Below are 278871 nucleotides of genomic sequence, written 5' to 3'. Positions count from 1 at the left end.
CTAACTACCTTCCCTCTTTTAAATGTCTTCCACACAATTTTCTCTATCTCTTCACCATTAACTCTCTCCTCCCCTTGTTTTCTGAAGTCTAGTCTGCGTTTCGTTTCCGGTGTGCCGTTTGGCGCCGTTGTCGTTCAAATCCTTTTCTGAGACCATCACGACTTATCATTAGCTAGACCAACTTTCGTTTCTCTTCTGTTGTTCACAAAAAAAAATCTCAATCTGATCTTCTCATCATAGTTCTCAATTTCAGCTTGTCGTATGTTTCAGTGAACCCCCACGACTGCAAATTTGGGAATACTATTCGAATCTCTAGAAAATGATTGCCACGTCCATCTTCGTTTTGATGATGATGCACATTGGTACGGCTTCCGGTAAGTCTCTCTAAACTGCTATTTTTCAGTAATTTTCAATTACTTTGTTTTATGAGGATCAGTTGTTACCATGAGTATTTACAGTTATCAACATTTAGCAATTTTTTTGTGAAAAAAGAAAGAAAATCAGTTCCGAGAGACCTTCAAATTTCTATTGCAGTCCAATCGTGCCTCTTCCTTCCAAACGTCGTCTTGCACGGTGGTACCGTCGACGAGTTTCAGACTGTTGATATCACCCAGTGCTGCGTGCAATGCTCGAACAGCGCTTGTTGTATCGCCTACACCTATGACACCACCAAGAAGAGGTTTGAGAGTTATTAAGTTTCACTTCAAATAATTTATTTTTTACAGGTGCTACCTCAAGAACGCCATCGGACACTCCACTGAAGACTTCACCATGACCAGTGGTCTCAAGCCAAATTCCCGTTACGGTAAAATCATATAGTTTTTGAACAACGAGATATTAATTGTACCAGGTGAAGGTGTCACATTGAAGAATGTCAAAATTCTCGGAGACCAAACCAACCGCCTCACCTTGAGATCCGAGGAAGAGTGCCGACAATACTGCTCCGGTAAGTCGACTTAAAAACACTTGAAAGTTTCAAAATGGCTATAAATTATATTTTGAGTTTGATATGTTGTTCTTTCAAGATTCAAGATTGAAAACAGAAGACATCGTAAATGAAACTACAGTGACCCTTCTACAACCGTTGTTTTTTTATCACTGAACAGGAACTTTCATGTTCCCTAAGTAGTTGTGTTCAGAAGACCATCTCAAACAGTTTAGATTTCAGAATTCAATTTTGGTTTAGTAGTTTCTTTTTTATTTCATTGTGACACCCATTTGAAAAAAAGATGAGAGAGAGGTTTGTAATTGCTGGACGGTCGCGTAAACGACGTCTAAAAAGCGATTCGCACACGCGAAAGTAAACTTCCGACGATCGGCGTTTCAGAAAACCTGTCTCGCCATTCTTTTCGTTTCTAAAACGAAGGAAGACTTCTATTCTAATTGGCGCCTTTTGGTTGGTTCCCTCTTTTTCTTTTACCTCTTCACAAGTCCTGTGTTTGAATTAATCAAATTAACACAGTGATTGTTGGTGGCAAGGAAAGGAGTGGAAGTTAAAAAAAGAGACTGACAAAACAAAACAAATGATGAATTGTTGAAACTCGACAAGAATTGATAGTTCGATTAGTTGAAAACTTTCTCCTGATATGATAGATCAATGATACAATCGTGTAGGGCTTAGCGGAAGCTGCGCAAATGTGTGTATTTGAGAAGAAAGACCATACGATATAAAAGCAGATGACCGTGCAGTCAAAATGTCGGTATGAAAACGTTTGAACTAATTTATTTCAGCCTACCAAGTCTTCTCCTATGGACCAGTGACCGGTGACCATCTCTCCAAGACCGGCGAATGCATTTGTACAATGAGGATCAAGAGCTTGGGATACGAGTATGGATGCACGTCGGAGATTAATCCATCTCAAGGCTAAACAAATCGGACTCCATATGATTGACCCCTACACCACGTTGACATAAACTCACAACCCAAGTTCATATATGCTTTAATATTATGTTGTAGATCACAAGTACATAAGACACGAGCTGTAATTTGTCAGCTCTCTCTAATTCATTGCTTCAAGTTTCAGCAAAAAATCTGTACCCAGTTCAAACTTTGTCATCTAATTACCGTATGCTTGCTACACACCGATTTTCTTATATTTTATACTTTTTGGCTCGTCAAAACAATTTTTGGAAAACTACCCATTTTATTCTATTGCCGCTTTTTTGTAACTCTCCGCTTACTGTAAGAATGAAATTAATTTCTTTTCACGATCTCTGTTGCTTTTTTCTATTGTGTCTTGCATCTTCCTATGAACACTGATAAGATTTGTTTACAATAAATAACGCAGGCGATGGGAGATAATTGTTAAATCGTTTGTTTTGATTTCTTTTGTATGGTTGTTAGAATTAAGTAGAGGATTCTGTAGCTAGACGTTTCTCCATGAAAAAGTACAGTAGTTTTTTTGTTTTCGTTCTTTTCCAGTGCCTCTTATTTCAAGTGTTGATCTTCTGTCATTGAGTATTTTGATATCAGGAGTGATATCAAACGAGCCGCTAAGATTCGAGTGTTTTTATACAGGAAGACGAGTGTTTTTTTAGTTGCCCGTCTATTACGGTATCTGAAAAAATGATATAAAGTCTTGGAATCAAACCCAGATTTTCATTATTTCGCAATATTTCAATCTTCACTTCCGCTGATCATCTTCAGTGTTCCCTGTCGTGGACATTTACGGTCAAAACAGATATTTCATTGACAAAAGACTGTAATGATATGTGAGTCATTATAAAATGAGAGTGATTCGATTGATAACGAATGATATGAGAAACTGACGTGAGTACTGAATCTCGGTATCTCCACTTGACATAGTATTTAGTGAGGAGTGATAACCATCGTTAGTATAAAAAGGATCTGCAGAAGTCAGAGAAATCAGATCAGCATGCGCTATCCAAAGCCGAGGAAAGGAAACACCTGAAACAGAAGTTCCAAAGCAGAGGCCAAACATGTCTCCGTTTCATTCTTTCGTTGTTTCTAGATCGTTACATCACTTTAACTCAAAAACGATCTGAAATTAGCGGAAGAAACAAATAACATCAATTAACCGATGAACTAATCTTTCAACCTTCTCAATTAATTACGTCACTGTCCAGTTTCAGGATTCTCTTTTATTTTAGATATTTGGTCTTAACGCGCCCCGTATTGATGTCAGAAACGGGCAAGTTTTGGCACAAAGAAATGAAATCATTAAAGATATAGATGAGAAGCAATAAATCCTTGTCGTTTCGGTGACGCAGTTGGGCCGAAGATTTTTGGAACAATGGCTTTTGATGTTAAGACCATCATACATTCGCCATAGTGTTTTAGTACCTTTTCTAGTCTCATTTCAGTATTCACGTGATATTCACATTTTGGAACCAATCAAAAAGTGTATATGCATTATTGGCAAAGATACAATAGAGATAAATTAAGTATGTTAGTTGAAATCACACGTGAGTTTCAAATCTGTCTAAGAAAGTATATTTACGCCAGCATCATTCTGTCATTGATCAATAAATGAAATCTTTTTTTTAAATTCTGTACGCTTTCTGAAAAGATAACCCATAATAGTTTCTCAGTAAAAATACATTGAGCCTCAATTTATTGAAAATTGAAACAGATTGTTTCAGAAAGTAGTGTATTTTACAATTGTAATTTTGTTACAAAGACCAATAACGCTTCCAAGAGTCATTTTCAATATTTGAACAGTATTATGATTTTTACGTTATAACCTGATGGATTAACCATCTGTGATTTCATCCGTAAGTACATATTGTTACTTGCATATTGCAACCAGTTCTTTTATTTACTCTGTTAAAATAAAAAGCTACCTTCAACTTTTGACTTCACATCAGCAATCTGTTATTTTTTCTGGATAAATCTTTCATAACAATCATACTGTAGATGTTTTGACTCTTGACTTTGTGAGTCAATAGAAGCCACAAATCACATTTTTGTTTGATGTGGATCATGACCTTTTCAAGACATTGTACTCGATAGAAAAAAGAACGAAGAAATGTGTGGGCTTTGCAGAAATATTTGCATAGAAACGCATTGAATTGAATTCAAGTTCGCGGAGTAGACCTGAGTCACCTTAACTCATCTTTGCCTACGCGACCCGTCATAAATCCTGATCAATACAGCGTGTCCCACGTCACCACATAACAAAACTCAGGGTTTCCTCCATTTTTTTGACTCTTGCTTTGATTTATCAAACTTAGGTCACATCTTCCATTCGGAACGTAAATCTTGTCAGGCTATTTCTGCTATTGCCCACTGTTTTATTTATGACTTTTGGTAAGACAGTAGTCTTGTGGTTGCAAAGAGAGAGAGACGTTTGATTATAATTCCTCATTTCCGTTTTCGACGTTTCTCTTTCTTTTGTGTTTCATTTTCTAAGGTCCCAAAAAAGACAAAAATAATAACATTGAGATGAAGAATAGAAAACAAAAACCGAACGCGTGGGTGGTCTGATCGGGGCTCCATCACCTACTTTGAGTGAGATCTTTTTTCGCACCTCTTTCGCACTGCCGAGATTCCAAATTTGAAAAGCTGTCAAACTTTCGCCACTCGATCTACGTAAATCCAACTGTTTGCTCGTTTTTTTTTCCTGCACAATAGGGAGGTGTCCGCCCTCGTGAAAGCACACACGGAGACCATGAAATACATTGAATGATATCATATCAATTCACACTGATCTTGTTCCGAATTTTTCAGTGCCAGTTTGCCGTCTAAAGTTCAACGAACCGCCTGTGTGCTCATTTTCCAGTATTTTACAAACAAGTGATAAAATATATAGCATTTCTCTCGCCAAACTCTGAAATGTGTCGGCTGTGCTTTCAGACTTTAAAAAAGTTGATAAGGTGGGAACTGTGTTTCCTTCCTATTCGTGTGTTCAATGTGTCATCTGAATTTTCTTATATAACACTGGAAAGCCCTTTGAATATAACTCATTCTTCCGTTCTTCTTTATTCTGTGTAATTGAACTTCGTTTATAAATCAAGTGATAGTGATAAATTGCATCAATGTGACAGTTTCTTTTCTGTGGTTTATGGTTTATCTTAACACCCTGCAATGAGAATCTAAAAAATATGAAACGAGATTCCCAGCAGTACTAATTGTTTAATAGGCTTTTTATATATTCACAGAGATCAAAAAGCTACAGTAGTGATGTTTTGAAATGCTTAGTTTTTGGTTTATATATGTCTTTGGTTTTAGAATTGTGACAATGTTCTGGGTGGGAGTGCCGACTGATGTCACTTTTAGAAGTTTTGAAAAAATGATATCAGAAATCATTTATCCTTCGGTACACTGTCGGTTTGATCTCCCAGAGACACTGGATCTCATTTTGATTTCTCATTGGTTGCTGACATTGAGCATGTTCTCCGCTTAACCTCAATTTTGTTAATGTTTGCACAACTTACAATGATATCATACATTTCATACCGCGATTTTCAAGTGGTACCTACTATCAAAACGGCGCGTCGCTGAAAAACAATATGATAAAACACGTAGGAGGTTTCTTTCGTGTTTGCGCTGGACTTTCATATAAAATGAACACTAAAGAGTTCTATATTATTTTTTTGGAGGGCGGACAGCTATATCTAGACGAAGCAGCCAAAATATTTGAAAAATGCTCTTCCCTGATTATTCATTGTTTGTCTAGGCCGAGAGTATTGCCTTTCCCTTCCTTTTTTAGAATTGGGGGTATTCCAGTCATCGATTAAAAGAGCACAATGCCACTCCATTTCTTATCACTTTTAGTTCTTTTTTGTCGGTCGGTTTCAGGTTTGTAAAATTGATTTTTGAGCAAAACGGCTTGAAATCGTAATTTTTGGAATATTTCGAAACTCCAGGAGTGACGATTCCAATTGAAATACATTTACACGACTCGTAAACCCCAATGGCGCCTACGCAATGACCACATTACCATAAACCTAACGTTTGTCCACCTTTTTTTTCAGTCCGTCTGGTTCTTCTCCTCCCTCTTTCCTGGTTTTATTGTGAATATTACGTTGTCAGTCTGTCATTCCATGTAACCAGTTAACATTCATTCTTTTTGCTTCTTCTTCTTCATCTTATTCTTATTTTTCGTCATCCTTCCCAATCACTCTTTCCTGTTCATCCATATTGATATCATCCTGTTACAGACTGATCCAAGACATGCCTGGACTGTTTAACATGAATTGCCATATTCTGATAATTGTCTTCGTTTACCTCAGTGTTCTCTTTCAAATCACGATAGCTGGAGAGCACATTTTAAGATTAGAAGGTGAGTCTGACTCATTTCTATTTTCAGCTGTCTACTTGTTAAAATGAACACATGAAACCGAGAATGTGTATCATAACAAAAACACAAAAATATGACTCAATATTATCGATAACTAGAGAAAAACGGAATGTTGAAATGAAATTGCTCAAATTTTCAGAAAACATTCATTCCGGTACAACTTTAATTGGTGTTGAGCAGGGATCGAGTGTTTTGATTCGCTGTGAACATCCAAAAGACAAAACAGGATCATTACGATGGCTGCGTGGAGGAACAGCCATCGATCCTGCTTACGTGAAAACCAAGAAGTGAGTGTGATCAGTGACAAGTTGTTGAAAAACCAGTTGTTTCTCTTTCAGAGATGCTTCTTATGTCGAGATCACCGACTATCAACCTGATAAAGATGATGGAGTCTACGAGTGCTCAGCGGTTGGTTTTCTGGTTTTTGATTTTTTATGAGTTGATGCTATTTCGATATCTTGAGTGGGGTCAACTTGATAGCTGACTATACAGTAGATTCCGTGATAAATTGAAATACTTTTTTTTAAACACACATTTCGATCAATTGTATCATTTCTTTTCATTTCACACTGATTTTCAGCCCGGTATGTCTGCTTCGTATAGATTGAAAGGAGAAAAGAAGCACATTCTTCCTGACGGATTCCGATTGTGTTATGGGGAGGAAATGGCCAGCTGCAAACATGCCGATCAATGTCATGTTGAGACCTCCTCAGGACATTTCAGCTGTGTGTAAGTTTTTCTTCTCGCCTCAAAGCTTTATACCCATATTTCATTTCACCATGACAGCCACCCATTTTATTCTCAGAAACAACATTTTATTATATTTTTCTTCCTGTTTCTTATTGATTCTCAACATTCTCATATTTCAGCTGCGAAATCGGATGGATGGGAGCTGCGTGCGATATGATATCTGATCCGGTCAGGGTTCATCCTGTTATTACTCCACCAGTCTGCGCTTACTGTATGTCTTCTTAACACCTTAGTTTCTAACTAGCAAGGTTTCGGATAACTGAGACTTCTGTGACCTATTGTCCTGTCTTTCTTTCTGTCAATAATTTCATCAAAACGTATTTCAACGCAAAACGTAATCAAAACCTAACTAGTTGTGAATTTTATTTTAGCTTTTTGTTAATTTTTCACTTTTCATTTCACAAATCTTCTTTTACTACAGGGCCCCCTGTTGTGACTCTTCTGGTATTCATTATCATCATTGTGTTGCTTGCATACTGCCTCTACAAATTCAAAGTGCGTAATCCACACCACTACTCCAAGTACACAACGACTACTATTAACAACAACAGTGTCGCCAAACCACCAATGTATGTTTTCTTCTATTCCTATCTTGCAGTTACATTAATAACAAAGCCTTGAAAAAAGATTTAAGTTTGAAAATAAGTTTTCACAGGTTTTTATTTACAGGGTTTCTGGAGAGTACACAGCAGTTCACCAGCCGCCTTCTGGGCAGAAAAACGGTGACGTAGCGAATATGGTCTGAATGATGTAGTTTCGGCCATAGCACCCACCTTCACATTTCATTCATATTTTAATCATTTCCATTGTTTTCTTATAGAAAAAACAAACAAAACAAAAAAAGCGTCATTTTAAACCCACTGCAATGACAATATCTACAGCTTTCAATGTTTCCTTCTCCTCATTAGTTTCGATCTCATTCATAATCATAATATATTTCACACGTACTTCTCACACATGTTTCAATTAATATTTGTAACACAGTTTTATTGTGTATTTTTGAACTATTTTAATAAAAAAGTTGATTGTTGATAAATTCTCAAAACAAACAGGAAGGCCAAAAGTAGAGTTCCATGAACTATGCTTTTGTAGACAGGGTTTCATCTGCACTAGAACATTTCTAGCAATACTGAAAAGCTTTCCGTCTCAAACAATTTGGTTTAGTATGTACCATTTTCTGATTTATTGTTGCAGCGCAGGTTTGAGTGTTTTACTTGAAAATCCCTAAATGTATACATGCAACGGCATCTAACAATATGAACATGTTTATAAGGAATAATTGTTTCACTTTCTTCTCGGAAAGCAGCACATACCAAACGAAGAACGTTGAGAATTTCTAATCGTTGTCGGTTTTGGAAGGAGAGAAAGAAAGATACAAATGATAGATATATCCCGAAAATGTTTGGGTGATAATAAGATAACTCGATCTTATAGTGACCATGAACGGACTTGGGCGCGATTTATACATCCGCCGCAGCCGGCGGCCCGCAATGTTGTTCAACTGCAACACTCGACGGGCAAGAAACCGTCATCGTTGTCCATCGTCAGCATCTTCCAACTTATTTGATTGAACGGTTCAACCTAGTTTCCATCATTTTAACAATTTTCGCAGTTCAAGGATATTCATTGTTTTCATGTGTTGCAATACGAGTGAGGAGATAACGTATTGGTTGGTACGAATTGGATAATATGATCAACTTGAGTGGGCGATCCTACTGTTTTTCATTTACTGGTAGCGGTAATGCGAAAAACAATAGAATCAGTCTATTGGACCACTTTTTCCATCGAAAAAACTTAATCATATTGTTTCATTCTACAATCCCTTTATGGTATGCTGCCCGTTTAGCGCCTGTTAATCACATTGGGTGATTTGCAAAACACTTTTCTTGTCCCTTATCAATCTTATCGAACATCTCGCTATTGGATTAATTCTTGTTTTTTCCTACCCACAACCCACAAGTTTTTCATTCTTTCTATTGATTCTCTCTTCAAAAATTGTTGCATTCTCGAATATGATCATCTTTATTTCAGGGCAAATACTGAAAAATAATCCAGTCAGAAGAGTGCAACTAACGGAATAGTTTCCGAATATGGAAAATCTTATTGAGATTTCGTAAGTTCCTGCACTAAGTATACTGAAATGGAAAAATTTGTTTTAGAGATCAGTCTGAAGCTGGAATTGCTCAAAACCTTCACGAGCGGTTCAAAAATGGTCAAACTTACGTAAGAAAAACAATTGTGATTGTTGAAGTCAGTACGGCTATTTTTCAGACTAAGGCGAGTAATGTTTTAGTTTTTGTGAACGATTTCAATAAGTCACCCGAAAATAGTTCAAACGATTTGGAACAACAAAGCTCTAAAAAATGTTATATTTCTGGTGTTGCCAGAAGTGCACTGGACAGAATCAGCAGTATGAGTTCTAATGCAGAATCAATCGTTCTCGGGTAACGTTTCTTTCAAACTTATAGCTAACAATGTTTTTATTTCAGAGGAGAGTCTGGTTCTGGAAAGTCGTACAACGCATTCCAAGCTTTCAAATATCTCACTGCTCAACCAAAATCCAAAATTACCAACAAGCATTCCAATGCGATTCAGTCAGTATTCAAGAGTTTCGGTTGCGCAAAAACATTAAAGAACGATGAAGCAACGAGATACGGATGCTCAATTGATTTGTTGTACAAAAGGTATATTTCAGAAGTCAACGATAGCAATTATATTTGATTCTTGCAGAAATATTCTCACCGGTCTGAATTTGAAGTATACTGTTCCATTGGAAGCACCGAGAGTAATCTCTCAAAAACCTGGAGAGAGAAACTTCAATGTTTTCTATGAAGTGTATCACGGATTGAATGATGAAATGAAAGCAAAATTTGGCATCAAAGGCCTCCAAAAGTTTTTCTATATCAACCAGGGGAACTCAACTGAGAACATTCAAGTTGACGTGAATCATTTCAAAAGCCTAGAAGGCGCTCTTCACGTTCTCGGTTTTTCTGATGATCATTGTATCAGTATTTACAAAATAATCTGCACCATTCTTCACATTGGAAATATCTACTTCCGTACAAAACGTAATCCCAACGTTGAGAATGATGTTGTCGAAATTGGAAACATGTCTGAAGTCAAATGGGTTGCTTTCCTTCTGGAAGTTGACTTCGATCAGCTCTTGAACTTTTTGTTGCCAAAATTAGAAGATGGTACTACAATAGATCTGAATGCTGCGCTAGACAACAGGTCAGTTGGCTCCAAATATTTCCAATTAGTTTTCTATTTCAGAGATTCATTCGCAATGATGATCTATGAAGAGTTGTTCAAATGGGTTCTCAACCGAATCGGTCTTCATTTGAAGTGTCCGTTGCACACCGGAGTCATTTCCATCCTGGACCATTATGGATTTGAAAAATATAACAACAATGGTGTAGAGGAGTTTCTTATCAACAGCGTGAATGAAAGAATTGAGAATCTTTTTGTAAAACATAGTTTCCATGATCAACTTTTGGATTATGCGAAGGATGGCATCAGTGTGGATTACAAGGCTTGTCGTCAATGGCAACTTTAATGACTATTTTATCCATTTTCAGGTGCCAAGCAGTATTGAAAACGGAAAAACAGTAGAGCTTCTTTTCAAAAAACCATATGGATTGCTTCCGTTGTTAAATGACGAATGCAAGTTTCCGAAAGGAAGTCACGAAAGCTATTTGGAACATTGTAATCTAAACCATACTGACCGTAGTTCTTATGGAAAGGTAACACTCAGAAAATATCTTGTAACACGGAAAACATTCTATTCAGGCAAGAACCAAGGAGAGAATGGAGTTTGGAGTCAGACATTGTATTGGAACTACATGGTACAATGTTAACGATTTCTTCACTAGAAACAAGAGGATTGTCTCATTTTCTGCTGTCCAACTTCTACGTTCTAGTAAAAACCCAGTGAGTATAACCAATTTGTTTCATCCGGTTTTACAAAACATATTTAGATTATTGGACTACTCGTTGAGAGCTACAGTTCAAACACTTCTGATATGATTGTCTCTCAAGCGCAGTTCATTTTACGTGGAGCACAAGACATAGCAGATAAAATTAATGGGTAATTTGCATGAATTATGACTTAAACGTGTTAAATTTTTAGATCTCATGTCAACTTTGTTCGTTGTATCAAGAGCAATAACGAACGACAGCCCAAAAAATTCGATATTCCACTTGTGAATCGTCAGATCAAAAACTTACTGCTGGCAGAGCTTCTCAGTTTTCGTATTAAAGGATATCCAGTCAAAATTTCAAAGACTACGTTTGCAAGACAGTAAGTATTTGTATTGTGTAGTATTGTATATGTCTCCATATATCAGATACCGTTGTCTTCTTCCCGGAGACATTGCAATGTGTCAAAACGAAAAAGAAATTATTCAAGATATTTTACAAGGACAAGGTGTGAAATATGAGAATGATTTCAAAATTGGAACTGAATATGTTTTCTTGCGTGAACGTCTGGCAGATCGTTATGAGACCCAACAAAACCGCATATGCTCAGACGCAGCTGTTGTGATTCAAAAAAACATGAAATCATTTGTAGCTCAAAACATCTATAAACGTAAGAGAGCTGCGATCATCAAGTTGCAAGCTGGGCTGAGAGGGTGGAAAGCCAGGTTGGTAAAACGTTTCAGGATATAGAAATAATTGTTTTATTGTGACAGGAGAGATTATGTTTCCAAACGTGAAGAAATGTTCAAAGCCATCGGTAGATCAATAAAAAGAAACAAAAGACTTGATGCTTACCATCAGGCGCTGGGAAACGAGAACTCAGGTCAACTGCAACATACACTCGTAGGATACATTGATATTAATGAAGATGCTAAAAAATGTCTGGAACGTCCAACTTCTGACTCTGAAGCCGTGGAAAGTTTGACTCACTACCTAACTATTCCAGTCAAGAATTTTATTTCTAACATGAAAAGTATGTCATTGGAACAGTACGCTGAAGAAAATTTCAAAGGACATCTTCTGGAACCTCGTCGCGAACCAATCATGACTCCATTCTTACACAAAGAGAGTGAATATGACTTCCGTTTGTCGGTAGAGATATTCAAACTGATTCTAAAGTATATGAATGATAGAAAACTGTCAAAGAAACAACGAGAAGATTTAGGAAGATATATTGTTCAGCAGGTATCCATACCAATGCAATACTTCTACTTTAAATTCATATTCAGGGTATTTCAAATCCATGTCAACGAGATGAAATCTTGGTGCAGATTATAAATCAAATAAACAAGAATCAGGACAAGACAGCTGTTGACAATGGATGGAAATTGGTTCATATGGCGATTTCTGTGTTCCCACCAACGGAGAATATTATTCCTATGTTGATCGGTTTTTTCAACCAAGAACCTGCACCAATGAGAGAACAACTCTTCGCAACACTACAGAGAAGATTGAAGATTTATGATAGTGAAGTGAGCAAATACCTCGAAAATCAATTGAGATTTATCATATTTTCAGATTGCAAGGGAGTTACCACCATCAAATTTGGAACTGCAAGCTACTCCAAACATCCCAAATACAGTCGCTGAAATCAATTGTTATGATGGTTTATGCTATGATGTGCATCTCAATCCATGGACTACCACCACTGAAATAGCTGAACGTATTTTGAAACAAAGGTTTTTAACTTTATCTGATTTGTGGAAAACACTTCTAAATTCCAGAGGAGTTGGAATTGCGTTGGGTTGGACAGTAGAGGTAGAGACTCCGAACAGAGTTTTCGTACCGACTGGTAACCATTTCCTTCAAGATGTTTTCTCTCAAATTGAAGGAGCAAACATAGATTCCGAAGACCAGAAGTATGTTCATGTTCCAAATTAAGACAATTCAAAAATAATTATTTTAAGAACGCTTTTCTTCAACTTCCCACCTGAGAAACTTGTCAAGAAAGTTGCGGAAGAACCGAAAAAAGAAGTTGAGCAGCAGAATTTAGTTGCATTGGAGAATTCCACCACTCCTAAACTACCAAGAAAATATCCAACTCCGGAAGAATGGGTCAACCAGCCACCCCTACGAACTGAGAGCAGAAACACGTACTCACGCAATACATTTTTCTTAGTTTCCGAATTAAACATTCGTTTCAGGGATCATCGAAAGTTGGATGAAGAGTCGGATGAATCTCTGCTCAGAGAATACAACGAGGATGCCGGTTATGCGTACACTCTTCCCAGGAAAATCAAACCAAACACACAAAAAGTTGAGGAGAGCGGTATGAATTCATTCCTTAAATTAAAAATACCCTAAATGTTGCAGAAACATCAGACAGTGAAGAAGAAGAAGAAGGAGAAGAAGATAATCGTGTTGGATATGAATCGGTTCACCCAAAAGAAAACATGAAAATGACGGAGACCATTCAAGATCATTCTCATATTTTGAAATCGCCAATTTTGCCGAGAAAAACTTATTCAAGGTTAGGAGAATCGTTATATTATGTTACATTTTGTCCCATCTTGTTACCTCTTTTTCTATTTGTTTCTTCTTAGAAATGAACACCATGAGGAATACACGCCGATGAACTTTGCGCCACCCCCAACTTTCACGTATCCCCAACAAATGCCCATGATGCAGTACGTACCTATCATGATGACTCCATCAATGATACCCGGCCAACAAATTGCAATGATTCCGCAACAAATGATGATACAACCGCAGTTTTCCTATGTTCCACAGTATCCACAAAGTAAGTCATTTGTCTGTAAATTTCTGTTTTCAATTAACTTTTGATTAATTTCAACTATTCGAAATTTCATTAACATTTTTTAGATATGAGTGTTTCAGTCCCTCAGTATCGTCCACCCGAGCCCATTCTCTCTCCTCAAAGTGTGCGATCTGATGTTCCACCAATGATGGCACCAGTCATGTATGACGGTCACGAGTCCACGAGATCTCGTGATTTCCGGAGAATGAAACGTGGAGAGGTTCCAAGTCAATATTCAACTATTCGGAATATGCCTGTTCCTGAGCATGGAAAAGATGTGGATCAGTTTTTAGATGCTGTTTTTGATCAAGTTCTCTCTAAAGATGAACGAAGAGCTGCAGAATTCACACCCCACCAATTAGCAAGCACTATCAAAGGAGGAAAAGTAAGACCAGAAGGATATTACGAGCCACCACCACTACAACAAAACTATTCTCCAATACCACCTCGTTATCCAACTCTTCGTCGTGTCGATGATTCTCCAGCAAGAAGTCGTGCAAAAAGTCTTCCACGTATCATTTCACCAAGACATGACCACTATATCAGACGCCCTCATTCAAGGGTAAATAGTGCATACAACCTTTCCACATGATTGACTCTAATTTGACGTTTTTTAGAATTCGTACAGTAATGAATCAACATCTTCTGATGATCAAATGAACTGTCGTACCAGAAGCAGGGAGCGTTCACTTCCACGTTTTCACTCAAACAACGGATATAATTATGATCCTTCTCAACCAGTGTATATGATGCCAGTTCAGATGAATGGTCATGGAGAAATGATATTGTTGTCACCAGTGGGATCTGAGCAGGTGACTAATATTAGATTAGGCTTAAAATGAATCGATACGTAACATTATGGCAGATAATGTTATTCCTATCATTTGAATCAGACGATGTTTTATTATTCAAGCAAAAATGACACCTTAACCATTTCCAAAACTTTGAACAGTTTTTTCTTTCAGAAGGGCCAAACAAGACATGGTACTCATGATAGATCGAGACGTCATGCTACTAGTGGTGTAGAACGCTACATGGCAAAACGATCACCATCAGTTGATATTCTGAAACCACACTTGTCAAGGTTGGTCTCAACGTTTTTGATCAGCTTATCTTTAATGAGTATGTTGAAATTCCAGAAGAACGCCCGATGTAATGCTGGAACAAACACACATAAGACCTCATTTGGTGAGCTCATTGTTTACTTGCCAACAATTTTTTGCCTTCTTGCACTGGCAATCAAGAAATAAAATAGCGTTTTTTTATCAGCCAACAATTTTATGTCAGCTCGACTTTTTCGCTGCAGCATTTCCTTTTCTCTCGTGCCGTATCACCGTTTTTTACTACGCGTTTTGTGTGTTGTATTTCGAATACCTATGTTTACTTTTTATGAGAGCATTGGAGGGAGTTTCACCGGAATATTATGGTCATTGATGATGAGGAAATTCCTAATTTTATGAGACTTTTTCTTTCTGCCCTGAAATAGATTCTAGACAGTTTTCCGGAACTTTCAATAGGCGTTAGTTAGAAATCGGTGAATATTAGTCAAGAAGTGAAGGTATTTAATGTTTAACGCCCTTTTTCTCATCGCTAAGCGCCACAATTTTGAACCTTAGCTCTTACTGTCCATGTTTCTGATACTGATAAGAACAATAGAAAAGAAAGACGAGCGTAAAACTCATTTTTCTCACACACACACGCACATCATCATACGTATTTTTTATCAAGCGTTTTATACAACCGAAAATGTATAATTTAATGGCCGTCTCAAAAAGTCTCTTGCATGGCGCCTAATGGTGCCTGCGGTGATAATTATCTTTTGTTTCAGGCGCAATCACCGGTTGGTCGGCACACGGGCCGCTTTGAAGAATTTTCACCGCTGCCAAGAGGCGACTCGCGTGCACGTGAAAGGTGGGTTTTTAAACGAATTTTTTGTTCATTTGGTTGTCTTGATACGTGGATTCTTGTCATAATATTGTGTGATTTGTTTCAAATACCGGCGTTGTATTTTTTGGCTCAGTGCTGACTGATTTCTTAAAACTTCAGTTTTTTCGAAAAATCTCGTTTTCTTGTAGAATGGAAAACCCGTTGTTGGCACGTCAATACCAAAGAACATTCCCATATGCAAATGGAACAGTGGTCCCACCACCACCTTCCAGCTACCGTTCTCCTTCTCCTGCTCCGGTTCCTGGTGACAGAAAAGTAATTATTAATGTGTATACATGTCGAATCGAACTGATTTTAGGGATTGAATCGTCTTCCACCAGAGACCTATGTGGAGCCAGCTGTGAAAAATACTAAGAACAACTCTGAGTACTTGAGCCCTCATCGATTCAACTTGGATGAACAGAAAGCAGTAATTCGACAAGAAAAAGAAACCGCAAAAAATGCACTGAACATGTTAAGCAATGCATTAAAAGTGAGTTCGATTTAGAATTGTTAATTTAAAAAATTCCCGTTTTTCTAATAATCAGGTTTAACATACATACTAACAGAAACTTCCACCGCCAGTGGACAATGTACGTCTTATCCGTCCAGTAACACCAGCTCAACGTACCATAACACCATCACCTGTGCCGTCTGAGCCGATAGTCCTGCGCACACCAGTAACTAACATTAGATTTAATTGACGTAGCTAAAACTTGATATTAAGAGTCCACCACCGCAACCAATGCCTCCACCACCACAACCCGTCCGTCAAGAATGGGTTGTTCGAGACGCGGTGGAGAGAAATCCAGAGACTCAAGAACGAATCAGAGGCTCTTTCAGAAGTAATATTTTATATTGTCATGACCAATTGAATCCGATTCCTTTTTCAGAGGAGCCACTTGTCTCTCAACCACCACGTGCACCAGTAATTGCTGAGAAACCAGCTGTCAAATTTGTCAAAGCACCATGGAAGTTAACTATCCGCAAGGAAATGTTCTACCCTGGAGAAGTTCTAAATGATATTCAAATCATCGATCAAGTGTTTGCTCAAGTTGTTGAAGACTGCAAAAAGTCGTACCCATACAGAATTCGCCTTGAAGACCGCAAGCAGGTTGAGGACGTTCTCAGTAAGCAACTGTTTTCAATATTTAGTTTTTATGTTTTTTTTCCAGGGGCTCACCAAATTCCTCCATCAGATTTGAATAATCAATCGAACATTCATCCCGATGTAAAAGTAGCAATAATCGAAAGAGCACGTTTGTGGCCATTGTATTTTAATCAAATTTATGAGGTTAGTGGAAAGTTATTAAGTTAGTTCCCTGATTATTACATTAACACAACTGAAAGTATAAAGATAGTCATGAATGGCAACATCAGCTGTTTGTCAAACAGAGAAAGCTAAAAATATATTTGTCCTTGGTACAAAAAACTTCTTTATTTATCATCCACTCTTTGATCTACAGGTCACCGAGAAACGCCCTGATGAATCAGTCAGTATCATTTTTGCCATCTCGGAACATGGAATCCGTTTGATTGTTCATACACCACATGACTTGGAACATCCGTTGAAGATTCAAGATTTCTTCCCGTCAGTTTTCATCATTCTTTAAGTTTTCCACGTAATTGTTTCCTTTTTGTACAGGTTCGAAACTATTGCCGATGTTTCTCTTGAAGCAAATGATATCCTCTCAGTTCATGTACGTCATGAGAACGAGGAGATTGCGTATTCAGCGGTCCGCATCAAGACCAATCAGGCTCCTCAAATTAAGAAGACGTTGGAGAAGTGTCTTTCGGGTGGAGTCGTTCCAAAACGTAAATTTGTGCGTGCGCTCGAAGACTATGTGACCAGCGAGGTCAACCACTTGTCGTTCAAACAAGGAGACGTAATCGAACTGGTATATTGAATTAGCAGAGGTTACAAACCATAATTGTGAATTCTTTAGTTGCCAACCCCGGAAGCAGAAACCCCACCTGTCGGAAATTGGTTGTACGGACGAATTGAGAATAGATTTGGATATTTGCTTGCGCAATATGTGGATTCTTCCGATGGAGATAACATTCCACCAATTAGATACGAGAATAGCGCAGAGAGGGTAACAAAATAAACCGGCCACTTTTCAAAGAACAGACAAAATTACAGGATGAAAGAGTCAAGTTCTTCGATGATGAAGTTCCATTCTCCAGTGAGCGTTACACAATGCTCGATTTCGCCAGCAAATACTTTCGTAAACCGAGAGATAAGAAAAAACGTCAGTCATAAACTTGTATTTTCAGAATATTATGTAATTGTTTATTTTAGAAGAAGAGTGGGCTTGGGAAGATTTGTCCCAGATAGTAAGATACAGTGACAGACCAATTTCCCACTCACTTTTGGCCGATTTGGGATCAGAAGAAAGCAAATATGCAGTTGAAACATTCCATGCCATTTTAAAGTTTATGGGGGATGAACCTTTGAAAAAATCTGAATCAATGACAGATGTCGTATTCAAGGTTTTGATTATTTGCCATCGCCAACCAACACTGAGGGATGAGGTCTACTGTCAACTCATCAAGCAAACCACATCCAATAATTCTGCCAAGTAACAGTACCTTTGATGAAAAGACAATCAAAATTTAATTCAGACCAAACAGCTGCCTGCGTGCATGGAGACTTCTTACAATCATCACAGCTTACTTCCCGTCCAGCATGACATTGAAACCATACATTCTCCAATACCTCGGAGACAATGCCGACGAGTGGCAAAGACCGTACCACGGTAGATAAAGATCATAAGTTATTGAAATGCTAAAAATGTAAATATTGTTGTAGGGACGGCACGAATTTGCCAAACAAACATGATACAAACTTTCAAGTACGGAGGTCGCAAGGTTTTGCTGAATGCTCTGGAAGTTCAACAGATTACGGTATGGTTCTTGTGATCGTTTTCGAAGTAAACAGTTTGATGAACTGCGTGTTTTTACAGGATGGAACCCAACTAAGACGTCAAGCTTTCTTCATTTCTCGAGAACATAGTGTTAGCCAAACTCTTCGTCCAATTACAGTTGCAGAGGAGATGATTCAAGAACTCTGTAATCTTTTGAATGTCAGATCCCTTCATGAGCAACAAGAATTTTCTTTGTGCTACACTGTTGGAAAAGGTGACTACATAACTTTTCAATATTTATTCAATCACCAATCCCCCATTGCAGACAAACGTCTCAACTACTGCAAGAACGATAACTATTTGATGGACATTATCACAGAAAACGAACACAAAAAACTTCCGTTCCAATTCTATCTTAAGCGAACTGTTTGGGTACACCCATTACGATATGATAACGCCGCGTACATTGACTCGATGTTTGACCAAGTCAGTCCTAGATCATAACGCCTTTGTGTTTTAAACAAGTCAGTTTTAGGTGATCGACGATTATCTGCGCGGATCTCTCATTTCGACCAACTCGCTAGGTCAATTGACAGCTGCCACAACAGAGGAGATTATCAAATTAGCTGCTTACTTGTTCCTCCTACTTCCCGATAACCCGAAGGGACTCACTGTGTGAGTTATTTGGGGAAGACATGCGGAAACATGGAGTGCGAGAAGTCACTCAGCAAAGAATCAGGTTCAATGACAATATTGGAACTGATCTTTTACGTGAATGAAATTCCGATGGGGGCCACGCGAGCTTTCAGATCAGTGTCATTTATTCGACCTGTAGAGTGAATTCCTATATTTTTCAGAAAGATACTTCCTCAAATTGTTCCAAAAAGTGTCATTGAACCAAAGCATCGGCATCAGGAAGAGATGGTGACGAGAATCAACCGACAACTGAAAATGTTCGGTGGTCGAATGAGACCAGCAGAGGCCAAGTCTCACTTCTTGGGTATTCCCCAAACATGAAAGCGACTTAAAAATAACAATATATTTCTCAGAACTTCTGTCAACATGGCCTTTGTTTGGTGTCCTGCACTACCGATTGAAATCAGTCGTCGAGAATGGAAACCAACTTCCAGAAGTGATTTTGACAATAAATAAATCGGGAATCCAGTTGTTACAACCAAAATCAAAAGAAGTGTTCAAAGAGAGAAACTATGATCAGGTATATACACACTCTAGTTGACCTTCTGATCTACATGTGGTGTATTCAGATTGAATCGGTTGAAAGCATTCGGAAGACAGCGTACAAATATGTCCGATTGGTGATTAACACCCCGGAGGGTGAAGAAACCTTGGACATCAAAACGGACGAGGTGAGAATCAGGAACAAGATGAACATATCAAATTAGTTGGGTCATTCTACACGATCGCCTCGTTGTAGTTGCAAATATCTTCTGATTGATTTAATTCGAATAACAGAATAACCCTGAGCAGACATCACGGACAATAGTTTCGTTAATTTTTGGTTTTCTTTGTGTCGTTTCGAGAGTAGGAAGCAAACCAAAGAAATTGAGAGTTCATAGTGTAAAACGATGACCGCCAAACCAAACTGCCAATGAAAGACCAACAAACAGTTCTGCAGAAGCTTATGTTTTGATTGTTTCAGGCCGACGAAATTTCTCACTTGATTGGTCAATACATGTTTGTCACAGTTGGAATCGAAGATCGAGGCTCGACGGAGTTGTGATTCTGAATTTGATCTTTTATCTAATTCTCATTATTGTTTTGCTCAATAATGCCACCCAATATCTTCAATGTGCAAGTTGAAGGCTTTCAATTACTACATCCTTCATCTCAATCCCCACAATAACTTGATAACCACACAATTTCTCAAAATCTTCCATTATACTTTCAGTCAATATCTTCCACTTCCAAAAATGTTATTTACCGTTTTTTATTATGATATTTTTCCAAGTTCACATGATTTATTTCTTTATTTTCAGACAGTTTACATATTCATAAGCTAAGTTCAATGAATAAAACGATAATACGACACAAGTTTAGCGAATTTCTCTTGTTCTCTTTTTCATTGAAAAATTTGAATAGCACAAGACCTCTGAGGTGAATAATCTGTTCCGCGAATTTCACCTCAGAGAAAATTTGAATAGAGATCAATCTGAAATGACGGATGGAAAACCGATTGAAATCATAAAATCGAACGATACATATTCTTAATACACGCGCATTTTGGTTCGTCCCGCCGCCAACCAAGAAGTTCGGCGAATTCGACGTGCGGGGGCACATGGCGCCCTACGTCTTGTTTTCTCTCTCACACTCTTCTATACAAGTATGACTTTCGTTAAATCTCGGCGGACTAGTCACGCCCACAATTTTAAGACCTTTTATAGGCAACAAATGGGGTGGAGAGTACAAACTTTTATAACATCTGTGACGAAAAAGTTGAGTACAAAACGGCCTTAAAAGATCGGGACGCGACACACTACTCGACACACTTCTTGACCACTATTTGATTCACTTTCATTCACCACCATGAACCTGGTTCTTTATATTCTCGTTCTCATTATTGCCTTCACTGCTGGAGTTGATTGCAGGTTTGTTATTTATTCTTTATTTTTCTTTTGATTGTATGACTTTGCAAAAACTATTTCTTACACAAAGTCTCTCGATTCAAAATGAAAATTTGTTTCCTAGTTGTATTCATACATATAACAATTTTCTCCCGTAAAAAATACTGATAACAATTAAGATACTCGTTTCCGGAAATTGTTACTCCTGTTAATTTTGGAAATGATAAATAGTCTAAAAATAAAAAGAGTGAACTTTCCAACCTAAATATCGTAAAAACCGTAAACCAAAAATGTGGAAATTGTTACTCCTGTTAATTTTGGAAATGATAAATAGTCTAAAAATAAAAAGAGTGAACTTTCCAACCTAAATATCGTAAAAACCGTAAACCAAAAATGTGAAACTTTTATCATTTCAGACGACGACGCATGGTCATTGATGAGGTGATTCGACATAAACGAGCAATGCTTTTTCGGGAAGATATGATAGCACACAACAACTTCAATCCATTCTGATTCGTCTTATTCCGTACCTAGTTCTCTTTTTTGTTGGTTATCATTCGAGTCTAAACCATGCTTTAATTTGATCCAATCATTTTCCGAAAACGAAAGCTAATAAAAGTGTATATGAATTTTTGTGCTCAAATTTAATTATTTATTTTTATTACAGTTACACAAACGCATAAAACTTGAAAGAAAAAATGTCTAACAGAAACGGTTTTCCGTAGAAGCAATACGTCTATGACAAGGTACACAATTAAAGTTTTTGCACAGAACAAAATGATAAGAACGTTTTCACATTGACTTTTTCATGTCAGCGCCACATAACACGGCATTTCAGTTTAATGCGCTTACTAATAATATAATTATCTTCTTCTGAGAGCCCCGCTCTCTTAAACACACGCCGTTCTACCAATCCGATATTATGTTTATTTAAACTTTGATTCCATTTTTTTCTACATGACATTGAGCTATTGATTCTTTTTTCAGCCCATTAAAAATGAGTATACACATCCAATCGGCATCGAATTCTAGAGGATATGTAACGTCGAAAGAAATGTTGATGACTTATATTCATAATATGGCTAAAGCAGATATCAGGAAACTGCTGAGACCTGTGAAGGATGGACTTTTGACTGAAAATACAATGTTTCATATGAATACGCAGTGAGTTTTGATGATTGTTTTATCTATCTCTGGGTTCTTGTTGACAGAAATTTTTCCGTTGACCACGTGGTTGTTCCAATTTCGATTACCGATTTTCTCAAAGAGCTCGATCCAGAATGGATGAGATGGATTCATAAAGGTATAGTTCAAGAACATTTTTTGATTTTATCAGTGTGTGCTCCCGATCGTCCAATCAGTCATTTATCACACCGAAAAGTGACGAATCTGATAATGATTCATTTCGTATTTCAGCTCCCGGTGAAGGTGACCTTGAGGAAAGACGTTATGCTCCTCACGCAACCTATGATTATCATGGAGATGTATGCAAATTGTTTGACTTATTCAACTAGAAAGTATATTACAGCACGTGGACAGTGATGTGATTTTAGATTATGTTACTGGAATGGATAAACATCAGAAACGAGCATTATTGAACCTGATTCGAGAAGGTGTTCTAACAGATGAATGTTTCATTAATATATCTACACACGTTGGTCCAGAACGAGTACAGGTTCAACTTGTTGTGCTTTACCAAAAGTTTGAATATGTAATTTAGGTACCGATGCCAAGAGTTGTTGAAGCTATGCGCATAATTCAAGAAGGCGAGAAAGATCTCCAGAGAGAGAAGCCTACGTTACTGAAAATAGTTACAATGAAACATTATTCATCTGCATCTTTTGACAACCATTATCGCGCAGGTAATGTTTTCCTTAAACAAATCTAATTTTTCAATTTCAATTGTAGATCTTCAAGTGAGAAGTCTGACAGCGGCAAGGTTTACTATGCCCATTTGGTACACCATACTTTTTTCATTGATGACATTGGCCACATTTGCTTCACACATTTGGTCCCAAGTTACAAATTTCTCTGGGTTGCAAGAAAACTTGTCGATGACACTTCCCACAATCATTTTGGTGGTTTCAAGGTGGGTAAAATAATTAATTATTGAAAAACAAGTTTGAAGACATAAATTCTGAAAATATATTTGTTTAAAAAATAGAATCCAATTTACCTTTTATAGCCTTCTCATTGGTATGTTATTATACTTCAATATATACATGGTTGGATTTTTATGTTGTTGTGAAAACAACTTTTCCAATCGTTTGGTCATTAAAGATCTCGACTACAAAACTCTCTATGTGCATTTTTGGTGAGTCACTTCGTAGGAAAACTCTCAAAGACGATTTTTGATTTTAGTGAGCTGAACAAGGTTGAAATCCGGATATACTTTGTTAAAGGTTTACAATTTATCCTTTTGTGGTACACGGTGCTCTTGACAGTGTATGTACATGAGAATGATTTGAACATCTATCCAGCACTAGTTTGTGTTTTAACCAACGGATTCGGATTGATGTTATTTGCAAGGCTAGTTTCAATGTTTGACTGAATAAAAACATGTTATTTCAGAATGGCTGAGTTTTTTCGGAGGTGTCGGAGAACAAGAGATGGGACTGCCATCGCTGCAAGATAGTTGCAGAGCAATTGTTTGGTGCTATTATGTAAATTATATGCAAGAAATAACAAAAGTATTTCTACTAAGTTGATATTGCTTGAATGAATTTTTCAAACTGATGTTTGTTTTGGTTCTGTATAAACAGTTGAACAGGCAACTGCAAAGGTATTGTAACAACGTAGGTTACGTCATTCTTATTCTATACATATACCATAAACAAAGCACATATCCTTTTTGATCTGGACCAGTTTTGATTGTCTATGCAAGATATTCAGGTGAAGAGTGACCTAGGAGTAACACCGCGATAGACTGAACACTTATCCTGTTTTTTTATATTATGGATAAAAATTTATTTTGATGAACAAAGTCAATAACTTCAATTTTTTATACTTCATGTGTTTTTCGAATTCACAAAAATTGTATCTATCTCGTTTTTGATTTTACCTCCATTCTCTTGGTTAGAGTCCTTAGATCTGTTTTCAAAAGACAAAAGCAACCGTGCTCCACCGGACAACATTCAGCTACACTCGTGTTCCCGCAGATGTTTTCTTGTTTTAATAAAAGCTATGCAAATGCGCTCTAGATATGTTCGCTTCGAGACCTAGCACATGCACCAACGTAGTTGTAGAAAATCCTAAAAACATTTTCAACAACGTTTTTGATCCTTTTCTTTACTATTTTCGGATATAAAAAGACAACTTCATCAGAAATAATTTATTTAACCATTAAATGAAAAAATTGATATAGTTGCCTTGCTTTATTTTCTCATTATTTTATCAAATATCACCTAAAACATCTCTTTTCAGAACTCTGTTCAGTGATGACACTTGAAGAAGATAATACCCCTCCCTGGCACAATCTTCTTCGAGCGATATTTTTGGAAAACAACACAATTTCATCAGCTCACAGAATCATATTATCAATCTTCCCGACTGTAACACTGGAAGAGGTGCAATCATTCCATGCGAATAAACATCAATCTGTGTAAGTTTTCATTTGAACTTTTTTTCGTAAGTTTTGTTGGGAGCAGTCACCAAGCATAATTCAAAAATAATACTCTGAAAATAGGAAAAAACTCAAAAAATGAAATTCAAAAAAAATGGGAAACGTCAAACTCGTAAATAGACGGTCAAAACCGCAAACAACTGGGCAACTTTCAGAATACAGCAGAATGCTTCAGACCTTCTACACAACACGTCACAACAACCAAAAACGGATTCAGGAATCGATACTACGAAACAGTATGTTCTTAAAAACAGCAAATTTCTGTACATTGTCCAAAACCTTTTGTAGTTATTCACTTCCTGTAGATTACGGTAGTGTATTAGTTTCAATTTTTCAGGGAAATGAAAAATAATCCAAGTTCTCTTCTTGACGTCCCCGAACTTCCTATGAAAAAAATTCTCTCAGGCATTAATTATACAGATCAGTGAGTGCATTGTGAGCAGATTTAAATTTAATACTGACTTCGAGTTTTTAGAAAACATCTTCGTCGCACATGTAAAGTAGTTCAACCGTTTCTCGATGAACAAGTAAACGTTCATGAAACGATTGGGCTACACTTGATTCTCGATGATGTTAAGAGATGTTTTAAAAAAGCGGAAGCCAACGGAGAAAGGGAACCAAAGAAAAGAAAATTGGAGTCAGATGAACACTACCCTTGGATTGACGAAGCAGTGGAACTTTTTCAGAAATTGATCAACAAGCCGGATTTAAAAGTTAAAATGGTTTACATCACACACGAGGTGTCAGGAAAAGAGCCAACAGAGGATCAAAGGAAATACTTCTATCAAAGAATTCAAGATGTTTTCCAAGGAATGAAGACAAAACTTAATGCGGAACGTGTCGAGCTGTATGTGGAAAGTCCAGATTTTCTCCTCTCTATTCTGACAAAGTTCCAAGAAGGAACTTTGACAGATTTAGTTTTTAGTCAATACCCAAAGTTAATGCCAGTCTTTGATATGAAAGACATTGTGGTTCTTCCTCAATGGTCTGGGTTGCGATATTTACATACGGGTGCTAAACTTCGTGCTCGTGTAGCTGACTTCAAACATATCCCTTCTGTAATCGCTGGCCTCGAAGATATCACTATAAATGAAATCAAAGATGTGAGAAGCGTGAGTGAATGTGAACTCCAAAAGGACAAAAAACCTTCAATTTTCATCATTCCAGCACATATTCAACGGCCAAAATGTTAGGATGCTTTCACTTACTGTTGATATCAACAAAGAAGAAGTGGAAGAAGCGATGCAGCCATTTACGTTGGTACAAAGCGGCGGGAACATAGGCGGACGATTTTTGCAAGCTGACAACGAAACTATTTATTTTTCATTATCTAATAGTAGAATTGGAATATATTCTTAAATACGCCAAGTGTGAAACGTTTACCTTTCTTTGCACAACTTGTGTATAACTCACATTTTCTTTCAATTTTTGTAGGTGCGCTCTGATTGTCCCTCTATTTTAACTGCAATCTGTCGACTTTTTTTTTTCAAAATTACTCTGTATTCTTTCTTGAACTTCTCATTTTTGAAAACAAGTTCAGTATTTGTTCTTTTTGAAGTTTTCAGCATAAAGGTGACCAAACTACTATCTAAGCAGTTTGTCAAGAATTTTTTCACAGAACGAAGTTTGTATCTGTCGGAAAAATTGATATTGACGAACATAATCGGATGATTCCAAGTTTTTAAAATTTGTTGATTTTTTTTTCGAACTCAAAAAACTGATTCAAGCTCGTCCTGATTACACCACCATTCTCTTGGTTAGAGTCCGCATCATTATTTACGAAATAAACAAGCAACCGTGCTCCACCGGACAACATTCAGCTACATTTGTGTGCCCGCAGATGTTTTCTTACGCCCACGTAGTTGTAGAAAATCCTAAAAACATTGTCAACAGAACAACACGATTTCATCGGCTCACAGAATCATATTGTCAATCTTCCCGACTGTAACACTGGAAGAGGTGCAAGCATTCCATGCGAATGAACATCAATCTGTGTAAGTTTTTATTTGAACTTTTTTTCGTAATTTTTGTTGGGAGCAGTCAGCAAGCATAATTCAAAAATAATACTCTGAAAATAGGAAAAAACTTAAAAAATGAAATTCACAACTGCACTAGTCAAGTTTTCTTCAAATTTCGATTACATTTCTGCCTTTTCTCGCACTTTTATGATTGTAGTGTCAGAAAAATCCAAAATCAAACCGTTCAAACGTTTCAGAGTACAGCAAAATGTCTCGAGCCTTCCACACAACACGTCACAACAACCGACGTTGAAAATTGCTTCAGGAATCGACACTACGAAACATTATGTTATTAAAAAGCCATAATTGCTATGCTATTTCTAACTGCTTCTGCAGTTATTTACTTCCTGAAGATCACGGTAACGTATTGATTTGTATCTTTCAGGGAGACAAAAACAAATCCGAATTCTCTTCTTGACGTCCCCGAATTTCCCATGAAACAGATTCTCTCAGGCATTAATTACAGAGATCAGTGAGTCAATTAAGAACAGTTTTGAATTTAATAGTGACTTCGAGTTTTCAGAAAACATCTTCGTCGCACATGTAAAGTAGTTCAACCGTTTCTTGATGAAAAAGTAAACGTTAATGAAACGATTGGGCTGCATTTAATACTCGATGATGTTAATAGATGTTTTAAAAAAGCAAGAGCCAACGGAAAAATAGAAACACCTAGAGCGAAGAAAAGAAAATTGGAGTCGGATGAACACTACCCTTGGATTGACGAAGCAGTGGAACTTTTTCAAAAATCAATCAACAAGCCCGATTTTAAAGTTAAAATGGTCTACATCACACACGAGGTGTCAAAAGAAAAGCCAACAGACGAGAAAAAGAAATACTTCTATCAAAGAATTCAAGAGGTTTTCCAAGGAATGAAGACAAAACTTAATGCGGAACGTGTCGAGCTGTATGTGGAAAGTTCAGATATTCTCCTCTCTATTCTGACAAAGCTCCAAGAAGGAACTTTGACAGAATTAGTTTTTAGTCAATACCCAGAGTTAATGCCAGTCTTTGATATGAAAGACATTGTGATTCTTTCTCAGTGGTCTGGATTGGGATATTTACATACGCATGCTAAACTTCGTGCTCGTGTAGCTGATTTCCAACATATCACTTCTGTGACCGCTGGTCTTGAAGATATAACTTTGAATGAGATCAAAGATTTGAGAAATGTAAGTTAACGTGAACTTCAAAAAAAAACAAAAACAATAATTGTCATTATTCCAACACATATTCAAAGCACAGAAATATAAATCGTACTTACTTTCTGTTGATTTCGATATGGAAGAAGTGGAAGATGCGATGCAGCCGTTTATGTTGGTACGAAGCGGAGGAATAATAGATGGAAGATTTTTGCGAGCTAACAATGAAACTGCAGTTTTTTTATTGATGAATGGTTGTATTAAAATAAATTCATAAATGCACCAAAGGTATAAAGTTTACCTCTCTTTGCACGAGATATTCGCAATTCACATTTTCTCTAAACTTTTTTATGTACTTTCTGATTGTCCTTCTGTTTGAACTGTATTCTTTCGACTTTTTTTCTCGAAATTTTTTTTCCAGTTTTATCATTCTTTGAAAACAAGTCCAATATTTGCTGTTTTTGAAAATTTTCCAGCATAAAGGTGACCAAACTATTCTCTAAGCAGGTTGTCAAGAATAATTTTACAGGACGAAATGATGATACTCAAAAAAGTTACATGGACATAAAGAGAAATTACATTTTCAGCATGACAAGTATTTGCCACATTCTGTGAAAATCTTCTACCATTTGTTGTCATTCGGTTTCAAATGTTTTTTTCTGTTGTACTCCTCAGATTTCGTTCCAAATTTTAGCTGTTTTGCCGACGTCAACATCATTTGAATTGTGTAAATTTAATCAGAAAGTAAAGTGAATTTTAGAAAAAAAAATTTGTGGATTTTTAATTAGTTTCAAAATGGTGCTTACTGCGAAAAAAATCTCACACAAATCAAACAGTAATCAAACCAAAACGTTAACTAAACTCACGTTCCGTTAAAAAACATTAGTTCTGTAAAGATATGAAATCACCTGTTTCTAGAAAATCTTCGAAAAATTGGAGATGTTGGCTTTTATAGCCTGGATGTGTGTATATAAAGATCTGCCACTTTTGTGAATTCTTCGATATTCAGAAGGTGTGATGATGCAAACACCGTGAGTAGCTATCAATTTCAAATAGTGTTTTTTCCACATGACTACAAAGATCGCATTGCATCATGATGTTATATTAGTTTTCCCTTCCAACGTGGCCACCTACTGCGCGCACTCCACTACCTCACGGGGGTCACCCTCTTATTTCAATTAGTGTACCTTTGCGCGTCAATTATGATGCAAATGCACCATCCGCCAACTGTTGTACGCCAATCTCTTAGTCTCTCTTGTTTCACAACGCTGCTCTTTTCTCTTATTTGCTCGTTTATCTTTACAATCGTGAAATTTTTTGTTTCATGAAATCAGTTCGGTCACATGTTTTCTTTCCTTGGTTTCGTCATTGCTTTCTTTGTGAATGGCATCTCCCCATGTAGTTCTCATCTGATTAGTTGTTCATGTTTCAAATAAGTTTTGCTTGTAAAAAGAACAAACTCTTGCATGTCTCCAAATCCGTGCGCTAGAAAACGTCGCCTAAGAACGAGAATGTTCGGGAAAACGTCCAACGTTATAGGACAAGAGAGTGCGAGAGAAAACGACAGTTCGCAGTGTGTCATTGCATACGAGGCAAAGATAGCCGAGACGTTTCTACCAAAACACGTGCTAGGACTGTCGTTTTGCCATTTTTTCACAACTTTATCACGTTTCCTTGCCAATTACAATCGAAAAATCTGAATTTTAGAGAAATTATGTGAAACTTCAGGTGGGAGATGCCATTCTAATCCAGTTGTTGTCAGAGTAACCGGAATGAGTGTGTACTATCTAGTTTTAGCGGTTTTCTTGCTCTTCATGGCCTTGGTACCATACAATTCTGGCCATCAGTACATCGACGATGATAGTGATATAGAAGTTGTCCGTTCTTGTAAGGTGAGTAGAATTTTCAAAAGATTGTTCTTAGCCTCTTGCCCTGTATCTTGATAATTTTCTAACCTGAATAAATAAATAAATAAAGATTGAAATTTTTCTACTGATTTTATAATTTATAGAGCGGATATGTACACGATTCGGGTTGTGAGCAGAATGTACCAGTCAATATCATCATCGCTGCCACTTTGAATGGAGCCGTTACAGCATTAGATGGAGAAACGGGTGAAATGATTTGGAGACATGAAGATGCGCCACTTCTACAAGGAACTTTGACCTCTTCTGAAGTGAGTATTACTAAATTTTATTTCTGACCGTTATTATGTCGGATCATTCATCCATTGTCACGTTTTCAGCCTATCGACATTGGTGGAACTAGTTTGCAGCTGATGCCAACATTGGATGGAAGACTGTTCTCGTACACACACAACACAAATCTCATCGAACCACTGCCAATAACAACTGATTCACTTCTGGAATCCACAATTCGTCTTGGGCAAGATGCGGTCGCCGGTGGGAAGAGTGTCACGACAAAAGGAATTGATGTGTTGACGGGGGACCTCAAGTACGAGTGTTCAGTGGAATCTTGTGGGAATCAAGACGCAGAGCTTCCTCAAAACCCAATTCTTCTCGTGAAACGTATCACAAACTCGATCCGTGCAATGGATACTCGACGTGGAATCGAAAGATGGAACTTGTCGACTGCTGAGGTAGACGTCAGCTTGGCTGGAGGAGTTTCGGTGTCTTCAATCCCACCAACCAACTCCAAAGTTTTGCTCCAACCACCAGACGGAATTCTTGTAGCAGTTAGCAAGCATAATCGTGAAGAATGGAAAACTGATGTGGGTGGACATATTGTTAATGTTTGGCATATCTATGGAAACAACATTGGAGAGGTTTGTTAACTTTAAGCCGATCGAAATTGTATTTCAAATGTTTCAGATATCTCTTTTCGATCCAAGCAACATTTTCACCACACAGTTCGAAGTGATGCATCGAGAACAACACAACATGCAGTCACAATCTTCTCTGCTATATATGGGTACTTCTGGCGGCTTTCCTTTTATTATCCAAAGTCCAAAAGCCAAAAAGAACTTGAACAAGAGAATGAATGCTTTGCCGGAGTTGTCTACAATGACAGAGTTCCCTAGTCCACGTTTCTGTTCAGCAAACGAGGATACGAGAAGTCTGGCATATGACATCAAAGACGAAACATTACGTGAGTTGTTCATATTGCCCAACTAAACCAATGATTACATTTCAGGCACTGTTCTTCAACATGCATTTAGAAACTCGCAAAGCAAGGCCATCGAAGACAAGACTTCTTCTGTCAATCGACCTAAAAACCTTCAAATTCTTGCTCATGACAGTGACAAGTCGGCTCAGAAAATTGGAACGGAGAACCTTCGCTCAACTTCTCTGTCAAAATCTGGAGATCATGGATATCTTGTTTTGGATGTGACGCCGGCCAAACCAAAGTTCAAATTGCCGTCTCCAGTAAACATCGTGCAGTCAGTCTTTCGCTACATGTTTCATCCGTCCACTCTGGTCAGCTTCATTGCTAGCTTTGTTGGTGTCGCGATGACCACTGTCTACTGGATCAGAAAACCTTCCCAGATGATGATCGAGCAGCGACCCAGCACTGATAGCACCGAGAGTGAGAACAGTTCTCAACGAACCCGAAACGTAAGTTTCAGTCAAAGAAAAAATGACTGTTATTGATGTAGATTTACTTTCAGACGTCCTTTGCTCCAGCAGACGATGAAATAGAACGGTTCATGGAGGAAGGATCGGATGTGAGCACCCCCAGCACTCCAGTGAGAAGAGCACTGTTGGTAAGTAAATATCTCACATATTGCTAACAGATTGATAACATAAAATCTTTTCAGCCGATTGAGAAATCCAATATCGAGCTCCGTACTACTCCAGCTGTTAAAACACCAAAGCGTCAAACTAAAACCGACGTCGACACTGATGAGAGCTCATTTTCCAACGATGAAAAGAAAAAATTGCTGCGAGACCGAACTATTTCTCGATCAAGTCTGGAAGGTTTCACCAGTCGTTTTGCAAATGAATTTGAAGTCAAGAAAGTGATCGGACACGGAGGATTCGGAGTAGTTTTTCGTGCTCAAAGTATCACAGATATGAATGAATATGCTGTTAAACGTATTGCTGTCGCTGACAAGTGAGCTATTTTTCAAACTTCCGATGAATTCATGTAACATTTTTCAGCGAGAAGGCTAGAAATCGTGTTCTTCGTGAGGCAAGAGCACTTGCAATGTTCGACCATCCTGGTATCATCCGATACTTCTATGCTTGGGAAGAAAGACCACCAAGGGGATATCAGGAGAAGGAAGACGAGAATCTTCTTGGAAAAATGAAAGCTGAGAAACTAGCCAAACTTCACGAGATAAAGCAGAAAAAGCCAACGAGTGAGGTTCACAATGTGAAGTCGGCTGACACCGCCTCATTCGCTGAAACTTTCGAAATGCCTCCGGTAATTGGACATACTGCAGACACCGGAGACAACTGGAGTAACTCATCAAAGCCAAAAGAAGTTGGTGCAAAACGTACGACTTCTGAAAGTAAACGGGGTTTACGTAAGTTTCACAACTATTGAAACTGAATAATTGGTTTGTTTTCAGATGGCGAGTCTGACACCACAGCAGAATTGCAGAAGAAAGAAAGTGTCAACTTCTCAGAGAGCGATGACGAGTCTGACACTACCGAGGATACCAGTTCTAGTTCTTCTTCTTCTGGATCATCCATCAGTCACAGCGCCATAAAACAAACAGTGTATTCTTCATCTGGAGGAATTGTTTTTGGAGATGGTTCAGATGTTGGGGATAATGAAGAAGTAAAAAAGGCAAAGATGGAGATTGCAGTCATTGACGAGCAATTGTCTATTCATAACAGAGTGAGTTCCTTCAGACCAGTATTTTTGAGGTTCTCTCACTGAACATAAATTATTTCAGGCAATGATTGTCGAAACCGAGAATCAAGAGCTAGAAGTTCGTGAACGAAACGATACTGGAGACTGTGCATATCTTTATATCGTGATGCAATTGTGCGCTGAGAGAACATTGGAAGATTGGATTCGCAGAAGTAAGACTGTTGAAAGTCGTTCCTTGGCTGTCATGAAAGATTGGATCAAACAGTTGGCCAGTGGTCTTGACTACCTTCACCACAAAGGCTTCATTCATCGTGATTTGAAGCCTGGAAATGTTTTCTTCTCACTGGAATCCAAACCAGATCATCAGATTTTGAAAATTGGAGATCTCGGGTTGGCAACCAAAACTGACGGAGCACCAAAAATCACAGTTCGCCAAGATTCGGATAGTAGTGCCAAACACACAAGGAATGTTGGAACTCGCTCGTACATGTCTCCGGAGCAAATTGGTCACCAATTGTATACGGAGAAAGTTGACATATTTGCGTTGGGACTTGTTGCCACCGAGTTGATCATCCCATTCTCAACTGCAAGCGAGAGAATTCATACATTTGGAAGTTTCCAGAAAGGAGAGATTCCATCGATCTTGGATTCTTGTCCCGAATCGGTGAGTTTTCACTATTGTTCTTTTTTATTTTCACCGTTATAACTTTCAGAGAGAATTCCTCTTGCAATTGACAAGCCTCAATCCGTCGGACCGTCCAACTGCCAGTCAAGTCGCTTCTCACTCTTTCCTCTTACAGTAACCCGTTTTGTTGTATATAGGGGCTTTTGATTTTATTATTTATTCATTTTTCCTATTCGTAATCGAATAGAATTGTATATCATCTCATAATTGAAACATGACTTTTGTAATTTTTCATGATATCCAGATTCTTTTATGTTGTAGATCTTCCGTAGTTTTTTCTTTTTTTGTTTTCCACATCCCTATGCAATATGTGTACAGTTTCTTATTTGTTTCGACCCTCGAGTCATATCAACTTTAATTTCGGTTTTCCGTTGGCCTTATTCTGCTGACTTTTCTTTCCCCATACTCGGGTTCCACTCTCTCATATGTGATCAAGCTGGATAAAGTTGTTATCCTACAATCAAATGTTTAGGCTGTTTTAAACAAACTGACTTCAGGATTACAGTATGTTCCTCACAATATTAAGAAACTACGTATTAAAAAAGTCATCAAGTGTTTTAACATATTTCATAAACAACATATGAAATATGTTAAAACCCCTTCTGCAAAGTCAAGGGACTGTAGACATAGAACCATAAGAACATGTTGCGCTTGCTCCAAATAGTTGAACCAATCTGTGAGATAGAAAACTGCAAAAATTGCAAAACAAAAAAACCAATTCAACAAGATAGTCTGAAAAATTTTCCCAATTTCGGAAAACTTTCTTATTCAGAAAGAAAGTTATTTATTCAGCTGTTGTTATTTCGGATGAATTCCCTCTTCAAGATCAAAATGAGTTTAAATGCATTTTTGACAGATGAGTAAACACTGGCAAACTTTAAGTTATTATCATCTGATAGTAACATGAATCATTATTGAGTAAATATGACTCATGCGCGAACAAGATCATTCCGCGATCATCGAATTGACACCTCTCGATCTTTCCTTGATTTTCATCTACTGTTATCACTTTCTTAATAAGAGTGACTCATTTTCTTCTCGCGTGATACTCAAGCTGGCCAACTGTTTTACACTAAAAGCTGTCATTGACAATTGAGTACTCCATTATCTTCTTCTAACATGTTTTAGTGGTCCTGATCTTTTGGAACGTGGCTATTGAGAAAATCAAAAAAAGCTCAAGGAACAAAAATCATATCATTCTAGAATGTTTATTCAAACACAGTAGTACGGCCCATTGTTTATTTAATGATGTGGAATACGAGATGAATTTTGATGGACCGGAAAATGATATCATGGAAACAGAAATCAATGAGCTGGGACTGGTTATAGGTTTTTAGTCACAGATTTTTGAGATTTGTTCTTCTAAAACCGGCAGGAAAAGTCAACATGCTGACTTATAATGGTCATTGATCGGTACAACAGAGCAAAACGATTTCAAGCATTCGTTATTTCGGTTGAAGCATCCAGAAAAGGAAAATACTGGAAAACAATCTCTGATGTTGATCTCGATTCGTTATCAGGTTGCGAGATTTTTTTAGACGCACCACTAAATCTTTCGTCAAGGACACATATAGTTGTCCTAGATTTTTCTATTGAGTCCACAAGCGAGTGATCTTACTGGCTATTCTGCAAACTTATCAAAACTACAATGCCATGGATCACAAAGATCATCGAAACTCGACTTTTCTTTCGGTTTGTGTGTTTGTGTGATAAAAATGTCTATTTTCTCCTCGATTCACCTCAACTTTCTCTTCTTCCACATATGCTATCAGTTTCATCAGCTCATTTTACTTCACAAACAATTTTCTGTTTGCTCTTCGCGAAAAAGCGAGCCATCAAAACATTTTTCACATTTCTCCTTTTTCTCTCGGTCCTCTCGTCTCTGTTTCATTCTCGTGATCAGTTCCCGCCCATTTTGAACGTATAAAATGCAAAGAGCGGAGTGAATCGAACATTGTCAACTTGACTTTCAATGGTTTTCCCTTCTCTTTTTACTCGGTTGTCTTTCCCTCGGTTGTTTCTTTTATTGCTGCGGTGATTGTTGTGTAACTAACTAACCCACACTGTTTAACTAGCTTTTTGCACTATCTGATTGGAATTTTGGGAGTGAATATTTTATTTTAGAGTGTTTTGAAACGGGTGATGGTGTCTTATTATCATTTCAATATGTTTTCGATATACGAATTGAATACGTTTTTCAATTTTGCAACACCTGAAAATCTTGATAATACATCCATACAGTGTAAAACGGTCAGTTCAGTTTCCAACAATTTCAGCAGCGCCAATCAGTTGTCTAAAATGAACTCGTTTGTCATTTTTGCACTTGTTTTAGCAGCCGTTTACGCCATGCCAGTTGAACAAGGAGGACTTACCGGAGGACGTGGTGTTCCACATCCAAGTAAGATCTCGTTCTCGAGTTTAGCAATTAACAATCTAATGTTACAGACTCTGCTGCCGGACAAGCTCTTTCCAATGCCGGAGGAATGACCGGAGGATCATCTGTCCCACATCCAAGTAAGTTTTGCTCTTTTCTTGTTCATAGCACTAACCAATCACTCCATTTCTATTCCAATGCATTTGTTTCAGACTCTGCTGCCGGACAAGAACTCACCAACAAGAATCTCGAAGAGAAGAGCGTTTTGGAAGGAGGAACCCAGGTCAAGCCATGGCTCAAGAACCAACCAGACCTTGCCGCCATCCGTCAACAGAACCAGAACCAATAAATTTAACACCTGAAATTCTTCGGAATCTGTATATTTCTTGAATATATGTATACATATATTTATCAATCATTGAAAATTTATTTGGAAAATAAAATTACAAACAAGGGGGCCATGTGTTTTGAATATCTCTATTTCAGGAATCATGAATAATAGTAGATTAGATTAAGATGTGATCTATGACAAGAGAAAGAATACTCATTTTTGACATGAGTTTTCTAAAATGAATTCAGAAAACAAGTATTAGGCACATATCAAAAAGCCAGTGCCAAAAAAAAGAAGTTTTGTTATCCAAAATAAACCACTGCCTTTTTCTCAGACGGCCAAGTTTTGAACAGATATTTTTCTGTTGAACTCAAAAGAAAACGAGTTTTTTCTTTAGGAAAACAAAACAAACTAATTCACTTCATTTGCCCTTAGAATCCATTTTTGAAGTCACGAAAACATATCTGGTTTCACAGTCATAATGTAGAGCTATTATACATAGTAGAAGTACAATTGTAACATCATTAAAATTCTTCGACTTTTTCTAAAAATTCTACACATTTTCTTTCTCCTTTTCTTTGTCAGATGGATATGTGCACTCAAACATAAATAGCCTCATTGGTAAGGCTTCGAAGTCTATTTGGTGCGAGAAAAGAAAAGAAACTTTGATGTGGCTCAGCTGACACCAAGCAAGTCAAAAAAAGAAAGCGGTGTCGTTTTTCTCAATTTGTCATTTTCCGTTCTTTTCGTTTTCGTTTTCTTTTTTTATCTTTTGGTACTCCAGGCATTTCGAAAAGCAACACAACCAAAGTCAGCGATACATACATGTTATCAAGTTTCACTGGGCGACAAATTCAATTTACCCCCTATTCCCCCACTCCTTCTATCCCTCCTTGCTGTGAGTTCATTTCCATTGAATTCTTTCTGTTTTGTGCAGAGCGCTTGCATTCCTTTTATTTTGCAAAATGCAGATTAAGATATAAATTCATCTTACCTTTTCCTTTGCAGAAAATGTTGAAGACTTCAAGCACCTAGCTCAAGATTTTCAAGGAAGACGATGGAAGGCGAAAAGGTACTTGTTTCTTTTTTTTATGCGTTCTTTTCTTGAAAAATCTTCATCTCCTCAAGTATATACGAATCGGGTATGCATGACAACTGTGCCCTTCTTCCTACATTCTTATAAAAATATTCTGTTTCTTACTCGCTTTTTGTGTGCTGAAAATGGTTTACTCGCTTCGCGATGTAAGTTACAGAACTGTAAAGCGGGTTGAAATAGTCGTAGTTTGAGTGGTTAGTCATATGTGACATATAATTTTTTCAAACTTTCCACTTCAATGTTCAATATTTGATTACAGGTTTTACCAAGATGGCAAGAGGAGCGGAGGAGGCTGTTAGAATCAAGCAAGTTTATTTTTCATTAGTTAAAATAATTCATATCTTTCGAGATTAGTGTGTAAATCAGGATTTTGTTAGTATTCATCCACAAAAACTGATTGTGAAAACGTAAAAATAACAACAAGAGCTTTCCCAGCTATTCCGTGTTACAAAAAGAGCATTTTATTATTTTTTGGAAGACTCTTGCTTACCAGGTGGACAAAGCATTCACCTTTGAATTTTGAGAAAAAAATTCGCTGATGACGGTGTCGGTCAGATTTAGAAAACACTAAATCTTCTGGGAGCCTTCTTGAGACTCTTCTGAATTCATATATATTTTGCATTCCAACAACTGATAAGTCCATCTTTGGGCAAATAGAAATATAAATCGTTCGTATTCCGCCCCTCCTTTCTTTTTTTCCATTCATGACCGACTATTTATATTGAACTGACTGAATATTCTTTCGCGTTTGTCGTTCCTCTACGTTTCACATCATTTTTGTTGGTGCAAATGCCGTATGTTCCATTTCTGTGTAAGTTAAAAAAATATAATTATTGTTTGGTGCAACCAGACTATTTGGGGTTTATTGTTTGGTGTCAATTAGGGTTGTCTAAATAATGTGAGTTTATAGGGAACGTATGAAAAAATGGTATTCCGTTGCGGGGAATCGAACCCCGGCCTTATGGGTGAGAGCCATAAATCCTAACCACTAGACCACAACGGAGATAAGAAAAAAGCTACACTGATTGAAATACATAAACAGAGAAATGAATTTTCATTGGTACATTTGATTGTCAGCTGAAAATCTTGTTTCTTATCAGTGGGTCTTCACATTAAATATAATTGGTTCCTAATGTAACTGATTTCATCTCCGTTGTGGTCTAGTGGTTAGGATTTATGGCTCTCACCCATAAGGCCGGGGTTCGATTCCCCGCAACGGAATACTTTTTTTTTCAAAAATATTCTCATAATTTGATTTATTTTGTATTCCTTGACCTCAGAAATGTTTTCGATGTTTCTGATTGTTATTTGAAACTGGCCGCTAAAAAGAGAATGCAATTTGCAAAAATAATTAGCTAGCCAGTATAAACGCCCAGGCAATTTTCTTGTCTCGCAAAGCCAAGTTAGAAAGAGAGAAAACAAATGACCACCGGAAAAGCAATAGAGTCGGACACAAAACTATTCCTTGAGTTCCCAACCGACCCTTCCATTCTCTGCTCTCACGGAACTTTCCGAACATGTCTGATAAAGTTCAGTACTCTGAACTCCGTCGTATTCCTTCGGTTTCAAATCTCAGCGAACAAGATGTGGACGGTAAGAGAGAAAAATAGTTATTTCTCAATATTGAATGAGTGTTTGCATTTTATTACATCATATTCCATTTTATGCCCTCCGGCATTATAAGTCTAGCTGTAAACGTGAATTTTGAAACATAGGAGAGGTTGGATGAAAAGCAGCGACAACGTAGCAAATGATGAAATTTCTCTAATTGAGTGTGCTCTTTTCCATTTACGAAGCACAGCGAAATACTCTCATCTCGGTAAATGAAACAAATTGACTTTGCCATTTCAGTCGCTTTTAAATTCTAAGCTACTGATTTTTGGTGTTCTCTATGGATGAGATTTATGAAGAGTATTTTGATAACGATGGTAGGTAGGAAAGCCATATTATTACTATTGTTGGTTCCCAGGCAGCGAAAAAATTTGATTTGGGTTCCAGGAAGCAAACTAATAAGAAAAATCGTGTTTTTGTCATAGTTGGAGTTATATGGCTTTTTCCTCTAATCTCCATCCAAACTACCGTAGATTTTGTGAGTTATGTTTGGTGTCGCATTTGTCCAATCTTGGCTAAAAGTAGAGAAACAGCTTACCAACTGTTGAGTTCCATTCTCATTGATTTCTGGAATTTGTGTTTGAAACTGAGAATAATTGTTTTAATGTCACCGTTGTCCATTTAGTTTTAATTTGCATTTTGTAAGAGGTAGGATAACACATAATCCTGAAGTAATAATGTTTTCCCTCGCAAAGTGACAAATAATGATCACAACATTGAGATTCAGCATCCACATTAACTTTATCTTCATTCTTATTTATTACTTATTTTAGACATTGCTCGGACGGATTCGGAAGCAGAAGGGACGGTGTACAAGAACTCGTATGCATCTTTGATGAATGAACTGCAACCAACAACTTCATTTGATGATTTCAAGCAATCAATCACCCATCTCACGGATATTTTTCGTGCAGATCCGTAAGTTTTTTTTTTCAAAATAATGTTATCGTTATTGTGGTTTGATGTTAGTTTGGAAAATATATATTGGGAATACATGTGAGACCGAATCACACTGAACGGATTAGACGTGAGCTCGAATTAGAGCGAAAGAAAAGGAAAAAGAAGAAGGAGAAGACTCGGATACATTTCTTGCATATGCTTTGAGTATGAACTAGCATCATCTTCTATTCAGTTACATATTCATGATGACAGATGAGAAGGGAAAAGTTGATTAAAATTTGTTTGATGAATACTGAATTCTCCATTCATGCTCTTTTCTTGTTTTAGTTTCTATCTGTTTCACCCACTGAAGAAGCTAAACAACTGGATGGAAGATACACGACAAATGCTTGTTCTCTGGTTTTTGTTATTAGTTCATAAACAATCTTTGAGCCAAATGCAATAAAATTCTCTGCTTTAAATATGTGAGAGAAAAAAGTTAAATGAAAGATGCCTTTGATTCTTTTTTCTTTCGGGAAGGCCTGCACACATCTTTTTTCTTCATCTTTGTTGTTAGTGTTGCTTGTCCCCCTTGGGAAGTTTCTATAAATCCGGCCTTGCTCCCATTCTTTGTTCATCTGAATATCTAGCGTGCTCCATTATCTCTTTTGCGTCCTAGCATTGCATTGGACATCTCAGAATCCATTCATGTTGTCTATTCCATGCCACAATTATTATTCATTCAGAATGACCAAACCGACTTTTTTCGTTAGGTTTTTCTATAATCTCTCAGTTAAATATTGAGCTTCAATTGATTTGACAGAATTTTTCACTCTTTTTTGACCACCCACAAGTTCATCCCCGGAGGCCGCTTCCCTAAACAAATCAAACGAAGCCTTAATAATTAGCTCAATTTTATGCTCCACTAACTATTCCTCGGATTTCTTTTCCAAGACACTTGAGACTCTCTAATCCACGAAGAGTCTCTCTTTATTCTCTCTATGGAGAATTCCAAAAAATAATTAGCGCTGTAGTATTCTGAAAAAGTATAGCTATTCTGTTTCTGTTTCTGCCTTCTTCTGCTTAAACTGATAATTCACTAGCTGTCCTCACAAAAAAAATCACCGGAACCTACGTTCAGTTCATAATTCGGCAGCTCTCAATCTTTCCATCCGTTGAGTTGTAAAGTGAAACTTTTTATTTTTCAACCTCCGGCAGCAAGTATCTATATCCCATTCGTTTTTTGCCCTTTCAAAAAGTCAGTTGTTTCCCTTCCTACTCTTTCAAGCTTTTACTGAGTCTTTTGGGTATGCAATCATGCCTTGGATGTGCCCTCCAACACCCCAGAGGCCAATGAGGAAAAACTAGTGAGTCAACAAATAGTCAAAGAAGTCGTGATAAATACTTCCTAACTTGTTGCGGTTTTTTCTCTCCATATTTTCCATACTACTTTATAACAGTCTATGTATTGTTCTTCCCTTTCCGATTCCGTTGGTTCCTATTATAACTTATTCAATATCATTAACTCAAGATGCACGATGAGGACAATCAACTCGGCGAGCTCCTCCGAAAAGCATCACCCAATGGGATATCACCGGCCCCGAGCACGCAGCAGATTCTTGATGAAGTGTAATACTTTTTGCTCTTTTTTACAACCTGTTCAACATCAAGATCTTGGAAAAAATTGTAGAAAACATCATGGAAAGAGATAATTGAGAAAAAGAGAAAAATTGGGGTTGTCAGAATTGCGAAACTCAAATTATCGAGAACAGAAAAAGGACCAGAGGGAGTAGGAAATAAGTGTGAGCGAATAATACGAATAATTGAGCGCCGATTGACCAGACTTTTCAATAAGAAGGAATGGGTGTACTAGGCGCAGGTGGAACGAGAAAGGAGTATGATAAGCAAGTTAAACGGGGGTATATGTCCATAACTATATCACTTTTTGTTTGCCTTTTCTTGCCTCTTTTACCTGTGGATTTTTAACCGCATTGCATTGTGCATTGTGCAAATAAATGGCAATGAAAGACGTTTGTAGGGCTGTTTGCCCAAGTTTTGATTCTTATTGAATGAATGAAAATTGGCTAAATTTCTGAGTATTCTAAACAAAAACTGCTGAATTCTGTTCCCACGAGCTGCCTCACTCCACTGATGTTTTTCACGCTCCGATGCCCTCTTTCTCTTTACGAGTGACTCATTAACGTGTCCGATTGAATCGATACCACTGATTACGCTTTCAACTATGTCGGCGGAAACAAATAACAATACCAATCGGTCGTCTATGAAACAACGACACAGACGGGTTGAGAGTTGCAATTCTTTGCCTGCTGATTATAGAATTCCTAATAAACATGTGTAAGTTGTATCCCTAGATATAAAAGTCTCAAAAGTACTAATTCAAACTTGAATATTTTGAACTAGAGCTTCTCTATATCATTACCCCACAAGACATATTTCTTTGAAATGACTTTCACAATATGAGTATCCACAGAAAATTGGACTCCCTCCCATTATTTCTGCCTCCGGGTTTTGTGTTAAAAAGCAGCGAATGAGCCCGTCCTGCCTATTTTTGTCTTTCGTCTCACATTCGTACTCTTTTCTTTAGAATTGGCGGAGCGAACCTTCTTCCGGATGTTATTTCACACTGTTGTAATTTAGTATTGCTCAGAGTCAATTTTTGTTCAAAATGAGCAAACTGAGAGCAACGATTCGAAAAACCTTGTGAGTCTATTTGAAAACTGAATGTGACATTGGTTCAATTTCCTTCGAAACTTCGACTCTTGGTTCTTGTGTACAATTCCTCAAAAAAAAGTGGGCTATGCATTTCGAAAGTGAACTAAAATTGCTCTTCTAGAGAAGCATCCTATAAAAAATTGACGAAGAGAGCGAATTTTGCTCTTTTTTGCTCTTCCGTTTTCACTACTACATTCCACTCTTCTAAGCCGTTTCTGCTTTTCCCCACATGCTAGAGCTCTTCAATTTCTCTCTTTCCTGAGAAAAAATAAAAGAAAAACATCTTCGAAAAAGGCGAAAAAAGAAATGGGGTAGGTTTATCTGATTACTACTAGAAATGAAGTGGTGGTGTGCCAGTGGTAACATTATTTTCTTCTTTTTTTTTATTTTCTTTTGAATTCTGATTTCAGTGCACGAATGCAGTATGGTGAAAAGAAAAACATCAAACATAAACTTCAGCAATGGTTCATAGAAAATCCAAGAATCAGTAAGTTTCCTTCTTATCGGGAACAAAAGTGAACTTTTGAATTTAGGTGCTCGAATACGATCATGCAACGTTCTCATCAAACTTCTTACGTGTATATTATACTGTTTCCGTGTAGTAAACGACGAAAGATCTTATCCTGATGAATTTCCATTCTCGGAGGCGGAAGCTGCTAAGGAAGATGTAACACTTTAGTAAGTTTTTATTTTTTAGTAACTGGTTCATATGGAAATGTTTCAGCAAGTACTTAATATGGGTAGATTTCGATTTCAAAATTTGGTTTGCACAAACAATGTTCGCTCTTATTAGTATGGTCTACACTATTTTGGTGTTCTATCTCAGCTATTCGGTAAACTATATTATCTTTCAAACATGTGTTCTGCAACAGTGTTCATTTACAGGGAAGTGTTGTCAAACTACTCATTAATATCCATTTCCTCCTCGAATTGATCACCAGTTTTCCATTTATTCTTTCGGTAAGTGTTTTTTCCAGATTCATATCATCAATTGTTTATTCAGATCTTCATCCCAAGTTTGACCTACCTCTATGTACCAGTATTCCTCAATTGCTGGCTTGCCAAAGGTGCTCTGCAAGCTATGATGGTAAAAACATAACTGAAATTTTCAATTACTTCAATAATTTAAATTTCAGAATGATCTCAATAGAAAGTCATTTATCAGTTCATCCGCTCTCTTCCGTCAGCTCCTTCTCTTGTTCTCGGTACTCGCCTGTCTCATCTTTACCGGAATGTGCAGTATTGAACATTTGCAACGCGCTCGTGGAAAAAGAATTGATCTATTCACATCTTTCTATTTCGTCATGGTCACATTCTCTACTGTCGGATATGGAGACTGGTATCCAGATTACTGGGCATCTCAACTCTGTGTCGTGATTCTGATTTGTGTTGCTTTGGGATTAATTCCAAAGCAACTCGATGAACTCGGACAAACATGGTCGGAACGCCAGAAATCTGGAACTGACTTCAGCAGTTGGAATGGTGTTGAATCCCATGTAGTTGTCACAATTACAACACTCGAAGTTGAATTTGTCCGGGATTTTTTGGAAGAATTTTATGCGCACCCAGAGAACCAGGTACTTAGAACTTTCTGTTTTCTGTAACTTAGTGGAAAACTTTTTCAGAGAATTCAAGTTGTTTTGCTGTCACCCGCCGAGCTAGACAACCAAACTCGTATGTTGTTGAAAATACCGCTTTGGAACAACCGAGTTCATTACGTTCGTGGAAGCTCTTTAAGAGATGAAGACTTGGAAAGGTTTGTTTTTTTTAAACTCAATTATTTCTGTTTTGGTAGTTTTCAAATGTGTCTACTTTGTACTATGTTAATGAAATAGTCACAAAATTTGAAATTCTAGAGCAAATGTGGCCACATCGAAAGCATGTTTCATTCTATCTGCCCGGCATGTCAATCGAAAAGTCGCCACGGATGAGCACACAATTCTTCGGTCATGGGCTATCAAAGATTTCGCTCCAAGTGTCAGACAATATGTGCAGATATTCCGAGCAGAGACCAAAATGCACATTGAGCACGCTGGTTTGTGATCTATCAAAAAGGTACAAGAGAAAAAATATTTCATTTCAGAAGTTTTGATTTGCGAGGATGAGTTCAAATACGCACTTTTGGCCAATAACTGCATCTGCCCTGGAATTTCTACTTTCATTACACTGCTTATGCACACATCTCGTGGAGAGTAAGTGTTCTGAATATGAGGTGAATGGTAATACCACAACAAAACATTTCAGAGAAGGACAGAAATCCACTGAACCATGGCACAAAGTCTACGGATTCCACTCTGGAAATGAAATGTACCAAATCAAAGTTCAGGATAGTAGATTCTTTGGAGAGTATGTTGGAAAATCGTTCAGCAGTACCAGCTTCCATGCTCACAAAGAGTAAGTTTCACAGTCCAAACAGAAATAACATGAAAATTTGTTAGATTTGGAATTGGTCTGATCGCGGTAGCACCTGAAGGAGATACCTCAAGAATGAAGCTCAACCCGGGATCTTCCCACATCATCCAGTCATCAGATACTGTTTACTACATGGGTTTGACCAATGAAGAATCACTCACAGACTTCCGAAAAGGAATTCAAAGTCAACAAAAACGGGCTAATGTGGCATCCACTATTGCTAATATAGGAACGGTTGCTGTAGATGTTCCAAGAACTGAAAAAACAGAACTGGCTAATAGGAAAAAGAAGAAAAGGAAGGAAAAAGCAGCCGATGAGATTCATCTTATCGAAGTAGGAGAACACATTCAATCAAGTCGGCGTCCTTCCATTGCAATGGTCACCGAGGGTAAAATTGATAGCTCTTCGGACTCCGACCAAGAGGAAATCTGTGACAAATGCAGAGGTCCTTGTATCCAACACAAACTGCAACGAACTTATCCACAAGTAAGAACATATATTGGAACATCCAACACCGTGTGTCACATGATGAAAGAACGTCGATCTTTATGCTGCTTGAAGTTGGACGAGAAGTGTGCTCACAAATCTGCAACATCTGCTCATGAGTACCAGTGGAGGAACCGTCCCATCATCCTAGCAGCTGATAGAACTAGCAGTGGAATGTACAATTTGGTGATTCCACTCCGAGCTTACTACCGACCTGTGCATGACTTGCATCCCATCATTATTTTGCTGGAATTAGAAGAGCAAGACTCTCTGAATGATGCATTCTTGGATGCCATCTCCTATTTCCCAGATGTCTATTGGATGAAAGGAAAAATCGGAAAGTGAGTTGCTTTACTATATTTCATAATTACTAAAATTCAATTTTTAGTCTGGATTGCCTTCTCCGCGCAGGTGTCAGCAGTGCTGAGCATGTAGTCGTTGTGAAAGAAACTGCAGTCATTGCTGAGGAGCACACTGCCGACTGCAATACCATCATCACAGTGCAGAAGATTCATAGAATGTTCCCAAGGCTCAGAATGATTACTGAACTCACGCACGCTACGAACATGCGTTTTGTTCAGTTCAATCCGCACAACGCCTATTCATTGGCTCAATCTAGATTTGAGAAAAAAGAAAGGAAACGTGGATCCCACATGCCATTCATGTTCCGTTTGCCATTTGCACAAGGGGGTGTATTCAGTGCCAATATGCTAGATAGACTGCTTTACCAAGTAAGAAAACACTTACGCAATGATTTGTAATAAGTTGTTTTTTTACTTCAGGCAATCATCAAACCATTCGTGGTGGATTTGGTTCGTCTGCTTCTCGGTATCGATCAGCACAGCGATGGAGGATATTTGACATCGGTATGTATACTGGCTGTTATATATTATTAGATTATGAATAATCTTTTAAGTTTGTGATTACTTCCGATGACTTGTGGATCCGCAACTATGGACGGTTATACCAAAAACTCTGTTCTTCGGTTGCTGACATTCCCATTGGAATATTTAGAACCAAGAAAATGGACACCAAAACGGTATCCATTAGCATATAATACTTATAAACATTTTATTCGTAGGTTTCTCTTGACTTGCAAGAGCAATGCAAGGACTTTGAGTCGACTGAAATGGGTCGTAACAAGGATATGTATGATCATGTGAAAAATCGAATGAGACTTCTCAATATCAAAGACTCACACACCCGTAGGTTATTTTAATATTTATATGTAGTAACATCTATTGTCTGATCATACTTTCTAGTCAACTGGAGATTTGGTAACCGATGCAGATCGTCAGGTATCAGCCGAGAGTGGTGTGACAAAATGCAGAACACAACATTAGTATCTTATCACTTACAATTTTATTTTACTTTACTGAGATTTTGAGTTCACTTCTAATTGCTTCAGCGTGACTCTACTGAATTTAAATTCTCCTATCCAATTTTGAATTTTCAGTGCTCGAAGGAAGTGATGAGAAATCTCAGATTTCCTATGTCATCATCAACCCAGCACAAGATTTGGAGTTAGAATCTGGAGATATTGTGTAAGTGCATCATAATGTATTCTAAGCAGTTGATATCTTTCTATTTCAGCTATGTGATCAGAAGTCCGATCCGAAAAGACGCGACTAACGCTCGGATCAATCCCAGAAGGGGATTGCGTAGGAGCAAAAACGTCAGTGAGACTATGGACTCTTCAAACAATCAAGTACCAACTATCGTGATTGATGAAAACAACTTGTAACAGTATCCTGTGTACAACGATTGAGATTTGCCGCTTTTTTGTATTGTAAATAAATGAACAATTCATTTTTTCCCTTAAAAACTTTAAAAAATAATGCAGGAAGTTATACGAATAAACGGATGAGATGTTGGACATTAGCAGGGCATCCAGTAACTGGGCATCTGAAAATAATAACATTTAGAAACTAATTGGAATAAGACAACTCACTTTTGATATGTGTTAACATACTGATTGATACATGTGTAGCAGAAAACGTATCCCGAGACAAAAAGTGCAGTATCGTTGACTCTCTTCTTCATACAAATAGGACACTTGTTGGTGTCCAAACTAAGGATCTCACTTTCCTTGATGATCTAAAACCAGGGTTTCTTGTGTAAGTAGATGAATCAGTGAAAACAAACCATTTTGTGAGGTGGTGCAGGGATAGCCTCACTCAATCCTGTTTTTGTAAGTTTAGCCAAGTCAGTGTTGTACATGTAGTCTAAGAACTGCACGAAGAAGAGACCATAAGCAAAGAGTCTGGATACAATTCCAGGTAGTCCGAGGAAGAATCGCCAGATACGATTGAAAAATCTGAAACGTATCTACTTTCTGCTTTTTCCGAGCAGAAACGACATACCCAGTCTGTAAATGAAGAGGAACTGCATTGAACGCTTCTAGATCTTCTGGTGTCAAGTGCTTGAGGATCACTCCGGAGAAGTAAAGCCATGGAGAGTGAATTGAGCTGCGATTCAAAATGTATGCAAGTTGGAGAACACTCTTGACTGCCTTGATGATGGTTTTGATGTACGGCCAGAGCACAACAAACATTTTCTGGCATTTCGATTTGATGTCCTGGAAAAATGGTGACTTTTCAATTCAGTGACTGAAAAACTTACATGAATAGACGCCCAACTTCTGATTTCATAAACCTCCTTGAGTCGATCATGAAGTTGATTTAGTTTATCCTCTACATATGGCCAACCGACTAGCGTGAGAAGTGACAGAATTCTTTCTCGACTGTCATTAGGAGGTGATCCAGTTTTTGTGAACACTCTTTTCATAGAGTAAAAGTTTTCAGTGAATGAGGCACCTGAAATTCAGTTCTATAATGAATGCTATTACCCAAAAGATCAGAACATACCATAGTTTTTCAGATAATGGTTTTGCAGGATAAGATCGAATAGAAGATAGTATTCATCAAAGTTTCTGTGTACCGACAAAAAGGTTTTTGGTTTGAAATATGCCAAATACTGAAAAGAAAGTAACTGGTTTCTATTATTAACTGACATTTAAAAAACTTACTTTGACAAGGTGTTGCAAAGCTGGTCGGATAGAGGTTGCAAGATTTTCCTGAGCAATAATATCAAAAACCGAAGGTTGTTTCTCTTCGGTAACTGGAGAAACAATTGACGATGCAAGTTGTGAAGCACGAATTGTAGTACTCATGTCTCCTGAAAAGTTTTATGAAGTTCAAGAAACTTTACAAAATCACGAAAAAAAAAACAAATGGTCAGGTCGAATAGACTATAAAATTGATAAAACGGAATGCATCGATTGCCGGAGAGGTAGTGTGTGTGTATCATACTACGATGTAGTGCCGGGTCTTGCCTTATCGTGATAAGATAGTCGTAGGGGGCAAATTGATGAACGAGTGACCTTCCCTCGTTACAAGTATATATTTTTGTTCTGAAAAACGTAGACGGAAAAGAAAAATTCAATATTTTTAAATACTAAACTTTAAGTTGTGGGAAACGGAGTATAATGATTTGAATTTATTCTGAAATCCAAAAATATTGTTAAATTTCTGATTCTGATCCAATCAGCTGCAAGTCAACTTTACATATATCAGTTACCTCAACTTTGCAACAAAACTTTGCAGTCTTATCAATTCGAATCTTATTTTTATCAGTTACCACACGGAAACGCAGCAACGACATAAACTAACACGGAATAAATTTTAGTGTTTTTATTCAAATAGAAACCGCAGGAAACTGAAATCATCACATAACTGATAGTTTGTATCAGCAAGAATTAAGAAAAAGCAAACTGAAAAAGAGACAAACAACTGAAGATCAAATTTGAGGAAATTAGCGGAATAGCAAAAAATGGCACTGACAACAAATTGTGCGTAATTTTGAGCGGTTCAATTGAGTAGTTCTCAAGGTGATGGGACTGGGAAACAGCAGAGAATAATTGGGAAAATGGTACTCGTAGGGGTTCAAGTAAATGTAAGGAGAAGGAAGGTGAATGAACGATAAGATTCAAAATTGTGTTGTCGAGACATAAATACATGCATTGTAGAATTAAGTAGTGTTGTGAGAGGAGATAATACACTTGTATACATTTGGGTCTTCACCGATAGTTCCGTTGGTAATCGTCTGTGTAGGTGTAGTTGGCGTATCCACTGAAAATGAGAATTTGATAGCTCAAGTATTCATGAGAAGTTAACTTACGGTTTTGGCCTAGTGTCATAGGTGTCTGTTATGAATGAGGACATATGATGTGTTTCTGATGGTGGCTCCACTATGCTGAAAAATTCAACCATGTTTAGCGTTTCTCTCTTGATAGCTCACTATTTTGGGAATGCGTGCATTTTTGAGTAGAGCCCTATCAGAGAATTGGAAATCATCACGATAGGAACCAGTAGTACCAGGCAAATCAACATACACATCCATGTTCCATTCTGAAAAGTACTATTTTATTTCTCTCCCTTTTTTTCTTGAATCTTACATATGGGTCGATGGTGTAGTTACAAATGGCAGCTGTTGTTTGTCTGGCAATTTGTGTCAACGGTTGGCAAGACGTGACCTCACCTTCCATCTGAAGTCAACCAATTACGGTATTGTTTGGAAATACATTAGACAGTAATGTGTTTACCTGATTCTTGACATGATTGATGTATTGGTCGATGTTGTTAACCATTTGCTGGAATTCTTCCTTGGCAGCATTACCGAAGTGTTCCTTCATGTTTTCAGCAAGTAGAGCTTGCGCGTGTTGAAGTTTCACTAGAAGAGAGGATACTGGGACTTGGAGTTGGGATAGTCTGAAAAGATTGAATTTGTTTTGCTAAGTCAAATCAAAAAGATTGAACTCACTTTTCATCCAAAGAAGTAATATTGGTGTAAAGAGCATCTAATCGACTTCTGAGTGGTTTCGCAAACTGTGCTTCAAGTTCTCTGATTTGCTCAAGAACGAGTGTAACTGCCTTAGGCCGTCCGGTGTTGGCATCCAATGAATCTTCGAATTCTCGAGTTTTGGAAACCAGATCCAACTCATCCATGGCGTGTTTAATCTGAAATAAAAAATGAAACAGTGAGGGTTTTTCATGTACGTGGAAAACATACCGCATTCAGTCCCTGCTGGCTGACTTTCGACACGTTAACCGCTGCGAGTTTCTCCAAATCCTTGAGTTCACCTCTTGAAATGAAAGCATCAAGTGGACGGATCTCTGGCATATTCTCCATAGTTGTCCTCAAGAAAATTTGCAACTGGTTGTAGGCGTCCTTTTCAAAATCCTGAACTTGAAACTGTAATGGGTTCTGAAAATGAAACTATACCTGCAGTTTGTTCAGATGATATTTCTTGTCGAAATCATAGAAATTGTACAAAGTTTCATTTCTCGAGCATGCCCTAATGACTTCCGCCGGTGATTTTGATTCAAGTGTCACTTCGATATCATTTTCTGGTGTGTGATTTGCTTTCCAAAGATTGATATATCTCTCTGCCAGCTGAAAAGATGAAAAATTTTAATTTTGACGAGCGCGGGGCAAAGATTGAGAGACCGATAAAGAATCCGGGTGACTCAAGGGATTTCTCATAGGCTGGCACACAAGATTGGAGAAGTTCCCAATAGAAAACATGAGGACAGCAGTTCCAACAGCCAAGAAGATGAAAATAAGAAGGAAAGCCCAAATTCCACTGAAAAGCAGTTTTTTTTAGACAATTGTTTTGGTTAGAATAAAACTAACAATGCATAGAACTTGCCGCCGGTGCTTCGAACACAACAGTCATCGTTGTAGTATGTTGGTCGTCTTCCACAGATTCCATATAGAACTCCGAACAAGAAAATCAACGCCAGTAAGATGAATAGACTCGTAACAACTAGCGAAACATACCAACTAAAATACAAAACCTTGAAATTTTAGTTAACTATGATCTTAATACCTGTACTGTATGAATTTCATTGTTGGTGTCTTTTTGGGATCAGAAATGTAGGAGACGGAGCTGTACAATGTCTCAAATGTAACTTTTCTAAGTTGAGTAGATATTGTCTCTGCTACAAGAAATAGGTCATCACCGATTTGCTTCAGCATGTTTTGAGCAGCTGTAAATTCAGTTTTTTTCTTGTTACAATTTTTAATCTCACAATGTGTTTCTCTGTCAATTTCATGCTGAATCCGATTCTCCAGTTGCTCGAATTGAGCATTTGACGCTGCGAGCACTTGAGTTATATTCGCGTTGACAATTTCCGACAGCCCATTTTCTGTGGCGTCCGGAAGGAATTTCTGAATAGTGCCACTATACATTCCGGGTCCCCTCATTTCAAATGACTTACTTGGTCAATTTTGAATTGAGTGACAGCGAGACTCTCGAGAAGTCGTTCGGCTTTTGCACACATACTTCTAACTGGCTCAAGCTCGTTCTCCAGACACTTGACGAGCTCTTCATTAGCCGTGTTCCGTAATCGTGAGAACTCGGCCTAAGATTAACTCATTTTCTCAAAGGGATTAGAAATTAGTATACCTCAAATCGCGCTCCTTCTTCGTTCAAAAATCTGACCTTCCCATGAACCGACTCTAATCCATCGTGCATCTCTTGCGCCACTGAAAATTACTCTAGTTTTTTCGTTACATAATTAGTATGACCTTACCTTTGCTAACGTTCATGAAAACGTCAATTACATGCGCGCCAGTCAGTTTTTTGACACGATCCACCACATTATGTCCAGCAGTTGACAATTGTCGGGTAATAGTGGTGTTGAGCACTTGGTAGTCGTCGATGAGAAGTTTTCGGATTTTCTGAATTGTAAAAAATGGCATCGAAGAATTTTTGATAAATGGTACCATATCACTGTCTCGTTTGTACGACTGCAAATCATCAATACACTGATTCATACGGTTTGGAAGTTTGTCCAATCCAATTTGTGCATATTGACTTGTCATGAGAAGAGTGAATGCAACGAATCTATAGACAAAGTTGATTATCTGGGTCTTCCGTTTTTTTTTCTTGCAGTCATTGTTTTCTTTTTATTCGGAAACTGAACTCTCCCTACAGTCCTATGAAACTCACGCATTAGCACTGACGAGTGCAAAAAGAAAAAGATTGCACATGCTTCTTTTACATCCGTCATATCTTGCATCAGTATTTTGTTTTTTCGATGACCGAGAGCAAATGCAAACGCAGAACCTGAATAGACTGTATTGTTTTCCGCTCTTTTCATTTGTCATCCTACTTGTAAAAAACGTAGAACACAACAAACAGAACACTGATTGCCACAAGTCCGACACTTAGCGCAATCCATCCTTTTTGCCACTCGATCCACTGAAAAATTGTACTTTGTAAAAAAAGTTATTCCTCGTCATCATATCTTTTTTAGGCGCTTCCTTTTTCGGCTTGTTGAAAAAAGAGCTCTCAGGTAGTCAACAAAATAGTTTCTTTGCTTTTCGCTTTTTCGTGCTCGCCGGCTACCCTAAACCTAAATCAATTCACCGAGGATCGCACATTGTGTAAAATGCAAACATTTTGTCTATTCTCCTGCATTCCATTTTTGACGAAATAAGATCAAATGGTAAAATTCGATGCTCCCTTCCTTCATTTCGATAAAACAAAGTGAAAGAGGAAATTTGAAATGAGGCGAGCGATAAGATCTTACAAACAGTTCCTCTCTCAGTTTTTTGTCATTGTTCACTTCGCAAATTACGAGACAGATGGTAGATTGGAAAAAAGATTAAGCCATCGGTACCAATGTCATGTAGTGTCATGCGCGGCTACCAGTTTGGTTGGAAAGTTTAACTAAAGTTTCATCGGCAAAACAAGTACAAAAATGGGAAACTGTAAACAATGTTTCAAAATTTTGAACTAATCAAAATTTTTCCGGATTTAGTGATCCCCACTTGTGTCACTCAGATTGAAGCAGATATCCAAGAAACTACGTTGAAAATTGAATAGTGCACACTTCAGAGGAGGGCAGCCAAATTCGAATTTCCCTTATTTTCACTATGCTTATTGTAGATAGATTTTCCGTAACTCTTGCCAACACTTCGGACAATTCAATTCAATGCCTTCTTCTTAGCACCACTCTCACGCATGAATCTAAGATTTTGCGAAACATGCGTAATCTGATACTTTGTCTCCGATTGAATAGCAGAACGCTTAGCGGCATGATGGGAAGAAAAGAGCTATACACGCCCTAGCATTGCTGACCACTACCACGCCGTTTTCCAGTTCCGAGCACAGCGTCTTTTATTTGCACTTGCGACAATCGGAGTGGCCCATTTTTGCCTCGGCCACATGTTTTTATGTACATGAAGAGTTTTTCTTTCTTTATATCTTTCACACGGAGGGAAAGTTTAAAGAGGGGTGATTCATCCGACTGGAAAGTGATGATTGAGGAGCTAATAGAATATAATGAATGATTCATTGGTTTTTGCGGTGGCCACTGGAATAAAGTCTGGTCTAAATGATCAAATGAATAGAGAGCATACGAAAATACAAAGTATAAACGGAATGAAAAATTCCCTAGCTGTCAACTAAAAAAAACTAACTTGTAAACCTTTATTCCTATTCCCATAGTTAAAATTTTACATTTAATCCGTTAAACATTTCACATAACATTTTATGCGTCATAAAACATCTACGCTTGAAACCTGAACTCAAAGAAAACGAAACCTGATTGTATCGAACCGTTCATAAGGCACCAATAAGGTTATATGCCCATAAATCCACTTTCTCTCTACTCCGTCCATACTTTTTATGACCACCGTACCCCGTTCATCAAGTTCTTATTTTCTCTTTCTTCACAGGATGTACTAAACATAATTCCATTTTCGGCAAAACGAGAGAAGGAATTCCGCCTCTTTCGTTCATTCCAAATCCTATTATCATATGCATACAAACTTTTGGCGTTCTAGAAGGGGTCGTCGGTTCGTAATCAAGTTTTGGTGAATGCAGTTAGGGTACGGGTCACTTACGTTAAGCGTGTTGGTCAGACGGATTTAGGTACGCGCGGAACGAAAGAAAAGCACAAGAATGGAGCATCACGAGTGTAAGCAATAAGACAAAAGACGCTTCAACACCTCTCGATATCTACTCGATCTCACTCACCTGCCAGTATTTCTTCTCCACGGATGACTGAAGTTCGTCGACATCTCCAGTGAGGGCTTTGTCGTTGAGAAGATCTGAAAAATAAATGAATGCGTTCACAATTTAATTTCTGATTAATAATATTCTCTAAATTGGGTACTTCAGTAAAAGTTGGTGTTCACATAACTCATTTAGATAGATTCTGTGCTGTTCAGGTTTTTGTGACCTTCAGGTGTTCGAAAATTAGTTTTATACAGGAAAAAAGTCATTTTGTTATTTCTTGTTATCCGTTAGTCATATAATTGTATTGTGTTCTGTTGCCAACAAAATTGGTCGCACTTGAAATTCTTCGTCTTCCTCCCAATTGTTAGGTTGAGTGTCGTTACAATACAACACAAAAAATGTGTCAATGTCAGTGTCAAAACCGGAATAAGGGTGGAATAAGATCGAGAGGTCGGCAAAAATATGTGTCGAGAAAAATTATGCGGTGGTCATTTGAAGTGTATTGCTACTCGCATTTCAGTAATATCGCACTAACATTATACGACTATTCAAATGGCGCCATTATTATATGTTAAGAAATGTCTTTGTTTCTCTGATTCTTTCAAACCAAAACTTAGTTTACTTTTTCATAAATTCAAATATTCATCGGAATGTTGGGTGGTTGGTGGAAATATCCGCGTGTTCGAGGAGAGCGCCAAGGCGCTTTGGGGTTTGTCTCAAGTGTTTGCTGAGTTGATTCGCGAAGATACTAATCGACGCAGACACGACGGCGGATTACCTCATTTGTACATAAATCGTGGGAGGCTTCTCATACTTGCTAGTTTTATTACATTTTAGCAATTACACAAAAATTGGAAACTGCTCTTTTTGACGTTCTCAGAGGAAGAGTTCATCAAATAAATATGTCTCGAGGGGCCCTCTGCTCAGATCCTTTTTAGGCCTACTGTATCACAATGAGTACTGAATATTCGAAGCGGAACATTGCCGGCCCGAGGATTATCCTGGCTAGTTTTTTCTTCGTGATCCACTTTTGCGTCTATTTTCCTCTCGATTTGGTTTGCAGTACTAATGTGATGCAGAAATGTAATGTAATATAAAATGTCACGAGAAGAAATTTTGTTTCGAAATCCCACCTATGAGTCATAGTATACTGTAGAAATAACGAACTAACCTTGATGTGGGAATGGTGATGATATCAGAGTGATGAATTGGTCGATTGTACTGTAGTAGAAGCTTAATACGACATCAGCTTTTCTACCATTCCGATCTTCCATAAAACTTCCACATTTGTATTGTTCCGCAGATTTGTATGGGGCAAACACCAAGTCAGCCAGACTTGAACCGGCACATATGGCCAAATATATCAGTAGTGTAGGATTCATGACAGAAGTTCAAATTGTAGAATATTTGATCATAAATGGCCTAGAATATGATATGCATTATGATCCGCAGGGGGTAATAAGGCGTCGATGTGTTGATATGAAACAATGAGGTAGCAACAACACAAGTGATGAGAAAACTTTCGCCTCCTCGTCCTTCTAGCAGCTTCAGAATCAGAACAGGTAGTCGAATGGTCAGACAGGCAGACAGTCGCAGGCCATGAGAAGAAGAGAGGAGCGCGGACGAGAAGAGGAGGAGGAGATGAAGGAAAACGAGCGGATGAGGGCGGGAGGGCGGCGCGACCTTGCGGACACGGAGTGCGCGGAAAAAGAGAGCGAGAGAACTGACTTGTTGCTCCAAGATGAAAAAGGGGATGAGCTGCACAGAAAAAAATAGATGAAGAAAAAAGTGGCTCTAGACGCTGTCACTTGTTAACGAAATTGGTGGACAATGGGAATAGAAGTGTCGTCTTTTATGGGAATGAGATGAGGAGTCTTGAGTAACGTTTTTTTTCTCAAAATGTTTTCGAAAAAGATGTCTCAAGAACAGAATCAGCAAAAAAAGAGTTTTCACACTAGTATCTGACATTCAAAAAACTTATTCATTTAGAATATAAATCATGAACAGTTCAAAAAAGAATTGTAGGACATTCTATTTATCTGTCGAAAACAGTTACCTTTGTTCTCATTCCCTCTCTAGAATGCGTTTTTCATCAGAAGAAACGTTTCAAATAAACCCTCTTACAACTAATCCGTGTCACCAATTCACGTTTTTTCGATCTCAATGTCACTCTTCATCTGGATAAAAATGGAAAAGGAAAACGACTCAAGTTAAATCTCATCTTTGGAAAAAAACTAAAGGATGAAAGATCTGAAAGCTATCGAAAACATAATACTCGTGGAGTAGGCGTAATAACATGTTCAACTTTCGAGTTGTTCAATAATCATTTCATTTTTTTTTCGTAAAGGGAAGTATATGACGGATAAAAGTAATATGGTGAACGAAAATTGTTAACTCAGGTCTAGGCTGTTATTTTTTATTTTGGTGACGAAAGGAACGCAAATAGAATTTGCCTAGTTTTTTTCATTTTATTTTTTTGCCTTGAAGTTTCTTTCACTCCAAGACAAAAACCCTGAAACGGCAAAATTAAAGAAAACATTGGACTCTTATTGAACCTTACCACAAAGTAAAACAAAAAGGAAAAAACCTAATTACAGAAAGAAAAGAAGAAATTGTAATTAGGTAAGGACGAAAAAAAGAGTTTTTCCAGGAAAACGTGTAGAAGTACTCACATACATACTTGGTGTCTTGTTGCGGTTTTTGTAAATGAGAAGATGTAAGAAGACTTTGACGTAATCGGTAACCTCTATCTCTTGTTAGGAAGCAGCGTTTACCCATTTATCTTTATGTAACGATATAGGCCATCGAAAGAAAGTTTTTACTGATTTGGGTATTTCCGGTGGTGGAGAAAGAAAAAGTTCACTTTCCCAATTTAGAACCAAAACAAGTTGAATTTATTTTCGGAAAAAAAAATAGAGAACAAATCTGAAATTCAAACTGAAAATGTTATTCTGAAAGTGACACAACCTTGAAATCGTGTCGGTTCAGGTGATTTTGTACGTTTCAAAAAGGAAATAAATTAACCGAGGTCAAATTTCAAAATCAAATTACTTTGATTATTAGGTATCTTGAAAAACAGGAAAATCAGGTAACGTTGAAAACAAAACAACTGACCAATAAAAATCAATGTAAAGGTACTGACCAACCTGGTCGCATTCTTACTAGCAAATGGTCCTGTGTAATAGTTATTAAATAAAAAGAGCAGGGTGTGTTTGATTAGCCGAGTTACCGTGCAATAGGAGACACCCAGCAACACAACCATCTGCCCAATTCATGCCACCTTTTGAAGTAACATGAAACTCGTAAAATATTACAATAGAACTGAAACCGAATGAATGACGTTAACTTCAACTTAAATGAGGTGGAACGTTTTATGAGTAACTGAACCACTTGTGACTATTCTTGTACTATCATTGAAGGTTGTTCGGGAACAACTTGACTGCACTAGACGAAGAACGGAAAATGGTGGCTAATAGAAGAGAATAATGAAATAAATTGACCGATTCTGGTAGAGACAACTGCAATGGCAGACCTCTTCCGAAAGATTTTCTATTAGCAAGTTTTGCCGCGATTAGCCTCACTTTCGAACACGAATTGGGCGGTGTTACTTTAAGATGAATCAGCTGCAATAAGTATTACAGGAAAAAAAAGAGACATAGAAAAATGTTTCAGTGGTTTTTGAAAGCAAGAACGTCTAACAACGAATTGAACTTTATTTCTTTTGGAAGTGACAGATTCCTATCTTTCAATTGTTCTCTCAACTGCATTGAGTGGTTTTTACCATAACAATGAGACCTTTGTGCATTCGAAGTTAGAACAGCGTTCAAGTAGTTCGAAGAAAAATTTTAAGAAAAATATTCTCGGTTTATGGAAAAGAACGGAACATATGGTTTGTAGTCATAAATTACGCCTTCTTCACGCTTGAAATCAACACATTGTATAAACAAAATTAAAACCAGGGTTTAGAGCTGACTTTTCAGATTCTATACAAAACGTGAACACTACACTTTTTCTTTGTAATCTTAATGTTACATCTTGTTCATAAATGACATCTTATACATGTGTGTGTATATGGGCAGTTCAACCCTAATTCTGGGTTGACCCGAGCAGCTTTTTCAACATGAAGTTCTGACCTCAAATATTAGATTTTTACATTCCAATACTTTGAGCGTGTGTCCTCTGTTCCAAGGTCTATAACAAACCAAACACTACACGTATCCCCCTCTCGCTTCATGTGTCTCGGATTCTTTACATGGCAATAAGATATCTTCCATATGCCATGTATGTTGGCTCGTCACAACTTCCCTCTGTCTCGCCTGCCCAAACCTGAGCGTTTTTTGTAAGCGAAACTACTATTTTATTGGTTTCCAGGGGCAACTCAAATTTATTTGTACTTTTGAATGGCATTTCCCATTCCGAGTTGATCAAAAAAGTATTCATCATTCCAATTTTCATAATTTTTTGTTTTTAACTTTTAATCATAGGTTATGAGAATGCGAAAAAATCTTTATTGAAATTCCCATTGGTGATTTTCAATCTCTTATACATATAAATGCCCTGCCTAATTTTCCTCCATATTGTTTTGCTCAAAAAATTTAATCCAGGAACTTTTATTTTCTTTTGTGAGAAGAGAAGTCTGGTCCGTTAACATCCGTTTTTTTCTCTTTCTTTTGACACTTGGAATCGAAACACCAACACAGCGGGTGGGTGAGTGGGCAAAGACACTGAGGGTCCGACACGTTTTTATTTTCGTGCTCCGAGGAATCGGAGGACACATCGAATTGAGTGTTACAACACGATCGCGTTTCTCTTCTTGAAATAAATGATCCGAGTAGAGAAGAGATAGCGAGAATCGAAGAGATCTGGATCCCATCAAACACTGCCCGAGCTCTGATGTCTCTAATGTCCAGCTCCAAGTCGTTGCATTGTACTATTCTACGAGCTACGGGAACCAACTGACACTAGCGACGTCTCACACGCCCTCTCTCCTCCGAATTTGCTCTATTCCTGAGTAGTCTCCTCCACTCTTTTCGATGCTTCTTCAATTCGTGCTGTCTGATCGCATCCATCCCTTCCCAACACTAGCAAATCAAATCTCGGCAACCCCCGCAAATGCGACACAGCCAAAAGCCCATTCCCATTTTTCATCTTCCCGCTTCAGAATCTTCCTTCCTTCTCTTTCTTCTTTCTTCTTCCATTCTGCCGCATTTTCCATTTCTGTCTTCTAATTTAACTCATTCTATGCTCATCTCTCAACCCATTCAACTGTGCTTTCTTTGCATATTTTAATTTGCAACTCCCTCGTGCTTTGTGACATCAAAGAAATAGATTCTGAAATTCTAATAAGACGGAAAAGAGAGAAGAAAAGAAATTCTCTCTTCTTACTTTACTTCTCGAGAGAAATGATGAAGCAAATACAACCAAAACTGAGTATTCTATCCCCTTTTGCTGCCTCTAGCTACATAATACGACCTTCATTAAATTTTTATTTGTGCTCATTTTCCGTTTTGAAGTCTTTCCATTCACTCATATCCCCGCCGTCGTCTTTCACGCACTACTACTTTTTATGCTGTATACAAATGTAGAAAAACTGCAATCAAGAAACTCACACCTACTTTCTTTCCTCATATGGAATGACTAGCCTCGGCACTTATTCGTGTAACCGAAGACATATAATTTTCAAAGAACCAGAGCCTAGCACCAAAACTTTTTTCCAATTTCATTCACGCTCCATTTCTTTTCACAGGGCAATGCAAATGCAGAAGGCCGTCCTTCTTTGAAAAGACAAATTTTCACTGCTCCAAGAAAGCCATTACGCGACAATTACCGCCTAAGCTGTCAGTTTCGGAAGGCCGTCCAAAAAGAGTGCTTGAGCTCGTTTCGTTCCTGAGCCTACTTTTTCGAAGCACTTCAAAGTGTTCCCACCGCTACCACTGTCTTGTTGTCCTTCCACGCTTACTAACCAAATGCTCCTCTACTAACAACTCACCCAATCACTCAGCTTTATTAACACAAAAGCACGTAACACTTGCACTGAAACTTCAGGTGTCGAGGTTCTTCCGCCGGGTTTCCTACTAATTTTCAATTTATCCCTTTGCTTCATTCCCCTTCTTGCACCTAATATTTTTATGCGCCCCTAACCTGAAAAGCCTTCCGTTCTTCTTACCTCTTCTTACCTCTGTTCACTTCGCTTGCACTCGCACTTTCCCTGTTTTTCTGAAATCGCTACTACCACTCGCACATAAAATGATCGGTTTAGAACCGGCGATTTCAGAATTATAATGTAAGTGATAGGGTAACTCTAGTTGACATACTAGACAGGTCTGCAATTTATTGCCATAAAAGATGATTTTTTTCATTACACAAAACATATTTTCATTTGCAATCATCATCTCTAAAGTAAATACGATTAGTCTGTAACTTTTCCAAACCAGGTTATACGGATCATCTGTGAGCTGAACAAAGGTAACGAACACTATGTTGTAATGCTTCTTATTTTTTCATCACAACTTATACTCATATCTCAAAAAACCTACTAGAGTGACCGCATGTGTTTTCGTCAATATTCTCATTTTATTTCTCATTCATTATCTCTGTAATGCTGATGTATTATTCTCACTGAAATCAGTTGGATATGCACTAATTTTCCGGTCGCTTTATTAACACAATCACTGTAATCTTGCGCCTTCTACTTGATCACCTCCAAAAAAGTATACATGTGTGCGTACTCGTTCAGCCAACTGTGTTTACATTCAATCATTCTAGATTCATTCTGTTCCACGTTTTGCCCTCTTCTATCAATCTGTTTTTTTACTGGAAACCCCTCCTTTCACACTATCACACATTCCTAAAACCCTCTCTTCACACCGTCTTCTAACGCTTTCCACCAATTGCTTGGCACATTCCCATAGTAGTCGTAACCACTAAAATGTTCTTTATGTTATTCACAAAAACCTAACTTTAGGACAGGATAATGAGCCAAATCGAGGAAAACATTCGCTATGGCGGAGCCGCCAATGAGGCCGAAGGAGAGGTACAGCGTCATGTTTTGCTTGTAATTCAACTTTTAATTTCAGGATGCTCAACGCAAGGCTCAGGAGAGAGAAGCCAAGAAGGCTGAGGTCCGAAAGCGTCTTGAGGAGGCTGGACAGAAAAAGCAAAAGAAGGGATTCTTGACTCCAGAGAGAAAGAAGAAGCTTAGAGTAAGAATAGTAATTTTCTAAATTAGATTCACAATTGTCTCCTGTTTTAGAAGCTTCTCATGATCAAGGCTGCTGAGGATCTCAAGAGACAACAATTGCTCAAGGAGCAAGAAAGAGTCAAGATTCTTGCCGAGAGAACCATTGCTCTCCCAAATGTTGACAGCATCGATGATAAGGGTATATTTTCAAAATTCTTCAGAAATACAAGTATCGATTTTTTTTAGCCAAACTCGAAGCCATCTACAACGACATGTTCAGTCGTCTCTGCTCTTTGGAGGAAGAGAGATATGACATCAACTACGTGACAACTGAAACCGAGACTTCTATCAACCAGCTCAACATTGAAGTCAACGATCTTCGCGGAAAATTGTGAGTCGGAAATAAAATTTCACCTGGAAACACTCGTGATATTACACTTTTCAATCTAATTTTAGCGTCAAGCCAATGTTGAAGAAGGTTTCCAAGTATGACAACAAATTTAAGAAGATGGCTGAGGAGGCAGACAAGAAGGATGACAACACCAAGGTCTTGAGAAACAACTTGAAGACTGTTAAAAAGGAGAGCGTCTTCACTCAACTTTCTAACCTGGTACACAATTATAATATAGAAAATGATTGAACAAATACTTTTGCAGAAGAAATCCGAGAAGCCAGAATGGTCGAAGAAGAACAAGGAAGAGAAGAAAGAAGAAGTTGCTCCAGAACCAGTCGCTGAGCCAGTAGAGGTAGAGGAAGCGGAGGCTTCTGAGGAGGAAGATGAGGCTGATGAGGAATAAATCCAATCTCACTCTGTTGTCATTGTTCACTAACTAATCATTCTCGCAAATACATTTCCCTTACTACCAAAGTTACCACAATGTGCCTTTTTGAATATTTTGTCTTGTGCCTTTACCCGTTGGTTTTATTTTTCTGAAAAATCATCGTCACCACATTTCATTTTCTAAATAAACCAAGTTAAATAAAGCAACCCGGAATCAAATTTCGTTACTTCCTTTTAAAGGAGCAAAGGTTTTTTTCAGGTTTCTATTTAGGTGAGATATTGGTGGGAATTATTCAGCTGTCATTTGACACAGCGTATGTGGGACATGTAAAATTTGAGAAAAACACCTGCATTCTTGTCCTCCGCCCTCCGCAACGTCACGACACATTTCCAGATAGAGATAGGATATATAAGAAGCAAGTTTGAGAAGAAAACTCACTTATTCCTTATCAATTGGAAAATGGAAACGTTTCAATTTGAATCCTATGAGGCTATGGTGGATAGTAGTTCCCCACTGGTGAAACAGTTCCCTGGTATGGATATCGGTTCATTCCGAAAGCTACACTACTTTGAACTCTTGACTCATGTCATCGGTATGTTAAATTCGTTCTACATATTTTCAGTTTTACACATAGTTTTACTTATTTCAGGATGTGTCTTCTACTCATTCTACTTAATTCTTTTTCTGGTACACGGAAAAACTTTCTTCATTGCCCCTCACACCTTTTATGCCATCTTTCTTATTCAAATTATCAGTTTTGGAGCATCACTTGCTATCCAAAAGGTACAAATTAAACTTGAAAACTTATCAAATCAGTAACCTTTTTCAGTTTTCATTTGCTGTTAACAATGTGGAATATGCAACATACTCCTACATACCATATCTTCCAAAATTTATCGCTTCTGTTTGTGATCGTGTAGTTGTTTCACAAATGCCATTGTATTGGTTTGTGATCACTGCATTCTTGATTATTCAGATCGCCCAGTTTTCTAGCCAAAAGTAAGTCGGCTAAACGGAAATTGAATTAAGTTTATATTTATTCCAACGTTCCAGTCCTCGAAGCATCCGTTTTGCTCACATTTACCTGTTCCCTATTGGCATAGTTATTTTCCTCATTGCTATCACTACACCTGTAAGTCCATTTTCTTTCATTTGACAACACAATCCAAAATCTTTCCAGGACCATATGAAACATTTTATGATCGTCGTCTGTTTTCTAATCTGGTGGATTTATCGCAAACATATGGTCGCCCAATTGTATAGCCAAGAAATGTCCGCCAAAGACATATTGAATATGCGCCGGATGAACATCTGGTTGTCGTGCCAGGTGAATCTCATCAAAAAGGGTTTATCAATCAATTGGAAATATGTTTTATAGATATTTGCGACGTTGATGTTTCATCTCGTCGAACTGGGGGTCACGTTGGCTATTAAATCATCTGTAATGGATACTAATCGGCAAACATATTACGGCTTCTACAGAAATGAGGTAAGTAATTCGAATCCTGAATTTGAGAAAAAACGAATTACAAATTCTTCTTATGCAGGTGTTCCGAGGTATCATGTGTATTGCAACCTACATAAATGCACTTCTCTTTGTATGGGCAACGATCGACTTTGTTAAAACTAACCCGAATAAGGAAATCACAACTCTTCCAGTCTTCGTTGGGGGATCTCTCCAGATGGAATCATTTTCTCGTCGTCCATCAGCAATTTCAGCGTTTTCTCTGAACAATGTGGCTCCTCTTACACCAAGAGATGCAAATATGTTACACATTTAATAATCTATTATACATTAACTCTTATTTATTTTTCATCCAATTATTAAAAAATAAACAAATGTGTTTTTGATTCAGAAAAATTAGACATCACCACCATCAACTAAGATACATTGACTGATAAATAGAGAAGGAATGAATCGAGCTGAGATAGGCAGTTTGGTTTTTTAGTGGGGGTGTTGATGGACATGGTAGGCGCAGAAAAACAAAAGCAATAAGCTCTGATTCTACAGGCAGACAAAAATGAGAACAATCGAAGAAATAGTCAAATAAATGGGAATTTGGGGGACAAAATGGGAAATAAAAATTAACCGCGTTTCAGAAATAAGCTACAATTTGAGAATAAGAGGATGATTACATGTTGTATCGATCCTCGTAATTGTTGTATTGATGGTCCGACATGAACGGTTGGCGGGACATGCTGAAAGCAGACAACAGTTACTCGGGTGTTTTTGGGAAAAGTTTAGTTTTTTTGGACTGAATCTTGTCAATTCGAAATACTTCTATGTGTTATAAAAAAACTAAATTTAAAAAAAAAACTGTTTTTTGCATAAAGATGATTGATAAAATTAAGTTAAACGTTCGTATCGTTTTCTACGATAGCAGGGAAGCAACAGAAGCATGCAAAATAGAAGTTGGGTTTTACCTGTTATTGACCAAGGAGGACGTCAGATTTTGACTCCAGAGTGGAGCAGTTGCTTCATCTGCTGTTCCAGATGTTGTATTCGTTGAGGGTTCCGTTCGATCTCTGTTGAAAGAATTAACTGTGAAAGAAATAAAAAGAGAAAGTGAGAAACCCCGATAGTACAGTGATGGATAAAGTTGTGGTAGGAGTTATGTGATTTTCCAAATATTTCAAAAGACTCACCTTGTTCTTGGGTTCATGACATGAGTACCATAGATGTCTACTGGTATATTTGCGTCGTTCAAACCACGCGGGAAGAATGGATCGTCTTCGTCAACTTCAACATACTCGTGTGGTCTGAAATCAATTGATATTGAATTTTAAATATAATATTTTAATTTCCAAGCGCGCATTCTGCGTTCATTTTCTCTCAACAAAGCGTGCAAAAACTGAAAATATAACTCAAAACTGAAAATGCTCTCAGGTACAAAGAAAATTAAGATGGGGGTCCAGTTCATATCAAAGGGCTTGGAAGGACAAATGAATGTGGGTGGATTGTTATTCACGACAATTTTACATACCGGAACGAGACTCGTTTATTCAACAAAACTGAAGTTGCGGGTTGTGCTCGAACCACAACCGCCGGTGACTGTGTTCTTCCAACAGGAAGCACACAATCATGCGATGTGGCCGATTCATATCGGAATGGACGTACACGAACCGGGTACGAAGTATTGGATCTGGTTGGGAAACGTAAGGGTGAGACGTGTTGTGAACTAGTTTTGTTACGACGGTGTGGATGAGTTAGTGTGATAACATTGAACTATTATCGAAATAAAAAAGTTCCGACATTTTTTCCTCGTCGGTGTTTGCGGACTCAAGCCAAAATTATCAAATTTTGGCTTGAGTCCGCAAACACCGACGAGGAAAAAATGTCGGAACTTTTTTATTTCGATAATATGTGCGGAAACGAGATTGAATGTAGAAAAACATACAGTCTGGAGAATAGTTTCCACGTTTTGGAAACCACGATGAGAAGCACAAACAGAAGTAGTCCAAGAGTGAAAATGCTCATCATGTAGATATTCATTCCAGCTCTGAAAAAATTAATTGTTTTAATGAACTGTAACAGTTGTGAGAAATGTTTGAAACTTACACAGATTGGTTACAAATTCCGTAATAGAAATTAACAACATTGTCGTGGAAAACATAGCAAGAGGAAGATGAAGAAACACCTCCTGCCAATTTCAATAGTTTCGTTATATCGTTTCCAACAGCAGATGATGAATTGGTTATCTGAAAGTATCCCGTATTTTTGTAATTGGTAGCAAATCCAATTACCGCAGCACTGCTATTAAATGCGACTTCCATTAAACGATCCAGTTGTGACTTGCTTGCAGGGATATTATTCAATAGTGCCACGTGGCTAGCTATCGGAAGCGGAAGATTGTCGTGAGTAGTGAACGGAACGCATGTGTTGTAAAACTGGACAGTCTCGTACATGTTGCCAAGGTTCTTCCGCGTCACTTGGTCGCCGTCGCGACAGAAATCCGTTAGAGCCTGTATGAAAATATAATGAAGGTTGAAAGATGTATTTGTTGCTTACAATAGTGAGAGGTAGTGAAACCGAGATGAGTAGCCAGGTGACAACGAATATGAAGAATCCAACAGAACTGAATACAACGGCTCCTTGCTTGGATTGCTTGCAGAAAGAGACGACACCAGCAAACATGATGCACATTGTAATGGATAGAAAGAGTACCAGGAATGCCCATCTGAATTATACCTCTGTATTGATTATCGAGTATTCCCCTATCATCTCAGTATCTATGAATATATGACTAGTGTATCCACAAGAATCACAACAAGCCACCAAGTGGCACAAGCTCTCTTAACATATCGCCATACGCGCTAATCCATCATAAAAGTGACACTTCAAGTGATGGTATCGCCCTTACCTCTCACTCTCATACAGCGACAGGAACTTTCGAATATTCTCCAAAGTTCCAATGTCATCATCGTGTTTCGCTTGGAACAGCTTCCCATTCTTTGCGATGATGTCGATTTCATCAGTGATGTTCGTAAGGATTTGGTCGATTTGCTGCACGATCGTTGCGTTTTTCGTCTTCTTGCTTTCCAAGTGAACCGTGTCTTCGAGTGTTTCGAGATTGACCGTGGCGTTCAAAGCGGCCTCTTGGAATAGAGATATTTGTGTCATCGAAATTTGATATGATTTTTTAGTGTTGGTCACCGAGTCGATTGAAATCGTAACTCCCCTATTAACATGTTCATTGGCAAAGAGGCATATTCCAAGCATGAAACTGAAAAATATACATAAGTTCTTTTTTTCAATTTGTTTTGGGAGTATAGCTTGAAAAACAAACAAATAATCGTCATGCTAATGGGCTCATTTGCTTATTTCCGCCAAGCTGCTCACATATTCGTTGCTTCTATTGTGTCATTGTATTGAAACCTTGAGATGGGCATAATGATCATAAAAGCAAACAGAATCATGGCATTATAATTAAATGAAACCTTTTGTTTAGAAACTGAAGCACCCTAGCTTCTAATCCTGAGCTTCCATTCTTCTCAATCAAAACAAAAACTCACAAGCATAGAACGGATATAATGAAGAGAACTGTAGACAATCGTCGCACGAGGCGTCTGGTTTTTCCGGTCGTCTCATTCTTTCGGCACGCTTGACATATCCAGACAATTATAATGGTGACAAGAAGAAGAAGGCTGACGGCGGCTCCCAAGCAGGCTACTAATGCCAGCGCCTGGAAAAATAATAATTTGAAATTTCATAGATGACAGGCGCACTCTTCAATATGATTGGCAAGATTAACCTCTTGCGGAATAATGACGTGACCATGATCTGCCAGAAAAGATTGACGTCAATCTCAAGTCTAAACTATACGACGGTGTTCGTGAAAGTAAGGTCAAGTCGTATTAATTCAAAAATTTGAATTATTTCAAAATCATAATAGTAAGCATATGCTAATTTCAACCATTGCCACAATTTTGACTATTTATTTTATTTTTTATTTTTTCAATATTCCAGAGGTCTTGGTCCAATTCATTCATCTTTCTAATGTGCCCCTGTTTTTGTCCTTAATCATGAGAAGTGTTTGAACTAAACCGCCCGGAACCCAGCTTTCCATTTTCTCGATTGCTTCAAATTCAATTTACAGAAAAGGAAGCCAACTTGTTTTTTTTGTTCCATCCGTTATCTTCGTCACAGCATTCCTTCAAGCCTTCACGCGACAAAAAACTTTTTTTCATTTCAGGCCCACCGCTGTCATCTTAGCACACTTTAGAAATTCATCTCGGAAAGACGACTACTATTTTTGCTCTTCTAATAAAAACAACCGAAATGAGGCGAGCGAGAAGACACTTAAATGAGTAAAAAAAGAGACCTCTCATTTCGGACTCTTTGAGCACTTCTTCTCCTTCTTCCATTATCAACTATTGAAGTGGGGTGGGAAAAAATGAAATGGGTCCCCCACACGTACCCTCCGACTTGTTTACAAGAGGATGGCGATAAACCACGGGATGAAAACGAAGCACACATGGCCGTTTGATGTCTCCCGACCTCCAGAAATGATCTCCGTCTGCTCTGGTCTCAAGAGAAAGAGCAGACCTTGAGCTCTATTGGCAGAAATACAAAAAGCCTATCGTTCCACTTCTAATCTATAAACAAAATCTGGTGTGCATAATAAATATGATGCACGGATTTATCAAGGGTCACCCCAACAGCCACCGATGAAGATGGATGGTTCATGTCAAAACGACATTCTTGTTTACTCGCCGAGTACTCCCGTCTCCCTTTTCTTCTCGGTCGGGTCTAAGTGTTGTCGTGGCTCTCTGAACCACTGGATACACATCTAATTGAGTAAGAAATGTTGTGTATTTGTTAGTGTGTATGTGTACGTAAAATGGACCACCACTTTTCCCATGATGATTCGATTTCATTGACATTTGGCATTAAGAATCATTTAAACAAAAGCATTCGAACCTGAAAATATTCGCTGCTCCAGTCGAAATTAAATATGTCTTTAGTCCAGTGAAATTGGAAATTCAGGCGTGGCACATGCGAGTAGAGATTGATCAGAAACGATGCAAAAGTCATGATGAATCTTCTTGATAGATTTTATACCATAGTAGTCTTTCTGAAAGATTCATGAATGAATATTGGAAAATTTATAAAGAAAATGAACAACGACAAGAAAATATGTGATGAAACAGATATTGGGCACTAAATGACAGAAAGAAGACGTTTTTCAAAACGGGAAGTTTTGCCATGGAGTGAGTCATGTGAGTCATAGTAACTTTTGATACTTTGTGGACAAGTTTTTTTCATGAAGAAACACATGTCGTGGTATTTTTATGTATTTCAGAGAAAAACCAAGAATGTAGAAAGTCGGAGATTGCAAAAAAGGATTTATGCGAGACCTTACTATGCTTTAAAACTGAAGACAAAAGATATTTAAAGAGGAAAAGTGCCCTCTTGAGAATAGTATTTTGGTTCACACAAGTGAAGATGACATCTTTAGATGTTTACAAGAGACAGACGTGGAATGACGGCCAGGCATAATTGGTTTGGAAGTATTCGGTTAATGAGGTATTAAAAAAAGTTATATAGCTGGGAAAGATTCAAAAAGTTGAATGATCAAAAATGGTCAGCGGAAGCTGTCGGAATGGTGAAAGAAAGGATGGAGATGAATTGGTCAGTCAAGGCTCTGGAGAAGTTGGCGACAACGACGCAGGGAATGGGCGGGCGTCTAGTGCGCAACGAAGACAATATGAAAGGAGAAGAGGCGGAAAGAAACAGAATGAGAAAGGGTGCGAAACGAAGGGTGGACTGCCAGTGTGGGGTCCAAGCATCGCTCCAAAAACTTTATTGAAACCTAATGAGCGATGGTTGCCATTGTAGAGTATAATGAGAATATATAATTGTTAGAACTCAAAGAACAATAGGAAGTTAACAATATGGTTCCATCAAAAATTCATCTTTTCAAGTTCTTCTTAAGAACATCTGGAGAGAAAGGAGAGTTTGATTGGATTGAGGTCCTTGAGTAAATTCCTTGAACTCACTGAGAACCTTTGTCATTCTAGTCTTTCAGAAGATATGTATGAAGAATAAAAAACGAACACTCGGCGAGAAAGAGCTTTTAGTCTGAATAAGAGAAGGATTATGTTGTTGTTGTCGGTTTTGTCTCATTTTTCAAATTCTAGCTTAGCATGTGCCAATGTTACAATAACACAGATATAATCGAAAAGTCGGAAAGCTCTCAAAGATTTATAGAATCCAGAGCAAAAGTTTTCAGAAAAAATGCGGAAAAATAGCAATGAACATGTTGTTTGATGAGGAAAACTGATAACACCTTTAGAGAGAAGACTAGAGATGAAAAGTAATAGTGGAAGAGGAAAAAGGAAACGAATGAGTAGTAGAGATGGAGGAGAATAGAGAGGAAAACGAGACAGGTGGTCAACAAAAATGATCTGAACAAGTTTTTACAGCTTGTTAGTTTCCATTCAAATGTAGGTCGAAGATTTTTTTAAAAATTCTTAGAAATGAAAAACACCTCCTTAGTTTCAATAGTTTTTCTAAGTTACTCGCATTTGGGGGAATCTGGAAACTAATCACATTTTCCATCCAATTGAGTATTTCAAATTCAATGCAAAATTCCGGATAGTTCATGAAATATGTTGTTTTCAGCTATTTTTTCTTCAAATCGAGTAATTTCATAAATTTGTGCCCCAGAAGTCATCCATCTCATTCAAAATGATGAACACTTCACAAGTGCATTGCTGACAGCCCCTCCGTTCCGCGCATCCTTTGTCATTGATAAGATCAAAACATTCAGTACCACTAAAACCCGACACAAATCGTATCGGAAGGTTGTTTGCAAAAAGTGGTATTTGGTGAGAACACATGCGACGATTGCCGGCGCAAAAACGGACAAGAAGGGAGGGAAAGGATTGGTGGAAGGCAGAATGGTAAAAGAAAGGACAATGTAGAAGAAAAACGGGGCCTACGCAACGGGTGGATCGAAGGAAATATGGTCAAGCAGGGGGTGGGTGCCTTGCGACCGGCCAGTGTGATATCGATCGACTGTGCGCGCGACAACCTCTCCTGTCTCTCTCTCGCTATACCTTGAATCACTTGCCGGCTCTTTTGACTGAAGAACGCTCCATCAGGCGTATGCAAATAATACGTAAGCACTACTGTGTTTGCGCCAGAAGAATGGATACAAATGATCAGTATTCTGGATGGATTAAGTTTCTATTTTTGGTGATATTCTAAACTCGGTAAAACTCTATAGGCGTCCACTCTATCATTGAGAAAAACTTGAAGTGTAACTGTACGATTGGTAAAAGTGTCCCGAGTCGATATCAATAATGGTATTGCTCAGTGTAAAATGATAACATTATAAGCTTTTAAAGATATTACATTTAAAAAATTTCTTAATGCCTATGAAGTGATTTTTAATCTGATATACATTTTTAAAAGATAATGTAGGCGATAACATATATACTGAAAACCAATATTGAGCAACAAATGTTTTGACAGAAATCTCTTGGTAATAGAACTTGATACCAGCATACTCTATAAACAATGTAATACCTAACATGAACACTGTCATAATCTAGTTTGTGACTAGCCGCCAAACAAAAAAAGTCCGCGATTATTTACCTGACTATCAATGTACAAAAAGTAAGGTTACGAAACAAAACAAATAGGAAGACTGCGATACCGTTCGTACTTCTCTAGGTATGTGTTGTCAATCAAGTTGGTTTGCCTGCCTGGGTGGGAGAGGATTGTGAAGAAAGATTCAAAAGAATCCATTTGTCCTTTCGACTACTTTCTTCTTTCGAACGTTTTATTGCTATCATCACACGGAATAGGGCGATTTGACATCAATCTCCCTTTTCATTTTCTCTCAATTTCTCACTTTGAATTGCTCTATAAATTTGTGTCTCCCCATTCTCTTCATTATTTCTATGAAATCACATGTGGAAGGATAGTGTAGGCTTTGAATAGAGAAGATATTTCGAATTTGAAATAATGAGGGATGCAATGTAAAAAGTTATAAATGAAATGTTTCTGGGAGCAAGTCGCTGAAAAGTTGAGAAAAGGCGCATTTTTGATAAGGCGACGTTTCGGCAAATAGTCTTATCGTATAACAAAGACATGAGAACCAAACCTACTAGTTTTTGTTGGTTTGTGCAGAAAAGAAACACATTATGGAATACAATATTCGTTTATGGAACAGACGAAACATATAAATGAATTCAAAAAACAAGGACTCAAAACAACCAACAAGTGAAGTAGAAAGGGAAAACAAGTGAAATGAATGACAATTTCTATTATGCATTTGTTTATGAGAAGGTGCTTCGCCATTGGAAACGGAAACGTTATAGCCACAATTATGTGGATTGTTTCTCAACGAGTCTATAGTATAAACCACGTCTGGCTAGAAGGGTTTGATGAGTTCCTTCCTCAATTGCTTTACCGTTTCGACAAACAATAATCTTGTCGGCATTTTGAATTGTTGATAGGCGATGAGCAATGACCACACAGGTTCTTCCAAGTCTTGCCTTATCAAGAGCTTCTTGAACTATCTTCTCACTTTCAGAATCCAATGCAGATGTTGCTTCATCGAGAAGAAGGATTTTGGGATCTCTAAAATCAGAAAATTTTGATTTTGATATAGCTCAATTATATATGTACCTGACAATTGCTCTTGCAATTGCAATTCGCTGCTTTTGACCTCCAGATAATCGCCCACCCGAAGCACCAACGGAAGTATTATATCCTTCCGGTAGATTCATGACGAAACCATGGATATTAGCCAGAGTTGCTGCTTTTTCGACTTGCTCCTGTGACACGTTCTCTAGTCCATAAGTGATATTCTCTCTGATAGTTAAGTTAAAGAGAGTCGGTTCTTGCCCAACAAGAGCAATATTATCACGAAGATGCTTGACAGAAATATCTCGGATATCATTATCATCAATTTTTACACTTCCACAGATGGCGTCGTAGTACCGTTCGATGAGCTGAATGGTAGTACTCTTTCCACATCCGGATGGACCAACAAGAGCAACTGTCTGACCAAAGTTGGCTGACATGTTGAAGTTGTTCAGGATAAGCTGACGGCGTCTGTTTGGATAAGCGAAGTAGACTCCACGCATGTTGATATCTCCTTTGATGAGCTAAAAGTTGATAAATCAAATGATGAAACGTTTCTTTATCAAACATACCGGTGTTTCTCCAGTAATACCACGGTTATCAATGCTCGATTTTTGTCGGATCATAGTGAACATGATACCAGCTGAAATTCTAGCTCTGACGTATTCTGGGAAGTAAGAAGCAGCCATCATCACACTCATGGAAGCCATGTTCAATGCTTCAATAACCCTGAAGCGTGATAATTAAGAACCTGAATAAAATTGAAAAGGCTTACTGGAAAACGGCGAATGGAGATGTCCAGTTGTTTGAGACCAACCAAAGTCCAAACATGTACGCAATTGCAAAGTTCCATAAAAAGAAACTTCCAGCCAATGCAAACGATAACGATTGCCAGAGACCTTTAGTGAATGCTCTCTGACGTGGAGCTTTGGAGGCAGCGGTGAATGCTCCAAACATGTACTCTTGTTTAGTGAGAGCCTGAACAGTTTTCCAATTCGAGATTGATTCAGTGACAATCTGAAAAAAAAACAAGATAATTATGATATTTTCCAAAATTTTGTGACTCACTCTACTAGCTTCAATAGCTGATTCCATATCTTTTGGTCCTCGATACTTTAAATATTGAGCCACTGCACTCTGAGCAACGACCAGCATTAATGCTGTGAAAAGTCCGATTGGAGCCATACTCCATCCAAACCAAAATGCGACCGCAATACCAGTAAACAAAGAAACAACACCATTGAGAACTTCTGCAAGACGGTGATCGATGGCAGCTTGAACATTTTGTGAATCAGTGGCCAAACGAGAAGTCAAGTTTCCCACATTATGCTTTGGATCGTCAAAATAACTGGCGTCTTGTTGCATGATATTCTTGAAAACATCTAATCGGAGTCTGCTAGACATCGTTTCTCCAGTTTTCCCCAGGAGACTTCCCGAAACAAAAGTAGTGAGTCCAGAGGTAAAAGCCAGGAGGAGGAACCAAAGTGAACTGATAAAAGCATTTTCTGGCAAATCATCTCCTCCCTCCGCAAAAACTTTGAAAAGTTGTCCATACACTATAGAGAATGCAGGCCATGTTACTCCTCTGATCAATGTGAAAATTAGTGCAATTATGATTTTCCATTTCTCCGGTCCAGCGAATCGGAAGATATCCATCATCGACGCTTCCATTCCACCTTCCTCAATCATTTCTTCACGAGCACTTTCCACTTCCCAATCTGGCACTTGAGAAGTGACACTGAGCATACTCTGACTGAGTCGTTTCGAGTCTCTAAGAAGACTCTTGCTTTTTCTCACTTCTTCTTCAGAAGTTGACATTCGGCGGGAAATCGATACAATATCATCATCGAGTGTATCATCTGAAAACCAAAAAGTTTATTATCTAAGTTTTGAGAATTCGAAACAATACCTTCCGTTGTAGTATCATCCTGTGCTCTTTCTATCTCTTGTGCTCTGACCATACTGGTATAAATTCCATTCTGACGGATCAACTGATCATGAGTTCCGCTTTCCACAATAAGCCCTTGGTCGAATACCAAAATCTTATTGGCGTTTCTGATTGTGCTCAAACGATGTGCAATGCACAGTGTGGTTCTTCCTTGTGATGCTTTGTCTAGTGCTGCTTGAACCATACGCTCACTTTCTGTGTCCAAGGCACTTGTGGCTTCATCGAGAAGTAGAATTTGTGGCTTTCTGAAATATAAATCTTAGTTTGAAGGAAAACTAGATGGATAATAACTCACCTAACAATAGCTCTGGCAATCGCGACTCTCTGTTTCTGTCCTCCTGATAATTGAACAGCTCCAGCTCCAATCAAAGTCTCGTAGCAATCACTGAGTTTTAGGATAAAGTCATGTGCATTCGCTTGTTTGCAGGCATTTTCGATATCTTTATCAGTGATCGAGTTGTCTCCCATTCTGATGTTCTCCGATACTGTGGCCAAGAAGATAATTGGTTCTTGCTGAACGATTCCAATAGTGCTGCGGAGCCATTGAATATTGTAGTCTTCAATAGGCACTCCATCGAGTTTGATCTGAAAACTTTCTTTCAGATAAACTTTATTATGTACGAATAAATTACCGTTCCTCCGCATTGATTATAGAATCGCATCAGAAGACCAATACTTGTTGATTTTCCGCATCCTGAGTGTCCAACCAATGCAACTGTTTCTCCTGGATTCACTTCAAAAGATACCCCTTTCAGAACTTTAACATCTGGTCTTGTTGGATACGTGAATTGAATGTTATCGAAACTCAGTTTTCCATTAATTTTCTCAGGTCGTCGACCGCTTTCAGTTGTGCAGTTAATCTCTGGCTCATGATCAATGACTTTGAAAATGTCATTAATTGCTAGTCTGGCGCCAGTGATAGCTCCCATATGTGGTGCAGCTTCCCCAAGACGTCTGGTACCCAAGATGACCGCCCAAAACACTCCGAATGTTGTTCCAGATGTTGCCACTCCATAGGAAGTAAGAATCGCACCATACCTGAAAATGAAAGTACGCAATGCATTTGGATTATGCAAATATTTTCCAGAGTTGTTTTCGGGAAGCAAAATGAATTTGAAAGATTAAAACATAAACTCACCAGAAGGCTCCGGCCATTATAACAAACATCAAAACAAGCGGGAATGAGCTGCAAATAGCCAGAACAACCGACTTCCGGATACCCATTTTTCTAGCTTCAGCGAGCAGATCTCCGTATCTAAAAGCCGCATAAATTGGAACAAATGTTTGGTTAGACAAGTTTAGTTACCTTGAAATTTCAAATGGTTGTGCGTTGAAAGCGATGACTGTTCTGATTCCGGCGATAACTTCATTTGCCATTCCACCAGCGCTTGAATATGCCGACATTTCGTTTTTGGTTGCACGATTCAAATGCTGAAATTAAAAACTGATAAATCAATTTTTTATATTTCCAATTTACCTTTGCTGTGATATACATTGAACCAAGTTGTAGAGGCACTGTGACTAACATGACAAGAGTTAGTTGCCAGCACATGTAGAATCCAAGCAAAACACCACTGATAAAAGTTGCGACACCTGAGAAGATGACTCCAATCTTGTCTCCAATTCCGTCCTTGATTTTTTCAATTCCACTGCTCATCTTCTGGGTGAGCCCTCCAACAGTGTTTTCGTCAAACCATTTTGCATCTTGGCGAAGTACTGATTTCAGAAGGTGTTTTCTGATACAGTAGAGACGGCGTTCAGCCATGGTGTAGAGACATGCATTCTGAAACTTCCAAGTTTACAATGAACGCCAAAAATGAAAACTCACCGCGAAATATGTGCAAAGGAACATGAAGACACCCAAAAGAAAGTAGAGCAGACAATAGTGTCGAATTCCCACACTGAACATGTCATAATTGAACGTCCCGTTTTGCCATTGAGATTGACCCGTCATCAATACATTTGTTATACCTAAAAAAGTGATTTCCTATACTTGAAAACTTGCGAATCTGACTTACCTTCAAAGATTAGACTGTTGAATGGCAATAGTGCACCGCTGGCTGCACTGAAAACTATCCCTCCAAGAAGTAGTAGGTAATCAATGCAATCAGAGTGTCGGAACTATAAGGAAACGAATTTTTACTTTTGAAAAGATCATTGTTCAACATACCAAGTTTGATAGACTGTTGCCACCAGACGATTTGATCTTCTTCTTCTCCGGTAGAGCTCCCGGCTCTACATTTTTGCTGGACACTTTCATCGGTTCGATGGGCTCCTGGAAAAATAAACAACTAGCGATGCTTCAAAAAATGGAAGAGTGATGGAAATAGTGGCTCTTCTTTCCTTTTAAACAAAGTCATTGTAGGAGGCTACAACACAAACTTCCAGTAACTGAAAATGTAGTCTGTGCCAAAATTAGCATATTCCTCTCATGAAAAAAAAAAACAGAAATTTTTGGCAAAACATTTATCATCATTTTGACGTTGACTTTTCGGTTGGCGGTCTACTTAAACTACAGGATACTAACTTTTATATGGCACGAAAACTAGTGATTATACAAGGTTGTAACCTATTATGAGTCGTTTCTCCTTTGAACCTGCGCGAACTTTGTTTTAGAAAAACAAAGTAGTAGTTGATGATTTCTAATGGGGTTTGCGTCATTCTTCCCACGTTTTTTGAAATTTTTTATCTATATTTTTGTTAGATTAGTATGTTTTCTAACAGCTTGTTAAACTTCAAGTATATCAGTTTTCTTATTCTCACCAGAAGAGCCTCTGTAGCCGAAGACATCTCGAACGGTTCGCAGAATACCAAGAAAAGTAATAAAAATAGAAGCAAAGTTAGCAAAGCATAGGGCACACCAAAGGACACAGTGAGTCAGAGCATTTGAAAGCATCAAAAAAACATTGCAAAAAGCGCGGGACGCAGTGAGAAAAACAAAATTGTTTCGGTGGATTTCGCGAAAGAAAAACGTCTCATATGATGAAAGAGCGACCACAAAAAGCAGCTGCCCGGGCGTAACTGGTAGATCATACAAAAAAAAGGGAATGAGTTATGAAGTTTTTTGGATGCATGTTATCTAGTCCTAAAAATCTTAGTATTCTCATTTTCTCTAGATATGTAGGGAAAAAGGACCAAAATATTTAGAGAATGAAAAAACGGAGAAAATGGAGAAAAACAACGAACACTCAATAAAACGTATTGTAAGTCATGACGAATGAGAATATTGAGGTAAGACAACAAGATCCGAGTGAGAGTGGGTGGTCCGCTCAGCTCATTTTTGGAGGACAGATGTTGCCCTGTACGCACTGTTCTATAACAAAGAAGGAGAACGGATAGATTCGAGAAATAATTCAAATATGAAAGAAAATAAGGAGAGAGAATATTTATTTTTAAAAGGAATATTGAAAAAAAGTTCAAGATAAACACAAACAAGTTTGGTTCATGAATCTCGCTAATCGGTAAATTGAACAAATGTCATACTTCATACAGTATGTCAATAAATGTTTGTATTCAGTGATAATATCTGACTTTTTTTCAAAAGGAATTAATTTACAGCCAAGTCTACAGAATTAGTTTTCTGACGTAGTTGTATCTGGAATATATGAAAGTGTCAGTCAGACCGGCATTTATACATGATTCTTATGTGATTGATCATTACACATAAAACATTGCATTACTGATGTACTCTGAATTTTAAATCCAAAAATATAGCAGAACGCAAGAAACCACTCGAGGATGAACTCTGGTATTCTATAACGTTTAAAAACAGACAAAAACATTTGTCAAAAAGTGTACCGAATTACTTCTTGTATTATAACGTTTTGTTTTTCTTGAAAGTTTGTTAGGTTTCTCTGTTCAATTTTTCAGACCCATTCATATTCAGCCGATTTCACACTTCAGGATTAACGGTAAAAACAAAAAATGAACGTACATAAGCAAATACTTAACACAATGCATTTTATCATGTGAAAATCTTCAGTGCCATCCTCATTGTTCTTACATAGTGTACAACAATTGGTGAGACTGAAGATATGTGACAATGAGACAATTGGTTTCAACAGTTACACTGCTTTAATGCTCGCATTTTACCAATATTTAGATGCTTTGTAGAAAATGAGAAATTATATGAAATTAACAAAGACTTTATTGAATTAAATTATGCACTGAACACTCGGGGAATGAATTCGTACTATATCATGTTACGTCGATTGCTTCTCAACTAATCTGTAGTAAAGTCCACGTCTGGCTAGAAGAGTCTGATGGGTTCCTTCTTCAATAGCTTTTCCGTTACGGCATACAATAATTTTGTCGGCATTTTGAATGGTTGAAAGACGATGAGCAATTACAATACAAGTTCTCCCAAGTCTAGCTTTATCAAGAGCTTCTTGAACGATCTTCTCACTTTCTGTGTCTAATGCGGATGTTGCCTCGTCCAGAAGTAGAATTTTCGGATCTCTGAAATCAAAATGTTATGGTTTTGATATGTCTCCATTGTATATGTACCTGACAATAGCTCTTGCAATGGCAATTCTCTGTTTCTGGCCACCAGAAAGTCTTCCACCAGATTGTCCAACAGATGTATCATATCCTTCCGGCAGGCCCATCACAAAAGTATGAATGTTTGCCAGTGTAGCCGCTTTCTCAATTTGATCTTGAGTGATGTTTTCCAATCCATACGTGATATTATCCCTGATCGACAAATTGAAAAGTGTTGGTTCTTGCCCGACAAGAGCTATGTTGTCTCGGAGATGTTTCACAGATATATCACGGATATCACTGTCATCCACTCTGATTGTTCCACACAATGCATCATAGTATCGTTCAATGAGTTGAATGGTTGTACTCTTCCCGCATCCGGATGGTCCCACAAGGGCAACAGTTTGACCGAAGTTGGCAGACATGTTGAACCCATCAAGTACCAATTGACGGCGACGATTTGGATATGCAAAGTAGACTCCACGCAAGAGGATGTTACCACGAATCGGTGGGGTATCACCCGTGATTCCACGGTTGTCAATAACGGATCGTTGGCGAATCATAGTGAACATGATACCAGCTGAGATTCTAGCTCTGACGTATTCTGGGAAGTAGGAAGCAGCTAGCATCACACTCATTGATGCCATGTTCAATGCTTCGATAACCCTAAAATATTACAAGTTTGAAAGTTCAAAGTGAGCAATTGACATACTGGAAAATAGTATACGGCGTACTCCATCCATTTGTGATCAACCAGAGTCCAAACATATAAGCAATTGCAAAGTTCCACATGACAAAACTTCCAGCCAAAGCGAATGAAAGTGACTGCCAAAGACCACGAACGATGGCTCTTCTGTGTGGTGATTTGGAGGCAGCTGTGAAGGAATCATACATGTATTCTTGTTTTGTCAGGGCTTGGACTGTCTTCCAGTTCGAGATAGATTCAGTAACCAGCTGTAATTAGTTTTATCCTTCTCATCTTATCAAGAGCTCACTTACTCTACTAGCTTCTATAGCAGAATCCATATCTTTCTGACCTCTGAATTTGAGATATTGAGCGACTCCACTTTGAACAACAACCAGCAAGAGAGCAGTTGCTAATCCGATTGGCGCCATATTCCATCCGTAATAAAACGCAACGCCTACTCCTGCAAATAGTGAAACCACGCCAGTTAGCACTTCAGCAAGACGCTGATCAATTGCAGCTTGCACATTTGGAGCATCGGTAGCCAAGCGAGATGTCAAACTACCGACATTGTGTTTTGGATCATCAAAGTAACTGGCATCTTGTTGCATGATATTCTGGAAAAAATATCGGAATTAGATTTCTAATACGGAAAATGATAAATGTACTCTGAAAACATCCATCCTGAGGCGTCCAGACATGGTTTCTCCAGCTTTTCCTAAAAGTCCGCCAGAGACAAGAGTACTGATACCGGAGGTAAATGCCAGAAGAATAAACCATAGTGAGTTGAGAAGTGCTTTGCTAGAAACATCATCTCCACCAGCTGATAGAATTCTGAATAACTGTCCGTAGACAATTGAAAATGCTGGCCATGTCAATCCACGAATGAAAGTGAAAACAAGGGCAATTGCTACATTTCGCATTTCCTGGAAGTTAGCATAATTATATATTCCTCAAATAAAATGTACTTACTGGCGATGAATATTTGAAGATATCCACTAGTGATGCCTCCATGGCACCTTCTTCAATCATTTCTTCTCGTGCACTTTCAATTTCCCATTCCGGCACTTGTGTGGTTGTACTGATCATACTTTGCCGGAGACGAGTCGAGTCTCGTGCCAGACTCTGCTGTTGCTCGCGCTCCTCATCTGAAGTCACCGAATCCCGATGGAATAGTCGGTGGTCCTTCTCATCTTCCTCATCTAAAATTTTGGGAGATACATAGTGTGCCTGTATTGATTAACATAACAGGGAGGGTTATTGTGAACAGAAATGTGTTAGTTATCTCAGGGACTAGCCTAGAGGAAGTCGATTTGCTGGAAAATTGCAGAAGCACGAACCATCTAAGGTTGTATCTTCTTTAGCTCGTTCGATCTCTTGTGCCCTGACCATATTAGAGTAGATGCTGTCTTCTTTAGCAATCAACTCATCATGAGTACCTGGAAAAGATATATTACGGTGTTCAAAATTGAAAGGGTTACCCCTCTCAGCAATCAATCCTTGGTCAAACACTAAAATCTTGCTTGCGTTTCTAATGGTACTCAAACGATGAGCAATGCACAATGTTGTCCTTCCTTGTGATGCCTTGTCTAGAGCCGCTTGCACCATTCGTTCACTTTCAGTATCCAAAGCACTTGTAGCTTCATCCAGAAGAAGAATTTGTGGTCTTCTGAAATACAACTCAATGTAGAAGTTTTAGTACGATCATTAACCATACCTAACAATAGCTCTTGCAATTGCAACACGTTGTTTTTGGCCTCCGGAGAGTTGTACAGCTCCAGCTCCAATTACAGTGTTATACCGCTGAAATTTTTTTTTTGAAATACGACAGTTCTCTAAATAAAACTCACATCACTAAGTTTACAAATGAATTCATGAGCATTTGCCATTTTACACGCCTCCTCGATATCATCATCTGTGATCAAGTCATCTCCCATTCTGATGTTTTCAGCTACAGTAGCCACGAAAATGATTGGTTCTTGTTGTACAATTCCGATTGTGCTACGGAGCCAACGAATATTATATTCTTGGATTGGAACTCCGTCGAGTTTGATCTGCAATTAAGTTTTCACAAAGAGTAATTTGATGTCTGCTTACCGATCCAGCACACTGATTGTAAAATCTCATCAAAAGACCAATACTTGTCGATTTGCCACATCCTGAGTGTCCAACCAATGCAACTGTTTCTCCTGGGTTCACTTCAAATGAGACACCTTTCAGAATCTTGAGCTCTGGACGTGTTGGATAAGTGAATTCAACTGCATCAAAATTCAGTTTTCCTTGGATCTTATTCGGTATTTTTCCCTCATTCGAGGTACATTTGATTTCTGGTTCGTGATCAATTACTTTGAAGATGTCATGAATAGCAAGTCTTGCTCCAGTGATTGCTCCCATATGTGGTGCTGCCTCTCCAAGGCGTCTTGTTCCGATGAGAACCGCCCAGAAAACAGCAAATACTGCTCCTGATGACACTGCACCCGATGCTGCTAATGTGGCTCCATACCTAGAACATGGAAACGTAATTTAGTCTTCCAACGTCAAAAACTGGTTTTATTTCGTTTTCGATAAGGTCAACGTTCGTTCAAAATTATTATGCTAATACGTTGAATAAATTTTTACAGTTTTGGAAAACAAAAAACTAACCAAAATGCAACTGCCATACAGATGAAAACAAGCATCAATGGAAAAGCAGTGCAAATAGCGAGAATCACAGCTTTTCGTATACCCATTCTTCTGGCCTCGCCTAATTGATGTGAATATCTGAAATCATATTAGTGAAGTCGATTCAATGGAAAAACGTTACCTATTGATTTCAAAAGGTTGCGCATTGAATGCCATAACAGTTCTAATACCAGCAATCACTTCATTAGCCATTCCACCGGCATTCGAGTAAGCGGACATTTCGTTCTTCGTAGCACGATTAAGATGCTGAATATTTTGGTTAACAGTACCCGAATCAATGTCTTTAGCATACCTTTGCAGACAAGTACATCGATCCAAGTTGTAATGGGACAGCAATCATCATGACAAGAGTCAGTTGCCAACACATGTAGAACCCAATTGATACTCCACTAATGAAAGTAGCTACTCCACCAACAAGCACACCAATTTTGTCTCCAATTCCGTCTTTTATTCTCTCGATTCCGCTACTCATTTTTTGAGTGAGCCCTCCAATGGTGTGCTCGTCAAACCACTTAGCATCTTGTCGAAGAACTGACTTTAGATAATGCTTTCTAATGCAATGCAAGCGTCGTTCGCATAATGAATACAAACAGGCATTCTAAATTTGATGTTTTACCTACAATTGCAGGGACTTATAACTTACCGCACAATAAGAGCAAAGGAATAGTGCTAAACCGAGATAAAAGTACCGGAGACAGAAGAATTTGATTTCTGAACTGAACCAAGGCATATTCAAAGTACCATTCTGATATTGTGCTTCTCCTTCCATCAAGGCGTTTGCAATTCCTTCAAACAAGTTATTATAAACGGCTCCTAGCAGCTCTTAAATCCCCTACCTTCAAAGATCAAACTGTTAAATGGCACTAAAGCTCCATTTAAAGCACTCAAAATTATACCGCCAGCCACTAAAACATAGTCCTTGTAGTCGGAGTCTCGAAACTACAAAGGAAAAACATTAAACATGTTTCAAATACATTAGACCTACCACATCAAAAAAGTTTCCCTGATAAGCATCTTGTAGACTTGGCTTTGGAGTCATTTTGCCAAGAGTTATCTCGTCTTCTGGGTTTACCTTCGTTTTCTTCATTGTTTTCTGAAAGAGTTCGAGGTAAAAATGAGAACAATGATGGAAAAACGGGCCGTTAACATAATTGAAGTGCAGAAAATTAATCAACTGCTCTAATACTGTATGAGCAAAAGGATTGAAAACGGTTTTTGGTTTACATACAAGTTTACGCAAATAATGAGTCAAAAAAGACCAATGTTCCAACTAAAACCAAAAAGTGAAGTCACTGCCGGAAAACTTATTAAATGATGATGGAATGATGAGTTTTATATAGAGAGCGAATGTGACAAACTCTAAAACAGACTCGGAGTTTCAGTGGGATGGAATTTGCATATTTATAGCATATAGCGAGGGGTTTTTGACGGCGAAAAAAATACAAGCGAGACGACATCATCCCTGAAAACTATCTTCTTTCAGTGATAGTTTTCTCACATTCTCCGTTTTTTGGAAATGGTGTTATCAGTATATGAGGGACTTTTCGAACTGTTCTTTTGGTGCATACTACAACATATAATACGCACAATGTGCTCTGGAATATGTAGTTCCAAATATTCGCTCTTTGAGTTGATCTGACACAATTGTGTTTCAACAACCGTGCACATATCACGAAGTTTCAGAAAAATCAAAGTCAGAAAAAGCGTTTTTGCTTTTCACTATGTTCTTTATATTCGTTTTTGAGCAACTACAAGATACATTTGATAACGGGTAAGAAGGTTCGCAGATATCAAGAAACAGACGGAAATGTGTACAGTGGTCAAGTGCAAGAGACTGCTTCGATAACGAGCAGAGTCAAAAATGACGCTTCTTAAATATGATGACTAAAAATATTATAAATTTTGAGCAAATAACTGAAAGATGTGACAAATTTAACGGCGGTAGAGGTTTAATCAAACAATCAAATACTAGTGGCATTGATCTCCGTGATCAAAATGAACCGAAGTTCAATCAGTTTTGTGGCGAAGCTGCTTCTAGCTTTGTAGTTTGTAGGAAGAACTTTTCTCATTTCTCAATAATGATTTTTCAGTTTCCCAGTAATTTGATGACAATGAATTATCTTAAATCAGTCTGTGCAGACTAGTTCTTGAATGATCATTTTCTGAACACAATAATTTTTGTCTTTTTGGTTCAATTCACCCTAAATACAAAAATATCGTTTAAACGGTCACTGGGTAAGCATGTTTTTTTTTTCCGTTTTGCTGTTATAATAATTATTAGGAAAACAAAAATGACGTTATTTTGAGTTATTGTTGTAAATCGTTTGTTTGGTTGAGTACTATAATATTTCTCTAGCAGTTCATTTTAATTTACTCACCATCAAAAAACTCCGTATCAAAATGTGTCCTGTCTATTCCTCTCAAATTGAAACAATCACAATAGTATCATGATATGCGTCTCCAAACTTCCATATTAATAAAAACAATTTATTACCCATTGAAATTTCAAATGATCTGATATATTGCCACAAATAGTTATTTTTACACGTCATGTCTTAAATTACGCGGTTTTCTGTGGGATTGATTCATCGGATTCTTCTTCGTCTTCTTCTGTTGAAGATCTTGGAAATTTGCTTCCATATGGTTGTGTGTCTTCATCTACTGGTCCCAAGAAGGTTCCTGACAGTGTTCCACACGGTTTATTATTTCGTTTTACCATTTGAACAGAGTCCTGCAAATCAATTAGTGGAAACTAGATAATTTTCATAGACTTACCAAAATAGTATCTGGCAACGGCAAGCCTTGAGTTTCCGGGAGTAAGAGTACTAAACATCCTGCCAGAAGTGAGAAACAAGCAAAAATGGTCATTGGAACCAGAGGCATTGTGACATCAGACAGAATAGCAATATATCCGGATGCTCCTGCTCCCATTCTTGCTACCATTGAAGATATTCCAACTGCACTATTTCTAACAACTGTTGGGTTGAGTTCAGAAGTGAAGATGTAGAGAATATTGAAAGATCCTTGAATGCAAGCTTTGCTGAGCAACATGAATATGAGAGCAAGCTGAAAAGATTCTAGGATTAGTTGAAAATATCAGAGAGGTACTCACCGTAGACTGTTTTCTATACACCATAACCACCGATGTCAGGAGGAAAAGTCCCGATCCAAATAACACCAACATTTGAGAACTGGAACAATAATTTCAGACTGTAACAAGCATTTAATTGCAAAACTTACCGTTTCCTTCCCATTCTTAACAAAAACACACAGAAAACTAGAGTCGGAAGCTCGATTGCACCAGCCATTGCATTATTGAGGAAGAAGTTACCATCAAATACACGTCTGCAAATATTTCATTTGTTATGTTCATAAGAAACTAGAAACTATACCTTCCTGGGGATGACTGATCGGAAAGAGCAATGACCATACCATAGTAAACTAGAGCCGTTGCTATCTGAAAATTCTTTGTTCCAACCACTAACCACGTTCTTTCATCTTACCCAAACGATAAACAGAACAATATTACGAAAACGTAGCTCTGAAGAACGGAACAAATGGAAGTAAGATGGTTTCTCGTTGTGTCTCATCCACTTCTTTTTTTCTGCATGTCGAACTAATCCCAAGTCACTAGGCAGTCTGCTATTGTTATAATGGCACGCTTCTCGTATTATTTTCTCTGCTTTTTTGGTTTTATTGTTCAGTATTAACCAACGTGGAGATTCCGGCAAGAAGTAAAGAAGCATCAAGCTTACAATATGGAGTAACACACATATGAGCTGAATGTTTCGTTGTTGTTCGTGAGCTCAGAATGTTCAAAAAAACTCACATGAATCATAGTCCATGATTTGGTTAAGTATGCAATCAGAGCAAGAAAGGCGTAACCGCATGCCCATGGTGCTTGGATGAGAGATCCCACGATAGACCTATACTTGGTACCAGTCACTTCCATACAGAGAACATAAGCGGCAAGATCAGCTGCTTCATTGGTGGCGGCAAGTAAAAATCGAACAACAAGGAAAATTTCGAACTCTTTTGAATAAGTGAGTAAAAAACCGAATAGCATTGTAAGCACTCCAAATAGTGTGATAGCCGTTTTTCTGCCATACCTGAAGTGTAAAAAATGTGAATCTCAAAAACCACGGGTCTTCTTACCTGTCACTCACAAAACCCCCAACAAAGCATCCAACTAGATATCCTAACGAATAGCTCATATGAACATGAGCACGACTCCAATTGTTGTCACAAACTCGATTCCACTCTGTTACTACTGTACGATCCATAACCTTAAATTATTTTTTTTTGTTTTTTCAGTTATTAGTTTTTCATCTCAAAGTTACCGATTTATCATATTCCCATTCTTTGCATCTCATTATCTTCCCTGTGGCGTTCATATCTTTGACTTGTGACCACGGCGACAATTTAATATGCACATAATCACGCTCAAAGTAGTGACATTGATCGTGATGAAGTTCATTTCGTTGTTTGTTGAAAGTTCTCGGAAATGCGATGGTCGAGTTAAGCACTTGATCCCATGTGTAGTTGGTGTAGCCTAGTTCCGCAGAAAATGACTCGTCGTTGAAGAAGGGAATCTGAAAAATTAATTTTTTTTCTTGTTTGGAAAAACCTAATCTCATTATCTTTCGGAGTTTGTGAAATTAAAATTAAACTTAATTTTTCTAGTTTTGAATATTAGACCTAAACGGTTTTGGAGATGCTAGCCGTATAATCTTCTCATAATCACTTGCAAATTCTAATTATGGGTGTTTACCTTACACCAATGATCAGGTTGGTACATCATATAAACAACGGAGAGATTGAACATTGCGTGTGGCACTTGTTGTACTGATATGATTAAATAGATGATAACCTGCCAATAAGAACATCCACCGATCAGTTGAAGAATTCCTGAAACAATTACTTGGTTGCTCACTTGTTTTATAAGTAAACTCAAACCTTCGAAATCAATATCTGTGAGACGTTTTGTTTTTGGTTCTTTTGCAGAAGCGTATTGTTTCTGTTTTTGATAATGTTGGTCACGGATCTCCATTTCACTTTTTAAACGAGCATTTCTGAAATCCATTATTTCAATTTTCTTTAAAATAGCCCTTTAGATGGATTTCGAATTTTCTTTTTCCCTTGTTTTTCAAAATTTTCGGATGTTCTTGTACATCACTTATATGGATTACCTCGAGTAAGAAATAATTCCAAGAACGTTGAAGTTTTTTTACAGTATTGACAGTATGAAGAGCAGTGTATCGGCTCAAGCAGCTTTAAAAACTCACGATGGTTTTCGGGAGGCCTCTGTCGTAACAGAAGCTTCACTTGGTGCAACACTTGGCGTATCTTGATTCACAGTTTGTACACTGACTTGGGGTGTCAAAAACTTTGCAGTTGTGAATTCCGGATTTGAATATATGAGTGGATGATTTTCTAAAGTGGTTCCAACATTTGCTGCTGTCGTTGTCATGAGATCTGTTTCACTCTGGAAATGAGAATCAATCAATAATTTGTGAAGTCAAATTTTTATTCACTCTGATAGGAAGATGTGTCGTGGCAAGAAATGGTCTCTCAACCTCATGTGGTTCGTAGTGCTCATTCTGAGTGTTTTGGCCATCTTCTACAACTGTTTTTTGTTCTTCTTCTTCCGGTTCTTCAACAGAAAGCTCTTCGCCAGGAGCAGAGCCCTGCTCGGCCATTCTGGAAGAAAATAAACAATGAAAAGTGAAAATAAAGAGAGAGAGAGAGAAGAGTGAGGCATAGAATGATTTTATCAAGTGATCGGGAGCAGGGGTGGAGGGAAGAGATGTTCAAAATTTTTCCAGAAAACAATCCCATGGTTTATTTTTAGTTTTGAGAAGATGAAGAGTGGGTTAAGTACAATTTGTTGTCGAAGCATAAGATTTTAAGAAAGCGGAAATTTTTTGTAGGAAAAGTTTGTTTGTAGGCGATGATTCAAAACTTCAAAGAAAGCTTTTATGTTAAATTAACAACAAAAACACATAAATGAAATCGAATTGAAGCATTTTTGTCAAAGAAAATCGTCAATATCACAGAAAATATTGATAAGAAAAAGGAGAAAGTTTGAACTGTAAAAGTATATAATTGAACAATAAAAACACTTTCTCAAAGAATTATTTTTCAAAAACTATTAACTCGGAATACTAACTTTTTCATTGGAAATGTTGACATTGAGTTGATGATTGGTGTTTGGAATTCATTTATTGTTATTTTTGAATAAAACAGTATGTTTGCTATTATATTTGATATCATATTTTAAATCACTTAAACCATTTCATACAAATCAAAACATAAGAACGGAAAGAGAAATATGCCCAACGGCTCCGTTTTGGAGCAAGACGTCGTAACTAAAGATTAGTAAGGAACTTGTCATGCCTAGTCTCCTTTCGCTGGGTGCGGGCATAATTAGATTGTTTTCGAAGAAGAAGAAATGCGGAGTAAGTAAAAACTGGAGGTGTTTAGAACGAACGAAAAAGTATAGAAGTGGTGGTGAGCACTACAAAACTTGAGAAAACTGAATATCAAGAGTGTAAAATGAACGACGTGTATTGTGGTCGGGAGGGACAGGTCAAACTGATGATAAGATGGAAGAGATACGAAAAAGAAAACACACGTGGAAGAAGGGCAAACAAAATGTCAAAATACTTGGCGAAATAAATTTAAAGTACCGAAAATAACCTGGAATTCCTTTTGAGAGTTGATAACTTTGAAAACAAAGATTTTCAAACTCAAATTTGGAATGCGATAGAACAAAGGAATACATCAAAAACCAATTCTAAATTGAGAAAAAGAGGTTGAAAACAAGAAAAAAAGAAACTTGAACAGACCACCAGAAAGAGTACTAAAGTGTGCCTCCGCATGTGCCATTTTCTTTTCTCTCACTTCTTTTTCCATTCATTTGTCCTTCCCGGTCTCTCTTCCGCCGGAATATTTCAATCTTTGAATAATGACCACTGCGTGAAAGCGAAAAGAAACAAAATGAAACGAAATAAACGTGTAGTGTGGACTGGACAAAACGTATTGAAACCGCGTGTGTGTTCTCCGTCATTTCGATGCCTAACAACTGTCGTTTTCAATGTCTGAGTGCATCACGTTAGACCAAATTAAATTTTTTTCCCGTTTTCCAGATAAACACATTTTTCAATTCAGTTTGGCACAAGAATTTCAAAACAAGATAATCCAAAATTTCAATTTCAAAATAGTGGTTAAAGTTTGAGGAATTCATTTTAAAGTTGCCGGCCTAAATAGAAAATCATTATTGTAGAAAAGAAAAAAAGGAACAAGAAATGAAGAAGAAAGAAACAATACTTCATTAATTACTAAATTTGAAGTGACAGTTGCAACTAGTCTAACTTGTTGAAAGTGAGTGTTATGACAAACGAGACCCCTACGGAAAACTAGTGCGTTTTGAGAATTATTTAGGAATTGAAGAGGAAAGTAGAATGGGTTTGAGTAAATGAGACGAGGAAGCAAGTCAGAAGAAGACAATTGAGAACGAACTTCATATGCAGAAAAGATATTAGGCCGGGTGAGTGGAAGTGGGCTGGCTTAGAGACCAACTCTACTGTTGCATTCTTTCTTACTCATGTGTTCAGCAACAAAAAGTGTAAAATGGAACAAAAAGTCTTTACTCGTGAAAAATGTCCTAACGGCAAAACATACAAAAAATAGCAAGAACAACCTTGAACCAAGGTTCTTGTTTTTTGTCAGCGTCTACAGCGAAGGCGTATCTGATCGGAAGCGGACCATTTTTTTTTAGAATTTGAGGAAAAGTTTCTCGATGAAAGTTCCAACAACCGAAAAGTGTCGACTAATCAGTAAGAGGTGTCAGTTTGAGGCATTTACTCACAAAGGATTATACTCTCTTTCGTCTCTTCAATTTGTTTGATGTTTGACGAGCGGCTAAGCGCTTCTTTACTGTTTTTTCATGCCAATAACGGAAGATAAAAACTGATGTTTCGGGATTAGAAAAGTGAAAATGTTTAGTTGGGATTATACTTGTTTTGAAAACAAATCTAAATGTAACTGAACTCATTGTGCTTGTCTCGAGTTACTTCCTCAAGTATGATGAGACATCTAGTATTTCAATGGTCACATGGAAGTAGCACTTCTAGAGAGAGAGAGAGATCATAGATTGACGTCAAATACTATAGCACTGAAACCAGCAAAATTTTCAAAATTTGAGTTCAAAAAATAGAAATATAGTAAGCATCATGTCAAAAATTCGATAACGTTCTGCTCAATTTTAGGTTGTGAGTTCAAATGCACAGCTGCGCGCGGGAGAGCGCATGACCGTGGCCGAGGAAAGTGATCACTGATAAGAAAGCTCATCCAGCAGGACATCATCATAAAAATTTGAAAAAATCTATCAAAATACCAATCGTCTTATTTAAAATATCGTACTTGTTCGTAATTATAATATCACAGAATCGAGGAAAAATTGATGCATAAAGTATCGATAATTGTCTAATAATAAGAAATAGAGTTATCACAATTTAAGTTCAACCTATTCGACTAATTTACTGGATCAATTTTCTGATCATGTACTGAAGAATTCCTCCGTTGCGGTAATAGGTGAGTTCAACTTCGGTGTCGAATCTGCAGATTACTTGGAAAGTGGATCCATTGGACACGTGGACATCGATAAGTTGTCCTGGCTTCAAATCATCCGGAACAGCAATGCTGAATTGCTCCTCTCCAGTGAGTCCCAAACTATCGGCGTTTTGTCCAGCTTGGAATTGGAATGGAATGATACCCATTCCAATAAGATTGGAACGATGAATTCTCTCGAAGCTCTCAGCAATGACAGCCTTGACTCCTTGAAGGAATGGTCCCTTGGCAGCCCAATCGCGAGATGATCCACATCCGTATTCTTTTCCTGCAAGAATGATAGCTGGAATTCCAGCATCCTTGTACTTTTGGGCGGCATCGAAGATATCGAGTTCCTCTCCAGATGGGATATGACGGGTGATTGGTCCAACCTTCGAGGCGAGTTTGTTCACCAAACGAATGTTAGCGAAGGTTCCACGAGCCATAATCTGAATTAATCAATTAAAAATTGTCCAAGTATCATGTATTTTTGAACTTACCTCATCATTTCCACGACGAGCTCCATAAGTGTTGAAATCTCTCTGAGTAACTCCACGACTTGCAAGGAAGCGGGCAGCTGGGGAGGTTTTCGAGATGGATCCGGCAGGAGAGATGTGGTCAGTGGTGACAGAGTCTCCTAAGTTTAAGAGAACATGAGCGTTGACAATGTCGGATTGGGTTGGAAGCTCAGTGGTCATTCCATCAAAGAATGGAACCTTCTTGATGTAAGTGGAGTTATCATCCCATGGGTAGAGCTTGACAGCTGGGCATTCCAATTGTTGCCACTCGGTGGATCCAAGCTCAATGTTAGCATAGACTTCACGGAAGAATTGTGGTTTCACAAATTCCTCTTCGAATTTAGCGACTTCGGATCTAGTTGGCCAGATGTCAGCAAGACGGATTTCCTTGCCATCTGGAGTTACGGCAAGAACTCCGTTGATATCAACGTTCACGTTTCCAATAATGGAGTAGAGAACGGCCAATGGTGGGGATGCGAGGTAGTTGGCACGGACATGTGGGTGGATACGTCCTTCAAAGTTTCTGTTTCCAGAAAGTACTCCTGCGACGACAAGGTTGTTCTGAAGAATAGAAAAATTGAATAAAATTCATAACGGGAAAGGTTACCTCCTCGATGGCCTTGGTGACTGGATCATCAAGTGGTCCGGAGTTTCCAATGCAAGTCATGCATCCGTAACCAGCAATGTTGAATCCGATCTTCTCAAGGTATGGAAGAAGTCCAGAAGCTTCCAAATACTTAGTTACGACTCCAGATCCTGGGGACAATGAAGTCTTGACGTATGGCTGAACATTCAATCCAAGCTCAACAGCCTTCTTGGCAACAAGTCCAGCAGCAAGCATGACACTTGGGTTACTGGTGTTGGTGCAGGAAGTGATGGCAGCAATTACGACAGATCTGAAACTTATATTAATGAAAGAACTATCGAGATAACTAAATGTCACACCCGTGTCCAAGTTCAGCGGTTCTTCCATTGTTGGTCACGGTGACAGTCTTGGTCGCATCTTCTGGCTTCAAACCAAAAGATTTGAATGAAATCTTGTCGGTGAGACCTTTTGTGAAGTCTTGAGCAAGGGAAGAGAGTTCAACTCTGTCATGTGGGCGTTTTGGTCCCGACACACTTGGAACAACATTTCCAAGGTCCAACTTGAGTGTGGTCGTGTAGGTTGGACGGTAGGAATCGTTGGTGAAGTCGACGAACATACCAACAGCCTTGAGGTAGTTCTCAACACGTTGGGTGTACTCAACATCACGTCCAGTTTGGGTGAGGTAGTCGATGGTACGTTTGTCTACTGGGAAGAATCCAATAGTGGCTCCATATTCTGGACACATGTTGGCAATGGTGGCACGATCGGCAATGGAGAGGGAAGCACATCCAGTTCCGTAGAATTCAACGAACTTTCCGACGACTCCCAAGTCACGGAGATTCTTGGTGATGGTGAGAACCAAGTCAGTACTGGTGACAGTGTCATTGAGAGTTCCAACCAATTCGTATCCGATAACCTCTGGGATGACCATGGAGATTGGTTGTCCGAGCATGACAGCTTCGGCTTCAATTCCTCCGACTCCCCATCCAAGAACTCCACTTCCATCGATCATGGTGGTGTGAGAGTCGGTTCCAACAACAGAGTCGGGATAGAGAACTCCATCCTTTCCAACGAAAACGGTTCTGGCGAGGTACTCAAGATTGACTTGATGGACGATTCCGGATCCTGGTGGAACAATGAGAAGGTTGTCGAAAGCCTTGGATCCCCACTGAAATAAGAAAACGTTTTGTTCGATGCCCAGTTCTTGGGTGATTTTATATATGTTTGTGTGTTCATTGAACAAAAAGTGCGATAAGGGCAACGAATCGCATAGCGTGATTTTTTGCCTAGTGATGAGGAGAGTAAAACGTGACTGGAAAATGAACTGAAATGACAATTTCCCGAATTCTCACCTTCAAGAAGTTGAAGCGTTCTCTGTTTCTCTCGAATTCGATCGACTGATTCTTTGCAAGGGCGTCAAGGCTGAAAAGAAAAATAGTTGGCTACGTTTCTAGGTCGTGTAACACGTACTTTCCGTAGTGGTCGACCTGGACAGAGTGATCGATGACAAGGTCAACTGGACACACTGGATTGATCTTGGCTGGGTCGGCACCCATGTTTTGAACGGCATCACGCATAGCGGCCAAGTCAACGACGGCTGGGACTCCACTGAAAATGCTGAATTAGAAGTTGAAAGTTTGAAATGAAACTTACGTGAAATCTTGAAGGATGACACGGGCTGGTTTGAATGGAATCTCCGCTTGGTTGCGTTGGCTGTTTTTCCAGTCAAGAATGGTTTCAACGTCCTTCTTCAACACATGGAACTCATCGCAATGGCGGACAGCGGCTTCCAACAAGTACTTGATAGAGATTGGGAGCTCATCTGAAAAGAAATTGTTTTTTTTGGGTCTCTGTCAGACAGAAACTTACTGTAACGAGCGTCGTTAAGTCCATTCAAATCGAAATATTTGTAGACGTTGTCGCCGATAGCCAAGTCGCGGATAAGGTCGTTGAAAGCCATATCTGAAATGAAAACCGATATTCAATGAAAAGAAAAATACTGTATTAGAAGACAACGAACGATGAGAGAAAGAGTGCAACAGACTGAGTGAATGCGAGGTAACGTGTGGAGGCGTGCCCTCTCCCTGTAGCCAACCTGTGCGTGTATAAGAGCGAGCGCAGTTTTCTGTGTCTCTTGGAGAAAAAGAGAGCGATGTCGTGTGTGCCAAGGTCGGTTGAAGATAGGCATCGCCGATAGCAGCTATTAAGGAAAAATTGCGTAGCCGACCTAAGTTTCTAGAAAGAAATGTAGAGAAAAAAGGTGAAAAAAACGATATTATCGCACAAATTATTTGAAGATAGTATTTATGCACTACGAGAGAGTACGCAAATAAAAGAGAGCGCAAAGGTCAGTTCCGCAAACACGCTGCTCTTTACTCTGCGTACGCTGCGCAATAGGTTACGACAAAACTGCACAGCGGTTTTCCGAGTGGGATAGGACAAAGTTTATCTGAGATGGAGATAGGATTGGAAGATATTTGAGAAATGGTAGAAATGGATAAGATAAGAGAAAAGATTTCTATCTCTTTTTGCTATCATTGATAAGAATTCACTTTGAGGGATTGCCGCGTGGGTGAACTTTTGTTTCAACTACAGAAAAATGAAGATAAACTGAAAGAGACGGAATTTTTTGCAGAAATAAAGGGATTATAAATTCTCTGCGAGGGTGACTTGATTAGAAGTTAGAAGAGGACGTAGAACACTTTGAAAAAAAGTATTATCGAAATAAAAATGTCGGAACTTTTTTATTTCGACAATAGCGTTAGAAAATCTTTTGAATTGGTTTTGGCAAATCATCCTTAAAGTCACTCGTTCTGAATTTCCAAAAGATAAAGAAACTTGAAACTTGCCAAATTCAAACTCCCAATTTTTAAGAGCCTGCCTAAAGAAGCACTCACGTGTGATATGTTATCATTAATTTTTGATTGTTCTTTGATGTTTCTGAGCGTTCTTTTTGTGTTTTCCAATGTGATCAACTTGGCTGCTCGCTGATTTCAAAGTACTTCCAGAAAATTGTCCCTCATTCTCAAATATCGAACAATAACTTATTCACTACGAATAGAACACATAGCACGTCAGATAATTTATATTTTTTTCCTTTCGTGTGTTTTTCTCTTTAATTTGATGATATGTGTGCAGACAGTGCCTTCTTCAAGTGTAACAACATACTAATATACATAAACACATAGTCACTTGTGTATATCCGAAAAACGTAGGATTCTCGGTGTTGTGACACATACGCATTCAGATTGCCTTCTCCATTAAACGCCATCTACACACTTCCGATGGGTCCTTCCGGTATGATAAGAAGCAAGTGGCTACATAAGACTTCACACCTCCTCCGGAGATTCATCAACTCATTCACACCAAATTTCTTCATCGTATTCAAGTATTTACATTTTCTTTTGGTATTCAACCCTATCTTAGTCGTAATACAGTATTTTTTGTTGAAGGGAGTATGTCCCTTATCTGAAATGTTCAATGATTCTATATTTTTTTATTCTTTCCCTTCTATTTGTTGCCGAGTCAAGAAGATCCATTAGTAAAATCAGTCACGACGAGATCAGCCAGCATGTCAGAACAACGCTTAGCTGTAAGCTTTCTTTCGACTGATTTCCGGATTTCTATGTTTCGTTTCAGCGGAGGGGATTGTTAGGATCGGACATCTTCATCCAGCAAATCCTATTATTGCTCATGAGCCAGATGTGTTGAAGATGTGTGCTGATGATCTCAAAACTAGGAATATCCTACCTCATAATTATAGTTTAAAGTAAGAAATAGAAAAAATAAGGTCCAAAGAACTAGTATATTCAATTTTTCTTCAGTGTTTTTACAATGGAAAGTTGCAATAAATTCTCAGGAGTAGAACATGCTGCTTTTCTTCACTATATCAAAAATGCTTCTGTATATTTTGGACCGGGGTGTAATAATGGTAACTATTTTAATGTTTGTCTATTCATAAAATATTTTTTTCAGAAATGCTTGTTATCGGTAGGCTAGCTCCTAGGTGGAATGTACCAATTATAGCCCACATGTCTGGAGACGACGCGCTCTCTGATCGGGTACAGTTCCCAACTCTTGGATCTGTAGCATTGACGTCGGCTAGCGAAATGGCAAAGGCTACTGTTACATACTTGAACTTAAACAATTGGGATCAGGTAAGGCGCTAATCTGGGAGTTGTACAGATCATAAAAAGTCTGCATCGTAAATGTGAATGTTATATTTCCGTACTAATGTAAGTGGGAGCAATTTGTATTCATGTGAATTGCTCTTTGGTCAATTATAATCGGCATACCAATGTCTCCCTCTGACCATAGAAACGAATTCGTAATGTTTGTATTCAAGACACCGAATTAGCTGCAATTTCTCGAAATTTGAACAATAACAGTATTTTTATTCTGCCTTATATATTAGTTACTATTTTGTTGATACACATCTTCGACAAATTATATTATTTAATGAAAGTAACTAGATCCAGCTGACGTCAGATGTTACTCGTGCAGTTCAACTAGTTTGACCGTTGCATCAGTTTGAATCTTTAGTCATTTTATCCTATTATTGTTATTTGCTGATCGAAAACCTTGTCTAACTCGATTATTTTCATATTCACGTAACCCCGGTGCTTGTCTGAAAAATTTCATCACAGTGACTCAACACCGGATATAGCCATTGGCCAAATCAAAAATATACAACCAACTAAAACGCCCCGGATAAATCGGTCGAGACTCCAAAATGGATTCGAGGATTATAGACTAATCCGTTATTAGTCGGCTTGTTTTTAGACGCCTCCCTCTTCTTGTTCCGGATATCGGATGTAGCTTTAGACGACATTAACATCAAAAATAATAATTTAAGATTGGAATTGTGAGACCAAGTACTGGATTCGAAAGGCTATCTGTATTCTCTTTGCAACATCAAATCAAGAAAAGAGATATCAATCTCAATGTTATCGTTGACATTGAGCAATTCAGTTCTCCCGAGGAAATTATTGCTTCCGGGAAGCTGACACTACTTCGGAGCCAAGCAAGAAGTAGGTTTACGATTTTACCAAATATATTGAAACCCGTTTAATTTTTAAGTTATCGTTGTGGAACTTGGAATGGATATTCACTCGGTTACAAATTTTATGTTGGCAGTGCACAGATCTGAACTTAAAACCGAGGAGTTTGTGTTTGTAATCCCTTGGCTGGCTCATGTAAGATTATACAGAATACCGTAATCCACACTTACATCTAACATCTTCAGCAAAACGACCATTATCCCTGGGAAGCGGCAAATGTGGATAAACAAGAAGTGAAATCCGCTTTTGAGAACACGATTATCATTACAGCACATGGATATGATAAGAAATTTTTCGATGAATTCCAGTTGAAGTTCAGTACGGCCACTGGAGTTCTTGCGAATCACGTATGTCGATTTCTCTTTTTTTCTTGTTGTCTATTCAGTTTTTCAGTATGCTACGTTATCTTACATGTCTCTCTACGACGCTCTTTTTTTGTATGGGTTAGCTCTTCGGGATGCTTTTGAAGATGGAGGTGGCTACAATGTTCACATGAATGGTTCTTTAATCTGGTCCAGAATGACAAACCGACAGTTTATCGGTAAAAAAGTTACAATATATTCAGAGACTGAGAGAATTTCTAGGCATGACCGGACAAGTGCTCATGAACAACAAAGCCATCCGGGTTCCATCATATGCCACCTACCATGCTATCAACGGAACCCTCAAAGTGATATTTCAATTGTTGATGTTTTTATTTATAAATTAAGTTATTTCAGATTGTGGTGGAGCTGGAAGCCAAAAACAATGATCGTGGACAATGTGAGAAAAATGAGGATATGTGCTCTGAACATGTAAAACCAGAAGATTTGTTCACCTGATTTATCTCAGATTTAAGGTTGCTCATGAAACGATACAGTACTATTGGCCATCTGATAGTGGGAAGTTACCCCCTGCTGTACCGAAATGCGGATTTACTGGAGCGGAATGTGACTATCGTCCTTATTTCATTGGAATCAGTTTGATAGCTTTCATTCTTACTGTTGGACCATTGTCGTATTTCATTTATTTGAAACAGTAATTTACCATTTTGTGGTTAATTTTATGATTTTTTATTTAGGAAAGAACGGTTACTGTACGACATGACATGGAGAATATCAAGAGAGTCTATAAAGTTACTGGAAGGAAAATCGGTAGGTTTTTTTTGGTCGGAATACTTTCGATTTGTTCGTTTGCAGAGATCAGAACATTCATTAGCTAGCAAATCTCAGAGCTCTGGATCATTCTCAGGTAGTATGAATTCAAAGCAAAACGGTTTGATTGCTGCGAAACAAGCGGTGTCCAATGGAGTTAAACTTGCAATTAAGGTTAGTTCTGTTGTGATGAAATCTAGTTCAACTCATGAATTCAGCGTTACCAACAAGTACGGAACATAACATTTCCAAAATCTGAGCTGAAGCTATTGAAAGAACTGAAAATTCTGGAGAATGATAATCTGAACAAGTTTTATGGAATTTCATTCAATCAGCAAAATGAATTCATTGTTATGTGGGTACTCTGTTCTCGCGGAAGTCTGGAAGATATTCTATTCAATGACGAGTTGAAACTTGGAAGGAATTTCCAAGTCTCGTTTGCAAAAGATGTTGTCAAGGTGTAGTTTTCTATTGTTCTTGAATAACAGGGCAGCTTTCAGGGTCTCAACTTTTTACACACTTCCCCACTTTTCCATCATGGGATGCTCTGTCTGCAAAACTGCCTTGTAGACTCTAATTGGACAGTGAAACTGACAAATTTTGCCACTGAACAGATTATTTTTGAAAAATTGGACCATAATGAGCTACGGCCTTACGTCAACGCTGATAGTGAATCAGCAGATGATGTGCCAGATCCAACAAAAGACTTTGCAAGGAAAAGTTAGTTTGATTTTTTTCTTTTTCTCCACAACTTTTGTTTAGAATACTTGCAACAAGCTCCTGAAATCATTCGAGAAATTGTGAGCACCAAAACAATACCAGAAGGATCCCAAAGTGCAGATATCTATGCTCTCGGAATGGTTCTTTATCAGATTCTTTTCCGTGTGGAGCCCTTCCATGAAAGAAATAAAAGCATTAATAGTAAGCGAAACTGTGTTTGGAGCATCTTCTATAATTCTCTTCAGAATTAATGGAAATGTTGGCAATGGCAAATGACGATGATCAGTTGATCAGACCAACTTTCCCGTCTTCAAATACTGGAGAAGGGTATAATTTGCAGGTAATCGAATACACATGTTTCATTATTCTATACTCATTTTACTTTCAGTTGTTGTCATGTATTGAGGCCTGTTGGCTGGAAATTCCAGAAATGAGACCTCCAATCAAAAAAGTGAGAACAATGGTAAATGCCAATTTGAAATCTACGTAAGCCAAAACTGTTAACGTTAATCATCAATTAAAATGTTTTCCAGAGGAAAAGGATCACTTGTAGACCAAATGATGAAAATGATGGAGGAATACACAGCTAATCTAGAGAACATGGTCAGAGACCGCACTGCTCTTCTGGAAGAAGCTCAAAAACAAGCCGACCGTCTGCTCAACAGTATGCTTCCAAAGTATGTTCAACTTGTTCTTTTTGTGTTTATTCTGCACCCTCTACTGATATTCTCTAATATTCCGCATGATGAGCACTAGAATGCATATCGCCGCTTACAGAAGCGTGGATTTTCACATACCAATCGGAAGTGTCTGTGCAAATCTATCGCAACTGTACACGGCGATATTGCAGTTATTGAACACCTTGCACTTTGGTTTTTGAGTTTGTTATATGTTACCAGATTTAGTTCCTGAAACGTTTGAACATACTTTCAGATCCATTGCCGAAGACCTCAAAGTTGGAAAATCAGTACTCCCACAACTCTACAGCTGTGCAACTGTGTTGTTCTCAGATATTAGAGGGTTCACTCGCATTTCTTCAACTTCCACTCCACTCCAGGTTTTCACAATTATCAAAAACGAATTATATGTCATTTTGTTGCAGGTTGTCACATTTTTGAATGACATGTTCAGTGGTTTCGACGCTATCATTGCGAAACACGATGCTTACAAAGTGGAAACTATTGGAGATGCTTATATGATTGTGTCGGGAGTTCCTACAGAAAATGGAAACAATCACGCCCAGAATATTGCAGATATTGCATTGAAAATGAGAGCGGTAACTAGAAATACGCAGAGACATTCATTTTTAAATCGTTTTCAGTTTATTTGTAATTTCAAACTAGCTCATAGACCAGAAGAACTCATGATGGTCCGTATTGGATTCCACAGTGGACCAGTGGCTGCAGGCGTCGTCGGTCTTGCAGCACCCCGCTACTGTCTTTTTGGAGATACAGTGAACACAGCTTCTAGAATGGAGAGCACTGGCGTTGCAAATAAAATTCAGGTTCATTTATCCCTGTTTCACGAATATTTTCTTTATTATATTTTCCAGATATCCGAGGGAGCCTATAATCTTCTTCATTGCTTTTTCCCTCAATTCCAAATGGTGGAAAGAGGGAAGATTGAAGTGAAAGTATGCAAAGAAAGATTTATTCGTTTTTTGGTATAGTCAATAATTAATTACAGGGAAAAGGAGAGTGCTTGACATATTACCTCGAAGGAAGAACTGGAAAATGAAGTATTTTGGAAGATTACGATTCAAGATAGCACATACTTATCTGAAATTTTAATAAGTCAGCGTCGTAAATTAACTTAACGCAACAATCATCATTTTCAGAATTTAGTCATTTCACATTCTACAATTATCAATCGCTTGCACAACATTTTCAATCGAATTTTCAAGTAATAATTATATTATTTTTGTTTCGAATTGCATTATATTTGCCCCTAATAGAAATAAATGTGCTGTTTGGTTTGCTCTATGATGCTTTATGCCTTTTTTGCAGAATCTGAAAGTATATTAATAGGATTTTTCTTTTACTTTTTTTCCAAATAACTTTATTTTCAAAATGCTGAAAGCAATTTATGAAAAATTTGCAATTTTATGTACAGGGAAACACAGTAAGCAGTGATTTAATTGCGAGAGAAGCCGGAAGGGAAGCACAGTAAGCATTGTATCACAGACCTGAAGTGAATTGGTTAAAAAATTTATTTTGAATACCGTATTATCTTACATCGCGTATTATAAATCCTAATTCCCGTGGCACATACTATACGAGTTGTCTGTGTTCATAGATTATAACTCCTAGTGGATTTGCTTCGTCCTATCTGCAAGTAGTTGTAGAAAATCTCTGACTTTTTTCAAATATCGAACTTACAGCTTTGGTTTTCTTAGCTTGGATGGAGGTACGGAGTGGTTGGACAGTTGTAGTTGGGCTAGAGTTATCTTTGAGAAGAGTGGAACGCTCTCCGTTAGAAACTCGAACAACAGTGTTAGTTGGGTGAGATGGTGTTTGGTTATAATGAGTGAGTTCCGTTCGGAGAGCACTTCTACGATAGTTCGTGCAAAACTTTCCTCGTGACAGCTTATTAACAAACATTTTCATGATCCGGATGAATCCTGCAAACATTTCCGTCTCTCACATGATTCTTTTATTTTTCTTCAGTTTCTTTTCAGTTTTCTGAATACAATTAAAACCAACCTTCCCGGAAACTCTGCGACATCAAAGCATAAAGAATTGGGTTGAGGCACGAATTGGTGTAAGCAAGAACTTGGCTTGCAATTTGAACAATGACCATGATAACACCATGAGAAATGACAAGTGGCTCTGGGTAAGCGATTCCAGACATGAAGAAACAAACGTTGAGAGGTAGCCAACACAGGGCCCAAGTAATTAGTACACAGAGGACCAGACGAGTAACCTGAACGCAGAACTCAACGTTTTGAAGTATTTTTCAAAAACTTTCAGACCTTTCGTTTAGCGGCTGTAGCCTCTGGTCTTCTCCGTATGCTAGATCCACTATCCCGATTCGCAAGCTAAAAATAAAATGTTTTACAGCCATTAAGTACATTTTAACTAACAGTTCTGCCTCCTACCACTTGACTGTTACCCGGTCTAGGCATATCCCAAAGTTTTCTCAACATCAAACCATAAAGAATCACGGAAATACCCAATGGAAGAACATATCCAAACACATTGAAAGTCATGAAATATGTTCGAGCCTGTAATTTCTAGAATTTCCTTTTAGCTCTTCAATTTATTCCCCAACCATTGCTGGTGTTGCTTCAGCAGTTGCAATAGTCAGAATAGCACACGTCGACCGCTTCTCCATAATGAAATCATAGACGTATATTCCGTGCATTCGTCCCACAGGAATCTAAACTCATTGTTTATGACGTGAACGCGGAACTTTTTTCCTTTCTGACACTAATTTCTCGTTCTGACTTTATGATTACCTGAGAAGCAATGATAAGTATATAAATGATACATAATGCAATAACAGTGTTTCTTGGTGTTCTCAACGTCATAGATTCCACAGGGTATACGACAGCAAGATAACGGTCCAGAGCCATCAATGTTAATGTCCAAACACTACAGTATGCAGACGTGTGCTAAAACAAGCCAATTAAAGAAGAAACGGAAAATGATGGGAGCTAATTGAAATATGGATGGAGTGTTTTCTATTGAAAAAAATGACACTAACCTGAAAGAAGTTGATCATTGAGCAAGTCCATTCTGGAAATATCCAGGTAGGAGCTGCATAGTCAACCGCTGTGAATGGTACACACAGCAGTAAGAACATCAAGTCGGAAATGGCGAGACCTAGAATAAAAACTATATTGAAAGTTGAAGTGGTGAAACATAACTAACCGATAATAAGAGTGTTAGTTGAATTTCTCATTTGTCGTCCAAATGCAACAATCACCACAAGAGCATTTCCAACAACTCCCACCAATATGATAACAGCGAAAATTGATGGAATGATGATCCCTATCTTTCTTTCGAAATTAATTGTGTCATCGTAGATTCTTAATCAAAAATTAAAAAGTACTAGCTGAAATGAGTCAAATCAATTCTCACTTCTGAAGATGTTCCAATTCCTCTTTAGTCAAGTTTTCAAACTCCATGATTGAATTGGGGAAGATTGGGAAAACACAACACTCGACTGAAAATAGAGGTCTATGAACTATAAGAGAGCTATTGTGCAAGAGAAGAACTGCGAAAAGGAAGATGATTTCCAGTCACCACGGTGGATATGACAAAAGGAGGATATGAAAAAAGAAGGAAGAAAAAGATGAAGGGAGAATAAATCTTTTTTTCGAGAGCCCAGTGGCTGAGATCCGATGAGTTATGAGCCATATCGCTTAGAAACCGTCCGCAGAAAAAGATGGGGGTGGGACGAATTTCTTCCAAGATTGACGTCTCCGTAGTTTTTCAAAATGAAAAGTGGATGGGCTCTGCTGAAATGAAGTGAAAAGTGGGAGTAAAGTGAATGAATGAAATCACGCGTAGGAGTTTGATGGGTGTACGATTGATGACGATTTCGGGAAAGTAGAGGAGATGGAAGAAAAATGGGATGACTTTCTCCGAGTTTAATGGGATGGGGGAAGATTTTTGCAAGAGTTTTTGCAGAAGTCGTGAAAAGTCAGTGGGTGAAAATAGGGGCCAAGTCGAATGAGCCGTCCATTATCCGGGTGTTGAATATTGTCGAATAGTGAAGTCAGTCAATACGTAAAATCTCATGTCCAGGACAAATAATTGTTCTTCTTCTTCTCCCTCCCTATTCTGTCCCATCCTCGCCTTTTCACCCCTTTTTAACACTGTTGTATGCCGCCTCTTTAGTTTTTCACTTGTTTTTATAGTAGCTCTGTGTTGAGCACTGCCTTTTTCCTTTTCCTTTACGCACAAAAACGAGGACGCTAAAAAACGGAAGCCTTCCTACACAGTGTTATGTGAGTGAAGTCAAGAAGACATCGATATAGACAAAAAATTGGATTAGTGAGCATCTCTTTTAGATGGGGCGCAAATCAAATGTGAATCCGTTTGATGTTTCAATTAAGCGCGCGGGCCATAGATGTACATACACGACGACGTGACTAGTTTGTCTTCAGAAGAAGAAGATGGGAATAGAAGCATAAGGAAGCGGAGACGAAGGAATAGAAGCACTCGAAAAAAGAGCAACACCGGGCCGTTTTTGTGTCAGGGACTCTCTGATCCAATTTGGCAGCGAAATAGATATCTAGAAACAGCAATGGATACAACGGAGAAGTGACAAATATGAAAAGAAAGATGATGATAACCAATTATACCTAGAAAGAACTCTCTGAAGGATTCTTGTGTGATGATCGTCTCAAACCTCAGAATGCGACTGATATCGGAAGAAGAAAGCAAAATTTATGTAACGTGTACTTTTTATAATAAACATGAGTAAAGTAAAATTTGTGATGAAAGAATAGAATAGTATAGTGAAATAACAAAAAATCAGCGTAAAAATCAGAAGACTTTCAGAATTTCGTAGGTTTATGATTTATAACTTTGTAGTTTTGAAACTCTGCGAACCTTTTCCCACATAACGAAAGAGAAGGATAAAAAACTTTTGGGTGCTCACTTGAGACTCAGATTTAGTTATTCATTCTCAACGAAGGTGAAAAACTCCGTGAAACTCTGGGCGGGAAAAAAAAGAACTTTTGTTCGGAAGACTTCAAGGAAAAACTTTTCAAAAGAATAAAAAAGTTTTGTCAAGCCTTATGAGGAAGAAAAAAGAAAAAAGTGACATTGACATTCGAGTGACTATCCGTTTCTAACAGAAATAGCAAGAATATCTGACGTGGGATGCGAACGAAACAGGAATCGTCAGTTGAGTTATGCTTCTCAGGATTGCCGCAGGGCATATATTCCTCTATGCGTACCATTAGGCTCCGGACAAGAGAGAGAGAGACAAGAAATGTTGGATAGAGAGCGAAGGGAATCCGCTAGTTTGACAGTTCTGAAATATCAAATGCGTGTTGATGATGTGCTAAGAATTTTGTCATATTCACATTCTGTTTCAAAGAAAACGTTGCCAAATGAATAGTTTGTATTAAAACATCGAACACAACTGCTGTCGAGAAGTTCTATTTTCATAAAATTGTAGTAGGATGTCATCAAAAACCAAGTATTACTTGTCTGTTTACAATTATTAGAATACATATATCTGAAAACCCAAGATTGTCCCACCAAAGTAGATTCTCTCAATAGTCTGTTCATTCCTTGTGTTCTCCTATCAACAAGTTTCTAGTTTGACATCGCAAGCAATTGCATCTTTCAATCAGACGACCTTCTCGAATGGCATTTCCGACATCGTAACCGGCCAATGATCGGTCTTTTGAATCATGTGAAGAAACCTTGAAAACAGTAAGAAATGCAGAGAAGATCTATGAAAAACCCTGACAAACAAGGAATCATTAGACCAGTGCGACGTAAGAAGTTCGACCAAGTTTCATTCCGATCGTTCAGGTATTTCCTGACCTTATTATGAAGACAACAACCAACGCAATTAGAGGTATCCAATCCAATTTCTGACCGATGAGCAATTATCGAAATGCGCGAACCTTATTTGACGAAAACGAACAATGCAGTTTTCTCCCGCCTCTTTTCTTCGTGACATCGTCAACAAGCCGACTGTCCTCTCTGGCTACTCACAGAACGTCAACCATATCCGTTTCTGTTTGCAGCAACTTGTTCAAGGTTTACCATCTTATCTAGGTATTTCCTCTATTCACTTCATACCTGATGAAGAGACCATCTTACTGGAAACTATTTGGCTTTGGTTTTCTTCTGTTAGTTTTTCGAAAAATTGTTATAGCATGTATGGCAATGTACATTGTATGGCAAAACTGGGAAGATGTTGGTTTTGAAAGATTGGTAGGTTTTTGAACAATGATTTCAACTTAGATATTTGTAATTTTAGATCAACAACCCATCGCTGCAAGATGCAGTGTCAGAAATGCAACCAAATAGGTCAGGTCTCGTTTTAATATTAAATAAGCATGCTCTCAATATGACATTCAATTGGCTCTGCAACACAAAAAGTATACCAGGTAATCTTGTTCATAGATATTTGTGTAACAAACGCATATCTGAATCTAGGTGTACACGAAAACGCATATATTGTCACTCTGGATCAAGAAGCTTCTTCTGCATTGAAGAAGTCGTGGCCAGAACTGAAACAGATAAACATAGTTGTCCCAGGTTTGAAGGTGAGACTATCTCCATGACTCATTATCGAAACGGATTTTAATTCAGGATTCATTTAACTATGGAGACGGATACTATCAATTATTTTATCTATTCCGAGCAAATCTAGCGAGAGCTATTCTTCACTATGACAGATCTTTTTGGATGATTCAACAAGACACTTATTGGAATGATAATCTATTGAATATCAATACAGAAAAAGAGGAAAACGTGGATATTCTTTTTGATAGAGCTTCGGATAAGGGACCGCTTGTTGCAGGTACTAAATACCAAGTGATCTCTGAATACATTCTATTTTCAGGCGGATATTACCATGCAAAACCAACTTATAATTCCAAAAGCTATTTTGCAAAGTTAGCAAAAGACATTTCCTGGTGGTATGCTCCTGATAACGCCTACATGACATCTTTATGTGAAGTTTCCGGGTTGGCGAAGTGTGGCAGATTATCCTTCGAGTAAAAATAGATCCATTTGTCACGTAAATCATTTTAAATTTTAGTTTGATAACCAACTGGCAATGGCTGCAGGGAACTTCATCTGGGATCCCACCGAAATTCATACAATTTGACGGAGAAACAAAGTTAGGTGGAAAACTTGCCAAGGTAGGCAGTCGTTTTGCTGTCAACAACTTTTTTTGATAACTGTTTCTGTTTAAGATGCGAAAGATTGGTTTCTACTTCTTGACAGATGGCGACGATCAATCTACATGCAACATCACGTCAGTTGAAGTAAGCAGTTATGGGCTTTCAATTTCTTTTGCAAATTGTCAAGGAAACCGAATGAGAAACACAAATCTCAAAACTAGAGAAGACGCAGTTTCTGATTTTTGCTTTGTGATTTCTTCTTCTAACCTAAGAGAACAAAACAACAGTGATGGAGGTCGTGATTAAAACTTGAAAACGGGTTTCCCCAGAGAGATTGATAAGAAAATTTTATTCCTCGACACAAAGAATATATTAGGATCAGCAAAATCTAAAAACAGTAATCTAAATACTTTGATAAAATGATATTCAAAATTTTTTTCAGAACACCAAGAGCATTCTAGAATCAAAGATCTCTCAATGGGACAAAGTCGCATCTTCAAGTCACAAACAATTCAAAATGTACCAGGACATTGTCGACACATTCTACTCAACCCGGATAGGTGCTGCAGTTATGAATCACTTCATTCTACCTTACGCTCATTATTGTATGCTTTCTATGTAACCCCTCCAATCTTTGTCAAAACGGTCTCTCCTTTTCTGTCAATAATTCAGTTTTCACATTGATAAAAATGAAATGTACAGGAAAACGAAAACGCGGAAAATGATAAGAAACAGCAAATTCACATGGTGATTAGGTCGACAAAAACTGTGTGCTACCTTCAACCCATTTTCATTTTGACTCCACATCGTTCCCGATCTTCTAGTTTTTTTTTCGTCTGATTATTATTCAAAGTCTTTTTCCACCAAAAACCTTTTTCAGATGCGACAGTCTCTCATACTATTGGGTGTTGCTTTGGCTTTTTTGACTTTTGTAGAAAGCGGTGTTTTGAGAAATCATGAATTTGAAAAATGGACCAGTGCAAGTGGCAACGAAAATGCTCCACCGCCGCCAAAATACAAGGTTAGCTAAAAAATTAAAACGTCATCATAAGAATAACAGCTGTTCAGATGTTGAGATACGCTAAGAAAGCAGTAAATGAGCCTGAGAATCGTAAAATGTCATGTTTCTTCTGTACATTTGCTGTTGATGGAGTTCAAGCTCTCATTGCACAAAACTCAACGGATGATGAAGTTGCAGCTTTCCTTGTGTAAGATTTTGAAATTAAATTTAAACGTTTAAGTCATACTGCCTCAAGGTTCATTGTTGTTTATTTCTTATATTATAACACCTATCTCATTTTGAATGTCTATATTTTTCGGGCTCTCTATGATTTTAAAAAATATTCTCTTTGTAAGCATTTGATTTAATTTCTAGCCATCATTAATTTTTTTCTAGTCAAAATCGATGATCTCTAACAGAAACTCCTTTCTTATCTCTAGTTTTCTTCGAACAGTCTAGTTTTGACGCAACATGCATGTCCTGCACAAATTCCCATAACCTCATTACAGAAACCTCTGCGATCTATTTGATGTCGAGCAGCCACATGTTTGTAAGAACATTATCTACGCGTTCAAAGATGAGGTTGTGTTTGTTCTCGAAAGATCTGTGTTCACACCGGAAGAAATCTGTGGAGCGTTCATTGCTAACTGCGGACACTCTGACAAACCATTGACACATATGTGGAATATCACTATTCCGGGCGGAAAACCTCCAATCCGTCCATGGCCAAAAATTCCAGACAACAAGCCAACATTTAAAGTGCTTCACTTGTCTGATATCCATATTGATCATCAGTACGTAGTTGGAACTGAAGCCTATTGTCAATTAGACAGTGCACTCGGAACATATGCAATGTGTTGTAGAGACTATAGTCAGGACAGCGCAGGAAAGCCAACTAATCTCAAAGACAGTAAGCACCCCCGCAGAAAACCAATCTCTATACTTGTTTTTGAAATCAGAACCCATCTACGTACCCGCCGGTCCTTGGGGAATGCCTTATTTGTGTGATTTACCTTACCAGACATTCGACTCGGCAATGAGGCACATAAGCAAAACATTCAAAGACGTAATCACTGCTCAGTTTTTAACCCAAAACACAAAGTCTTTATTCTATTTAGCTCGATTACATCATCATCACCGGTGACTTTGAAGCGCATGATTCATGGGATTACACCGAAGATTTGACCCGCGAGAATATGAACAATATGACTAACGTATTCCTGGAGTATTTTCCAAATGTTCCTGTCTACGTTTCTATTGGAAATCATGAAGGAGTGCCACAAGATGCGTGAGTAATAAGATAATATCTGAATATGTTAATTACGACTATTACAGCATGGCTCCACACACAATGCCAGAATACGACCAGAGAGGACCACAATGGTTGTACAAGATTATGTCGGACATGTGGTCTCATTGGATTCCAAAAGAAGCTCTAGACACTGTTCAATAGTAAACATTTTCGAATTCATCTCACGAAATTCTCAGTACTTCATTTTCAGCCGCGCAAGTTACGCTGTCTACCCGAAACCTGGATTGAAACTCATTTCTCTCAACACGATCTACTGTTCTGAATTCAACTTGTAAGTCGATTTTATATTTCGGTCACCCTGCTTGTTTTCAGCTATCTTTATGTGAACGAGGTTGATCCCGATGCAACATTGGAGTGGTTAATTGAGGAATTGGTTGACTCTGAGAAAAAAGGAGAGCTCGTGAGTGGTTTTGAATTTCAAAATAGGGACTTTCGACATTTTTTGAATTTTCCATTTGACATTCCCACGGTCAAAACTGATCGAAGGTTATTCTGTTTCAAGGTCCACATCATTTCTCACATTCCTCCTGGTGACAATTACTGCTTGAAAGGATGGTCATGGAATTTCTTCGAGATTGTGAAAAGATTTGAGAATACAATTGCGCAAATGTTCTACGGACACACTCATTATGATCAATTCATGGTTTACTATGATATGGATGATCCAAAACGCAGACCATTCCATTTCAACTGGATCAGTCCCTCACTGACAACATATGATTTCTTGAACCCTGCTTTCAGGATTTACGAAATTGACGGTGGTTACCAAGGAGCGACATATGTACGGAAGCCCCAAAACGTGCAGCATTTTCAAATTTTGTAACATTTCAGACCGTGAAATCTGCTCAAACATATTTTGCAAATGTTACGGAAGCCAACATGAAGAACAAGGAACCAGAATGGGTGCTTTCGTATGATACCGCAGATCACTATCAAATGACGGATTTCTCTCCACAATCCTGGTCTGACTTGAGTGACAAACTTTGGACTAACACCACTATGTTCAGAGATTATGTTAGGTAAATTGCTTCGAGTTAGCAAAAACTCATCATATTAGATTTGTTTAGACACTTCTACCGAAACCACTATAACAATGAGTGCTACACCGATTACAAGTGCAGATATACATTTGTGTGTGACATCAAGAAAGGAAGAAGTTATGATGAGAGTTTCTGCGATCATCTCATTCGGTGATTCTTTTTCTATATACTGATTCAATTATTTGAACAAATAAAATGTTTTTCGTATATGATATGTCTAAGGAATTGAACAGGAAATAATTGAATAACAAAAAACAAAGACTAGATGTAAAATTTTTTATAATAAGAACTATTCATTCATTCGTCGAATGTGCGATGCACCCTGAAGTACAATCTAAATCCACAGAGGCTTCTTCCTTGAAGTTTTTACAGCAAACATCTGCTTCATAGTAGTTAAAAAGTTCGGCAAGTACCGAGTTTTCTCGGAGCATAATGACGCATTTCTGAAATGAAAGTTGTTTTTTGATGAGTTGGAAACATTATATCTTCCAAAACCCTGAATAAATAGTGTAGACATTTTCTCCCAGAAACTATTCGTTTTGAAACAAGATATAAATAATTGAATGACTTGAATCATAGTCTGTCAATCAGTCAATTATTCTGACAACCACATATCAAAATACGTAAGCTCTGCTGAAAATAAACCACGAACAAGTCAGACTAAAAATTAGTATGTGTCGTTGCAATTAGATTCAATTAAATCCCGCGTGTTTCGTTTGGTAATGATTATATTATCCCTTATTTCCGCTTTCACCAATTATGACCTCATAGTCCCTGTTTCCCTCAAATTCACCGTTAGTTTTGGAACCAACAACAGTAGAGTTCCAACACGTTGAATAACTTCTGTGGAATCCTTCCCCTGAAAATGTGCAATGGTTTAGACTGAAATATGTTCAGAATAATAATCCCTCACTTGAGATGAGTAGAAACTTTGCAACTCTGCAAGCAACTGCGATTGTGTCTGCACTGCCAGACTTCGAGCTTCTTTGGATAATCCGGGAACTGCTGAAATGTAAAGAAAGAATTGTTATTATTATTAGCATTGTTGATGCAATCAAATAGAATTGAATGAAATAAGAAAATCTTCGTCACGACTTCAGTCTGTCCGAAATATCATATTTATTTTCTTTCTCCTCACCTTCATCCCACAAACAAAAACCAAGGAGAGCTAAATATTCTGTCTCAATTATATGAATTCGTCTCATGTAGTCCACAATAACGTCCAGGATGTAATTGAATACGGGTTGGAAAATTCTTAATTCAAAATATTATATTTATGAAAATAGGACTGTGCATTACTTTGCAGCGTCTTCAGGAGTTGTGTGGACACCTTCCGCATTTTCATAGAATCTTCCAAGTTCCGTACGTTTGATGAATCCACCATCGGGCATCAGAATCTTATCATTGACTACAAAGAAAATTGCATTTGATTTGTAAACTGACTAATACGCTTACTGTTGTCGTTCTCGAACTGCTTGTATGACTGATAGGCACGATCGGTATGAGAAAAATAGCAAAAGAAATTTTTGAACAAAGCTACCTGAAACAAGTAGGAAGTTGATTTCAAAATTACACATCCCTTTCTCTGACTCACTTTGTCTTCGAACTTGAGCGTGTTGAATGGTGAAAAATATGTATTAACAATATCTGTCACTAAATGCGCTTCCACTTTGCTCACTTGCTTTGCAGAATCAAAACGAGATGCGTGCAACTCCTGGAAGTGGGTCCCTTACACTCTCAAACATCTGATTACAACACTTACTATTTTTGGAATTTTACACGTAGGAGTGATGACAGAGCTCTGCACCAAAGTATTTGTGGACTTCCGAAACTTTAGGAAAAATTCATAACCTTAACATGTATACGTGTATATTTATATTTTTAATTTCCCGGAAACCACAAGATGCTTACTTACCACTTGTCATTTGAGATAGTATAGTGCATGAAGCTGTCAATGACTCCTCTTTTTCATCGCTTTTTTTGAAAACAGCACTGAGAGATGAGGCCACATTCGGGGTGAACAAGGAATCTACGGAAGAACTCTGAAAACTCAAAGATTCCCAGAATAGGTTTGATTCATGTACCCCTTGGTTCTTCTTTTTTCCAATTGAATCCCTCTGCAACTGAACCACTGAAAGAATCAAAAGATCATGCCCGGTCACATGTACAGATCGGAAACTCACGTTCTATTTTCATCCCTTCATTTAAGCATCGCGTGTATCTACAGCTACGGCACAAATTACGAAGCGCTGAATATCGGGAATTTTGATATTTGACTGACAGAAATTGACAGAAATGCCAATTCACGTCATTATTCTTTTCTTATTTTTTACGGCCGTATTCCTTCATGCCTCATCAAAAATTCGAAGTGGGCCCGCTCGTCGGAATTATTGTTGACAAAAATAGACACATGTGTGAATTTATTTTTCTAAATGCAGGAATTCCTTGAATGTTGAATTTGAATATCTACTGATATATCACAAGATCAGCAACATATGACACCAGAGAGTACTTCTAGAAGCACTTTACTCTAATTGGATTACTATAGATTTTTTAACATTTCCCCGCCACCTACACTTTCATTGGAATGCTTCCGGTTTTGATGTGTTGAGGATGAACTTACCAAAAGTTCAGGAAAATAAACAAAAACTAACATCTATCCACTTTGCATTTTCCTTTATCTTTACACAAATAATACAACTTCAAAATGACAGTTCGACGGAAAAAAGCGGCACACGCTCTGTAAAAGAAAACGGAATTGTTTCAGAAAGCATTGCACTTTAGTACCTGCATGACATCACTGAGAAATGAATACCATCTGCTCGGTGGTAACATATTTTACAGCTTCCCAGGTCTTCAGAATCTTCTGGTTGCGGCTCAGGAGGAACCGATGCGCTAGGTTCGGGCGGCGGCGGAGGTTGAGTGACACTTGGGACAGCAATTGGAAATTGAAGAACTGACGGGATTGCTCCCGGGAACTGAGGAATAGGTCGAATGATACCCTCAGGAAATATAGGAACAGGGGAATATGTGTCAATCATGAACTCTGAAAAACTTCCTAATGTAGTAAAAACGCGAGAAGTGAAATCCACTCAAGGAGTGTTTTTCAAATAAGTGTATTTCTAATTGCTGGTTTCTAATGGATCAATAAACACAGAACCTTTTGTGTCAGCACAATGCAGAAACTAGAGAAATCGTTATCAGGCGCATTGGTTCTGCGCCACGATGATAAGAGTGTCATGCTCAACTTCTTTTTTGCTGAAAAGACAATTTTTATTCACAGATTCATCAACAATGTATTATGATAATTATAATGGTGTCAGAAGTGTTGCCTTTCAATCAACGTAATCCTCATTTGGGGCCAAGAGAAAGATGGTGTTACGTTTGTCACGGTCGTCCTCCTCCTTTGGCAAGTAGTTGTAGAATCCGTAGACTCGTTTTTGCTGAAAAAGTGTTTTGATTTTTTCCTTCTTGAGAAAATTCCTGTTTTTCTTGGTCCCACTTATCTTTTTGGCAAATCTTGACTATAGGAGATTTCTATTTCCCCTCTAACTCTATTATATTGTTGGCAAACAAGAAAAGAAGAAAAACGTGACGAGGTGATGGGAATCATGAAGCACTTGAGACAAAAGACATTGGTTATGATATTGTTTGCACCCAGAATTTTTCATGCACCGAGTCATTCAGAAGGTTTTTATGTATGCGGGAACCACGCATTCTGTTTCTTTTAGGGTGCAGCGGCAAGCGGGGGAGTAGGTGGATTAGTTAAAAATAATGAAAACGAAGATTCTATCAACTAGAGTTGTGGTATAGAAATTTAACTTACTGGAGGAGCTGGGAGGTTGTTCCAGATTCCATGAATTGGTGAACTAGCAGCAAATGCGACGATTGCGATGAGTAATCCTAGAATTAAAAAATATATATACTCAAAGAAATCTGAGGAAAAAAAACTTACCGAGCAAGAAGCGCATTTTGAAGTTTGAACTCACACACTCAAGAAGTGAGAACGAGAGCTGTACAATGAAATTGAGGAATCGAAAAAGAGGAATATATACGGGCTCTCGAGTATCCCAAGCGACGTCCGCCGCTCTGCTTTGGCTCCACCCCCTCGGTGACCGTGGATTAGAACGGGGCGTGGTGTCGGAGTTGTTGTGTTGTATATGTCTGTTGATTGAAAGAGTTGGAATTTTCAAACTTGTAAGGTTTCTATACTTGTGAAGACCTTCTTGAACTGAAAATAGTGGTAAAGGTGGGAGGAGGGAGGGAAATTTCGAAATTTGTCAAAATATAATATTTCCAAATACGAATAAATTAATCTTTTTAGTAGGGTGGTAACAAGAATTGGGGAAGCATCTAAGCAAAAGTATAAAAATAGAACAATCAGAACAAATATGTGGGAGTGTAAGTCCAATGAGACCTAATTGTTCAAAAATGAAATCATAATGTATTTTAGAGACAAAATCTACATTAAAGAATCTTCAGTTTTCATGCTCGTAATATTAACATCATGTAAATATTCTCGAATATCAAAACGTGTCCCATTGCCTCTTCTGTAGTATAATATGAAAACAGATCCTCATTAACAATAGTGACCACTGGTCAATTCATGTTCGAAGTAAACTCATTAATCAGAAACTAGTCAATTTTCAGTCATAGTTGTGGCATGATCAATGGTTAAGCAATTATTTGACTCATTTCTAGCTATTAAACTTTATTTTCTAATTATCATCATCTGAAGCAATTCCAATTTTTGAGTATGCTCTTCGGAACGTCGGTACTTGTTCATTGAAATAAGCCTTTCGTGTTTCAATGTGCGAGTTGAACTTTTAATTTGAACGATGAAAAAGCGAAGGGGATCTGAAAGCATCCCACTTTTAAAAGTGAACTTGAACATCTCAATATGTCAAGTGTCTTCTATCTTTTGCATATCTACGTTCTGGCTGTTTCTTGATGCCTTTTTTCTAAAAATACCAAAATGATGTGATAAACATGATCCAGTTGACTAGATCAGGAAGTGTGTCTTTTTCGAGACATCTGAGGAGGTGCTCTAGTGATGTTGCATTTTATTACCCGTTCTCTATACATACTATAGCATATTTGCTGCAATGGTGTCAAGAACCATTAATATCTCAACTTCTAAAGATCCCTTTTGTGATCAAAGGAATAGAAGAAGGTAGTTCTCCCAGAATCACGTCATCTGAAACAGCACTTGGTTGTTCATCTCATCTGAAAATCGAATGATCGTCGCTCTCTTCTCGTGAAAGTTGCAAATACAAAGAGCCGGCAATCCATTTTTGAAAAGTTATGTTTTTGACAGATATGCTGGACCTAAACATAACGAAAGAGTGTAAACTAGATAATTACTTGCATAACAAGATATTTCTGTAGCTAACTAACTTGTCATCCATTCACGCGGAAAACATTGTGGGGAGAGGGAACTATTATAGGCCAAAGGTTGAAAAACTGTCAATTGGGATTACCGATGAACAGAAGGAAAATAGTATAGATTGACAGAACAAACTGTTATTCAAAATTTATATACTCGGTCACCTACGTTTTTTTTTCATTTTTTGAACTATGTCTATCAGAATTAAAACTTTTTTTATTGTGCTTGTACTCGTCATTGGTGAGTTTCAAATCTTTTTCCAATCAAGTTTTTGCATACACCCCCACATACGCATCTAATTTGAAAATAAAAAAGAACAAAATGAAAGCAATTTTCCCATTGAATTGAGCAGACAACTATAATCAAATTTTTCCATTTGCACAACAAAAACGTTTTCTTTATTTCTTATTTCAGGTGCATCTCAAGCAGACAATGGTTGTGTTCAACAGGAAAATTGCACTTTGACTGTTGACGATCCCGGTGAGAATAATAGTTTCCTGGAATTGTTCCGAACAGGGAAAATGAAAACATTCTTATTCATATTCAGGAATCAACACTAAAAGTTGTAAGGGGTTCACCATGCACGAATGTGATTGTGTTCAAAGGAGAAGTATACATTTTGAATTTGATTGTTATTGCTGTAAAACTCAGACAAGAGAAGTACGTTTCTAATTTTGAAATCTGGAAATTGATGAGATTTCTAAAGTAATGTTATGACGATTCTAGATCTAATTAATTACCGTAAAAACTGTATTTGAGGTGCATGCAACTCTATTGTTCAAAGGGTCCGTCGGAGTGCAACTCTATTACAGGGGCAATTCAAATAGAGGGTGCACCTGTATTTTTCGTCGGCAAATTTGCCCGACCTCGATACCCAACTATTTCTTGAATTTGCTTGATTTCATTAGTTTTTTATGCCGAATTCATCGAACTTTTACGTTAAAAACGGACAAAATCCTGAATTTCTATAACAAACTACGTTTTTGACAACAAAAATGCTGAAATAGTAATGTGAGAGAACAGTTCGGAGTCAGTTAATGATGATATTAGGTAAAATTGTAAATCGCAGGAGAGCAACTGTATTAGAGGGGCACCTCAATTAGAGGGTGCACCTCTATTGTTCAAAAAGTCCGTCGGAGGGCACCACTATTAGAGGGGCACTTCAAATTGAGGGGCACCTCAAATACAGTTTTTACGGTAAATGTATTATATTCTATTCAGTTCATCCAACTTTTTCCCATTTTCTCAAGTGCATTACTCTTGCATAGAAGCTTTTTCTCATTCTGTTCTTTTTTCATTAAAACAATGAACCTTTGTCTGCAGAGACGAAATGTCCCATTGGAAGCAATGTTCGGACTAAAAACATACGTACTTCCAACTGATCCACCAACAGAAAGAATTGGAACAACATTAATAAGAACAACCACAACAGGGCATCCAACAACTCAGAAATCAGTTATCCAATTCCAAAAACTGAGAAAAGCCGAGAACGATTGTGGGAAACTGGAATTCGGTAAGATTTCTCGTTTGAGAATGAAATTCTGTATATGTTGGATTTCCAGCGAGCTCTATGACATACAAAGCTAGCGTTGAAACTTCAATGGATATAATTAGTTTGAAAACAGTTAGAGCCACACATGCAACTACTCCAATAAACTGCTGGAATCTGTGTCGTTACAATATTTTGTCAGGGAATGTGAGTTTCCAAACCATGATAGAGTATTATTGATTCTACTAGTAATGTCTGGAATTTGTAGTACCGTAGGTTTCTCTTTGATTGAATGTTTCCTGACTGTTTCGATTTAGATACAACAATTAGTGGTATTGGGAAAATAAGACCGAAAATCAATTGATATTTTGTTGATAAACTTTTGATGGTTACAATTCCGAATTGAAATGTTCTTATAAGTTTTCATTGAAAGACGTTTTCTTGTTTTAAAATGATTTCTAAACTTCCTCGTTACCCACTTTTACATATTTTGCTGCTCACTATAGCTTTTTCACATTTACTTCTGAAATACCTATTCAATGACTTTAAAACTATGAAAATTTCAATGATCGACATTACAAATAGCATTTTATCTTTAAAGAATGAAATATATTATTTTCATCAACTTTCCGATTCGTAATGTTACAGGAAACTTGTACCGCTGTGGGATTTATAGAAGAAAACGCCCAAACTTTCAAAAATGATTGCTACATTCTGTCGGAATCGCCTATCAACTCAACTGGATCAGATATCTCTGTTGATATTTATGAAGTTTGTATTTGACAATAAAATGTCTGTTCGGAATGTGTTTTTATTTCAAATATCAGGGGTTCGAAAACAACAAAACATGTTGTCACTATATCTTGATATTGTTCCAAACAAAAAGAACCAACATATAGCAATTTCGTTTTCTGATTTTTACAACTTTGAATATTCAAATAAACGGGAACCGATACTGCGTTTTCTATACTCCGTACTTTTCTCTTCTACCCGCTTCGATTGGAAACAGATAAGTATGATACAAACAAAGTGTTTTCCTCTTATTTTCCAGTTGTTGTTCCTTTTGGTGTCCTCTTTTCTCCCTTCTTTTTTCTTCTCTCTTGTTGTTTCCTAGCGTCGTTTGTGTGTTCTCGGGTGGCCCCAACTGACTTAACGCGACGAGAAAGACGCGCGTACGGACGAGACTCAGACTCTTAGAAGTTTCCTCTTCCACGTCGTTCAGCGAGCACGCTGTGTTTTATTCATTGATTTTTAATCGAAAGGACAGCCTTTTCAACGTTTTGATTTCAGGGGCTGTTTTCTTATGAAGCAAACTGTCAAGCAGAATATGTACGGCTTTTTCAGACGTTTCATTCCAAAAGACAAGGAAAAAGCAGGAAAACGAGTAAGTTAATCCATATAAATCAGGGATAAGTCAGGCTAATTCTTTCTTGTAGATAATACTTCTTCTGAGTTTTTGTTTTTTATTCCGTGTTAAAGTTGAAAAAAAAATTGTACTGATTCAAAAACTATTTTTTTACAAACAACAAATTTATCAGTTCTGTTCCAACCTGTATAAATAGAAAAACAAAATCAACCACGATCGTTATTATCACTCAATGTTCCCTTTTCTGTTTCAGAGAGTCGAAAAGAATGTCGATGAATCGGAAGTGTGTGATGAATCGGAAGTGTGTGATGAATCGGAAGTGTGTGATGAATCGGAAGTGTGTGTGATTGACGTGGAAACATTGAGATGCGTGATTTGTCTCAACATTTTCCAAGGAATTCCACGAAGTCTGACTTGCGGCCACTCATTCTGTCCACGATGCATCGATGAAGTAGCTCACTCGGAGCAGATGAATGAACAGATAAATGAGGGGAGAAATGTGAGTTAGCTAATACGATATAAATATATAGAAAATAAGTTGAATTCAATGGTCAAAATGCATGTTTCATAAAGTATAGATATATTCCGTTCCGTGTTGTGAGATAGTTTCAGTTTTCCATTTACGACGAAACTCGCAGCTTTTGTTTTCGAGAAGCCATTTTCTGTTAGGGCATATTTCGTTTAGTTTCAAATGATTGTTTTATTCATATTCACTTTTCAGCATATTCAATGTCCAATCTGTCGCAAACGTACCAGCATGCACAAACTCGTTCATAACTATGCTCTGAAAAACATCTTGGATAGTATCAATGAGTTGGCGAAAGAAGAAGAGAAAGCAAGAGTTGCGTTTGACAATACTCTGGAAGCATCGGTCAGTTCTTCCGCTTAAAAGCAATCATTAATTCACATTCAAACGCTTTTAAGAACGAACAACTCCGCTCCAAATGCATCGAATTTGAGAAAATAAACGACGGATTGAAGAAAGAGATGAACGAGAGACGTCGCAAGGAATATTATAACTACGTTGCCATTACCCTCTTCGTTATCTTCGTCTCATTTTCCCACCGTGTGTCCCCGTCTGGAGTGCACCCTCCCTCCCTATCCTCCGGTATTGATTTTTTGGATTTCATATTCTGACCTATACTATATCTATATTCTGAACCTTAATCCTATATTCGCTGCCAAATATTTATTCCGCATTTGATCATGCTGAATGGTAGGGGACCCCGTGTCAAACGGGCTCTCACAGAAACCCATGACTTCCTCCCCCCGGTAAATTTGTCTCCCTGCTCAAGAATTCAATTAATAGACTATGATCTCCCCCCCTGTGAATTTGCTCTTTACCTTGCCCCCTCTCCCCCTTTTCGGTTATTTCATCCATTTCATTCACATCTTCTCTCCTCATGTCAATTAATTCTCGTTCCCCCATTTTTCCCCATACATTCGGACTTCATATCTTGCTTTCCGCTTATTTCGCCCTCCTACCAGGTCTATAGCCTCGTGAGGGGCATGATCCGGTCTCCTGTATAATTTTAATGGTTTATATTCCAGTCAATAAATAAATTTAATTTAAAAAAATTTCGTTCTCTGATTTTTACAACTTTGAATATTCATATAAACAGGAACCGATATTGCGTTTTCTGTACTCCGTACTTTTCTCTTCTACCCGCTTTGATTGGAAACATATATCAAAGTACAAAGAACATGAGGAAGATAGAACGCAACTGTTGTGGGTACGCGATTCACTAATATACTTTTTTCCCACTTGACAAAACATGTTTTAATCTTCTTCTCACCTATTTTTTCTTTTTTTTCTCTCATAAATTGTTTTTAAGTATGATACTAACAAAGTGTTTTCCTCTTATTTTCCAGTTGTTGTTCCTTTTGGTGTCCTCTTTTCTCCCTTCTCTCTTCTTCTCTCTTGTTGTTTCCTAGCGTCGTTTGTGTGTTCCCGGTTGGCCCCAACTGACTTAATCGCGAGGAGAAAGACGCGCGTACGGACGAGACTCAGACTCTTGGAAGTTTCCTCTTCCACGTCGTTCAGCGAGCACGCTGTGTTTTTTTCATTGATTTTTAATCGAAAGGACAGCCTTTTCAACGTTTTGATTTCAGGGGCTGTTTTCTTATGAAGCAAACTGTCAAGCAGAATATGTACGGATTTTTCCGACGTTTCATTCCAAAAGACAAGGAAAAAGCAGAAAAACGAGTAAGTTAATCCTTATAATTCAGGGATAAGTCAGGCTAATACTTTCTTGTAGATAATACTTCTTCTGAGTTTTTGTTTTTTATTCCGTGTTGAAGTTGGAAAAGAAAATAATTGTACTGATTCAAAAACTATTTTTTTAACAAACAACAAGTTTATTAGTTCTGTTCCAACCTGTATAAATAGCAAAACAATAACAACCACAATCGTTATTATCACTCAATGTTCCCTTTTCTGTTTCAGAGAGTCGAAAAGAATGTCGATGAATCGGAAGTGTGTGTGATTGACGTGGAAACATTGAGATGCGTGATTTGTCTCAACATTTTCCAAGGAATTCCACGTAGTCTGACTTGCGGCCACTCATTCTGTCATCGATGCATCGATGAAGTAGCTCACTCGGAGCAGATGAATGAACAGAGAAATGCGGGGAGAAATGTGAGTTAGCTAATACGAAATAAATATATAGAAAATAAGTTGAATTCAATGGTCAAAATGCATGTTTCATAAAGTATACATATATTCCGTTCCGTGTTGTGAGATAGTTTCAGTTTTCCGTTTACGACGAAACTCGCAGCTTTTGTTTTCGAGAAGCCATTTTCTGTTAGGGAATATTTTGTTTATTTCCAAATGATTGTTTTATACAGGAAATGTTGATCCGAAGATTTATTTCTCGAAAACATTTCGGGACAAAGATTTTATGGAATATGTATTTGCAAAAGACCGTATGCCTCCGTTTATTGGATTTCAACAATTCAAATTCACTTTTCAGCATATTCAATGTCCAATCTGTCGCAAACGTGCCAACATGCACAAACTCGTTCATAACTATGCTCTGAAAAACATCTTGGATAGTATCAATGAGTTGGCAAAAGAAGAAGAGAAAGCAAGAACTGCGTTTGACAATACTCTGGAAGCATCGGTCAGTTCTTCCGCTTAAAAGCAATCATTAATTCACATTCAAACACTTTTAAGAACGAACAACTCCGCTCCAAATGCATCGAATTTGAGAAAATAAACGACGGATTGAAGAAGGAGATGAACGAGAGACGTCGCAAGGAATATTATAACTACGTTGCCATTACCCTCTTCGTTATCTTCTACATCGTCCTGACAACTGCATTCGGCAACTGAGATTACTATCAGTTCTGCGTTATCCACCAGCCAACGACCATTCTTCCGAAAAGCCTGTATAATAATTTGCCTTCACCGGTTAGAAGAAGATGATACTCAATTTCTGTGTTAATAGTCAGTATAGGGGTCCCATAATCATTCAATATGAATTTTTTTTTGTATGAAACTGTGAATTTATCATTTGTGTTATTAATAAGAGTAAAAAAGTAAATGAGAAAAGAGAGATACAGAAAACGCGGGATAAGCTCAACCAATGCTACGTTGTGAAAAGTCTTGGAAAACCGTAGAGGAATGTAGTTTGAAATTCTAACAAAACCGACAGATTCTAACAGAAAGGAAAGGAAACTATTATTGTTTTATATACAGTTCAATTATACAGGTTCTTCGCGTGGCGGATTAGCTCGCACTGTTGGAAAACGACAGACGACTTCACAATATTCTTTCTTTGTGTCAATAGCTTTGTTCACTTCATCCTGAAGTTCTCGTGGAAGATTGAGAAGTTGTTCTTTTATTTCTGAGGGTGTTTCATGAAGTAGAGTATGGCAAGCGATTTCACGAAGTGATTGAACTGAAATAAATAGAAGAAGCTCGGGATAGTTTTATGAAAAATGTGGTGAACAGTATTAATTGTGAACACGTTACTCTGAAAAGAAACTTCGGCGAACGTTTTATTTTATACTTGTCATGGGCCGGCCTGATTTTCAAGTTTTCACCTGCTCGGCTCTGATGAAGCGACTTTTTTCCGAAAAACATTTTTTCTCAACAGTAATTTCTGAAAAAGGAGTTTTTGGGACAATTCAAGCTATAAATCGGGAGCTTTGACAAATTTAAGTAAGTCTACAATAAATTTAGTGACAAAAAGAACCTGAAATTTATGTTTCGAGCGTTTCAATTGGAAAAAATTCCGCCCTGACCGGTATGGGCCGGCCTATCAAATGATAAGTTAGTTTTATCGGGAAATGTTTTTTCCGATATGTTTTTGGTATTTTTAACTCACTTTTCAATGTTATATTGCAATATGATCGAACAATCAGATTTGCGTGAGCAGTTGGCTCCGGCCAGTAAATAGGGTTTGTGTTCATTTGAAGTTTGCAGCCGTCAACTGCACGTCTTGCAACCCATGGGTGATTTTTATATGTTCTCACGTCCAAATACTGCTTCTCCTTCAATGTTGCGTACTTTGTCGGTTCTCTCTGAAACAAGTTCTCCTATTTCTTCGATTTCATTCAATGAACTCACTTCCTGGCTCAACCAGAAAACGTCGATAGGGAAACAACATCTGTTAACAAAGCGGACACGGATTTCCTGGCTAAGAAGAGGAGACGCTCCTAAATCTGGGAACAAGCGGGTACTGTCGTTACCGTCCATATCGAATAAAAGTGGAATGATTGCAACTTTCTTATCAGTAAAGGAACCACGGGCCCGAAAATCGATCGACTGACGGCGCGCCTTGCGCGAGGAACGAGAGAGTGATGTGGCCAATGGCCGATGTTACACACTTTCTCCCATTTCTCGGCCACTTCTGCCACTTGGCAAACGTTGCCAGAAAAGAGGTCATGAAGAAGTAGAAGAGTATTGGACCCTAATTACCAGCTGCCACACATTATTTTCCTTTTTTTTGTGCTTGATTCAGAATATAATTACATTTTTTGCTAGTGTTGTTTTTCTCTTATTTTTTAGCAAATTTTTTCTGATTCTTTGTCATAAAAAAACAATTTTATTTTCAAAAACACCGATTTGAGTTTTGCTTAAGTTGTTTCAATTCAGTCAAATCAAGATCTCATTTTACATTTTGGTCTTTTTCAGTGAATTAACATAATTTCGGCATTATGATGCTTATCAATATTCCTGTATCTGATGTGTATGCAACATCAAAAAACAGTGTCCTCGTGAGGGCAGCGAGGCATATAAGCGAAAAAAGAGAGCCCTCCTGTGCGTAGAGAGCGGCCCCTCCACATTCATTCCTCGGTCACCACTTCTTCTATCCGTTTGCCCCCCGTCAGTCCTGCCGTTGAACACTCCTCCACTACACTATTCTTTGCCAGCCGTATCGATTTGAATTCACGTTGTTTTTATGAAGTTATTGTAAGTGTTTTTCAGATACAAAATGAGACGACGAACAGAGTCTGGAAGCTGTTCTGAAGCTCCTGGAGCTATAAATTCAGACATTGAAAACCCTCATAAGGTTTACGAAAAGGTTGGTTTCACAACTAATGGACTCAACAACGGTCAATTGGCTATTGAAGGCCGAAACGTTTTGGTCACGCTGCACGCAAGATGAGGATGGTATGCTGGGAGGGATTCCATCTCTCCATGGACCAGATGTTGTTGGATCGACAAATTTTCTGAAGATTCTGAAGAAAAACGTGAGCTTTTCAGCTGTTGTAGAGTTAATAGACTAAGTAGTCAATATTTTGAGTCAGGGTCGGAAAATTCCAACGCACCGGTAGTAGGTTGGAGCTCCAAGATATTCGAAAAAAGCCGAAATGATTCGAAAAACTGTGTGTCTATAAAAACACTAATACTTTCAAGTTGAAAACCCTCACCCTTAAGTTACAGTTTTTTTTAAACTATCTCTAAAAACCTGATGAATGAACAAAAAATTCATGTCAGTTTAAATATCACCGTGAGAAAAGATCAAGAAGGTATTCTAGGTTATTTATGAAACTACATGCGGTTACAAACTTTCTTAAGTGAGAAAAGGAAACTACAAGTAAAGATTATCGAAATTTTGTGTTTCCAGTGCTGAACTAAGTTTTTCGTAAAATATCGTGGAGTATTTACATGAAGTCCAAATATTTATGATCTAATGAAAGAGGCACAAAAGTATAGTTATCCTGCTTGTTAAGGAACATCTCAAAATGTAGACATGGACTTGCGATTCCAAGCTCGTATTAAATATTTTGCGCATGAATTTCGAGCTCTTTTGTGCAACGCAAATGTGATTCACACTATCATTTCAACTTGACTTTATTTCAGCTAATTGTGACTAAATTTGACAACGCTCTGGATTGTGGAGCTGGAATCGGAAGAGTGACCAAGCACGTGTTGATGAATTCATTTGATTCGGTCGATATGGTTGATTTAGTGGATGAACTTGTAGCAACAAGCGCTGACTACATTGGAACTGACGATGGAATCGGAGAGAAGTTCGTGGAAGGCTTGCAGACTTTTGAGCCACCCATCCAAAAGTACGATGTCGTTTGGATTCAATGGGTGTCTGGACAGCTGACCGATCAGGATTTGACAAGCTTTTTACAAAGATGCATTGTGAGTGAGAATAAAAAAAAACAGCCAAAAAATCTTTGAATAAGGTATGATGGCGCGTGTTTTACAGAAAGGACTTGCTCCCAACGGAACAATTGTGATCAAAGAAAGCGTGTCTGCTGGAGGTAAAACGTTGTACCACGATTCAGATGGCTGCTGGACAAGACCAGAGTCACTTCTCTTGGAAATCGCGCAGAATGCTGGATTACATGTGGTGCACAAGACGGTTCAAACAGGATTTCCAAAAGGACTATTTGCTGTAAAAATGATTGCACTCAAGCCAGTGCATCCTGTAGAAGAGGATGATGAATAATTAGATATACTTTTTATGATATTAGTATCATGATTGGGAGTATACAATAAACTGGATAGACTTTTGTATTTATTTTGTAATTATTGTACATCGAGTTGGGATTTTTCATTTTTTCTTCACTTTTAACTTAAACCGGATTAGAAATGCTTTATGTTCCCTGTGTCAGTATTATTTTCTCGAGTTACTATACGATTCCCCCACACCCGTCGCTTTATTGGTTTCCCAATAATAATTTTTTGTGAATAAAACTATCTTATCTTGAACCGATAACATGACCTGTATGTTTTCTTGTTTACGTCAAGACTATGTTATCTGAAGTTTTTTGAGTTCAATGTTCGAACTTTACTTTTTTGTTTTATTGATCATCTTTGACATAATTCAGATGTTCTCTGCAATTCGAAAAAAGTTGGGTGGCGACAAAGATGAGCAGAAGCCGACGGTTATGCCTTCTGGAGTACAAAGAGTTGATGCTGAGTTACAACGAAAATTTGCTCGTGGAGTTCAATATAATCGTGTGTTATTCACGTTAAATCCCCCGAAATGCTTTGTTTTTTAGTGAAAATTGTGATTCGCGGAGACCGAAATGTCGGGAAGACGTGTCTTTGGAAACGTCTTCAAGGGCTGTCATTTCAAGAGGAGTACGTGGCAACCGAAGAGATTCAAGTGAGTTATTTATGGATGGCACATGACTTTTCGTACATGTTAATTGTGTCCGCCGACCGAGTGAGCTTCAGTCTTCGCATGTGGAGAGTGTCCGATGTGGTGTCAATGTCGGTCCCTCATTAGCATCGGCGGATGGGAAGTGAAACCAAAAATCTGACGTGTTGGGAGCGCACGAGCACAGACGGAAATTGGAAAAGGGACTACATTGTCCTCTAATAAAAAAAAGCAATCTTGTCATGCCTTTTCCTAGAAACCAATAAGAACATATAAAAATAATGGTGATGCACATAAAACAGATAGCTTTTTGCGTGGGTTGACTATCTAGAGACACATAATTGCAGGTCGCGAACATAAATTGGAACTATCGAGCAACTGATGACGTGGTCAAAGTTGACGTTTGGGATATTGTGGACCAATCGACAAAAAAGAGAGTTCGGGATGATAAACTGAAATTGGCAAATAACGGAGTTGAAATAAAGGGTGACGCGCTTGATGTGAGTATGCGGTTCTCCTGCCGCAAAATTCAGATACATGGATGAGCGAAGTAATAAATATTTTTTTAGTATGAAGATACTGCTTGTGATGCCCGATTTGTAGACGTCTATAAAGGGACCAACGGTGTCATCTTTGTTTTTGATATCACCAAAACATGGACCTGGGAATATGTTCAAAAGGAGATTGTAAAAGTGCCAAATAAGATTCCAGTCCTAGTACTGGCAAACCGCAGAGATATGGGACATCATCGACAAGTAACCGATCTTCAGTGCTCAACGTTTGTTGAACTTTTTAACAGGTTTTTACTTTAGTTGAAGGTCAAACATCATCTTTAATGAGTTTCAGCAGTCATCCATCTCCCGATGGCTCTCCGAGGGCTCGTTTCGCTCCTGCTTCAATGCGATACGCGTTTGGTCTCAAATTTGTTCATCACTTTTTCAACATCCCCTTCCTTTGTCTTCAGGTGAAATTTCATATAAAATCAGTATTTTTATCTTCTGATTTCAGCGTGAATCACTTCTTCGACAAATTGAGACAAACAAATCCGAAATAGTGTCAAGTTATCACGAGTTAGACTGTTACCAAGAGACACCAGAAGCTGACTACGATACGTAAGTACATTTGCATGGATTATTAATTCAGTTTTTCCTTCAGATTCATAGAAATGGTAAATCAGAAGCGAAGAGAGTACGCGGATAAAAATAGTGTGAATGCAAGACAAGGAGCGGTTCAAACATCAGGAAGAGTTATGGGTGGAGGACAACCTATTCCAGGACAAAAACTCACACCGTAAGTGAGCGACTTATCCGATGTTATCCGAGAACTTTTTATTTCAGACCAACCATCCCGAGAGCAACAGCAGATACCTCCGAGACAAATAGTAAGACGACTGAATGTTGGCTAAACTCTAAACCGTTATGACCTGTCCATTGGACTATTCATAGTTCTGTCATATGAATGGATACAAGGAAAACTGGTGAACGCTTGACGTGACATGAATCTCAATGTGGAGTATACTCCCATTAATTCTGCCGATTCCTCTTTTCATCCTCACCTCAACTCGCTTGGTCAAATTAATCCTTAAATTTGATCTCTTTTCAGCTACTACGTCGGCATCAGACACTACTCGAAAAAACTCTTTCGAAATAGTTGGTGACGACGATGAAGATGGCATAAACAATTTCCTCGGTGAAAAACAGGAGGCTAGACATAACGGAGCCGTGAAATCAAAACACAATGAAAGTGATAGGTATATTTATTCCCGCAAATCGTATATACAAAACCTCAATTATTTCAGTGAGACAGAGAACAATATGGTTTGGAAGTTTGAAGAAGACTTCTCTGTGGACGATGACTTAATGGTGAAAATGGCAAAGATTGGTGAACAGAGAAAGGTTCAATTAAATTCGAAAAAGCTGACAGTCCCCGAAACAGTTGAAAGAGAAATTGAAACACCAATTGGTAAGTGATCGATCAAAATACAGAAATGAAGATAAGCGGGAATAGATCAAATGGTCATATTCACGTGTTCTGCGCAAAGAATGATTGATCAATTTTCTGATGATCTTGCAAACGTCTCCTTATTTCAGCATATCACGTCAAAGTATACGATGATGATGTTGATTCGCCGGTTACCGAACAACCAACAGCTGCAATGGAGGTAATCGATTAACATGAGTCTATGTAGTTTGGAGATTATATTTCAGAGTTTCGGAAGTCCAATAGTGCAAACTCCGCTTTCTGATGTTGTGAATCCAATGACAGTAGCAATGACCTCAGATGATTTGGATGCATGGCTTGGCTCTGATGATCATTCTCCTAAATCTGTAGCTACGGTTAGTTTTTACATATAAATTGTGAGTACTAGATCTAGATATTTCAGGTGGCAGACAAACAAAATAGTAGCGACGAGGAATTCGGAGTGGAACTACCCGAGTCTACCTCCAAACCAACAGTTGACATATTTTCGCTTATCCCTGAAGATAAAATCCAGCAGCGAACACAAAGTCCTGCAGTCGTAGAAGACTTGGAAAAAGATTCTGAAAAAGCAGTGAGTTAGCAACATCAGGCTAGTATGTGCATGGTAAATTTGGAACCATTTCAGGAAAAGATTGTGAAGAAAAAGAAACTTAAGAAGTCAACCAAGAAGGCCAAAGCCGAAGAAGAAGCTGAGCAGGAAGAGAAACTGACGAAGAAAACTAAAAAAGTTCCGAAAAAGAAAGCAACCGAGAAGACATCGCAATCCTTACTTGAGGATTTTTTGGGGCCGGCTGATGAAACTATGGCAAGTGGTGACTATGATCCCCTCTAAATGTTAAGAGAATAACCAACTGGTTTGGATTGAAATCAAAATTATAATGTATAAACATTTTTTGATAAGGTTTATTTTATTGTTCATAATCACAAGAAATGTACTTGTCAGTCGATATAAATCGAGAAGATCGGATCGGAGGATGGAGACATGAAATGCAATATGTGCATACAAAAAGGGGAGTAAATGTTTCAGAAGAGATTTTGAGATTTTTTAATACGGGTGGGGTGGCACGGGATGAAAAGAACAAATTAAACCGAGATTAAGGATTTCAATAATAGCGATTTTGCATTTGTTGGGAGCGTTTCTGTCTTGTCTTTCTGGCTTGTTTCTCATAAGTCTTTGTGTTTACAGTTCCCTCCATTGCCGCAAGCACGTCGTCTACACGCTTTTCGTTGTAGAAAGCCTGAATTCAAAGAAAGTGATGCAATTATTACAAAACTACAACTAACCTTTCCGCCAGTCTTATTTTGGCAGCCTGGTTCGAAAATCATTTTTTTGTCTGGTGTTAGAAATGAAAAGCCTGGAATGTTCTCTCGATGACGCATAAATTGATGGAACCATTTTGCCGCTTCAATGGCAGTTACGCCAGGAATAGGTGCATTGAGCAGAATTGAGAAGTCACCATATCTGATTCCTAAATCGAAGAATTGAAAATGCTGGGTCACTATCTAAATAAGAACTTGCCTGAAATATCACTCATATATGTACGCTTGAGGCGTAAATGATCCCTGACTTCATTGATAACGAAAGAGAGCTCTTTAACGCCTTCCCATGTACAACAGTAATGATCCAGACGAAGTTTGTCTGTTTCATCATCATTTTTATCCATTATGGCATATTTATGTTTGCGCCCATAACCCCCAAACTTCTTTGGGGTTTTGTTCACATCAATCTTTAACGTAGAAGAGTTGACCGTCATTGCAGCCATAAATGGAAACTTTTCTTGGTTGCTTGCTCTGACATCTTCTTGCATTCTGAACAGCATTCCTGAATTGCTGGCTTCACACTGTGATCGTTGATTGTGCAAGATGGGGTTTTGGTTGAAAAGTTCAATTGGAGACGCGGTCTCCTGGAATGAGTGGAATGACTCCATTTGGGATCCCGGGCTACATGTGGACGGTGGAGTCATGAGCGTGCTGTTGAACTGCTGAATTTGGTTACCCATTCCAAAACCGTAAAGGTTGAAGAAGCAAGGATTGATCATTGGGAGAAGAATGTTGAATTGCTGTGCCAGAACGTGCGGAGTGACTGTAATAACTGAGATACAAATATTCTGTCGACGAAAGATCATTATTCTACCGTTGAGTGCTCCATTATTGAGTGATGAAACCAATCCTAGTGCTTCAATTGGTGTGGTTGGAGGCGTATGAAACACAGGCATCTGAGGGTTCTGTTGGAGACCGGTGGATTGTTCTTAAAGAGGTAACATGGAGTCTCTAAAGTTGTATACGCTTTTACTTACCATTCAAACTCCAGTTTTTGAATTGGTCGAGGAGAGATGATATTCCTCCATTCATTTCTGTGTTTGATGATGACAAAATTCCAGATGCATTTGAAGAACTCGGTACTGGAGGAAGAACCAGATTTGGTTGGGTGAACGCTAGAGGTGTGAAAGGAATAGCTGGCCATGGCAGCGGATCTGAAGTAGAAACTATCAGACAATCAAAAACGTTGACAACAGAGTGTCAGGAAATTCTGTAGAAGTACCAGCTACTGTTTCTCTTCATGCTATTTCAAAATGACCGAAATCTCTTGATATAAATTGAAATGAGGATAAGTGAATATCGTAGTTTTACTAACCTAGTGCTATTAATAAACAAATCAAACATACTTTGAAACATTGGGAACATTCCGTTCACACCGAAGTCCATTGTCAGCTCCGATGTCTAATCTCGTGAAGCGAATCAATGAAAGAATGGCACGAATGCGGTTGGCACTGTGTGTCTAGCGTCCCCACGTTCCCATTACAAGTGATACCCTTATCTACTTCTCCTCTCAATAAAGCACACTCTCTCTATTTTGGCCGAAATCTATTTTTCTGTAGCGAGTGTCTGTTTCGTCTCAATTCTTTGTTTCCCCGCATTAACATATTCATTTCGCGTGCTCTCTCATCTTATTCCTCTCTGTTCCCTGACCCTCGTCGTGTGGGCAGTGAGGTGGGCCGACCACCGCTCAAAGAGGTGGCACACCATTGGGCAAAATCAATATGACGAGGAGAGGCAGCAAACGCGCTCGCCCGCACAGCGACCAATTGGTTCTCTCCTATACACACACTCTTTCTTCTCACTCTTTTCAAATACGTAATTCCCTATTTTTGTCTTCTCTCACTCACATACTACCGTCTACTCTACATCGCAATGGCCCTCGTTACCTGTGAGTTTTCAAATTTAATTTCAGAAGGTTTAGAACGAACATTAAATTTCAGCTACTGGACAACAACTCGTCGCATCCGGTTATCCACAACAAAATGTGCACAGATTCTCCAACCTAATGGTGAGAAATGATTAGAAAAAAAGATAAAAACTGTGAAAATCGATAATTCAGGCTCCGACAATGGTTTTGCAAGGACACGAAGGAGAAATCTACTCAGGAGTGTTCAGTCCAGATGGAACCTGCTTGGCGACTAGTGGATACGATCAAAAGGTAATATTTGGTTTTTTTTCAGAAACTTAATAGATAAAACCAGAAGCAAGAGCAACTGAGCGTGGCACTTTTACAAACGCCGGTAGTGGACATTTCTGGAGCTGGAGGTTCTAAATAATTAGTTGAGAATTGAACCAACATGCTCCAAAAGAAACTATGCGGGAATTAAGCTGCTGATAATGCTTATCACCGGCTCCAACCTTTCAAACTTTCAGATTTTCTTCTGGAACGTCTACGGAGAATGCGAGAACTTTTCCACTATCAAAGGACACGCTGGAGCCATCATGGATATCAAGTTCAGCACTGATTCTGGATACTTGGTCTCCTGCGGCACTGACAAGAGCGTCCGTCTCTGGGACATGGAAACTGGAACTTGTGCCAGAAACTTCAAGAGTCACACCGACTTTGTCAATGCCGTTCATCCATCTCGCCGTGGTGTCACTCTTGTTGCTTCTGCAAGCGACGATGGAACTTGTCGTGTGCACGATCTCAGAACTAAAGAGCCAGTGAAGACCTACATCAACAAATACCAACAAACTGCAGTCACATTCAACGACACTTCGGATCAAGTGATTTGTGGAGGAATCGACAATGTGCTCAAAGTCTGGGATATGCGACGTGACGAGATCACCTACACTCTCACCGGACACCGTGATACCATCACTTCGATTTCCTTGTCACCAACTGGAAAATACGTGATTTCCAATGGAATGGATTGTACCGTCCGTCAATGGGATATCCGTCCGTTTGTCGCTGGACAGCGTGCCGTTGGAGTATTCGCCGGACACAACCACAACTTCGAGAAAAATCTTCTAAAGTGCGCTTGGTCGCCGTGCGAGAGATACATTACTGCCGGATCTTCTGATAGATTCGTCTACGTTTGGGAGGTACTGACAAAGCAGATCATGTACAAGCTCCCTGGACACATGGGAAGTGTCAACTGCACCGATTTCCATCCAACAGACTCTATCTGTAAGTTTTTCTGCAAAATGAGTTTACTCTTTGCTATTTCAAATAGAACCAAAATGAATAAAAGTTTTATTTTCAGTGCTCTCGGCCGGAAGTGACAAACGCGTGTTCCTTGGAGAGATCGACATGAGCTAAACACTATATCCATTTCACCGGTTCAATTGTTTTTTTGTTCTGTTAAATATTTAATTGGATCTCTCCTTCATCAAGTTTTTGTACCATTGTCATACTTTTACCCAATTTCTACTAAATTTGGTCACTGATTTCCACATAAAGTTTTGGGTTACAAAAGTGGCACTTTTAATTTCAGATACTTCAGTAGAAGTTATTTCTCTGTTTCTCGATGAGATGAAAGGAAAAGCGAGAAGATATGAAGGTCAATATTTATTCAATTCTCCGCAATTTCCTCCCAGAACAAACATTTATAGGGATAATTATCAATGCGTGGAGAAGGAGTATCAATTCGCGAAAGTCAGAGAACTGGCAAAAACTTGGCTCCGAGTATTTTCCATCAGCAGAGTTATTTTTTTGTGGAAAAGTAGAGGAGTTGTAGCAAGCGTAGTTTGAATTCGAGTTATCCGATGATGCAAATCAGTTCGTTTTTCTATGCAAACACTTTGAATGTACTTGTGAACAGTTTCGAAAGAAGCATGCATCACTTCCTTGTTATCGTTATTGCTGACTTTTGTTCTTAGTTTTGTGGATTTAGAGTTCAAAAATTTCAAACTAAAAACTTTGAATAAATCTTTTGCCGTTTTCATTTTCAGTTCATTTTTGCACTGTAGTTTCTCATGAATACGTCTCTTGAGTGACGTAGAGATCAACCCTTCTCTCCTCATCCTTCGTGGCCTACCCTTCCATCGTCATTAGGTGTTATCTCATATTCGAGTGCCATTCAAAGGGCCAACTGGTCCTCTCTGCGTCTCTTCTACATCACACTCTCTCCCTCTCACTGTGTGCGGTTTCTCGGTGGTCCGAGATAATACGGTCCGCGCGGTAGGAGTCTGCACGTAGTGTTTCCTCGCGCACACCTCCCATCGCGGTCCGTCGTTCGCTGTGTTCGGCCCCTCTCCTCCGCCAACACACCATTTGGTGTGCAAGCTCTGGTGACCTCAACCTCTTTTCTTCTGTCCCTCTGTTCTCGAGTCCGTCAGTCGACTTGGACACAGTCCCTTTATTGATCTTCTTCGTGGTTTTGTGTTCCTCTTGTTATCCTCCGGTTATGGATTACTGAAACTGCTTGCTACTCTTGTGAAGACAACTAATATGTAGAATATCCGTCGAAAGCATACTCCAAATTTTTCGGCATTCATGAATTCTTGATAGGAATCCTCACCCTCCTTTACATATAATGGCCTCATTATTTCCCGTTTTCAAGCTTTTTGCGTTCCTAGCAAATTACTGATACCAATTCTCCTTTTTCAGAAAATGCTGGGATTTTTTGGTCCCTTCTATGAGCAACTTGTCGGAATGCTGCGGAAGCAGCAAGGGCAGCTCGCCTTCGACACAATCGACCGAGTCAACGCCTGGTTTACTCCATTTGTTTTGATCGCCATGACATTGGCCATCTCCTGCAAGCAGTACTTCGGACAGCCTATCAAATGTTGGACACCTCGAGAGTTTTCCGGCAGTTGGGATGGCTACGTGCATGATTTCTGCTTCATTGAGAACACCTACTTTGTGCCAAATGGAACTGAAGTCACGGATCAAGCTCGAGGAGACCGTCACATCAACTACTATCGATGGGTGCCACTCGTGCTTCTTCTCCAAGCCGCCATGTTCGTTATCCCATACAACATCTGGAATATGCTCCATAAGAGAACTTCTATCAACTTGAAGGGATCGCTCAGATTCTTCGAAGGAGCCATGAAGAAATCCGAGCCAGCGAAGGCAGTGGACGCATTTGCCGGTGAAATCTGGAACAAGATATGCGAAATCCGCGAGTCCAGAAACAAGGTAAACTTTGTATTGTTTAGTGAAGCAACCAACTAAAACTTATAATTTATAGTTCCAAGGATGCCAAGCTACTATCAACTTCTTCCTGCTGAAGCTAGGATTCGTCATCAACTGCGTACTCCAAATGGTTCTTCTGAAGCACTTCCTTGACGTCGACGACTACTTCTGGGGATTCTTCCATCTGTGGAATGTTGAATTCAAGGGAACCGCTGAGAAGGAAGATAGCATTTTCCCTCGGGTAGTGCTCTGTGACTTCAAAGTTCGTAATCTTGGACAACAACACCAACACACAGTTTCCTGCATCATGATTCTGAACATGATCATCGAGAAACTCTACATATGCTTCTACTTCTGGCTCATATTCGTGTTCATTCTCACCACCGCCGGAATGCTCCATTTTGCCTTCCAAATGCTGTTCAGAAGACACAGTCTTGTTCCAACCAATTTGAACAACAAGGTAACCTATTGCTTTGCCGTCTCGTCGAGATCCTAAGTATTTGCATTTCAGCCAGCTATGAACCCAACTCGCTCTCATCGCTTCATCCGCAAGTACCTCAACTTTGATGGGATCCTCCTCCTCACTTATGTCGATGCTCAATTCGGCGCTTTCCGCACATCTCAAGTCATTGATGGACTCATCGACCGTTTTGTTGCTGAGGTTGGTGATGATTACTTCCCCAACTATACACCACTAAATAACGTCGAGTATGAGGAGGTAACCGTGACTCCTGTTTAGTGATTTTGAGTTCTTCCTCACACTAGCTTTCCCTTAGATGATCGACCTTTTAACGTATTTTTTTAGCAACAGCCGGATTCATCGACCGTCACATCCCTTCACGAGGAGAACCCAGAGAGATACGTCGCCTTCAACACTGACACTATTCCAATGGACCGATTGAACCGCAAAGTTCACAGTCTCATTGAGGAAGTTGATGGTCCTTCGGCTCCACCTGCATCCGAGGAGAAGAAGGAAATGTAATAAACTGATTCGCCGCTACCCCACCACTTCACTACCCATTTTTTATCTGTCAAACGTTCTCCGTCATACTGGTTTCATAATTTCTATCAAGTTGTCTCCCCAATCATTCTTTCAAATCATTTCTTATATCAAATTGTTTTTGCTTTCTGTCATGTGATCAAGAATGAACTTTCTTTCGGCGATATTTCCGTGAACTGGTTTCTGTTTCAGGTTTCTGCAAAAAGTACAAAAGAGGGACTTACCATTGAACAAGCTGGGGGACCAGAGATGCAGGAAAACAAAGACGAGCTTACATTCTGTCAAATTAGTGTGAGATCGACTAGTTTCCCTCATCCACTGGTCCTACATTTCCATTTGGAAAAACGTTCCTCTCGAAAAAGTGAATAGCGAATAAAAATATAATGACTCGGCCTGGGAAAAGGTGCCAAATGTGCGGGTGATAGGTATGAGACAGCCGTCGAAAGATTCAGAGCCAGAATCCAAGCGCCACTGACAAGATAAATCGTTTTTCGGACAAGGTTCAAAGTGAGCCTGACTCCATTCGAAAACTGTTGTCGGAGGTTCTTTCTCCCTCATCATTTTTCAGTATATTTTCTCTTCAATCGTGAGATGAGAAGAAGAAAAATTACAACTAAACTTTTAGAAACAAAAATCGAATAGAGGGGTCAAATTTTTCGAAAGCAAGTAGAGTCAGTAGTCTGTGGTAAGGGAACAATTTCGTCTACAAGAAGTGGTATCTTATCAATTAGTTTTGATATAATTGAAGAAAGAGTGTTGACAACTTTCGATACACCATACCATCCTATTCGTTTTATGTGTTTGCACAAATAGAAAAGAGCACAGCGTTTAAAATAAGTGTTGATGAAGGAGTAGAAATAAAAAGTACGTGAAAATATGCGTACTCTTCGGTTAGGGTGCCGTGCTCAATGAGGCTCATAGAATGGTCGATTTGAAATGAAAAATGGGAAAATTGTGAGATGAGCATGGCACAAAAAGCAGATGTTCACTACTTTTAACGCAAATATATATTTCGAATTTGCGGTGTCGACGACAAAACGCGCCGAATTTTTTAAGGTTCGGCGGCGTACATCAAAAAAGGTTGTCGGAGATGTTTTGTTTTATGAAGAAGATAAACAAAATTGAGAAATAGGGCAGTTACGCAAGATTTGAAGTAGATTTGGAAACTTTGGTTCTAGAAGAAATGAGAGCGAATAACAGTAAAGTTCTCAGAAAAAACCAAACAATGTCAAAATTGAAAGAGTAAGAATTTACAGACAATGAAACTAATGAAACCACCCAAATTGAAGTTCACGTTCTGAAAAAAAACTTATTATCATTTGTAGTTTGACTGTTAATGACCATGATGTATCAATACGTTATCTCGTACTCATTAGTTGTTGTTATTGTGATCATACGTCAATTTACTGTTTCTGTTCAATTTCACCTTCAGAAAATTCTGATTTCGTAAGATCTTCAACATGCGTCATTGAAATATCCCTTTGTGAGTTTAAAAGTACATTTTCTTCCTATAATTATTCCGTGGACATTGAGCTCTTAGTTGTATGATTTTTGCCAATTCCACTCTCCGCAGGGACTAACTCATATGATACTCGTGCTGTTAGATTTGATGTTTTGGAAAACATAACTTTTCATTTGGTATCCAAAAGATTAGTTTTCTTTAGTTTTTAACATTCATTTTTTGTGGAAAACTTGGAGATATGTTTTATCGATACCCAATAATTTCAAACGCACGCCGACTCATAACCTAATTGCTTCATTTCCAAGCTGCACATGAAAAGCTCAACTCTCAAGCCAGCCTTCTTTTTCACGTCTCCATTTCCTCAAGAATTGCGACGAATTGTGTCTTCTTCTCGTTTTTCCGGGAGGGTGAATCAATAGCTTCCACTATGTGCTCTTCTCAGTTTCACGCATTGACATTCGAGAAAAGGGCAATTTTTTCTATACTTTGTATTCGGTGCCTGCTTCGAATAACTTGTTTTGATTGCTTCTAAAGAAGTGAGAATTGCATCATATCTTCTTTTTCTCTCTTCTGCTTTTTTTCCGTAATACTCATGTTTTTATAAAGCCGACTTATTTTCAAATACTTTATATTTCTCACTTCTCGGTTGGTTTCTGGACTTCAGGAAAAAATGAAAACCGGAAACAGTACAAACTTTGGATCATACTATCCAAAAATGGTAGGAAATAATGCGATTATTCCGGTTCACTAGTTGGAAAATCACTTCTGTTCAGTCCGTTCTGCAGTTTCATAGTTTTATTTCTCTTTTCCATAATCCGATTCTTTCGAAGTTGCATTTAACACAAACAGACAAGATGCAATTCTTCGTCAACACAAATAGGAGTTACGTACATGCGGAAGCAATCTTCTCTTAGGACCCTTTGACCCTCGGCTCCTTGTCTTCCAATACTCTTCTCTGCCACTTTGTTTTGTTTCCGCGGCTCTTGTGTTGTATAGAGAAAATGCGTTTATGAAAGATTAATGAGATCCTCTAACGTAAATCGGAAACGTGGTTTTCTGGTTTTTTCTAGATAGTAGCATCAGACTTATTTTATATATTTTATCATTTAGTATTTGCAGACTTGTTACGGGCCGGGCCGGGCCAAAATCAGGAAAAATCTCGGTTTTTTGAAAAAAGTATAGTTTTCGAATAAAAATTCAAAATTGAATCAAAACGTGAATGTGTATAATAATTTAAGCATTTTTACTCTATTTTTTCGAAAAATTTCAAAAAAAATTGGTAAAAAATGGGTACCCATTTTTGAATCCGGGCCGACCGGGCCGGGCCGGGCCAAGAGAAATTTCGTCCCGGCTCGGCCCGGTCAAGAAAAATCTTGGCCCGGCCCGATTTTTGACAAGTCTGAGTATTTGTCCCGTTTCTATACCAAAAAAATCCCATAGGCAATATGTGCCTTCCAACGGCACTTCATATCCCGCCTAGCGCAACTACCGCACAATATTTAGCAGTTGGTGCATGAGATATTCATCTGAGACAATAAGAACATTGAGATATATTGATTTTATGTTTCTATCTTTCTCTGGTTTTGACACAGTTGGGACTTTTCAGCATCCTACTGTCTTCTCCAGTGTATTTCCTACTTTAGTAATTAGAGTTGAAACCAATAAAAATTTTCTAAACCGGAATCATTTTGATATCTTTTCTCCCGCTGGCTATCTTCTTCACTTTCTTCTTTTCATCTTTTTTTTTGTTTTTCGAACCACCAACTTCTCTGCCACTGTTTTACGTGAAGAAAGCAATCGAGGTGCTGTGTCGACTCGAGAAAAGACAAGTGCTTGAGAGACTGCAGAGAAAGTTTGAGCTTTCGAGTTTATATCTCACGTAAGCAAACCACTTGCCATCCTCAACTAATCTTTTTCACAAGAAAAACGACACACAGGCACCGACAAAAGTGTTCCCCGCATTTTCTCTTTTGCTCTCGAATTGAACTGACTGTTTCATTTCTCACTCAAACATATTTTTTCATTTTTCAGATCTTGAAAAATGGCCCCAACTGTTGAGCGCAAAAACATTGACTTGGCTCCACTCAAGGCTGCCAAGGTCCCAATTTTCTTCATCGTTGGAGGACCAGGATCCGGAAAGGGAACTCAATGCGACAAGATTGTTGCCAAGTACGGTCTTACTCATTTGTCATCAGGAGATCTTCTCCGTGACGAAGTCAAGTCTGGATCTCCACGTGGTTCTCAACTCACCGCTATCATGGAATCCGGAGCCCTTGTTCCATTGGTGAGCAATTTTTTTAAATAGAACCTATTCTAATTGTAGACGAGAAAAGATATATTTTCGAAACAATATTTCAGGAGGTCGTGCTCGACTTGGTCAAGGAAGCAATGCTCAAGGCTATTGAGAAGGGAAGCAAGGGATTCCTCATCGACGGATATCCAAGAGAGGTCGCTCAAGGACAACAATTCGAGTCCGAGGTGAGAGATAGAGTGAACAATCAACCAGAATTATTGAAAATTAGCAAGACAATATGAGTATTCCAAAAAGAAACCGACACAAATTGGATATCAGAATATTTTTCATTTGAGACGATTCCCCTCCCAAGTAGTAGCTTGCTTCAAACATAAGGAAAAGAAGTTTTCAGATCCAAGAGGCCAAGTTGGTCTTGTTCTTCGACGTCGCCGAGGACACCTTGGTGAAGAGACTTTTGCACCGTGCCCAGACCAGGTTAGAAATGTGTTCAGTCTATTTACAACAGTTATCTAAGTTTTCAGTGGAAGAGCCGACGACAACATCGACACGATCAAGAAGCGTCTCCACACCTTCGTTACATCCACCGCTCCAGTCGTCGACTACTACGAGTCCAAGGGAAAGCTTGTTAGAGTGAGTAGCTAGGAAACCAACTTCCACCCATTTTCTGATTTCCTAAATTTCAGATCAACGCTGAAGGATCCGTTGACGACATCTTCGGAGTTGTTGTTGCCAACCTCGACAAAGTCACATCCAAGATCTAAAGAAGATCACTCATGATCTAGTCTGAAACAATACAATTCTTGTTTCACATCACCAATTTTCATCTATTTTTCCTTATTTTTTACTCATAAAACACAAATATTTTGTACCTAATAAATGTTCTAGTCATGAATTGCGAAAAAGTGTTTCTAACCTTGTTGTTGACAAAACTGAGAAAATAGTTGAGTAATTAGGAATGGAGCAACTATTGAAACATCTAACATGTTTAAACAGGGAAGGTTAGAGCAGTATTTTGGAATCGTGACTTGCTTTTGTGAAACAAAAATTGAATCAATTAGCTTTTGAAAGTTTGTAAATTTTTAATTGTGTCTTTTTACTTTTTTCCAAAGTAAGAAGAGTGGATTATATTTAATTTCCATTTGTTTTTTCTTAGCCTTGAAAGATGGTATAATGATTTTCAACCAACTGAAACCCGATCGATTTGCAAAATGGAGCTCTGATAAACAAAAAAACGTACTGTGTAACGAAAAAATAAATAAAACAAAAAAGCTCAGGAAAACATAAAAGATCAGTAGAATAAGGCAATTGAAGTTTTAGAAACCTTTATTTTTGAATGGGAAATCAGGCACGAATATTTCTTTAGTTCAGCCGATATGAATAATCTAATAACCTGTCAGTTGTAATCCAATTTTTTCTTTAACGTAGCTAATAGTCTTTCTTACGTTATTCCGAAAAAGTAGATCTCTGCTCTTCCACATTAAAAAAAGAACATCGAAGAAAAAAAGGCGGAGTGCCAATATCGGACGACCAGAAAAGGGCGCGAGACTCAAGTGAGGAATTCGAAATTCCAGAGAGAAAATTGTCTACTCCTATGTGTGTATGCGAAGTGTGTGCTCTTCGTTTAGCTAAATGTTTCCCGATGACGTCGGTGCCGTTAATCCGGAATATTCGTTCTTTTCACAGCTCAATGTTGTTTGCTGTCAGAACTTTAGGTTTCTGAAACTCTTGAAGTCACAAACTGATTATTAGATTGATTAAATCCAAGACATCTATATTACTCTATGAACCTCTGAATGTGTACAGTATTTGCTGAGAGTTTGTAGAAATAAAATGATCGACAGTTTCCTTTCTCAACAATTGTTTATTCAGAAACTGAAAAGATTCGTCATCCTCCAGCCCACATTAATTAGGGTGTTTCCGCTCCGTATCTGAACTCAACATATTTTTTCTTCTACTTTTTCTTCTATTCGTACTTTTCATCTTTAATGAAGCTGTATTTCATATTGTTTTTTCCCTCATAACCATTTCTTTTTTTTCTCAAAAGTTTATTTCTAATCGGTCATGAGATGACGGCACCACCTCTAGAATCACAGTTATTTGATACGATAGAAAATGGCAGTAAACACAAATTGTTTATATTTCTCTACCGTCAAGCTCTCCGTTTCTATTTTCCCATTTGTATAGTATTCCGGCTCCGGACGCCGCCCCTTTTATCATTGTTCGAATGTTCGGTGTTCATTTAATATCATTAGTGCTACAGAAGAAAAAAGACTCCGGAGCAATGCGACAACGAGCCTGTCTATGTGAGTTACTGTGTGCAATACCGTGTTTTAGATTAATTTTAAGTTCTTCTCCTCTGCATATTGGCATGGACCAGTGCTGAACCAGAAATGGATACTGAGGAGGAAGAGGAAGCCTTCGAAAATGCTATTGAAACAACTATGATGCTAAACATTACAACGACCCCTACCACTGTTCCAACCACAACCAAGGATTACTGTCACTGTGATTTGGAAATATATGGAACGGATATCCTTGAAGGAGTACTCAAATCTCCTAATTTCCCTGGGGCTCACTGTGACAGCGGCAAATGCATGTATAAAGTAATTGTGACATTTCTTGATCTTATTGCACTAAAATTAAACTTTTCAGATTCTTCCTCATCCCAATATGACCGTTCGTCTTAATGTCGAAACCGCTGCTTTTTCCTCAGGCACTAAGCTCAAAATTTGGAACATTCTCGACGTCGACGGGCAAGAGTACAACGTCTATCAATCAGAGTAAGATTTTCAGATAGAAATAGCACTTTGGAAAGTTAAGTGCAATAGCAGTCGAATGTTATTTTGTTTTCAGTTATGTATCAACACTAAACAATGACTATAAAGACTATAAGGAGTTCACAACAGCAGTAAACGTTGGATTCAAAATCATTTTTGAGATGTCAAGAAACACGTATTCCTACAGCGGATTCAAAATCAAATTTGCAAGAATGAGCAATGGTAGACTTGACTTGATTATGAATGTAATAGTTACCACACAGATACCTCCGACTTTGTCTGTCCTCCATCACGTGTCATTGTAGGCGCCAATGAAACTGAAGTTTCAATCCCCAAGTTATTTTCAGTACCATCAGGTTTGTTTGAATCTGACATCACTGCCTTTTGAAAGTGGCTGCGATCTTTCTTTGTGCATGAAAGGGTCATAAATAACATTGTTTTTGACACTTCAAATTTGAACTAATCAAAGTAATTGTATCACAGGATGTACCTTCTATCTCACTCCGTCTGTAGAAGGAAAAAAACATCATCTGGAAGAAATGTACATAGAGATTGAGACTGAGAATAGAATTCGGGTTCAAGTGAAAAGTTATGATGATGAGGGGATGTTCGTTAGAGAAACACCGTAAGAACAATATACAGTAACTGATTTTCTCGTTGTGGCATTACAGTCTCGATATAAACCGAGGATTGCTTGTGGATGCTTCTAAAGTGGAAGTTTCTTTTTTTGCTTTTTCTTCTGATTCGGATGGCTACAAAACTCCAAAAATCACTGCCAAACTTATGAATCGATGTTTGTGTTATAGTTAACTGAAAGCAGTCAATGGAAAATTTTCAGCATGTATTTGTCCAGAGACTGTGATGAATATAACATCTTCTACCAGCAGTGTGACTGTCCGGTCACCTGGATTTCCAGATTTATATTGCCCTTCCAAGTCTTGTCATACCTTTATCCGTTCTGAAAAAATCGAAAAAAAGCCAGAAGATAAAGTTCCTCTTTTGCTCATTACCACCAACTGCACACTCAATGAAAATGACTATTTGAGACTTGCTGGTGAATCAGGACGACTTATTTTTCGGTATGACTTGCAAAAAACTTCTGTAAATTTCAAATTTAGGACCAATAAGAAAGAGCTAATCCCGACTAAATTCTTGCGACCGATAATTATTGCTCAGCAGGATTTAAAGATATCGTATGGTTCAAGTCATGAAATACAAAGACGTTATTTCGAAATGAACATCACAAGACTGATGACACCGAAAGGTAAAGAAAATCTTTGAGTGTTTTGGAAAAATGTGGTTCAGATTGTGTATGCTCGCTTTATGATGACAAGGAATACAAAAACTCTGGATGGCTCAGTGTTCCAATTCCTCCACATTGTGAATTCATTCACTGTCATTGGAAATTTTCGGCATACAGTTCATACAGTTATCCTCAAAAATATGTTTCAATTGTGTTCAAAATGGACAACCCGTCCAGTTCTGATGTGGTTTTTGTGATCACTGAAAAGATCACAGAGGAGTAAGTCAATACTCTAAATTCCCCATTTATTCTATATTTTTAGGTACGACGCTGAATTGTTGAAGCATAAACAAAGTATCACTTCTGCTGCATCACCAATTGAATTCACTTTTTCAAGATTCGGTTCAAAATATAACAATTCTGATGCAACTCTGAATGTAACCTGGTTTATGGTTGAAGGTTAAAAACATCTCCCCGTTGACTCAACAAGACAAAAGGTTTTTTAGGCTGTACCTGCTCAGATGAGAAAATCTTCGTCACAGTAGATGACCCCAAGGTGATAACCAGTCCGAACTATCCAGATATGTATTGTCCTAATTTGATTTGTCGTCACACATTTTATGCTCCCAAAGGGTAAGGTTGTTTTGAAGCAGGTATGAATGTACTTTTGTTATTGTTTCAGGCATTTCCTCGAGATACGTATCGACAAAGCGGATATTGAGAGATATCACGATTTTTTGAAGATTTACGATGGCAACAGTTCTTCTGATCCATTGATCACTAGGTACTTACAATTTGAACACATTCAACATGTATTTATACTACTTTCAGAGTGTCTGGATTAGTGAAGAATGAAGTACACAACTCAACAAGAGACACAGTTTTCTTCCTATTCATGTCCGATGAGAGTACTAGCCGAATGGGTTACCATGCCAATGTTATTGCTCGTAAGAGGACGCTTTAAATATTACAAATCGCTATTCATTCACTTCAGACCGTATCCCAGTGACCCCTGTCCCTGAAAAGAGTCATCTCGTCATTTTGGTTGCCATCATTGCTGTGATCATTGCCATGGTATCATTAGCAGTGTTTTTCGTAACTCGCAGAAAATCAGAAAACTATCGTCAACTCCAATCTTTGAACAATCCAACCGTTTCCTACACTGCGAGTGAAACTGGGTTAGTTTAAGAATCTTGTAAACAATGCCATAAATTCATCTATGGTGTTTTAGATCTCCTGTCAAAATTTCATATGGTCCAGGAAACACCGGAAGAGCTCACGAAGTGGAAACTGAACTTATTTAATTAGAATCAATCGATTATATGCACTTGAATAACACTATCATACTGATTTTTGCAATGATTTCTAATATCTGTTCAGTAAATTTTTTATGAAACCGTTGATCTATGTATTCTTGCTCAATTATAACCAAGTGTTGCCGTTTCTGATCGGTCAACATGGAAATGAGCTGCGATCAAAACTAGAGAAATAACAGATAGAATTTCTCTTCCTCCTGTCATTTCTCACTTGGCACACGTTAGTCACTTGACGGTCTATGACCGGAGAAAAAAAGTTTATGGACAATTTTTTTTTCATCGGTAGCCAAAAGTATTTTGGCGGCATTTGTTTTAACCCTCCTTCTTCCGTACTGTTTCATCTTCCTTTGTTAAATTGTTTCTGGCCGTTGTACTACGATGAATCATGTTTTTTTGTTTGCAGGCGGGAGAGAAGACGAAAAAAAGAGAACTAGCATTTCCGCTTTGGTCATTTCTATTAGATATTCAATTTGAAAAAAAACATGCTTGTTGTTTTAGGTGGGTTCCATTTCTTTTTTGTTTGTGTAAAAATACTATATATGTCTGAGTTTCTTCGATTTCCAAGAAGAATCTAAAAATTGAAAAAAACTTGGATGAGATTTTGTTTTTTTAAATATTGAATTACATTTTCCAGAGAATTATTTTCAAGCTTTTGATTTTCAGGTTGGATAACACTTTCTTTTATCCACCTGGGCACTGTCAATAGCCGCTATCTGGATGAAGGGCGCAGTGTTGCTGTTGAGTCGCTGGAACTTTTGGAAAAGTCAGAAGAATTTATTGACGATGCCATTGTTGGAGCAAAGTCGTTTGAAGCAACGGAAGACACCGGAGATGAACCTTTTCTGATATTCCGACCGAAAGTTTTCGACTTGGCACCTTCTGAGTCAGATTACGAAAATGAAGTGAAGAATGCTGATGAAGATTTTTGATGAGGAAAAACATCTTCCCATAAAAAACATTTTTATATTTTGTATTTTTGGTTTCTTTTTATAACTTTTTAGTCATTCTTGGACCGATCGAAATAAAAACATATTTTTCCCTCGACTACCTCCATGACGGATAATCAAAATTTAACAATGAGAGCTCTAACAATGGAGAATTATGTTGCTGCTGAAACGAAGAATACTGGGACTTAATTGTTAGAAAATAACAAAAAGAAAGCTATAACTCCGTCTACACTATGAAATGACGAAGGATTGTTGAAAAATGACTTCGACCTGAATGAGAAAATGGAGAAAAGTCAAAGAGTAGCCCCCATTATATTTCCCTCATTTCACACACAATCCGAAAAAACATCTGGTGGTTAAATGTCGGAGGGGTGAAGGTTTCTATCAATTCACGACCATCTTTTTATATTTTTAGTTCCGGCCTCCGGGTCTCCAAATGCTTTTAATATGCTCTATTTTTGAATGTACATGTGAAACGTAACGAGTGGTAAATTAGAAGAAGTAAATGTTAAAGTAGAAGAGTGGAATTAAAGATTCTAAACATCGTTCTGTGAGATATCAGGAAATAATGGGTGAAAACTTTTACCAATAGAATTTTTGAAACTTTGTTGTTATCCCCGGTTATACGTAAATTGGAACACTTTATGAATCATATTATTTGTGTGTTCAATTATAATAGTCAAACAAATTCTGAGTTTTGGTGCCAACGAATTAGAGCAAAAGCCAATCATTTTTATTCCTGATAGTTGTTTCTTTGGTGATATCAAAAACTGTTTACATGCAAAGCCGGCAGTGTGATTCGTTCTCAATTGTCTTTTATTATTCGTTTAGTTGTAATATTCAGATTGAAATTTTCCCAATTGTAAGCCAGATTTCAGTTCCAATTTTAGAATGATCTTCTGACAAAATCAGTTTCCAAGTGATATTTTGAAAATGTTATACTCGCATCTCAAAAAATTTGCAAGTCCATGCACTTGTTCGACTGAGCTGGCATTATTACTGAAGAACTGAGATCAATCAAAAGCTCAAAAATTTGAGTTTTCTAGAAAATTCTTCGTCATCAATTAAGATACGCACGTAAGAGAGCTCTTCTGATTAATCTATTTCCAAGAGTGGATTTCCCTTGAGTTTGGATACGACGTGGTTCTGTGATCTCCTCGTGAGAATCAAGTAAAACTCCGCCCATTTCAAAAAGGCGGAGCGTGCTATGGCGTGCGTGTGGTTGATGAAGCTTACAAGTTACTGATTTAGGCTGGTATAAAAAGGGGCTATAAGCACTACTAACTCATTTCCATACTCAGTTTTACTACTCTCCCTTTTTGGCCCCTCCCTTCCTTTTCTTGATCTCCATTTTGACAACTCAAAAAAGAAATCTATTCTAGCTAATGTTGCGCAAACTTCTTCTTGCTCTTTTCATTGTTATCAGTGCCGAAGCCTGGACCAACGAACAACTCATAGAATCTGTTGAGAAAACGTGTCCGCCAACAGTCTACAAGTGCCCTAAACCAGGTTGGTTAACCAGGACTCAATAACTTATAAAATACTTCTCATTTGTAGAGTATATTCTATTCAAAAGTAAATCATGGTCATGGAATGAACAAGCAGTAAAAAACGCCCCCACTGCCGAATTGTTTCGTCGAGCTCGCCATTTAAACGAACAGGTCGCAGATCTCCTAAGGGTAGGGATAACCAAAACAAAAATTGTATTTTTAAACATTATCTTTAAGGATACCTACTGTTGCTCCGAAGGACCTTGTCTTGCCCTTTGTAATATCTTTGAAAAGAAAGAAATCGATCTCATCAACGACTTCCCAGCCAACGGTCAGGATCTTCTTGACTTGCACTTAGCTGAGTTGGAGGTAAACGGAAGTGCCGAGAATACATGAATTCAATCAAGGTTTTCAGCCCCATCGTGAATTCATCGAGGCCTGGCTTCGCTCTCCAAACGAGTATCCCGATTCACGAGGAAGAGTACCAGCAGAGCTCGAGGAACTTTTCGACGATATCCACAAGCACCAACATCTCATCCGTCGTAAACTTCGTGAGCAGAAACTCCGTAAACAACAAATTTTTTGAGTTGTCATTGAACGAAAGTACTTTTTCAAAATCCACCAGAACAAAAATCTTGTCATATCTCTACCGTTACATTCTAATTCCCTTTCCCCCCTATTTGAACTCCATATCTGCGGTCAATTGTTTCTCTCTCTCTCTCTGATCCAATATCTCATTTGCTCTTCCCCCTTCAAAAAAGTTGTCTCCCCTTTGTCCATCTCATGTCGGTTGATAATGCCTACAAGAAATAAACCTGTGAATATTTGTGATTCCTTGACTCATTACTGTCATACCTCAGTCTATCTCCGTAAACAATTCGGATTTGTCATGCACACGTGCTTTATTATACCTCCGGGAGTTTTACGGGCGTAATTTGTTATTGACAACTTCAGTAAAACCGCGTTTCGGCGTGATTCCAATTAGCCGCTTCCAAGAGTTTTTAAAAACATGACATTAACTTTGAGCTCAAAACAAGAATAAAAACAAAATGGAGATAAATGAGAGTGTAAATCAAGTAATACTGAGATAGAGGGGCTAAGTATACGGTTCTAATTCACTCGAAGAACAGATTTGAAATCTAGAACCTAAGAATTGAAAACCATTGGTGCGTAAAAAAGAACAGGAGGTAATCAGCCATGCATTTCAAATGAACAATCAAAACCATTCTGAAAAGATGGTTAGCGACTAATGGTCTGAATTAATTGTTTTGTCCTTCAAGGGCAAACGTTCGAAAAAATTAAAAGTTCCGTACGAACAAGCTATTATCAAGGAAGGATTTTTCTTTGTCTCATTACAGAACTTCGGTAAGAATCAAAGATAAATTTGTCTTTCAAGAAAACTATATTTCACATTGTGATCTCTTTGGTTGTTTTCCTAGTTTTCCAATTTGCTAGTGGTTATTCATTCATTCATTTTCAAAAAAGTGTTGTCATTCATGATAGGAATAAGAGTCGTTAACAAATCTCAACTGGAGCATTTTTTACGGCTCTGACGACACAAATCATGTTTCTTTGGTATTCCAAATAACATTAAACAACTCATTTTTCTCACTTGTTCAGGTAAAACTTCTAATAGCATATTGCCTGTTGTGAAAAACATACTTGAACGTCGTCACATTTTCACACTGTTGTGGTACAATTACTTTTGGTTACTTGAACACTCGGAACAATAATTCTTGTTGATAATAGCACAATTTATGTTTATGCTCGAAGTGATTCAAACGTCATTATGGTACAAAAAGTGTTCGTTTCAGTTCCTGTTCCTGTTCCTGGCAGTGCTTGTTCCAGATGAAAAGACAATCAGTTAACGCCTTTTTATACGAAAATTCTGTTCCAATAGTAGTCGACGTTTGGTCATAGCTGATAATTTCACCAGAAATGTTAGAGAGCTATATTCCGAGTTCTCCCAACTTTCAGTACAAACTCTCAAGCAGATTTACTTGACCGGAAAATACAGTTGTTATATGAAATAAATTTTTTGAAAATCTGAAGAAAATAAGTAAATTTGGATATGACATTCTCTTAAAATTAGAAATCAAAATTTGTGAATAGCGAAGTCTAAATTTGATTACACGTCATTTTGAAAAAGTTTTTGAAATCCGTTTTTTAAATGATGTCAAAAGACTATCCTCTATGGGATTGAATCTACAGAAGTGACTAACGATAAGTGCGTTTAACGTCAATTGTGTTTAACATTGACAGCTCAGATGATTCTCAAATTTCAGATACCGAACATGATTTTACTATTGATATTGGAGTTTGAGCACAGGTCGATATAAGAGTGATTGTTAATTTTTTAAAATTTTCTTTATTTAGCTACTCGAGAAATGTTTCATCCCTGGTTAAAAGTCACATAAAATCTGAAATATTTAAAATTATGGTAGTAATTTCTATAATATGGGTATTTTTCAAATTGAATAGAACAATTTATTCATACTGAAAGTTTTGCGCAAAAAAACAAGGCAGTATTACATAAATAAAAGCTGGATGTATTTAAAAATATTGAAGAGTGAGTAAAAAATCACATTGTTTAGAAAAAATGATTCTGTCTGCCTGAATAATCTTTACGCGTTGTTTTCAATTGTAACAGTGGATCTGTAAAAAATTATTCACTGAATTACATCTGCAGCAGTCAGTGTTTTACAACTCACCCAGTATCATCATTGTGAAATCGAACCATTTCGTTTACAAAAGATGTCGTTACGTTTGTGTCAGCGATTTTCTTTTTGAAGAGAGCAGCTCCAAAAATAGCAATCAAAGCAATAGCGACAAGAATGAAAACAGAACATATGAAGTGTAAGATCACATGTCCTTGAACCGGTTCTGAACTATGCATAAAGTCCGTTCCATTAATGCTACTATAGTTGGAATCAAGTTGTACGTCGGGGTCAATAACGGTTTCCGTCATAATATCGTTGAATGGCAGAGATGACACTGAAAATCTTGTTTAAGATATTTATTTTTGTTGTGTTACTAGAACTATTAGAATTGCATAAACTTGGAAACACACCTGCGGAGTTGTTCGAATTGTCCAAATCATTTATAGTGATTGGTTTTTGCACTGAAAATGATGAGTGAGTTCGGATAAAAAAGACAATGTAACCAACCTGAAATTGCAGTATAATGATAACCTCGTCGTCCGTGAAAACCATCAGAGAAAAAGTTGACAAACATCATTTTTCCAGTTGATAAAATAGTTAAATTGCTTTTCTTCCCGGTCAAGCTAAAAATAGATGCGATTTCCGGAAACTGATGCAAGCTTACTGTTCTATCAAACTGGAAGAGGATGAGTTTCCATCGTAAAAACTCAGATGATCATGAATGTTTTCCACTTCAAAATCGTTTAAATTAATATTGATGTAGTGACTGAAAATAAACGTGATACCAGAATATGTATTAGGGAACTCACTTTTCGGGGGCTGTAAGAAGTAATGAGCAATTTCCGTAAAAATCGTAATTCAACGGATATCTTGGTGAGATGAAAACTTGAGGAACAGTGCTAAGATCAACATTGCTTGCTGTGGGACAGCCAGTACCTGAACACCAAAACTTCCGAACCACAAATTCTAGTGACTAACCATGAACTGTTTTCCAGGAAACACGAATCACAGATTTAGGGCCAACAGAAGATCTACGAAAGAATAGATGCGTATCACTACTTCCATCCGTTATGAACAGTTTTCTTGGTTGCTGCAGTTGGTATCCGCTGTATCTGTAATCAATTTTAATGATAAGTGACAAATCGTATTGCAAACACTAACTTCTCCATCAAGACGTTGTTCCAGATATGAAACTCATCTTTCAGATGTCCGTTCTCCAGAGAAATAGTTATTTCTCGTTTGTTATTTGCTGAGTTCTTTGCAATTGCCCAGTCACAATACATCTTCTCGCAATGAGACGGAATAGTGACAATTCTCGATGAGTCCGAATTATAGTGTTTCACATTGAATAAGGAGCAATCACAATCTGTAAATCTTTTTCATTTTTATTTACGTCAAATTCAACTAACCATTCTCGATTTCTAGACCCTCTATTGTCAATTTGAAATGACCATCTTGTCCAATGTGAAGTTGTTTAGGGGTAGTATACACTAGTTTTATTTCATTTTGTTCAACTAGCAAGCTAGTAGAAATGGTTTTGAACATATTGCTGTTCATTCTGAACAAAGTGACAAAGTTTTTACCGATTGCTGGTTCGTTACCCAACATCCAAAGATCCACTTGCAAGACGTAGATTTACCCCGTCTCCTGATTTCGCATCGATAGTGATTAGCGCTCGCTGAAGAATTGCACTTGATGTATTTGACTTTGAGAAAGATACATGATATTCGCATTGAGCGGACGGACATTGAAAATTTGGAAATCCTGGGGACTGCAATTCGATTTTCTCATGTCGTGATAGTTCTATGTTTTTGTCGTTACAAGAACATGCTGAAATTGAAAAATGATGTAAATCAAGTTAAGGAAAATGCAAACATTTGTCGGTAGCCACGGCAAAAATATTTTGAACCACGTCTTCATGGTAATTCCAGCGATTATGATAATAACCGTTATAATTCAATTCAGAATCCGCTGATGTCCAATTACTCACAGTAATGATTGTGCCACTATAATGTTGTATAAATTAGTATATTTATAAAAGAACTTACGTTGCACTTCCTGTTTCAGCGTTATCATAAGTAATACTCATGGGTTTCTCTGGCGACAATACATACAACTTTGTATTTGGTTTCAAAGGTAATAAATGATACAAACAATCTAAAAACTTTTAACTCTTTTCTTCAACAAATCTAAATCCAACTTACTAAATGATGTCTTAACTGAACTGTGTTTTTGAATTTGTTTTACCTCTTCCCCTACATAATTGAGGATCGAACCGCATATATAATTGTCTGTAACAATTTAAGAAGATTGTTTCAAAAATATTAAGACTCACTCTCTGATTCGTTCGATCACCCATGTTCACCCGAAAAAAGTTGACCATCTCCGATTTGCCAATCCTTTTGACCAAAAAGAGTATAAAGTGTCCTCAGTAAATTGGGGTACTTTTTGGCCGGGTCCGTCACCTGGCTACCTAGGAAAATAAAAAAAATCGGCTCTGTTCCAAAATCGGAGGCCCATAAAAAAATCGGAGGCCCATGGCAGAATCGGAGGCCCATGGCAGAATCGGAGGCCCATAAAAAAATAAGAGGCCCGTAGCAGAATCGGAGGCCCATGGCAGAATCGGAGGCCCATGGTAGATAGAGAATGTCATCGTTTATAAATGATGAAAAACTCCCTTATAAGCATCTGAATTAGTGCAGAAGTCTGAAAACCATGTTGTAACTACATGATGCGCAAAGCTGATTATTTTTTTTGTTCATTCATTGCTAATTATAACAGATATTTTTTAACACATTTGTTTACCCGAAGACAGTGACATATTTATGTGAATAATTGTTAAAGAAAAAAAATGGGAAGCAACTATCCGCCTTTGCCAGTTTGTACTTTAGGTGCCTTGGGCATCTTTGGAAGTTTTGGAGGCTTCGGAGTTGTAGGGGATTTGAAACCCGAAGAGGATGTTTTCGTTTTCTTTGTCGTTGTGGGGCGACCTGTAGAAGATGAAAATGAAGAATTCACTGACTCCGAAAAAGCCGACGACGACGACATCGACGACGACGACAATATCGATGATAGCACAACTGCTCCTACCAGCGACATATCTGACGATGACTCCAGAACCTTCCCACCAGGAGTCACCTGTGGTAACAACCTCCTCCACACCTCTTCTAACGACAAAAAACGACGTGGACACAGAACATCCGCTGTTCGCTCAGTCACAACCTCCTTTTCTACGACTCCATCGTTGTCTTCTTCCACATTCTCTCTTCCCCCAAAACCTGCGACAACACTATCTACATCAAACTTACTCTCTCCGACAACAACTAGACGAAGTGGCTACAGATCATCTACTGTATCTACACCTACTATCACAACTCGATTGTCGTTTATATCCACATCCACTGTTTCATCTACAGGTTTTACAGCCACAACTTTCAATCCATCTTCTCAAACAACAGCTAGACGACGTGGCCCTAGAAAATCCACTGTTCGATTTGCCGGCACATCTCCCACCACTACGTCCACTGCGTCTACATTTACTGTCTCTCTGTCATCCACTGCAACTTCAAAAGTTACACCAACAGCCACGACACCTTCCCAAACAACTACAATCAAACGAGGTGGACGCATAACATCTAAAATGTCTTCTACTACCCCCTTCTCTTCTTCAACTTTGACTAAAACTACGACAGTTAAACCTACTAAAACTCCTAGTTATACAAACTAAAAAACCACAAAGTAAACTCACTACTACTACTAAGAATTCCATAATTCATAACCCCACTAACCCGCCCACAAGATCAAGACATGTTACAACAGGTCGCCCCACAACGACAAAGAAAACGAAAACATCCTCTTCGGGTTTCAAATCCCCTACAACTCCGAAGCCTCCAAAACTTCCAAAGATGCCCAAGGCACCCAAAGTACAAACTGGCAAAGGCGGATAGTTGCTTCCCATTTTTTTTCTTTAACAATTATTCACATAAATATGTCACTGTCTTCGGGTAAACAAATGTGTTAAAAAATATCTGTTATAATTAGCAATGAATGAACAAAAAAAATAATCAGCTTTGCGCATCATGTAGTTACAACATGGTTTTCAGACTTCTGCACTAATTCAGATGCTTATAAGGGAGTTTTTCATCATTTATAAACGATGACATTCTCTATCTACCATGGGCCTCCGATTCTGCCATGGGCCTCCGATTCTGCTACGGGCCTCTTATTTTTTTATGGGCCTCCGATTTTTTTACGAGCCTCCGATTCTGCCATGGGCCTCCGATTCTGCCATGGGCCTCCGATTTTGGAACAGAGCCAAAAAATCGATATTTTTCGAAAATTTTTCCTAAAGTAGTTAGGTATGAAATCTCAACGGTAAGTTATTGTAAACACTATTTTGAGCATTTTCTGTGTTCAAAAGAAAATTCCAGCTCAACACCTTCATTGTGAAAATTTTCAAAATGTGTGAAATTTTCGGGATTTTTTCATGAAATCGTTTTTATCTCGGCAGTGACACGAGAAGACATTATTTTTTATTTCAAATTCGGAATCTACATAAAATTTGATATCGGAAACACGCTGCCCCTACTTGTAACTCGAGGACCAAAGAACGGTTTTTGGGGAAGTATAAGAAAAACTGCGATTTCAAGTTTCAAGTCCTTCCAGTAAATTATTTTTGATGTTTCAAAATAAAGGTTTTTTGAAGTTTTTCATTCAATCATGACATTTTTATTCAGTTCCGGTACAATTTTCGATCAAACTAACAAAAAAATTTTCGAAAAAATTGAATTTTTCGATTTCTGAAAATTTTCTCCCGCATTGAATCATTCCGACTGAAATATTAAGGATAGCATTATAAAATCAAGAGAATATAACTGGAATATCTTTAAGATTTATAAAAAACTTGATTCCCACTGTCGGGTCACCTGCTACTTTCGCGTTCTTGGTGAAATTCAGCTAAATTTTCAACTTGGGAAGTTGGTGCAACGGTACTTCATACTTGCAACGTTATTTGACAGGGAATTGCGATGAATATGACAGAAATAGTGAGAAAATTGCAAAAATTGACAGATTCTGCAAGATTTACGAAAAAAAAAACTTGAAAAGTTTTTTCCTGATATCCATAAAAAGGTCAGACCATTGAACATTTATGAGTCCTAATTTTTTAAAGCTTTTTCGTAAATCTTGCAGAATCTGTCAATTTTTGCAGTTTTCTCACTATTTCTGTCATATTCATCGCAATTCCCTGTCAAATAACGTTGCAAGTATGAAGTACCGTTGCACCAACTTCCCAAGTTGAAAATTTAGCTGAATTTCACCATGAACGCGTAGGTAGCAGGTGACCCGACAGTGGGAATCAAGTTTTTTATAAATCTTAAGAATATTCCAGTTATATTCTCCTGATTTTATAATGCTATCCTTAACATTTCAGTCGGAATGATTCAATGCGGGAGAAAATTTTCAGAAATCGAAAAATTCAATTTTTTCGAAAATTTTTTTGTTGGTATGATCGAAAATTGTACCGGAACTGAATAAAAATGGCATGATTGAATGAAAAACTTCAAAAAACCATTATTTTGAAACATCAAAAATAATTTACTGGAAGGACTTGAAACTTGAAATCGCAGTTTTTCTTATACTTCCCCAAAAACCGTTCTTTGGTCCTCGAGTTACAAGTAGGGGCAGCGTGTTTCCGATATCAAATTTTATGTAGATTCCGAATTTGAAATAAAAAATAATGTCTTCTCGTGTCACTGCCGAGATAAAAACGATTTCATGAAAAAATCCCGAAAATTTCACACATTTTGAAAATTTTCACAATGAAGGTGTTGAGCTGGAATTGTCTTTTGAACACAAAAAATGCTTAAAATAGTGTCTGCAATAACTTACCGTTAAGATTTCATACCTAACTACTTTAGGAAAAATTTTCGAAAAATATCGATTTTTGATTTTCCTAGGTAGCCAGGTGACGGACCCGGCCGAAAAGGACCCCAGTTTGCTGAGAACACTTGATACTATCTTCGATAAAAATTATAGGCAAATCGGAGATGGTCAACTTTTTTCGGGTGAACATGGTCAGTTGATCGATGCTCGAACGACTCGGAGAGTGCGTCTTAAAAACTACCTAAAGTGTCATGACCGAAACGGTATTCTGGAACTCCGCTTGTATTGCAGTTTTCAGGTTTCCATTCCAAAAGAAAACCTTCGTTGAGTCCAGAAAGATATGATCTATCTGATGTTTCCTCAGATAACCTTAAAAATACTAATTTTCTCTTTATTCGACACATAATTTACTTTTTCAACAGCACGGTCTGGTTTCTGGCAACAGATGTAACATAGATATTGAGTCTCTCGTTGTGTTTGTAAAGATTGAGGTAAATTGGTTTGACTGGGCTTGCGTCGATCTTCATTAGAAACAGTTGAAATGTAAGACATTCAAGCTATAATACTTACCTTTATGCGACATCCATTAGTATGACATTCAAACTTTCCGGATCCTGAAGAATCGTTCTCGGTGTAAATCTTGTCACATCCAGTATCACCGTTCACTTGCAACCATTGAAGGAAACACAGAAACCACCAGAAGTCTGAATATTGTACCGTGAAGAGCCAGATAGATGTCAGAACTTACCATGCCGCATCGTGACCAGGAAAAAAGAAAAAAAAGAGCTTCCAAGACTCTGTAGATTTAAGAATGAGCAAGACAATCCTAACAAAAGCCATATGGCTGCCACAGTGGTGCACTTGGCACATGTTCGTTGCAACAGCTTGCATCAAATCTATAATTTAGAGAAATGGAGACTGATTTATTGAATTCTTTGTGATAAACTGACAAATGAAGAGCAAGAATTTGAAGAACCATCATGAAAAAACCGTACGAAAAAGACATGGTAAGGAAAATCACAAAACCCTGAATAATATTGACTTGATTATACTTTGGTTATTGTTCACCGTATCAACATTTCCATATCGCTTGATCTACTAAAAACAATAGGTTCACGTGATTGACGCTTGTAAAACTCACCTCTTCTTTTTTAAGAAACTGGGCCATTCGAGAGAAAAAGGAATCGGTCTGTTGAACTTCTTGACTATTACCCGGCCAAAGAAAAACACAGCTAATCCAATTGGCACAATAACAATAACGTAGAAAGCAAGATTCCAGAAAAAGAGGCACATATTACAGACGTCTTTAACTATTTCTTCCGCCAACACCATCACAACTGATTCGACAAACAAAGAGGGAGGTACAGGTTTTTCTGTTGTGCTGAGAGGAGAGTCTGAAAAGAAAACAAATTGGATTCCTGGTCTTGTTCCAATCAAATAATATTAGAAAAACTTACCAGTCGTAGTTTCTTCAAATGTTTCCATTTCTTCTGTTGCGTTCGGTGAGCGAACTGAAATGATTGTATGTTTTTTTCTCGAAAATGAGCTTCGATTAACCTGCGTAAGCGATATAATGGTATCCTCGTTTTTTTGACCTTCCATAAGAAATAAACTCCACAAACACGTTGTTTCCAGTAGACGAGAACTCTCGATTATACTCCGTGCCGGTGAATCTGAAAAAAACGAATTTAGTTTGCTTAAAATTAGTAAGTGTCACTTTGCAAGCTTAGGAGCTCCGGAAGATGTTCCGTCCCAAAATCCAATATAATGGGCTGCTTCCAGTTCTAATTCATTAATGAACACAGTGATATAATAACTGCAAGAATGAAAGCTTTGAAAAAAGCATATGGCTTATTTGCATTACTTTTTGGGAGCTGTCAGAAGAAGTGTACAACTTCCCCAGTGTGCATATCCCATCGGATAGTTTGGAGAAATAAAAGCTTTCGGATTTTTCGTGAGTGATATTTTTGTGAATGTTTCGCAGTCAACATCTGAAACTGTCCAAAATGAAACACATTTCTACTATCGACTCACCATGCAAAGTCTTCCAGGACACATTGACTATTGAAGTGGGACCACTGGAGTTCCTTCTGAAAAAAATGTGCGTGTCGGAACTTGAATCATTTATGTAGACTTTTCTTGGCTGATCCAAATAGTCTGACGGGTATCTAAAAATTGAGGAAATTAGAAATAAAAAAAGAAAAGGAACTAACTTTTCCATGATTTTCGAATTCCAGATAAACATTTGGTCCTCGTCATGAGCATTATCGATTTGGATGGTAATCTCTCTCGGCCTTTTTTTGGCGGATGCACTGATTATCCAATCACAGAACATCACCTCACAGTCTGACGGTATACTGATTTTCTGGGACCAATCCTCCACAAACTTTTTTTGACCGAAGAGGGAGCAGTCGCAGGCTGAAATTTCTTTTGTTTTGCTTTGTTTAAAAAAATTAATTTATACCTTTTCGAATTTTTACATTCATAACTTGCACTGCGAACTGCCCCTCTGTTCCAACACGAAAGTCCTGTGTGGTCGTGTAAGTGACTTTCACGTTTTGATAATCGAGCAGAAAATTTGTCGACAATCTCGAGAATGTTTTCTCATTAAACCTGACAAATTTTAATCTTGATGATACAAAATAATAAGTGTCTTACAGAATTTCCTGCGTTCCCGACGATAGACGAAGTTCCGATGTGTTCCAAGCAACAGCATCGACTCTCACCAAGACGCGTTGTTCGAATTCCTCAGTTTCATTGCGTTCCGAAAGTAAAATCAGAGTTTCGCATCGAGCAGATGGGCAGAGGAAGTCAGGAAAGCCAGGAGTATGAAGTTCTACCATTTCTTCAGGAAACAGGGTGATGCGACTGATGTCACACGAGCACGCTAAAATAAAAATGTAATAGTATCACGAGTACAAATGAAAACTTACAACTTGTTGTGGAAATTGCAACTATCTCCTCGAGAGTTTTCGAACCACCTCGAGCGGACGACTCTACCTCAAAGCTATTGAGGAGGTCGACTGACGTCCAGTTCCTCACGACAATGAGTTCCCCTCTGAAGTGAGTACACGGATTATAGGATTTGTGACGGCAGAAGTGTGGAAAATATATTTTCTTTTACAGAAATCATCAAAATTCAAATGCAAATCGCAATTTGCTTTGTATACATTCTTTTTTGTTCTGAGCATTTTCAATTTTTTTTGTTCGAAAAAACTCAGTAAATTTTTTCAGCCTATATTATTTATTTCAGAATTTTTTTTTCATTCTGTTGGAAAATTTTTCAACATTTCAGTCACAAAAATTCTCTAATGAAAGTAACAGAAAGTGAGAATATTTTCTTTCAAAATATTGTGTAAAACTGCAAAATTTGACATGATTCTTAACCTAATTATATTCATACATCATCATTTTTGTCAACAAAAACATATATACCTCTGAATGTTTTTCTCGTCATCGTCGATTGTCACTTCAATTGTTTTCTTTGGCGTAGAGGATATGAACAATGTTTCCATTCCGATATTTTCAGCGTTCGATGGGATGAGATGATATGAGCAGTCTGAATTTAAACATGAAATAAAAAATCCAAAATAAAAACTCACTGCCACTTCTGCTTACTTCGCGAATCTGCTGAATAATTTTTTGCTCATAACCAACACGCTTCAGGATGGGTCCACATATTCGGTGTCCTAAATTTATGTATACAATGTTTGACTTTTAAGATGAAACAGCGGTTTTACCTAAAACAGTATATTGGTATTCGAATTCTGGAGCTTCATTTGAATTACAATTAGTATAATTCACGAGAAGCCCTTCATTTTGTTCAACAAGAAACTGTTTAGTACGAAGATTCGAGAATCTGAAATATCATCGTATTTCAATACTCAAAATTTCACTCAAGATCACCTTTTTAAATAAATAGTTTCATTGGTGGTCTTCCTTATCACAGAAATGTCCATGTTGTCGTATTTTTCTTTAAAGATCAAAACGAGGATGGCGTCGGAACGAGGCAGAAGCTGCGAAAAAAAAACTATTTGACCGAAACATCAGATTTCACTCACTTTGACCAGGCAACCGCCTGGTTGACATTTCATCTTGGCGTCTCCCCAAGCAATATTTCCCGGGATTGTGATGGAGCATCCGAAATAATTATAACCGGCGACTGACAAGAAACATAACCAAAAAACACATATTAACAATCCTTCAAAAAATTTGGTTGATTTTTATCTATGTACTCTTATCTCACCGTATCGCATGATTTTCAAGAAGAATGGAAAGCCGAATGCCTTTCGCCAAGAATCGCGTCAAGTTTTTGCGAGTGGGGGTGTCACTTCAAACGACACATGGCAGCCACAGGGCAGTCCCTGTTCAGAGGGGGCAGGTGGCCTCATTTTGCTCTTCGTTCTCTCTATAGAGTAGACGCAGGACATTAATCAACCGGCGGTACATCTGCTGGAGAAGGTCAGCAGAGAGAACGACTCTCTCTTTCTTGTCGACAGTTACTTTGAAAGAGTGCGAAAAAGCACTGTTGTACAACACTAGACACACAGAGTGTCCGCGCGATGTTCATGTGTCTCATTTCATTCGGTCACTTTGTAGAATCACATCATTCTTTTCTCCCAGTTGTTAAATGTTTTGCAAGAGATTGATGTTTGAAGAATACATGGTTTATTGAAATCAAATAAATGCGCAGTAAATCTTAGCGTGAAAGTTATGAAAAGTGAAGAAAGATTTTTAAATTTTAACAAGAAGTCGACACAATACATGATTAATTGTAGAGAAGTTGCTTGTTTAGGCAGTGCTCTGACGTTGGATGTGTGTTGCACGTTCCTGCAAAAATGTTTGAATAAAAGGTCATACATATTATGATTTGTTTGAAATGAATACCTCTCCTTCCTTGTTGAAGAGGATGGTTTGGACGTTGTTCCCGCTTCCGAAGGAATCTTCACCGTCATAGACCAATTGATCTGGGGGTGAGGCGACACCCTGGTTACGTGCAAAGATCTTGAGGGTCTTTCCGGCGCGGAGGACAAAGTCTTTTGGAATGGTGTAGACAATCTCGCGTTTTCCGTCGATACGTCTCTTCAGCTTCCACTCTCCGATAGCCTAAAAAACTTCGTTAAAACCGGATTGAACTGATCGCCGCTAACCTCGTCCTTGGCACGATGGGTATTCTGGAGGACGATGTACTTTCCGTCTGGCGATGCCTCGTGGATAGAAACATTACCCTTTGCAGATCGTTGGAAGGATTGGCGGGAAGCGGTTTCGCCCTTAACGACTCTCATCGTTTCTGAAATATTCGACATTATTTAAATGGAACTTTGAATTAATAGTTACCGGTGTCGGTTTCTTGGGAGATGGCGTGGGTCTTGACGACTTGTTCGACAAGTTGCTTGAGTCCAGCACGGTTTTCTTCTCCCTCGAGCATTTTTCGGTAGATGGCAATTTCGGCATCGAGGGTTTGCTTGGTATCGAGGAGCATTTGCAGTTCGACCATGAGGGCTTGGCATTCTTCGCGCATCTTGCGGATTTGGGAATCTCTGTCGTTGAGGGCAGCTTCGTAGGATCTTTGGTCGTCTTCCAATTGGTAGTTGAGCTCTTGGATTTGTTTTTCAAGAAGGGAGTTGCGGCTTTCAAGGTCAGCGAGTTTTCCACGCAAATCGGCAAGCTGGGTACGGAGTCTCTTGACCTCTTCCTTGGCGTATCCTTGTTCCATGCTCTGTCTGGCAGATTGGGTTTGGATCTCTTGGACCTTGAGACGGTACCAGGATTCCATGTCGTTTCGGTGGACGTTGTTGACCTGGTCGTATTCCTCACGGATGTCACGAATAGCAGAAGCCAATTCGTTCTTGAAGAACTCGCGGTTCTCTGGAGTGGTATCACGGGAAGCCAATGTTTGGAGGTCCTTAATCTCGTTGTCATGAACACGACGAGAGAAATCAATCTCCTCAAGAAGAGTTTGAACTTGGTTCTGGTAGTCAATACGGTTGAGGGTCTCTTGGTCCAAATCAGTACGGGCTCTTTGAAGCTCAGAAAGCATGCGTTGATTCTCTTGCTTGATGCGTTTGACTTCATCCTCGAGTTGAGCGATGCGACGTTTGAGAAGATTGATCTCAGCTTCAATGTTGGAGAGTTGGACAAGAAGCCCGTCGATCTTAGCACGGTCTTGTTCACGACCCTTGGTGGCCTCCTCGTATCTAAAAGTGGGTGATTATAGAATTGTTTGTTTTTCTGATCAGTATTAGTGTTTTAAAATGTAGAACGAATCGTGGAAACAAAACATGGAATAGCTCACTTTCTACGGATCTCAGCAAGATCGTCTTGCATTTTCTTGATTTGGCTCTCCATGTCCTTACGTTGCTTGTTGGTGTCATCAATCAATTTTTGAGCATCCTAAAACAAGCCCAACAATTTTAGCCCTTCCAAACACTTTTTCATACCGCAAGTTCCCCCTCGTACATGTTGCGAATGTTATGGGTGTCTTTTCCCCATTTGGAACGAAGTGCATCTAGATCGGCGGCCAACTTTCTATTCTGGGCTTCAAGGAAGCGGACCTAGAAAAAAAGACTGTTGGGTGTGGTTTTTCTGGTTCAGACACACCTTTTCGATGTAACTAGCAAGTCGATCGTTCAAATCGCTCATCTCTTTCTTCTCACGTTCGCGAGAGTCACGGATGGTTGAAGCGGCATTGGATCCGAATGGTGACAAACCAGATCCAGCACCGGAGCGATGCTCGGTCACGATCTTGAGCATACGGTCTTGCGCTGAAATTCTGTGTTTATACTGAGCAAGTGAATGGGAAGAACTCACAGACGTTTCCAGTGGTACGTCCTCCAAGCGGAGCCCTAGCTGAGGGAGTAGTAGAGGAGAAAGACATCGCTGGAAATACAAAAAAGTTGTGAAATTGGAAGAAGTGAAAAGTGGTCGACTGCACTCGGCAGCTTCAAAATTTCAAAATGAGTTGTGAGTTGTGTGTGGCAACGACTCTTTTGCCCGAATGTGTGACCAAGGAATTAGTCGGAGGCCTGACGGTAGAGACAAAAGCGGAGAGTCCCCTTTTCCTAACAGTGCGCAAACTAGGTGGGCGTCGAATTTCTTCTGCTGCTCCTCACTTTTTATTTAACATTTTTACTCCTCCCTGCTACCTACGCAGATTCACCCTCCCTAATGATCATAGCATGTATACAAAAGGGATTAACAGAGAAATGAAATTTTCGAGTGCTTATGGTTGAACTTAGTTATGTGAAAATGGAGGGAGGGCTTACTTTTTCGTTCAATGATTTCGTAATTTACTGTTCGCGTTGAGCTCTGTTCGCTTCGAACGCTGGAAGTACTAGAGCGTCTTGAAGATGGCAGAGAGACAATATACCCTTCAGACATTTTTGATGGAAAAGTTGTCATGTGCTTCAGGCGGTCTTATTTATACCGAATATACCTATAGTCAGAACAAAAAGCCAAAACTTAATTGAAATTCTTAGTCAAGACGCTGACAAAAGTTCTCTAGAAAAGTATGAGTAACCAGAGGAAAAGAGGAAAAGGAAGAAGAAATAAGCAAATATTGTTATTGTCATTTTTTTTCTACGAATAGGCAAAATGACATGAAATCAAAATTGTTTGCATATATGGTTTATTTAGATACAGATTCTTTTTGAAGAGACGGGGGTTTTGCGTCGTCTAACGTCCTTACGTCAATCATCAAGAATCAACTTCAAAAGGGCGCAAAATGAAAGGTGTGAAAAGAAGAAGGACGGAACGGCTTCTTGATATCGGTTGAGAATGCGAGAAAGAATGGGGTGCGCGAGATGGGCGCGTCCTCCAAAAATCATCTCATCCTGAACTCAGTCAACCCTTACGTCGTAACGATTTCGACCGATTCCTTCGTAGCGTGTCCGCCTATTGGACATGCGTTTTTGCATAAATTCATACGTTTTTGGGCTAAAGTGCGAAATGACATTTGAGATTTCGAGGTGATGATTCATTTCCAATTGCTACCTACGCATTGAGGAAGATCTAAAAAAACTAGACAACGTCTCGGAAGGTATGTGTGTACAAACACTCTTCGTTGCCTAACTTTTCTTTTGACAAATTATTGAGGTAAAAATGAAAGTAGAATAGAAATTAACCTTGAACGTACATTGTCTTCTTTTCTGAATGAAGAGTGGCGGCTACTCATAAATGGTGCAAATTGGATAGGAATTAGGTGTTGGTCGATTGTTTTTCAACGATTTTGTTATGCTTAGCCGGCCGTTTTGTGGTTTTCGTAACTGGTTATCTACCGTTTAGAGCGCGATTAAATCTTCTAACTCACTATTACTCTACTTCTGTCACTTTCAAGATTCAGAGATCTAGCGACATCTAGTTCACTATTTTTATTATTTTCCTAATATTAATCTGTTGTTTTTATTTCTAATTGTCAAAATTACAGTTATGAAAACTTGCTTCAAGTACTCCAAATATATTCGTTTCATTTTTCTATACTCACCTGGACGCGTTGTTGTGAACATTTTTGACTAAAACTATAAATAATATGGGAATGAGAAAATAACGGAAGTTTATAAGACTGAGCAGATAAATTGAATGTCTCAATGACAAAACGGAGGAGATATCAATAAAAAATGCGACAAGCCACATGAAGAGGCTCTTATTTACCAATGTGCTTGTTAATCTAGCATCCTGATCTTATCTCTGTTTCGTTGAGTTTTTAATGATTTTTTTTAGAAAGGCGTTTCAGAATTTAATTTACTCATTGATCAGTTAAACATTTCCATGTTAATCGGATTTGGTATTTGTGAACTAGACAAAAGCAAATATTTCAAATTTGCGACTCTCTTAGACACAAAACTCACCTCTTGGAAAATCATCGGAATAATTAAGATAGTTAAACTTAGTGAACTCACTTTCTCTGGTTATTTCCATCATTTTGAAAGTTTCGATTGGTTAGGTACCGCTTCTCTTTGAGAGAAGTATCCGTTTGAACGAGTTTCTGGAAAAAAGAGGTTAGATAAACAGTTATTGGCTCTAGCCGTTTGCGTTTCAGCATGGCGGCACACATAAAAAAAAGATCTCTAAGCTCAAACATTCGGCTCAGTTAGATTTGAACGGTTTTTGAAAAGTACATAGTAAAAGAGAAAGGGGAACGAAGTGATGTGTACAGTAAACAAAAATAAAATGGCAGCCTCGACGATGAGGCAGTAGCAAATGCATAGAAAATCGGCGGCCCCCGTGAAGGGTGAAACTTCATAATTACTGAGGATCATCTACTGTCAACCGGTCTAAACTGAGCGAGAGATCGTATGAAAGCCGGACAGCGTCAGACGGCTGCACTGTAAAAAAGTCGACGCACATTTCGTCAGTTTGAGTTGTTTTTCGAACTCATATTCCCAACAATTTGTGATGATGTTGCTGTCAAAACCAATAACAATTACACAAAAATGATTCGTAAACTATTTATGAGATTTCACTATTTTAACTGGAGAAAAAAGGCTCACTCGCTACGTCAATGATTTGCTCTAACTTTGTTTTTGATCTATCAACAATAAAGTTTCAGAGACCATAAAAACTATACAAGTTGTTTATGCCTTCTATCTGCATGTTTGCTCAGGTTAGGTAAAAATAGAAAAAAGAATGTTTGACACCGCCGGTATACATGAAAGCAGCTTGAAAACTTATTTTGCCCAAATATGGAAGAGAAACTCTTAGAGCGAAAAAGGGTGTAAGGCGGTACGCAAAATCAGCCAAGTCGATTCTGAAGTGGGTTCCCAACCCCGAAATTTGATCTATTTATATAAGGTACTGTATGATTCATGTCTTTCCTCCCGCACAATCGTTTTTTGGCGAGTTTCTCAAAAAGCGATAGAGGTAGGGAAAATAACGAACCCCCTTCATGAGTCACTGTAGGAGTTTAGAAATTTCAAGGAAAAAAGTAATAAAAAGAAGTAAAACAGAATCTGTGGGTGAAAGATTTGGTTTCCGGAAACAGTAACACCTTGTATACACTCATCGCTGAAAAAGAAGGAGAAGAGAAAAGGAATATGTCAACAGAAGTTTTGGAGGGTGGAATAAAAAAAACCTCGCATATGTACGTACACGTAGAAATTCATTGAAACTGGATGCGACCTCTCTGCTGAATACAATACGAAAAAGCGAGCACAAACATTCAATTACGCGTAACCGTATTTGAGTTGGCGGCCGATACGTAGTTTGTGGAATAAAAAAGCAGATGGCTTGGTATTTTCCTGTGAATTGGAAACGAAAATTGGAATAGAATTGAACACGAGATGTGGTGATTGGTTTTGGGAATTGAAATTGGCTAATTTTGAAGATGACCGTCGTTTGATGAGAACCGGTGATTGACGAAAAATTGGTTGCAGTTTCGTGCCGAAAGTTCCAGAACAAAAAAGGAAGAGACGTTTTGGGCGTTGTTGGGAATCTTAAAACCTTTCGTAAAAGTCGTTTTCTGTGAGAAAAGGGATCCATTAACAATGAGAACTTCGGTTTTCGGCATCAAGTCACTAGTCGAAGTTCTGAAATTATTAAATCACTTTTAAAAGGTGTATTAATGTTTAGATGAAAATCTGAATAGTATTTTGATTATCATTAGTTATTAGTGTCAGATTACTGTTTTGTTTTGAACCATCTCCCCTTGTGTCTTATGGACACTGAATAACATGCACAGCAAACCATTTTGTGATGAATGATCCATTTGGCAACACCCTGACTCTCAAAAATTTGTAATGCATTAGAAACCATGTATAATGTCTCTTTCTTCGTGTAGACTCCCACTCACATCATACAACAATGAGCTTCACCCACGACAAGCTGGCTGAAAATATTTACTGGATTCGAGAAGAGGATACTCGAGAATCTTATCCATTAATGTACCTGATTTTGGGTTCAGAGGAAACAGGTAACCAATTTATTTTTATGTTCGAATAATCATTTTAGTTCCAGCTTTACTAATTGATACTGGTTGCGGGTGCGGTAACATTTACCATTACCTCCGTTCATTGTCATTCATGCAGAATGTGAAACTTATTGTTGTCAACACTCATAATCATCCGGAACAGGTTGGTATTTCCCTTTAGATTCTGTTTTCCTAACCTTTTTTCTTTTTTCTTGACCCATTTCATTCAGACGGGAGGAAATTGGCGGTTCTCTACGACCGGGAGTAATGGATTGGCACATTTGGTGGAAGATTTGTGTGCAGGACGCAAGAACAAATACTATACCCGTTTGATGGATAGTAGCTGGCACTGGGAGATTCAAACCTATAAAGTGACCCGGTGGTTGAATGATGGGGACAAAATATTACTGGGCGATGAATCAGATTTGAAGAATATAGTCCAAGTAAGTTATTATGAGTGAACTACAGTTACTAAAATAGAACTACGATATTATTTTTTGAATGTATTTCAAGGTTTAAAACTGTGCTTCTTTTTCAAAATGTGTTCTTTTGAACAGAATGAATTCTTCAGGTTATGTGGACTCCGGGACACACTCCAGACAGCATCGTTCTCTGGTATCCTTACGCTAATCGTCTTTTTGTCGGTGACCTCTTCTACCGTTTTGACGATATATTGTTCACGTAAGTGTCATAATTATGGTTTTCAATTCTAAGCAGGTCACTTTTTCAGTTACCAGTACACCGACATCCGTCAATATGAGAATTCGGTTCGGAACATTCTGAAGTTTGTTCAAAGTCAAAAGGTCAATGTAAGGAAAAACCAGTTATTTTGTTTCACACTTTGATGATTTTATAGGTCAAATACTCGTCGGCAAAAAACGACACTGATAATAAATGTCTACCAACTTTCAAGTTGTATCACAGATTTTTACTTGCGGTTATTGCTGGAACACATGTTGGAACACACTTGAGGTTGCTTATTTATTGGAGAAAATTCATAAAAGAATCATATTGTCATTTCAGAATTGATGATGCGGAAGGAGTTAGATACGAAACAAGAGATAAAAGTATGAAAATAGTGATTGGAAGAAAAATTGTGCAGAAGTTAAACGAAGCAAGAGAAAAAGCTACTCAAGTGCAATGAATATATTCATATTGAAAACAAATATATGTTTTTGTTTTGACACGAAACAAACTTATTCTCCGTCTTCTTTTGTTTTTCATATTCTTCTTTGTCATTCATAGATTATTCCAAAATGGCGACGTCCTCCTTTCTGTCTCATAGTATTTCTTGTGAAGAACAATGCCTTCCTCGTCACAAACTTCCGAATTGTTCATATGATCAAACTGACGATACATCATACATAATAGTTCGACAGTAGCAAATACAGTACAGAACTCGGTAAACATAATAAGCAGAAAAGAAGAGGAGAAGCTGTGGATAAAGAACTGAGAATGTCCGATGCATTCATAGTCTGACCTTGATTTGGAAATGTTCAATCCGGTCTGAGCGCAAGCAAATTCCACATCGTTTCCTATCCGATTTCTGTGTCTATGAGAGGAAGCGACAAAGACCAGCTGATATCTGAGAGAAGATAGATAAAGAGGAAGATGGAGAAGCTGCGGCAGCGGTGAAAGACATCTATAGTCCTTCACAGCAGCGGCTAAATCTTCTAAGCTTTCTTTTCGAATCATGCTACTTGTTGGAACTAGGCGTTGGTCAAAAACGAACAGGAATGATGTTTTCTTGAACTTTATGAAATAGTTTCTAAACAACATTTTATTTCATTCAAATAGTTATGATTCATCACATAAAAACATCAGTGGAATAGTTTAAACCGGAGTTTCGGGTCATTTTAACAATTGCTGGGATGGGTTTGTGACATGATTAGGTTTTGTTGGTTTTAAAGAATTAGAAATATGTTTGTTTTTTGAAAGAATGTAAATGCCTTTTTGAAAAGGTTTGTTTTGTTTGATGGGTGGAAGAAATTGCACAGAACAAGGGTATTGCAAATGTAAGAGAAAGAAAATGAAATGTGGTTTGAATCGGGTTGAAATGAAAGAAGAAACCAGTGGCAAAGGTGTGAATGAAGTTGGATGGCTCAAATAAATGCAGCGGGATATGAAAGAAAAACGCGACTAGAAACACTAATTGAAGTTATCCGTAGTGTTTGAAAAAAAGAAATTGATAAAAAGATGCACAAAACAATATAAAGAGTGAATATACAACTTAGAACTTGACTCCGACAAGGTTCAAAAGTACCATAATCATGGAGAATCCAGCCCAAGACGAGATGAGAACAATCCAGATTGGGCTTTGGAACGGACTGTTGTTCTTGCGAGGAACCGGGAAGTTGAGCACCGATCTGGCGTGTTTGCGGGCAGCTGTGACAAGGAGACATGGAATGGCGAATTGCACAGCAACACCTGAAATTCAGATATTTCTGAATGCTGATTGGTTTAGTTTCTTACCTGGGAAACTTCCAGTGATGGAGGCAAGAAGCAGCATATCGTCTGTCAAAAGACTCAAGAAAGTTGGGAGAGCCAATACCAGTGTGGGGACAAGCACATCGAACACAGTTCTCTGAAAAACATCCCTCGAATATTCATCATCTTAATTTGATTCACAAACCTCGCTTCTTGCGTTTCTCGTGTCTCTCTCATCGTCGGTATCATTGTCCTCGACTTGGTTGTCCTCTTCGAGCAGCGACTCGTTCTCTTGCCTATAATCAGAACTGATAACGTAAAATGTTGCAATTTGTTTCACTTACCCAGTCTTTGGACACAAAATGTCTTTGACCACTTTGAAATTATTGATCAAAGTGAGTGCAATGATAGGGTAACTTGAAGTGAGAGTGATGATTGGAAACAGAGCCAAGAAGTAATCGATGATGGAGTAGACAAAAGAGGTGTTGTCATCGTGAAGGAAGTTGAGTGTGTAGATGTCTTGCACATGCTCAAAAGCAAATGCTCCGGTAAGGGAAAGAGTGAAGTAGAAGACTCCGACGATTCCATAAACAACAGCAATTTTTCCAAAAACATTTTCTTTCGATCTGAAAAACACAAATATTATTGAAATTGACCAACCCTAAAACTTACCTCATTGGAGTGATGAGAGATGGAATACTGTGATGGCACATGAAAGCGTAGACTGCACAACCAAAGAGCGATCCGAATCCATGGAAGTTATATGCAGGTGGGTGTGCGGCAGCTCCCTGGCTGGACAGTTGCATCGTTGCCAATGAGATCATCAGGATGAAAGCTGTAAAGAGTCATATTTTAAAATATATTGTTACTTGTTTTTAATCTCACCAGCCCATCTTGAAAGCGTAGTCATGATCTGAATGTGACGAGTCTTCGTGATTCCAGCAATAACCATTGGGAGACAAACGACAACCACAAAAATGATCACAAAAAAGCGGTAGACAGTCATTCTTGTGAGAATCTCTGGCCACGACTCATGACATGGATCCGATGATTTGACGATCGATGCATTGATAGTTGAGCTGAAACCGAATTATGTTCCCAACCAATTTATCGCATTTCTCTCTTACCAGACAATGTTCATGGCAGATTTCGGAACCGTAGTCGAATAAATCGCGAGATCACCAAACAAGTAGATAATGATCGCAAAATACGAAAACACCAACGAGACCTTCGACAAGAACATGGATGCCATTTCACTCTAAACAAGAAATTTTTCGCGTTTTTATGGTCGATAGGACACTTACCACTTCAACTTTCTTAGCAATTTCGAAAGTAGACGGTCCATCAGCGACAACAACATCGTCATATTCAACACGTCGTTTTTTGGAGAGAACTGCGTTGGCGACGGATAGAGCTTCGATGACGAAAGTTGCGGCGACATAGCTAAAAATGGATAGGATTAGTGAGGGGATAATTGTTCAGGTGTAAATTTGACAAAACACGAGCGACAATTATTCAATCAAATTGAAGCTTACCGTAACTTTGATGAGAATGATTTTTGATCAATTAATAAAAAACTAACCTCATGAACGCTGAAAATGTGAGAAGAGTGATACTGAGGAGCCATCCAGCCGACTGAAATGCTTTAGGGAGGGCCAATGCACCAGTTCCGACAATCAAATTGAAAACGTAGAGGAGACCGACCTGCAAACACATTTGTTATGAGTCATCGCTTCTCGCAATTCCAGAGAAATCAATAAAATCAAGAAAATCTCACCGTTTGGCTGTATGTGCCACTGGCACCGCTGGAATCAGTGTTACTCTGCATTTTGATGTAAGAATGGAGTAGTTGTCGGTTGTCCTTATCGTCCTTATCACTACATGCAACGACCTGAAACTAATTTTGAATTATTTGTTTAGTAGAACACTAAAGATTAAGAAATTGGTTGAAAGAGAGTGATCTGATAGTTTGTAATTCAAATATATTGAATGGGTTGGTAGACTCATGATCTTTGAAAAAAAAACAACCTTGAGAAGCATTAGAAAACCGAACTTGCTTAGTATGGGAAAGAAAAAGAGATGTCGCAATGCGAAGAAGAGAAGTAGGAGAAGGGCAATGGAAAAAAACACGCGAGGGAGAAATGAATGAGGTCTGTTTACAACACTGGAAAGGGGGCCATGTCGTTTCGCGGGCATGCCATCTTTTCCTCCCGCGAGTGGGCAAGAATGCAAGTGCGCTCCGTCGAATCTTCGCTACTCATTCGGCTGGAAACAGAATTCCGTTGTTTGGAACGCTTTGAGAAAGAAAATAGCATAGGAAAGAAGAGAAGCTGAATACTTTTGACTTTTTGCGCACAAAAGGAAACATTTTATGACGGAAGAGAGGGAAATAGTTAGTGCGAAAAAGAAGAGAAAAGAGATGTTATAAGAAAGAATTATGGGAAACGTTTGGATATTCATTGGAAAACTGAAAGACAACATTATTCCAATGTGAACATGATAAAAGGTCAAATTTTCAAAATTTATTTTTGTTCCGCAATTTTCACAATTTAGTCATGAAACCACAAAATTCAACAAAGAAAACGTTTCCTCATAGCACACGAAAATAATAGCAACAATTCGACAAATTGAAAAGTGGGAAATGTAGAAAACAAGATAGAAAAAAGGAAATTGTACACCAAACAAAAACTAACATAACTAAATGTGATGAACATCGTAATTTTCATTTGATTACTGGCACACCCTGATGTCCCCTCTATTTCTCTCTATCTCTACTGATCTCTCAACGGATTCGGACAATGCTGTTCAAAAACCAAACGACGAAGCGTTACTAAAGCTGGTTGTATGACACAAAGGGTCGCCACCACAAGGACTATGAAGATCGGAAAAATGAAAAAAGTGTGTTTGTCTAGTTGAAAGAGACTTATTGATTCAAAGGTCAATAAACACTTCTATTTAAAATTATCGCCACTGAGTGTTTGGAGTAGGCAGGAAGGACAGAGTTGAGTGAAAGGCGAGAAAATGGGCGGCAAAGGCGTCAGGAGTGAAGGTTATGAATAACAAAATAATAGGCACTGAATACTAACCAAAGCAATCATGGGATAATAGATTTTGTGCAAAAGCTGAGATAAAGGTGCCTGGAGTTTCTTATTTTATGACCAACAGCTGCATTAGAAAGATGCTTCGATGAAAACGCGGGTCATGTGATGTCTTTGAGAATGACTAGTGGAAATTGCCTGGTGGTTTGAGACCCTAAGAAACAATATTTTGTTGTTCAGTTGAAACAATTATTCCGCCTAGAATATTCTCGAGCATAAAATTCAGTGCAGCAGAATGTATAAGCTGAACTAAATATAGCTGCGCGAGCACCTGAAAACAATAGCACTAATATTTTTCATTGAATATTCAGAAAAAAACCCCGAGTTGATTATGAAGAAAGGATATGTGAAAAATCACTAACATGGGAATGACCCGGAGTGTCCCACCTGGAATCTTTCCATATTTTGTACATAAGTAGTGTCTGGCGTAACTAAGAAAAATCCAAAATTATAGCGGCGCTCTCTGAGGTTTCGGAGAGTTACACAACTTTTTTGGAAATTTTTGAAAATTTCGATGACTCCACTTTGAGATCTCGTAACTTATTGAGTTTTTAAGCTACCGTAATGGCTTTAGACTCATTCGATAGGTAATGACACTGACTTCAAAATTATCTCTTTGAGCTATTGACAAAACACATAACCTGCTGAGCTGTAGTTGAAAGTGTGAAAAAGTTGTCAGTGTGAGGTTTCGAAAAATGTCAAATTTCGACAATCGGGGAACTGGGGACTACCACCTGCGTACTCCTCAGTCTGAGTTATGTCTGTATACGTGCCCAAATATAGGTCGAGCCTTTGAGTTACGAGAGTTATTTCAGTTTCTTTGAAAATTTTTAGCTTTTCCATGTATCCCTATACGTTCTGTGGTCCAAAATTGGCACCCGTTTATATTGAAGCTCCAGCACCAAAAACATCATTTATGGCAAGTTAACGCAAAATTTTGTGCTATAGCCTCGTTTTCGTTATTTTTGCCATTTCTCTGATTATTTGATGAAAACTGAACGTATAGGGATACGTGGAAAAGCTGAAAATTTTCCGAAAAACTGAAATAACTCTCGTAACTCAAAGGCTCGACCTATATTTGAACACGTATACAGACATAGCTCAGAGTAAGAAGTACGCAGGTGGTAGTCCCCAGTTCCCCGATTGTCGAAATTTGACATTTTTCGAAACCTCACACTGACAACTTTTTCACACTTTCAACTACAGCTCAACAGGTTATGTGTTTTGTCGATAGCTCTTGAAGAAGTTTTTGAAGTCAGTGTCATTACCTATCGAATGAGCCTAAAATTATTACGGTAGCTTAAAAACTCAATAAGTTACGAGATCTCAAAGTGGAGTCATCGAAATTTTCAAAAATTTCCAAAAAAGTTGTGTAACTCTCCGAAACCTCAGAGAGCGCCGCTATAATTTTGGATTTTTCTTAGTTACGCCAGACACTACTTATGTACAAAATATGGAAAGATTCCAGGTGGGACACTCCGGGTCATTCCCATGTAAGAGAAAAACAACAGATTTAACAAAAACGGAAGTAAAGGATTTCATAATTTGACTAGGCAAGATCTGACAGAAAATAATGATTTTCTTTCATAACTCCAGCAAAAAACGGCGGTCCAAGATTTTTACAGGTAATAATAATGATACTAATAATAGCAATTAAAACAAAAGCGATTTCTTACTCTGGCATATGCCAGAACATTTCCTTGAAACAAAACCTCAAAAATATAAATTCATAAGAAACACGATCCACGATTTTAAAAGTAAATTCTGGGAAATTTGATCGTCTTGCCAAATATCATAAAGAATAGAGTTCAGAATAAGCTCATTGTGCACATCAAACACACATGCTCATTACTAATTCACGTCCGTTCGCATGACACAAAGATACAATTATTCTAATGTGGAGTCTTGAAGACGTTGCGAGTGAATGCGTACGCCGGAGGCCAATTTAAACGCTCTTCTCCATTGACATAGAATTAGAGGAAGGAAGTGTCTCATGCTACTCGAATCGACCTACTCTTCATTTTCCGCAATGGGCGAAAGTTTGAGAAATGAGTGTCGATTGTTTGACAAACAGAACGTAAATTGAGTTCATCATAAAATGAATTTGTGAAAAGTTTATTAATAGAGAATATATATATATATATATTAGAAATTCATGAAGATCAGGCGGAAAGAGAAGCGGTTGAACTAAAACAAAGGTTACAATGCAAAAAGATTTTGAGAGTGGAATATGGATGAAACTTTATAAATTAGAAAAACAAGGTAACAAATGAAGCTAGAAAGTGATGTAGCTCGTAAGGTGACAGAACTTTGAGAACAAATGGATGAATATAAATTATTAGAAACATGTGGTGAATGAGGTGAAAACTGAAGCAAACACAGCCACATGTAAGTTTTTCTATCTGTTTGCGGTGACTGGTACCAGAATGGAATTTTGGAGTTTATAGGAGTTAATCCGTTTTCTTATCACTCTCAACAACATCCTCATAAATCTCTTCTTCGACCTCAGTCCCATAATAGTTTTTGTGAATCCGATGAAATGCCGAGAACAGGAATGATGTGAAGAATCCACTGAGCATGAATGCTGTGATGTGATTAGGCGAGTATATCATCAGAAGCCAGTGACCATAAATGTTGAGCATGAAGACAGTGCATTGAGACTGAAATTTTAGTGATGTTTGGTATATTTCTTTAACGACCAGGAAGCTTTTTGGAATTTTCCTCGCTTCTGATGTTATGTGACGTTTCATACCCCATGACATAGAACTACAAAATGGTTATAATCTGGTATTGGTGTCAAATGTTTTTGATAGCAACATCTGGAAGACGTAGGCGATTTCTTTTCCAATCCGTCATTTTTCGTTTTTTCTCTAGTGACGTTCTCTCGAGTCGAAATATTTCTCCGAAATGCATTGTTTTTTGATATGCTTTATGCTTTTGTTTCAAGAATTGATTAAAAATCCGGAACCACATTTTCTTTCACTTCAAAGAAAAAACATTTTGTGTATGTAGACAAGTTTATATTTTTAAGTGTAGTCGATAAGGAAAGTTTCATACTTTTCCAGAAATATAGGTTAGTTTTATTCCGTTGTTGTTCCAAGGTTTATGTTTTTTCTTTCTTTAGTTTTTCCTGTTTTAGTTTTTATTCTCACCAGTAGACGACTTGCAATATATCCAGTCTGCATCTCGGGAGAGTAGAAGCGCGCATTCATTGATGTGATCACAGGGATCAAATTCAGGGCACCATACAAGCGGCACCATAAGTAATGATGGGAGTCCAGCTTGACGTCCGGTTTGAGCTATAAAAAATTCTCGTCTTCTCATTTCCAATCATTCAACAAAACCTACAATTAAACTGAGCACATGCTGTGGGAACGAAATGTGAATAATTGCGTAGACAAGAGTGACTCCGGCGTCCAAATAGAATGCATTTTCGATGTAGAATGAACCTTTTCCCTGCAATATTGCCCTTTTTGTGTCCCAAATCCATATGTCACCCGACACCAGAAAATAGATTTATTCGAGTCATAAAACTTACCTCAACCCATAAAGTTGTTCTTTTGACCATCGCCTCAATTTCATCTTGGTTTGTTTTAGTAGTACGATACATTCGGATTACTTCCGAAAAAAACCATAGTCCATCGGTGAACGCGACGCAGTAGAGATACTGAATTTTGACTTTATGACGGTTGATAAACGGTAGATACCTGATTTGAGAGTTCCAACCCTTTTGCGGACTTGGCTGAAATATGCATGTAAGCGAATAGACGGAAGATCAAACAGATGAGAGAAGATAGAAGACGTGAGAAAATCACAGAACGCTCTGGCTTTCCAAGCTTTTGAGTTTTCCACATGAAGAATCCAGCTCCAACCTGAAATACCACGTTTGTGGTTGAAAAAAAACTATCCTACATGTAGACTCACGTGTAGAGAAGCGCAGAAAGCTTGAATGAATCCATGAACGTTGGTAAAATGCCCCTTTATCTGAAAATCAGCAAGTTTTTTTTTGAAAAGTTGTCAAATAAACTGTGAGCTGGTTGACGTCAAGTGACATATTCAAAATTAGATAAGTTATTGGTTGGATACACTTGCTGAACTCCACCTAGTCTATTCTAAAAATACTTACCGTTGCTTTCAAGAAAAATGGGGCAGCAAAGAAGAACAACAGAGATAAAACCAAGTGAGCGGAAATTTGAAACTTCAGGCGTAATGGTTCCGAGATTCTTGGGAACACTGATAGCAGGAATAATCCACCAATTAACGCATGTGGGATCATATATAATATATCATTGTCCAATTTGAAATCAGCAAGTAAGGGTATCATTGTGATTAACCAACTTACGAGTTAACCGATCGACTAACAACCGTCTTGTCTGGTTTTTACACAAGTAAGTGGCAAATATGAGAAGCCGGGTGGAGGGGTTTGTAGAGCTAAGGTCCACAGAGAGAAAAGAGAAAAGAGAGTGAGGCGGTCCCCCTACTCGTCATTGCACATCGGCAGATGGCTCGCTGAACGAAAAAGAACGGGCTGAAGGACGTTGTGCGCAAGAGAAGTCAGAGAAATGGGACGCCGGCGATTTATTCGCTAGTGGTGGTCAGTAACGTCCCTCAGAAGTCTCCTGCCACTCGGACTTCTCAGAGGGCTCCCCCATCCAACAAGCCCTTGTGCGTCTCTGAACGTGTGTGCGCGCAGAAAACAAAAAGTGGAAGAGAAATCAAATTTAGGCAAACCGAACGGACGGCGGTAAACCAAAACAATGTTTACCATAACAACAACAACAACAATGACGTTCTCACTGAATATTTGAACGCATTTCCTGTCTGAGCAGGAAAAAAACAGTTCTTGTTCTTTTGATTCTCGACAATAGCAAACAGTACTCAAAGATTTTTTATTTTCGTCAACTCAATTGTTTTGGCCAGTTTTTTTCCGTACTACAACTTTTCACACTTTTTTTTCATGTTTTACAAACTTTTGTTATCTAGACAATTCGCAGTTGAAAAAAGAGGAAAAATGTTACAGAACCGGCAGCAGTATTTAAAAAAAAACTAATTCATGGTGACTTTTATTTTCATTGAAACATACAATTTGTTGAAGATTTGGAAGTTGGATCAAAAAGATAAAAAGAAACACCATTGAAACTCACGTAAATAATAACCTTCTAAGAAGTTTTAATGTGTTTTGTTTATCACATCATTCATTTTTGTTGTTTTACATAATGAAAAATACCGAAAGTGGGTTCAAAGAATACTGGCGAAAAGTGTTCTGAAGTTACATGAATGATTATCAGCTTTAGAAATATCTAAGATTACACAAATTGTAGATTTTAGTTTTTTATAACATGTGAATGTACCGAAACATCATTTTATACAGTTTTCACTTATAATCGGATAATATGAATAAGAGTTTCAAAAAAATCTTTTGAAATCATATGCAGATTTGAGATTTCAGACTTTCGTGTTTTTTATTTTAGTTTAAGTGAAAACGTATTAAATGTGCAGTGAACAGAAGAAGCCGCTACATAGACATAAGTAAACAGAATGTTCGTTTCAAGAAATTCAGTAGTTCTGCAAAACACAGCTGATATTACGCTTGTTTTTATTCGAAAAATATATTTTGGTTTAGATTTTAGTAAGACATTGTTTGTTTGGCTAACATATGTTTTCTAGTATTATTGAATCTATCATTAGCTTCGAACAAGCAGCTCAGCAAAGTTCGATTTCGCGAAAGGTCCATGTTTGTTCATTTCTCTGGCTGAAACAATGTGCCGCACACAATCTTAGCCATCAACACTTCTCTCGTTGAAAACCAAAATAACTTTTCTCTGAAACTTAACAAAAACATGAATTGCCATTAAGAAGACCAGCAGTGATGTATGTATCACAAAGTGCCGAATGTTCGCTTGCTGAATTCCTTCCCGGATCATCCCAAACTGAATCGAACATCAAGTGTTTATATAAATACCTATCAATACTTTGTATAAACTTTTATGACCGAGCCCATTTTCTCGCATTTCGTTGTTAGATGGTCTCCCTTCTCTGAGTAAGCTAAATCCATCGTCATTTTGCAAATAGGTGTGAGTTCAGACAGTGTCTGAATATTTGCTATCATGAGGAATACGTTCATTTTTCTTCCAGACGTTCACTAACTTTTTCGTATTGTGAATGTTTATAATAGACGAATTGATTATGTTAGAGTCGAATAGCAAAAATAAACATGGAACACATTAATGGACTGACTTGGCCTGTTAATATGATATGTTCCTTTCATACTTCAATATCAATTCATTGTACCAACACTGAGTTTTCTTTTCAACTCTCAGATTTATACCAATAGTTTGTCCTTATCAGAACACAAATTCTCGAATGTTTCCTACAAAATCCTAGATAAGTATGGTGATGTTTGAAGCCACTTCTCCATCATCAAACTAGAAGTTTGTATGCAGTGTTCATAGAGCATGTAGGTGTTCTGGTCTTGAACAATCTGCAATTTCATCCGATCTGAAACGTTTTGTCGACATGCAACTCTCTCAATCTTCTCCGATCACTTCCATTAGTGTAATTCTTTGAACGAAAAATCCTCTTCTTCTTCTGATTCTAAGATGTGATTTTTGACTCTGCTTGCTGCTGTTTCAGTCGTTTCTTAAAATGCTTCCGATCAGTATTCCTACTGTCACTAAATAAAAAAATCTGACTTATTATCCTTCCAATCACACCAGAATCTGAAAACGCTTTCCTCCGCCCCATCCATTCCATTATCATTAAATGTGATAACCACCCCCAACATTTGCCACCTCACTTCCAATATCTCCTGCTCATTAGTTGTCTGATATTCGACCTATCCTTCAACGTGAGTGACATCTCTATAGTCTCTGTGTTTCAACTGTCATAAAACTGCTACCGCTTCTATGCATGTTGGAAAATGTGAAGGCACTTGCAGCATGAAGAGATAGAAATGGATAGGAAACGGAGCGCTTCTCCTATTTTCCGTTCAAGTGCTCACTCACACCCAGTACATATTTGTCTCCAGAAGGAACCCAACTAACAAATTAATTAGTAAAGAGAGAAAGAGGAACAGAAGTGGAAAAGAGACAAGGAGTGGCCACCGAGTCTCTCCATTATACACTTTTTAGTCAAGCTTTCAAAAATATCCACCTCTTCTATTTTTTCTTCCGTATAAACCCTCTATGTGTGTCGCCAGTATTATTGTTTTGGTGTCCAGACAATTCTGCTTCACGCCTTCAATTTAATGAACGGCCTCTGATGTCCAGTTGTATTCTCTAGTTATTTTAAATTCTCAGAATTTCATGCTCATTCAGAATGCTTGGTAGGTAACATGAGTTATGAATATATCGGTTGTCTTCCTTCAATTTAGTTTAAAACTTTGAGAATCACATTCGAAGAAAAACATTTTTCTAGTCACTCGTTAAGTATGCTCTCCTGCCCATCATTTCTCTTATCCGAATTAGTTGATTGCGAAACATCCGAAATTGCATGCAAAAGTTGTTCTTTGATGGGGACCACTAACGCCCACCGACTTCCTTCTAATCCAATTCCGGCAATGGCAAAAAGTAGCTATTTTATTCTGGTAGCTCGAAATAACTTGACCGAACTTGCTTCCCACTCGTTTCCGTTTTATGGAATCATTGGTTTCCTTTGCGATTTTTGACTTATGAATCGGAAATGATTGGTTTTAACCTTTTTTGAAGAAATAATTAAGTTTTTAACAAATATCATAAGTGTAAACAATCTTGATGAGTGCCATCGCGTAATTTCTTCTTTGTCTCTCAACGGCAGCAACCCTTTGCTTGTCATTGTGTATTACCTCTGGCTGTTTCACAGGCCGCGTGGCGCAATGGATAACGCGTCTGCCTACGGAGCAGAAGATTGTAGGTTCGAATCCTGCCGTGGTCGAAATCTTTTTCCCACGTTTTCATTTAACAGAATAGTTTTTATGATAGCGTTACCACTATTTTTATCTACTCACTTCATAGTGTTTGAAGATTAAGCAAACGTTCCCCCCGTGTGTCTTTGGGAACCAATTGTTGCTCCACCAACTCCATGAAAACGTTCCCCAATCACATTACACAATGGGTGTCATAAATCAAACCATTCGCTGCGGCAACTGTTTCCTATCTTACTTGTGGCAACCGTCACTCTCATCTAGTTTCAAGTGTTTTTTCTACCAAACCAGAACGATTGAACATGTGTTGTTTCATCCGAAAATGATGACTCATCATTGCATCCAATCTCTTTTTGTTTCCTACTTTCCATTTCATTTTTTGATTTGCGACCTTTGATTGGGTTTTTCTTCTTCGCATAGTTTCATGCTTATCGAGGTTATCATATATTGGTTATCAGTAAACGCCCCTATTACGTGAAAGTAAATAGAAACAAAGACTTTTTCCGGAATCAAAGGAATGTTGTCCTTGTTCTATAAACTGAAAGTTTGCCTTGCAATGCAAACGTTGGAAACGTTTTCCAAAGAAAAAAGAAATATTCCAAGTTGGAGTATTCGCAAAAACAATTTCAACATTTAAAGCGGCAGATGAGCCGATTTCATCGCCTCGGGCTAGAAAAATGCGACGAGTTTTAATCGTAGGAGTTCTTCCTGTCATTTAGTTTTAAACAACCGGAAATTGAAAGCCATGTTATCAAAGGAAGTGAAATTCACTCATTTGATCAAGCTCTAACCTATCAGTTAGTTTCAGTTAGTTTACAAAACGGAAATGTTCTGTCAAGAAATGCCAAGTACCAACAAAGCATAATGACTTTTCTAGACCAACCCTCTGCTACAATTTCGGTTATTTACTTTTGCAGTTGGTTCAGTTTCATTTATGATAACTAATCACAATAGCTGTTGGGTGATAATTTCGCTGACCTCTTTTCTGACAAACCAATTGATAGGAGAGACCACACACAGACACACAAATGTGCTCATTTCGTTTTCCCTTCCTTGTTTGTGACCCAATTCGAACGAAAAACCGACGAAAACGAGACGATTTGTTTACTTTTTACCACTCTTCGTCACACATCTGTCGCCCTTTATTATCAATTATTAGTGCAGTTATTGGATAACCATGATTTCTTTTTGAACAGTGTTCTTTCCTTGTTTTCCAAGCTTTAATTCAAAATATTTGAGTTGCATTTTCTAATTTTAGGTTATGATTTATCTGATTAATTTTTCGACCTCCTTGAATGCCATTCCCATTTTTATACCTTCCATTCATACTGAGATTATGACTTCATCGTTATTTTAAGACTAGGCACTTGGATGAGATTATTGTATTACATGTATTCGACTTTAATCCGATGGGAGGCGTGCCATTATCACACAGAACACTGATTTCATCTGAATATCTTCCTTACATCACACTCCAACTATTCTTTTTTGTGGTCAAAGTTCTTAGAGCATCAGTTTCTTGTTCTGATTATTCGTTACGCTTGTGAACAGAACAAACTTCGTACTCAGGCTGACATCAGTAAGGCGAGTTGTCTTATAATAGCAAATCTCTCAAGATAAAAATAGTTTTTCTTCACTAAAAACTTTTTGGAAACTAGTTAGATGATATCGTAGACAGTTTACCGCTATTCACCACGCTAGGTACTAGAAATTTCGCTTTCGTCTCCACTATTTTTCGTTATTGAAAATAAATACAAGTATTGTTGTATCTGTGTGTCCTCCCCATACCATCGCGTCAAGATATTGAAGAGGCGCTAGTCCTTCGACACCCGGTGGAATGTTTTTGTGAATACGATTATGCGATAGTGAATACCACAAAGAAGTAGAAGTAGAGAGGGGGGAAGCAGTCGAGAGGATGGCCTAGAAAATGTGGATTTGAAGGAGAATCGGCCAATCTCTGGTAGACGCTGCTTGACTGGCTTGTAATGTGTTCCGCGTGATCTCACGGCAGGCAGCCAAGCATCTTCTTGTTACTAGATTCCAAGAAAACAGAAAATAAAGAGAATCGGCGTCGTCGTCAAATGTTTCTCGCATCTCTCCAATTCACAGCCAATTGAGATGGAAGGTTGAGGATTGCTAATGTTCGGATTAGACTGTAGACAATTTTCTTCTCGACGACAAGGACGTTGAACTCTTTAGAACAAGCCAAACTTTGTCCTCTGAATGTGCTTAGGTGAGATTAACCTCGTTTTGAATGGAGAATTAGAACTAACTTGGGAGAAAAACGTTGATTGCTTCCTAGACATAAAATGGTTTTACTTTGTAGTTGTTGTCAATACAGTTACTTCTTTCATATGTTTTGTTTCTATGAACCCCAACGCCGGAATGCACATTTGCCTACTACTGCTTGTTTTGAGCTGAGCAAATATATTGAAACTACAATATAGTACACCTCCAGAAAATGTCTCTGAAGTTTCCACACCAGTTTTTCTATTTCTCAATTTTTTTGGTGAAATTATAAATTATAAAAATTGTATCGTTATTCAAATTTATATTAGTCATAAAAAATAACTCTGTCAACTTGTCAGTTAGATGTTGTAATAAACTTTACTCCAGCCTCGTATCCCATATCTCTTTCATCGAATAATGTCAAAAAATAGTATGATGGATGAAGCATCGTCATCATCATCACCATCTTCCTCTTCTATATTTCTTCTTCTACGCATCGTCATTTTCTCTTTTCCGCGCACTTACCTCTTCCACCCATCCCTCTTCTTCCCACTCTTATGTTTACCGTCTCGTGATTTGGCCGCGTTCCAACAGTCTGACCGCTCATCCGCGCTCTGCGTCTCACTTTCTATTCACTTTTTTCCGCACTACTCCCGGGGTTGGTGATCTGTGTACTCCGTCCTTGTGTCCGTCGGTCCCCGGGTGTCTGTGTGTTTGGTGTACCAATACGCATTCACGACTAAACTATTTGATCGCTTTTCGTATAAGTGCGAGTTTGAGACAGTGTATTGTGTTTTTGTTTGCATGTGTTCAGTAGTTTGGTCTCATTTTACCAGGAAACTTTTGATCCGGTTGGAACCAGAACTTGCAACATCTGGTGTCAAAAAAGAAGAAGATTCAATTGAAATTCTGAGAGCTCTTGTTGTTTTCTTACATCTGTCGGAGTGTTTTTGAGCAGCACTTACTGAATTCTAATTTTTGAACAAATTGCAACGTAACAGTTGTGACGCAACAATTTTGTATGTCTTCGTGAATTCAAAGATAATCTAATTCTCATTCAGCACGTTTTCTGATTGTTTTCAGAAATCCCCTGTTCAAGCGATCAGAAATAGGGATTTATAGTTTAAAAATAAATCCCTGAATGGGAGTTCTCTGCTCTTTTATGTGACGTTTCATAGCCTCATTTCTACGTTTAATACCCTAAAAAAGAGGTTTATGAGGTAGAATTTTATTTCATTTCTCTTCATCTACACCCTATTTATTATTCTGTTCTTAGTATTTCTTTCACACCCTTTGTCTGTTTTGGGCGCAAACAAGAAAGTGCTCTTGAAGGTCGTTCTCTCATTTTTCTCCATCACAAGAAAGCAGAAAACACGAATTCAAGAATTTTTTGTCGGTTTCACGACAACTCTGTTTTCCGTTTCATGTCCGGTCTTTCAGAAGACATTCATACTGAAACGAACGTTCCCATTCTTCTGCATTTGGCAAAAGCAATTATGACGTAGTCTAAGAGAACAAGTCAGATGGAATGTTCCTTATTTGCAGACTTTTTTTTTTCTTTTTTTTGCAAGTAGAGACAAAAAACAACAAAAAAGAGTTGCCTCTATTTGTTTGGACTTTCTTCACGCTGTTCCCAGGACCTAAGACGGGAAGCTCACAAAGTTTCATTTCGTTCATGTCCTTCTTTTTTCAATAAATCCATATTTGTTGAAAAAAGTCTTTCGAAATTCAAAAATTTCAAGAATTTCTTCAAAATAAATTCTCCAAAAACCTACATGCCAGAAATAATCATGGCCTTATTGGGTAACTTGTTTTCCGCTTGGCTTAATCGGTGCTGTCTCAGTTTTTTACTGGTTCATCCAATTTATAGAAAATCTAGGTCTCATTTGCGGTAGTCGGCGTGCATACCCATCTTGTTTTGTTATGTGAGATAGATTGCGTATAGATAATGCAGTCATAACTTTGATTAACAAAAAGATAATATCTCCCAAACCTTCTCAACCCAACATAAATCAATATACACATCTGGCTGGTTATCTATCTTTTGCTTCAGTGTCATTTTCTTTGCTCATTAAAGGCAGGTGGTCAAACTTCTGGATCATATGGAATCATACACGAATTCCACAGTCAAAAGTCCAATTAAATTCTTGCATTCCGTTATGAACATTATTATTTTTTCATCAAAAGTTATTATTGGAGCACCGTAATTCACTTCTAGAAAATCACGTAACTTTTCTATATTTGTTATTTTGTGAATGACGGAGCGTAAAGTAAAGCTTTCCGGTAGAATGAATCGAAAAATTCTATTCTCAGTTACTGACGATTTTTATCAACTGATTACGCAGGTAGCTTTGTTTTTATGAAATGAAACGTCAAGAAATGAGAATAAAAGTTATTCATGTAGAAGTAAAGGAATCTGGAGAACGACGTTTTCTTATGCTCCTCCTCCTCCTCCTTCCTCTCATTTTTTCTTCCACTTCGGTCAACATGATTTCATATTTCTCAATGCGTCGTGTGCTCTTCGAGATTTCACGAATTCTTTCTACCACCTGTTCGATTTTTATTATTCATTTCGATTACGACCGAACGACACAGCATTTCAGCTGTCAGTGAGTCTTTTCGAAAAAGAACTCTTTTGGGGTGCCCCCACTCAAATTTGTTCACCTGCTCTTTTCGTCTATGCCCCCCTTCAAGGCTCCATTGTTTATGTCAATGGGAACGTCAACACCGCCAAAGGGCTCAGGTGGGAGAGGGAAACACATCGTTTTGTTTTATCATACGTCACTCTTTAACCGGTCTCCATTTTTATTTATTGGCTCAGGGTGGTTGAATTCTGAAATCAAGCCGACTTCAAAATAGTATCCATTTGCTGCTGCCATTTTTATTGGTCAGTGACCCTTGCCGTCGTCAGCAGCTGAAACGAAATTGGAACGAACGCCGTTGGAAAACACTACTATTTTCAGTTCAAGCTTTCAATTTCTTTTTTTCTAGTCCCATTTTTGTCTATTCAGTCTCTCAATATCCGTCCATAATGAGAGTCGAAATTGTTTTGCCGTCCCTCTTACTATTTATTGCTCGTCGGTCAGCAGCGCACCACACTTGCCCCACTTACTCCTTTTCACAGTTGCCAACTGATAAAGTATGAGCAGAAAAACCTTCAGATAGTTTCCAGCTAATCCAAATTTGCTAGGGTTGAAACTTAGTATTTGGATTCTAGAAGGGAGTGAAATTTCGCCAAAAGGTCACATAAGGGCCATCTGATAACTATGGGAATATTAACGAGCAAGAATCTGAATTCGTGTCAATAGAAGTGTGTCCATTTTCAATCAGGTGACCCTTCGGCACTCACCACCTCTTTTTTCCGCCGGACGCCTACGCGGTTGAATTCTATTCGTGAAAAGGAAAAGTGACAATGTTTGGAAGGATCTGATCTAATATTCTGGTGTATGTAACCCTTTTATTTTATGGCAATACTTTTCCAATGCTGAACGCATCTCTATATTTTTCATTCATCATCAATTTTGATGATCAAATTAAGCGACCCAAGAAGTCTGAGAGAAAATGGAAAAAGGGTTCAGATAGAATAACAGTGAAATGAGGGGTCGCGGCAAAATGGAAGACGGGGAGATGAGTGGGATGAGCGACGATTCGTTTCGTTTTGAGAGGTCCCGTCGTGCTTTTCCTCCTCTAATTTTCTAGTCACTTGAGCGATATTGTCTCCTTTTCTCTACTACCAATTGCATTCCAAAAGCTTTTCACCATATTGGTCCTCCTTCTTTCTTCATCTGAAGCGGTGTCCATTTTTAGAACCTTTTAACAAAGATGACGTGAAATTTCGTCGAAGCAAGATGCGTCGGTTCATCTTTTTTTCCAATCCTCCTCGTTTCCTGTTGCATAAACATCTATTTCCGGATACGTACCCTTATTGCTTTCCTATTTTTTTTCGAAAGCTTTTCTTTGAACATAAAGTCATTCATAAGCTTCAACAAATTTTTAGGAAACAAAAACAACCAAACCAATCAATTCCTTCCTCGTTCGCTAAACGATTCTCGATAGTTTTGAAGTTTTGTAGTGGTATCCGGCGCCAAGGATTGGGGCAGTACGCAACCAGTTTCCATATTTTTGTCCCCTCTTTCTGCACTTTTTCTATCCCCTCTCTTTCTTTTTTCAATGATACAACAACCTTCTGTCTGTATGAATCGAATTGCGTTCGGTATTCAATACATGATCGCCAAATTTCAGGCTATTCAACTAGTTATGACTCACTATTACTGTAGTGTCGATTACAATTCAACCTCGTAAGAGGTACATTCATTTTCAAGCTTTCCTCTTTTTTTCTCACTTTTCAACATCAGTGAAAATTAGATTAGTTATTGTTTTGCTCTCAACAATCCGGTTCTGGTACTGCACTGATTCTGAACATCTTCTGAAATTTACTCCCTCTTTTGTTAGTCAGAGCCATTTTCTTTCTTAAGATCTGGAATTTTTGGAAGCCTCCTGGTCTATAATTTTTTTAAGTTATAATTTTCTCGAAGAACTTTTGAGATCATAAAAAAAGAAAAAAGTTCAAATCTACAGCACGTTTCTTGAATGTTAAGAACTGATATTCTATTTTCCCATAGAAAATGTCAAAAAGGTAAACTTTAAAACAATAATCATCGAGTCGGAAAAGATCGGATTTTTCCGGCTCATATTTCATATATATAAGAAAATCGTACAAGATTTCAAACTACGAGATGTTTGCTTTCCAATTTTTTTCCCACAAAAAAGTTCAAAATCTTTGTGTCCTAATCAAGAGAGCAGACTTGACGAAAGAAGTTCGTAAATTGTTTTCCCATTGGAAAAGAAAACAGATCATGTTACCGCATTCCATTCTGTATGCCTAGCTCTCCTGAAACCTGACCTTCTTTCTGTTCGAAGTGGCCATTAATTGCCAATTTGCCACGGTTCTGTTCGAGATGCTCAAGATAAAATTGAGACAAAAAAATTAAAATAGAAAAATAACTTCTATGGTGCATGCTGTGCATTCTAATGTTTCCCATCTTATGAAAAAGCAAAAAGAACCTTCTTTTTTTCCTACAGTAGTTAGAGTCCTCTCGACCTAATTTGGTATGAATGACGTGACGAAACACTGCAGCTGAACTTGTTGTGTGTCGTCACACAGACAACACAAAAAACGCAGCATTTTGTTCGTTTTTCGAAGAGACGGCTTTCCCATTTTCTTTTTTTTTCATTCATGTGTTTCTCGAGGAAAACTCACCGAGCAACTTTTTGAAAAAGTGATATCCTCTGTCCGTCACATTTAGTTTTGAGTTTTGCTCTTGGTCACTTGGAGGATAGTCTAAACAAAAATTTGGCACATGCGTTTCTACTACAGGTTTAAATTTTTTTTAATGATATGTGTGTTTTCTACATCAAAATTTCACACTGCTTTCTTGTTGACTTAATTGCATTTAAGGTTTAGCATGATGTACCATTGTTCTGAATGTGTGAACTTGTTAGATCTAGTTCCGTAAACTTTCTGTGTTTACATTTGATTTTTTCCTGCTTATGCACAACACCACTAACAAAAATATGAAAATGACTCACAACACTTTTACCAGTTTCTCCTTTTCTCCAACATGTTTGGATTACTCATCTAAAAAAAATCGGTCCTCTAGATATATTCATTCATTCCAAACAATTATATAGTTCAAGCCGCGACCGGTCCAGGTACACCCGACATAAAACCATATGTAAGTCTCTCGGCGGATGTTGCGTTTCGTAGTGAAACGATTCAAAAGCAAATCAATCTATTCGTTCTATTCGGATTGAGAGATTGATGAGTTTGCCACTAAAAAGTTGTGTAGTCACAAGAAGAAAAAACTCTTGAAAATTGATGAGGAAATTTCTGGTTCTTCACTTCTATTTTTTGCTTCCTGGTTTTTTTTGTCAGTGGGGTGTTTGATCTCGTTTTCACTCAAACTTATTATTCTTCTTCATTGTTCGACATGTTTCCCTGAATCCTTGATATTTTCATATTCCTCAGCTTTCTTATTTTTGCGTTCCGATCACAAAGAAAATCCAGATCTCAACTTCTAGTTCTCTCTCGTAAAACATCAGATAGTTTTTTCGCTTAAGAGGCGTTGTCTGTAAGATGAGGATTCCTCTTGGCACAGTTGCAAAAAGTAGTTTCAATCCGAACTTTTTTTACAGCATATGTACCCCTATGGTAGTGATTTATAAAAAATATGTCACCAGTACTCTATGACGTCATCATAGGGAAATATGGTCAATAATTGACTTTTCACCCAAAAATTCATAAAAATTTTGATTTTCCAGATAACATCGGGAAACTTTTGAAACATGTTAGAAATGTTTTTGGCTACCTTTACACAAGTTTCCAGCTCACCAGACACCCCAGAAACAGTTCAATTGAATTTCATTTTTATGTTTTTTCAACTTTTCTCGAAAATTCCCTCTAGAAGTCCTCAAATTTCAAATCGTATTCGTATTCCCCGCTAAAAGTTCGATTAGGTCCAACTAAAAACATCAAAAAGTAGGGGGACCATTTTGAGATATTTCGATTTTTTCAAAAATCACATAAGGGTCCCCCCTTATGAAAATTTCATTTTTGAAAAAAATTTCAAAAAAAAATTAACTCCGAAAATAATTGGAATGTTGATAAAACCCTTGAAATAAGTCACTCACAAAATATAAGATCTCAGAAATGTGTTTGAACGGATTCCGTTTTTTTTGTTCATCCAATTTTTTCCAGTTTTTTCCCATTTTCATCAAAAATTTGTACAGAAGTCCTCAAATTTTTAACGACATCCTACTTCCTTGCAAAATTTAACATATATTTCAATTGACATCATTAAAAAACAGGGGGACCATTTTGAGATTTTTCCATTTATTTCGAAATTCAGGTAAGGGTCCCCCCTTATGAAATAAAATTTTTATCAAAAAATTAATTCGACTTTTTTTTGATGCAATAGACGTTGAGAACATCGATAAAATATCGAAAACATTTTTTTATAGTTTGAACGTTTTTTGCATCAAAAAAAGTTGAATTATTTTTTTGATAAAAATTTTCTTTCATAAGGGGGGACCCTTATCTGAATTTCGAAATAAATGGAAAAATCTCAAAATGGTCCCCCTGTTTTTGAACGACGTCAATTGAACTATATGTTAAATTTTGAGAGGAATTAGGATATCCTTAAAAATTTGAGGACTTCTGTACGAATTACTGATAAAAACGGGAAAAAATTGGAAAAAATTGGATGATCAAAAAAACGGAATCCGTTCAAACGCGTTTCTGAGATCTAATATTTTGGGATTGGCTTATTCCAAGTGTTTTATCAATATTCTAATCATTTTCGGAGTTAATTTTTTTTTGAAATTTTTTTCAAAAAAAAATTTTTCATAAGGGGGGACCCTTATGTGATTTTTGAAAAAATCGAAATATCTCAAAATGGTCCCCTTAGTTTTTAATGAATTAAATTGGGCCAAGTAGAACTTTTTACGGGGAATACGAATACAATTTAAAATTTGAGGACTTCTAGAGGGAATTTTCGAGAAAAGTTGAAAAACATGGAAATGAATTTCAATTGAACGGTTTCTGGGGTGTCTGGGGGGCTGGAAATTTGTGTAGTAGTAGTCAAAACCAATCCTAACATGTACCAAAAGTTTCGCAGAGTTATCTGGAAAATTTAAATTTTTATGAATTTTTGGTTGAAAAGTCGATTATTGGCCATATTTTCCTATGATGACGTCATAGGGGACTGGTGGCATATTTTTTATAAATCACTACCATAGGGGTACATATGCTGTGAAAAGAGTTCGGATTGAAACAACTTTTTGCAACTGTGCCAAGGCCCAACACAAACATTCTCACTCTTACAGATAGTGCCTCTTAAGAAAGATTGTCCGAGAAGTGATAACCTGTTCTTATCATCAAAACCAAAAAAATTGATAAAGTGACCGATATTTTAGCAGAGATACGCGAAGATATAATTTATTACCCCTGATTGTCCACACCTATTTTCGCCATCATCTCTTATTCTTCTCATCAGGAGCTATTTTGAAGGCTAGCACTTTTAGTTTAGTTCCTAATGAAATTCTCATACAAGCCAACATATCCCAGATGGTGCATGTCCTATCCACAAGTTGTTTGAATCATAAGATGACGAGAAATACAACAAAGAAGAGGAGAGGAGCAAAGAAGAATGCGAAAAAAGCAAACGGACCCCTTGTTTCTTCGTCTTTTTTGCTTCTGCTTTTTCTGTTTTCAGTGTGGTTTATATGACGTGATGTGATGCGCATCTGCTTTTTTTTCATTTTGGAAGACTGCGTTTTTTCTTTGAGTTCCAATCTTACTTCATCTTTTTTTTGGTTTTTCGAGATTGGTTTCAGTGGGAGGAGCGGAAGCAATTGTGATGGCATGTCATGAAGCAATTTGAAACAAAACACCCTTTGACATCCAATGCACCAGAATAATTGGTTGAAAGGAAGCAAAAAGGGCGACTGTGGCTTCCCTTAGTTGTTCTTTTTTGACATTGGAAAAATTGTTGCGTGAATCAGGATAATTTTGAAGATTGCCTTTTCCCATAGATGAATACGTGCAACACCACCCTGGTGAATTCATTATTCACATTTCAATTCATTTCTGTTTCATTATTCAGATCTCGCATTCAGTTCTGCACAGAAATAATCAAAATATCATTTGTCAGTTTGATTACACTGCCTATATTCCTAATTTCCTTTTTTTCCTTTCCCCGTTTTTGCTGACATCAGTTCTTCATTACAATTCATGCTCCTAAGTGCTGCTTCTCATTTCATTTTTATTTCTGTGACGTTCCATCTTCTAGCTGTTCTCTTTTTTTCTTTCCAATGAATGACACTCGGATGACAGCCTCTGCAATTAGATCTTGCCTAAAAATGACATCATCCATCATGTGAGTAGGCGGAAGGACCACTTCTCCTTCTTTTTTTTTGGTGTTTGTAGAGTTGGTATTGAAATCTATTGCTTTCATTGACAAAAAAACACATACATTCGTTTTATCTGCCCCCCCCCCTTTCCTCGTTTTTTGGCCTATCCGCAGTTTTCAAGCGAATTGAACAATTGGGCGGTTTAGGTAGGCGGGATTCCTATTTCACTTCTCATTGGACTTTTTTTTGGTCTCTCGTCGTGTATTTCGAATGCTGATTTTTGTGTGATTCTTTCTATTCATGACATTTTACAGCCTACACCAATGGCGACGTTATACCCGGTCAGTGTATCTGCGCAGTTCATCACACCTCCACCGTCCACATCCAACGATCTTCACAATCACAACGACAGTGATAGTGGAAGCAGGTTAGTTATTTGATTAGATAGCTCGCACGGGTCCTCTTAAACTTTAGCGGGTCAAATATCTAGTGACGGTTTTACTGTTAGAATGTCGAATATCTGAAACAGATTTGGATGATGAGAAATCCAGTTAAGAAAACTTTAACATTCAAGTTACTTCGACTATTTCTTTGACACAAACTCTCTCTTCTCCAGTAATTCCAATTTTTTATAACTTTCATTTTTTGGTCCACCCCCTGGAGACATGCAATGAGAAAAAATAAGATGTTTCCCGAACAATTGTTGGAACATGTTCTTCTGATTCCCTCGTGGGTGTATTCTGTGAAAAGGGCACAAATAGGACCTACTTTCAAGAAAGATTGAACATTTTTTGGCGCGGAAAAGTGCCTCCTCTTAGTTCTGGTGTTTGCAGTTCTTAGAAAGGACTACGGTATGATTATGATTGGCTGGAATCTTTTTTCGTATTGTTTCTCCGAAAAAACCATAAAATGTACTGTTTGGTATACGGGATTTTACGAGCTGTTGGAGTCCAATCGAACACATAAAAATTGAAAAGAAAAGAAAAAACGGGACAATCATAAAAGACAAGGGAATCATAGAGCACATACAATCTTCTTCTTTCCTCTTTTTCGCTTTTCTTCTTTTTCTTTTTCTACTGGAAAAAATCATTTTCAGAGACTAAAAACTATCTGGATAGTCTTTCCGTTTCCGATGAAAGGATTATTTGAGTCGGAATTGTTCTTGCCTCTGGTTTCTCCTTATCATCACAAGACTCCACGCGAACAAAAAGAAACAACTTTCCTCTGTTCTTCCCCCATTTTCCCGTTTTGCATTGATGTGTTGGTAGACAGGTGTTGGTAGAAAAAAGCCTCCATTCCAAATGTCCAGTTTTGTCCATCTGTCCATCGAACCTTTTTTTTCCACGAGTTTTTATGATACTCTCCCAGCTGGGTTAGGTCAGATACGTGGTGGGTTATTCTCTCCTTAGTCCGTACCCCAGATTTCTCGTGACCCTTTCTATACGGTCCACAACTTTCAAGTCGTGTTTTGATCTTCTGATTCTGCTCGGGTTACTGTAGAATTTCTGGTTCCCAGATAGATAAAACTCCCAGGGGCAAAAAAGAGGGAATCGCATGATAAAACTTGGGAATTTTTCTGAAAAGGAGAGGGGGCGGCTGGGAAACAAACATAAAATCACCAGGATTCACGAGGCCTCCTCCGATTCGCCAGTTGGAAGTTTTTCCTCGCTGAAAACCGTACGGAGAGGAAATGTGTCAGGAATTTGCAGTTTTTTCGAATTTTCTGAGAACGTGGCCGTTTTCTAGTGATAGTTTACACTATTCCTGGAAGTGTGTCTTTACCCCATTGTTATTCTTATCTTGACTCCTACGGCGGAGATCCCATTTCGATTCCAATTCGTATATTATTCAGATTAGATCCTTATTCTTCATTTCCTTCCTTTTTTTCAATATTTCTCTCCTCGTTATGTTCTTTTGGACCCCTTTCCTCCGTTCCGTTTGAACGCATCAAAGCTTCTCGTGGGGCTCATCTCTCTCCTTTTTTTTCAAAACGCACTCGTAGCTTGGCACCCAACAAAAAGAGCCCCGAAAATTAAGTCGATTTGTCACAAAACGACGGGATGGTCTTTTCCCGATCAATCACCTCGATATGTGGCTACAGCAGGAAAAAAAAGAGAAATGGTGCATCTACTTTATAAACACATTTGCAAGTGAGATTTCTGTTCCCAGTCATCAATTCCCACACGTTTCCCTTTTCTTCTCTGTTTACACATTTTCGACTTATATCTAGCTGTGAGGTGTACCGAGTCAAACGGTTTCGTTTTGGCTTCATTCTATCTTTTCTCCATTTTTTGTTTGATAGAGACCATAAAAGTTATGGCTGCACCGATATATGTGACGTGTACTTGCAAAAATATATGCGACCCCCGGCCAAAAGCTAGTTGGCTCAATCATTCTATCTTCGCGTCATCTTCAATGCCTGTGGGCTCTGTTGAGTTGCATCTAGAAACTTTTTTCTCCGAAAAAAAATGATGCGTCCAGATTGTCCGGGAGGGATCTCTTTAGGGGAGAGCTCATCTTATTTCTGTTTCATTTGGTTATTCCCACCTAGTACATTCGTATCCAAAGCCAGATGACGTTTCTATTGAAAAGAGCTAGATTGATGATCTCCATAGTAGAATAGGAACAATCGAGATTGAACACATCGCATCCATTTTTCAATCTTCTCAACCGAATGAACCTTGTTTCAACACTGCTGGTTTTGAGATCCTCTATTGGATATATTCATTCTATTTTTACTTTCAGTGAGGTTACCGAAAAATACTCTAGTTATTCGTCATAACCAATTTCTTTTCCGATTATTCCTCCAATTTTTTGGACGTGAAAGTGTTTCGATTTTATGAGCTCCCCGATAATCATGGGTTCCGATAAATGGGATTTGGAAGTAAGAAAGAGAGAGAGAGGAGGTAAAATCACCACAATGTCGCTTCTGAGCCACATAGTTTCTATTCCTATTTTTTTTTCTTAGGAACGTTGAGGAATGGCGTTTTAATTGATAGTTCATCATAGAAAAGAAATAAGCATTGAACCCTTTCATGCTCACTCTCCTGTCATTGTTAGTTCAACCTCTCCTAGTATTTTCCTCTCCTTTTTTTCTCAACATTCTTCTCTTACCGTAATCAAGAATACATCCGCCAACAGTTAATGTCTTTTAAGAAAAACGCCGGTGAGCATGTCTGAAGATGGATCATCCGATCCGGCTGCGATAACAGACGAGGGTATACGAAGAGAATTTTTCAGAAACGTTGCGCAAGCGTGAGTACAAATACCATATTGTAGTGGGGTTCATCAAGTTCATTAAACTGATCTTTTAATATCTGACATGTAGAGTTAAAAACGTGTTTTTTCGTTTTATCAATTTCGGGCGGAAAATCAAAAAAAGAGCCGTTAATGTTTATGAGGTTTTCTGATTAATTTTACAATTTTTTGAACACATAATAGCGTGAAAGGTTTATATGTTCTTAGAACTGAGTTCAATCCAAAAGATCAATCTTGAAATACTCCAACTCACCATAACTCAACTATTTCATTTTCAGTTCTGGAGTGAGTGCTGCCGATGAAATGAAGTCTTCCGAAGACGACGCCGTATCTACGTCATCGCAACAATCTCCACCGGAGCACCCAAGCCCTCCTCCTCCAAGCAACTCTCCCCCTGAATCAATGGCATCGCTTCAGGCGGAATCTCCAATTGGAGATGAAGATACTGAACATGACGTCGGTGAATTTTCTCCGCCATTATCAAATGAGGGAACTTCGTCAGCTGCTTCGATGACCGAGGAACCAAAGGAATGGAATGTTGGAAATGGCTTCCATACGTTACCGACGGCAAGCAGCATTCCACCTAACTCAGAAACAGTTTTTCTGCACCTGATGGACGGAAGACTTGATCTGAGCGATCCTAATGGCGAAGTTGTTGGAAGTAAGTCTACTTTATGCAAGTTTTAAAGATTTTCGATATCAGTTTTCAATTATTTCCTGTCTCTGTTAAGTTGCTCAATCGGTTTCACATTCTGATCGTTTTCCACCATTTCATCTATCCCTTTATCCCAGTTTGTAGGCGTTATTAGAAATTCCGCTGAAAAACGTCACTATCTCATATAACCTTTTCTTTGGATCCGACATTTTTGTTTAATATCTCAAATTCAATCACATTATTTTTCTATACCCATATAAGGCTCTCTTTTTTCCTGAATTTCAATGTCAATTTTGATGGGCGGAGTGTTTTGGGCACAGAATATTCTTCTCGATGGAGAACCACCGCTTAGACTCCGCCCACCACCACTTGCTTGGTGCCGATCCATTTCTTCTCTTCAATTCTGAAACATGCACGAACAGCAAAAATAAAATTCACCTTCTTTTAGGAGAATGGCATCTTGCCCATTTTTATCCTTCTCTTTTCTTTCAATACTTCTCTCCTCATAAAAGTGTTCCGAACGAATATTCATCCAATTAAATTGGTTTCTGCACTGCTCATTTTTTTGGTAACATCAATCATCGCAAAAAAATGAAGAGTTGCATGAAGGCTTGCAAAAAACAATGAATCTTCAGCTTTTGACAACGTCAACTTTACGAAATGAGATGATTCTGAGCTCCCGTTTTCTCTATTTTTTATGAACGCTCCTTTTTTTTAAAGAATTCTCTTCATTTGAACAAATTTTATGATTTTTTTTAATTCTATGAGGTTTCTTAGAAACTTCAAATTGAGTTGACATCTATTATATCAGAAATCAGAGTACCTGATTTACTCCCCTGCTAGTCAACGTTGCCTAAGGCAAATTTTAGTTTCTCGTCACTAGAACACATATTCTTTTTTGAACTAGTGTTCCTCCAGCTTTTTCTGCTTCTTCATTTGCATTTACATTGGAGTTCATTTTTTGCTCAAATATGCAAGCGTCCGCCTTCGGCACTAATAAGTCTTACTTTCGTACTAATTGACACCCCGCTTCAATTTAAAGGCAATTTCTTTTTTTATACTCTTCGTTCAAAAAAAGAGAATATATGATGCGCACTCGCTAGAGCTCTTCCATTTTCCTTTTTCTTAAGCTCTCAATCGGAATAAATGACACGTCACACTGAAAGACGGGTGAAACAAATTGCCTCATATACGCCACACAAATTTGAGATCCAATCTTTTTTGAATTTGTCTCGAATTGAAAATTCTGTTATTTCATATATCACTGCTCACCGTCATTGTATCCGTTCTGTCTTTTGAATTTGTTTTTCCTATGCTTGATTTCCTAGATCAGTTAAATCTTCTATCGGACGTCATCATTGATGAACGGCAACCCTAATAGGCAGTGGGTTAGACGACAAAGGGGCCCACCAATTTGTTGGGGTCAGCTCGTATCAACCCCATTCTGCCAAAAACAAGTAGGACGTGCACCACTGTATTATGGTTCTCCATTTGCAGCAAATCCATCTGGGATCATTATCCCTCCACCTCGAGTCAGGAGAATACCATTTTTACCAAGTTTCAAATGTTGGTTTCTAACTGTTCAGCCTGTTTTATAGTGAAGAAAACTTTACTTTCGCAGAACCAGTTACAAGTATAGGCAATTTCAGATAAACTTTGTTAAAAACTAGGAAAAAAAATTAAAATGCAAATAAGCAAAATACTTTGAGGAAATTGTTAATGAATGGTATATTTCAGGTATTGATGGTCCTGCTACCCTAGTGTACGCTGCAGAGGCTACCAAACTCAGCGGTCCACTACCAATTGCACTTGGTCCAAATCAAAAGGTTCATCAATACCTCGATGAAGAAGTAAGTCTAGTGTGTAGTTTAAGCTTGCGAATACACCATTTTGCTCTGTAGGGAAATCTTCGCCATATTGTGGTGTCTATGGTAAAGGCAAACAATTGCCCACAAAACAAAGAGGAATTAAATGTAATGACTTGCCGCGCAGTTTCATCATTATACAATTTCTTTCTTTCATTCCAGGTACCAAACTCGGGAAAAGAAAACCAATCCGAAAACTCAATGAACGAATCTCAACCTTCTCCACCAGGCCCATCTAGGGGTGGACATCATTCAAACGGACCTAGAAATGGAAACATCAGAAACTACAACGGAAACCAACAGAATTGGAACCAACGGAATGGAAACCATCGGAATGGAAACCAACGAAATGGTAATGGACATGGACAAAATGGATATAGACAGAATAGTCATGGACAAAATGGGGATGAGCAGAATGGACATGGACAGAATGGATATAGACAGAATGGACATGGACAGAATGGATATAGACAAAATGGACATGGACAAAATGGTCATGCACAAAATGGTCATGCACAGAATGGACATGCACCGAATGGACGTGTACAGAATGGAGATGGACAGAATGGAGATGGACAGAATGTACATGTACAGAATGGAGATGGGCAGAATGGACATGGACAGAATGGCCATGGACAGAATGGATATAGACAAAATGGACGTGGAGAAAATGTTAATGTGCAAAATGAACATGTAAACAACGAGAACGGATACAGAAACAACAATCATAATGCAGGTGGAAACAGATTCAATGGGAACCGATACAGCAAAAGACATCGTGGTGATTTTCAAGGAAGAGTTCGTGTGGAACATCAAGGAAGAGGTCAAGGTGAATACCAAGAACGCGCACACAGAGATCAGGCGTACAGCAATGTAAACAGTCTGCAAGAATTTCCAGAACTCTCTGCCAACAATAGTCAACCAATGCCAGCTATGGCTCATCAAAACGCCGCATTAATGATGAATCCACAAAATGATGTCAATGCAAATCAAATGTTTTACGGACCACCCATTCCAGTGCCGCAGCAACATGCTTCTTTACTTGGAGCACCAAACGGTCCATCAGTATCCGATCTGACGCAGGGAGGACTCGGGACAGGAACGTATATGCCTGGACCTCCACTTTTAGATGTTGCACAACAAAGTATGCTGATGAATATGCCTCTGCAGGAAATGTCCGTTCCTCCACCTATGAATGGACAGATGATGATGATGACAGCACCAGTCAGTCAAGATCCATCAGCACTACACATGGCACTACCGTCACATTTGTATGGAGTCCCACCTCCTGCATTACCTGGAATGATGACCGTACCCGAGGAATCGCTAATCAACAATAACAACTTGTGGAACGAAGAGTTAGAGAAGGTAAGAAATTAACAAAGAAAACTAATTTTCTAGATATAAAATGTTGCAACTATGGAAACCTGATTTTCAGGAGAATGAAGCATTAGACTCGGAATTACTTCAATTACTAGCACCACAACAAGCTAATGCTCTTGCCACAGAGCTCGAGTTCACGTTTCATCCTTTGATGTTGACTCCGGTAAGTTTCTAGCATTGAATTACTTACTAACCAAACTATTTCATTTCAGAAAGTGAAGCAAACGTTCAATCTGAGCACTTTCGATATTCAGTACAAGGCAACAGTCATGGTGAACAACGGTCAATTTGACAGATCCTTCATAGTGGAAGAACCTACTGTGCTAACAGACGGAAGATTCCTACATCGTGAGAAGAATTTCGCACCCAACACATCTTATCAAATTTACATGGAAGTATACATTCCGACTCGTTCTTATGTAGGGAAGAGAAGTGAGTATGGATTCTTCCGTACTGCTCCAGGACGTCCGGATCCACCAACACGAGTTCATGTCTTTAGTCGTGGTCTTCATTTTGTGACGTTGAGATGGGATCTTATCAATAACAACGGTGCGAACGTTTACCAATATCAAGTGAGCATTGATGAGGATAAACCAGAGGGACGAATGATGCAAGCGACCGGACCAGAGGTCACTATTACCACACTGGAACCACAGACTTGTTACAAAATCAAAATCTACTCAATCAGTGCTATCGGACAATCACTCTCTCCAGCTCTGTTCGACGCTTGGACCAAACCTGACCAAAAACCATTCATGCCTCAAAATATTACAGTCACTGCTCTATCTCCCCATTCAATCCTAGTCACTTGGGATTCCAACCCAAATGACACTTTCACATTGGAATTGTTTAGTGTTCTTGGAGGAAAGACCAACATGTTCAGAATAGACCCCCCTGGAGGAAATACAATCATTGGACAACTAATGGCAGACTCGGAGTACCAGCTTTGCATACACGCAATGAATAAATATGGTCAAATTCAAACAGAATTTTTCAACGTTAGGACTCAAAGAAAACCCAATGCAAACAGATTGACTCAAAACGGAAACACTGATGAGCGGAATAAGTCGGCCTACGTTGATGAAGCCCCATCAAAACCATACTTCCTTCAGTATGTGAACGATTGTCCTGAGATGGCATGGAATGAAATTCTATCACCGTGAGTTTCTAATATCACACTGATTTGAAACACAAAATGATTGATTTCAGAACTCAAGAATACAGCTTCATTGTTGAGGGTTCCATTTCTGACGAAACAGATAGTTTCGTTCAACTTCATCGTGGAAATGTCTTGTCGTATATTGTTCTAGACAACACTATCAATTACTTGCGTGTTATCAAAGTGAACAAAAGAGAGGTAAGAATGGATCAATTATACATATTATGAAAAAAATGTTTTTTTTTCAGATGCGCAGTCTTCCATCACCAATTGCTCCAATTCCACGCGACATCACTATTCATAGGCCGGAGAGAGTTTCAAATGTTACTGTATCTGCCGGACCGAATGGAAATGTACTTGTTTGTTGGACAAAATTAGATAGAGAGGTGAGAGCTGCAAATATAAAGCTCTGACAAGATGTTGATATGAAATTTCAGATCATGAACATCCCAACATCTGCCAAAATTGTTTATCATGTTCAAAGATGTGATCTCACAGAAAATCCAGTAGTGAACGTTGGGGATGCTGAGCGTTACTCTTTTGAAAAAATCCCAGGAAACACAAAGCTTGCCGTTCAAGTCCGCGCTTCAGTCACCTTCCGAAATGAAATGACTTCAGGGGATTGGTGTACTCCAGTCCCTTTCACTACTCCAAGAGGACTTCCACCTCCAGTTGGCAATATCAAGTTTGACAGCAGATCGTCCACTCTTTCATGGAGTTGTGCCGATCAATCACAGGACCTTCAGTTCACTGCTACAGTCGTTCACCTTTCAACAAAACGAAATGTTTTGAAAGTGACCACGAAATCGAGAAATGTGGTATTGGATAGTGTTCAACCGGGAGAAAAGTATGCTGTTGACATTTACTCCTCTACTGCCGTTGGTTGTAACCCACAGAACACTTCTCTGGAATTCGTTGTTCCAGCATTGAAGCCAAGCACACCAATTGATACTTTTGTGTCACAAATTCATACTCAAGGATTCAAAATCACCTGGAAAGCGGCTGATTCAAATGGAGCACCAATAACAAGCTACACCGTTCGCGTCTTGCTAAACAGTGAGTTTGTTGTCGAAGACCTTATTACCAAAAGCCAAGCCGATGGAACGTACAAAGCGGAATTCAAAAACCTCAGCGCCAACACTGAATACTTGGTCACTGTTTCTGCCAAAAATAATGTTGGAATTGGACAAAAAGCAGAGATCGTTGCCCGAACTCACGCAAATCCACCAACTGTGCCGGAGTAAGTCTACGGTAAACGTAACAGTGAAAAATTTCAATCATTCCAGGATTTTCTGCGAACCGGAGCCGTTTTCCCTACGATTCCAATGGGAAAAGGATGAATCAAACCCGAACATCCAGTATTTGTGAGAAACCTTTGTCTGTTGACCTATATTTTGTTATCAATTTTCAGACTCGTTCGTCAGAATCTTCGTGGACCCCATGTAACGGTCTATAGAGGAGATAAAGCTCTAGTCAGAGTGAAGAGTCTTCAAGAAAGCACAAAATACTACTTCCGTTTGCAAATATCGGACACAGCAACTGGAGCCAGCACTTGGTCGGATACTTTCTCATTTTCTACCTCAACGGCACCACCTCCACCTATCAAGCAAGTTCCAACGACTACCCCTGTTCCTGGAAAGACGTATTTGTACAAGATTGAATGGCTAGATTGCCTGATTGAACAAAAACGACAAAACCAGTTCTACAGATTGCAAACTGCTGATGCAACCGTGAAGAAAGCCAAGTGGGAGACGGTATGAAACAGAATTCTGCAGAAAAAGTTACAGTACCCATTTTCAGGTCTACGAAGGAAAGACTCCGAGTTATGAATTGAAAACCGATCAGTTCCCTGGTGCGATTCATGTCAGAGTATTGGTCGCTCGTCAAGAGTCAGAAGACAACGAGTTGAGAGGAAGTCCAAGCCCTGTAGGATACATTGCAAACCTTCCTCCAGATGTTGACGACGATGATGTAAGCTCATTGAAATATTATTCTTATATTTAATTCTAATTATTTTAAAATTTCAGGAGGAAGAAGAGTCTGTTGTTCCGTTTTACAGAAACTTCTCACCAACGTCAGTCATGTCTTTTATAATGGTAAGCAAAAACGCTAACATATGTTTCAAACTATTCATTGATGATTTTTCAGTATATCTTGATCTTCTGCATTGTGATGTGTATCTCATGCACAAACAATGTTCTGACAAGAATAGCCAGTAGTATTTGCTTCGATACATCAGTCAGTCATCTTTTCTCACCAGAAGGTCCTGCATCTCAACCACCTCCATCAAATTAAATTATAATGTTTATTGGGCCTCAACTATCTATCTTGTTTCATATTTGGTTTTTTTCTCAACATTTCATCCAACTTTTTTTCATCCCGATTCTTAATTTCCCCCAATCCTGGTAGCTTTAAATTGGAGTAGTTCCATATCGTCATACGTTGTTATGGTGTACTTAAATAGTGATTTGAGCCGTACACCATTGTGTCATTTGTTGTTGTTTTGAACAACCTTAAGCTTGATTTTAGTCGACATTCTCATACGGAGCAAAGCTCGTTTCCATTTTACATGTCCTCATTTTGATTCTTTGTTTCATTATCAATGAGTCCCTGGTAGATAGAGTTGAATTGCATGAATGGTCCCCTTCTAAAAATTTTTCGAACTGTTGTCTCTCATTGCCCTCTCGTTGTTTTTTTTTGTATTTTCTTGATCCGGTTTCCCCTAATTTATTTTGTCGCCCAACGTGAGCATGTATTAATTGACATTGGTATTATATTTGGTCCAAACCTTTTTCCCCCTCTCCGTTGATCGGACAACTTGTCGATAACTCTCCAATTGGAATTTTGCTTCATCCGGCTGGTTCCGACATGTACTTCATTACCCTACGAACATATGTTTCGGCAACTGTACCCATTCAATTTTTTACAGATGTTCATTCCTGTATTTCTTTGTCGTTTGTCCATTTCTTCTGTCAATAAAATATTCATTTGGTGATTAACTTTTCATTGTTCAGATTTGCAATGTGAACTAAAGAAATTTGAGTTTTTCAGAAAGATTAGATGCAACCGGTACCAAATATTTAGAAATTAATTATATAAGTTCCGACTTCAGATGTGTTCCCGTTTGTTGCACGAGATGCCAAAACACGAGAATTATACCAAACGGAAAGCTTTTTCAAAGTACTGTAATCTGCAGATGTTTTCTATCTCAGTCTGTCCACTCATACAGTGTTTTCTCCTTTCTCGTTTTTATGTCAAAAGTAATGTACAATTTTTTTTGAGCTCATCAAAAAAAGATAACGATCAGTTTGGTAGAGCATTGACTTTTGACTAATCATCGTTTTTCTTCAAAACAGACAAAAAGTGGAACATTTCAAGAAATTTTTTTTAATAGACTACAGAAAGTGATCTGCAAGTTACAGTTTCCTGCTCTATTTTTTTATGGTTGTAAGAAAAAAAAAAGTTTTGCTTGTGTTCCATTTTTGTTTTCTTTTTGTTTTGAAACAAAAACAGTTTTTTCTGCACATAGTTACACGTGGTACTAGTGACTCATAACTCCAACTTGAATGGTTTTTCGGAAAGTTCTTTTACTGGATTAATGTTGAGAGCAAAACCTGAGAACTTGACTTTATGGTCTGCTGAAGGAGTAGTACTCAAATTTTTTATTGAATTTATCGACGGTACGCACAAACCAATGATTCCGACCTTTCAGAATTTAGGAACCAGAAACACATTTCTTTATCGTTCCACACTTCACATACTTTTGTGAAGATGAACTATGACTTATTCTTTAAAATTTTTAAAAATTTACATTGACTCCAATAGACGGTGAAATGTACGAAATGAATTGGAAAACTAACGGAACGGAAAGATATAGATATAAAAGAACTCATCACAATTCCTTCTTTATTTCAGTAGTTCAAATTCAAAAATTGTGGTTGCTATAGCTTTTTTCATAGAATATACGCATTCTCTTGTGAGCAGAAGACATAGAAAACAATTCAGACCACCCATACAACTGTTGTTTTTACACAGTTTCTCAGAACTCTTTTTTTTAGTTTTTCAAAAATGAAAGAAATATACTTCCCAAATCGCGATTCTCGTATATTTCATTTGAGCGCATTTGATAAATTGAAATGAAAAGGGGCCCTTTTCCCATTATGGTTGCATCTCAGATCTCATTCTCTTCATTCTTTGAACGCATTCAAAAATTTTCTCTTGAATATATGCAATGTTCTTATTCCAGGTTCTTGGTTTTTGATTTTGAATCACCAGTCACGAGTTCAAATGTTCTGCAAATTGTACAATTTTTTCAACAAACGGTGAGCAACTGGGAAAAACAACAATAAAACGTAGTTATAGTATCCTCAGTACAAAAATTGGGTTCTTCAAGAAAAATACATTTTCAGTTTCTCTAATATCCCGTACACACCACTCGCTGAGTGCTCAGAACTCAAGTCTTCCAAAATGAGCCAGCCAGAGCTCGAGAGCTCTTCTGCCCCACCGTCCCCGTTTGGTAAATTCATGATGCTCAAAAAAAAAGGAGAAGGAAATCTTGCTACTTTCGGAATCCTTTCCATTGGAATTTCATTGGCTGGAGTTGTAATTCTCATGGGCCCGGAGAGAATGAACAATATTCCAGACGAAGAGGCAAACGCTAAACGTCAATCTTAACTGGTGAGTCTTTAAGATTGTTATAGAAAAAGTTTGAGTTCAGGGGCAAAAAACGCACTGACGAAGTTCATTTTTTGGTTCCTTAATTATAATTAGTAATCTTTTTTTGAACTAAGAATTACTTTCCCGCCTGAATTGAATGTAGGCATTACTGTTGTTAGTCTTCAGTTTATTTTCTCTTCAAGTTGGAAATAATTGCTATATTTCAAAAATTATAAACACAGACAACGGTTTTTTTCCAATTAAAAGTTCAACTTTCGTTATTTTCAAATGTTTCGGTTATTCATAAAACATTACGCATTTATTGCAGATTCTTTTCTTCATCAACAAAGTTTACCAACATATACAATGCATCTCATTCTCCACCCACGACGGCAAATTTCCAATCTCTTTTATAATCTTATTTTTCATTCTTACCTTTACTAAATCTTTCGATCTGCTTTTTCTCTTTTCCATTTTTATGTAGCCTTTCGAATCAAAAACGTCGTCCGTTCTAATGAATTCGTCATTTCGAACTATGTTCTATTTGCATCTCGTCAGTCTCTCGTTTCCACATTTGTGATTTGGCTCGTAAAGACATCTGTTTCTTCTCTTATTTCTTCATTTTCTATTTTCTATCTTCTTCACTCCATAATACGGAAAAAGCCTATTACACTAGAGCATCTCCCCTTTTGCTCGACCTGCTGTCCGTTCTTTTTTGTTTCCAGTGCCTTTGATCCTGAGGCACAAAATGACGAGGAAAAGAAAGAAGACAAGCTTGGATACTCTTCCGCCTCAAATTGATTTACGGGTTTTCATTTCCTTTGAAGAAAAAAAAAAGAAAAAAAACGCATCAATGTCTGGTTTCATCCCTAATCCACAGGTTTGACATTATGATGTCTGTCCAAAGTCAGCTCAATTTGAAAGAAGTCTCGTGATATGATTCTAACCCACTGGTTTCACATGCTTCTGCTTCGAGAATATGCAGCTCTCTTTTAAAAACACAAAATGTGTATCGCGAGGTGCCCTCGTTTCTACAGCAACCATCCCCTGTGTAACATTCGCCTACTTCATTTCTTCGCATTTGCCAGCCGCCGTCCAACTTTCCGTCTTTTTGTATCATATGAAGCGCGTTCCGCAATATCTTCGACTTTTTTTTCTTCTCCGATTCTTCGCCTCCTCTGTTTCTGCCTGCCAGGTTCTCGGTCTCATGACATTTCTCTTTCATTCCGCCAACTGAATGCAAGAAATCATACGATACAAAAGAAAAAAGTTTTCATTGTGAAAATGTCGTTGATTTCCGGTCACTTTTTTCCGGTGGTTTCCATGGGGAGAAGAAGTAAGATGAGAATGCGTTGGACTCCCAAATGAACAAGTCACAAAAAGATACGGTAGACTTTCTGTGGGCGTGTCAATTTTTGCAAGTTTTTCGCTGTCTTTCCTTGTTGGGTTTTATAAAAAGCACATATTTTTCACTCTGAAAATTGAATCAGGTATTATTCTTGAGCCACATTTATTTGTCTTATCATCGTCACAAGTTGATTAAGAAAAGTTTCTTCGATGCCAGTAAAGGAATACATTGGGTGGAAAATGACACTCTTTTTTTTAGTTTTCGAAAAATGACTCATTTTCTATAGTATACAAAACTTTTTTCAATTTGTTTTTTATTCAGCTATATCGTTCGGAACTACACTAAAGATTCTGAATCATGAATCAAAAGTTCATACGTCGTAATTTCAATTTAAAAACAAATGTGTTTTTCAAGAACTCATTTCCTTTTTGAAATTGACTATACATCCCGTATTTCACCAACAAATCCCTTTCAACCAAAGGCATACGTTGACATTCAGATTCGTGCTCGTTTGTATTTCATATTTCTATTTTCCCTCACGATACACCCTCTCATTAGAAGCGGCATGCCTATGCACGCTCTAATACTCAGTATACGCGTTTTTTCTGTTGCCGTGTGTCTGCCTTACATTTTCTCGGTTGCCAGGTAAAATTTGCATTGTGGGTATCGGAAGCCAAACTTATTAGCCAGGTCTTTTCTCTCTGTCGCTCTCACAACAGAGCTCTCGGCTCCTCATATATGTACTCTCGTTCCCTGCTCTTTATCGATTCTTGTGCGCTTCTCATAGGTTTCTCAGTGTATCGATTCTTATACGGCGCCTGAGCTCTCAACGCATTTACGAAATGAGTGGTGTGGTGAGCTGGCAGGAAGAGAGATGCGAGTGAGTAAGGACGGAGCAAAGATATGCACGTATTCACATTTTAGCGTCTGTTTTGTCTCGACTGCTTTTTGAAAGTACGTAAGTAAATACGATAATGTTCTGATTCCCTTCTTGTTTTCTCAACAATCCGGAAAAAGAAAGTCAATTTTTTTGATGAGTGATATATTTCAATTTTCACTGCTTCCATAACAATTGTCACAGTTTCAAAGTTCAACACAGAGAACAGCTTTTTCCCAATCACCAACATCATGTTTTCCTTTTGATGCTGGTTTTCATCTGTCTGACTCAATCGTTAGTCATCTTTTCAAGTTTTCCTTTTCTTCTTCTCAATCTTCCTTCAATCCCATAAATTCTATTGTTTTTTTTTTCTGTCATATCAACTGTTCTTTTATCTCAAACCATTCCAACATGACAGATTATTTTTTCAATTGTTTTCTTTGAAACACGTCGTTCTTTTCATCTAGTGTATCTGATATCTTTTATCATCTCTTGTTTCAAAAAACCAAAACAAAAAAAAACGATTTGGATGCGACGCGTCTAATTTTCGCCATGAAAAACGGATTTTGAGCAAATAATTGACGTTCTAGTTTGTTTTGAAGTATTTACGTCGTTGGATCTGGTGTATGTGGTGCGCTCTGTTCCCTTGGTGTTTGCGTCCGTCTGAATTTATGCCGAAGTAGAAGAGAGAGAGAGTGAAAAGGAAATTGGAATAAATTAAAACTGCGCTTACTCATAACAACATTTTACGAGTAATTAAGGGTTCAAAAATTTTATTTTTAGATAATTTTTAGACTATTAAAAATTATTCAATTAATACGGACTTTAATTAATCTATTCTTCTTTTTTCTCATTTATCATGGAAAACTATTCTCATCAATTTTTCAAAATAATTTGTAGAAAGGACAAAACTACTGCGATCTCACATCAACTTCTCAATCAGTGCCAAAAAGCGGACAGTGAATGGTGTTATAGGTTGGACTAGCAATTAGATACGATATCTATCCCAGCGATTCTTTTTTAGACACCACACTGGTTCTGCCGAGATGATCCGAAGCGATAGCTTGCCAACAGGTGCAGAACTGCAGCAAAGGATGTATGAAAATTTGAATTCGAATTATGATTTGAACCTGAGTGATTCCGATACCAACTAAGATTTTTTCAGGGAATTGCTTCCTTCTGGTGTCCTTTCAAATGGAGAGGAAACTCAAGTGTCTGAATATTTGCGCGCCTTGGAGTTATACAGACAAAATAGATCGGGTCAAGCATCACCAGAAAAATCGAATGGATATTCGGAGCAAAATGCGGTGACAACATCTTCAACTACTGAACAACACAATACGCCTAATTGTTTTCAAAACTCGCGTGAAACTGAGTCCACAAATCAATCAGCTAGGGCTACACAAGAAAATGGTACTCATTGCTAATAATTAATTTTTTACAATGCAAGTATTTTTTCAGCAACACAATACTTCTCCACGTCTAACAGTTTGATGGGCTACACTCAGTTGTACAATATACCACGGGATATGAAGGAATTAGACTGCAAGAATTATGGAAAGGATCAGTTGGAGCGGAACCATTCTCCAGAATCAACATACTATCATCAAGCACCTCATCATTTTGTTCCAGGAACAGACACTCTGAGATGTATTGAACAGGAACATGAAAACCAATCTACCAAAGAAACACCTACCAGTGATGCGCATAACGTTCTTCATCCAGAATGTTCTATGACAGATTCTGCCTCTGAAAGCCATTCCGCTCAAAAATTGTGTGATGGTTTTCAGCCAATGACGGAAAATGCGCTTTCCGGTTCAGAGTCTCCTGATACAAGCTTGAACAAGAATTTTACAAAATTGGAACCGTCAAACATCTTTGTTGCAAACAACATGTCGATAAACATACTGCCAACTCCGCCGCCAACCCCTCCCAAAGCTTCACCGGGTTCTTCCACTTTGCAGCAAGAGCATGAAGGCACAAAACCAAAATTCCAGCAACATGAAAAGAAGGGTGATGTTTCTCCAGGTCAACTTACGTCAAAAAACCAAACACAAAAACAAGAACCACAAGGAAATAAGGCCAAAAGTCAACTACAAAATCCGGAACAATTTCAACAACAAGAATCACAGCTACCTTATGTACCAACACAACTTCAATCGCCTCCTGTACTCCAGGGAATGCAGCAAGATCACACTATTCCAGAAAAAGAACATGAGCTATCAGTACGGGAGAAAATACCAAGCGACGTACGAACAGATCCGCAAGCAGCTGTAAAACCAACAGCCCCTGTAAATCCACTTGAACAGTTCTCCGTGGACACCATACTCATGTCATTGCTCTCGGAACCACTACCATACGAAAGCTGTTCTTTCCTGAGACCAACGTATGAACTTTGTGTTGAAACACAAGCAAAGATTGAGGCCAAAAAAGAATTGGCCACCAATAAAGATTTTGATGAAAATGTGGTTGAAATAGAAGAGGAAGTGGAAAAACGTAAGCTTTTCTTTATTACTTTCTTTACTTTTTATTGATTTTTTTCAGAAGACCAGAAGGTTGTCGAGGATGTTCCTGTACAACCGATCATAATACCAGATCCAGTGCAACCGATTATACTACCAGATTCAGTGCAACCGATTATAGTACCAGATCTAGCGCCACCGACCATGGTATCAGATCCAGTGCGACCGATCATATTAAAAGCTGAAGTGCCACAAATGACTCCTCCAAAAACTACTATAAAAAGAGGCAAGTTGTCTCTTACCAGAGTTTCAACATGACATTTCTTTATAGGTCGACCAAAAGGCAGTAGGAATTCAAAACCGAGGACGGAAAATAAACGGACCAAGAAGCATAAACGTGATTTTGTCGATGATGGTGATTTCTATGAAGATTACAGCAGTGATAGTGAAGATTACACGGAGGTCGTTCGAAAAATTGAAGCTGCTTGCACTAAAGGAAGAACAACGATGAACAGTAAAAAATGCAATGCAAAGGATAATCACGGTATGCATTGTGAATCTGGAAAATCATTTTTTGGTCAATGACTAAATGTCATGCGAACCTTTTAAGACATCACTCATTTGATTTTTTTGTTTCAGGTGCTTCGACATCAAAAGACGAAAGAAATTCTTTTTTTGACGAATCCGCGATGACATCCGAATCTGATTATGCTGAAACACTAGAGTCATCGCGGAGAAAAAAATACCACAAAACTGCAGCAACATCGTCAAAGACAAACCTGGAAAATGATGAGACCCCTATCGAAAGTGATTTGAAAATTTTGAAGCCAATAAAACACATCCAAACAAAACGGAATAACAGGAATGTTCATCCTCCTGCAAAGAAAAATAGAAACGATATTCCCATGAAAGATTACAAGAAGATCTCAGATGTGAGTGTGTAGCAACATAATTCCATTTATTATGAAACATTTTTCAGAAAGTCATACATTCTCTTTTCAATCAAGTATTGACCCCCGCCAAATCAGAGCGTAGCCAGTTTTCAGAAAATTTCGAATCGCCAATAATCCGTCGAGCAATTTACAACCAGAGTTCTCATTGTTATGCAATATCCGCAGTGCAATTGGCGCTTCGAGTTCCACAAATATACTCGATGATACGTAGACATTCACACAAGAAAAAGAAGACTCGTTCAGAATGTACGAGTTGCAAGTTGGGCGAGCTTATGTCAACAGTACCACAGAGGGAAGATTTTCCAGTTTTCATTGACATACTCCAAAGTAAGTGCTTACCTAAAAGTAGTTACATAATTCAAGTAGCTGTTTTCTTCTCAAATTGAAATCTCGACTATGAAAAGAGAATATCTCATTTTCACACTTTTCAATATTCTTAAGTTTCTTTTAATACTTTCAGCCAAATGGTTAAATATGGAAGCACAAGAAATGCATTGCGTCATGGAAACAATGGAATATTTATTCGATTTCCTGGATAAGGAATACATGGAGAATCTTTCTCGCTGTGGTCGAAGAAACTCAAAGAGCAGCACTCCACTCAGAAAAATGTTTTCTATTCAACAAATTGACAAATGTGAGTTTGAAAACACCAGTATTTGATATTATGAAACCTTTTCTGATTCTAGCCAAATGCAAGGCGTGTCTTCGTGAGAGTACTCAGACAAACACTTTTCTTCACATCACTGTTGAGACAAAGAGGAAGTTTGATGGCACTATGCAGGATTCGATTGACTGTCTGTCTCGAGAGTCCGGATGGCGTGACGACCATTGTCTTCAGTAACTATTACCGGAAGACTTAATAGAATTAGAATTTTTATTCCAGATGCAGTCACCTGCTTTACAGCACTTTGAGCTTTGTCAAACTTCCCAAGGTTCTTCTGTATTTTGTTCCACGAGCTCAACCAAGACGGAAGAAAGATTTGACCGTGATTACTATACAAGACCAGATTGTTGTCAAAGATAGAAAAAGAGAGCACACGTATTTGTTATGCGCTTTTGTAGCTCATTACGGACCACGTGGAAACAGTGGACACTACAAAACCTTTGAAGTCGATCGTTCAGAAGGAGTCCAATACATTGAATACGATGATGGAAAGGTAACCTATCGGACGTTTGGAAAACAACCAAAAGATGCATTCCAGGTCACGATGAACTCGGCACTTCCCAATGACATCCACGTTGTTCTTGCGTTGTTCCGTAGAGAGGATGCTGTTGCTAAGGATGCGCACACCGACATGATTTTTAATGGAAATGGAAATATGACGTTTGCGCATGAAAAATATTGCGAAAAAGACTAGTCCACGCACAATATCTCTTCATTTTATTTGCAAGCACCTTTAACTTTTCAATGGTTTCCACTTCTACATATACACGTATTTTCAATGCACTCACACATCTTCTACCCTCTTTTTCTTATTTTTCAATATCTATCATGTGAATTTTTCCTCGGTTTTGATTCTTTTCAGATCTCTTCTCTCTGTATATTTCTATCCCAAAAATTCTGAGATTTCATTCATTCCATATTATTAATGCTTATTTCGTTAGTTCCGGCGTTTTCTCCATTCTATCGCTCATTTCCTGCAAACGCATCACACCCATTATCAAAAAAAAAACCGTTCTGTGAATTTAGAAAATTTTCATTCGTTTTCTCTTTGGTGTGAATAAATAGATGGCAAACGGAATCCCCTACACATAGCTTATCATCAGCGCTCTAAATACAGAAATAATTTACAACATGGAATGTCTAGTTCTTCTGACGCATGAGTTCAGCCATTCTGGTGTCGATGGCGGCAAGGAAGTCTTCGGTGATCAGATACGCTCCTTTCTCGGCTCCCTTATTGGAGCCATGAATGCAAATTGAGAGGTCTTTTGTCATTTTTCCTTCCTCCACAGTGTCGATGCAAGCTTTTTCGAGTGTCAAGGAGAAACTGAAAAAAATAATTATTATTTCGCGCTGCGAAATGGAAGTAGAAAGATGCAAATCTTCAGTCTCAGTTTATTTAACGTTTCTTATCCTCTAAACTCACGTTTTCAAGGCTTCATTGTTGTCGAGAACACCTCTGTGATGAAGGCCTCTGGTCCAGGCAAAGATAGAAGCGATTGGATTTGTGGAGGTTGAGTTACCCTGAAATAACAATTGAACAATCATATTTTCTAATTACCAAAACTCACTTTTTGGTGTTCACGATAATGACGTGTGACAGTTCCGTGGGCAGCTTCTGCCTCAATAGTTTTTCCATCTGGACACATTAGAACTGACGACATGAGACCGAGCGATCCGTAACCTGAAGAAAACTTACGTTTTGTTTGTTACCATAAAATAAAATGCTCACCTTGTGCAACAATATCACTTTGAACATCTCCGTCGTAGTTCTTACACGCCCACACAAATCCTCCAGAGCTCTTAAGAGCTTGAGCCACCTGATCATCAATCAAACGGTGCTCATACCAGATTTTGTTGTCTTTGAATTCAGCCTCGTACTTCCTAAATGAATTTTTTGATCAAGATCAGTCAAACCAGAACTTACTTCTCATAGATAGCTTGGAAAATATCCTTGAAACGTCCGTCATACTTCTTCAAAATTGTGTTCTTAGTGGAGAGGTACAATGGCCATTTCTTCATGAGTGCATATTGGAAGCAAGAGTGAGCAAATCCTTTAATGCTCTGAAAACGACCATTTTGTATTAATCAAAACAAGGAATCTTAAGAGACCTCATCAGTATTATACATAGCCAATCCAACTCCTGCAGAGTTCTTGAAATCGTAGACCTTATGAATATCTTTTGATCCATCTGGGTTATTGACAACCAATTCAAGAGTCGATCCACTTGGAATCACCACGTCTGTACATTTGTATTGATCTCCGAATGCATGACGCCCAATGGTGATTGGCTGAGTCCATCCTGGCACTAATCTTGGAATGTTTTCACAGAGAATCGGCTCACGGAACACAGTTCCTCCGAGAATGTTTCTGATGGTTCCGTTTGGTGAGAGCCACATTTTCTTCAACTTGAACTCCTTAACACGAGCCTCATCCGGGGTGATGGTGGCACATTTGATTCCGACGCTGTGCTCCAGAATCGCATGAGCTGCGTCGACGGTAACCTGTAAAAAACCATTACATGTTTTGATTTCTGGTTTTTGATTTATTGAAATACCTCTAAATTTCTTTTCGATAATAAAGGAAGTGGTATCATTTAACCATTTTAACTTTTAAAAGCAGAACCGGTTCCTTTTTCCGTTTTTGTTCCGTTATTGTTTCCACAGAAACAAACGGTTTCAATTGGTCTCACTACCTCATCAATTATTTACCTGATCATTTGTCTCGTCTCGGTATTCGAGTCCAAGGTCATAATACTTGATGTCGAGATCCAGATACGGAAAAATCAGCTGAAATAGACAAATTTAGTCCCGTTGCTCGTGATTCAGATTCAAACCTTATTTTTGATCTCCTTCCAGATAATTCTAGTCATCTCATCTCCATCCAAATCGACAACTGGATTTTCTACTTTGATTTTTTGTCTCTCCTGAGTAGCAGCGGTAGCAACATTGCGAACTAACGACAAGTTTCTCGGATTGAGTCTGCTCAACATTCTTCACAAGTTCTGAAACAATTTGAAGGAATTCAAAGGTTGACGTGGAAGTGGAATAAAACGTGGGAAAGGAACAAATAGAATGTAGTGGCCGTTTGTACGCGCAAATGGTCAGTTTGATAAGAAGGACAACGCATTCTCTTCTTATCTTGATAGATTGCAAATCATTCTTGACAGTGATATAGAATGTCATCTTAAGAGGTAAAAAAGAAACGAAGAAAGTAAAAAAATCACAGGGTCATGCATTTATGATTTATTGGAAAAAAATTAAAAAAGATGCACCGTTCCCTCGCTCAATGAGATGTCCACATTTTCCGATTTGTACGCAATTACACCACAAACGACGACACATTGCGGACTTCTCCCTCAGGCAGTAAAAGAAACGTTGCATTGGAATGGTTTTGATAACAGTGTGACACTGTGATTGGAGTTCAATCGATTTTATCTGAATGTTTCATTCATACAATTTCTCCTTTATTTAAACAGTTATTATCATACGCATTTATTTATTTTTTGTCAGATTGTCGAAAACCAATTAGCCTCATTGATTTTTATTCAGGATGACCTCTATAAAAAGAGGAACATGGTTCTTCATCTTCGTTCTTGGTGTTTTTTCAGCCATAACATGTCAATTTACAGGTAAAAATACTGCAACAATTTTCAGAGTTTTAATAAAATCTACTGTTTTTAGCTCCTCTGACATTAATGCACGTGGCTGGTCACATCGCAATTTTAACAGCCGCTCATTTTGCATTGGTGTTTCCACCGGAGGAATTGCTCGACGGGCTTGGCCTCACGCTGTTCGACCTGTTCACAATCATTTATAACTCTCGGCACTACGGTTTTGTTGAGTATGCCGCTAAACGGGTCGCGTTTTTTCATGCGTTCGTGGCAGCTTATCCATGTGGTGAGTTCAGTTGCTAGAATAATTTGTGTTGAAACAGGGATGTTAGTGCTGGTGCAGTTGTTAATGAAAAACGAGCTCGACTAGTAGCTTGCTTTAGTTAAAAAGTGAAATCTCACCATTCATCTTAAGAATTTGAAATTTCGTCTGCTAAGTATTCTATCTTCGCAGTTGTGTGAAGAAACTAAGCTGAAGTTGTGGTTTCGAAGAAAACAGCCAAGAAACCATTCTGACCAGAAGCTTATAATTGAGTCTGGTGATGCCATTGAAAGTTATCTGGTAGTATTATAAAAATTGGAATTTTATGAATATGAAAAAATCCAGTATCTTCCAGTTACATATTTAAATTAAAATGACTGTCGCAGGGGCTCTATGAAAATACCAAACATGTAGCTTCAGATTTCCTCAAGCTATCTATTTTTCAGTGATCTCCTTGTATTTCGTTCACGGAAATCTCTTCATGACCGCAGTCGACACTCGTCGTTTTCCAGAACCGCTCGATCATCCGTACATGTGGTTCACAGCGTTTGTGATATCAGTGATAGGTTAATCAAAATCAATAATTTTTAGCTTCCGTTCTTCTTTTCAGGTGCTGCTTTGTATTGTAATAGAATCAAAGACTACAAGCAGTGGCCAGTTTACCGGTACTACAATGAACACCCAGACGCTCTTGAAGAGGCACAAGATGTGATTTCCAATCCGGACACATTCAGAGTCAAACTTTCACGTGAGTATTATAATCCATAGATATGCAAAATAGTTCGGAAGATTATGTCTGAACAGTATCATCATTTTAGAACGAACATTCCTGTTTGTCACGAGAAGTTTCTTTGTCTACTCATCAAATTGGAGATTCGTTGCAGTGAAGATAGCTGATTTGAGACTTCAAGTGGATAACACTCGCATGCCACTGGTTTGTGTCCCTAGATCTTTCTGTTGAAGAACTCTCAAAAACATTATTCAGCTCCCAAATAATCAGGATGAAGAAGAGAGAATTCGATACATTTTTGTGAAAGTGAGATTCCGTCCCGAGTATCTTCAGTCATTCACAATTACGTAAGTACATTTTTCTAATTTTCTCGAGTGAACCGAAAATAGAGGACCGACAATAAAACGTTAGAGCGCCACCATAAACTTCTTTCTTTTTTGAAATGAGTTTCATCGATATGATTTAATCAAACTATGGTCGAATTCAAGTAAAGATATGGAGGTGTTATCTATGCTAACAATATCTTTAATTTCCTTTGTCAATCGTGAAAAACGAAAACAATTCAAACCTTATATTCCAAAATTGACACGATTTCTGTTTTCAGATTACGCCAAGACTACTATCGAATGTTGAACGAAGTTCTTGAAGTGCCGATTTTTGTGCCGCCTCACATCAACGTACCAATGACAATAATGGAAGAACTTAAAGAAGTAATACAATTAATAACAGTTTTCCTACTTCTAACATTTAATTTTTCAGGACTTTATTGACAGAATCGAGACGAACAGTAGGTACCTCCATCGAGTGAAAAGAAGCGATCTTGATCCATGTTTTGCGTGTGGCACTGAGGAGAACATTGTGAAGATCGAAAAAACTTGTACAGGACAAGAGCCAAGAGTGCTGTTCCATGACACGGGTCTCCGTTTCACGCCTCCATGTGAAAACTGCACATGCCGTCCATTATGGTAAGCTTGACCCTCTATCCATGTGACAGTCTGAAAGTGAAAGTGTACCCCATTCCACAATCTTGAGGTCAATTACCATACTGACCGATTAATTATGGAGGGAATAGGGGGACAACCCGTCTGCATCAATGGAAGACGACAGCTGCACGCCGAGGTCTCAAGAATGCAGAAGGCCCGTTTTCTCTGGCGGGACCACCTGTTCGTTGTTGATTACCCTGAAACCAATGCCGCGCGGTCAATCATTTCTGAAGAATAATTGTTATTCTTATTATAGGTGCAGGAACTGTATCGCTCAAATCTTCATCACCAAGCAAAACGTAGACAACATCTACAGATACGAGTATTTCCGAGGAAGCGCTCAGTGTCCTACCTGCAGGTTTGTTATATTGTAAAATTAAGAGTTAAAGATGAAAGATTTTCCAACATGATGAACTTTTAAAAATTTTCCCATGCTGCACTCAACGGCTGAAAATCATAACAAAAGTTTTCAACCAGATTGAAAATATAGATATTGATTTTAAGTTTTCAATTCTATTTTTCAGAAAGAATTTCTGCATTCGAGATGTCCATTGTGTCGATTTTGAATTCATTGACGAGGATGCAGATTGATATTTTGGAAATACGCTCTTCTCTTCCTTCTTGATTGCTTTTTGCTGTAGGCTGCCAATGTTCCCCACCACCCACCCCTCTAGTCGTGTATATATGTAGCATTTCTTGATACATCTATTCCCCTCGCCCATTCTATACGCAATGCACATTTTCGTCCAACGTTTCCTGCCTCTGCTTCATCTTGTACCAGTCCACTCATTTAGAACGCCAGACTTTTCCGCGTCGGCAGATGTCGTGCCGCGTTCCGGCCAGGCTCACCAATGGGTCAGGCAGCTGTTTTTGACCGTGTCTTGTCCCCGAATCGCCTTTCACCACCACCCATCTGGTTCATCCATTATTCTTTCTCCGCCTCTTCAACATTCCCTTCATATTTCACAGCTCCGAGTTTTTGCACTTTCCCAGTTGCCTCTCCTTTTCTTTCTGCGCAACCTTTTTACTATAGGGTTTTGATTCAAATGTCTATTTTCACATGTACCTCTTTGTCTATTAACAAAAGGTCGTGCCCCCTCTACTCCCATCCTACGCAACTCAATGAACATAGTTTGCATAGAGTGAATGAATTTGAATAGTAACGGCCTGAGCATTAATAATCAATGATGAGGCGCCATTCATCAAAAAACCCTTTTTTTTTTACCCGACATGAGTAACCCTTTGAAGCAGGAGCCATGGTGCCGCGCTGCTTCTTTACTCACACTATTCCGACCCACTTTTTCATGTTCAACCCAGTTCTTTGTTCAACTGTTACGGCGTTCACTTTTCTTATGTACCGGCTTTCCTTTTTTTATAATCTACTTGTATGTACAATAAAATTGATGTCTTGACGAAATCCAATAGTGTCTTTGTCGGATAATAGACTACAAAAGTAGAGCAAATAAGTTGGACGGAGAGGTCAATTGAGTCCAAGAGCAAATATAGGAGGTAGGGTGAACAGTTCTGTGTAGGTGTATAAGTTTTCAACGAACCTTCACAGACATTTATGATGGCTTTCTTTTCAGATAAGATAAAAACTATCACTTTCTTGAATAACCTGTTTCAAGTAGTCTTACTTTATGATATACAGTTGTTATGAGTGTTGATGTTTTTGAGAAAGTTAGATTAGGTTGGTCAATATAAACTCTGCTAATTAGTTCAAATATAAATAGTTTACATTTTCAGAAGATGCACAACACATTTCTGTGTACACTTTTATCTCAAATTTCCAAATAGATCCGGATTCATATTACTGTAAACTTTTTGTTCCCCTAGGTTCAGATTTCTTCGTTAGAACAACCATTTTTCCATAAACAACGCACTCCCCAAACCAACATGATTCCCACATTCAAACCTCCTCTCTTATCAGTTTATTGGGCTCCTCTCCCCTATTCTATGAAAATGAGCACACCAGCCAGTATCGATCCGTAGTTTTCTCTCGTGCTCGCTTGCTCTCCGCACATACGTTTCGTTTGCAGTGTGGATATAAGCTCCCATGGCACTCACGACGTCGTCTTCGACACCGGCTCCAATGAATCGACCAGCCGAAAACGGAAGGAATATGTTTAGACCACGTGAGTTTATGAAGAAGATTGATGTCTTCGGATTATCTTCTCGAACTTTTTGGCTAAGATTTTCATTCTGTTTTCTACGAAGACAACATTTTTATCACCCAACTTTTTCTTACTTCTTAAAACCATAAATTTACAGCATTCCAAATCCAAATGGTTCCATTCCATGGTTTTGCTGCAAGAAGTGGGCCAATCCAAAGAGCACTCGAACGCATGAGAGAAGCCGAAGGAGCTGGACCAAGTCCACCAGTTCAACAACCAGACGCGGAGGGTCAAGAAGAAGTTGGCCGAGGTGAGGAGGATCGTGAAAGCGTGGAAGAAGATAACGAAGACGCAGAAGAAGATGAGGACGATGAAGATGAGAATCTAATGAGACAAATGAGAAGCGCACCGAGACCGCCACCGTCTCAATTCGACAGATTTCAACGGTGGATTCAAATCGGTTTTTTCCAAGCGGCTATTGAAAGTAAGTTGCTTATTCAGTAAAAGTCAACCAAATTGAAGGCACATTTTTCAGCATTCACAGAAAGATCTGGAACTGAAAACGTTGAGGAAGTGCGGAAGAATGCGGAAAAGACAATGCTGGAGCTGATCGCCAAAAGCGGAGAACTTTATATGCCTGATATCAACGGAAAACCATTGTGCGGCACACCAAAAATGATTCGTGAATTGAAAAGAATGTCCAAACATGTCGACTATTTTCGCGGTTGGTTGAATTAGAAATCACATAATTAATACGCCTAATATTTAAGATTTGCTCAAAAAATTCTTGGAGGAGTTTGATGGATCACCTCTGAGAGTGAGCAGATTGCGTAGAGCTACAGGATTCATGAAAGGAATTATGACATTTGACAAATCGCCTGGTATTTATGGTACAAACGGTAAAAAAAAATTAAATTCATTTTGTGATTTTGCAGTATACAACAACCCAAAGACACCAGCACCAAACAACTACGATTTGGACATCGAGATTTTCGAAGTTAATGCCCAACTTTTCCTTGAGGTGAGTGGCTAATCCACAGTTCTATCAAACTTAAGACCTTACTACTAGGTTGTAAGCCTACGTCTACTAATTTCTTATATTTCAGTACCTCAGAACCTACTGGAGACCACAACTACTTAATGCCTACTAAATCGAACACTTATCCTTCCGTACAGTAATAATTTATGTTTTTATGATTCAATTCAGTATGCTAATGTGTTTTCAAAAATCTCAATTGTCATTTTATTTTCTAAATGTGACCCCTGGTGACCTTCAGTAAAGACCGAGTGCAATCGTAGTCGAAGATGTTCTTCTTTTTTTAATAAACCAAATTCTCCTTCGTTTTTTGATTTTTTTCTCATTGGATTCGATGTTCCATTAGTGTGTTCAAAAAGTATGAGAATCTGTTCTAACAATCATTGAATATGCCTCAGATTGTCTATTCACTAACCCGTCTTCAAGGTTGCGCCTGTGCATCCGCAAGGCTTATTTTGTCCGTCAGCTCAATTTATCTTTTTTATTTCAAAATTATTGTGTCCATGATCTGAGAACAACAATCTATCCATAAACGCTTTTTTAAATGAGAAATATATAATAAAATGATTTCTAACGAAAAATTTTCCAATATTCACCGTCTTGCTATGTTTTTATTTTGAAGGTCATTCCCATACTGAATGTCAACATAAAATCGGACGCCCTTGTATCCAAAGATTTGGCTAGTATTTTTTAGTTAACCTAACTTTACTCCATTCTATAATGTTTTCTGTTCAAATCTATGTTGTGGCGGTGTGTTCAAAAGAATATCCTACCCAAAAAAACGTTTGTTTTCCCAAGAGACGCAGGCCACCAAAAACGCGCATTGTCTCCTTGTGCGCATCCTCCGTTTTCTCAAGACATTTTGTGCCGATATTCACGGAATGTTGTGGATAAAGCGTAAATTAATATATTCTGTCGGCATTTCTGTACTTGTTTTATTCCTGTTTTTATTCAATCTCAAGCGTCGCTCATTTCACAACATAAAATGGCCTTCGTCCAACAAAATTGTGTTTTATAACAGAGTAAGTAAGTTTTCTCTGAATTAAATTAGTTTCTCGTTTTGAAGATACCCAAAACTGGCTCAACAACATTCACAAATGCAATTGCTTACGATTTATACAAAGAAAATGGATTCAATGTACTTCATGTTAATATGACAAAGAATCGACAGGTAGGACTGGAGTTCTCGGCAAAAAAACGTATGTCCCGTTTAGATAATGAGTCTGCCCGATCAATACACGTTCGTCAACAATGTCACTACGTGGACCGAGAGGCTACCGGCCTTTTACCACGGCCATGTCGCATATATCGATTTTCAAAGGTCAGTTTTCGTTGATTCACACAAAAATTGAATGAACCATTTAACTTACTCAATGGAAAGTCGCAAATTATACAATAAATTACATTTCAGGTTTGGTTTGGCCAACCCAATATACATTAACATCATAAGAGAGCCATTAGAACGACTATTGTCTCATTACTATTTTCTACGATACGGAGACAACTATAGAATAGGTTTGAAACGAAGTCGAGCAGGAAACAATGAGGTGAGAAGCTTTTTGATTCGTCAACTCTCAACAAGTATGATCAATTCCAGACCTTCGATGAGTGCTACACGCGAGGAGGGAAAGATTGCGATATGAAACAAATGTGGGTACAAATTCCCTTTTTCTGCGGACACTATCACTTTTGCTCGTGAGTTTGATGAGGCTGTGAATTTCCAAGCAGATTTATCAATTTCAGAGAAGTCGGGAACCCAGAAGCGTTAAAAATGGCAAAACAAAACGCGATGGAGAAGTACCTTTTGGTTGGAACAACCGCGCGGATGCGGGATATGATTGCACTTCTTGAAGTCACAGTTCCAGACTTCTTCAATGGAGCACTCAACCATTTTGATCATCTTGACGGTGAGGATTTCAATAAATTTAGTTAGAGACAGAATTCTAGATTAGTTGAGACTGAATATTTGCTGCCTGGTTCTATTTTAATTACGATACGCGCTTTTTCTCAACAAAAACTTTTAGATACAAAGAGTCAACTAAATCAGAATGAAAATAAGGCGCACAAACATAATCTCGGTCAGGACGGGTGCAGTACTAGTTGAGAGATCATATTCTATTTGCTATGAATGTCCATGTTTAGTTTCAAAATATCATCAAGCAGGACAAATCAGTATAAACCTCCGTTAACTGTTCCATGTCTTTTTGCCCAAGTTGGCTTCATTGCAAATACAAAACGTTATGATCTCCACAAATTTCTTGTTCAAGGAAAAATGGTTTACGTCGACGATGTGAAAGGTAACAGTTCATCTGTAGTCGCTCTCTTTGCTATTTCTTCAAACAGATTGAACGAAATAGCAAATGGAAATACAAATAAAAAACTGATGTTTCTCATCAGATATGAAGCTGCTCTTCGAGGATTTCCCGGTGGATGTATTTCACGAAGTTTTGCTTGAGTGCCCAGAATGGAAGAAATTGCTTTATCCTTTTTCCTCTCTTTGTTTACTGTAAAAAAGTGTGGAAAGAAGAAGAAAAAATGGTCCAGATGTATCAATTTTGCTCAATTTTAACTGATTAATCTTTACAGATGAATACTCCAAAAATTTAGTTTTATTTATAGACGCAGATTTACCTGGTTCTGCATGTCATCAAAACTGCCAAACAATCCAATCACATTTTTTTTGTTTATTTCAGCTAATCGTGCTCATCTACGATACACAAAAAAGAAAATCCCTCCAAATGATCAAACGTTATCTATGATTCGACGAGATGAAGTGTATAAAATGGAACGAGAATTCTACGATTTCGTTAGTGATCTATTCGATGCAGTGTTCAAGTGAGTTTTTATCATAAAGAAGAAAGTTCTATGTAGCGTATCGTGTTTTGCAAGAGAAATCTTTGGAGACGCGGCTTTCAAAAAATCTATAAATTTGGTCATTGGTACTTTTGACTATAGGGATTCCATTTCTGCCAAGAAAATCTGCTAAATGTTACTGTGAGCTGAGTTATAAGCTCTCAAACTTTTCAAATGGTTAAGCTTTTTCATATGGAATTCCAAATCGTCCGCATATACGCCACCGCGCGGTTTCATTTGTGTTCCCCAGCGGTTTGGAATATACTATTTGCTAATTCATGTCAAAAAAGCATAACCATAGAAAAAGTTTGTCAGCTCATAACTTGGCTCACAGAGACATTTAACAGGTTTTGATTGCATAAATGGACTCCCCGTAGTCGAAAGTACCTGTGACCGAATTATTTAATTTTTTGAAAGCCGCGTCCCCGACGACTTCCCTTGTTAGCTTTCACTTTCATACCCTTTTTTCAAAGGACTACCAGATAACTTTCGAGATTGCAAATACAATTACAGCCTTCTAGTTTTCTAAGAAAACGCAATTTTAAAACTTCAAACAAAAGAAGCAAAAGCGTTCAATCAAGTTCATCGCGAGAGCGACGAAAATGTGGGACTTCATTAGCAATTCTTGCAGCGTTTTATAGACTTTGCTTCTTAGTATTTTACTCGGACACAGAAAAAGGGATGAACTAAATTTAGATGCGAAAGATCTATACTAACGAACTGGGATGGATTTTTAGTCAGAGAAATATAGTATGGATTTCGTCAAATGATTGAAACAGTAAAGCTCACTAAACAAAATAGAGATGCAGTTGAAAAACCAGATGAATTGAAATAAATGTGTTGAATTTCAGAAAAGCAACTAACGGATCATCAAAAGCAGAAAACCTCGCAAATATGCCCACGCAGTATCATTATGAAAAAATCAAACCACCATAATCATTTTACATTTTTTATATACATCATTTCAGATTTCTATTTTATCAATTGTGTAAGAATTTTATTCTGGTTTTAGCTAGTTTAGCATATTCTGTCATTTTGCACTCTTATCAGCTTTGATTTATTGTACTTTTTCACTTATTTCCATATGTAATTATTCACTGAAAACTATGCTTCTCCATTTCCTTCTGGTCCTTTTTCTCATTTCTCTTTTCCTGCGTTGTGTGCTTCATCTTCTCCTTCTTCTTCTTTTTTTTTTCTTCTCTTCATTTTTCTCAATCCCAAAAACCAAACGGGTCTGCCGATCTGTCATTGCTTTTCCACATGCCATCTGGTTAGTTTCCACGTATGATATCGTGTCGTGTATACTGCCAATTTCCCAATAAATCGTATGTGTTCATGAAATGAGGTCTTACTTTAAATCTTGGAGAAAAGTGTAATAATGCACAAAATAAAGCATCTATAAGAAAAACATGATGGGGGTGAGAGGGGACGATGTTTGTGTGGTGTGACTACATTTTCACAGTGATAAGAACGTTTTTGTCTGCTTCATCGATTTATTTCTTTTCAACTCTGCTGCTCTCATGAGTCGGGTTTCAGCAGTTACTCGATTTTTACGAAACTGTTTTTGCTGTTTTCTAGCTCCACTGAAAGCAATTTGGAAATATGTCAACAATAAGTTCACCACCTTCTCACTGGCAGTGGATCGAGTGAGTATGAGTTGTAACACTTTTCTTTAGTTTCATCCATGGAAAATACCAAAATTAATTCAATTCCAGATTGTACAAGAACGAAATTTGTTAAGTGTACCGGAAAGAGTTTGGGATTTATTCTGCTACAGTGTGTATATCAATTTCACATTGGCCCTTCTTTCATTCGTGTGTGACATGGTTTTTGAGTGGACAAAATGGTAGCATTTTCAGATTGGGGGAGTTTTGTGTTTTACCCTGGGATTGTACTATTCAACATTCTATACCAGGATTAACTGTGAAAACGGACTAAACATTTGGATTCCATTAAACAACTTGGTTAGTTTTTTCTCTTCGAAAATGTTATGAATCACTCATAACCACTTTCCAGATTGCTACATGGACTGGATTCTTTGCTGTCAAAGCTCTTCATATCCGTTGGTCCGCATTTGTTCACCTAGTTTTCACTGCTACAATGACACCTTTGATGTTGATCGCAGCTATCTTTGCTACAACACAAGTTCCAGTGTAAGTCCACACATCCAATTTACACAATCTCTTTTTTCTGTACATTTGATGTTACAGTTGGTATGAAGAACAACGAATGTCTCGCGGTGGCAAGAATTGGGGATATTGGAATGCGAGCGCCGACATCGTGTTGGCCATTTGTTCTTACACAATTGGTAAGAAGTTGTGAAATCAAAAAAAAAAGAAGAAATGAAAGATCACTTTTCTGTTTCAGTGTGTCTTTCGGTTTTCGAATTGATTGTCTACTACAAATACTGGCTTCCTGAAGGACAGATTTTAAGAGGAAGAAGCGTCTAAAACACAGTTTTCAATATGTGGCTAATGGGTATCACTATGATTTCGTAATTGAAAAAATTCCTTCGAAAACAGATATTTGAGAAATAATTCTTTATGTTTGTAATTTCTAATAAAGCTATTAAAAATGCATTAATATCCTGGGGCAGTGCGTGGTGGTGGGCAGTGGTCGCAAGATCCCTTTGGTCCTGGTGATCCAGCAGCTCCGTTGTCTCCATCGGCTCCATCCTTTCCTGGTTCTCCTTGACCTCCATTGTCTCCTGGTGGTCCTGGTGGTCCATTGCGTCCTGGGTGTCCAGCACGTCCATCTGGCCCTGGCTCTCCTGGTGCTCCTGGCTCTCCTGGGCCTCCTGGTTGTCCTGGTGGGGATGGTGCAGAGCGAGTTTGTCCAGCTTGTCCTTGACGTCCAGCTTCTCCGTCTGGTCCAGCCTCTCCTGGCCCTCCACGTGGTCCTGGTGGTCCACGGTTTCCTCCACGGCCTTGTCCTCCTTGCTCTCCTGGTCCTCCTGGTGGTCCTGGTGGTCCCTTTGGTCCTGGTCCTCCGACGGCTCCTGGTGGTCCAGCTGGGCAATCGAAACAGAACTCTGGAGCCTTGTAATGGAATCCTTGCTCATCAGCATCAGCTCCTGGTGCTCCTGGGTTTCCGGCCTTTCCGTCTGTTCCTGGGGCTCCCTCTTGTCCTGGAACTCCAGCTGGTCCAGTCTCTCCAATACCGCACGAGCAGCAAGTTTGTGGAGTTTGACGCTTTTGTCTTCCGACCTCGCGGAGTGTCGCAAGTTGGCTGATTTCGTTTCTGAAATTGCACAAGTTTGCGCTAGATGGGAAGGATTGAAAAAAAACATACTTAACATATAAGTTCTTAGCCTTGCAGAACATAAGTTCTTCAGAAAGATGAGTCGAAACTGATTGCATGTGAACACAGAGAAGTGGGACAGCAATTATTGCAATCAAAGTAGCCACAGTTGAGACTGCGACTCCAAAGAAAGCAAACTTCTTGAGGTCAGCCGCCTGGGCAAACTTTGCCTTGTCTTCCATTGCACTGTCTGATGTGGTTTCACTATTCCAAGCATTTTCTTTTATACTTACTTGCTAACGGAACAAGGAAGTTTGCCACGCCTTCTTAAACTTGTGGATTTTTTTCTGCAATCACTTTGCTTTCTCCGTCTCTACGCAACACGTTGTCCCTGCCGACAGGTTTGTGACGACATTTCACAATTACTGCGTATCATTTTTTGGGTATCATGGAATTTCGTTTTTACGGTAGCGAAAAAAAGAATATCTGTTTTTTTGGAAATTGATATTTCTCGTCGTCATTGTGAAAGTGAAAACGAAATACGGTAGTTATCCGATTGCAGTAAATTGATACTAAATTTAATTAGTTGTCACATCACGACTAACTGAAATTTTGTATCGCTCTGGTTGGATCTGGAAAACACAAACATTTACTTTTGTGATTAGGAAAAGCTCCTTTACACGGTAATCTTGTGAAAATTTGAGTATATCTTTGGTTTTTCTTGAAGTTAATTTTCAGAATAATTATGAGAAGAGCTATGGCAAGTATCAGTGAAAACAACTATCTATTGTCTTTTTTATATGTGATATTTATTATTGATGGTTCGGTTTGTTGTCAGGACAGGCTCGTAAAACGTGTATAACGCATAGAAGCTGCATGGATATGTATTTTGAATAATCGTCGTTTGTATTCCTCTCAACTCAATATAACTTTACGTAAGCTTCTAGTTGTCTTCCGAATGTTTTTCTATTATTGTCGCAACTTGATCAATAGGTTCAACAAAGCATTTTATCCTTCTTTCACTTGTTTTTTTCGTTTGTGTATCATGAACGGAAGTATTTTAAAAAACGTCCAAATCACAATGATATTGTGACTTTGAGAGATTAATCAAATGAGTATGATCATTTGAACTCATTACTGTCGTCAGATACCGATCATGATTGAAAGCCGTTATTGTGATTGAGAAAAAAAAATATTACACAAATATCTTTATTTGCCTGAGATTCACTAAAATTAAAGACAAGTGAATTAATATCCTGGGGCAGTGCGTGGTGGTGGGCAGTGGTCGCAAGATCCCTTTGGTCCTGGTGATCCAGCAGCTCCGTTGTCTCCATCGGCTCCATCCTTTCCTGGTTCTCCTTGACCTCCATTGTCTCCTGGTGGTCCTGGTGGTCCATTGCGTCCTGGGTGTCCAGCACGTCCATCTGGCCCTGGCTCTCCTGGTGCTCCTGGCTCTCCTGGGCCTCCTGGTTGTCCTGGTGGGGATGGTGCAGAGCGAGTTTGTCCAGCTTGTCCTTGACGTCCAGCTTCTCCGTCTGGTCCAGCCTCTCCTGGCCCTCCACGTGGTCCTGGTGGTCCACGGTTTCCTCCACGGCCTTGTCCTCCTTGCTCTCCTGGTCCTCCTGGTGGTCCTGGTGGTCCCTTTGGTCCTGGTCCTCCGACGGCTCCTGGTGGTCCAGCTGGGCAATCGAAACAGAATTCTGGTGCCTTGTAATGGAATCCTTGCTCATCAGCATCAGCTCCTGGTGCTCCTGGGTTTCCGGCCTTTCCGTCTGTTCCTGGGGCTCCCTCTTGTCCTGGAACTCCAGCTGGTCCAGTCTCTCCAATACCGCACGAGCAGCAAGTTTGTGGAGTTTGACGCTTTTGTCTTCCAGATTCACGGATCACTGCAAGTTTGCTGATCTCGCTCTTCATGTCAACATTCTTCGATTTGCAGAACAAGAGTTCATCAGAAAGTCCAGAGTGAACAGTTTGCATGTGAAGGCAGAGAAGTGGAACAGCAATGATAGCGATCAAAGTGGCAACAGTCGAAACTGCGACACCTAAAAATCAAAACTATTAGTGTGATAAAAAAAGAAAACAACGTTACCGAAGAAGGCGAACTTCTTGAGTTCATCTGCCTGCACAAACTTTGCCTTCTCGTCCATTGCACCGAAATGTGATTCTACCGTTGGTCAGCTACCTATTTATACTTGTCTTATAGCGGAAGGAGGAGGTTTGCCACGCCTTCTTAAACTTTGTGGATTTTTTTCTGCCATTCTCTTTAGTTGTCGCTGTCTCTTCGGCGCGCGTACTCATTTCTTTCAAGGGGTTTCCGCGGCAACTTCTCTCAATTACGTCTTATCATTTTTGGAATCTCGTCAGTTACTGTGACGACAGAGAGGTGACTTGAGAGTAAACCAAATCATTTCCTTCTTAAAATTTGGGGAGAAGAAATTGATAGGAGATTTTTATAAATTTATTGCGAGGATAGAAAGTTATCTGGAGGCTAGAACAAAAACATATCTGAACTATTACAACCAATGTGATGTAGTTCAAACACCTGAATGTAAAAATACACCAATTCTTAAAATAAATTGGTTTAATTCTTGTTGTTATTGCGTTAAATTTTAAGTGTGCTTATAATGGAACGTTTTCACGTTTAATGGATACCATTCACCTCGGGAAATGTTTCTCATGTTTGCAATTTTATTCCAGACGGTGATAGTTTGAAATAATTTCTTTGTTGTTCCACAAATTCATTCCGTCTTAATTACTCACAGAATTCCAATAAACCATTTTGATCAGTTTCAGGTCTAAACTGTTGTTGTTTTCAACCGGTTTCACTTTTTTCCGTTTCCCTGTTTCGATCAGAAAGCAGTAATAGGACTACTGTTGCTAGCGATGTCAACGACAATCAGTCGCCATCACTCACTTCGTCGTCTCTTCTCATTTTTTCTCTTTTCTTTTTTCTTTCTCTTCTTCGGTAATCCTGAACGATATATGAAACCAGCAAGTAAAAGTGTAAACTAGCGCAAATTGAAAAAAAAGAGAAAAGAAGAAATAGAATGTGAACTTTGGGTTCGCAGTGAGAACATAGATGACAGAGAAGCGTGCAGAAAAATGAAAATGGACTTGAAGACAGAAGAGAAACAGAAAAAAACCAAATGACTTGTTGATGATGATCGGTAATAATGGTTGCGGATGGACGATCTCTCCCAACTTCAACTTTCAATTAGCGAGAAGAAGTGAAACACAAATCGTCGAGAATGTTCTCAAATCGAACTATCGATTGTGATGGAAATGATGAAACTGATTCATGTGTAAATTTATTGGGAACACTGTGTTATGATCCAATTTACTACGGCAGGATAGTTTGGTGTTTTGATGTTTATATCTGGGATGTTACCTGAAAACATACATACACAATGAATGGAATATCTGAACTTTAAAACACAACAAAACACAACACTTCGGGTTTTCACAATTTTCCAGAAAACCAACTTTATCCAGTTTCCCACAGTCAATCACGACCTATTCTTATCATTGGGAAAGTGAACATTTTTGAAGGATGACGAAGTCCAAACAAAACAGTTAGTGTAAGTGTCACGCAGAGCTAAATAGTTGTCATTTAGGTCAATGTTTATCCAGTCCAACTCTTTTTTCGGCGTCCGTCTTGAGAGAGCTGCCTGTTGTGAGACGAAAAGCGAAATGTAAAGAGAAAAGTAGGTAAGAGCCGGGCTCGACAATGTCCACTACATGTCAAAAAATGGACGACAGTGGGAATTAAGAGAGGAAGTTCGGGAAAAGGAGCGGCGACTTGACTCAAACTTTGAACTGGACAGACGGGAAGTTTAGACGTCGGAGAATGTCTAATGGTTTTGTGTGCGGGTGGTAGATTTATCGATAGTGATCATTGAGCAGAATAGTGGAATATGTTTTTTTAAATAGTAGTTATGAACATTTAACATTCTGAACTTTCTGTATGTACAAACCTGACTTGGTTTTTAGGAAAACGCATAGTATTCAGAACAGCTGTAGTGATAATTTCCTGTCAAGTTCCTTTGAAATCAACTTTTTTATATTTAGTGATGCTGATTTCTGTGCTGCACGTTGTATCTGAACCCAATGAACTAGCTACAAAAATGCACCGAAACACCTTTTTTTGCTACAGAATCCTTCCGAACACTTGTTCACAATTTTTCATTATAGTTTGCGTCGGATTAACAAACTACCCAACCGACGCAAAACTGACCATAAAGTGTTAACAACGCTAACAATATTCTTCTTGTCGCTTCTCGGCTCTCTATACACGGTACCTTGTACCTGCGAGCGATTTTTTTTTGGATCAAGCACCCGCCCCGCGCCTCAGCTCCTCCCCACAGCTCGACCACCCTGTTTACATTTCCGGCCGTCGGTCACTCATTTCACGAAGTTGACCTCCACTCGGATCACCTAGCACTTTTGGCTTCCGATTCACTTCTCAAAATCTTTAGCAATCATTTCATTCGTATTTTCAGCAAAGCCATGAGACTGCTGCTCCTCATAGCGGCCTTAGTGCCATTTGTGTTATCACAGGTAAACCAATAAGGAATGAATGTTGTTAATAGTTTTTTATAATATTACAGTACTACATGCAACAACAGGTCCGTCCTGTCATGCAACCTCAGCAACAGAGAACAATGTATTATCCAGTGAGGACTAATTGCCAGAACAGATGTAACCAGCAGACTAGGTATAGGTGGAATGTGAGACCAACAAGTAAGTATACTTCCATTTTTGTCATTATTCGCATATCTTTCTCTCCAGATATCCGACCAAATGTTCAAGTGCAAATCCGTACTCTTCCATCAGCACCTGGACCAATTAGACCAGTAGTGAACCCAGTTCCAGTTCCACTCCCAACTCTTCCAACACCACCACCAAGTACATTGCCTCCAATCACATACCCAAGAACTACTGCTGGTGTACCAATCACTACACCACAAACAACAACCGAGACTACCACTCAGGTATCACTGTAATTCTCTTACTAAACCACACATAGAGAATTTCAGCCACCAACAACCACCACTACTCTTGAAACTCCTGCTCCTGAGTCAACTCCATCTATGGCTCCATCGCATACTGACCCAACTCCAGCACCCGAGACAACTGTTGCCCCCACAACAAAGTACTTGCGTCCTGAGCGCAAACAAACAAAAGCCAGTAAGTTGTTTTTTGCAACCCACCCCAGGCATTCTTGTAATGTTTGTCTGCGTGATCGAATAGTTCAACCTCTCTGACCGAACCGGCGTTAAATCGAACGCAGTTTTATTGAGTTTCAATAGCAAGCACTTAAAAGATAATTATATGTCAATAAATAAACAAATAGATATAGTATTAGTTGCGACTCCCTTTATATATCGGAATGCATCACACATTTTCCCTCCCACCCGTTTGCAGAATACTTCAACCCATGCGCTGTCGGTCAGCCACTTCTTAACGAATTCTCCACTCCCATCTCATGCAACTACTTGAACCAACCAAACGGCGGATGCCCTGAAGATCATTTCTGTCATACTGGAGCATCATTCTCAACCACAGCGTGTTGTCCATTAATATCTTCAGAAGACAGATGTGCTCAGAGGAGAGATACTGGAGAGGGAGATGAACTTGTAGCAAGATGGTACTTTGACAGTCAAGCAAAGGAATGCAGACGTTTCTTGTACAAGGGAATCCGCGGAAATGCTAATAACTTTGTCACCAAAGCTCAATGTGTTGATGCATGTGAAGCAGGTTTAGATTTTAAATTATAGTATACTAGATACTAATCTCGAGTACAAATTCAAAGCTAATCTCCCAAATTTCAGGAACTGTGACAGATGAGACCAACCCTTGCAAGTTCAGTAACGCAGCTACATTCAAAAATGGTAGTCGCATCATTTGCGGTCCAAACGATGACTCGATGTGTCCGAACGGATATTACTGTCATATCGGAGAGAACCCGGAACTGACTGCTTGCTGCGAGAACAGTGGACGTGAGTAGTAGTTTTTTTTTCTCAGACCTCTGTTTGTTTTCTACAGCCACTCCGGCTTTTATTTATTTTCATTTTACAGTGACCGATCCTTGCTTACTCTCAATCAATATCGGTCAAGGTAAAGCTCTTCTCAAAAGATTTTACTACAACACGTTCTCGAAGAGATGTACTGAGTTTATATACAAAGGAACGAAGGGAAATGAGAACAATTTCTTGTCTTATACACAGTGTCAAGAAAAATGTCAAAGTAAGGAGTATTACATTGATAGAGCCAGTTAGAAATTATTGTTTTCAGAGTGGGATAACCCATGTCCAGTAGCTGTTAACTACGCTCAGAAGAAAGAGTGTGGAATGGAATCTAACAATGGAACTGAATGCAGTGCTGGACAATGGTGTCATATCGGAGCCACCAAGGAAACCTCTGTCTGTTGCCCAGGAGCTTCACCAGACCCATGCTCGCTCCCAATGTTTAGCGGAGAAGGGACCGGAAATCTGACTAGATGGTATGCTGATCCAGCTGACAAGTCATGCAGCAGACAATGCAAATCATTCACTTACAACGGATCCAAAGGAAATCAAAACAACTTCCTCACTAAACAACAATGCGAGTCAAAATGCAAACGCGAGTGTAAGAACCCATGTGGATCTGGAACAATGCTGATGACACCAACGAATGAACCACGTATCTGTAGCCCAAGTTCACCATGTCCGAGCTCTCATTGGTGTCACGTTGGAATAACTCCAGACACCACAGTTTGCTGCTCTGCTGTCCAGAATACTTGTGAACTCCCAATGACTAGAGGATATGGAAACTCTCATTTGACCAGATGGCATTTTGACAAGAACTTGAACAAATGCGTCAAATTCATTTATAGTGGAGAGGGCGGAAACCAAAATATGTTCCTCACTCAAGAAGATTGTTTGTCTATCTGTCCAGTGTTCGAGAATCCATGTGGAAATGGAAAACCACTTTTGATTGGAGCCAAGCCAAAACTTTGCTCACCAGATGAGAGATGTCCATCAACTCATTTCTGTCACATTGGAGTCGAAGGATCTGAAAATTACTGCTGCCCAAAACGTAAATCACTGTTAAAAAATAATTATTTCTATAGGTTTCTTTCCAGACGGTGACCCATGTCAACAATCATTGGCCACTGGAACCGGAGGATTTTCAATTACCAGATACTATTACGACAAGGAAACCCGCAGATGTCGTGACTTTGTATACGAAGGACAAAAAGGAAACGCTAATAATTTCTTGACCCTCGAAGATTGTGGACTTGTGTGCCCAGTCCTTCCAAACCCATGTAGTATGGGAGAGCCTCTGCTCAGCATTCAGAAAGAACCAGTCATTTGCGGCGGAGAAGACACCTGTCCAAACGGATACTATTGTCATGTCGGAGGAGCCCCAGAAACCACCAACTGTTGTCCTGGAAGTGAGAAGATCGAGAGATATCAACTTATCATTTTCAACTTTTTTTCTATTTTCAGCTCGCCGTCCATGTGATCTATCACTTGAGGTCGGCCAAGGCGTTGAGAAACTCGAGCGCTGGTTCTTCGATGGAGGAATTCAAATGTGTCGTCCATTTGTTTACAAGGGAATGAAAGGAAACTCGAACAACTTCCTAACCAAACAGTCGTGCCGACAGGCTTGCAAGGAAATGAACCCGTGCGGTTATGGGGATCCACTCGTTGACACTGCTGGAGAACGAATTTTGTGTACTGGTGGACAGAGAGTTGATAGTTGCCCAACAAACAGTTACTGTCACGTTGGATCCAGTGCGCTTACCACTTTGTGTTGTCCAAAGAGAAGTGAGCGTTATTGAGAAATTCATGTTTTTAAATGTTTTTTTTTCAGAGATTGACCCATGTGATCAAGCTGTCGAAGAAGGAACCGGATCTGAAGATTTGCCAAGATGGTTCTTCGACCGCAAACAAAACAGATGTGCTCCATTTACATACGGAGGAGTTGCTGGAAACGAGAATAACTTCATAAGTCAAAACACTTGTATGGATGCCTGTCCTGAATACAGAAACTACTGTCCACATGGAATTCCATTGATTGAAAGTTCAACAGTCACTTCATGTGGAATTGATAAGGGATGTCCAGAAGGATTCATCTGTCACATGTCTTCAGAATTCAATGTCTCTATTTGTTGCCAGGTTTGCAGTAGAGCAATAATTGCTATATTTTCATTTTTATGTTTCAGGACCCAATGGACTTCTGCTTATCAGCCCGCGATTCTGGACCATGTAACAATTTCGAAAAACGATATGGTTACGATGCGAATACCGATACTTGCGTTGAATACCAATACGGAGGATGTGAGGGAACATTGAATAACTTCCACTCTCTTCAAAGATGTACTGAAATTTGTTGCAAAGAGTACAAGAGAAGACACCGATTGTAAACGTTTTCTTTCCAACAATTTTTCAATTTTGAAAACACGACGATGCCGGTAGCCAATTGCTTTCTTTTATACTTTTTCACTTTTCAAAAAACACATAGTTCTGACAAAAAAAACAAAAAAAAATTGAGTTCTTTTATTGGATCTCTTTTCACTTCTCAATGCGTCTTTTTCTGTGGATGATTATCACTTCACCTATTTTTTTTCTAATTATTGGTATAACCTTCCCTTGAGCCGTACTCTGCTCTGTTTGCTCAGTGTCTGTCCCCTTTCGTTTTTCTTCCCAATTTTGACCATCAGATTTTTTGTACTAATATTTCGTTATATCAATTGTAATATTTATCTAATGCAATTGAATAAACATTTCATTTTCATCACAGCCTACATCTGTTCACCATCTGAACCTGAATCATCGAGTCAGCTGTGGGAATCAAAAGAAAAAACTGCAAAAAGTAGAATCGTTTCTTGATCTTCGCTTTCAAAAAAGAAATTGCATATCAGTTTTCGTTTTCGTTTTCAGTTTCTCAGCTTCTTCCTTCGTCCAACCCTATCTTCTCGGGTTACTTGGAGATGCCCTTTGCTAGTCTCAGACATTTTTTTTCTAGTACAATTTTGCCAGAGGTTCTTGATCTTTTTCACTTTCTCCCATCCAATCTAAGTAATTACCTGCTTCTTCGATTGAATCCAATTTCCTTCGGGAATCCCTTCCGATTCCTTTCTTCTGTCTCACATCATTGCCACCACCATCAGACAAAAAACTTTCTCGATAATTGCCGTGAAGTTTGGCCAATCGATGAGTCATCTTTCACTCCCTCATTTCTTTTTACTCTCCTTCAAATACTAAAAAGCAAAACAATGACTTGGACAGGTAGCGTTTCGTTCTCTTTTTGATTTTCCATTTTTTGTTTTTTTTTCTTCAAAAATTCCCAATAACATCTTTCACTCAAACTTCATTCACATTCTCTTCCCACACAACGTCATTTTGTTTATAAATTGAAGGGCATCACAATGATAATATACACACGAAAGCTTTTCATAACAAAGGAACCAGACAGTATCCGCTTGCAAATCATCACTCTTGCTAGCATAAACACTTTAATTCACGTTTTCCAATAGGTGGCTCTTTCCGTAATTTTGTCTTCAGTTCTTTGATATTTTTTGAATTTTTGATTGTTTTTTTTATAGTCTCAATCTTGAAAATGTAATTTTGTTATTGGAAAAAATGATAACAGTGTATTCGAACATCATGAGTAAGTGCGAAAACAACTATTTTCAAGTTGATAAAAAACTTTTTTTTTCACGTTATTCAACTACTTGATTCAACACAAAGGAGATTAATTGTATGTACAAAAACAATCCTGACAAGTAAAACAGAAACCAAGAAGAAATAGACGCAAGCGTGTTGAGATAGAGAAATAGTGAAAAGACGGCAAATGATCTAATGTCACATTCGATCGAGGGAGATCTAACCCGCCTGACGGGAACATGAGTGACCGGGAAGAGATGAGAGATATAGAGAATGTCAGGATAACATCTTTTTTTGGCACCCTCAAACATTCTCTGTTGGCGCGTCTCCATCATCAATAACAATCGAATCTTCCAGAATATATTGTTTCCCTTGTTTGTCGCAACCGATTAGACGCACTGTTCTCAGATTGATATGATTTTATCTCTATTACATCACAGGATTTGTTTCACTTCACGTCTGCGTTTATGTCTATCTTACAGGGATTCTGATCATTCAATTTTTCTTTCAAAAATCTGTAATTCATTTTCTAGAAATTGAAAATATAGTTTTGAAACTAGTTCCTCCGAATGTCTTGAATGGCACTTGTCCCTAATTCTCCACCACACCAGAATAAGAAAAAAACAACGTTTGCCCACTTCCCCATTGTAAATTCAAGATGGTGATGATGCATTGTCCGAAATGATACCCTCTCATAGTCCGTACTACCGTCCAATACGTTTTGCGTCTTTATTTTTCAATTGCGTCCTTCCTTCGGTCCACATCTATTTGCTCTACCGCCACCGGCATTTTTTTCGGCTAACCTATTTCCTTATTTCTTCTTTTGATTTTTCCTTTCTTTTACACTTGATTTCGAAATTCAATTCATTTTAAGAGTTGGAAATTGAACGATCTCGAGGAATACACAAAAGAATGGAAAAATGAGGTTATCTACAGTTATTCTTATCACATATTTTGTGTGTGAAGTTCTCACAAGGTAAGTTGAAATTAGCGATCAAAACGAGTACTAATTTTCAGTAGCCCGGTCATTGTCTTGCCACCTTTTTTGAAATTGAACGAGCAGAATGTTATCACAATTGTTAATGTGAGTTTTAACCGAATTTATAAGTATCACAACAAGAACATTTGAGCGATTACAGGAAAAATCAGTAAAATCAGTTGTGCAAATAGATCATGGAGGAGAAAAGACTAATAAAGAAATTCAAGGTGAGCCTCTGAATGTTGTGCATATTATCAAACCGAGTTTGCAGGTGATGTACAAATGATTTCATTTCATACCAGTTCAAGTCAACCCACTGCACATATCATGATTAAGGTAATACTACCAATAATTTCGTTCCCAGTAGATTTAATTTCAGGTTGACGGAAAAATAGAACTGAATACAAATATTCCAGTGCGACCAGATTTATTCAATGTTCATATTCATATCGACAAAACTATTTATCGGAAATCGGAGACAGGTTAGCATTTCAATTTCAATATTCCAAGTTCAATTACTGATTACAGTGCACGTACGTATTCTACCACTCACACATTCTGGAAGTATTTATCGTGGCGATCTCAGCATTTGTCTTGTGGTAAGTTGCAACTTTTTTTGATTTTCCCTCTTATTTGTTTTCATTGCAGAACGGAAAAGGATTTGTTGAATCTTCAACACTAAGAACAAGAAAAGTAGATGAAACCAACTCCATGATTATTGAACAACTGGAAATTCCATCTCATACTTTCTTTGGTGACTGGGTGGTGAAAGTGCAACCAGTGGAAATTGGATCCAAGAGATCGGACGATTTGTTGACTTTTGGAAAAGTGTTCCAAGTACAAGATTATGGTGAGTTACTTTCTTGAAACTAATAAAATACGTGAAAATATCTTTCAGATCTTCCAAACTACAGACTTTACGGATTCTTAACTGATAGTAGCAATTTGGATGATACCAAAATAACAATCGAAGCAAAGTGAGTTTTCTCTCCCCGATGCTTTTTGTTTCTCTTTTTTGAATTAAAGAGCATTCTACGCCAAGAGCACAAACTTTCCAATTCTCGCCGTATTAGACACCAAAACGATGACACATAAGGTTTCGTTTGAATATTTCATTGTTTTTAGGTATTTCCATGGAAAACCCGTGAATGGTTCAGTTCATGTGTACTGCCGCGAGGTTGGATCTTCATCGCAAGACCGCAGTCATCTGACTCACATCAAGTCTGGAGAGGTGGGGTTCTTTTTTTCTAAAAACTCATTTATTATTTTAATTCCAACGTAAAAGCCCGCAAACCCAGATAATGGAAAAGAAAAGAAACGTGTGAGAGGGAGAGAAAAATCAGCACATCAAAAAATAATGACATAGATCACAAATGCATTGTAGCCGAAAATATTTATACATAATTTATCTAAGTTTTTGTCTGAAAATGTGTGTCGGATGACTAGACTCGATGCACAGTGTTCGTGCCACCGGAATAAAGAATTGGGTTCACAAATGAGCTGAGAAGAATGAGAAGTTCGCAGAGGTTGCCACCATTTTGAGATATTATTTCATAGAATCCTTCGTTAACAAATCTGAAAACAACAATACGTATCAAATTGAGACAAAACAAACAAACCTTGATAAACTGATTATATTATATGGCATCCATAAAACAACATGAGTTACAATAATTGCACAGGCATTCGTAAACACTGTAGTCCCAAGTTGTCGTCGTAAAGCCGTAGTGGGTGGGTGACGCGTCGTACCAGCAAGAGGGACTGAAAAAAGAACTGTTTACTCTCTTCCATCAGGATCATATTTCACTACTTCTTGCCGATTGCTGAGAAACGTAACTCTTGCGCCGGAATATTGTTCCACAGCAGAAATATCTGATCTTGTCGGTCATCTTACTCCAGAATATTGTGCATAGTCTGCAATTTCAATATGACTAAACGTAACATGTTTTATTGTCTTACGTTTCTTGTCTCTCATCTTCATAAGAAGTGAGCACATTGAATGGCCAGAATGGGATAAGTCGGCTCAACATACGAGCATAACAAGAAAATGTGACACTGAGAGGCAACCAAAATGACATTGCTTGGTGATATGCTTCATAGAGCATTGAATGAAAATTGATTTCATTTCGTATCGGAGAATCAGTTGGCAATTTGTGAATTTTGATTGCAAACACGGTGACACATTGTTCCCAATTTTCGGAACTTGGACGGTATGTCTCCCAGACAAAAATCTGAGGTAGAGCCGCAATTCCAGCAATTAGCCAGACTCCATATAACAATTTCTTAGTTCTTTCATATTGACGAGCGCCTGGAAAACTTTCTTTTTGTTTTTTACAAAATAATGGATTACTTGAAGACCGTTTGTGATTGAGCTCAAATATTTTAATTTTTACATAGAGACTCACCAATGATATGATTACTGTACACTGCTAGGTACCTATCCACAGCGATTCCGCAGACAGTATTCGAATTGGAGAAGAACGCTACAGATGACCAGTACCTATACATTTTGCATCCCAAGTTTCCGAACTTCCACTCAAACTGTAGCAGCCACGCTGCCTGAAATCACTATTTGAGTGAGCTAGAGATTGGTCTGCCTATCTGTTTAAATATTGGCATCAGTAACAATCCGTAAGGAACACCTTCTCCTATTACATGCAAATTTACCTTCACAGATGCGTAAATCCACATGATCATGCAGTCACTGACGAACAAACTTTTCTTAAAAAGCAAAAACGATTTGTTGCTTCCCGATTGCCCATTATGAATAACTGGGCGTTTTACTCTGTAAGCAGCTTGGTCAACTGTGATTTTTTGTGTTATCCGCTCACTTGGGTTGTTTTATCAATTTACATAACATAATAAGAGCGACGAAACAGTAAGCAACATCGCAAACCAGGAGTATACTTGCTTCTGTTACTTCTGACCATAACCTTTCTGGTATAACTGTTGACATCCGAGTGGACGTCTCCAACATCTAAAATTAGAATATGTGTTCTAATCATAAAGTCAAAGAAGTCATGAAACCAAAAGAAATAACAGAAATAACAAGAATAGGATTCATGAATGTTGGTTATTCAAGTCTGGGTTCAAACCAAGAATATATTCTTCGGGTGAAAGGAAAACAAGTCGAAGGACTTTCTCAATCTTAAACACCCCCTTTCTCCTCTTTTCAATTGAATTCAGCTGCAATTTCCTATCTTGTTGTGTTCCCGTCACTGTCCTTGGGTCAACACTTTTTTTCAGGAAAAAAGAGGACTAGAAAACTTGTTTGTTTGAACTAAGTGACAGGGAAGTTATATGTACAAGTAGAAAGAAAAGAATGACGGACGGTGTTTGGTGGAAGATAGGAAAATAAGAGGGAAATTAGAAATGGATACGTTCCTAACATAACGAACATAGCAAAGACGACCAAAATATGGAAGGTGGCCTCCCGGAACTGAGTGCCTTTTTTTCTTTTCCTTTTTTCAGTGACTAGGCAATGGTACTATAGATACATAAGGAAGAAATTGAAGAAAATCACGAGAATTGTTTCTTCTCATCTTATGCACAACGAGCCAATAAAACATATGCCGAATTGCAAGAAAAAAAGAGGAAGTGAGCATTCGAGATTACAAAAAAAAAGTGTTCAAATGTGGGAAGAGGGGGGGGGGGGGCGGACTCACGTAATGTAAATTGAAAAAAAATGACCAAAAATATTTTCTTATTTTCTAATGTAATTAACTGGAATTGTGTAAGGTGTTCTTTGAGAATGAATAGATCAGAGATTTATTTGAATAAGATTGGAAAAAGTGAACAACTAGCAAAAAGAAAGAAATAAAACCAGTATAACTAGGTTTAGACGGAGCATAATACGGAGCACAATAATTGCTCCACCCACCTTTTGGAAAAAGATCGATTTATTTTTCTCGTCCATCCGAGATAATTGAAGCAAATTATCTGCCTATGTTTTATCATGTGATTGTTTTTTAATTCGAAAATCATACGCGACAACTGTGAGCTAAAACTTTACGACAACATAAGTGGCATCATTACCGGAGAAAATAGCGAATCGGAGAAAAATAGGGTTGTGAATGTTGATGGGACAAATGAAAAAGCACACGAGAAATAGGAGAAAGTGGAACAGAGTTGTTTTTGAATTTCAGTATAAGAACCTTTTATCTCTATTCAGAATCTCTAGATTCAAAGGGTGAGAATCAGAAATTGTCTAGAATGAGAACTATGGAAGAAACTCATAACCAAAGCTGAGAATTTTTTTTGAATAATCATGAGATTTATCCAAAGTGCAATGCTAAAAAGTTTTTCTGACTCTTTACACTTTCTCATTTTTCAAAGTTCACAGTTATAAAAAGTAAAATAAAACATTAGTGCTATAATGACGTAGATCCCGTTTTCTATTTTTTTAGCCCCAGTCGTTTTTTTTTCTATCGTGCCGCTTCAATTTTCCAATTCAAACGGAACTAGCCGGTAGGCATATGTGATCAACAAAATAATAAACTCATTTTTGCCTCGTTTTCAACTAGTTCGGCCGTTCAAGCCTTCTTAGGAGTAAATCCAAGGCTCCCCTGTCCCCATGAGTAAGAAAAATGGCGGAAATTGAAATTTTGCAAATGCGTGTGCGGGCGGCCAGAGCGAAGAAGATAAACATGCGACTCATCATAACCGAAGAGCATTCCAAACGGAGGGTGGAGCCTCGCCGTTCCAAAGACCTTGAACTTGGACTACCTCTTGGTCCGAAAGGCACTCTAGTGGTAATACGTTTTTGCTCGTTTGATTTATGTCAACAAAAATGTTTTTAAAAAAAAGATAGAGGCTCAAAGAACCATTGTGAGCAAGAAAGTAACTTATATTAAGACGATTTTCAATCGTTATCCTAAAACTAGAGTGTCAGAGACCTTATGTTACTTTTTCTCCGCTACTACATAGTATTGCATGACCGATTTGAGTAATAATTCCTAGCGGGAGATTAGGATATATCGCAAGGATAAACTAAACTCTCACATTAGCTGTGTCACAAAAACAACATGTCACAAAACACTAAATTTTAAGATTATAAAGGGAAATCATAACTGTGAAACCTAGTTTTAGGCGTTCACTATTAGTTTTTTGTTTAAATTTAGTAGTATTTCTGCTATTTTCTAAGCGTGTTTTTTTCTGTTAGATACGTTTCCGTTCTTTTCCGAACGACTCTTCTTCCAGTAATTTTCCGGCTCAGGATGGGGGATTCGTTGCCCTTCTAATTAAATTCTACATTCCATACCCTCTTTTTAAATAGATATAATAGAGGCAAAATTAATAAAGATACAAACATGTGGATGCCTCGGAAGAGAGAAAAGAATCTTACACTATCTTATTCCATCAGAATCTAGGAAACTAACAATTTCTCATTCGAGGTTAAAGGGAAAAAAGGAAATGAACTGATTTCCTGTGCGCTTCTTCAGTAAGGGACCACAAAAGATGGATGAGAAAATGAACAAAAACACATAATAAATGATCCTCAGGCTACCAACGCTCAGTCATCTGTCTACTAACCTAGGTTGAGATCCAATATGTTGAACTGAATGTCAGCGTCTACAGACAATGAGAAGTGGATTATGCACCGAATGTTTTTTTTTCTCAGTACTAAATGTAACAGGATTAGCAAGAAAAACGTTTTAGACATGAAAGAACGTGTTAGAACAAAAGAAGGTGGAAGGGCAATAAGTGGTAACTGAACACAAAAACACGATAATTGCTTTTCAAAGTCGTTTGCATCGCTGCACATAACTTTTAGTTCGGCGCTATCAATTTTTCTGGGACCCTTTTTGTACGCCTCACCAGTTTTTCCGTCTCTGTTCGATAAGAAACGAAACTTCGCATCCGAATTGGTCATGTATATGCATTTTTCATTTTTTGTCTACGATCAAGCCCTAGGTCTCGAGGTTTTTTGAAGTGGCTAGAATTTTCAAGAGTTCGTTGCCAAACAACAAGAATTGACGTTTTGAAATGACGACTCTTTTTTTTGTAAAAAAGAACAGAAACGATTAGTTTAGCTATTGTACTTGAACTCATAGACAACGATCAAGTGCTTGAGAAAAATATCCGAATCGAGACATCGTAATCAACTTCCTATGTATCCAATTCCAAAAACTGGCATGAGAACAAGAAATTTAATTCTGTCCTCAGATTCCGGCTAAACGACCACAGACTTGTAAATTGTTCGTGGGAAAGACCACCCACTCCTAAATGGAGAAGGCTCGTCATTTTCCGTGGAACCACAAAAACAAGTGGACCATAACCAGAAGAAGCAAAAATAGAACGTTCAAGCCTATTCTTCTCTTTCTGGGACAATAACAGAAAATGGAGTACGTGGCATGTTGGCCCATAAACACAAGATGTAAACATAAAACGACTGAAACGATGGAAAATGCCCTGGGCAGCAGAAATCATTGTGGGGATCTTTTCCAAGTTTCGAAACCAAGTGCAATGGAGTGATCCGCACAAAAAAGAGAACAGACAACGAGCCCTCCTACTCACGAAATGGGCGGAGTCGTGCCGCAAAATGAACAAAATTTGTGTCTTCCCGACGGAATATAATCGTGCTAATTAGTTTGTTCGTCATTACCATATCATCTAATGATATTCATTGCTCATCGATGAAATGAGGAATAAGAAAAAATAGGTGCAGACTCAAAATACAGAGAAAAAAGGGAAGTGAAGAAATGAAAAGAAGGACACAAAGAAAGAATCTAGATTGAGATTTCTTTTCCGGCGTAGGTGGTTTTAATAACTTGGAGGTTGTCTAAACATGGATGTCTGATAGAAAAAGGATTCCTTTGGAAGACAGATATGAGTTCATTCAGAACAAATCGTTCCAAAACAAATATCCCAATATTCCGATAGAAAAAAGAAGCGACACATTTCTTAGTAATGAGTAAAATAATGAAATAAGAATAAACACACACTAAATATATAATATGCTACGGAAGTTTTATTCTGGTACCAACAGATCAAACACCTCAGATTTGAAACGAGCTCATCTTCACCAACTCTAATCCAACTATAATATGGGGCGTCGATGTGTTCACATGTTTGAATGACGTTTCAGACAAGTTTCTTTTTTTTAGTATATAGAGTTTTGAGTAGAATAAGCTTTTGGATAAACCCGAGAGAGGACATGATGTATGAATATGAATCACTTGTTGAGAGAGGAAATTTTTGTTAGGTTAGTTTCCGGAAATATTTTGAATTTGAATTGTTTCCTAGACAAATTGAATAATATAAGTACGAGCTCGGTCAGCAGATCTCTGACACATCCATTGGTTTTTAATATCTTGCTGGAAACTGTAAAACAGAAAGCAGACTGCTATGAAATTTATAGTATATTGTCCCCTTCCAAGCTTCCAGCGAAAATTGGTTAAATTAGTACAATTAAATTTCTTGAAAACAACCGTTTCTTGTGAATCATGTTTTCCGTTTGCCCGAACAAATTTTCCAACAACAGAAGCCATTTGTCGGTTTGGACTCTTTTAGCACTCTGAAATCATTCAAGAACTAGTTTAGTGGTTTTTTCTAACTGAAATTTTATTAGTGTCCACGTGTATAGTCAAGTCCAAAATATTATTAAAAGAACCAAATAAGTGCGAGATCATTTTAGTGTTTGCTGATTTATGATAATTATTAAAAAAATTTAGTTTCCTGTAGAGAATCCATAAAGGAACGGATTGATGAGGGTGATGAGAATTTGCAAATCTTTGAAGATATTGGCATTGGCGCTGAGAACCCTGCAAAAATGTTAACTATTATTCTTACTTTTTCCACCCCCTGGAAATTATTTTTTTGTTCAAAAAAAGAACAGCGACCACTTGGTACGGATGTTTGGAAAAGTTTTACGACTACTCGTAAACCTGTCAAGAAGCTTACTGACAGCACACTCCCTCTTTCAAAAAGCTACAAACCTGACATCATTCCAACAAAATAAATACGTTTTTTTTATCCCGAATTACCCTTTTGAAAACATACAAAGTGTATGCTGACGTTTCAAAGTTTTTTTTTGAAATATCATGCGCAAATCTTTTTTGTTGAAAAAAAACTGACGAGATGAGGTGTAACTTACTCGAACATCCCCTGATTAATATACTTCATTAGTCCAAGTGCATTATATGGGAACCAGAAAAGGAAGTGGGTGAGGATCACGAGCATTGTTGTTCGGAACACCCGACTGCGCATTTGTTTCCGCCACGTTGGTACACGTGTCGATGTCGACGATGTAGTGGTTGTTGAGTCTTCTACAAAGTTTTTTTTTTGTGAAAAAATGTGTTCCATAAAAATTGAACCCACTTCCTCCGTTCTTTCGGTTGGATTTCTTTCGGTGTTGTTTGGGGATTAATTCTTCCTTACAACACTTGACCACCTGAAAAAATAGAATATGAGTCAGTTACCGTATCTTGTTCTATTCTTGTTTTAATATGTTATTCTGTATATCCAGAAGCAGATGGAAAAAATAATCAGTCTAGGACAACAATGGAAATATGAATCTTTCATAGGTACCTAGACTCCTAAATATCTCTTACTCACTTTTCTAAAACTCCCATCTTTCTTAAGTAGACCATCTTCCAAATTGACATGAACAATGACATCTGGAAAAAATGGGTTGTTTTTTGATATGTACTACTAGTGCTAACCTTTCGGAGAATCATCAGCTGCAGTTGGCATAGGTCGCCTGACACTTTGAGTTCCAGGTGCTCTAAGCGAGTATTTCATTAGTTTGGTGGCAATCACAGCGTATGTCACAATGAGTACAATCAATGGTCCCCAGAAAACCAAGAACTGTAATCAGAATCGTAATCAAACTTGTTGAGACCAACCTCAATCCTACCAAGTGAACAATATTGTATATATTCTCGAAAGTTTCAGTCAAAACAAATGATTCTTCAGGAAAATACTCGTTCTCTTTCTTAATGTGACGACGTATCTGCCAGACATCCGAGCATTGGATAAAGTTAGGGTTAACCTCGACCGTTTGAAAAAGGAAAAATTGGGGCAAACTGCAAACGAAGGCAGCTAACCAGGAACCGTAAGCGAGCACTTTGACAGTACTGATCTGAAAATACACTTTTTGAACTGACACACTTCCTCTTTCAAAATATTTCAAACACGTAAACATATTTAAAATGCACACCCTTAAATAGGTTTTTTGTTATGCAAATTCTAAGAATTTCTTCCTAGCAATAGATAAACAGACTAGTTAGCCCACGCGTGCAAATTTTGAAAAAATAAGAAGTTTTTCCAAGTTTACCAAACTTTTGTACTGTAATAAGAACCACTTACCTTGCTTGTTTTGGTATGAATTTGGTTTGCATAGATAACATTTCTGAGCCTATCCAACGCAATACACATCACAATGTTAGATGAACTGTATAAGGAGAACATGGAGAACATCTGAAATCAAAGGTCATATTTTTTGTTAGGAATCTGGTATTCCCACCTGGTACATTCTACAGGCAATGTCTCCTCCAATCCATCTATAAGTGATGAGCCAAATCAGTTTTCCCAATGAGTAGGTCAAAATGAGAAGATCAGTAATGTTCAGATTGATTTTCAACATCACAAAGCCACTCTGTAACAAAATAAACAGCTTGTCCAAAGGTTACAATAGTACCAACCTTGACCATATCACGATTGCACGCTTTCATTTCTTTGATTAACTTCTTCAGAATGACAACATTTGCTGGCACCCCAAGCATTAAAACCATTCCCAAGTAGGCGATTTCGATATAATCACTAATAAGATACGTCGGGGCCACCGGATTGATGACAGTCGAATTGTCGGCCTCCATCCTTTTTCTGCCAAACATTGTAACTTGAGAAGGGAATAAACGAAAATATAGAGGAACAATGAACGAATGAACGAGGAAATGATTAGGTTGGGTGGCGCGGAATATGAAGCCGAAAGCCAGGAGAAAAAGTAACAAAACAAGTTTTTGATTAAAATCCGTGACGGAATACAAATAATACTAAGAATAGAAATTTCGATATGTGATTGTTGGGAAAAAAAATTAATGAGGATAGAACGGACAACAGAAGGACTGGGAAGAATAAGGGAATGTCGAGTGAACTGATATTTGTTCGAGCTGTGATCATGTTTTGTCAGCCTGAGAATATCAAGACAGTAGGCAGCTGAAAATTAAAGATGTCTGATTTTCTCTGTACAGAAGCAATAGCTAACTGTGTTTTGAAATTGGAGCTTATACATAGGCAGCCGGATATATGAAAGATGACAAGCTCAGCTGCAAATGTTATGTCCAAAAATGATGTTTTTGGAAGCTAGAGAAGGCTCAATAGGGTCCGTCTAAGACCCCCGCTTTTTTGACGTTCTCATCATTTTTTGGAATTTATAAAATAGCAAATTGTAGGAAAAAAGACTCAATAGATGTTTTCTGTCTTTTTTGCTGACTTGAAATCAACAATGTATAATGAAAAGTTGGAAAATACAGAAAACGACCAAGAATAGAGGAAGTTGTAGACAGTGGAGACATAGACAAGAATCAAATAGAACACTATGAGTTGGGTGGGTCCGCTGCTCTCAAATGAAAATATTTCATATTCTGGCACCACGCGTAGAAAAAGTGTCAAAACATGAGAAGAATACATGCAATCGTCTTCAGTATGCTTGGCTACTAAGAAAGACGCTGGAAATGTTTCTGAGACGTGAGAAAACTTTTTGAACGATGCTACAGAATTTTAAATCATAGTTTGAAATCCTGAGTAATGCTTTGAAAGTCCTCAGAACTCAAAGTGTGCATGTCCCAGTAGTCCAACTAAAAAGTAGACAAATGTTTCTCCTTCGTTTTTCCTTTAAGCTTCCAACTTTTTGGTCCGAAAAGAGAGAAGTGCAATGAGATAGGTGAATATTCAATTGTACTTCTGGGAAAAGGAACAAATGTAAAGTGTGCATTCGGAATTCTTCTTTTTCTTTTGGAGAGCCTAAAGTAAACGTCTCAAAGGGTACCAAAAGGGCTGGAATGCAATGCTTGAGAAACGAGAAGCGATAATGTGATTGAAAGATTTGATTGAACCAATTTAAGACCAAGACACATGCGTTTGGAATGAACACACATTTCTCATTTTTTTATGATTTTGTTTTGATCTGTAATAGGGAACCCAATATAAGTATGTGTGTTCGACTCGACTCAATGACCACAATTTATCGTAGTAACTAGAAATACTGGAATATGAGAAAAGGAAGAGTTATTTGGCTATTTCTTGGTGTAGGCGGCAAATTAGTGGTTCAAGAATCTTATTAAGCTGAATACAAGACGATAAGTGTGGTTGGCAATCCGTTAAAGTGTTTTAGATTAAAATAAACCTTCTTTCTAAATGGACTAGATGACTCCCTTGATATTCGTCACTTGACTCTTCAACGCTCTGTTTTGGTTTAGCTCTTATTGGCTTCCCGCCTCTTTTCCTCATCTTATTTTATCTCATAAAGAAATCCGTTCCGCATTCTAAGATTGGGAAATGAGAAAAAAAAAGACAAAAAGTGTTTTAAAGATCACAAACCTAAATGAAAGGATGGTTTGGTTCTTGAATTAGAACATTGCCTGAAATTGCTACCAAGAAAAAAAGGAACTTGGATGAATGATGATGAAAAGATAGAACTGGTGTAAATATGACGATTTGCTACGGCAAACTTTTTCGTTCTCTCTCATTCCTATTTTTTACTCTTTCTCATTCAGCGATAAAAATTCCAGCATAAACAAAACTAATTTATGCGTTTTTTGCGAATTGAGCATTGCTCAAGTTCCATGTGAGGACATACTTGGAGGTTTATAGATGAAGATCTCTGGAGTGATCTTTTATAACCACCTGTGCAGGCTAATTTTATGAGTTGAGGGAGTTAGAAGAATTATTTTGGAGCGAAAAAGAAAGATTTTCTCGCTTTTCGTGGAACTAGTGCTTCTAAAACGTTATTTGTATTATCTGAATATTAAAAATTAAAAAATTCTCCTTCTACACGTTCCCGGAAAAATTTTGCATAATATTACCAAGTCAAAAGAAGTGAAAAAGAAAACAAAGAATGGAATAAAGTTATATAAAATTATTCTTAAAACCGTTATTCTTCTTCAAACGCCACAAATGGGTTTTGCTAGCAGCTGTCAGTTTTCCCGAAAATAATTCCAAAGAGAAATTGGAAGAGGAAGTGAAAACAGTCCTAATCATGAAAGCCGAAGGCCATGAGAGGTTGTTCATCTATAGTACAAACGACTAGTCTGGTTAGGCGTACTGTAAGGTCGTAAAATATAAAATAGGACAATTGAAAGAAAATGAACAACAAATAAGAGAAATGCGAAATCAGGAAAACCGAGGAATGTATGTTTTCATTTCTCCTTTCATTCTGAAAACAGAAAAATTGGAACTATTCATTTTCGAATTGACCTCTTTCGTGTTAACTATTTTTCTACTAAGCCATCATAACTAAATTTTTAAAAAGACATGTCAACTCCATTTTTCAAATTTTTTCTGGATAACAGAAGCCGTACGCATTTCACAGCCGCCGTTCTGAGTATAATAATCACAGATTGAATTGGGTGTGGGTGTAAGCTCTGTTTTCTGTTTGTAAGCTTAACTACGGATCTGGAAATGGTTGAATTTTCAGAAGAAATTTGAATGTTAAATGACCACTGAGAGAAAGTTGCCATCTTGAAAAACTGAATAGAGCAACTATATGTTTTAGTGTAAAACACGAACACATATGGACTGAAACCAACCAAAAATTGGTGAGCACCAAGATAAAGAAGAGTAGACAGCTTTTTTTGCAAGTGTGGGAAAAAAACGAAGACGCGCATATACATGAGTCATTATTTCCTAATGAGCCCAAAAACACTATGATCAAATGCGCAATATCATGTTTTTTTCGTTTTCAGTTTGACAATGGTATCTGGTCTTCCATCGTGGACCTCGGGAAATGCGACCCAACGAATCCAGTTCCAAAAGAGGTATGTCATTATAAGAGAGGAGATCCGGCATGATTGATGACCTGGAGATTACCACTTATTCTTCTCCAGGATATATCATTAACAAAAGAAAACCTTCTTAGATTGATTCTGAGTATTGAAAATAGAGAAAGAGAGATGAGGACGAGGTTAATTAGAGAAGGAAGTTGTTTATGAAGCTCTTCAAAAAAGGAAATGAAATAGAAGAACATGGAAAAGAAACAGAAAAAAACGCGTGCAATAAAATGCCGGAATGCTTAGAGATATAAAGCACATAACGTTTTTCCTCTTCTTCATCGTGTTTTTGTTGCGATTCGTCATCATCCCCAGATTTGATGACTTCTTAATGCGCCATAATCCGTTATGTTTAAAAAAGAGTTCGAACAAAAGAACACGTTTTTATGGTAATCGTGTGTGACATGTTGTTAATCTTGTATTGTTTTAGATTTTTGTCGAGTCCCGTGAAAATGGAACCGGTTATCGTCAAGACTTGGTGCTCGGCTGGGAAATCATGGCTCCAAAATTTACAATTACCGCGACCAGACCGTACTTCACCCGTGATACAGAGGATGTTATTCTCATGGTTTGTTTTGTGGGGAACAGACAGAATGAAACACGTATTAGCCAATAAAGGCAGGCATTCAGAATCCATAAAACACATTATCAAACTACGTTGTAGATTAAAAGTTCTCGTATTGGTTTTCCACTCAGATCGTAATCACTCCTAGGAAATTGTTTTAAAATATTGCGTTTTTAAACATCTAGAAAAAAATCAGGCCAACAATTGGAAAGAGCCAAACAAAGAAAGTTAGCAGAGAATGCCGGCGGAGAACAAATCTGCAAAAATGAATCTAATTTGTGCCCTCTTTTCCCGAACTAATGGTGAGAGCATTGTAATGTGGGATCTCTTGTTTCCATAAAAACGTCATGATGCGTAGCTCCAGTGCGTAGGATGAGAATGAGATGGGACCATTGAATAGAGTGTGGATTCTTGTTTTAGAACAAGAGAAAACAAAAAAATGACGGTAAACAAGATATGTTTTTTAGGTTGATGGAGATGGTATTGCTCATGGTAATGTGAGTATTTGTCTTGAATCTATTTCCGAGAAAAACAATGTTATGCGGACAAAAGAAGTTAAAGTGAGCTCAAAAATCGGAGATGCTCTGAAAATTGGAATTCCGAATGAGTGGCGGAATGATGTTAGCGTCATACGAGTTGTTGTAAGCGGACACGTCAACCAAAAATAAAACAAAATGAAATTTTAGGCAAAACGGAAGATCAAAAATGGCTACAGTAATGAGACAATGCTTTACATTCCAAATCTCAGCAGCACAACTTTACAATCTTCTCTTATCAATCCAGAGGAAATAAAGTCGTTCTACAGAGATGATGAGATAATGAATATCCGAGTAGCTAACACGGGAAAAGAGATGAATTTTGTGGTGAGTCAATGAGAGTAATATTTAACGTTTCCATGCCAAATAAATATCCTACGGATTTGAGCAAAGCCCCTCTAAAAATCTGATACAAATCTTAAGAAGGGTTGAGTTAGACAGCTTATGGTGGCTTAGGGTATCATGAGGGTTCGTAAAAGAATAGAGCAACTAAAAAGTGGGTGGTTAAAAGCCCAAAAAGCATTTTAGTACTCAAGACCCCAATTTTGAGAAAGATTACAATCAAGAACATCAAGAAAACAGACTAAATAAAAACCAGACTAAAACAAGCCCCTAGAAATGAACCTCAGAAAACAAGCGCGGTGAATTGAATTAGAAGCACTTTTAGGAGACGTAATCACACCCGATGTGCTCCACATATTTTCAATACCAAACAATGCTTTATTTGGGCACTAGATGAGGCATAATCCAGTCTTCCGGTTTATTGACGTTAAGTTATATTCAGTTGATGAATTATGATCAGCCAAATGAATAAATACCAACCTAGTGAATAGAAAAGAAAAAAGGGAAATAGGTTCTTCGTTCGGCTTGTCTAGGTGTGGGCGGTCCAAAATAAATTTGACAAATTTATTTTTTGGAAATTTCAAAGCTCCCATGATTCTTGGTATAAATGGAATTTCGGCGCTTGTTTTTTTAAGTAGTGTGCCACCGCATCCAATTTTAATGCTATCTTATCGATAACCGTTTCAATCTGGATCATCGCCCACCCAGTGCATTCTGTATCGAGACAAGGATGTTGTTTTCAGCTAGGAAAGACATTTGTCAGACAGATTTGAATGTAATAAGATAAATATTACACATACACATCGTTAAAAAACGTTGTGTCACATACGTCAAGCATATAAATCGCAGATTTCCAAAAATGAAAAAGTAGATCGATGTAGAAAAACGACGAAAAAACCAATTTAAAAATCGAATAAAGCCACCATTTTCGCAAAAAGTCATTCGCATCAAATTCAAATTCTCGGAATAATTCTTTGTCGGTGTTTGGAAGAGAGCATGCGTTGAATTTTAAGTGATAGGTTTTTCAAGTGTCTATAGATACATTGTGGCTTCACAAAACAACTAAAACAAAATAGATTTGGGTACGAAATTGAAAAATAACGAACCCTTGAACTTTTGTTATTCTTTTCTCTTCAATATGGCACAAGATTTATTTTTTACCCAAAGAAAAATACTTTTTTGAAAAGAATAATCTATCTATTACACTAGGCTTATTTACTGAGAATTTTTCATGAATCTAAGCTCCGCCTCTTTCTAAAAATGGATTACTGTAACAATTAACAATTATTCATCCAAAAAGGGTAATTATCGAATGAATTACTGTAGTTTAATGTTTTCAACACTAAAATTCAGATTCTGAAGCAATTACTCAGATATGGAAAACGCAAGTTTATTACTTTTTTGATGGTTTATGTGTTTTTCCTTGCCAAAAATAAGAATTCCGAAAATTCGTCATAACAGTAGTACACCGAGTCTGCAACGTTCGTAAGAAGAAAGGAGTACGAGCAAGAAATGAATGACATAAAAAGTTAGGAGTAATGAGCGAAAAGAAGAAAATGAAAGGAACAAGGGACGACAAAAAAAGAAAATGCGCACTTCGAGTGGAACAAAATTTTTGGTGAATACTTGAAAGATCAAGCGGAAGAAGGAAATGGAACAAAATGTTTTCAGAACCTTTTGCACATGTTCCAGCGTTCCAGTTTGAACGGATTAGATCCGTAACAAGATAAAAATTTGAGAGGAGAGAAGACTCAGGCAAAACTTCATTTCCTCTTTCATTTATATTCTTTCCTGTTTGGGTTTAAAACCAAAAACAAAGGGAACACTGACTTCCAAGAATATTTAGAAAAAATGAGATCCGATTTTAGACAATTTCCAAGCATTTTCCTAAAAAAGATTGTGTCTCCCTGCTTTTTTTTTTGTTGAAAATCGTAACATGAGAAAAATAATCAAATGCTATTCTTTTTTCGAAAATTCAATTACCATCATTCTGATCTATGCATATTTGTAAGAAAAAGAGAAAAATTGAAGAGGAGGAAATATTAGTTGCTTTTCATAAGAATACTCTTGCTATTGAAAAACGTTGCTGTGAAAATTGAAATGAAGGAAACATTCAAATGAATAGCTCCGAATTAAAAACGGCATCATTTGGACTTTCTTTCGAATATGTTTTCCATGGAGATCTGCGAATGGATTTATTTTTTCCTCGAAGTCAGTCGAGAAATTTAAAAAAAAAACTGAAATGCGTTAAGGGTTTTTAATAATTACTCTGTGTGCATTGAAGTGATTAAAAATGTGAACACGACTTTTTTTCAGATAATTTGCAACTCACACACTGTACACCGCGTTCCGAATGATGTCAAAAACAACATTCTCCGAATAAAAATTACCGATAAAATGGAGGGAACTTGTATTCTCACAGCATTTTCCGCCGATTTAACTTCGGATGTTTTTCTGTTCAGAGTACACAACTATTGTGAGGTTAGTTGTTTGTTTTTATACTTCCTAAATTTCCCATAGATCTAATAGGTTTTCTCTGCAACGGTAGTTGAAAAAAAGTGTGTCACCATTATATACTTCATGGCAGGCTCTTGTGGAAAGCTGACAAAAGAAACAGAACATGAATAAGTCAGAATCGGGTGAAAAACGAAATCGCCTGGAATTGTGAGAAAAAAAATAAGGAGGGAAACAAAAAACTAAGAGAAAAATAACAAGTTTTCAGGATTGTAAAGTGAAAGTATCAAAGGTTTCGAACGGAATGAGCAAAGAATTGAGAAGAAATGACGCTATTCAACCTGGAGATGAGATGGAATTAGAATTTACAGGACACTCAGAAGCCATCGTTTTTTATAGAGCCATGGATGAACGATTGAACTACATTACACTGGTAAGTATGAATGAATTCAGATCAAAGCTAACTGGATTCGACCTTGGACTGATCTGATAAATCTGCTCATTTCTTTGGAAATGTGCATTAGAAAAAAAATGCTAGAAGCATTTAACTCCCTGCTTTTAAAACTATATGTGAAAATGGAAAACCAACATTAAAAATTTCAGAAAAATGATTACATGACACACGAGTACCAGGACTATATGATATTTGGACAACAATCTTTAGGAGCAAAGATTCTCAATCTTGTAAACGAAGAAAAAGTTGACAAAACTATGAGTGAGTGAACTGCTTGAAAAAAAACAAATCTTCTCAACAATCCTTCCTTATTTTCAGAAGAGGTGTGTACCGCAGCGGGGCACCAACTTCGTTTCAGATGTGAACAAGGGCAGCGGTCCACTTCTCTCGTCTCCGAGAAATGCCTGAAGCATGTTCTGAAAAGCTGTTATAAAAATTCATCAGGTCAGTAAAGCAATCTGATATGTTTTAGTTTTTTGATTTACAGCTACTGTACTTCCTATCATGAACCCATACATAGAAAGGAAGGTGCCAGTTCTCGCTTCAAGTGCAAACTGGTTAGGAAGCCTCAATGTTTTCCGTACAAAAACAAATAATGCTCCTCATGCACTCTTCGTCAAACCGTGTGTTTTCCCGCATGTTTACTATTTTCTTTTTAGTTTCTAAGTTTAGTTTCCTGACCTTTACTCGAATTAAGTTTCAATATACGGGTAATAAAGAGAAGGGTTTGCAATGTAGTGACTATTTCTTTATAACTAACCATAAAATCAACCACATCACTTTTCAGTGAATTCCACGACACTGGAGTGATAGTCCAAAAGCCCAAAATCCGGCAGCACTTCCCGGAGACTTGGCTTTTTGACGCAATTGTACTTGAGTAAGAATTCCAAGAATAACATTCACAAATTGACCGAATTTCAGACGAAATGGGACAAAAAAGATTACAGCTACCTCACCTGATAACGTCGGTCAATGGGCTTTGAATAGCGCTTATTGGTGGCATGGAAGAGCATCCTTATTTCCAGGAGAAACAAAGTACATTCAGACAAGCAAGCCCATTTTTTTGGAGGTAACTAATATTTTATTTTAAACTGCTGTTTGAATGATAGCGATTATTTAGGTTGATATGCCAAGAAATGTTTACGTTAATGAAACTATCAGTCCACTCCTTACTGTAACTGGAGTTGACTTAGTGAAATCGAGAGAGACACTTGTCATCTGTCTGTCAGAACTGCCAAGAAAAGTTTGTGCGGATCAAGGAGCAAATGGAAACAAAGGGACGACGTATTACATGAAAGTTGAAGTATCAAGGAGCTCTCCTATTCAAAGCAAGTACTTGATGATGAAATTTTTATCTCCAGGTCTTGTTAACATGACAGTAACATTGAGAACGTAAGTGAGAATATTAGAATTGTGTTTTGATCAAATAAAGTTTAGAGAAAATTGCGAGACAGGAAAAATACTCGATGCTGTAAGGAAGCAAGTTGAGATCCAGGTGTTTTCAGTCACAAGACGGAAAAAATAATTTTTTTCGTCGGTTTACAGAAACGAGCAGACACCGAAGAATATTATGAGAGACACATTCTAAATCCTAGCAAACCGCTGGTAACGGCAATGAATGATGATCCAGGGTCCACCAGTAGTAAAGATACAAAAATGATAAGTGGGTTGTCTTTTTTCTAGAAGCAAGAAAATACCAGAAAATTTCAGCTTTCTCTGACCAACATGCATCTACGGATGACTCTGAAACTATTAACACTCTCATCACATCAAATGTTCCTGACACTGAAACTGTTTTCTCATTTAGTATAACATTGTCAAGTAAGTAAACAACTGAAGAAATTGTGAATTGTAACACATTTTTGAACAGAATTCCTTCCACTCCATGATAGACAAACAACAATGTCGATGGGTACAAGATTCAAGAGAAACGGATTGAGAATGCTCACTTCGGTCATCCGAGAGCTATCAGTAGTGTTATATAAGTTCAAGAAACTAAAACTTTCTGGATTCACCTCTTATCAAATGGAAGCGAATATCAATGATTGTGAGTTTCTTTAATAGAGTATTGTAATTTGACAGAACAATTGAAATTTCAGTGATCAATGAAATGATGCAGTTCTCCAATTGCACATCTAGAAAGGATCCATGTGCGTACAGTGAATTTGGAAAACCACAGTCATCTAAAGATGTCTCCATTTTGTGAGTCCACACTAAAACATTAACCAGTCTAATTGAAATTCTCAATATTCAGATTGACAAGTATTGCTACAAGTCTTCTATGTGAAGCAGATGTGGAAGAAAACAGAGTGCTGGGATCTCTTAAAACTATAACCGCCTATATTCCAAGACTAGGAAGTAAAGATTTCAACGAGGACCTTAGTGACATCATAGACGTGGAAAGCACAGGGGATAAGAAATACCTCCTAGTTTCGTTTATGTATCAAGTTTCACGAGACTGCTCCAGCTATCGCAGTAGCTTCAAAAATATGGTTGGGCTAACAAAAGTAACGTGAAAATGTGGAAAATGAATTTACAGACAAGATCATTTGGGAAATTGCATAAATATTTCTATCAACTGGATGAATCGAATGTGAAGGATGGAAGAACTTCTGCAGCAATTGCTTTTATGGCAACCAATGCGACTGCCGAGTTAATGAGGAGTGATCTACTTTCGAAAATAAATAGTAAGTGGCAAATTTTTTGAAAAAAACAAAAATATTCTTTAAATTTGTCATTGAAAAAACCATTATGTTATACATAGAATGTGGTTCTGAACTTTTGAAAGTTTGAGAGTTCGAAAACTTTCAGAGCTAATTGTAGGGTAGAAACCAGAAAATGACCTCATGTGCTTTGTCTGAAATGTTTTTTCTTTTCTTTTTCTGCCTACTAATTCGGTTTGTCTATAAAACAATTTTCTCAGAAGAACATCCTCCTTACTGGAAGTGTAGTGGATACGAAACGAATCGAATCGACAAATTGAAAAGAAACAACGAGTCGTTCAGGCGGAGACGAGAGGTGAGAACCAGCTGAAAACGCTTTCCAAAACTCGAAAACAATAGGAAAAATAGATTAACCAGCCCAGTGGCCTTCCAGAAAACGAATGAGGTCTCCTACGTATTCTCGCTTTTTTCTCCTATTTCTCCATTTGCTCCGGCTCCCCTATCCAATAAAAAACAATTAGAAGCACTATTCCTGATCACGCTCCGTCTTTGTGCTAGCAGAATAACATTTTTTGCAGAGTTGTCAAGTTATGGTTAACAGTTTCGCTTTATCCGCTATTGTGACAGCATATGCTGAAGGAACGGAGATTGATTGGGATCGATTGGCTGATTGGATTTCAGAGCAGCAGAGTAGTGATGGGTCATATGGAAGCCCTCTCACAACACTTGTTGCGACTAGATCTTTGTACGAAAAACGGCGAAGATCAGTGGAAATTGCATTCAATGATCATTTAGAAGTAATGAAAATTAAAAAAATTAGTATGCAACACTATTCTTTTTAGGTGACAATTCGATGCAAAGGATGTCCCGAGAAAAAAGTTAATGTCACCGAGAGTCCTATTGAAATTCACGTACGTCGCTGTTATTTTCTTACAGCATTGAAAACAACTCGTTTCAGATTCCAACCAACATTCATTACGTAACTCTGATAACAAAAGGGCACGGAAAAGCTGTTGTTGCTGCTAGAATTGTTGCAACAAAACGACCGAGACCAAAGAGAGGCCTCACACAAGACGACTACTATCCAGTACATTTATCAATTGACCAGAAAGTCCAAGACAATTTTGTTCATCAGACAGTCTGCTTTAAGTAAGACTTTTCAAAAGAATAACTTACTGTAATAGTTATATTTCAGTGTAACTAATCCAACAATCAAAACATTGGATATGTTCCATGGAACTTATACGTTATTCTCGGCTACTCCAGATCAGCTTTACTTTTTAGTAAGAAGGAAAGTGACTAGAAACACCTGTCAATTATATTATATTTCAGAATGAAACATACACACCTATCAACCCTACATCATCAGCGCTTGGTCTCCATTTCATTCTAACTAATATCAGGGCAAACGAAACAATATGTTATAAAGTGGCACTTAGTGAATCGAAAGGAGGAAAAAACATTCCTTATAAGTCTGCACCTGTTCCTATTCGTGCAACTCATCCTGTACAAGGACTAGTCGGAATGTTGCTCATCGCTCATCCAGATGTCCCAAGGTCAGATGTAGTTGTACGCAGAAGACGTCATCATCACACGAGGACAAGATTTGTGAGACGAATCATTGATGAATCGGCTGTCGATACTGTCTGTTATGATGGTGGTTAGTTAAATAGCTTATTCTGATAGATTCCTATGTGAGTTTTTTACAGGTGAATGTTCTTGTGCCGAGACGACATGTGATGTGAAATGCAATAAATGTCATTTGGATGATTCAAAAGATTTACGAAATTTGTTGTCGACTCCTGGCTTTTTCGGTACCATTTAAACCCTACTACAATAATCATTTTTTGGTACTCTAGGTGTCCGCTTCGAACTCACTTCAATAAGCTCCTCTTTGATGAATGGAGCTAACTACACAATATACGATGGTCTGGTTAAAGATAGCAACGGTATTGGCGCTGGAGCATTTGAATTGTCAAGTAAGAAATTTTATAGGAGACACAATGAAATTAGACAAATTCAGAGAAAGTAAGGGTGTGGCTTCGATCATGTAATGTTGGTTGCACACCGGGAGAGAAAACCTTGAAACGAGATTACTACGTTCTGGGTCATGAAGATGGTCTTAATTCTGATTCCTATGGAAGGTTTGTTAGTAAATACGTATGGAATTACTATATGGAGTAATTTAGACAAAACTACATTCTCAACCACTTGGACCGATTCGAAGAGAGTTCGTACGCTTGTCAAAGTTTGAACTCAGCAATCACAATTAGATACTGAAACTTATCTACACGCATCTTTCCTCTTCTTCTCTCACGGGCTCATTTCTTTTTGTTTTTGCCAATTTCGCTTTGTTCACAGGAAAGCAAGTGTTTATTTCATGGATTTGTTAATTAATTTAATAAATATGACATCATAGATGTTACCAAATGAATCGACTGATTCTAGAGAGAAAAGAAAACAAGGGAAAGACAAGTGAGTAAGGTGGGAATCAAGAAAGACAAATACGTAGTTGGAAAACCTCGTTCGCTTCAGTTTTGCACTGCAAAATGAAAGATATATGTATACTGTGAAATAATACAAAAACAATTGAAGATAAAAATAATGAATAGTTGAAAGACTGAGAACTTTCGAGAATTTTTTTCGAAACTTATGACCCATTTTCCGTGGATTTGGTTGTGAATGTGGAGAAGAATAGTTTTGTCTAGTATACATTTGTATGAGCCACCACTGTTGGCATGACGATGTCAGCTTCCCATCGGAGACATTTGTCATGAATGCTCAGATGCTCGTTCGTAGAAGGGAATTGGAAGGGGTCCGCTACAATAAGGCCCCGACCGATCAGCACATCCACGGCGTCCTCGAGGAATGGAGTTGACATATTCACAAGGAAATCGACTGTCTGCAATGAAAGGTGTTGAGTGTACGTTTAAAATAAAAAAGTTGCGGCGGAAGTTGGCATGGAGAGATGGCCGAGCGGTCTAAGGCGCTGGTTTAAGGCACCAGTCCCTTCGGGGGCGTGGGTTCGAATCCCACTCTCTTCAGTTTCTTTTTTTTCTTTTTTGTTTGGGACTTATTGTTGCTGAACTGTTGCTTTAGCGGAATTTGTTTCAGTAGTTTTCAATTATGTCTTAATTTAATTGACTTCATAAGTTTCTTCTTGTTCAGTCACGTTTTCTAGGTATCTTTCATAGTACCAATTGTTTCTGATTTTGAATAAATTCCAAATATCCGTTTTCAAAATCTTTGGAGTAAAATGTTTTGTGTACACGCCTGATCCGTTATTTCTTCCTCCCGCCGCAGGACACTCCAGCGCGTGCATTTATTCATACTACACTCTTGTTATCTCATGTGGAGAGATGGCCGAGCGGTCTAAGGCGCTGGTTTAAGGCACCAGTCCCTTCGGGGGCGTGGGTTCGAATCCCACTCTCTTCAGTTTCTTTTTTCTTTTTTTTACCTTTTGAGACATTAATCCGACTTTACTATCCACTAAATTGGCTTGAGCATTGATCATATTGATATATCCTTTCACTCTTTTGTTCCTCATTTCCATGGTTAACGTGAATTCGGTTTCAACATTGATGGTCAGCATACTACCTTCTACGGTTTTGAGTGGTGGTTCAGCAAATACCTTCAATAGAGATTTAGATAACAATTTCTTGTAAGAAACTAACATTTAGAGATGCATTCAAATAAACCAATGCTCTGCCTTGTTGAAGATCAATTACTGGTGGGGAGAGTGTTGCTGCTTCTACTGAAAGTGTCCGATTCGGAACTTGTTCGGCAAGTTCTGGAAGAACTGTTCCAATGCAAAGCACATCGCAGCTAGTTTTCAAGAATGGCGACTCAATTTTAGTTCTGAGAATCAATAAATTATGTGAGAAGAGTTCTGGTGGATGTTACTCACTTCAAATGACCAGCAAAGTGAGCAGCTGCAATGATACTTTGCACAGTGTGTTCATCGATAAACATGTCAATCATTCTAGTTGATCTTGGAAGTGCGTCTGGAAGATAACTATGAAATGGGAGACAAATTAATTGCTTGTACTCACCAACACTGGTCAACGTGGAGTTCTCAACCATTCCACTCTCTACAAACTCATTATCCCAAATCAAGTCACTTCTCATTCTGACATCAACATGATGTTGGGTCATAGCAATTGATTGCATACTTTGAATAAGTGTGACCTAAAATTTAATATCAAGCATTTTTCAGTTTTACATCGCTACCCACATCTGGAGAATGACTAATCGTCAAGTTCGTTGGGAATTGGTAAAGTTGAGCCTCCACCCATGGAAGCCAGTGATTTCTCATCATGTCACAGTATTCCTAAAATGGAATTCTTCTAAAAAGTAAGTGGTTGTACACATACCTCCTCAAGTGTTCTTCTGATTGCACGAGTCACACTTTGTCTGAACCAGTGAATCACATCTGCGGCTACGCTACCCTATAATTGTAAATAAGGAATCTAAAGGTGATATAGAAAAAATAAGTTCTCACCTGAAATGCTACTCTCAAATCTCGAATTTGAGCAACACAGTGGTGAACTTCGACTTCGTTGTCTTGTGTGATCTAAAATTATTGAAACATAACAAAATGCTTCAGAACTAAACGTCACCTGCATAGCAATTTCAGAGATCAAACCGGTCATTTGAGCATGAATTTGACCTTGGAGTGGGATTTTCAGCATGTGCAAAAACTGAGATTCGACTGACCATTCGGCAGAAACTTGTGCGTATCCACTAAGTGTTGACATATATAAAAATGAGTGGTCGGATGGTCGGAATCGGATGAGTGGAGGAACGAATCGTTTGATTGTGATGTTAGTAACTGTCATTTCCCCTCCGGCAAATGAGTTATAGAATGACTGCTGAAAAATTGCAGCTAATTCCAGTTACTAGTTCGGAAAACAAAAACTCACTCGAATTTCTGGCATTTTCATATGTGGTCCTGCCATGGAAAGCCATTGTCGGGTAAAGTTAGCTGCTTCGTGTAAACCAAATTCGTTGACTCGTAATAATAAACTTTCGGATATCTGAAATACATTTTTACACTGGATTACTTCTGGTAACATTGACTTACATGTGCTATACAAAAAAAACCAACAAGTTTGAAGAGCATTGTCAAAAACAGTGTGGTCTTGAGAGATAAGCACACTTAACACTGGTGGTTTCTCTAAAATTGTTTAGATATGTTTTTCAAAGGGATGTCTTGTGGTCAAACTCGAACCGTTTCACGAGAGAGGGAAAACGAGTGAACGAACCCAAAATTTTAGGTGGGGGAAGGATGAGGGTCAAGTTGCAAACAAAACGAACGATACGATGAGGCTCACGAGGTTAAATAAATTGGAAGGCGAGATTCGGCGCAAAAAACTGAGCGCATACCATCTGTGTTTAGGATAGCAGCTGAGGGAGGTAGAGAAAAGATAGGGAGTGTTTGAGGATAAATCCACAATAACAAAAAACAAGAGGATGAGCCGGTTGAAACGGTTCAAGCGCCAGGGTCAAGAGAAACATGATATCTTCTTCATATTGTTTTTATGTAGACCGACACAAGTGGTGTGGTAGGGAAAAAGCAAAGATCGAGAGTTCCAGAAATTGTCTTATTTGGCTAGATGGGGGTGTCAATTCGGATGCCGAACGTATTGTTTAGTAGATTTTATTGGATTAAACGGTTTTGAAATTGGATCCTAGTGTCTAGACTGTTCGACCCAAAATAGGAAAATGTGGATTTCCGATTTTTAGCGGATTCAGCAGCCGTGATTTAGATGTTCTTTTGAAAACAAAAAACATCAAAGAGCCTTATCATCTGATATGGAAAAGAAAAACTATTGATGATACAGCTCATAGAAGTTCAAAATCACAGAGATGAGCTTTTTCGTTCTCTCCCGAGAACAGGCGTGCACGCATTCGGTGAACAATGTTTGCTCCGTGGCTGCTATCACGTTGGCGTGAAACCAAATACACCCTTTTGCTACCGAACAACACGAAAATCGGTTGCACTCCAAAGTGGGGTGTAGAGACCGCAAAAACTTGACAAGTCACAACAATGCTTCTGCCTCCCGATGTCCATTCATATTGTTGCAAAAATGGTTTTGCGAAAATGAAAAGAAAACGATCAAAGAGCGGAGCAGAACACAGATTCATGTCTATGAATTTGTAAAATAGTGAACAGAGTGCAAAAAGTTCAACGAATACAATAAAAATCGCCCACGAAAAACCTGGACAGTCTGAAGTGAGGATAAACAAAGTTGGGGGTCAAAATGAAATGGAGCAGAAGAGTTTGAAGCAGCAGAAGAAGGGAGGCAATATACGATCAAAACGAAACAATAAAGGAGGGAGCGGCGCAAAAAAAGCCTTGCGCCACGACTAAAAGTCTGGAGCAAACGATAATATTTGTTTAAGATTCGTTTCTGATAAGCCGCCCGCCGACCGACCGCGCAGTTTAATTCGACCTAATGACCGCTCTAAACGTTCGCGACTCGGTTTCATTTTTTTCTTTTCCAAAAAAGGCCGAGGAGCAAACTGTCGGCTGTATGCTTTCTTATTTTTGACAGGTGATGATATTGATGACAACCTAAGTGAGCAGTGGAACAGATCTTAAGACAGACAGAGCAAAAAGGGAATAAGAATGGAAAAGTAGGTGTTTCACTAAATGAAACTACATGTTTCGAAGTTTGTTGACATGTAGGGTTACTAATGTTGTTGCTAACAACAAGCAAGAAAAATGCTTCCATGTCGTCCAAAGTTTAGTTTTGGACAAAATTGGCCAACGAAGGTGAGTGAATGAGAGTTTCAATGTAATACATAGTTGAAACTTGTGAACACTTGATGTTCATTGGTTCTGTTTGCTTATTGACCAAGCGGTTTGGTTTATGTAGATTCCGAGCCAACACTGTCCACTTTTGTTTTCCGGTGTTGAACATTGGAACTTTGCACTTGCAAAACTTTTTGTGTCTTGTGTTTAAATCTGGAATCGGTATTTAGTAATAATGTTTTTTGAACTGATCTCCTTTTGCATAAATTTGAGCGAACAATTGCTTAGCATATTTGAACTGATTGTTTTGCGGCCTCCGGCTTAAATATAGAGCAAAAGCGAAACGCAAATTTTGCCAAAATCGTGGATTCATCAGCACAACTTGGGAGCGTTTAACGATGAAAATTCTTCCTTCGCGGGGGTGTGCGCACACCTTTTCTATATTGAGCAGTACTGTCCGAGCAGCAGACAAAGAAGTTGTTTGTCCAACAATTTGTGACCCGCTTGTAACTTTCTGCACATTTGACAAAAGTATCTGGAATTAGGTAGACTGTAGTTTGGATATTTGTAAGATCACTGAGCAACAAAACACACTCCTTTTATGTATATGTTTATTATTAGCTCAGAAAAGAATAGCAATAAAAAGGAAAGAAAAATTTGCAAAGCAGATTGAGAAAAGAAGAAACGAAAAAAATTCGGATAATTTATGGGAGCACGAAGGTCAGAGAAAAATGGAATGGAGAGTTGGGAAATTATGGCGTCTTTGAATACTAAAGGAAGATCGGTTTCTACTCGTCATCGTTCTCATTGAACGGGTATTCTGGATGGTTACGTCTGAAATTGAAAAAAAAATTAATTAAACACAAAAAATAGGGATACCTTGACGTATAAGTGTAGATTCGGCCACGAGACCTCACGTTTGCCAGTGCTTCCATATCGTTGTCACTGATTGTGAAATTCAAACTATCCAAGTTTTCTCTCAAGTGTTGAGCATTGACACTTCTTGGGATTACAACTATGTTTCTTTGCGTCAATTGTTTCAATAGAATTTGGGCAGGCGACTTTTTGTACTTTTGGGCGAGATAAATAACCAATGGTTCGTCCAGAGGAGAAGTGTCTCCTCGTTGATCAATTGTTTGTTGCAGTCCTATTAAAATTTATAGGTTCGAAGTAGTGTCTAAGTAAAATGTAAAAGTGAAATTACCAGGACTTCCAAGTGGGGCATACGCAGTGAGAGATACGTTGAGAGATTGACAGAGAACAACTAAATCTTTCTGAGGCCAGTGAAGATGAACTTCTACCTAAACATTATTTTATTAAATTGGTTTGTCGCTTATATTACCTGTAGGTTATGAGGTTTAACCACATTTGCATTGCAGTAGACTGTTGTGATTTGGTCAATATTGAAGTTTGAAATACCTATTGCTCTTGTGAGTTTGAGATTGTACACCTGGAAAAACAGTTCTGAATAATTGAAGTTGCATTTCATGTTTCTATATGTTTACTATTATTTCACCCATTATGATTTTTCATGATCATGTAATAATCTTACATCTTCCATTCCTTTCCAAGTTTCCGGAAGAGAATAATTCGTTGGTTCAAATTTATTTCGACCTTGTGCTGTTTGGCGGATCTGCAGTGTGTTAGCTAAAATGTTAGATTAGTCTGTTTTCGAACTGACCGTAATTCCACATGGACTTTGAACCAGAAACAAATCAACATAGTCTAATTGGAGATACTTCAATTGGCTGTTCAATGCGGTAGCAACGTTGGCACGGCTGTGACTGATGCATGGAAGCTGCGAAGTATAATGACAGCTAGAAACAACTATATCAGAAACTTACTTTAGTTGTAATAAAAAAATCTTGGCGAGTCAATTTTCCGGAATCCATGTATTCTTTGAGTACATCTCCAACTATCTTATGAGTTCCCGGCGTCACGTCAATGTGAGTGTACCCAAGATCCAGAGCTGTTCGAATGGAATATTCTGTTGCTTCGTTAGAATTCTCCACGCTACTCGTTCCAAGTCCAATAAAAGGAAGTTCAACTCCGTTTCCCATTCGAATTCTGTTTGGGATATAGTCTCGTCTTGGGGATGCACCTTCAATATTTAGGAATCCAATTTGTTTCAAGTTTTATTCAAATATTCCTACCGCTTTTTGATGACACCCATTGGATAACTGCGGGTCCTTTGTTAAGAATTTGCTTCTCTGGCATGGTTCTGGAGATGGAAGTCTAAAAACTAATTTTTATCAATTTTAGAATAAAACCAGCAAAAAAAGTCTAGGCGATAAATGAAATTCTTTCAAACGTTGCAAAATTTAAACAAGAGCATAAAACTTCTGCTGGAAACATTGTTTAAACTTTGCTACGTTAATGCAATTTGTGCTTTTTGTCTCGTTAGCCAAATTTAGAGAAGAACAATTCGAAATGTTGAAAAGTCAAAAGATTGAAAAAAAAGGAGAAGAGGACTAGCAAAGTCTTTCTTTGAACGCTGCTTTGTTCTGACTCACCAGCTTTGCTTTTTGACTCCACCCCTCTGCAAAAGTGTAAAAAGAGAGGAAAAGCTCGAGTAACCCGCCCAGTTTTTAATTATAAAAACCCAAAAGATTTATATGTTTTTGGATAGATTCTACTTTGGAAGACTCCAAATCAGTGATCAAAGTCACATGTGAGATGGAAAATAAAAGTCGAAAAAGAGCAAAATAGAGACAGATGCCTATGAAATGTGAATGGCCTGAACCAGGATATACGAAAAAGGAGAGAAGAGAAATAAGAAAACAAGGAAGATGGTTGTGGAGTGCACTCACCTTTTGCCATTCTCTTTTTCGTCATTTTAAACGAAAATTAGTACTTCCCATTATACTTTGAATTGAGAAATGACTAATAGGTCATGGGTTTGAATTGGGTCTAGAGATAATTTGTCTTTTTTATTGAGAATACGCAGTAATTCATTCACATATTACTTTAACTTGTAGTCTGACCAATGAAGTGGTCACATAAATCAGAATTACTTGTCTCATTCTGTCACTTTTGTGCTGTAATATCAAAAGAAAAAGTCGCCACATATTGTACTATGATTTATTGTAAACATGGCATTTTTGATGTACATTCAGAATAGTCGATTAGAGGCTTGATGAGACCAAGGTTGAAATAAAGAAAAATGTATACATTTTAGAAAAAAAAAACCATGGAAACAGTGCAAAATACAGGAAAAACATCAAGAAAAAAAAATGTTACCAATGTATTTCATTTATAAGAATGGTACAACTCCGAGCATAATTCATTGAATACTAACGGTTCTTGCGTATATGTTGGTCATTGATAGCATATTATTGATTCAAGTAAAATCTATCTACTGCGTCCATTAATTTTACATTATTATCACTTGCTCCTGTACATTTGAAGAAACGCGTGACTTGTGAACCGATCCAAGGTACAAGTTTTATGTCGAAATACCAGATAAAATGACTGTAATATATATATATATATATATATCTTAATGGTTTGAGTTTGGTTGTTCAGAAAACGTTTCATTTTGTGGGAGAGATAGCTAATTCATTTTTACATAGACTCACATGTCAATACAAATGAAAAATATGTGAACTGAATATCTCCAAGGGAAAATCCACGAATCTCTCATATCACCAGGGGCGTTTCCCCATGGTCGACCATTTATATAATCCGCATCTTGTAAATGTTGAATGAATGTTAAACATGGAAGAAGAATAAGCATTCTATCAAGGTCAGTGATCGTTCGCCACGAGAATGGTGATTTGGCGTTCTGGGTATTGTTTGTTAAGTATGATCTTGCAAAGAACTTACTAGACGGTTTTTAGCGTACAGCACGATGATAACAAAAAACATTAAACACGAGATAATAGATGGTATTACATGAGCAACAAACATATAATAAGAAACAACCGAGGCACATAACTGAAATCTAAATTGGAAAAAAAATACGCACACAGTGAACCTACGTCTGTTGAATTAGGATTGGCAATTCTACATGCGTGCGCTGAAAATGAATGAAGTTACGAAACAATAACAAGATCTACTTACAGATTTCTGCAAAAGTACATAACATCAATAATGGAGTAATCCAAGATATGCAGCCATTCACCACAACAAATCTGAATAAGAAGAATGTATCAGTTAGTTTTTTGTGTTGACGTTTCTGAGATTGTTTGAGAATAATCCGTTAACCAACGTAACCCATACAAAAACGTATAGATTATATAGGCAATGAAAACAAGAGAGCTTAGAGATCCGTAACAGTTTCGTATAAAAGTTGCAGAAAGAGTCCGTGCGACAATAATTTCTAGGAAGTTCACTTAAAAGAAAAATTCATTTGGAATGACTCTACAACTATGTAATTTATTTTCAAAAAAAAAACAATTTCAGTTGTCTTGTAATTATTAAGTTTTTTACTTCATCTTTTCTTTTTCTCATTTTTGAATCCAATATACTTCTTTCCTATCCATTCTTCTCTTTATATAATTTCTCCCCTTCTTTTTCATACTTCCCTTGTTAATTTATAGAAGGAGCTTCATTAAGTTTCCAATCAGCACTCGTAGTGTTAACAGATCTTCAGCTATCACGTTTCCTTCTAATAGTGACATATTGTTGAAAAGCCTTACATGTATTGATTATATCGGGGAAAAGTTGGAAAAGTATACTGTCGAATGACGTATACGAATAGTCCTAAAGGGAGCAATGACCGAGCATATGTGAAGTAAGAAATGAACCATCGTATCCCTATCGTGTGACTGAAGGTTTATAATTGAAAAATGTAACATCTCACAAAATAAAAATAAAACAACTTACGTGCCGACGGGAAATAGTGATGCTCCCAAAACGCCTAACAGAATCATCATGTTAGCTGTGAGCATTTGTAAAATAATTGCCACATAACTGTTACAATATCTTGTTTTGTACATGGCTGTTATTGTTGGCCCTGTCGTAATCAACCCAATGATAGTAGCCTAAGTAACAGAAACAAGATTTTTGGTTTGTTATTGATTCCTACCGCTGAATAGGGATCCTTGGTTATAATGCGAGACTCTCCAAAGGCGGTGCTGTTAGTTGCATTTCCGAGATCGGTGCTGTTGAAGGCATCCTTAAGATTGGGGATGTCAAATGTATTCATTGTTAACAAACAAACGATATTAACCAAGCCTGAAAATATTATTCAAGGTCGAACACTAAAAAGAAAGTCTATTACAAAAAAGCACGAGAAAGCGGCTGAAATGAAAACATCAGAATTTGTCTAATATGAGAGTGCTCAATGATTGCCACGCCCACTGAAAATGAAAGTAGTCACGCCTCCGTTTCTTTGGGGATTGTGGTCAACTGATCAACTAATTATAGGTGACTGGAAGTTTATTTACTGTAACTCGAGGGAAGGAGAAAATACTTACTCCGCAATTATGAAACGCGGAAGTGAAATCTGAGAAAACAAAAATTGAGAAGGCGTCTAAATTTTTGATCTCTAAATCATCATTGAACTTTTTATCAGAAATCTAAATTAAACGTAGATTTCGAATTCAGAATTTTTGTTTCAACACGAATAGTTTTGTAATTAAACATTCTATTCATTTCTGCACAGATTTCATCATTATCTGATTGAGAAAAATATCAGCATTTTCCCGTCTCCAAACTGGGTATTCAACGGTAGTGGGCATAACCTATTGAAAGGTGTACCATTGTTTTCGAAAGTGTTGGGTGCTCATATTACTTAATGTCAGTGAATTCAAACTAGTTTGCCCTTTTTCTGTATAATGCTCTGCTCGTGCTTTTCAGAGAATGAGTCTGGTATAGTTACGAAGCCGGATCTTTGGGAATTGTCTGTGTAATCATTTACGTGATTCTGTTTCTAATATTTTTTAATGAGAAAGATTTGAGCTAGACAGATGACCTCACAAAAAATAAGGTAAAGTTTTGCCGATCAAAAAGAGCTTCGAGAAAACATAAAAGCTGGAGCTTCGAAAAAACATAAAATTTTGCTATGAATAGAATCTGTATTAAAGTTTAGAAATCACAGATGACTGATATATCCTTTAGAACTGAAAGTGAGCAGGGATTGATAAATAGAAAAGGCGAAAAAATTTTAAATGATTCTACCAGTGTGACGTCAAACCATTTTCAGAAGAAAAATCGTCTAAACCTGCCATTTATATATAAAGCTTTTGATTGATACAATCTTTTTTCAGAGTTCGAACAGCTCAATATTTATGAGTCTCAATGTTTCATGAAGCAAGTAAACCAACTGCCCTTATCGATACAAAGAACAAGAATTTATCAATGACATGTACGTCTTGAAAGTGGGAACAAAATTATTTTTTAAAATTTATATATAATAATTGATTTGCAGAAAACGACCTAGTAGTGTTATGTGTATTTTGTTTTAAAAGTTTTCAAAATAATAAAACAGTTTCCTGACTAGTTTTTGACACACGGTAAGTGCCAAAGGAGGGCTATGGACAAATTCTAACCCGTGGGCTTGTGCATAATAATATTTGGATACTCTAACATCAGAAAAACTTGATTTACTAGTCCAGTTTCAGGCATTTTAATAATATTCAAAGTTTTATATTTATTTCAGAATTTTCTACCTATTTTTAAATCCCCTATTAGAGTCATAGTAACATTTCGGAGTTATCACGATAAAATTCGTCAGTCATCTCTAATACGCGCACGTCACTCAGACACTAGAATTTGAAGTCACGTTGCCATTTCCATAGGGATTGTGTACATATCACTATTTGATAGTTCATGACGTGATACTTATAATTTGTTAAGCTACGGTAAATTAAATTGACGTAGAGATGATGTAAGCTGAAAATTATCAAAAAATGAAAAAAACTGTGGTTTACGCTGAAAGCACGAACAAGGGTTATCAAGACATATTAATCAGCGAGATTGACAATTTACTGTTATTGTGAATAAAACACCCATTTTTTCATGATGGCTAATTATTCCTGTGTATCCCACGTTCCCACAATTATAAATCAACCTTGCTGTCAGTTTTCATCATCATTTTGAACAATATGTTTCAACCGTAATGTTAACTGACCGACTGTAAAATTCATTCAGTCATTCTGATTTCTGATTCTTGAACATTTAACATGTATTTTGGTTTTGACTAAAATCAGGATACGATTTCTGAGTTGTTTAGTGAATCATCAAAAATGCTAGTTGGATAATTACAAGGTGCGCAAAAGGACCAAACATCCGAATCAAAAACTCAAAAACAAGATTTAGAAAGTTCAATGAATTTATTTACTTTTATTCGAAATGAAGGGCAAATAGCTACTGATACAACCGAAGAGTTCTTGGGGAAGCTGATGATGAAACTAGTTGTATGACAAATTGAAACAATTTTTTTTTCTCTTTTAGTGTATCTTTGACAACGTTGCTATTTGTGACAGGGATGGAAATAATGAGAATCAATTGACAAACTCATAGTGAAATACGTGTAATTTCCAAAGATTTGAGTGGGGTTTAAAAGCATTCTGGTTAACAAAAATAAATGGGTATAATGCTTTATAAATATTCTTTGCAAGTTTTCAAACAGATCAGAGCAGAAACAAGGCAATGCCACTGAAAGTTTTAAGCTATGACAGTCATTTCAACAGATTTCCGATGGGATTCTTTTCTGCTTCGCTGCAAGTTTAAAAGTGTTTCAAACTCTTCTTTGTTTATAATTATTACCTTATAATTCCTTATCATCATTTTCAGCCACCAACGAGAATTTGGATTCCACGAGATCACAGATACTCTAAAATTATTTAGTAAATACAGAGAAACGCATTTTGCGCACGTTTGATGTTACTCAATAGTATTCAAACCTGCATGCAAAGATTGCAACTTACGAGTTTACTAAAATGATGAGAATCATGAAAAAAGTTGATGTCAAATACTGAAACCACAGTGGCTTAGACGAAGCATATTTGGGAAAATTATTCATCAGCAAGAAAGCAGTGACAGAAAATTGGATGGCCAACAAAGCCGCATTTGATGCAATTTGAGCAGACACTCGAAAAAGTCCTCGTTTATCATTTCGAACGTGAGCAAATCCAAATATTTTACGATACTGAATGAAATCTATCTTTAATGCATACCATCAAAAACTCACATAGGTACATATGTTTGCAATGAAGACAATGGAGTTAACAAACACCGCAAAAGCATACATTGCCAATTGGAAGTGCAAGTTGAAAATGAAATAATCGTTTTTGCAAGATTGAACATCACCATTTTCATATGAAGAGTTTTGCCATGACACAATTTTCTTTGAAATCATATACCATCTATGTTGAGAAAAGTAGTAATGACAATTTCCTGAACCAGAATCTTAAATTAAATGGAAAGAGTTGCCTCTTTCACCTCCGTAGATGGTAACAAGAATCATAGGCACTGTCCATGAAACAATGCCAACCGCCATACTTCCGAACCTAAAAACGTTGAGTGAGAACTTTGGATGTTATGAATTAATATGCTCTTGAATGAAACGTTACCATTTAAAAACATTGATGCCATAAGCAACGAGCATTGTTTGCAGATATAAAAGACTCAATCCGAGTTGCAGGATCAAGGTGACCAATTTGAAGTATAGTAGAATGTATCCTATGTAAGAAATAACGTATTTTCGTTTGTGAGCGATTCTGAAAATTCATGGTTCTGTCATACGGCATGTATTTCAAACTTACAGTTCTTCGAGATTAGCGTAGAAAAAGATATTGAAAAATAAATAGATCCCATTTGATACCTGTTCTTGAATCACCGTTTTCACAAGTTGGCAGTTTTTCAAATTGATTTTATGAAGGCTGGTTACAATGAATGCAATTAGAATAATTCCGAACGACGATGTCTGAGAATTGAAACGTTTCTGAATAAAACTTGGACTTTCAGTTCTCACAGCTATTATGATATATTTGTTGAACTTTATGTCGACGGTTTCCAAATCCATGACTATTGGGGAACTGTATCTTAATGGAATCTTTCACAACATTCTAGAAACTGGAAGAAATTCAATGAAGCTAAAAAAATAAAAACTGAAAAACTGAAAAGTGGAAGACGAGAAGGTAGATTTTAAAATTTTAAGAACATGCTATTAGAGTACTTCTGAATATAAGAGTGTCTAATTATAATACACAGGAGAGTTGGTGGATGTAGTAAACAATATCTGAATGGAATTTGTCACAGACGTCAAAAAGGCGTGTGTAAAGTGGTAAAAAATCAGTTGTTTATACCGAGTCAGTCCGTTGGGAATTTTCTACAATGTACCAACTGATGATCAACGAGTTGTGTTTATGATATACTTGTAATTAGTTAGTCAGAAGAATGCTCTGTTGCTCTTTGAAAAGGGATTAAAAAATGAAACTTATGTGGTTTATAAATCTCAAAAGTACTTTAGGGAGAGATTCAAAATTTACAAAACTGGAAAAATAATCTTAATTTCGAAAATGAGCCAAATGAGAGTCAATATAAAAACAAGATAGACTACCGTACTGCCATGCAGCAAAACAAATATTCGTACGCAAATCGTGTATTGCACATAAATGAAGCCTCCTCTTTTCCACGTCATCCATCTTTTGTTCGAAGCAGCCTCCAGTTTAATTAAACTATTCTTGACAGATCCTGGATTTGATCGATTACGTATTTTTTTCAAAACCGTCCGTTTTTGAAGAATTGATGTATTTTTGCCTTTTTGCGTCTGGTTTTGCACATTTGACTCGAAGTGTGGATGTGCCGGTTGATGAATAATTGAAGAAAGGAAAGGAGCTTTGCGTCTTTCACTCTTCCCAATATGTGCAATAGAAGTATATTTGATGGGGGAAGGGATTTCAAAACACGAAAAACACGTGAAAGTAGATGGTAACAAAAATGGAAGTAGATTGGTTCGAAAACTTCTTGGTGTCAACAGTTCTTCACAAAAAACGATAAGTTGACTTTATCAGAAACGAATGGAATAAAAAATGAAATATCTGTCGTTTTTGTTTGGCTTGTGTGCAATGACCAATTACGAAACTGAGCCAGAAAAAAACAAATCTTCATAACGATTATTAACATTTTCAGTTGCAATGCAAGTTGTCGGAGGCTGTGTTGAAATTGTTGAAAAAGTGGAGATTGTGATAAATTGTCGTATCAGACTGTCGGTGATTCCTTGAGGGTAATACAGTACTCTTGAACTCATTAGTTCAATCTTACTTCCGAAACAGCACCGAAACTATGTCCCAGATTGCTATTTTTAAAATAAAAATGCATGTTTTATAACGAATTTCAACTACACTGTTCAGTTTTAGGCAGAAGTGCTAGTTGTTAAGATCTCTTTCAAAATGTTATAATCAAATCGAGAGGAGGCTTTGTCATCGAGCTTTTTGGAATAAAGGTATGATATTCAAACGATGTCTTATTTTTTTCTTCCGATATTCTATCGTACAATTCAATAGTTGTTCTTTTGTATTGCGCACGTAATCTATATCTCTTTATCATGTCCACGTCGATATTCAAAATGTGATTTTGGTTTGCATCACACTCAGTTTATAAAAAGGCAGTATTCAAGTTCACTTTTTCCACGTTTTTTTTAAATCTCATATTGTTCTATCAAATCGTCTTATTGGCAGAAAATTATGGTTATCCAAAATAAGTGAGTATGGAAAACAGCTTGACACATTTTGTTTAAAAGTGAGGGTGTGTTTGATGAAAGTAGGAAAACGTTGTTGAATGTCACTTTCTAAAGATCAAGGATACTCGTCTCGTACTTGGCATCCGGGGAACGAAGCTTTTTTGGCGCCGAGGAGTTTTGTTGTATTGGACCTAGAAAAACTATTGTTTGCAGTTTGAAGCAGGCAAACTAATACCGTTGGTTGCGTTACGCAGGTCGAGAGTACTGTAGTCTGAAATAAAACCATTTCGGTTGCTTATAATTTCTAACAGTAATCATACTGCATACGCGTGCAGTATTATACCTCATGTTTTTTTTCGCCAAAAGTATCATAAAACCATACTTGTCACGGGCCGGGCCGGGCCGGGCCGGGCCGAAATCAGGAAAAATCTCGGCCCGGCCCGCTCGGCCCGTTTTGAAAAATTTTTTCAAAACATTTTGAGTTTTTGAACTTTTTTTGGAAATTTTTGGAAATTTTTTGAAATTTTTTAGAAAAAAGTATAGTTTTCGAATAAACATTTAAAATTGAATCAAAATGTGAATATGTATGATAATTTAAGCATTTTTACTGTTTTTTTTTCGAAAAATTTCAAAAAAAAATTGGTAAAAAGTGGTACCCATTTTAGAATCCGGGCCGGGCCGGCCCGATTTTTGACAAGTATGCATAAAACTACTTGCGTCACATTCAGAAATTCTCACCGTGCTCATCGTCGCTGGAGAGGATTGTTTCGTCCGCTTGATAATGTTGAATGGGGTTGGAGTTAATCTCATGATGAGTTACCCTGAAAATCTTATTTATTTTTCATTCACTTAATATTGAATACCTCAAGATATCGTCGAGAGTGTCTTCGTCATTCATGATAGCCGGAGCATCCCCTGGAGAACATTTCATTATAATTGTTTTCGGGTTACATTTGTTATTCAAGCACTAGCTTACCAATTGAGAATTGCTCATCGTCAGAATCAAGCAACTCTCTACGAAACTTGGCGTCATCCCAGACTGGGTTGTCAAAATAGATCATGGTTGTATCTGCAGCTCTCGTGTTCAGACGTTTTGGATCTGAATGACCGCCGAGTGTCATTGATTGAAACTCTTCTGGAAGAGGAGGAAGGATAGGTTGAACGAAGTTTTGGGAGTCCTGAAAGAAAATAGCTTAAATTCAATTTTCCCTCAATTGTAACTTTGTTACTCTCAGCCATAACTTTTGAAAGTGTCTCAATTTAAAATATTATAATGATGATTCGTGACTATTTTCTTAGAGTAGGTTACTCAGCAGTGCAGTATTCTTTTTCTGTGGAACAGTAGCTCGCTGAAGCAGGCGTATTCCACACGAATTTTCCACATTGTGATAGAAACTTTTCTTGCGTGGCTTTGGGTAGTGTGGAATTTAATTTGGAATTTTTCAATGTGCAGCTATCGTAAATTACTCAAGAAAAGCAAGTATCTCGGACTGAATTTCCAGATAGGCATGGAATTCTTTATGTAATCATGCGTCTATCGTTATGTGGCGCACATCTGTTGACCTTCTATAAGATTTCTACTTCAACAAACTATTTCAGTGAGTCTTACTTATCAGAGTAAAATTTGAATAAAGGTCAGACTTGACGTGACGTGTACATTTGTTATTTCATTCCTTCATTTAAATACATTTTGCGGTATCTGAATTCGGTCACGACTACACTCACAATTTTCACATTTACGTTTTCATTTAATTTCAATGGATTTTGGTACAAGAAGTGTAAGCATTTTGTCACCTCTCTATCTAGTCTTCAAGCTAATTAACTAAGTGACGTCAGATTAATGCTTATCTGAAACAAGGAAGTCGCTATATCTTACTATTGTAGTTTTACAGTATCTCCATTCCTATCAACTGAGTCAATAAGAGTTTCCTCCGAGAAAATTCAAGTTTTTTCTCAAATTCTATGAGGAATTATGTTTTCATAAGGAAGTTCACATTTTTTTTTCTTTCGATCGTTCATTCCGTCTCCCGCTTTTTCAATAGCAACTTAATCGGTTCTATCACGGTATTCCTCTTCTTTGTGATTTTTTGATAATCGGTCCCACGAATTTGCATTTTTTTATGTGAGAGTGTGGGCACTTCATGATCGTTGGTATTTCTTTTCGCTCTCTGCATATAGTCAGACTCTCGCATTCCAACTCACCACCAACTACACCGTTCGTCCCCCTCATTCATATAGCTGCCGATTAGGACTCATACTTCTCTTCTAGTTATGGCTCGATCGATTATTCTTTCACGGGTGACTGTTGCGCATTCCCCCAAACATCGAGTGGTTTAAGAAAAGTTGTTAAAAGTGAGACAAGCAGGTAAATTGTGCAGGATGCGGCGATTAACCACAACAACTTTTTGGATTGAAAAATATGCTTTAGGGGAATAACAAAAAGAGCTGATCACTTGATCTTCAGATTTTATACTAATTGGTCATACTCATTAGTCACCGCTTTCAAAATCTTTAGGATGCAAATTGAATTAGCTATCAGCGCGCAAAAACAAGGCTGGTGACGCGGCCTTATTTCATTTTGATTTTTCTTATTTTTCTCACAGTACGTTCATCTTTTTTCTTTCTTGTTGCCCAACATCACTTGGAGAAAACAATCGGAAACACCACCAGGACATTCAAAAAGGGGTAAATTTGAAGTAATATCTCTATACTTAGAAGCGAATAGACGATTCGACCTCTCCGAATCGCCTCAATTTTTATTGGATCACCTGTTTCTGCATGAGCACGGAGTCATCACATATTTTTTGGTTCTCTTTTTTGGTTTTCAGATCTCAAGATGGAAGAGACAAAAAAACGTGAACACATAAGACTGGTGAAAACTTCGTACTCTATGGGCCGGAGGTTTCTGGGAAAACACGAAGATAGCGTTAATATAGATTGAGGATATTATCAGATTGTAGTGATTAGTAGCTGTGCTGTTACTGCCAATTCACTCCCGATTTGGGCTCGTTAATTCAACAATTTTCCGATGTGCATGTGCTCTTCTAAATTTGGAATGAAACATGACATTTGATTCATAATTTCATCCAAACGGTATCTTCGATTATTATTACACTGATTTTTGAACGACGATGGCACATTAGTCCTTTTTCCATTCATCGAACAAGGATACTTAACAGAAGCTCAGATGATGTCTTCACTATTGAATCCAAATCGGCCTCTTCAACCTTGTTTTTTTGGGCGTGGACCACCTGTGTCTTTATTGACGCTCACACGTGGTTGGCTTCCTTTGAACATAAATATCTGATGTGTTCGAGTGTTTGGAAATGCTATGCAACAACCATTTGTCTACATATTCTGAAGAAGCACCTCCGCTCACTCCAATCCTCCTGTTTCCCTCACCAGCTCGCTTCCTTTTTTGTAGTAATGATCTTCTACTGCAAACCACATGTGTTTCAGTGTTGAAGTGTGTTTTGTCTAAATATAAGCACACTTTTCTCCCGACAACCTCAAACAAAACTTTGCCGGTTTTTTTGCCCACCCTGACGCCGACCCCTTTTTCCAACCGAGCATGTATTCTTTCACGATATCAAGCGCTCGTCGTTGTGTCCTTCCCACGTCAACGTCTTGTTTTGTATTTATGTCAGAAGCCGATAAATGTGACGTTGCTTAACCAATCGGAACATGCGAGTGTTTTAAGTGTAGAATTGTGGGCTTGTGGATTCGAACAGCTCTTGCAAATAATAAGACGAAATGGATTAAAATTATTGTTAAGTTAAAGAATAAGAGTGGTCAAATTGGTTCTGAACCTAAGCAGATGGTTTCTGACTTCGGCACATCAACGTCTCTTCTCCTGGCTCTTATAATCTACACAAGTTTTATAACCTCTCATCATTGCACTAGCGTGCAATATACAGACGAATAGTGTGACCGTGACTAAGAAAAAATGTACAAAAAAGTAGAAATAGGCTTTCGCCGGTCGTTCTGTTCTACTTTTCCCAGTTTGTCATGGTGATTTCTTGTCTGGAGCCAAAACGTGTGACGTTGCTTAACCAGTCGTTAAATGCAGGTATTTCTAGTCTGATCATGGGCTCGGAAAGTCAGAAAAAATGTTTTGCTGTGAAAGCGATAAATCTTTATCCTACATCAGCTTCATCAATTTGTTTACAGATGGTGAAAGGAAATGGCTCAGAATTTATGGCCCAGGTTTTTTTTTCTTAATAGTGTTCAATAAAACTAGAAAAAGCATAACCCATGACATTTATTCTTATATTAGATCCATTCACAATGAAGGAGCTCAGTTTTTTCATGTTTTCTGTTTTTTTCGCTTCAACTGACCATTCCAAAAAGCGCATAATTCGATTACAATATTTTACAGTATCCCCTCTCCCGCGACTAAAAAAACAACATTTACGACCCTTTTCCCATTTCTTTTGCAGCGCTCCGCCTTTTCTCGTCGTCCTTTCCTTCATATCGACGGCGGGATTCAGTTCGGCATATATTCCCTGCTGGCTCCCTCGCCGGCCGGTCTGTCCTTCACTCTTCGGTGGGTCGTTGTCTCTTCTTGTCTGGAGCCGAGATTGCTGACTTTGACAAACCAGCTGTGATAAGCAGGTATTTTTTAGTCTAGAAGTGATGCCAGTTGATGATGCCAGGGGAATGAATTTCGGAGTATCATATCACGCCGCCAAGGGGATAAAATGATCGAAAAGTTTACTTTAGAAGACTTAGTTTGATTACTTATGAGACCTCATCTTGCATAGTGTTTGGGCTTAATTAATGTTTTTAGTATTTAGATGACAAATTGTGAGTCGAATTATTTCTCAAATTAGTCGGAACTCGCGATTCCTGATTTCCATCTCTGTGCCGCCCTAACTTTCAATTTTTTATTTGTGTTCCATATTGCACGTAATCCGTTCAATTTGCTGGTTTGAAATCATATATCAGTCAATGTTTTCCCAAAAGAGAAAACTTGTGCAAGATCTGTACCATTTAGTCATTTTGGTACTTTGCTCAGGCCATGAGATATCAACAAACCATGTTGGCAACACTTTACTCAAAAACTACCTCCCGAGTGCGGTTGTGTAGTTGTGAACATCTACTCGGTTTGGATAAACCACGTGTTTCAATATGGACACACGTACCTTTTTCAAATATTGGTCAAAATCGTTTTCCTTTTTGTCCACCGCTCTGTTCTCCCCTGGCCCGCATCCGCTGCATCGTATCGACCTGCTCCTCGCTCAAAGCCCCGCCTTCTTTTGGTCCCTTTGCCTCGACTGTCTGTGTTTCAGCGAGGGCACGCATTCCACTCATTCTCGTTTTACTTTTTAGCGCTTGCTCTTCAACTGTCTCTACGCACTTCGGCTCTGCTTGCCTCCACATCGACCGTCTGTGTTTCTGTTAGAGAATATATTCACTTTCAATTTCCTCACAAGACTCCACTACCGACCACGCCCCCTTCCATCATATCGCCCGCCGATTTCAGGTCGGCACATATTCTTTCCGTTGTCTCTCTCTCGCCGGCCGATCTGTCCTTCTCTTTTTAGTTTGTCATTGTGCCTTCTCGTATAGAATCGAAATGGTTCAACCGGTCGTGGTATACAGGTATTTGGGCACACGGCATGGGAATTAATTAGTTGGACTTAGGGATCCACATGGGGATTGAAGGAGAAAGGTTCAGAGTCAGAAAAAAACGCAAGACGCGGAGCATGACCAACTTTGAGTTATATGTTGAATCCGGTGTTGTTGATAAGCTCAGGTTGATTGATGATAGTCACTTTCCATCGTACCGACCGCCAATTTCAGTTTGGCGCGTATTCTGGGTCTCGCCAGGTCGTTCTGTTCTCCTTCCCTCAATGGATAGTTAATCTTTTTTAGTCCAGTATTAGAATGTGGCTACGTTACTATCCAATTGGGATACACAGGTGTTCTAGAGTGTAGTTTTGAGTCCTTCAAGATAACAGAGAATGGTTTGATTAGCTCTGTGGCAGCATGTTTGGGTGACGTGAACCATCGTTCAGTGGTTTTTATTTTACTAGCGCGATTAAACGCTGCAAGTTTATTGGAAACA

The 278871-nt window shown here is 38.0% G+C and overlaps 68 protein-coding genes across 68 annotated transcripts; 39 read left to right on the top strand and 29 right to left on the bottom strand.

Moving 5' to 3' along the window:
• Positions 1 to 319: 319 nt before the first annotated feature.
• Positions 320 to 1868, top strand: GCK72_023793 (uncharacterized protein; the record flags this gene model as incomplete). The annotated part of the gene is made up of 5 exons (XM_053735556.1): positions 320 to 374; positions 535 to 679; positions 726 to 805; positions 857 to 946; positions 1732 to 1868. 5 exons carry the CDS (start codon positions 320 to 322, stop codon positions 1866 to 1868), a joined length of 507 nt encoding a protein of 168 aa, XP_053579122.1.
• A 4268-nt stretch (positions 1869 to 6136) lies between these two features.
• Positions 6137 to 7758, top strand: GCK72_023792 (uncharacterized protein; the record flags this gene model as incomplete). Its single annotated transcript, XM_003109599.2, has 7 exons — positions 6137 to 6245; positions 6403 to 6550; positions 6602 to 6671; positions 6844 to 6992; positions 7133 to 7224; positions 7435 to 7582; positions 7683 to 7758. 7 exons carry the CDS (start codon positions 6137 to 6139, stop codon positions 7756 to 7758), a joined length of 792 nt encoding a protein of 263 aa, XP_003109647.2.
• Positions 7759 to 22121: 14363 nt separating this feature from the next.
• Positions 22122 to 23759, top strand: GCK72_023791 (uncharacterized protein; the record flags this gene model as incomplete). The annotated part of the gene is made up of 9 exons (XM_053735555.1): positions 22122 to 22288; positions 22336 to 22427; positions 22541 to 22608; positions 22653 to 22799; positions 22845 to 22986; positions 23033 to 23213; positions 23310 to 23438; positions 23486 to 23653; positions 23696 to 23759. 9 exons carry the CDS (start codon positions 22122 to 22124, stop codon positions 23757 to 23759), a joined length of 1158 nt encoding a protein of 385 aa, XP_053579121.1.
• Positions 23760 to 25087: 1328 nt separating this feature from the next.
• Positions 25088 to 27942, top strand: GCK72_023790 (uncharacterized protein; the record flags this gene model as incomplete). Its single annotated transcript, XM_003109580.2, has 6 exons — positions 25088 to 25170; positions 25222 to 25858; positions 25914 to 26006; positions 26640 to 26740; positions 27150 to 27236; positions 27288 to 27942. 6 exons carry the CDS (start codon positions 25088 to 25090, stop codon positions 27940 to 27942), a joined length of 1656 nt encoding a protein of 551 aa, XP_003109628.2.
• Positions 27943 to 29717: 1775 nt separating this feature from the next.
• Positions 29718 to 33488, top strand: GCK72_023789 (uncharacterized protein; the record flags this gene model as incomplete). Its single annotated transcript, XM_003109422.2, has 11 exons — positions 29718 to 29795; positions 29915 to 30079; positions 30149 to 30688; positions 30735 to 31011; positions 31057 to 31478; positions 31532 to 31627; positions 31682 to 31977; positions 32025 to 32392; positions 32438 to 32709; positions 32768 to 33349; positions 33399 to 33488. The coding sequence occupies 11 exons, from the start codon at positions 29718 to 29720 to the stop codon at positions 33486 to 33488; spliced, it is 3186 nt and encodes a 1061-aa protein (XP_003109470.2).
• Positions 33489 to 35668: 2180 nt separating this feature from the next.
• Positions 35669 to 36093, top strand: GCK72_023788 (uncharacterized protein; the record flags this gene model as incomplete). Its single annotated transcript, XM_003109694.2, has 3 exons — positions 35669 to 35768; positions 35816 to 35884; positions 35957 to 36093. The coding sequence occupies 3 exons, from the start codon at positions 35669 to 35671 to the stop codon at positions 36091 to 36093; spliced, it is 306 nt and encodes a 101-aa protein (XP_003109742.1).
• A 2595-nt stretch (positions 36094 to 38688) lies between these two features.
• GCK72_023787 (uncharacterized protein) lies at positions 38689 to 39957 on the top strand (the record flags this gene model as incomplete). The annotated part of the gene is made up of 3 exons (XM_003109568.2): positions 38689 to 38764; positions 39556 to 39700; positions 39915 to 39957. 3 exons carry the CDS (start codon positions 38689 to 38691, stop codon positions 39955 to 39957), a joined length of 264 nt encoding a protein of 87 aa, XP_003109616.2.
• Positions 39958 to 41192: 1235 nt separating this feature from the next.
• GCK72_023786 (uncharacterized protein) lies at positions 41193 to 47036 on the top strand (the record flags this gene model as incomplete). The annotated part of the gene is made up of 18 exons (XM_053735554.1): positions 41193 to 41290; positions 42805 to 42881; positions 42928 to 43072; positions 43119 to 43227; positions 43280 to 43354; positions 43398 to 43481; positions 43531 to 43971; positions 44020 to 44150; positions 44251 to 44429; positions 44478 to 44586; positions 44639 to 44788; positions 44833 to 45633; positions 45681 to 46023; positions 46075 to 46158; positions 46209 to 46331; positions 46374 to 46497; positions 46749 to 46836; positions 46886 to 47036. 18 exons carry the CDS (start codon positions 41193 to 41195, stop codon positions 47034 to 47036), a joined length of 3312 nt encoding a protein of 1103 aa, XP_053579120.1.
• A 103-nt stretch (positions 47037 to 47139) lies between these two features.
• Positions 47140 to 48464, bottom strand: GCK72_023785 (uncharacterized protein; the record flags this gene model as incomplete). Its single annotated transcript, XM_053735553.1, has 7 exons — positions 47140 to 47197; positions 47244 to 47389; positions 47438 to 47609; positions 47656 to 47870; positions 47915 to 48108; positions 48160 to 48268; positions 48321 to 48464. 7 exons carry the CDS (start codon positions 48462 to 48464, stop codon positions 47140 to 47142), a joined length of 1038 nt encoding a protein of 345 aa, XP_053579119.1.
• Positions 48465 to 49370: 906 nt separating this feature from the next.
• On the bottom strand, positions 49371 to 55705 carry GCK72_023784 (uncharacterized protein; the record flags this gene model as incomplete). The annotated part of the gene is made up of 20 exons (XM_053735552.1): positions 49371 to 49422; positions 49472 to 49546; positions 49592 to 49701; positions 49749 to 49838; positions 49896 to 50061; positions 50114 to 50310; positions 50363 to 50533; positions 50576 to 50746; positions 50801 to 50936; positions 50987 to 51136; positions 51183 to 51342; positions 51385 to 51523; positions 51574 to 51717; positions 51762 to 51841; positions 51889 to 52036; positions 52082 to 52202; positions 52308 to 52424; positions 52471 to 52559; positions 54342 to 54415; positions 55495 to 55705. The coding sequence occupies 20 exons, from the start codon at positions 55703 to 55705 to the stop codon at positions 49371 to 49373; spliced, it is 2601 nt and encodes an 866-aa protein (XP_053579118.1).
• Positions 55706 to 61296: 5591 nt separating this feature from the next.
• Positions 61297 to 62300, top strand: GCK72_023783 (uncharacterized protein; the record flags this gene model as incomplete). Its single annotated transcript, XM_003109518.2, has 6 exons — positions 61297 to 61356; positions 61400 to 61525; positions 61576 to 61702; positions 61750 to 61894; positions 61960 to 62113; positions 62160 to 62300. The coding sequence occupies 6 exons, from the start codon at positions 61297 to 61299 to the stop codon at positions 62298 to 62300; spliced, it is 753 nt and encodes a 250-aa protein (XP_003109566.2).
• Positions 62301 to 62744: 444 nt separating this feature from the next.
• On the top strand, positions 62745 to 64066 carry GCK72_023782 (uncharacterized protein; the record flags this gene model as incomplete). The annotated part of the gene is made up of 7 exons (XM_053735551.1): positions 62745 to 62877; positions 62935 to 63068; positions 63115 to 63284; positions 63339 to 63417; positions 63466 to 63612; positions 63664 to 63774; positions 63833 to 64066. The coding sequence occupies 7 exons, from the start codon at positions 62745 to 62747 to the stop codon at positions 64064 to 64066; spliced, it is 1008 nt and encodes a 335-aa protein (XP_053579117.1).
• A 351-nt stretch (positions 64067 to 64417) lies between these two features.
• On the bottom strand, positions 64418 to 68820 carry GCK72_023781 (uncharacterized protein; the record flags this gene model as incomplete). The annotated part of the gene is made up of 10 exons (XM_053735550.1): positions 64418 to 64484; positions 64710 to 64811; positions 64932 to 65045; positions 65684 to 65785; positions 65845 to 65984; positions 66030 to 66248; positions 66295 to 66463; positions 66647 to 67009; positions 67299 to 67468; positions 68707 to 68820. 10 exons carry the CDS (start codon positions 68818 to 68820, stop codon positions 64418 to 64420), a joined length of 1560 nt encoding a protein of 519 aa, XP_053579116.1.
• A 3302-nt stretch (positions 68821 to 72122) lies between these two features.
• Positions 72123 to 77122, bottom strand: GCK72_023780 (uncharacterized protein; the record flags this gene model as incomplete). The annotated part of the gene is made up of 15 exons (XM_053735549.1): positions 72123 to 72378; positions 72427 to 72908; positions 72957 to 73113; positions 73160 to 73401; positions 73453 to 74243; positions 74294 to 74577; positions 74628 to 74917; positions 74965 to 75370; positions 75471 to 75587; positions 75639 to 75763; positions 75810 to 76115; positions 76161 to 76303; positions 76351 to 76453; positions 76503 to 76607; positions 77096 to 77122. 15 exons carry the CDS (start codon positions 77120 to 77122, stop codon positions 72123 to 72125), a joined length of 3834 nt encoding a protein of 1277 aa, XP_053579115.1.
• Positions 77123 to 78534: 1412 nt separating this feature from the next.
• On the bottom strand, positions 78535 to 83265 carry GCK72_023779 (uncharacterized protein; the record flags this gene model as incomplete). The annotated part of the gene is made up of 17 exons (XM_053735548.1): positions 78535 to 78790; positions 78839 to 79477; positions 79524 to 79765; positions 79811 to 80113; positions 80165 to 80422; positions 80469 to 80698; positions 80837 to 80935; positions 80978 to 81165; positions 81214 to 81299; positions 81347 to 81550; positions 81594 to 81999; positions 82140 to 82256; positions 82300 to 82424; positions 82471 to 82776; positions 82822 to 82964; positions 83015 to 83117; positions 83164 to 83265. The coding sequence occupies 17 exons, from the start codon at positions 83263 to 83265 to the stop codon at positions 78535 to 78537; spliced, it is 3807 nt and encodes a 1268-aa protein (XP_053579114.1).
• Positions 83266 to 90718: 7453 nt separating this feature from the next.
• On the bottom strand, positions 90719 to 93852 carry GCK72_023778 (uncharacterized protein; the record flags this gene model as incomplete). Its single annotated transcript, XM_053735547.1, has 8 exons — positions 90719 to 91237; positions 91289 to 91867; positions 91914 to 92202; positions 92252 to 93060; positions 93245 to 93314; positions 93363 to 93500; positions 93546 to 93714; positions 93762 to 93852. 8 exons carry the CDS (start codon positions 93850 to 93852, stop codon positions 90719 to 90721), a joined length of 2664 nt encoding a protein of 887 aa, XP_053579113.1.
• A 1520-nt stretch (positions 93853 to 95372) lies between these two features.
• GCK72_023777 (uncharacterized protein) lies at positions 95373 to 100542 on the top strand (the record flags this gene model as incomplete). The annotated part of the gene is made up of 24 exons (XM_053735546.1): positions 95373 to 95484; positions 95532 to 95661; positions 95717 to 95823; positions 95868 to 96049; positions 96748 to 96922; positions 96972 to 97087; positions 97138 to 97299; positions 97346 to 97493; positions 97537 to 97622; positions 97672 to 97746; positions 97791 to 97969; positions 98013 to 98085; positions 98131 to 98259; positions 98304 to 98543; positions 98586 to 98805; positions 98848 to 99006; positions 99051 to 99145; positions 99194 to 99291; positions 99339 to 99482; positions 99739 to 99862; positions 99908 to 100081; positions 100127 to 100309; positions 100358 to 100438; positions 100492 to 100542. 24 exons carry the CDS (start codon positions 95373 to 95375, stop codon positions 100540 to 100542), a joined length of 3243 nt encoding a protein of 1080 aa, XP_053579112.1.
• Positions 100543 to 101094: 552 nt separating this feature from the next.
• Positions 101095 to 102934, bottom strand: GCK72_023776 (uncharacterized protein; the record flags this gene model as incomplete). Its single annotated transcript, XM_053735545.1, has 10 exons — positions 101095 to 101133; positions 101184 to 101425; positions 101508 to 101727; positions 101777 to 101842; positions 101888 to 102028; positions 102076 to 102183; positions 102263 to 102418; positions 102511 to 102629; positions 102678 to 102835; positions 102888 to 102934. The coding sequence occupies 10 exons, from the start codon at positions 102932 to 102934 to the stop codon at positions 101095 to 101097; spliced, it is 1296 nt and encodes a 431-aa protein (XP_053579111.1).
• Positions 102935 to 105656: 2722 nt separating this feature from the next.
• GCK72_023775 (uncharacterized protein) lies at positions 105657 to 107249 on the top strand (the record flags this gene model as incomplete). Its single annotated transcript, XM_053735544.1, has 8 exons — positions 105657 to 105710; positions 105757 to 105886; positions 105936 to 106045; positions 106092 to 106302; positions 106345 to 106498; positions 106543 to 106645; positions 106700 to 106771; positions 107070 to 107249. The coding sequence occupies 8 exons, from the start codon at positions 105657 to 105659 to the stop codon at positions 107247 to 107249; spliced, it is 1014 nt and encodes a 337-aa protein (XP_053579110.1).
• A 258-nt stretch (positions 107250 to 107507) lies between these two features.
• On the top strand, positions 107508 to 109214 carry GCK72_023774 (uncharacterized protein; the record flags this gene model as incomplete). The annotated part of the gene is made up of 7 exons (XM_003109434.2): positions 107508 to 107648; positions 107696 to 107835; positions 108137 to 108537; positions 108587 to 108693; positions 108746 to 108915; positions 108963 to 109079; positions 109130 to 109214. The coding sequence occupies 7 exons, from the start codon at positions 107508 to 107510 to the stop codon at positions 109212 to 109214; spliced, it is 1161 nt and encodes a 386-aa protein (XP_003109482.2).
• Positions 109215 to 109546: 332 nt separating this feature from the next.
• On the top strand, positions 109547 to 110133 carry GCK72_023773 (uncharacterized protein; the record flags this gene model as incomplete). Its single annotated transcript, XM_053735543.1, has 3 exons — positions 109547 to 109720; positions 109771 to 109958; positions 110007 to 110133. The coding sequence occupies 3 exons, from the start codon at positions 109547 to 109549 to the stop codon at positions 110131 to 110133; spliced, it is 489 nt and encodes a 162-aa protein (XP_053579109.1).
• A 139-nt stretch (positions 110134 to 110272) lies between these two features.
• GCK72_023772 (uncharacterized protein) lies at positions 110273 to 113020 on the bottom strand (the record flags this gene model as incomplete). The annotated part of the gene is made up of 13 exons (XM_053735542.1): positions 110273 to 110422; positions 110773 to 110838; positions 110893 to 110984; positions 111118 to 111233; positions 111279 to 111387; positions 111435 to 111519; positions 111574 to 111693; positions 111742 to 111830; positions 111895 to 112021; positions 112064 to 112110; positions 112163 to 112228; positions 112634 to 112719; positions 112767 to 113020. The coding sequence occupies 13 exons, from the start codon at positions 113018 to 113020 to the stop codon at positions 110273 to 110275; spliced, it is 1407 nt and encodes a 468-aa protein (XP_053579108.1).
• Positions 113021 to 113314: 294 nt separating this feature from the next.
• Positions 113315 to 113950, bottom strand: GCK72_023771 (uncharacterized protein; the record flags this gene model as incomplete). Its single annotated transcript, XM_003109579.2, has 3 exons — positions 113315 to 113422; positions 113806 to 113882; positions 113935 to 113950. The coding sequence occupies 3 exons, from the start codon at positions 113948 to 113950 to the stop codon at positions 113315 to 113317; spliced, it is 201 nt and encodes a 66-aa protein (XP_003109627.1).
• A 1606-nt stretch (positions 113951 to 115556) lies between these two features.
• Positions 115557 to 117637, top strand: GCK72_023770 (uncharacterized protein; the record flags this gene model as incomplete). Its single annotated transcript, XM_003109582.2, has 6 exons — positions 115557 to 115605; positions 115780 to 115845; positions 115913 to 116025; positions 116689 to 116878; positions 116928 to 117061; positions 117503 to 117637. The coding sequence occupies 6 exons, from the start codon at positions 115557 to 115559 to the stop codon at positions 117635 to 117637; spliced, it is 687 nt and encodes a 228-aa protein (XP_003109630.2).
• A 520-nt stretch (positions 117638 to 118157) lies between these two features.
• Positions 118158 to 119357, top strand: GCK72_023769 (uncharacterized protein; the record flags this gene model as incomplete). Its single annotated transcript, XM_053735541.1, has 4 exons — positions 118158 to 118238; positions 118474 to 118719; positions 118942 to 119091; positions 119145 to 119357. The coding sequence occupies 4 exons, from the start codon at positions 118158 to 118160 to the stop codon at positions 119355 to 119357; spliced, it is 690 nt and encodes a 229-aa protein (XP_053579107.1).
• A 988-nt stretch (positions 119358 to 120345) lies between these two features.
• Positions 120346 to 121554, top strand: GCK72_023768 (uncharacterized protein; the record flags this gene model as incomplete). Its single annotated transcript, XM_003109462.2, has 4 exons — positions 120346 to 120426; positions 120667 to 120858; positions 121193 to 121342; positions 121396 to 121554. 4 exons carry the CDS (start codon positions 120346 to 120348, stop codon positions 121552 to 121554), a joined length of 582 nt encoding a protein of 193 aa, XP_003109510.2.
• Positions 121555 to 121925: 371 nt separating this feature from the next.
• Positions 121926 to 122922, bottom strand: GCK72_023767 (uncharacterized protein; the record flags this gene model as incomplete). The annotated part of the gene is made up of 3 exons (XM_003109704.2): positions 121926 to 122122; positions 122552 to 122747; positions 122794 to 122922. The coding sequence occupies 3 exons, from the start codon at positions 122920 to 122922 to the stop codon at positions 121926 to 121928; spliced, it is 522 nt and encodes a 173-aa protein (XP_003109752.2).
• A 739-nt stretch (positions 122923 to 123661) lies between these two features.
• GCK72_023766 (uncharacterized protein) lies at positions 123662 to 125134 on the top strand (the record flags this gene model as incomplete). The annotated part of the gene is made up of 4 exons (XM_003109735.2): positions 123662 to 123751; positions 123801 to 123920; positions 124534 to 124824; positions 124892 to 125134. The coding sequence occupies 4 exons, from the start codon at positions 123662 to 123664 to the stop codon at positions 125132 to 125134; spliced, it is 744 nt and encodes a 247-aa protein (XP_003109783.2).
• A 382-nt stretch (positions 125135 to 125516) lies between these two features.
• On the top strand, positions 125517 to 128603 carry GCK72_023765 (uncharacterized protein; the record flags this gene model as incomplete). Its single annotated transcript, XM_053735540.1, has 14 exons — positions 125517 to 125646; positions 125691 to 125797; positions 126139 to 126291; positions 126361 to 126590; positions 126638 to 126755; positions 126800 to 126903; positions 126947 to 127081; positions 127129 to 127172; positions 127394 to 127541; positions 127590 to 127753; positions 127882 to 127952; positions 127999 to 128127; positions 128175 to 128342; positions 128397 to 128603. The coding sequence occupies 14 exons, from the start codon at positions 125517 to 125519 to the stop codon at positions 128601 to 128603; spliced, it is 1908 nt and encodes a 635-aa protein (XP_053579106.1).
• A 271-nt stretch (positions 128604 to 128874) lies between these two features.
• On the bottom strand, positions 128875 to 130477 carry GCK72_023764 (uncharacterized protein; the record flags this gene model as incomplete). The annotated part of the gene is made up of 6 exons (XM_053735539.1): positions 128875 to 129009; positions 129056 to 129240; positions 129315 to 129854; positions 129906 to 130019; positions 130069 to 130245; positions 130438 to 130477. 6 exons carry the CDS (start codon positions 130475 to 130477, stop codon positions 128875 to 128877), a joined length of 1191 nt encoding a protein of 396 aa, XP_053579105.1.
• Positions 130478 to 130963: 486 nt separating this feature from the next.
• Positions 130964 to 132353, top strand: GCK72_023763 (uncharacterized protein; the record flags this gene model as incomplete). Its single annotated transcript, XM_003109604.2, has 5 exons — positions 130964 to 130979; positions 131032 to 131099; positions 131151 to 131249; positions 131465 to 132221; positions 132298 to 132353. The coding sequence occupies 5 exons, from the start codon at positions 130964 to 130966 to the stop codon at positions 132351 to 132353; spliced, it is 996 nt and encodes a 331-aa protein (XP_003109652.2).
• On the bottom strand, positions 131453 to 134033 carry GCK72_023762 (uncharacterized protein; the record flags this gene model as incomplete). Its single annotated transcript, XM_053735538.1, has 2 exons — positions 131453 to 131853; positions 133727 to 134033. The coding sequence occupies 2 exons, from the start codon at positions 134031 to 134033 to the stop codon at positions 131453 to 131455; spliced, it is 708 nt and encodes a 235-aa protein (XP_053579104.1).
• On the top strand, positions 133647 to 135153 carry GCK72_023761 (uncharacterized protein; the record flags this gene model as incomplete). Its single annotated transcript, XM_003109490.2, has 4 exons — positions 133647 to 134174; positions 134227 to 134631; positions 134683 to 134832; positions 134977 to 135153. 4 exons carry the CDS (start codon positions 133647 to 133649, stop codon positions 135151 to 135153), a joined length of 1260 nt encoding a protein of 419 aa, XP_003109538.1.
• Positions 135154 to 138674: 3521 nt separating this feature from the next.
• GCK72_023760 (uncharacterized protein) lies at positions 138675 to 139648 on the top strand (the record flags this gene model as incomplete). Its single annotated transcript, XM_003109598.2, has 5 exons — positions 138675 to 138917; positions 138992 to 139111; positions 139279 to 139361; positions 139409 to 139517; positions 139571 to 139648. 5 exons carry the CDS (start codon positions 138675 to 138677, stop codon positions 139646 to 139648), a joined length of 633 nt encoding a protein of 210 aa, XP_003109646.2.
• A 1463-nt stretch (positions 139649 to 141111) lies between these two features.
• GCK72_023759 (uncharacterized protein) lies at positions 141112 to 144211 on the top strand (the record flags this gene model as incomplete). Its single annotated transcript, XM_053735537.1, has 14 exons — positions 141112 to 141190; positions 141234 to 141490; positions 141540 to 141667; positions 141741 to 141886; positions 142148 to 142289; positions 142336 to 142457; positions 142503 to 142718; positions 142970 to 143186; positions 143230 to 143366; positions 143414 to 143540; positions 143590 to 143691; positions 143739 to 143854; positions 143902 to 144085; positions 144139 to 144211. 14 exons carry the CDS (start codon positions 141112 to 141114, stop codon positions 144209 to 144211), a joined length of 2046 nt encoding a protein of 681 aa, XP_053579103.1.
• A 494-nt stretch (positions 144212 to 144705) lies between these two features.
• On the top strand, positions 144706 to 145152 carry GCK72_023758 (uncharacterized protein; the record flags this gene model as incomplete). Its single annotated transcript, XM_053735536.1, has 2 exons — positions 144706 to 144721; positions 144887 to 145152. 2 exons carry the CDS (start codon positions 144706 to 144708, stop codon positions 145150 to 145152), a joined length of 282 nt encoding a protein of 93 aa, XP_053579102.1.
• A 1403-nt stretch (positions 145153 to 146555) lies between these two features.
• Positions 146556 to 147246, top strand: GCK72_023757 (uncharacterized protein; the record flags this gene model as incomplete). The annotated part of the gene is made up of 4 exons (XM_003109726.2): positions 146556 to 146679; positions 146728 to 146849; positions 146898 to 147029; positions 147076 to 147246. 4 exons carry the CDS (start codon positions 146556 to 146558, stop codon positions 147244 to 147246), a joined length of 549 nt encoding a protein of 182 aa, XP_003109774.2.
• A 2038-nt stretch (positions 147247 to 149284) lies between these two features.
• GCK72_023756 (uncharacterized protein) lies at positions 149285 to 151409 on the bottom strand (the record flags this gene model as incomplete). The annotated part of the gene is made up of 11 exons (XM_053735535.1): positions 149285 to 149315; positions 149372 to 149654; positions 149731 to 149781; positions 149828 to 149943; positions 150130 to 150256; positions 150299 to 150432; positions 150482 to 150686; positions 150730 to 150878; positions 150922 to 151150; positions 151196 to 151326; positions 151369 to 151409. 11 exons carry the CDS (start codon positions 151407 to 151409, stop codon positions 149285 to 149287), a joined length of 1497 nt encoding a protein of 498 aa, XP_053579101.1.
• A 762-nt stretch (positions 151410 to 152171) lies between these two features.
• GCK72_023755 (uncharacterized protein) lies at positions 152172 to 153047 on the top strand (the record flags this gene model as incomplete). The annotated part of the gene is made up of 1 exon (XM_053735534.1): positions 152172 to 153047. One exon carries the CDS (start codon positions 152172 to 152174, stop codon positions 153045 to 153047), a length of 876 nt encoding a protein of 291 aa, XP_053579100.1.
• A 2563-nt stretch (positions 153048 to 155610) lies between these two features.
• On the bottom strand, positions 155611 to 155961 carry GCK72_023754 (uncharacterized protein; the record flags this gene model as incomplete). The annotated part of the gene is made up of 3 exons (XM_053735533.1): positions 155611 to 155724; positions 155774 to 155907; positions 155952 to 155961. The coding sequence occupies 3 exons, from the start codon at positions 155959 to 155961 to the stop codon at positions 155611 to 155613; spliced, it is 258 nt and encodes an 85-aa protein (XP_053579099.1).
• A 306-nt stretch (positions 155962 to 156267) lies between these two features.
• Positions 156268 to 159162, bottom strand: GCK72_023753 (uncharacterized protein; the record flags this gene model as incomplete). Its single annotated transcript, XM_003109761.2, has 15 exons — positions 156268 to 156301; positions 156345 to 156597; positions 156661 to 156714; positions 156761 to 156876; positions 156921 to 157019; positions 157068 to 157194; positions 157238 to 157371; positions 157417 to 157621; positions 157668 to 157816; positions 157862 to 158090; positions 158137 to 158261; positions 158639 to 158762; positions 158806 to 158892; positions 158944 to 159062; positions 159110 to 159162. The coding sequence occupies 15 exons, from the start codon at positions 159160 to 159162 to the stop codon at positions 156268 to 156270; spliced, it is 1908 nt and encodes a 635-aa protein (XP_003109809.2).
• An 832-nt stretch (positions 159163 to 159994) lies between these two features.
• Positions 159995 to 162080, bottom strand: GCK72_023752 (uncharacterized protein; the record flags this gene model as incomplete). The annotated part of the gene is made up of 8 exons (XM_003109436.2): positions 159995 to 160033; positions 160091 to 160309; positions 160354 to 160493; positions 160541 to 161400; positions 161499 to 161596; positions 161644 to 161757; positions 161804 to 161967; positions 162014 to 162080. 8 exons carry the CDS (start codon positions 162078 to 162080, stop codon positions 159995 to 159997), a joined length of 1701 nt encoding a protein of 566 aa, XP_003109484.2.
• On the top strand, positions 160369 to 162105 carry GCK72_023751 (uncharacterized protein; the record flags this gene model as incomplete). Its single annotated transcript, XM_053735532.1, has 3 exons — positions 160369 to 160489; positions 160537 to 161406; positions 162026 to 162105. 3 exons carry the CDS (start codon positions 160369 to 160371, stop codon positions 162103 to 162105), a joined length of 1071 nt encoding a protein of 356 aa, XP_053579098.1.
• A 3895-nt stretch (positions 162106 to 166000) lies between these two features.
• GCK72_023750 (uncharacterized protein) lies at positions 166001 to 167250 on the top strand (the record flags this gene model as incomplete). Its single annotated transcript, XM_003109427.2, has 7 exons — positions 166001 to 166109; positions 166154 to 166269; positions 166337 to 166549; positions 166678 to 166787; positions 166837 to 166915; positions 166963 to 167078; positions 167130 to 167250. 7 exons carry the CDS (start codon positions 166001 to 166003, stop codon positions 167248 to 167250), a joined length of 864 nt encoding a protein of 287 aa, XP_003109475.2.
• Positions 167251 to 167345: 95 nt separating this feature from the next.
• On the bottom strand, positions 167346 to 167801 carry GCK72_023749 (uncharacterized protein; the record flags this gene model as incomplete). Its single annotated transcript, XM_053735531.1, has 1 exon — positions 167346 to 167801. One exon carries the CDS (start codon positions 167799 to 167801, stop codon positions 167346 to 167348), a length of 456 nt encoding a protein of 151 aa, XP_053579097.1.
• A 535-nt stretch (positions 167802 to 168336) lies between these two features.
• On the bottom strand, positions 168337 to 170361 carry GCK72_023748 (uncharacterized protein; the record flags this gene model as incomplete). Its single annotated transcript, XM_003109592.2, has 10 exons — positions 168337 to 168533; positions 168579 to 168690; positions 168739 to 168829; positions 168878 to 169159; positions 169206 to 169368; positions 169419 to 169612; positions 169661 to 169791; positions 169838 to 169976; positions 170116 to 170237; positions 170311 to 170361. 10 exons carry the CDS (start codon positions 170359 to 170361, stop codon positions 168337 to 168339), a joined length of 1482 nt encoding a protein of 493 aa, XP_003109640.2.
• A 3720-nt stretch (positions 170362 to 174081) lies between these two features.
• Positions 174082 to 175955, bottom strand: GCK72_023747 (uncharacterized protein; the record flags this gene model as incomplete). Its single annotated transcript, XM_053735530.1, has 6 exons — positions 174082 to 174291; positions 174784 to 174930; positions 174980 to 175087; positions 175339 to 175503; positions 175556 to 175615; positions 175758 to 175955. 6 exons carry the CDS (start codon positions 175953 to 175955, stop codon positions 174082 to 174084), a joined length of 888 nt encoding a protein of 295 aa, XP_053579096.1.
• Positions 175956 to 190993: 15038 nt separating this feature from the next.
• Positions 190994 to 201285, top strand: GCK72_023746 (uncharacterized protein; the record flags this gene model as incomplete). Its single annotated transcript, XM_003109520.2, has 14 exons — positions 190994 to 191097; positions 194207 to 194589; positions 196321 to 196433; positions 196611 to 197816; positions 197887 to 197994; positions 198044 to 198990; positions 199041 to 199188; positions 199239 to 199376; positions 199428 to 200230; positions 200277 to 200354; positions 200402 to 200744; positions 200791 to 200961; positions 201018 to 201086; positions 201139 to 201285. The coding sequence occupies 14 exons, from the start codon at positions 190994 to 190996 to the stop codon at positions 201283 to 201285; spliced, it is 4758 nt and encodes a 1585-aa protein (XP_003109568.2).
• Positions 201286 to 203277: 1992 nt separating this feature from the next.
• GCK72_023745 (uncharacterized protein) lies at positions 203278 to 203664 on the top strand (the record flags this gene model as incomplete). Its single annotated transcript, XM_003109472.2, has 2 exons — positions 203278 to 203312; positions 203400 to 203664. 2 exons carry the CDS (start codon positions 203278 to 203280, stop codon positions 203662 to 203664), a joined length of 300 nt encoding a protein of 99 aa, XP_003109520.1.
• A 3066-nt stretch (positions 203665 to 206730) lies between these two features.
• On the top strand, positions 206731 to 210644 carry GCK72_023744 (uncharacterized protein; the record flags this gene model as incomplete). Its single annotated transcript, XM_053735529.1, has 12 exons — positions 206731 to 206846; positions 206896 to 206967; positions 207037 to 207284; positions 207333 to 208367; positions 208416 to 208619; positions 208665 to 208877; positions 208973 to 209265; positions 209313 to 209613; positions 209747 to 209920; positions 209973 to 210123; positions 210170 to 210443; positions 210489 to 210644. The coding sequence occupies 12 exons, from the start codon at positions 206731 to 206733 to the stop codon at positions 210642 to 210644; spliced, it is 3237 nt and encodes a 1078-aa protein (XP_053579095.1).
• Positions 210645 to 211090: 446 nt separating this feature from the next.
• On the bottom strand, positions 211091 to 212940 carry GCK72_023743 (uncharacterized protein; the record flags this gene model as incomplete). Its single annotated transcript, XM_003109701.2, has 8 exons — positions 211091 to 211274; positions 211374 to 211471; positions 211519 to 211631; positions 211680 to 211831; positions 211875 to 212011; positions 212060 to 212452; positions 212660 to 212737; positions 212785 to 212940. 8 exons carry the CDS (start codon positions 212938 to 212940, stop codon positions 211091 to 211093), a joined length of 1311 nt encoding a protein of 436 aa, XP_003109749.2.
• A 560-nt stretch (positions 212941 to 213500) lies between these two features.
• GCK72_023742 (uncharacterized protein) lies at positions 213501 to 216127 on the top strand (the record flags this gene model as incomplete). The annotated part of the gene is made up of 10 exons (XM_003109737.2): positions 213501 to 213579; positions 213632 to 213847; positions 214270 to 214389; positions 214434 to 214571; positions 214642 to 214757; positions 214809 to 214900; positions 215158 to 215263; positions 215313 to 215518; positions 215793 to 215894; positions 216061 to 216127. 10 exons carry the CDS (start codon positions 213501 to 213503, stop codon positions 216125 to 216127), a joined length of 1242 nt encoding a protein of 413 aa, XP_003109785.2.
• Positions 216128 to 217592: 1465 nt separating this feature from the next.
• GCK72_023741 (uncharacterized protein) lies at positions 217593 to 218801 on the top strand (the record flags this gene model as incomplete). The annotated part of the gene is made up of 6 exons (XM_053735528.1): positions 217593 to 217671; positions 217808 to 218134; positions 218186 to 218374; positions 218421 to 218540; positions 218586 to 218671; positions 218757 to 218801. The coding sequence occupies 6 exons, from the start codon at positions 217593 to 217595 to the stop codon at positions 218799 to 218801; spliced, it is 846 nt and encodes a 281-aa protein (XP_053579094.1).
• A 766-nt stretch (positions 218802 to 219567) lies between these two features.
• On the top strand, positions 219568 to 222475 carry GCK72_023740 (uncharacterized protein; the record flags this gene model as incomplete). The annotated part of the gene is made up of 8 exons (XM_003109719.2): positions 219568 to 219708; positions 219753 to 219857; positions 219901 to 220007; positions 220098 to 220233; positions 220284 to 220381; positions 220430 to 220593; positions 221380 to 221521; positions 222391 to 222475. The coding sequence occupies 8 exons, from the start codon at positions 219568 to 219570 to the stop codon at positions 222473 to 222475; spliced, it is 978 nt and encodes a 325-aa protein (XP_003109767.2).
• Positions 222476 to 223059: 584 nt separating this feature from the next.
• On the top strand, positions 223060 to 223989 carry GCK72_023739 (uncharacterized protein; the record flags this gene model as incomplete). Its single annotated transcript, XM_053735527.1, has 6 exons — positions 223060 to 223185; positions 223255 to 223385; positions 223455 to 223503; positions 223556 to 223692; positions 223750 to 223847; positions 223907 to 223989. The coding sequence occupies 6 exons, from the start codon at positions 223060 to 223062 to the stop codon at positions 223987 to 223989; spliced, it is 624 nt and encodes a 207-aa protein (XP_053579093.1).
• A 129-nt stretch (positions 223990 to 224118) lies between these two features.
• On the bottom strand, positions 224119 to 225021 carry GCK72_023738 (uncharacterized protein; the record flags this gene model as incomplete). Its single annotated transcript, XM_003109662.2, has 2 exons — positions 224119 to 224779; positions 224831 to 225021. The coding sequence occupies 2 exons, from the start codon at positions 225019 to 225021 to the stop codon at positions 224119 to 224121; spliced, it is 852 nt and encodes a 283-aa protein (XP_003109710.1).
• Positions 225022 to 226027: 1006 nt separating this feature from the next.
• Positions 226028 to 226926, bottom strand: GCK72_023736 (uncharacterized protein; the record flags this gene model as incomplete). The annotated part of the gene is made up of 2 exons (XM_003109624.2): positions 226028 to 226821; positions 226869 to 226926. The coding sequence occupies 2 exons, from the start codon at positions 226924 to 226926 to the stop codon at positions 226028 to 226030; spliced, it is 852 nt and encodes a 283-aa protein (XP_003109672.1).
• GCK72_023737 (uncharacterized protein) lies at positions 226493 to 226825 on the top strand (the record flags this gene model as incomplete). The annotated part of the gene is made up of 1 exon (XM_053735526.1): positions 226493 to 226825. The coding sequence occupies one exon, from the start codon at positions 226493 to 226495 to the stop codon at positions 226823 to 226825; it is 333 nt and encodes a 110-aa protein (XP_053579092.1).
• A 2359-nt stretch (positions 226927 to 229285) lies between the features above and the next one.
• Positions 229286 to 233189, top strand: GCK72_023735 (uncharacterized protein; the record flags this gene model as incomplete). The annotated part of the gene is made up of 12 exons (XM_053735525.1): positions 229286 to 229336; positions 229387 to 229519; positions 229568 to 229770; positions 229816 to 229966; positions 230204 to 230536; positions 230611 to 230778; positions 230858 to 231025; positions 231074 to 231856; positions 231903 to 232214; positions 232270 to 232590; positions 232637 to 232941; positions 232989 to 233189. The coding sequence occupies 12 exons, from the start codon at positions 229286 to 229288 to the stop codon at positions 233187 to 233189; spliced, it is 3129 nt and encodes a 1042-aa protein (XP_053579091.1).
• A 1821-nt stretch (positions 233190 to 235010) lies between these two features.
• GCK72_023734 (uncharacterized protein) lies at positions 235011 to 236622 on the top strand (the record flags this gene model as incomplete). Its single annotated transcript, XM_053735524.1, has 10 exons — positions 235011 to 235060; positions 235450 to 235516; positions 235572 to 235638; positions 235683 to 235747; positions 235791 to 235893; positions 235940 to 236010; positions 236060 to 236261; positions 236310 to 236388; positions 236438 to 236507; positions 236569 to 236622. The coding sequence occupies 10 exons, from the start codon at positions 235011 to 235013 to the stop codon at positions 236620 to 236622; spliced, it is 828 nt and encodes a 275-aa protein (XP_053579090.1).
• A 231-nt stretch (positions 236623 to 236853) lies between these two features.
• Positions 236854 to 238388, bottom strand: GCK72_023733 (uncharacterized protein; the record flags this gene model as incomplete). The annotated part of the gene is made up of 7 exons (XM_003109498.2): positions 236854 to 236986; positions 237031 to 237172; positions 237222 to 237325; positions 237371 to 237719; positions 237817 to 237970; positions 238079 to 238196; positions 238243 to 238388. The coding sequence occupies 7 exons, from the start codon at positions 238386 to 238388 to the stop codon at positions 236854 to 236856; spliced, it is 1146 nt and encodes a 381-aa protein (XP_003109546.2).
• Positions 238389 to 243080: 4692 nt separating this feature from the next.
• GCK72_023732 (uncharacterized protein) lies at positions 243081 to 245229 on the bottom strand (the record flags this gene model as incomplete). Its single annotated transcript, XM_003109555.2, has 9 exons — positions 243081 to 243174; positions 243507 to 243678; positions 243731 to 243803; positions 243968 to 244029; positions 244075 to 244219; positions 244269 to 244493; positions 244721 to 244831; positions 244878 to 245009; positions 245056 to 245229. 9 exons carry the CDS (start codon positions 245227 to 245229, stop codon positions 243081 to 243083), a joined length of 1188 nt encoding a protein of 395 aa, XP_003109603.1.
• A 3667-nt stretch (positions 245230 to 248896) lies between these two features.
• Positions 248897 to 257694, top strand: GCK72_023731 (uncharacterized protein; the record flags this gene model as incomplete). Its single annotated transcript, XM_003109561.2, has 28 exons — positions 248897 to 248968; positions 249433 to 249606; positions 249652 to 249828; positions 252160 to 252324; positions 252566 to 252730; positions 252901 to 253012; positions 253070 to 253195; positions 253239 to 253374; positions 253539 to 253628; positions 253673 to 253820; positions 253872 to 254143; positions 254189 to 254246; positions 254297 to 254414; positions 254462 to 254572; positions 254622 to 254798; positions 254851 to 254953; positions 255006 to 255243; positions 255291 to 255438; positions 255675 to 255769; positions 255993 to 256211; positions 256257 to 256325; positions 256373 to 256563; positions 256610 to 256697; positions 256747 to 257074; positions 257124 to 257228; positions 257274 to 257393; positions 257438 to 257558; positions 257604 to 257694. 28 exons carry the CDS (start codon positions 248897 to 248899, stop codon positions 257692 to 257694), a joined length of 4017 nt encoding a protein of 1338 aa, XP_003109609.2.
• Positions 257695 to 258118: 424 nt separating this feature from the next.
• Positions 258119 to 260536, bottom strand: GCK72_023730 (uncharacterized protein; the record flags this gene model as incomplete). Its single annotated transcript, XM_003109416.2, has 11 exons — positions 258119 to 258316; positions 258872 to 259045; positions 259089 to 259272; positions 259322 to 259418; positions 259467 to 259602; positions 259649 to 259744; positions 259788 to 259862; positions 259916 to 259987; positions 260034 to 260285; positions 260337 to 260450; positions 260498 to 260536. The coding sequence occupies 11 exons, from the start codon at positions 260534 to 260536 to the stop codon at positions 258119 to 258121; spliced, it is 1437 nt and encodes a 478-aa protein (XP_003109464.2).
• Positions 260537 to 262959: 2423 nt separating this feature from the next.
• On the bottom strand, positions 262960 to 264388 carry GCK72_023729 (uncharacterized protein; the record flags this gene model as incomplete). The annotated part of the gene is made up of 7 exons (XM_053735523.1): positions 262960 to 263005; positions 263051 to 263318; positions 263376 to 263472; positions 263724 to 263804; positions 263853 to 263969; positions 264016 to 264272; positions 264325 to 264388. The coding sequence occupies 7 exons, from the start codon at positions 264386 to 264388 to the stop codon at positions 262960 to 262962; spliced, it is 930 nt and encodes a 309-aa protein (XP_053579089.1).
• Positions 264389 to 266994: 2606 nt separating this feature from the next.
• GCK72_023728 (uncharacterized protein) lies at positions 266995 to 267320 on the bottom strand (the record flags this gene model as incomplete). Its single annotated transcript, XM_053735522.1, has 2 exons — positions 266995 to 267156; positions 267201 to 267320. 2 exons carry the CDS (start codon positions 267318 to 267320, stop codon positions 266995 to 266997), a joined length of 282 nt encoding a protein of 93 aa, XP_053579088.1.
• Positions 267321 to 269782: 2462 nt separating this feature from the next.
• On the bottom strand, positions 269783 to 271142 carry GCK72_023727 (uncharacterized protein; the record flags this gene model as incomplete). Its single annotated transcript, XM_003109702.2, has 7 exons — positions 269783 to 269836; positions 269885 to 269951; positions 270046 to 270266; positions 270309 to 270514; positions 270560 to 270627; positions 270691 to 270837; positions 270883 to 271142. 7 exons carry the CDS (start codon positions 271140 to 271142, stop codon positions 269783 to 269785), a joined length of 1023 nt encoding a protein of 340 aa, XP_003109750.2.
• Positions 271143 to 272909: 1767 nt separating this feature from the next.
• On the bottom strand, positions 272910 to 274040 carry GCK72_023726 (uncharacterized protein; the record flags this gene model as incomplete). The annotated part of the gene is made up of 5 exons (XM_053735521.1): positions 272910 to 272992; positions 273540 to 273622; positions 273665 to 273716; positions 273778 to 273979; positions 274023 to 274040. 5 exons carry the CDS (start codon positions 274038 to 274040, stop codon positions 272910 to 272912), a joined length of 438 nt encoding a protein of 145 aa, XP_053579087.1.
• Positions 274041 to 278871: the final 4831 nt, after the last annotated feature.

Source organism: Caenorhabditis remanei, chromosome X, assembly GCF_010183535.1.
Source record: "Caenorhabditis remanei strain PX506 chromosome X, whole genome shotgun sequence".
Taxonomy (NCBI): domain Eukaryota; kingdom Metazoa; phylum Nematoda; class Chromadorea; order Rhabditida; family Rhabditidae; genus Caenorhabditis; species Caenorhabditis remanei.
Note: the sequence above shows the minus strand (reverse complement) of the source record. Positions and strands in the feature narration are given on the sequence as shown.